The sequence below is a fragment of the Diabrotica virgifera genome, chromosome 8 (assembly GCF_917563875.1).
Source record: "Diabrotica virgifera virgifera chromosome 8, PGI_DIABVI_V3a".
In the NCBI taxonomy this organism is placed as follows: Eukaryota; Metazoa; Arthropoda; class Insecta; order Coleoptera; family Chrysomelidae; genus Diabrotica; species Diabrotica virgifera.
This window is the reverse complement of record NC_065450.1, coordinates 77,954,405-78,242,762: the sequence shown is the minus strand read 5'-3', so window position 1 is coordinate 78,242,762 and position 288,358 is coordinate 77,954,405. Positions and strand designations below refer to the sequence as shown.

The 288,358-nt window shown below is 32.9% G+C and overlaps 5 protein-coding genes and 1 long non-coding RNA gene across 7 annotated transcripts; 4 read left to right on the top strand and 2 right to left on the bottom strand.

Moving 5' to 3' along the window:
- Positions 1 to 131,462: 131,462 nt before the first annotated feature.
- On the top strand, positions 131,463 to 143,236 carry LOC126890545 (phospholipase A1). Its single transcript, XM_050659553.1, has 7 exons — positions 131,463 to 131,654; positions 132,828 to 132,936; positions 133,576 to 133,724; positions 135,390 to 135,635; positions 137,061 to 137,252; positions 139,463 to 139,631; positions 142,530 to 143,236. The coding sequence occupies exons 1-7, from the start codon at positions 131,594 to 131,596 to the stop codon at positions 142,588 to 142,590; spliced, it is 987 nt and encodes a 328-aa protein (XP_050515510.1). The 5' UTR covers positions 131,463 to 131,593; the 3' UTR covers positions 142,591 to 143,236.
- An 11,431-nt stretch (positions 143,237 to 154,667) lies between these two features.
- On the bottom strand, positions 154,668 to 193,149 carry LOC126890544 (nicalin). The gene is made up of 8 exons (XM_050659552.1): positions 192,820 to 193,149; positions 189,281 to 189,468; positions 188,759 to 189,082; positions 177,089 to 177,298; positions 170,296 to 170,491; positions 163,984 to 164,195; positions 161,888 to 162,108; positions 154,668 to 157,423 (listed from the first exon to the last, which is right to left on the bottom strand). The coding sequence occupies exons 1-8, from the start codon at positions 192,983 to 192,985 to the stop codon at positions 157,276 to 157,278; spliced, it is 1,665 nt and encodes a 554-aa protein (XP_050515509.1). The 5' UTR covers positions 192,986 to 193,149; the 3' UTR covers positions 154,668 to 157,275.
- A 2,494-nt stretch (positions 193,150 to 195,643) lies between these two features.
- On the top strand, positions 195,644 to 270,454 carry LOC126890531 (integrator complex subunit 14). Its single transcript, XM_050659536.1, has 7 exons — positions 195,644 to 195,954; positions 244,758 to 244,928; positions 247,933 to 248,104; positions 249,371 to 249,564; positions 253,221 to 253,500; positions 260,865 to 261,166; positions 270,191 to 270,454. Exons 1-7 carry the CDS (start codon positions 195,793 to 195,795, stop codon positions 270,410 to 270,412), a joined length of 1,503 nt encoding a protein of 500 aa, XP_050515493.1. The 5' UTR covers positions 195,644 to 195,792; the 3' UTR covers positions 270,413 to 270,454.
- Positions 216,508 to 227,215, top strand: LOC126890530 (dnaJ homolog subfamily C member 2-like). Its single transcript, XM_050659535.1, has 2 exons — positions 216,508 to 217,413; positions 225,903 to 227,215. Exons 1-2 carry the CDS (start codon positions 216,701 to 216,703, stop codon positions 227,053 to 227,055), a joined length of 1,866 nt encoding a protein of 621 aa, XP_050515492.1. The 5' UTR covers positions 216,508 to 216,700; the 3' UTR covers positions 227,056 to 227,215.
- Positions 230,339 to 232,758, top strand: LOC126890532 (uncharacterized). Of its 2 annotated transcripts, none has more exons than XR_007700348.1 (3): positions 230,339 to 230,593; positions 230,654 to 230,962; positions 231,769 to 232,758. It is a non-coding gene; the product is annotated as an uncharacterized LOC126890532 (long non-coding RNA). The 2 variants fall into 2 exon arrangements; XR_007700349.1 differs by having other exon boundaries at positions 231,360 to 232,758.
- Positions 270,455 to 272,855: 2,401 nt separating the features above from the next.
- LOC126889525 (uncharacterized) lies at positions 272,856 to 287,594 on the bottom strand. Its single transcript, XM_050657866.1, has 2 exons — positions 287,315 to 287,594; positions 272,856 to 276,927 (listed from the first exon to the last, which is right to left on the bottom strand). The coding sequence occupies exons 1-2, from the start codon at positions 287,544 to 287,546 to the stop codon at positions 276,014 to 276,016; spliced, it is 1,146 nt and encodes a 381-aa protein (XP_050513823.1). The 5' UTR covers positions 287,547 to 287,594; the 3' UTR covers positions 272,856 to 276,013.
- Between the last annotated feature and the right edge of the window lie 764 nt (positions 287,595 to 288,358).

Below are 288,358 nucleotides of genomic sequence, written 5' to 3'. Positions count from 1 at the left end.
TATTTTATCGCATTATTTTTTGTGTCTTTAATTTTGAAACATTTTTGACACTAGATTATTAAATTATGAGGTATTCTAGTACTAAAAGTTACTCTTGCTTTAGGTCGGTAAAATACACCGTTTTTTTGAAATTTTTTAAAATTTTGATCAAATTCAAAAAAGGAAAAAATTTCAAATCAATTTTTTTAGAAAACGGTGTATCCTACCGACTTAAAGTAAGAGTATCTTTTAGTACTAGAATACCATACAATTTAATAATCCTGTGTCAAAAATGCTTAAAAGTTAAAGACAAAAAAGTTATGCGATAAAATAACCGTTGCCCTACCCAAAGAGGATGCATATGACCGGTACTAGAAACTCACAATTTATGAAACAGATTTATCTCTGGAAGATAAATAGCCGTACCAGTTTTAGTTTTTCTAAATAGATGTGTTCTAGAGGTATTTCCAAAAAAACTCATTAAAAGGTACCATCTTCAAAGAGCTCCAGCTCCCTTAGGAAGCCGTTTCGGAGTAAGTGATTTAGGTTAAACCATAATATTTTGAGCCAAGAAATCTACAGTTAAAATATTTCCAATTATTAATGAAACACTCTGTATTGTTTTGTTTTATTTAATTATCTTTTATTTTGTAATAATATTGATGATTTTTGTAATTTCAGTAAACTGTATTTGTTGTTGTTTTTTCCTACTCTTTGTACCTACGGCTACGCTTTGTCCATAAAATTGTAAAATTTTCAGTGACAATAAACTATATTTCTATTCTATTCTATACACGCGTTTTTGCTGCTTTTGTTGAACATTTTTTTAGCACTATCCCATATATATCAGTCGTGGAAAAGGGCCCCGCGACAAACTTTGATAGGGGGCCCCTGTGGGGCTAGCTACGCCACTGGTAAGGATGTTTGAACAGTTGGAGATGCAATCTCATTAGCTGAAATTACGAGAAGACGATCTACGCTTTTGAAAAATGCATTAAATCGTAAAAACAGACTATATAGTTTTTGTACAGAATATTCATCAATTTTCATCCGTTTTTTTTTTCTACTTTCTACGTATCTACCATCATGCCAATCATATTGTAGCTTAAAAACCATTCGTCTAGATTTTGGCTGGTTTTAGTTAATCCCACAATTCCTCCTGCATCTTTTGAGTTTGTATTTATGTGTTTAAAGCTTGATCTACAAAAAGTTGGTTAAAGTTTTTGTTTAAACTTTTCACAACAAAATTTCTTCTCATAAATTCTTCATGAAATTCTAGAGTCTTATCAGCAAGTTTGTACATGTCCAACAAATATAATGTTCTCAAAGGGAATAATAGTTCACATGGTCAAATGCGAAGAAGTAAGGCAGAATTTTCCGAAAACTAGAACAAAAATGTATTCCACAGTTTCCGCTTCTTTCAGCAAACTGAAATAGAAATGGACTTTACGGAAAGAAACATGCCTTAATCTGATTTTTTACTCAAGTTCACTGCCAGACCTGCTATCGTTAAATCCATTTCTAGATGCATAAAAAAATATTTACTTTAATATTAGGTAGGTATTTAATATTTTTAATATAGCAATAAGTTAATTAATCACTTTTAAAACTTTTAATAATGGAAATCTCAGCTCAGTGGATTTCGCGCTAGTAAAAAATAATGCACAATGATTCACTTTCGCAATAGAATATAAACAACGTTTATATTCATGTTGTTGTACTTTATCGTACTATATACGTAGTATAGTATAATAGATAAAGTTATAGGATCGTGCAAAAAAAATTTTTTCAGATTTCACTTTTTTTCGACGTTTTGAGTCCCGCTGAGTCTAAAAAGCAAATAAAAAAAACATGTCGGAAGTATGTACGTACGTACGTATGTCGCCACCGCCCAGCAAAAACTACCGGACCGATTTTGATGAAATTCGGTATGAGTAAGTTTAAGAGAATTTTGTCGAGAAACTAAGCTTTTAAAAAAAACCTCTCAAAGGGGGGCCGAAATAGGGGGGTTATTTAGGGCCCATTTTTGCAAATTTTTACCGAAATGAATGAAATTCAACTCAAAGTAGCTCATCTATAGGTAAATAAAAATACGGAATTTGACATTTCCAAATTCAAAATGGCGGCCAACATGGCCGACCGCCCACCCGACACATTTCGCTACCTATCTAAAAACTTGTTTAAGATAAGTTTAATTTGAAAACGTCGTTATATAGCTTAAAGATGGGGCTATAAGAAGAATGTTATCGCTTTTCAGAGAAAGTTACGGGTTGCCTATATTTAAGGGGTTAAAATTTGACATAAATTTGAACTAGATTTTCTCAAAAATGGCTCCAAGGAATTTTTTTATTTTTTGATATGTTTTTGATATCCTATCGCTAAATTGAATGACATTAGTTAGATATCTTAACTCCCTATAGGAGGCGAGTTATGTATTTTTTATAAAAAAATGTTTGAGTGCCCGTAACTTCCTTCATAATAGAAACTTAAATTTTAAATTTTGCAGACATATATGGTACTTTATTATCTATTATCACAATAAATTTTACCAAAAATATGGCTTCCGGTTGAACCGGAAATGAATAAAAAATCTTAATCTTTTTAGATGCGCCCTATATATTTTTACATATTTTGAAAGAATGCAAAATTACCTTTCCAATGACATAAAATTCGTTGCTGTACCTCAAAAAATCGAAAAGTTACGGTAAATAGAAATTTTGCTATAATCTTAAGTGTGTCCTCTCTCACGCGATCATAGCAGAGCATTATTGTAGGGCACTCAATGAGGGTATTTGGCTCCGAATTCTATCCTACTACATTGATGTACTTGATATTTTCACAGTAAGTAGGGAATAGCTCAAGAAACAAAATCTACCCTATATACTATGGCGCTTTTATCTTGGGGCGGTTCCCACTTCTTCAAGGGGGTGGAAAATTTGTTGGTCAAAATAAGCACGGAAGTGGCTAAAGAACCTATGTCTAAGCAAAAACTGGTCTATACTTTTTTTTGAGAACTCAATACTTTTTGAGTTATGCGTAGTTGAAAATTGGCCATTTTCATTGAAAAATGACACCTTTTCGGACTGATTTTTTGTGAATACCTTAAAAACTATGCATCGAACTAAAAACACTATATAAAACATTATTTAGATTATAAATAATAAAGAGATTCGTTTATTCGTAAATGTTGTATTTATAATACAAAAATAGATATGGTAGGTGAAAATAGTTTGTTTTTGGTGCATGCTCAAATTGGTGTATTCAACTTAAAATAACAGAGGAACGGTAGGTTTTAGGTGTATAATGCTACCAACACCTTTTGTAGTGTTTGAAAAGGCCTTTAAAAAGAGCACCGTTAAATGTCGGTTACATACAAATTAAGCGAGATATGGTGTAAAAAAATATAAGACTAATGTACTTTAAGGAAAAATGAAAAGTATATACATTTAACTCCCCATCCAACATAATTTAAATGTATTGTTTTTCTTTTGCAATACCTTTTAATATAGTGTTACTTCTACTTTCAAAAAGTTGAACGAGTTTAAAATGAATGGTTTTTGTAGAAAATGTGATCAAATTATAGAATGAATTTTTAAATTTTCTTAAAAATCTTCCTTTTTCTACATGTAATTCGAAAATAAAAATATTTCACCCCTGAGAATTGGTGGGAACCGCCCCCATGATAAAAGCGCCATAGTATATAGGATTGACTTTGAATTAGGAGATTGGACTACTCCCAAAATTTCCTTAAAATCCATGCAGTAGGATAGAATTCGGAGATAATATCTTGACTGGCATCATCGAAATAGAATGAAATGTAAATAATATAAGCTATTAATTTCTCAGAAAAATGAACTAATTTTAAATTCTAAAATATCGAAATAACGAGTAACTTTGTTATTTTTATAGAATGCCAGTATCTAGTACCATAACGATAATAGATCGGTACGATAAAGTTCTCGGGCGACCCTTCCGTCCAGCGTTTTTTTTTATATATAATAAGTCGTGAAAATCTCCCCCTATTTAACATGCCAAATGAAATTAATCGTTACTGCTTTACCATTTACTTTATATATATATTGCTAATATGATCTGTAAGTTTGACCGGTTTGAAGTGCTTATTTTTGGAAAAATTTGGTTTTATATTATAAAACTTTTTTTTTCATTTTGGAAAAATTACACTCTTTTCAAAATAACTTCAAAAGTATTAGTGTTACGAAAAATCTCAAACAGTAAAAAAATATAGTTTTTACTCGCATAAACACTCCGTTTTTTTAAAATTTTATGTAAGATAAAAATTGGGTAAGATATGGCTGTTCAAAATTTGCATACACTGGTGATTAGTAACTCGTTCAAGCCCTTTTAACTCAAACTCTTTTAAAAAATAAGGGATTAAAAAATATATTTACGTACTCTTATTGCCCTTAGAAAAACCTACAAATTGGTTTTTTTTAGCACTTTATAGCTTAAAAAGTAACCTAGTTATGAGTAAAAAACCAACAACATACAGGATGGGGCATTAGTGCGAGGAAGTCCAATTACTCGTTTGTAGTAAGAGATACGAAAAAAGTTATTTAGATAAAGTCGGGGCACAGATAGGACCATACCCTAAATATATTTTCAAATATACAAGGCCACTCGTATTGACAGGGTGACACAAACCTATGTTTTTTTAAATGGAATACTCTGTATATTTTTGCATTTTTGGATTCTCCTTGATGTCTTTTCTCTTAAAATAAAGGATTTTGTACTATTATATGAGAAAGTTTAAAAGATATTTATCTATGGTTTTTGTAATTTCGTTGTAAGTCCATAACATATTAGGATACATTTATATTTTAAAATAACTTACATATAAAATCAGAGTTTGTAGTGAATTTTGAGAGTAAACTAAATGTAAGGCCAAATACTTACCATGCCGGGTTAGTATAATAAGGTTTATTTTCCTGGTTTTTCCCTCGTGACTTATTATGAGATCACTAACACGAGAATTTTGATCAAATACTACAATTTTTACTACAAAAGTTAAAATTGATTTACAGAGGAAAGGACTATCTTCCAATAAAGTTGTCGAAGCAACGCAACTCATAAATATTGGCAGTATCATTTTAGTCATCGAATTTATAATGTATAATTCAAGCAATTGAACTCCGTAATTATGTTAATGTTTACATTACTGAATGGAGAGTTGAATAACCTTTCAAATGCGCTACTACACGAGTCCTATTCCCTATGTAAAGATAAGGGGTGGGGGAAGTGGAAGGGAGGGGGTTGACAAATGACAGATGTATGTACCGTAAAAATGTGTCCCCATTAAATCAAAAATCAACCTGTTTCGTCATTTCGTTAAAATCTAATAAATACTGCCAAATATCGAGGTGGACTGTTTTCTTTGGCCCACACTGTATACACAATGTAACTATTCGAATTTCTTTTTAAGGGGTCATTTTTATAACGGTAGAAATTATGTGGCAAAAAATTTAATCAGTAAAGGAATCTAAGTTTAATGTGACCGTATAATTAGATAATTCCAAATTGCTTGAATTTACAATTATATGATTTTTTTATCATAGGGGTAGTTTTCACCCCTAAAAAATTAAAATCAACTAACGGCAGTATTCACATTTTGAAATAAAAGGTAAATATACCCTAAATCCAAATTTGAATGCAAATCAGTAACGACATGGTATTCAATTACATTGTTTGTTTGAATTGTAACTATTCTAGGGGGTGAAATTTAAGGGTTAAACTGTGACAAAATCTTAAACTATGTTATTTCATGTTAATTGACATTCCTTCATTTTATTAAAATATGATTTGAATCAATTACCCGCTTTAATTTACAATTATAAGATTTTTTTATAATAGGGGTTGTTTCCTCCCCTAAAAAATAAAAAGCAACCGACGACACAAATTCAACTTTGAAGTGGAGGGTCAGTAGAGCCTAAATCCTAATTTTCATGCAATTCGGTGCTGCCCCTTAAAATTACACGGTATCGCCGTATTTCCCGTTCATTTACTGGGCTACTAATCGATTTGCAAATCAGGCCAGCGTTAAGGGCTACATGCCTGTTATCTTCTTGTGACTTGTCCGCGGTACTAAAATTGCTTGCTTGGGCCCCAGGTCTCTGAACCGAGCTAAGCTCGGTTCAGAGACCTGGTGCTCAAGGGCCCTACTTGCCGGGTTTTTGTGTTTTTGTTTTGTTAGAAATTTTTTATTCCACTATTTGTTGTTTTGGACGTTTGTGCTTCCATCGGTGGAAGGCGTCTAATCGCATTATCTCTCGCAGTATGAGACTTGGATGATTTTACAGTTTTGGGAATTTTACCCTGGCTCTTTCTGTCATTATGTCGGTCACTCTGATTTGTTGAAGTTTTCTGAATAGGTGTCTTTCCGCCACGTATCTTGGGATGTTCACTGCTTCCCTTCGGCTGCTGTTGTGTGCGGCTTGGATCTTCTTTTTTGTTGTTTTGCATACGTGTCCCCACGCGAGAGATGCATATGTCAAAATTGGTATTATTATGTTATTTATTAATCTTATCTTCGTTTTAATTCTTAATTTACTTTTTCTACCTGCTACCTGCGAGTCCATTTATTGTTGCTTTGGCCATATTGGCTTTTCTAACTGTGGCTCAGTGCCGGATTAACCATTAGGCAAAGTAGGCAGTTGCCTAGGGGCCTCGACCCCAAAGGGGGCCTTGCAGCCCTCGCAGGGCCCAAAACGAAAACTATAAAATTGTTAAAATATAAAAATTTGACAAATTTTTACCTTTACCCAACTGATAATATAAACTAAACAATATGTTTCTACGAGTTGTATCTGTTTGGAGTAATACCTACTAAAATATTTTTATACCTAAACCGTCCTAAACTGATGAAAAACATTTCAGGTAACCTATGTAGTAAATACAAGATTTTAGCAATATAAGTACCTACAATGGGGTAAGGTTATATCAACCATAATAAATTTATTTAAATTTGGACATTTGTCACGTACATTCTATGAAGTTTTATAATTCTATTGTATATACTAAAACTTAATATTATTGGCGTTGGGTGGTTTTATTTAAACATCGATGGTTCTTTCAATCTAATATCTATTTATATCGAAGTCATCTTTTCTTAGTTTGGTTTTGTTCTTTGAAAGAGAATAATTGTTATCGTGTAGTTAGGTGCAAAGTTGATTTAATAAATTTGCACATCAGATTGATTAATATTTTATTCTATACTACATTCACAATCAAGATGCAGTAGAAGTAAACAAACCGAGACACGTTAACTGTTACAAGGAGCACTCCTGAATCGTGATTTATAATGTATATACATTGTAAATCACAAATGATGATTTACAAATTTTATAGATTATAAATCATGCTTCAGGAGTGCTCCTTGTAACAGTTAACGTGTCTCGGTTTGTTTACTTCTACTGGATCTTGATTGTAATTTTAGTATAATAACTCTTCATTTTAAAGCAGTGCCATGGCACTTTTAATCGCCAGACACCTTAATTTTTGACTTAGGGTATTTATCTGTTGTGCTTGGTATAATATTGGAATTTAAGCATTTGTTTGGATCTCTACAATATTTAAACCAGGTAAGTTATTTTCAATAAAATGTATATAGTCCAGGGTAATACCTAAGGTTTTTTCCATGACACTTCAAGAGCAAGGACACAACTATTTCCTGCTTAGGATCTTAGGATATTGTTGTTATTATTTATTGTCACCGTTGCATGTCGTTGTATTTTTAAAGACATATCACATGTTATGATTTTTTTGTGACGGATATTCATGAGTTGGGGTTGATTTCATGTAATCGAATGAATTATCTTTTAGTAAAGTCGTCCCAGGAACGCAACTCATAAATATTGGTAAAGTCTTCTACTTTAAAATGTATAATATACGTCTGAATTGCCGATATAAATGAGTCAGATTAAATGAATTATTAGAAGAATTTTTTAATAAGCAACAACATTTTTGTTTAATTCATTAATATTTTTGTATTTTGACAACGGCATCCGATTTGGACGTCGAAACGTTAATAAAATCATTTTTTTAGTAAAATTGTGGCTTATTTCCCATCAAAACTAGTTAATTAAGTTTATATAGGCACGGATGTTTTCCACTTCTTGCACTAATTTTATATTAAACGACTCTTCCGTCAATTTCGCGTGTTAAACTTTAATACAATACAGTAGAGCCTAAAAATGCCTAAACGTAAGCGTATTATCCTTTCTATGAAAAATAAACACCAGATTAACAAATGGTTAGAGGAAGTGAATCTGCAGGCAATTTATCCAATGAATACAAAGTTGGTAGGCTGGTAAGACGGATACAAGTAACTTTATGTTCCGGCTTAATTCTTCTGACGGATCCACAAATCGTAATATGATACAACTTGCCTTAAACACGGATTTAGATGACGCTGTATATAAGCGGTTTACTCAAAAAAGATCCCGGGGAAAACCTATTTCTCCTCCCTAAATCCCAGGGAGTTTTAGCTTTGTTACATATAGTTTATGCTGCCAAACTGACACCGAAAATCAAATTTCATATTTTTTAATCAATTCTTAAATAGGTACTTTGTTAGGCACATGATTAAAAACACGTTACCCAGCCGCTCGTAAACGGGTAGAATTGCTTCGGCAAAAGAAAATTGAAGATTTTTAATGCTTAAAAAATCTTAATTTTGTTGCAAATTTTTTGTTTAATTTCTATCCTATTTGTCACTAAAGATATACACGGATATATGTAAAGAAGGCTTTCATTCGCCTATGGATAAATAGTACTGCTATATCAATACAGTTCGATTATCCGAAAAAATCGATTTTCCGAACACCCCTGTCCCCCAATTAGTTCGGATTATCGACGCTCTACTGTATCACAAAAGGCTAGTCCCCAAGCGACCTGCATGTCCAGTCCGCTGTCGACTGATCACTCCCGCATTATAGACCGGCTGCTAACTAGTAGCGCTGTGTGCGGAAACTCATTAAAATACATGGGCAGTGATTACTAAGTAACTGACTGGTAACTAAAGTTACCAACTGGTTTCTTTTTAGTAGCTGTGTGTGCGGATGACCTTATGCGGACGATATTATAGTGGTAATTACATTGTTGTCAGATCATCCGTTTTTCTGGAAATTTCTTATTTCAAATGGAACACCATGTATATTTTTTGCGTTTTGAAGTCCTTGAGAAATGCCGATTATTTTTCGTGTTATATTCCCTATACCTAAATGCCATAATTTCTAAGTTATTTCTACATTTATTTAAAAAAAAAAATAAACAAATTATAAATTTTTTCGGCCAGTGTAGACAATATTTTAGGTTCTTTTGATCATTGGAAAGTACTTTTGTAATTTTTCTGTAAAGTTAATCGTTTTCGAGTTGTAAACAATTTAAACCTGAAAAAAAAAAACGAAAAATGTTTCATACCTCCTTCTTCCATTAAAGAATCGTATTTTACATGTTAAGTACCACCTTCATCCACTAGAATATCTCTTATTTATCTTTTTAGAGTTACAGTGTATTTGTCATATGATAGCAAAGTTACATACCACCTTCATTCACTAGGAACCTCAAAATTTTAGAAAATGCGACATACCCCCTTCTGCGACTAGATCTTCAATTATGATACAGTCGGAAAAATGAAAGAATATCCATGAACGATCACATCAATCGCTTATTTTGTATTTGCTATATTTTTCTATAATACATATAATCAATGAGAGACTAAAAACATTCCTTCAAAAGGAGAAATTCCACAAGAGCAAACTGAATTTACCAAAGGTAGAGGTACTCGAGAACACCTGTACATATGCTTTATAGATTATCGTAAGGAGTTCGACAGGGTCAAGTGGAGACACTTATGGCGAATATTAAAAAAAGTAGGCGTACTCCAACACCTTATTTCGCTTATAACTGAACTATACGAACACACTACTGCATCAGTTAAAGTGCTTGACACACTTTCAAACGAATTTCATCCAGAACGGGGTGTCAGACAGGGATGTATACTAACTCCACAATTATTCAATATATATGGAGAGCATATTATGAGAAAAGCACTTGAAGGATGGGAAAAAGGTATCTCAATAAATGGTCATAAAATAAACAACCTACGTTTTGCAGATGGCACAACCCTTCTTGCAAATAGTCAAGCAGAGCTGATTGACCTTATACGACTGGTTGAAAACGAAAGTCAAATATTTGGTCTGCAATTAAACATATCAAAGACAAAGATCATGATAGTGCTACAATCATTCACACATAACAACAATTGATCGGTTTGAGGTTGTGAGCTCATACTTATATCTGGGATCATTAATCACAAACACGGGGTCACTACAGGAAGAAATAGAACGATGTGCTAGATGTGATCTAGCAAAAGTCGCCACAGCAAAAATGACCACAATATGGAAGGACTGTCAAATTTCAAGAGCCGTTAAAGATGAGGTTGATCAACTGCTTAATATTCCCACTACGGATGTGAATCTTGGACCCTGAGAAATTCGGAAAGAAGAAAGGTAGACGCCACTGAAATGTTCTGTTGGAAACGAATGCTACGAGTTCCTTGGACCGACCATAGAACAAATAATTCAATTTTAAGAAAGCTAAAAGTTAGCCAACGACTCTCCAGTAAAGTCCATACAATTAAAATACTTTGGACATGTTATGAGAGCAAACACAGAAAACATGGAAAGACTCATTATACAAGGAAAGGTGGAAGGCCGAAGATCCCCAACAAGATGGATCGATCAAATTACGGGAATATGCAAAAGACCTATGCATGAGTTAAAAGAAATGACCAGAGACAAAGACTTTGAAGACGGACAATACACGACATCACGTCGACCACTACACTCCCTCCGGGGGTCAGGATTGAAGAGAGAGATCTTTTTCTATAACAAACGTTTGTTATTTATAGAAAAAGATAGCAAATACAAAATAAGTGATTGATATGATCGTTCATGGGTACTGTTATCGCCAGTTAACTTGGCGAGACGCACAGCCCAAAATTGCAGAGTGGCTTAGGGGATGATCATCAGTCTCTGTGACGTTGTGCGTATTCGCTGTCGCCAAGTTAACTGGCGATTGCAGTATTCTTTCATTTTTCCGACTGTATTTGTATTTTTGATTGTATTAATTTCCATAAATTCTAATAAAGATAGCTTAAGGCCTTTATTTTGAATGATAAGAGTTTGAAAGTGTTCATTGAAAGAATGATTATGACCTAGAAGGTGAAGTGCGTACATAGAATCTGTTTTTCTATTATTGAAAACCCTTTTGTGTTTTGCTAAAATATACGTTTGTTCAGTTTGACCGATGTAAGTTTTTGAACAGTCGCCGCATGTCAGTTTATATACAACTCCCTGTATGTGCTTTTTCGTTTGGCTCTTATTGTTCTTAATGATAGAATTAAGATTGTTGAAAATGAAAATTAGTCTTAGAGTTCAAACAGTCGAATGCATTAGCATAATAGTATTATTCATATAGTGTTATCTTATGCATTGTGTGATAAAATTTATACTGTAACGATTAATTTCACTTTTCACTTTAAAATGTGTATAATAAAAGAAGAATTGCGACTTACACGGAAAAGGATTTTTAATGTAATATGTCTAATTACATTCGTATTCGCCTTTCATCTTTAATCGCCGATTGAAGACACGCATTTCCCATATATTGCATGAACATGAAACTTATTAACAAAACAAACAGAAAACTAACTTGGCAAAACAACAAGTCTGAATTCGTTTGAATTTAAAATTTACAGCCGGAAATAAAAATGATTTTATTGTACTTTCAAATGCTCGAATTCAACATCATACATGTAGTCTCCATAGTAAGTTATTTTATTTAACTGACATAGTATTTACGTAAGTCTAAATCAGTGTTTTTCAATCTTTTTGATTTCGCTACCCCTTTACAGGTTGAAATATTCTGGCGACCTCCGGTGCATAGAAAACCAAAGAAATAAATTAATTAAAAACTACATACGTTAGGTAATAACTTCTCTCCTATTTTGATACATTTAACTTTTATTCACGTGGGCCAACAATTCAAGAACATCCAACATTTTGCTTTACAGTTTGACGAATCTACAAATTAATGTTTCCAAGTTTGTAGTATTTATGGGCTTTGAAACAGATGACAGTATCATGGAAGAAATTTTATTTTGCAAAGCACTTCCTGCAAACACTACTGGCCAGTGTTTGTACGATATGTTTTTAGAAAACAGTTAAGACTACAATATTGATTGGAAAAAATGTATCGCTATTCTTAGCGATGGCGCTAATATGACTGGCAAAAATAGCGGACTCATTGCAAAATAAAAACGACAATACCAAACATATCCTGGACACACTGTTTTCTTCATCGACAGGCTCTAGCTTCTAAGGTAGTATCTTTTGATTTAAATGACATGCTCAAGGATCTAATAAAAATTGTAAATTCTATCAAAGGTAAACATTTGCAAACCCGGCTATTCAGAACATTAACAATTCACAACTGAGAGCTAAAATGTTCTTACAGTATGTAAAATCTAAATATGCTTATCGTTTTTCAGACCCTATTGGCTCTTGAAATTAGCATTTTGGCAGATCTTTTTAGCCATCTTAAAAATTTGAACAAGAACCTTCAAGAAAGAAAAGAGAATATTTTAACAGCTAAAGATAAAGTAAAAGCATCTCACGCAAAACTTCGTTTGTGCTCAACCTCTCTGCAAAAGAAAATAAGTCTTTTCCATGTGTTCAGAAGATTGATGAAGATAATGTAACAGACCAAAATGTTGCAGTATCAGCTCACATTCCTGCATCATTCGGAGCTTGCACAATTTACAAGAGCAATATTTGACATACTCTCTAGACTTGCACTCTGAAGCTGACAATGGGTGTAAATGGATTTTGAACTCTTTTTGTGGACAAATCCATAGGTCTGGCTGATGTCACCAAAAAAATGAAAGAATGTCTTCTATATTTAGCTGCTGATGACATGCTAAACATAGAATTTTATTCGCAAAGCGTCGACGTACTTTGGATAAAAAGAAAACACCAATATCCAGAGCTGGTAAGGGAAGCCCTTAAATTATTAGTTCGATTCGCTACCTCATACTTGTGTGAACTGACATTTTCTTCAATGGTAAACATTAAAATTAAAAAGAGAAATATACTGCAATTATAAAATGATTTGATTATTAGCCTTTCAAAAATAGCACCACAATTTGATAAACTTTCAAAAAACAAACAAGCACATCCTTCATCCTTCCCACTAAAATTCTGTTTTAAGAGCCTCAATTTTTTCTTTCAGTCGGCGACCCCCCGAGAAAGGCTTCTCGACCCCCCGGGGGGTTGCGACCCACAGATTGAAAAACACTGGTCTAGATTCTAGATTATATACACGTCTTCAAGATTAACACACCACCTTAAGAATGGGTCATTTTTGATATCTCATCATCATCATCAATGACGTTACAAATCTTCGTGAGTCTTTGCCGCGTTTACTATTGCCTTCCATGTTTGTCGGTCCTCTGCCACTAATTCCCATTGTCTCACTCTCATTTTCTCCAGTTCTTTTTTGACTGCATCTTTCCACCTTTTTCTAAGCCGTCCTACAGACCTTCTTCCATCTGGCCTTTCCCAGAACACATTGTTTATAAGGCGATTGTCGTTACTGCGTATCACATGCCCTGCCCATCTGAGTCTATTAACCTTTATATATCCCCACATTGCAACTGACGTGATGGTAGTAGGTGCGTAGCGGTATCTGCTAAATAAAAGTCAAAGTTTTCATCCTAATAAAAATATTTTTAAATTCGTTGGAACTTACCACGCTGAACAGACGGAGTCGTGAATTGCAAGTTTTAGAATTCCCTCTTGTCTTCTTCGCTTCAGTATCCATCTGGCTTGCAATTTTTAGCAGCCATGGAGCTGTTACCAGGAAAATTCTCGAAGAAGGTTTCAATTAAATATTTTTGATGAAAACTTTGACTTTTATTTGGAAATTGGAGACATTAAAAATGACTAATTTTTAAGGTGGTGCGTATTTACATTATGTACTCTGACCCATTCCTTCTTATTTCGAGCCTGCATCTTTGCTCTTATTCATGTTGTTTATACCAGGTTTGTCGTGGTAAGTTGAGTCGTTGAGTCGTTGAGTTTGTCGTGGTTGAGGAGTTGCCAAATGGCAACTCCTCAACCTCGTCTAAGGTATTTCTTTTCTACTGTCTGTATTTTACTCTTTTGTCGTTCTGTTAGAACCCATAACTCGCAACCTAAGATTAATATAGGCCTATACATTGACTTGAACAAATTAATTTTTGTTTTCTTGTTATTTCTTTTTGATTTATGAATTTATTGCTCATTGCATAATATAGGTTCATCGTTTTTTTAATTCTGTTATTAATTTCTGTTTCCTGTCTTGCGTTGTCCTTTAATTCTACTCCTAAGTATTGGAATGTTCGTACTTGCTCTATATTTACTTCTATTTTTATGTTTATCTTTTCTTGTCCTTCATCTTTTTCCATGACCATAACTTTTTTAGTATTTTTATTAATTGTGATTCCATATTTTTTAGTATTTCATTCCATATTCATCTATTTCTTTGTAGTTGTTTTTTATTTTCGGCCAATATGACGACGTCGTCAGCGAATGTTCCGTCTGAAATATCTACTCTTCTTAAATTTCTATAACTCACATGCATTTTTTCATTTTTACGTTACATTATTGTATTATCTCATCCATGTAAATTATAAATAGTGTTGGACTTAATCCTCCTCCTTGTCTCAGACCCTCTCCATATGACGTAGAAATATGGATCATGACTGAAAAGACAATAATTTATTAAGCGCGAAAAGCCTTGTAGGCCTAGGGCTAAAATATTTACATTACATAAATAATAAATAACTTAATATAATTTACATAACTTATAAATTTTATTTAATTACACTTCAGTCTTTTTATACACTCCTTCACCACCTCCCTCCATCTCCTTCTGTCCAATGCTAGTTCTTTCCATCTCTCAATGTTACTTTTCCTCAAGTCTTCGTACACACTGTCCTTCCATCTTTTCCTTGGCCTGCCTTTCCTCCTCTTTTGTATTGTTCTTCGTGAGAGTACCATTTTTGGCATTCGTTTACTTCCCATTCTCTCGATGTGCCCAAATATCGTGTTCTTTGTGCTTTGATCGTTGTGTCGTCGTGATCGTTGGCTCTTGATATAGTTCTTCCAATTCTTTATTGGTTCTTCTTCTCCACTGTCCTTCTATTTTCACACCTCCATATATTGCTCTTTGCATTTTTCTCTCCCATCTTTCTAAAAGGTCTGTTTCTGACTTTTTGAGCACCCATGTTTCGCATGCGTATGTTACTGTAGGTCTGATAACAGTCTTATAAATTCTTATTTTTGTTTTTCTTGATACGTATTTGGATTTCAATAGTGTGCGTAATGCTCGAACGAGTATGTTTTTTCTCCATCTATTTGTACTATGATGTTATTCTCTTTTTCTTTTTGGATCTCTCCCATTATCATATACTTTGTCTTTTCTTCATTTTGTAGTTCTTTTTTGCTTGTTGCTAATAGCGTCAGATCATCTGCAAATTGTTTATATTTTGGCCATTGGTGGCCGTTTTTAAATATCATTTCTTGCATGTTTATTCTGCTTTTCCGGATTATTCCTTCCAATGCTAGATTGAATGCAGTTGTTGATTGTTTGTCTCCTTGTTGTAATCCTTCCTTGGTTTCAAACTTTTTGGATGTATACCCTTTCCAAGCTATTTCGTTTGTTGTGTTTTCCATCGTCATCTTTACGGATGACCTGCTTAAAGTAGATGAACAAAGCATATACTACTGTTTTATGTTCGTAACAGGCATAATAATCTGTATTTCTTTTAAGGCAAATATTTGGTCAGTCGTTGATCTGTTGTTTCTAAAACCTGTCTGGTATTCTCTCAGTATTTTTTCCTAATATTGGCTTAGCCTTTTCCTTGTACTTTGTGCCAAGATTTTGTAAACTATTTCTAGTAAGTAGTGCGATGCCTCTGTAGTTTTCGCATAACATTCTATCGCCTCTTTTATGTATAGAGTATATCCTTGCTTGAAAAGACAATAAACCTTATTAATACTTTTGAAAGAAATATGTTAAGGAGGATATTGGGTCCTATTTGCGACAATGGTATATGGAGAATAAGGTTCAACCACGAATTATACCAATATTACAAAGAAACTTATAAAATCAGCTAAAAAAGACTACTACCATAACCGTTTGGGAAGCTCAAAAAGTGTTGCAAAAGAAACTTGGTCCATAATAAACGATCTTCGAAATAAAACCCACACTGCTAAAACAATTTCCCTTCCAGACCCTGAAAATCTAAATGAATACTTTGTTAATGTGAGTAAAAATATTACATCAACTATTTTGCCACAACAAGATCCCATTGCTTATCTCCATAATTCAAGAAAGGTCTCGAATTCATTCTTTATAAAACCAGTCGATAAATCTGAACTGATCCAAACAATCAATAGTATCAAAAGCAAATCCTTCTGTAGTACTGATGGTCTATCGGTAAAATTTTTTTCTAACCTACCAGAAAATGTGTTAGAAGTCCTCATCTCACTAATTAATGATTCCTTTGAGAAAGGTCTGAGTGCCTGAAGACAGCCATCATTATTCCTCTTCATAAGGGTGGTGAAATATCTAATACCTGCAATTATAGACCTATTGCACTACTGCCGGTACTCTCCAAAATTATTGAGAGACTCATACAAGCCCGACTTATGTCCTTTCTAGTTGAAAACAACATTTTATCACAAAATCAGTTCGGCTTTTTAAATAATAAATGCACCACTGATCTAATAAATGCTCCATCTTTTCTGTACTACATGAGGTTTATCAAGCACTGAACAATAATCTTCACACTGCCACCGTTTTTTGTGACTACGCCAAAGCTTTTGATTGTGTAAATCATAACATTTTGATAAGAAAACTAAATTTCTACGGAATTCGAGGTATTTCTTTAGATTGGTTCCAGTCTTACTTGGATGATAGGAAACAACTGGTTAGAGCAAATGATACAGACTCTAGTCTCAAAAACATTGTATGTGGGGTACCTCAAGGTTCAGTATTGGGTCCTCTACTTTTCCTTATCTTTATTAATGACATCACTAGTTTAAAAATCGATGGAAAAGTCTTTCTTTTTGCTGATAATACCAGTATCACTTGGAGCAACTCAAATATTGCAACTCTTCATGCTACTATAACTTCTGATCTACTTACAATAAAAACCTGGTCTGACTCTAATTTACTCTCGTTTAACGGAGACAAAACAGTAGCATTGTCTTATAAAGGAGTCCTTCAACCTTTACCTCTTAATAACAGCCAGATCAGTACCGTTGATTCTGTAAAATTTCTTGGTATTTTTTTAGACAGCAACCTTAAATGGTCCCACCATATCGATTTGTTAAGGAAGAAACTATCCTCAGCTTGCTATGCTATAAGATCTGTTTCGAATGAACTCAATTTAGCATCTTCCAAAATAACATATTTTTCTTTGTTCGAGTCACATCTTCGTTATGGTCTTCCTTTTTGGGGTACAGCTGCCCAATTCGATGTTATTTTCAAATTACAAAAAAGAGCAATTAGATATCTGTTTGGCCTCAGAAGAACAACACATTGCAGAAGTTACTTCAAAGATCACAGAATTTTAACCCTTCCATCTTTGTATATTTTAGAAACTGTTTGCTTAATTCGTAAACATCTACATGTCTTTCCACCAAGACCTAATCATGACTACTTCACGAGAAATTCTACGTTTGACGTCTATATGCCGACCCCGTCCTCTGAGTTAGTAAAGAAATCTATATTATATTCCGCAAAAAAACTTTACAACCATCTCCCTCTACAACTTAAATCTGCAGCATCTTTCCCCAAATTCCGTAAATTGACAAAAGCCTACCTATCTGAAAGACCATATTATTCAGTAGAAGATTTTCTTAATCAATAACTAAGAAATTACAGTACCCTTTGCACAAGTAGTATTTTTATTATCATTTTTTTTTGTCTATATTTGGGTGTCATATGCAGCAGCTTAACTTTTAAACTTATTAATTACTAGGTAGACTATGCATTTGCAATTTACTTAAATTTTGCAATTGATTACTTCTGTTTAACTTCATTTTTTTGTTTTCTTGACTTTTTATAAGCTTTGTCGATAAAATTGTACAATTTTTCATGACAATAAAGCATATTTCTATTCTATTCTATTCTAACCATCTATAGCAAATTATGCAAAAATACAAAGATTGTGCTCGGCAGGTCACCTTATTAGAATGGACAGTGATTCAACACTAGTAGAACGCTTAGCGGAACTATGGTGGGACGTGCGTCGGCCAGTAGGAACACCAAGGAAGTAGTGATGTTGAAAAAGCAACTATTCGTTGCAAAGTACTCGGTAGTTACGAATACCGAAAATAACGATTACTATTCAGAGAGGCAAATCGTTACTTTGATTACTTTGATTACTTCGTTACGTCATACCAATCGTATCAGAGCGAGTACCTATTTTGATTTTGAGTTGATATCGGTTGATATCGGAGTCGGACCGGTATTCCACGAGTGTTCGGTATCAGTACAGTTAACTAAAATTGTATCTATGAAGGACAAAGGCTATGAAGAGTTTTACAGGATTACAGGGTGCTGAGAAGTAGCTGAAACAGAGGGAGGTATATCATTTAACAAAGCATGAAAGCATGCACCCAGAAACAGATGTCTATACGATTTGTGGAGGTAGATAATTCACAGATTTTTATAGATGTTCGTTCCTTTAAAAATAAAAATGCAACACATTAGATTTTAATAATAAATACACACTATTCTTATCAGGCTTAGAAAAAAATAGCTTAGATTGACCGGAAAAATGTAGAAATGATCATATTTCTAGACTATAATTATCAGTAGTAATTGCACCAGAGCTCTGAAATTATTGAATTTTTCCCGAGTGACACTTTGACAGTTTTAATTTCACGAGCCGAAGGCGAGTGAAATTTTGTCAAAGTGTCACGAGAGCAAAAATTTTATATTAATTTCAGAGGTCGAGTGCAATTTGTTGCGATTATTTCATGAATAAAACTGTTCAAAACCAAAATTTTATTGTAATTTATTTATGTAAGTACCATTAAACACACAGTTTTTATAAATATTTGACGATTGAAAGTTAGTCCTGTCGCCAGGGGGGGTACAACGGCCTCCTTAATTCAGATAGACTTACCCAAGTTTTTTTTATATATTTTGACCCGCAGAATACGAATTTTTTGGGTAACAGTTGATCCGGATGTCGATAAGATTGTTATAGACAAAGAACTTGAGGAATTACATAACAGCGATTTCTCGCAAAACAAAACATGTTTTTGTATTTTTTGGGTCATTTTAAGCAAAAAATATTCCTACAAGTTTTTTCGTAGAATGTATAGTTTTCGAGATAACCGCGGTTGAACTTTCAAAAAATCGAAAAATTGTAATTTTTGAACCCGAATAACTTTTGATTAAAAAATAAAGTAGCAATTCTGCTTACCGCATTTGAAAGTTTAAGTCAAATTATATCGGTTTTGATTATTTGCATTGCTAAAAATTTATTATTTTATTGTTAAACAAAGCTATAAACACCTAGTGCTTGAGTGATGTTTTTAATGATTTCTCATTTAAAATCGAACGAGTAGGTAGAAGAGGTAAAAGTGCAAGCGAGGCAATTTCTACGTAGCATGCGTTAAAACGAATGTATTAGGCACGGGAAACACTATGTGTTTATAGATTAGTTTAACAATAAAAAAATTAATTTTTAGCAATGCAAATAATCAAAACCGATATAATTTTACTTAAACTTTCAAATGCGGTAAGCAGAATTGCTACTTTATTTTTTAATCAAAAGTTATTCGGGTTCAAAAATTGCAATTTTTCGATTTTTTGAAAGTTCAACCGCGGTTATCTCGAAAACTATGCATTCTACGAAAAAACTTGTAGGAATATTTTTTGCTTAAAATGACCCAAAAAAATACAAAAAGATATTTTGTTTTGCGAGAAATCGCTGTTATGTAATTCCTCAAGTTCTTTGTCTATAACAATCTTATCGACATCCGGATCAACTGTTACCCAAAAAATTCGTATTCTACGGGTCAAAATATATAAAAAAAACTTGGGTAAGTCCATCTGAATTAAGGAGGCCGTTGTACCCCCCCTGGCGACAGGACTAAGTCATCACTTTTATAATTTTTAAAACATTAATTGTCATTAATGTCACTGAATGTATTTTTTCGTAGCAACGAAGGGCATCTGACGTAATATACTTAACGACGGGAGAATATCAAAAATTATCGATTTAATTCAGATTTCTGTAGCTTTCTATTCGTCAGAATCTCCTATGAATGAAATAATCAACTTTAATTTTACATGTAGGTATAGCATTGTTTTTATTAGACTAGGACATTTAACATTAATAATACAGGAATAAGTCTATTTTTAAATATTACTATATTTAAAAAGAGATTTATTAATTACGTATTCGTCTTCAGCAATCCCAAAAACCCTCGAGTAATTGTTTGCATCAATTAAGTGCCAAAACCCTCGAAACTATAGATGAGGTACCTTAGCAGTAGCCCTGGGCACCAGATGCTTCAGAGGTTGGTTCTGATTGCGTAGTCGTGTTCAGTGATCCCAAAAACCTATGAATAACAAAGTCTGACCCTTAATATACTGATTTTGACATGTTTATGTACTTTTGGATGCATTTTATAATACAATTATGAATTTCCACCGATTTTTCTATTGAAAATTTTTTCTTGTTTCACTATTTCCCTAAAAATCATTTATTTTTTCCTAAATGCCTTGGTCTATGTTTCTTTTATTGTTATGATCCAAAAATCTAAAATAATATCTGCCCGGGCCAAAAAAATTAATAGAATTTATAAAAAAAAATCATTTTTAATTATTAATTAGTCTGGACAAAATTATGTTTTTTTTTTAATAATTTGTTTTTAATAATTTTTAACATAATAGATAACATATCATTTAATTTCTATCCATTAAATAGATCGGTGAAGGTCGTTGTTATATCGGATCTTATACTTATACGAAATACAGTGGAACCCCGATAAGTCGGCCCCCGATAACCCGGAAGTCCGGCTAACCGGGACCGATTTTCATCAGACAAAAATTTAACAAATAAGCAATTTAACAATTTTATCAAATAAAAATGTATGTAGGCAAAATAATATTTAAGAGATAATGTGTATTTGTGTAATTTGAACTACATATACAATAGTAAAAATGATTCATGCACACGGCGGCAGAGCGACCGTCTCGGCTTATCGGAAAGAACAGGCACCTGCCTGTATACCTTTTCCTTTATTTATGTCAAACTGTCTTAGCATTGTTTAAAATAGACGTGACTATTTAAAAATTCTTTTTTAAAACAATGGTCTTAGTCTGTTCTTAAATAACAACATTGTTCCTTGTGACCGTATTGTGTGTAGTACAGTCGTATTAATCACTTCCGTTCTGTAATCGTGCTTCAGATTGTGTTTGCGTGATTTTTGTCTACGTAATGGTAACAAAACGTAAAAATGTTTAGTGACAATGGAAAAGAAACTAGAAACATTAGGTAGGATTGATAAAGACGAATCTTTAAAATCAATTTATTGCAGCATCATATGGTGTCGGTACATCTCTACAGTATGCCTGAGTTTTTACCAAGAAATGAAGAAAACTCTACACTCTATACAACTATACGTAATTTAGATGTGTACTGTGCATATGTGTTTCATGTTTTTGTAATTATAATGGAGGTTATCTGTAAGTATACCGTATTTTATTAATTTTTACCATATTCTCCGGCTAACCCGGATTTTCGATAACCCGGATTTTCGATAACCCGGGTCGGCCGCGGTCCCGATTAATCCGAGTTATTGAGGTTCCACTGTACTGTGAAATGATATTCTCGATAGGATTACCGGTACTCAAATACAAAAGTAACAATAGAATACTATAAATGATTACTTTATACAAAAGTAACGATTTGTAACGAATACTCGAAAGTAACTATAATCAACATCACTACAAGAAAGGTGAATAGAGGATAGACGAAGATTTCAACCACGAATAACTCAAAAAGTATTTAGTTTAAAAAAAAATATAGAACAGTTTTTGCTTAGAATTAGGTTCAAGAACTGATGTTAAAGATATATTGAGGGTGGATAATTGGAGGAGATTAGCTAGAGGCAGAGATACTTGGAGGCGGATGCTAGGGCCAGACTTGGACTGTAGCGCCATAGTAGAGAGTACCGTGTGAAAAGCCTTTTCAAGGTCTATGTACGCTACGTTATCTTTTTCCTTTTGCTGACATTTTTCTATTATTTGTTTGATGGTAATTTTTGTAATATTTCAAGAAACTGATTAGTAAAACAAACAAAAAATTAACTTGCTAAAATAACAATCGTCTGAATTCGTTTGAATTTAAAATTTATAGCCGGAAATAAAAAGTATCTATTTTATTGGACTTTCAAATGCTCGAATTAAACATATGTAGTCTATAATAATAAGTTATTATTTAACTGTGATATTTACGTAAGTCTAGATTATATACACTGTCTAAATAATCGGTTTATGGACCATAAAAAATCAGGGCGGGCAAGCATGACCGCCATTTTTAATCCGTAAAATTGATTTATTCGAATTTTAAATTTGCCTTACAGGATTATATTCTATTATTTTATTACAATAAGTTTAGTAACTATACCAATCACTTCATAAAATCAAGATAATAAAGATAAATACTTGTATTTTTGTTGGATTATACTTACTTTATCGATTGTTCGAAACATAGGCTATTGATTATGTATTTTAGAAAGGAACTACAACGTTAACGGGGTTTTATTGTTTCATATAGTCAATGGAACTCTCAGTATGAAAAAACCGCGGAGTGCTACCATTTAAAGGGGTGCGTTTTTGAGAAAAGGGTGAATTAGTCCCTAGGCACAGGGCGAATTAGGGTGAGTTCTATGCACATTTAGTGCAAACATGCCAGTGTTACAGACAACCACTCAATTGTTTTTCCTTATCCATATCGTAAAGACTAAACGTCCTACTTATAAACTGTTTGCAGGGTGTGCATTGTGTGCAATTAGATATTAGATCAATCGGCCAAACAAAATTTTTTGCTGAAAAAGCACTAGATAAGATAATGCCTGGCTACGCACGCAAATGTTACAAAACCTTCAAATTTCAAAAAAAGAGATATTATTATATAAAAAGATATATTGGCCGATATGTGATTTTGCCATTGTTTTTTTATTGTTAATGAAGAACTTATGAGAGGATGGGCGATCGGGCGGCATTAAAAACTAAAAAACAATGTTTTTTAAAATGAAATAAACAAATTACTTATCGACAACTGATAAATAAAGTCTAAACTTCAGTTTAGGCCCTTCGAGATTTCGAAAATAATATTTTTTACTTGTGTTTTTGAGCCTTAAAAATCGTCATTTTTCGATTTTTTTCAGTTTTAAATTGTTTATAACTCGGAAACGAATAATTTTAGACAAAAACTACAAAAGACCTTTTTTGTTCCATATGATTCAAAGAACCTAAAATAAGTATGCCAGGGCTGAAACAATTGATTTTTATAATTTGTTTAAATTTTTTTTTAAATAAATATAGAAATAACTAAATAAATTACGGCATTTCGGTATAGGAAATATTAGGTACATGAAAATTAATTAGTAGTTATTATGGTTCAAAATGCAAAACTATACAGGGTGTTCTATTCGAAATACGAAAGTTCATTATATTTTAAAAAAACGTAAGATCTGACAACAATGTGTAATTACCAGTATAATATCGGCCGCATTTGAAGACCTTTACCCACCAAATTCTAACAAAATCGTTCAAGTCGTTTCCGAGATATTTGAGGCGTTCCATACATAAAACTCACTCTGTATAAATGTTATTTAATTAAACTGCGTGTATTACTTTGTATTAATTATTGTTAAAAAAAAATCAATCTTAAAATTTTCAACTAATAGCAAACAAAAATTATCAACTAATAATAGTGTCAAAGCTATTGCGTACTGTGCAGTAATTTAATTTGTTTTTTATTTATTTATTTTTTATTTGAATAAATGGCAAATTGTAGAACTCTTTTATTCCATTTCATTTCATATACCTAATGTGAGAGTTTATCAATCCCTTTCTAGACAGGTAATGTTCTTTAAAATACAGTCAATTTTATGTCATTTATTTGTTTTATTGTGTTTTCCATGTTTTTCCATGTTTTAGCACATGCCAGGTTATTAAATGCAAACGTTTATTAAGAAACAGACTAACTCCCGTGGGACATGGTAGATAGCCCAGTTAGTTAGAGTATAGGCAGGGATAGTTTAGATCGTGAGTTCAAACCCACCTAATGTGAATTGTTTATTAATAAATAGCAATATGCTAGTGGGTAACTGCGAGACTTGCAAGACTCTTGCTGCAAGACCAAGACCAAGACCAAGACTGGGAGTGCAATACCAAGACCAAGACCAAGACCAGGTGTACTGGTGCAAGACCAAGACTGTCCAAGTCTCGTCTTGGTCTTGCATTTGGGCAACACTAGTGTACAGTAGAACCCCGCAAATCCGAACCCCGCTAATCCAAAAGTTCGGCAAATCCGAACCAACGGAAAGTGAAAAAAATTTAAAAATTCAAGACAAAAACTTAAAAACATGTTAATTATACAGAGTTAACCCAGAAAATTGAACAATGTAGGATTAATAAGACTTTGACATTTAAAATTTCTTAAAAATAAATACGTACTTTAATATGTAGTGCTTAAACATAAACAGGTTAAACCGAAACTTACTTTGGTTCTCTTAGTCAACTTAAGTCCAAAATTATTGTCCACACTCTTGCGAGAACGTTTTGCGACTCAAAATCAACGACAATAAAAGCTTTGAATTACTAGTTGCTAACTTTCGGATAATTCGAACTTTTCGGAATCCGAACAGGCTGTCCCCCAATTAGTTTGGATTTTCGGGGTTCCACTGTATTTTTTGTTATTATTTTCTCAATTAATTTTTGGAGTGTATACATGTGGTCTATGCAAGACCAGATAGATATTTTCTTTCAATAGTTTTTCCAATATCCCTGCCCATATATGAAAGCACACTAATGCCCCAGTAATTTTCGCATTTCTTCTTATCTTACTTATCTTCTTATCGTACATTTCATGTACGATTCTGTGTAATTTTTCTCTTCCGTACTTGATTAGTTCATTAACCAATCCTCCTGGTCATCCTGGTTGTTTTTTTCTTTGGAATTATAATGTCATTCTTTATTTGGCTTAATGCTAGTTTAATTCGTTCTTCATTTTAATTTCGATGTCTGTTGTTCATGTTGTCTCCCCCCAGGTCTTCTTTAGTCTTCCTCTGCTACTCCTTCCAGAAATCTGCACTTCAGCTATTCTTCGTATTGGATGATTAACGTCTCGAAGTTAAACATGATCAAACCATCTTAACCTATGCTCTCCCATTTTGGCATCAATTGGTGCCACACCTAGACCTCCCCTAATATACTTATTTCTAATTTTATCCTTCTTTGTCACTCCACTCATCCATCTAAGCATTCTCATTTCCGCCACATGCATTCGTTGTTCCTCTTTCTTCTTCACTGCCCAACATGCAGTTCCGTACATCATAGCCGGTCTTATGGCTGTTTTATAGAATTTTTTCTTCAGCTTCATTGGAATTTTTCTGTCACACAACACACCACTCGCTTCTTTTCACTTCATCCATCCAGCACTAATTCTACTGCATGCATCTCCATCTATTTCTCCATTACTCTGTAATACCGATCCTAGATACTTAAAACTATTGCTTTTCACAATCATTTCACCATCCAAAAATACCATTTTATTTGTAGTAACTCCATCTTTAAATGAATATTCCAAATACTCTGTTTTGTCCTACTAAGTTTTAAACCTTTTTCCTCTAGAGCTTGTCTCCACTGTTCCAGTTTTTGTTCTAAGTCTCTTTCACTATTTCCTATTAACACTACATCATCAGCATACATTAGGCACCATGGTATGCTACCCTGTAGTTTCGCTGTTATCTGGTCCAAAATTAATGAGAATAAATAAGGACTAGGCACCGAGTCTTGGTGCAATCCTACGTTCACCTGAAATTTATCAGTCTCTCCCACACCTGTCCTAACACTAGTCGTTGCTCCCTCATACATATCTCTCACAATCTTTACATATTCGCCAGAAACTCCTTTCTTATTGAGTGTCCACCACAGAATCTCTCGAAGAACTCTATCATATGCTTTCTCAAGATCAATGAATACCATATGAGCGTTGGTCTCTTTATTCCTGTATTTTTCCATCAGTTGCCTTACAAAGAAAATTGCATTTGTTGTTGATCTGCCCTGCATAAAGCCAAATTGATTATCGTATATTTCGGTTTCTTCACGTATCCGTCTATCAGTCTATCAATTACTCTTTCCCATATTTTCATGGTGTGGCAAAGTTGTTTTATAGCCTTGTAGTTTGTACGTTGTTGTATGTCTCCCTTGTTTTTGTAGACAGGTACTAATATACTGCTTCTCCATTCGTCTGGCATTTGTCCAACTTCCATAATTCTATTAAATAGACCTGCTAACCAACTTATTCCTGTCTCTCCCAATGCTCTCCATACTTCCCCAGGAATGTCATCTGGTCCCACTGCTTTTCCTTTCTTTATTTTTTGAAGCGCTTGAGCCACTTCCTCGTTTGTTATTCTGGTAACCATTGCTGTTACTGTCTCTGTTAACTCCACAGACTGTCTGTCAAATTCTTCATTTAATAAACTGTCAAAATACTTTCTCCATCTCTTTTTGACATCTTTTTCGTGAATTTGATTAAAATCTCTTGCTTTCTTTGCTCGCTGTTTGGCTATTTTATATATCTTCGTTTCGCCTTCCCTGGTATCAAGTTGATCGAATAGGTTTGAATACGCTTCTGCTTTGGCTTTTGCTACTGCTACTTTCGCTTCCTTTTTCGCCACCATATAGTTTTTTGATCTGTGTCGGATCTGGCTTCTTGCCATTTTTTATATAATTTTCCCTTCTCTTTTATTTTTCCTTGTACTTCGTTTGACCACCACCAAGTCTCCTTATCCTCAAACATTTTTCCTGGCCTTTTCCCAAGTATTTCAATAGCAGTCTCTCTAATACTACTCGCCATTTTTCTCCAAATTGTATTAGGGCTTCCTTTCATGTTCCAACATATTTTGTCTACTATTCTTTCCATGAATATACCTTTTTTATCATCTTTTAGCATCCACCACTTGATTTATTGTGGTCCTCTCCGATATTTTGGTTTAGCTTCACTTTTTACTTCAATGTCCAGAACAAGCAGCTTATGTTGTTGGCTTACTGTCTCACTAACTATTACCTTGCAGTCCTTGCATTCACGTATGTCTTCTTTCCTTATCATGAAATAGTCTATTTGGGATTGATGTTGTCCACTTTTGTACGTAATAAGATGAGTTTCTCTCTTTTTAAAGAATGTGTTAACAGGGTTTATTTAATTAGACTATGATTTCCAAAATTATGTTTGTGGTCCAATATTGACCATTTCTGCAAATTGAAAGAACTATAGGGTTGGTGGCTAATTGTATCGGTGAGTGTAATAAATTAAATATTTTTGCCTCTTAAACTTGAGAAGTATTATAACGAAACTATGTATATTATCTTCTGTATAATGATGAAACGTGCATTCATACCGAGCCTAGATAATCTTAATACGGCTCGGCTCTGCTTTAGAAAACGTACACTTTTAATAATTTTCTCTAATTGTTCGTAAAGATATTTCACTTTTATTCTCAACATTATTATTTATCCAATTTGTGATACTCGTGAGAAAAAAAATTGATAATTTCATTCTTGTTAAATTTATCTAATTTGTCCTACAATATAGAAGTATATGCCAGTATTAATTATTCTAATTACAATTAAAACAGAAAGTTGCATGAGATAATTTATAATTATTAATATTTTTTAATAATGAAGGTTACAGGCGCATTTTTGTTTAAAAAAAGATATCTTACTTCTTAGGAATAATGTTTAGGATGTAAAAGAGCAGCTATTAATTTAAATTTTCTATAACAAACAATAATTTTTTAACGTATACGAGTAGTCTCAATTAATATTTCGAGGCTTTATTGGAAACACTAGGCACAATTTCAGTGTAATCGCTGGGCTCCCTTCTATTTTGATTTCATCTATTTTGTAGTTTATAAAATGGAGAAAATTCCCAAAAATCCTAAAAAACCACTTTTTTGGATTTTGAAGGTGGCAACTTACAGAAAAATCTGAAATAAATTAAAAATATAGCTTTTGATAAAATACACAAATACAAAGAATTAGACCTGCACTCATGCATTTTGATGTTATCTACACTCAATCTACGCGTCTATAAAAAATAGACATGTTTTTTTAGAAGCGTCCACTAGGCGTGTAAATTTTTAAACATTTTTAAACTAATTTCATCCCACCTAAAAATATAAAAACGAAAAATTTAACGTTTTGGTAGGGGGGGTGGAGGGCGAAAAATTTTTAATCATATAAAAAATGAAAAAAAAAAAAACTAAATTTTGGGAGTGACGGTATTTAGTCTATCTTCGGGGGTACACTTTATACATTTATCACTATTACCTAAGTTCAAAAGGTTTGGTGCGTTTGCGCAAGCACACTATTACCCCAGGCTGTGGGTGAAAAAACGTGATATAATTCAGGAATTTTTGAAACCTATCAGGTGTTGTAAAGGACGATGCTAGGAATAACTTATACTAAAATGTGACCAAAAATATTGTGAGCTTTTTTTTTAATTGCGATTTTCATTTGTTAAATTTGCAATTTTTAATGAGTTTTAATTTTGCAGCTTAGGATATTGATTTTAGAGAAAAACTTTTTGATAGAAAGTTGTAGTAAATTAAAAAACCTACAATTTGAGCTATGGTAAGTTTAATTTCGTTTATTGGTTATTGCAAAACAGCATGCGAAAAGTCCAAAATGGCCGTTTTTTACAATTGCGTTATTTATTGTACAAATAATTTTATTTTATTTTTTAAAGCTTTAGAATGAAGATCTTTCAATTCCAAACATAAAAAAAATTGCAAGGCCGGATTAACGAATTTGTTGCTTAGATATTATAAATTGTTTATCACAAGAGGTCAAATGTCGAAGGCTATAACTTTTTGAAAAAAAAAATCGTAGAGAGTTGTTGTAACATCCAATCTCCTTCTAAAGAGCTATATTTTCATATTATGATGTAAATAAATGCGTAAAACATTCTTAAACCTCTAATTTTTGGGTTTGAAAATAAGGGGGCAAATTTCGTTATAAACATTTAGAGCTGAAGCGGCCCAGTACATCCTATCAGTTCTTAACTTACAGATTATTGTTGCTAAAGACAAAACGAAGATTTATAAAAAAATAAAAAAAATTTACAACCAACTGAAGCCGAGATAATTGTTTATTTTTTCTTAAATCGTAGTGCCTTTATTCATAAAAATTAAGAAATTATTTTACAGTCATTGACTAAAGAAAGACTTATATTATCTTAAAATAAAAATTATTATAAACTATAATTACATTTAATTATTAAAAATTATTTTTAAGTCGGTGCTTTTGCGAGCGGCCGAATTTTGCAAATCGCCCGGCTCGCTTCAAATCCGCGCGCTCGGAAAATTTTTACGTAACTTGTATTAAATTTTGACCGAAAACAATTTTATAATATTACCATTACAATATACAGTGTATTTACCACTATCTTTGTTTTTCTTGATAAACTTTTATATGTGAAATCTCATTTCTGAAGAAATAATATTACAAAAATGATACATATAACTATATTTTTAATTTTTGTATTGTTATATAAATATAATAATAATAATGTTACTTCTTATTATACAATATAAAACTTTTTCTTCTTGTAGTGACTATCCGTTTTGGATGTTGGCGACCATCATGGCAATTTGGCAAACCCCATTTGGAAACTGAGAACCAGGAAGGCAAAGGATTACCTTGCTAGAAAATTTACGTACGTCGTTCAACACAACAACTACAGATCTTTTAGAGCAGCAGTACCGATTTAGTGTGCAAGTACAGATTGCCATGATGGTCGCCAACATCCAAAACGGATAGTCACTACAAGAAGAAAAAGTTTTATATTGTATAATAAGAAGTAACATTATTATTATATTTATATAACAATGAAAAAATTAAAAATATAGTTATATATTTCATAATTATATATGTATCATTTTTGTTACATTATTTCTTCAGAAATGAGATTTCACATATCAAAAGTTTACCAAGAAAAACAAATACGGTGGTAAAAATAGAATGTATATTATAATGGTAATATTATTTGAAGCGAGCCGGGCGATTTGCAAAATTCGGACGCTCGCAAAAGTACCGATTTTAAAAATAATTTTTAATAATTAAATGTAACTACATTTTATAATTATTTTTAATTTAAGATAATATAAGTCTTTCTTTAGTCAATGACTGTAAAATAATTTCTTAATTGTTGTAAATAAAGGCACTACGATTGAATAAAAAAGAAACAATTATCTCGGCTTCAGTTTGTTGTAGAAAATTTTTATTTTTTTATAAATCTTCGTTTCGTCTTCAGCAACAATAATCTGTAAATTAGAAACTCATAGGATGTACAGGGCCGCTTCAGCTCTAAATGTTTATAACGAAAATTGCCCCCTTATTTTCAAGCCCAACATTTAGCTCGGCTTCAGTTGGTCGTAGAATTTTTTTTATTTTTTTATAAATCTTCGTTTCCTTTTTAGCAACAATAATCTGTAAGTTAAAAACTCATAGGATGTACAGGGCCGCTTCAGCTCTAAATGTTTATAACGAAATTTGCCCCCTTATTTTCAAACCCAAAAATTAGAAGTTTAAAAATGTTTTACGCATTTATTTACATCAGAATATGAAAATATAACTCTTTAGAAGGAGATTGGATGTTTCACCAACTCTCTACGATTTTTTTCAAAAAGTTATAGCCTTCGACATTTGACCTCTTGGAATAAACAATTTATAATATCTAAGCAACAAATTCGTTAATCCGGCCTTACAATTTTTTTATGTTTGGAATTGAAAGATCTTCATTTTAAAGCTTTAAAAAATAAAAAAAATATTTTTACAATAAATAACGCAATTGTAAAAAACAGCCATTTTGGACCTTTCGCAGGCTGTGTTGCAATAACCAATAAACGAAATTAAACTTACCATAGCTCAAATTGTAGGTTTTTTAATTTACTACAACTTTCTATAAAAAAGTTTTTCTCTAGAATCAATATCCTAAGCTGCATAATTAAAAATCTTTAAAAATTGCAAATTTAACAAATGAAAATCGCAATAACAAAAAAAGCTCACAATATTTTTGGTCACATTTTAGTAGAAGTTATTCCTGGCATCGTCCTTTACAACACCTGATAGGTTTCAAAAATTCCTGAATTATATCCTGAAATCGACCTATTTTTCACCCACAGCCTGGAGTAATAATATAGTTAGAAGATAATATTGTAATGAAAGAATTTCAGATAGATGGTCCCAACGTCTAGAAATTTCCATTCTTTCCAGAGAACGGTAGGCGTGCCGACAGAGCATGGACGAGTGGTAGAGATGAGCGTGGATTGTTCCAGAATAACGGCTAGAGTATATAAGACACGAATTTTGTAAATACAGTTAGTTTAAACTAGAGATTTGTAAAGAAAACTTGTATAAATAAATTAATAAAGTCGTATATAAATACGAACGCTCGTTTTTGTTACAATATCTTCTAACACTTTCCTGTTTATATGGTTAGGGAGTTGGTTTTCGCGATCTTTGGTAATCTTCTTTATTTCATCTTTAAATGTTACTCTATATATGATTCCCGATGTAAGTATCTGTTACTTTGTTGTGGATATACCGAAGAGACCTGCTCCCTTACAGTTCTCAACTGTCAAGTAATGTTTGGAGATCTTCTTGAGTAGAAGCTAGGTATACTGTGTCGTCTTAACCGTTTACAATTATTCCTTCTTTTTTCTCAGGCAGTGTATTTCTGAATATTGTTTCAGAGTAAGCGATCAAGGGCGAAAAGTCTTTGACTCCAAAGCGCCTACTAAAACTTGTATTGTTTGATTCCAATACAAATTTGCAATTATGCAAACGTCTCTGTCATTCAAGTCAATGTATCTTAGAATTTCGATCAATATAGAGTGCTTAACAAGATCAAATCCCTTTTGGAAGTCAATAAAATCACAGTACTTGTCAACAGATATATCACGACATCTTTGAGCAATAACGTTCATCCCAAACAATGCCTCTCTCGAACCAAACCCGTTACGAAAACCAAACTGTGTGTCACTTAGGTATTCCTCGGATTTACTATAGATACGACCATGTAATACCTTTAGAGAAATGTTTAATAAATGGCTTTGCAAACTGATGGTTCTATAATCAGCACAGGTTTTTGCTGTTGTCTTCTTAGGTTGAGCTATGAACACTGACAGTGTTCATAGTTAAGTAGAAGCTAGGTATGCTGTGTCGTCTTAACCGTTTACAATTATTCCTTCTTTTTTCTCAGGCAGTGTATTTCTGAAGATTCTTTCAGATTAAACGATCAAGGGCGACAAGAAACATCTCTGCTCTAATCCTCTTTTAATATTAAAAGTCTGTGACTCCAAACCGTCTACTAAAACTTGTGTTGTTTGATTCCAATACAAATTTGCAATTATGCGATCGTCCCTGTCATCCACGTCAATGTCTCTTAGAACTTCGATCAATATAGAGTCTTAACAAGATCAAATCCCTTTTGGAAGTCAATAAAATCACAGTACTTGTCTACAAATATATCACGACATCTTTGAGCAATAACGTTCATCCCAAACAATGCCTCTCTCGAACCAAACCCGTTACGAAAACCAAACTGTGTGTCACTTAGGTATTCCTCGGATTTACTATAGATACGACCATGTTTAGAGACGAACCGAACCTTTAGAGAAATGTTTAATAAATGGCTTTGCAAACTGATGGTTCTATAGTCAGCACAGGTTTTTGCTGTTGTCTTCTTAGGTTGAGCTATGAACACTGACAGTGTTCATAGAGCACTGAATTGGACCAATCATTAGGTAGATGTCCGATGGTATAAATGGTATTGGAAAACCAAGTTATAGCCTCTTTTTTTTTTCTTCCCTCGCTCTCTCCAAAATCGGACATGTTGTAATGGATGTTTTGTATTAAGTAGCCACACTGGGGAGGCAGATTGTTGTCAAGTGTATGAGAAATAACATATCCTTAAGCCCCGTGTAAGAATAGGGTTATGTTCGCCTTTGCTAGGCCCCAAAAATCTCGATAATTTTCTATCAGGGTGCAGCATGTTCTTTATAGTTACACTACAAGCAAATGACAAATATTATGTATTTAAAATGTATTTAATACTTAATATTTTTATATTTTGTATTTAATATTATGTATTTAATATTTTTATAAATTGATCAAGTTTTCTCAATAACCTTTTTCAGTTTTATCCTTTTTATATTATAATATATTATCGCAACATTATTTGGAAGCGCTTTTTTACTGCCCACTTCAGAACATGTATTTATCATTCTTACATGACGCATACCAAAAAACCAGTGCATAATTATTTAAAAAAATTACATGTATTTATTCAGTACTGTTGAGGTAAGTACCGTTACAGATCAGTGACTAATACAATTTCTACATACGACAGAAATTAAGTAATGGCAAATTAACTTTATCAAATTTAAATTGTCTTATATAATATTTAACAATCGGGCGAGAAACTGCCCACGGTATAGTTCTATTAAATGACAGCACAAAATATATGTATATTACACCGATACCAATACCAATACCAACACAAAAAGTAGATTGCCATGCAAAGCATATACTCTGGGCAAATTAGTTAAAAACAAGGAAAAGTTATTTACCAGCTATTTTATTGGTGGAACCGTAAGTCGTAGAGAAATTCTGAAAACACCACGACTGTGGATATTTCAGGAGTCCATCTTGTTCTTCCATCAAGTTGAAAAATTGAAAATAAAAGTATATACCATTTTTATTCAGTTGCATTGCGAAGCCAAAACTGTCTCGATGCTTTCACCTCTTATTAGAAGCATCATCAGAGAGGCATAGGTTTGTTTATCTCTGACCCAAGTGAAAATCTTCAGCCAGCTTGTCTTTTTTAACCCAGATATGCCTAAAACTTATCTTAAAATATTTTTTAATATTTTTCTTCAAATTTACGTGTTATGTAAGGTAGCAAAAACATGTTTGTCGTTAAACAAAATGTTTATGTAAAATAAGTAAAAAAGATTCTGTATAAAATATGATACACCAGGTAGGTACACCTACCTGGTGTATCACCTACTATTAGGTTTGGGTATAGTATAAAACAGGAAATCGCCTGCAGTGGGCAGAACATGTAGCCCGAGCCCCTGAATCGAACATGACAAAAAGGATTCTAACAGCTCAACCCGTGGGAATGAGAAGACGGGGTAGACCAAAGTTGAGGTGGATGGACGGGGTAACACAAGATGCCGAGAAGATCGGAGTCGGCAACTGGAAAGTGCAGGCAAGGGACAGAACAGAATGGCGTAGAACGCTTGAGAAGGTCGAGGCCCTCTAAGGGCTGTAGCACCAGGATGATGATGATGATGATAGTATAAAACAAAATATATTAGGTTTCGGTATCAAACATACGTTGCATTTTGAACACCTTATTTATGAAATATTATGGCACAAATCATACTATACAGTTCTTTTTTCCTGTGGAATCATCAAATGGTCCAATCGATCATAGCAAATTTAGACGTTTTCATTGGCAGATGGACGACCTTATCTAAATTAGCGTCTTCTAAATTATAACTGATCCAATATTGTAAGTAAGAGCATCTGTCATAGCTTTAAGTCGATTTCTAGTATCCCTTTCACGTTGCCAAAACATTCTCCTCCAAGGAATGTTGACATAACCACTCAACAGTAGAGTTTCCAGAGAAGCTTTGACCTCATACTCCCAAACTTCTTGTTGGCGATCCTTCTGTGAAGCATATTGATTAGTTGCTGACGGTATAAACTTTAGTATAAGTTACTTATCAACGAAAAGTGAAAAACATTCAGCGGAACGCTTAGAATCATATTTTGGAAGTTCCTTTTTCACCAATACATTGACCTTCTCTCTACATGTTTTCTTTTACCTAGTACCAAAAAAAAGTTTATTAATAGCAAGCTGAAAAGTTGTTAATAGCTTAACGGTGTCTAATCGGACAAACTTTGATGTATGGAAACACTGGAACAGGGGAAGTTTTAGTTGTACAACAGGTTAAAAATTTGGAACGTCAGACTACGAAAACGTTCCATGTATTTTCTCGGACAGAACTTCCAATTGATTTGTTACCATTTCATTAAACTCTCATGCAAAAATCAGACTGGTGTTTATCATCAATTGGGCATTTTAATGAGTGGAACACGAGGAACATGTCAAATGACAGGAATCATGTTGGTTAGTAATAGCAGTCTGATTTTTGCATGAGAGTTTAATGAAAGGGTAACAAATCAATTGGATGTTCTGTCCGACAAAATACGTGGGATGTTTTCGTAATCTGACCTTCCAAATTTTTAAACTGTTTCACAATTAAAACTTCCCCTGTTCCAGTGTTCCCATACAATCAAAGTTTGTCCCACTAGACACCGTTAAGCTATTAACAAATTTTCAGCTTGCTATTAATCAACTTTTTTTGGTACGCAGGATCCAAGTCTATAAGCTATTTTCCCAGGAAAATTTTTATCACATGAAATCGGAAAAAAAATATTTCTGTGCCAAATTAAATTACGGTAAATTTTTATGTAAGTTTTTTGATTTGAATTTAAAATCCTCGGAATTACGGAGAAATAATTAAAAAAGAAGAACGCTAATTTGTTTATAAACAAAATAGCACACTTTCTGCGGACTTTGCATACTTATATTACTAATATATGCAATCTTAAGATTCGATTTCAGCAATAAAATTGCTGGTAAAATAACTTTTCCCAAAAATGGCCTTTTTTCGATAGTCTGCCCGGACTAATACCCAATTGGTTGTGGTCGTGCAGAATTTTAACAGTAATTCTACACTATCCCTAAAAAATAATACTGCCTATATAATATAATTGACAATTAAGATAATTGAATATGAGTTATGTAGATCTTAAGTATACGCGTATAGCTACACCTAACGTTTCAATATAATTAAAAATGTTGAAGGTTAACGCTTATACACACAATCAAACTTATATGGAATCACCATGTATTTCAAGCAATACTTATTTCTTTTGAGAAAACTTATTATTGTAAAATAGATGAACTGAAAAGTTATAAAAATATCATACTTGCTACTTCTTCTTCCTTTTCTTCTTCTTGTTGTTGTTTTTTATTCTTTCTCTTCTTCAGCCCATTTCTATCCAGCTTTGGACATAGGCCAGTGGCGGCTCGTGGCTTTAGGGACAGGGTCGGCAAGGTTTTGTCTCCTCAGATAGGTATGCCATCTAATTAAAAGGCTTCAATTTCATAGAAGATTTTTTGTTTTTGTTTTCTTTTATTTTTTTTATTTTTTTTTTGTTTTTTTTTTGTAAACCTGTTTATAAATTAACTCTAGTCTATGTTGTTTCGAAGTAGCAAAATGGGTTATAACGTCATTGTAAAACTTATTATTGTTTTGGAGAGGTTTTAAAAGTTTTTTTCTATTGACATTTGAGACAAGTTTGACATTCTCTCTTGTCTCATGGTGTTTGGACAATACGTTTTGACTTTTTTGAGACAAGAGAAATCCCGTTCATTTGAGGCAGAATTTGCCCACATTTGAGCACAATAATTTATTAAATTTGGGAACAGTTTGTTGTACCTAATGAATTGCAGTATATAAAATTAAACATATTTTGTAACTTATCCCACCTTCCGAAAATATTTAGATCAGCATGTAAAACTGTTAATCCATTTTCCTATTTTATATGATTAAATAATGATGGATAATTTTTAATGAACTTGTCTAATAGATATTTTGAAAATTCCTTGTAAATAATAATTGAGTTATCCTTCCGCTCAAAAAGGTCCGGAACATTGTTTAAATAATCAAAATGTCAAAAAATTAAGAAAAACTCCGATCTTTTTCTTCGTTTTTTTGATTTTTACTTTCAAAATATTCACTTCTGAGAAAAGTTACAATTACATAAAAGTTGGGTAACTAAATTTCCTACAATATAGGATTGGTTAAAAATTTTAAAAAGTGTCATCCTTGTTGCAATACAGTAATAATTGCGAAAAAACATAAAAAATAAGTATTCGCATTTTACGTTTTTTAACCTCTTATGCTAACACTTACGACCTTCATATTTTAAGCAGAAAACCTTTATGATATAATAAAACAATACTGTAAATTTAATTAAGATCGATTTAATACATTTTGCAAAATAAATTTTGCAATCCAGCTTTTGCAAGAAAAATTAATTTTTTCAAAATGTTGCAGTACTGACAATAAAGCAGATAGCAAGTTGAATTTTTTTTACATAGAAGAAAGGCACAGTATTCTTCTATACGTAAAAATAAATTCAACTTGATTTTATTGCTTATTTGCTTTATTTTCGGTTCTGCAACATTTTGAAAAAATTAATTTTTTTGCGAAAGCTGGATTGCAAAATTTATCTTGCAAAACCTATTGAACCGATCTTAATGAAATTCACAGTATTTTTTTATTATATGATATAGTTTTTTTGAAAAACGTAAAATGTGAATACTTGTTTTTTATGATTTTTTCGCATTTATTGCTATTTTGCAACAAGGGTGACAATTTTTAAAATTTTTAGCTAATCCTTTATTGTAGAAAATTTAATTACGCAACTTTTATGTCAGTGCAACTTTTCTTGAAAATGAATACTTTTAAAGTTATAATCAAAAAATGAAGAAAAAAATCGAATTTTTCCTTTATTTTTTGACATTTTGATTATTTAAACAATGTTCCGGACCTTTTTGAGTGGGAGGATAACTCAAATATTATTATATATGAGTTATTTTCAAGCAATTTCTGCAAACAAATATGAGTCACCTCTCAACGTCCAAATTAAATCTCAACGTCCAAGTACGTGTCTCGTTGCCGTTTGCAGATCACCGTTGTGCTCGGCAGATTGTTTTTCTGCCGTACTTGTCATTCAAATAAATACGAGGAATGCCTATCGTCTAATATGCCGTATCGTCTTATTACAAGCAAATGTTAAATCGGGGTACGGCTAGTCGAAGCGGACCATGAATTCACACAAACGCAGTCGGGTGTATGGCTGGCTAGGATTCTTAATTTGAAAAGTCTCTTACGCACAGCGCACAGGGATCACTTAACGTATCAGATCGTTCGAATTCTTTTAAAAACAATGAATAAAATTTAGTCTGTATTATCTCACAGATATTTTTTTATTTCACAGAGACGAATATCATCATCTCTGATTAACTTATATATTTAAAAAAATCTATAATGTGTCAATAAATGTGTGGGTCGGCACTGCCGACCCTGCCGACCCTGACGAGCCGCCACTGACATAGGCCTTCCCCAAATCTTTCCATATCTACCTGTCCTTGGCTGCGCTTTTCCAGTGACTTAGAACACATACAGTGGAACCCCGATAAGTCGGCCCCCGATAACCCGGAACTCCGGCTAACCCGGACCGATTTTTATCAGACAAACATTTCAACAATAAAAATGTATTGCTGTTACAAAATCTCGTGAACCTAATTCATTCATTTGGTGACGTCAATATACGAACGAAACGATTGATGAATCCGACATTACTGAAAATATCAGGGTGCAGATGGGACCCTGTCGCGCAATTCGCAGCAAATAAAATAGTCGTATGTTTTTGGCTTCATTTTATTTCGGTTATACATACGCTTTTTCAAGGTTCACGAGGTTTTGTACCAACTCTATGTAATATAATATTTGAGAGATAATGGAACCGGATTGAACTACATATAACATAGTAAAAATGACTCATGGTACACCACATTCATTGTCGAAAACAACATGCACCTGTATTATCCTTTATTTTTTTGAAACTGTCTGTGTTAGCATTGTTTAGAAAAGACTATTAAAATTCTTTTTTTAACAATGGTCTTAGTCATCACTTTTATTAAATAACATAACATCAGAGACGGTATTATGTGTAGTAAAGTCGTATTATTGTTCGCTTCCGTTTTGTAATCGTTCGTAAATTTATTCAGATTTTGTGTTTGCGTGTCTTTTGTCTATAAGGGCAACAAAACGTAAAAATATTGTAGTGACAATGGAAAAGAAACTAGAAGCATTAAGTAGAATTGATAAAGGTGAATCTTGCAGCATTATATTATGGTGTCGGTACATCTACAGTATCGGATTGGAAGAAAAATAGAACTAAAATCGAAGAATTTTTTTTTCAAAATGATAACAAAAGACAGTTTAATCGGTGCAAAGCTAATAAAGCTAAGAATGAGACTTTTGACGACGCTTTGTATGTGTGGTTTTGTGTGGAATGCGAACGTGGTTTACCAGTGTCTGTGTGACAATTATAACGGAGTTTATCTGTAAGCATACCATATTTTATTAATTTTTACCATTTTCTCCGGCTAACCCGGATTTTCGATAACCCGGATCGGCCGCGGTCCCAATTAATCCGAGTTAACGGGGTTCCACTGTACTGAGAAATAATATGTACCGGCTAGCTCAATTAATAGCGAAAGAAAAAAAAAAGAATGTGTGTACTTTGTACGCACGCAAGAAGTTATACTTCTATTATATGATTTCAACGAAATTAATCTACTTTAAACAGTTTCTCTACTACTTTCCAAAAATTTTTATTAAAACAATACCAAAAATTATAAAAATAAAAGAATAAAACACACACAAACATATTGAAAAATGCCACAAATGATTTTTGAACAATAATTGTTGCCAAAAATTTTAATTAAATACGTATTTTCTGCAAAAAATTATATAATAATATACTTACTGTCATAAAATCTATAAAAAAGAATGTGTGTGTACTTTGTACGCACGTAAGAAGTTATACTTCTATTATAATATAATTTCAACGAAATATAATATACCTACTTAACAGTTACAATACAAAAAATTAACAATAATTACCAAAAATGAACCAAAACTTCTTCTTCAGGTGCCATCTCCGCTACTGAGGTTGGCAATCATTATAGCTATTTTAATTTTTGAGGCAGTAGCTCTAAATAGTTGTTTTGAGCTGCATCCAAACCATTCTCTGTGGTTCTTCAGCCATGAAATTCGTCTTCTACCGATGCTTCTTCTGCCATCTATCTTTCCCTGCATTATGAGTCGCAGGATGCCATACTTCTCGCCCCGCATTTCATGTCCGCGATACTGTAGTTTTCTTTCTTTAATTGTAAGTTCAACTTCCTTCTCTTTACCTATTCTTCTCAGTACTTCATTGTTCATAACTCTATCTACCCAGGAAACCAAAACTTAACAATGCCAAATATTAAAAAAAAAAAAGAAAAAAGTATGAATCGTCCGGGATTTGAACCCGCAATCTCGCGATTTTTTTATCTCTGGTCCAATGCTCTACCAACAAGGCCATCAAGTCGCATGCTAGTTACCTTTCAGATATACATAATTATACATCACAGTGACAAGAGAAATATAAAAATAGATGTTTTATTATTTTACGCCCAAGGAAGACAAATCCAAAGACACAAAATTATAATAAAAAACCTTTTAAACCACCTTTTTCAAATTGCGCAAGTTGTATTATTAATATTAATGTTAATAAATAAAATATAAATATTTTGACGTTTCACAATTTGACAATTCACTTTTAACTGCAGTGCCTTAAAAATTTTAAAGCACTAGTGCCTTAAAGTAGCATTTTTAACGCTCCTATGGAGTCCTAAAAATTGCATTTTTAACACGTTTGTAGAAAAATATATTTAAAAACACTAATATATTCTTTCCACACCTTTTCTGGACTGATACATACATAAATTAAAACATTTTGAAGTATAACTTGAAAAATATAATATGAAAACTATTTAAAAAGGCAGCATAACTATTAACTAACCTTTGTTTGTTGTTTCTCTTCCCACAAATTTTAAAACGCAACAACCATACATAACCAAACCGTCAACCGTCCAAACCACAGCTGCGCTACAGCTGCCATATTGGATAATTTTTGACATGTCATTTGAACATCCAATCAGAACAAAGTTATAATGCGCATGCGACCGGATCTTAGGTTTTACCATATAAAAATTCACCCTTATATCGCGCGTAAAGAAGTATAACTTCAAAAATAACAACTTCCTTGGGGCTTGAACCCACTTCACGTCTATCGCGCCGTACGAAAGTCGAAGCGATTTCCCAGTGCACCACATTCGCGTATACGTCATGTGGGAATATACACAAACTAAACGTTTACACCATAAACTTTTTGGCATTTTGTTTATATGAATTTAATCAAATTATTAGTTTGATTTTTGTCGAATTAAAATACAACAAAATATAGAGTAATAAAACGATATATTAGATGAAGATTTGTAGAAAGTTTGTTCGTAATCAGATTATGTAAATTAAAGCATTGCCTACTAATAGGTAACTACATTATTTTTTTACATTTTCCAAATAGATAGGTATGAAGATAATTTTTTATTGGAATACAACTGAAACATTTAGAATTACGTACCTGCGGCTTTTCAAAACTATTTAAAAAGTCACTATAATTATAAATTTGATTTTATTTCTGTCCTCACAACAATAAAACTAATATATACAATATTTTTGTTTACCGATAACCTCCATATTGAACAATTATTGACAGATCATTTCAACACCCAGCAGTTTCAACACGTGCAGAGGAAAAAAATTATTGGTCTTGTTAAGAAAGTAATGTCTCAAATGGGCATAGCTGCAGTGGTAGGCGTAAACATAAATTCTGTCAAAAACTTAAGGAACAAGTGTAGGTTTCAGTTGAAACGAGAAGAAAAATACTTCATTCCCACGAACTATACAGCATAAGACAGTTATTGGTTCCCGACTTGTTCCGCAGCATAAGATTGATCGCCTAAATTGTCGCAAAATGTCCTATTTTCATAGTCAAAGACATAACAACAAAAGCTGCCAAACTTAAATGGCCATACTGCTAGACAAAAAGACCAATGTTGAAATGCAACAATACAACACTACGAAGGTAAACGACCGAGAGGAAAACCACAGATGAGATGGGTTGATGATATTAAAAGAGTAGCCGAAACAAATTGAAAATATGTTGCTTAGGATAGAGACATAATAATAGTCAATAGTCTAAGACTCTATGTAAGACGTCTTATATACTACTACGTACTACTATCGGTTTACAGCGTTCTCCTACGCCTTCCGACTCCTAACCGCCATTCTTTTCTGTTTAACCATAGACCTAGAGGGATTTCCTTTTCCTCTAGTTCTTTTCAATTCCCTCCCTCCAGCTTCTTCCCGGTCTTCCTCTTTTCCTTCTGCCTTGTGGTGTCCATGCCAAAATCTGTTTAGCGACCCTGTTATCTGGCCTTCTCTGTATATGGCCATACGATATTAGTTGTTTTGTTTTTATGTCATCAATTATTGTAAGTGTGACTTACATCATTTCTCTTATTCTCTCATTTGGTATCCGATCTCGTCTTGATTTGCCTGCTACTCTTCTCCAGAAGTCCATTTCTTTGAAGTACTAGTAACATTTTCTCTATTCTTTGTTTCAGTGGCCAAACTTCACTGCCATATTATGTGATTACACTTTTAAGTATGGTATTGTATATGAGCTGTTTGTTCGCTTTAGATATTGTTTGGTCCCACATAATGCCGTTCATCGCGGATATGGCTTTTCTACACTGTTCTGTCTTTTATAGCAGCATCGAGTGTTCCATCTTGAGTTATCTTTATGCCCAGGTACGTGAATTATATTAATCACAGGGTTTAATTTCTACCCCATCGTCTAATGTAATAGAATGCTTTGTACCTCCAATACACATTCTTCAGTTTTCTTAGGACGTCTTATATAGTGTGTTTATATAGATTTTATTAGATTAAAAGAAACTTTGTTAAAATAATTATTATAAATATTATAATATGAACTATTATAATATCTAGTAAATTCCATTTATATCGTAATATAATGTTTGTAGTTCATAAAATGTTTTATTTAGTTCCTAGAACTTTATAAGATTAAACATGTATTTGTCAAATGCTTACTTAACTCTTTCCTGTCTAATACTATTGCATTGACGTTACGTAGTTCAGGGATATACAGAGTCTGAAAACCTCATTGACTTCATTTGGTTACGTGCATTACGTGATTCAGAACAAAACTATACAAGATGTTGCGAAATAAGTCTCAATTTGGGTGTGTTATGTATTGGCTGCCTATTTGCCTGAGATCGTTTATTATTAGATTAAAATGAACCGAATTCCATATCGGCGACCATGAAATAAGTGTATAAAGGTAAACGCAATATAAGTGTGTGTTTGCCGACGCCCATGGAGGTCACCTTACAGTACTGTCTAAATTAACGATATAAATAGTCCATGTTTTAAGGTCGTTCCCGTATGAAAAATTTGTCTTGAATGAACACATCAAGAAATAATTCAGTTAAAAGTTAAATTGTATTTATAACTAGGAAAGTTTTGGGGTAACTCTGATTTCTTTCATTCTACATATATTTTGGAGTGCTGAATTCGAATATGAGGTTTGCAGACAAAATTTCGTGACGTAACATTGAAAAAATCTGATTGTCTGTTTACAGAAATTAAAATACTTAAAATTCTCTACGAATACCACTATTTCGCAATGAAAATGGGCAATTTTCAGCGGTCTCTGCAAAACCCACTTTTTAGGCGGGAGAAATGTTACAAACTTATTCGTCTATTAAAAAAAGAAGGACTTGTTGTCAGGGAAACGAGTCGACATTAAATTTTGGGAAAAGGCAAAAACTCTTTTATTGAATTATTAACATGTGGTTTTTTGGAGACTCAAGAAAGAGACAGAGGTATGTAGAATCTCACAAGTTATTTTGCATTTAGTCATTCATCTCCCCTTGATATATGATCACAAGTCAGTATCTCACCACCTCTTTTATTTTCCAGGATAACGACCCTTTTCGCTGATGATGGACCAATCAGACCCTCAGCCAGGACCCGATGCCATCGAAGAACCTCAGTACAATGCGGAAGGTATGATTAATCTCACAATCTATTTTGCAATCCTCATCTCTCCTTTAGAACTGACACCACCTCTTTTATTTTCCAGAACAAGGAGAATATCTATCGGGACCCATCGCCACAGGAAAACCACAGCCACGACCTTCTAAAAGACAACGGCTCATATAATTTTATATTATACAACATTTTGTATTATAATGTGTAATATTAATAATCACGATATTTTAAGTTTCATTTTGTTAGAGTTCTATCTTTTGTGATACTGAATTGGTACTTTTCTTTCTTCTTAATTATTTGTGCAGAAAACTAGGAGAAATTTATCAAATAACAGCAATCAAATAAAAAATAAAGTTTTGGAACGTAAAAAGTGGGTTTTGCAGAGACCGTTAAAAATTGCCAATTTTCAACTCGCACTTTAGACCGAACGGTTCGTCTGAAAAAAAAACTAAATACATAGTGATGTTTGTAGAGTTTGTAGAATTTTAAGTACTCGAATTTCTGTTAACAGACCATTTTTACTAAAAGTTAATAGTTTTTGAGATTGAAGTAAAAAAGCGGGAAAAACAGAAATTTTTCGCTTTTTTCGCGATTTTTCTATGTTGCGTCACCAAATTTTGTTCGAAAACCTCATATTCGGATTCAGCACCACATGTAGAATAAAAGAAATCAGTACTACCCCAAAACTTTCCTACTAGGGGGCTGTTAGAATACAAACTGACTGAATTATTTCGCATTTTTCAGATTTATCGGTTATAACCCAAAAACTGTTTTGTTTAAAAAATTGTTTAAACAATGTGTGCCCAATAATTTTTCCGGTACCCTTCTGATTTGTTTAAACTGGACATTTTTTAACAGGAATCCTGCAAATTTTAGCAAACATCCTGCTAGGTCAAACAATTGAAGCAAAACTTGCAAAAAATATGAGATTTATTTACACCAGAGTGTTGTGAGAACTTTATAAAAACTATGCCTCGAAGAATTTTGAATCTAATTAAAAATAAAAAAGATGTCACTTAGTTGTAAACTTCCACATTTGTTTTGTTAAAATTAGACATGTTTTGGGTTTTTTTTTAAATTGTTATTATTCTGTTTAATTAATCGTTCTTATTAATTTAAAACATATTTTGTATACTGTTGGAAATCCAAAAATTATCGATGAATTAAAACTTTCAAAGTTTAGGTATGCTGGACTTTTGTTTTTGTTCTATAAAATTGGATTTTCTCTTAAATCTACATTGGGCCAACTGATATGGGAAGGGGCTCGTACATATACCCATTTTTTCATACTGGAGCGGTCTCATAACATGGACTAAACTATGTGTTTGCCGACGCCCATGGAGGTCACATTACATTACTGTCTAAATTAACGATATAATTTTTATTTGAATTAAAATGGAGATATGAAAAAAAATAGCATGTTGAAAACAAGAAGGTCATAAACTGTTGTAATAAAAGAAAATCATATTTAAGGAAGTAAAAGGAGCTGACCCCAAATAATTTAAACGGTAGTTTGGGAGAAGTGATAAATATATGTTTCTTAAAATTTCCAGATCATTTATTTAGCTTTATGATTTTTTATGAAGACAACTATATACACAAAAGTGGTACATGGCTTTTTAGTGATTAGGTACCTGCAAGTATTGATTGATTGATACAACCGTCGAACTTTTATATAGAGTTATTCTTTTATTTTTTCTTCTTAACAAGAAATAATAGAGGATGTGGAATCTATCAGTCTATCTCTCAAGAAATACTTCAACGTCGGAATTAACAGATCGACAGATCTACTACAAGAAGTATAAGAAGAAGATATTTAAGGAAGTAAAAGGAGCTGACCCCAAATAAAATATGACCCCCAAAATAATTTAAACGGTAGTTTGAGAAAAGTGATATATGTTTCTACAAATTTTCAGATCATTTATTGAGCTTTACGATTTTTTATGAAGACAACTATACACAGCAAACTGGTATTATATGGTATTACATGGCTATTTAGTGGTTACCTCCATGTATTGATTGATTGATACAACCGTCGAACTTTTATATAGAGTGATTCTTTTATGTTTTCTTCTTAACGTGTTTTATCAAGGATTTTGCACTTGATATGCTGTATATCGACATTGTAATTGTTAGTTCAACATTGTTATTTTGGGGAAAATAGCCTTAAAACATCACAATACTTAAAAGCAAGAGCGTTTGACCAGTGCATACTCCCTATTCTCACATACGCATGCCAAACATGGACCTTGACAAAAACAAACATGGATAAAATAATGAAGACAAAGAGCCATGGAGAGAGCAATGTTAGGAGTCAAATTAACACGCAAACGCAAAACAACTGGGTAAGAAATAAAACAAAAGACAAAGACGCAGGACAACATATAGCCAGGCTAAAATGGAGCTTCGCAGGTCATAACGCCAGACAAACGGACAATAGATGGAACACCACGGCACAACAATGGAGACCATGGACAGAAAAGAGAGCAAGAGGACGACCCCTGATGAGATGGGGAGATGACATTAGAAAGATAGGAGGAACACAATAACGTTCTCCGGAAGCTTGTACGAAGCAAATGGGGGGTAAACAACCCGTGTTGAGCTGCCCCCCCCCCACTTGCAAAAATTAAAAAACAAATAGCTCTGATTTATGAGCTATTTATGAGCTCTCATAATCCGCAAATTAAAATTTTTGAGCTCGTTCCACTGAGCAGGAATTTAATATTTTAGTGGGGGGGGGGGGGCTGAGTCAGCCCCGCCACTACTTAAAAATAGGAATATTGAATCGATTATTGCGGCAGAATTACGAGCTATTTATGAGCTCTAGAAATGATATAGTTTCGATTTTTGAGCTCATTCCTTTTACCCCCAAACAACCTTTTAATTGATTTAACTTAAGAGAAAAATGCTGAGAAAACTTAAAATATATCGTATTGAGGATATAATTCCTATAGCTTATATATTCTAAGAATAAACTATTAAATCACGTGCATTTCGATTATTGAGCTACAACCTCTTCGCAAGAAAACTACCCCATCTTCTTGGCTTAAGAGAGAGTTTTATTTAAAATGCATTAAATTAATTATTTGGCGACTACATATCATTTAATGATTTATGAGCTCCCAAATTACGCGCATTTAGATCAGTAAATTGCAATTTATTTTGTAAAGTGTAGTCACTGAAGGTAAAAATTAACGATTACCTTCAATTTCGGTGAACCTTCATCGATTTTCACAAAAATTGGTCAGTGGTTAGAGGATACCTCAAGAAACAAAGGCGACATGGTGCCACCTTGCGCCTTTACCCTGAGGGTGGATACCGCCCCTTCTCGGGGGTGAAAATTATTTTATAAAAAATAACTGCACAAATCAATAAAAGGACAAATTATAAGCAACATTTGTTATATAAAGTTATTAAAATAAGTCAATGCTTTTTAAGTTATTAAAGATCAAAGATTTTAATTATTCGTGAAAAAAATGCATGTTTTGAAGCAGTTTTTCGTAAATCACTAAAAAACTGTAAGTTTTTTCAAAGTTAATAGTAGTTTAATTCGTATAGCTTATATTCTAAGAATAAACTCTTAAATCACGCGCATTTCGATTATTGAGCTACAACCCCTTCGCAAGAAAACCATCCCATATTCCCGGCTTAAGAGAGAGTTGTACTTAAAATAATTTAAATTAATTATTTGGCGACTACATATCGCTTAATAATTTATGAGCTCGCAAAATATACGCATCTCAATTATTGAATTGCAATTTTCTTTCTATAGTGCAGTCACTGAAGGTAAAAATCAATTATGAACTTCGATTTCGTTAAATCTCCATTCATTTTCACGAAAATTGGTGAGCGGATAGAGGATACCTCAAGAAACAAAATTAACAGTAACAACTTGCGGTTTTAGCCTGGGGTATGGTATATGTCACCCCTTCTCGGGGGTTAAAATTACTTTATTAAAAATAACCCCACAAATAGAGAGAGGGACAAATTCTAAGCCAAATTTATTACATAATGTTATTAAAATAAATCAATACTTTTTGAGTTATTAAATATCAAATATATTAATTTTGTGAAAGAAAATGCATGCATTAAAGCGATTTTTCATAAATAACTCAAAAACTGTAAGTTTTTCACTAAAATTAAAGCTAATAAAAAATATAATAAATTGCTTACTTAAAAATAATGTTAATTTAAAATAAGTTATAGGTAATTAAATGTATATTTTTTCTGCGACTATTCAAATCTAAGGATTCAAGCTTAAATAACGGGAAAGAGATGCATTTTATGTAACAATTACTAAATACTTCTCAAAGTACTTAGAAATACGATACCCCGTCAAAATAGCCCCGTCGAAAAAGCTCCGACAAAATAGCCCCGACATAATATCCCGCACACAAAATAGCTCCGACAAAATAGCCTGCAGACTAAATAGCCGCGGAATAAGAGCCCGCCGACAAAATAGCCCCGACAAAAAAGCTCCCTTCAGAATTCATCATGAAATAATCCCTTAAAAATACATTTTTTCGGAAATGGTCATTATCCTCTATTCAGATGTTTATCTTAACCACATTAAATAAAAATGGTCTTTTCAGAGAACTCGAGTCCTGTCTTCCCTGCCTCTTGGAAGTCTGAACCTTTAATTTAAGCGAAAATCAATGTTTATTTGTGATATAAACATTTTTTTCTGTTTTCGGGCAACAGTAAAATGCATTTTAAATTAAATAAATTACATATATTCTTCTTTTTTGTCAAATAATTTAAATTAAAAAAAGTTCTTGGACACCTTGTATAAATAATTATGTAATTGTTTATACAGTCAAACCCGCTTATTAGAATACCTCTTAAAGGAATATCCTGGTTTTAGGAATAGAAATTTGAGGTCCCGAAACGTTTCTACTGGCGACAAATGATCGGTTATTAGAATATCCCGGTTATAGGAATAATTTTGATTGGTACGAAGGCTATTCCAATAAGCGGGTTCGACTGTATTACTAAATAGAGAATTAAATAACCTTTCAAATGAGCTAGAACACGACCCCTATTCTCATTTAAAAAAATCATCGATTACGTCATTACGCCCAGATGGATGACGTCACTAGTATGACATATAACAGAATATCGTAATTTAAAAATAAAAATGATATATTTCAGGATTTTTCCTTAAAGTCGCGGGTTTACGAAATAACGAATTTATTCCTTCCATTTGCACCATACTCTACGTCTGAATTGCCGATATCAATGAGTCAGATTAAATTAAATTATTAGAAGAATTTTTTTACTGAGTAACAACATTTTTGTTTAATTTATTAATATTTTGTATTATGACAACGACGTCCGAAGTGGAAGTCGAAATGTTAATAAAATAATTTTTTTTAAAAACATTGTGGGTTATTTCCCAGTAATTTAAAATAAATGGTACTCCGTTAAAAGGTAAAACTTTTTATTGGAGGTGTTTTCTAAGAGGCTGTTTTAGCCGGGGCTATTTTAGCCGGGGCTGTTTTGACCGGGGCTATTTTGTCGGGGCTATTCTGTTTGCGGGCTATTTTGTCGAGGCTATTTTGTGTCCGGGCTATTTTGACGGGGCTTTTTTGACGGGGCTGTTTTGACCGGGCTATTTTGACGGGTCACGTAGAAATACCTATCAAATGAGCTCCAGAAAAAGTTGATAGCATCAAAATTTATACTCCAAAAATTTTTCCAAAGAAATGATTTCTTTTAATAACTCTGTTAATTTTTATGATATCAGGCACATCCAACTATTTGAAAGGTAATTTCAAGAGCTATAAAACTGTATTACATTTAATCTTTCAAATACTTTATTTTTTTAGGATAATAGTAAAGGGCTCCTGTTACATTGTTCTAGTAGTAATATTTAGGCTTACACGTTTCTATCTTCGTTATTTTGATTCATACAGAAATCAAAAGACAAGTAAAATCTTTGCTAATAAAAAAAATCTCAAATTTCGTTATCTATCATTTTTTACGTGTATCAAGTATTGTTGGAGTTATTATCAAAAGCAAATAATTTACAAAAATTTGAAAAATTTTGATCTTTTTTAAATCATATTTAAAATAATAACTCCAACAATACTCGATACACATAAAAAATGATAGATAACGAAATTTGAGATTTTTTTTATTAGCAAAGATTTTACTTGTCTTTTGATTTCTGTATGAATCAAAATAACGAAGATAGAAACGTTTAAGCCTAAATATTACTACGAAAACAATGTAAGAGGAGCCCTTTACTATTACTCTAAAAAAATAAATTATTTGAAAGATTAAATGTAATACAGTTTTATAGCTCTTGAAATTACCTTTCAAATAGTTGGATGTGCCTGATATCATAAGAATTAACAGAGTTATTAAAAAAAAATTTTTTTTTGGAAAAATTTTTGGAGTATAAATTTTGATGCTATCAACTTTTTCTGGAGCTCATTTGATAGGGATTTCTAAGTACTTTGACAAGTATTTAGTAAGTGTTACATAAAATGCATCTCTTTCCCGTTATTTAAGCTTGAATCCTTAGATTTGAATAGTCGCAGAAAAAATATACATTTAATTACCTATAACTGACTTTAACTTAACATTATTTTTAAGTAAGCAATTTATTATATTTTTTATTAGCTTCAATTTTAGCGATGAAAACTTTTTTGTAAAAACTTACAGTTTTTGAGTTATTTATGAAAAATCGCTGTAAAGCATGCATTTTCTTTCACAAAAATTAAAATATTTGATCTTTAATAACTCAAAAAGTATTGATTTATTTTAATAACATTATATAACAAATTTTGCTTAGAATTTGTCCCTCTCTCGATTTGTGGGGTTATTTTTAATAAAGTAATTTTAACCCCCGGGAAGGGGTGACATATACCCCAGGCTAAAACCGCAAGTTGTTCTTGTTAATTTTGTTTCTTGAGGTATCCTCTAATTGCTCACCGATTTTCGTGAAAATGAATGGAGATTTACCGAAATCGAAGGTCATAGTTGATTTTTACCTTCAGTGACTGCACTATAGAAAGAAAATAGCAATTCAATAATTGAGATGCGTATATTTTGCTAGCTCATAAATTATTAAACGATATGTAGTCGCCAAATAATTAATTTAAATTATTTTAAGTACAACTCTCTCTTAAGCCGGGAATATGGGATGGTTTTCTTGCGAAGGGGTTGTAGCTCAATAATCGAAATGCACGTGATTTAATAGTTTATTCTTAGAATATATAAGCTATAGGAATTATATCCTCAATACGATATATAAGTTTTCTCAGTATTTTTCTCTTAAGTTAAATCAATTAAAAGGTTGTTTGGGGGTGAAGGGAATGAGCTCAAAAATCGAAACTATATCATTTCAAGAGCTTATATTATATTTATTATATTATAGTTTTAAATTCCCCCCCCCCCCCCACTGAAATATTAAATTCCTGCTCAGTGGAACGAGCTCAAAATTTTTAATTTTCGGATTATGAGAGCTCATAAATAGCTCATAAATCAGGGCTATTTGTTTTTTTAATTTTTGCAAGTGGGGGGGGGGCAGCTCAACACGGGTGTGCAAACCCATAGGTCCTTAAGTCAGTACCTGAGGCCTTGTGTTTCTCAACAGGGGAATGTGCCTGTCCCCTGTGGGGTAGATCTTCTTCTTCTTCTTTTAGTGCCGTCTCCCAATCGGAGGTTGGATATCATCATCACTATCTTTACTCTATCTTTACTTGATACGATTTTGATGGTTGCCAAGGTCGTTCTAACAATTGGTACTTTGTAAAATTATCAACATTTTGATTTACAAAACATTATTATGTCATTCTTGAAGCTTCTGTTACTAGTTTTGTTCAATTCTACTTCAGAAGACATATTTATCCCCTGTCTTGTACATAATATGTGTTTTAAACTAAAAACTTCTATTTTTATTCATTCTCGGAGGGGGCCATAGCCACCATGGCCCCCTCCCTGGATCCGCCCTTGTAGTTGGGCGTCTCTAATTTTATTTTTGATGAGATCATAAATTTAGTTTTGGATATATTTACTTGAAGTCCAAATATTTCACTTACTTCATTTACTTTGTTTATTAGTTGCTGTAAACTGTTCAAACTGTCTGCAAAAATAGCGGTGTCGTCTGCATAACGGATGTTGTTTAGGCGTTCTCCATTTAGAAGTATTCCATGTTCGCAATTTTCCAAGGCTTCACTAAATATTTCCTTTGAATATAGGTTAAATAATATAGGTGAAGTTATACAACCTTGTCTAACGCCTCGTAGAATCTGGATCGCTTCCGTTGGTTCACCTCCAAGATTCGTTCTTATTGTGGCTGATTGGTTCCAGTATAAATTTTGTATTATACGACGGTCTTTATCATCCATTTGGGCTTTTGTTAGAGCATCCATCATTTTTCGGTGTTTAACTGTATCATATGCTTTTTGGTAGTCCACAAAGCAGGTGTAAATATTTCAAGTCATATCTCTGCATCTTTGAAATAAAACCTGTGTACTAAACAGTACATCTCTTGTACCTACACCTTTCATGAATTTACCTACGCCTTTCATTAGACTTAGTAGCCTATATTCTCCGCACTTTTTGCTCCCTGTTTCTTTGGTAAGGTAATAAATTCTGAAACTAGCCAATCTTTTGTGATATTGCCTGTGTCATAGATATTATATAAATAAAAATCGACGTATTTCGGGATTTTCCCTTAAAATCGCCGGTTTACGAAATAACGAATTTATTACTTTCATTTGCACCATACTGTCGGTGGAAAAAAGGGTCGCGCACGCTTGATTAGCAATTAACAAACAAAGGTATTTTGAATATTATATTGCAAAAAACTCTTAGGGATTTCATCAATCGATGTTTAAAGAATATCCAACTACCTTGGCAACATTCAAATTTTCAGTTTTTCACATAGTTTTTGAGGGTTGAAAATGGCCGATTTCGCAATTTTTAAATTTTTAATCGCTTATATGTCAAAAACTATCATTTTTAGAGAAAATTCACTAAAGACCTTTCCTGTTTGGAATGATCTAAAAAACCTAAAAAAACTTTTTTTCATGCAAAAAAATAATTTTAGGAAAAAAAACAAAAAAAAAACGTTTAAAAAATTTTTGACCACCTTTTGGTCCTGGCAAAACATGCAAATTTGTTAAAAGGAGTCTTTTTTGAGTAAGATTGTGCAAAAAATCCGAATTAGAATGTTTTTCCTAGCGGATGCGCAGTGGCTTTCTGGACTATTAGCAATAATAAAAGGATATTTGTAAAAAGTGGTACAGTGGAACCCCCATAAGTCGGCCTTCGATAACCCGGAAGTTCGGTTAATCCGGACCGATTTTCATCAGACAAAACAAACATATTTTCAGTTTGACTGAGTTTTTTACCAATAAGTGAACAATACTGTATACAACTGTACGTGGTTTAGTGTATTGTGCATAAGTATTTCACGTTTTTGCAATTATAATGGAGTTTATCTGTAAGTATATTGTATTTTAATAATTTTTACCATATTCTCCGGCTAACCCGGATTTTCGATAACCCGGATCGGCCACGGTCCCGATTAATCCGACTTAGCGAGGTTCCACTGTACTTAGATCTACCAGCATTGCAGGTCTTCAAATAAGTAATTGGACTTCCTCGCACTAATACCACTCCCTGTATATTATTTATGTCGTGAAATTAAGCATTGGAAGAACATTTTAACTATTTTACCATTTTTAACATATTACTATTTTTACTTTCTCTATCACAGAACTAATTTCTTCTGATTAAGCTGTGTTAGAAAACATTTGTTGCATTCGTTACGTTTTATCAAAATCATTGGTACGTGATGACATTTTGATATATTAATCGTTTTATACTTTTACAAGGTAAATTCACTTTTTAATTTCAGTGAAAATTACTTAAGAGCGTAGGCGCAAATATTTTACAGCTATCCCTACTTTTTCTTTTTTTTCACGGCAAATTACGTGTAAAGTGGATTCTCTAATCTGAGACACAACTGCCTATGTAGTGACGTTGGTAATTTTTTTGGGAAGTTAATAATAATTATTTATTTATATCATTATAATGTATTAATCACAAATGAGAAAATTATTTATTTCTACAAAATAAAAATATTTTGTAGAAATAAATTCCACAGAAATAAATTTGAGTTCAGTATACACTCCTACTATTTCCAATAATTTTTTTTTTTAATAAAAGATTGAGTTGATTTGACCAGTTAACAGTGTGATGTAGGAATTTTTGTGTTGTATGTTTCCTATTCCGAATGTGTCAAAATGAATCTTGGCTGAGCGAATTCAGTATAGTAAAATTCTCATTAGTATGGAGATGTAAACATTAGTTGACAATGACATTGTCATCATTAACTTAGAGATGGCTTTTGAATGTTCTTGGATAACCGTCACTTGTATAATCGCTTAAATTCTTAATTCAGTTAATTAATATGATTATTTTTTCTCTAACTATCTATTCAGTGATTACAATAATGTATATACTATACAATAAAAACTGATACTTAATCGAGAAAAGAGGAAAAGTGATAAAGTGTATTGTATAAAGTGATAAAGTAAAAGTATGTATAAAGTGATAAAGTAAATTTTTGTAATGGTATATTGTTACTACGGATCGCTTAGATACATTTTGAACATCTTTTACAACAAAACACTTGGTACACAGAATATATCCTGGTGTATTCTCTGCTTGGATCTTCCATAAATAATAAACAGTAAATAATTTTTTATTAATTTCACGTCTTAAATCAATTATTAATCAAATACACTATCAATATTATTTAATAAACAACTCAAAATATTCCTAAAGCCGTGTCAAACATTTTAAATTGTCACTGTCTTGTCAGCACATTACATTCGACTGAGTCCGTTGTATGACAAAGATAGCAAATGTTCAATTTGGAAAATATCACCACGAACATGGTGTACGTTTTTTTTCTAATCCTGGAAAAACTAATAAATATTTTTTTAAATTTAAACGCAGGAAGAAAGATTACATAATTACGAAGGGTAGAAAGTCCCTTAGAATAAACAAGTTTCTTTTGAACGAAATATTGGAAATTAAAAATCACACTCAATTTTCTCTTCTTTTTCACCCCTGTAACATATTGAAATAAATATTATAGAAGTTTTCAGGGGCTTTCGGCCCTCGGTAATTAGATCATTTTTCATTATCCGTTTAAAATTTTCAAAAATACTTATTAGTCTTCTCAGGATTCGAAAAAAATGAATGCATTCAAATAGCATTGTAGCCGAAAGTTTGCGCCTTTCCCCTTAAGAACGATTTACACTGATACAAGTGAATAAATTTGTCCAAATCGGGTTAATAATCAATTAGTGGAGTCACTGATGGTGGATATGAGCTATTACCTCCGATTTCGTTGAACCTACATCGATTTGCATGAAAATTGGTGAGTGGTTAGAGAATATCTCAAGGAACAAAGGTGACATTGTTCCAACTTGAGCTTTAACCCTGGGGGTGGATACCACCCCTTCTCGGGGGTGAAAATTATTTTATTAAAAATAACCCCATAATTCGATAGAGGGACAAATTCTAAGCAAAATTTGTTATATAAAGTTATTAAAATAAATCAAAACTTTTTGAGTTATTAAAGATCAAAGATTTTAATTTTTCTTGAGAAAAATGCATGATTTTAACCGACTTTTCATCAATAACTCAAAAACTGTAAGTTTTTACAAAAAAGTTATTAATATCGAAATTGAAGCTAATAAAAAATGAAATAAACCCCTTACTAGAAAAACCTTTTAATGTTAACTAAAAGTGAGTTATAGGTAATTGAATGTATATTTTTTTCGGCGAGTAAAAAACTCTTAAGTATTCAAGCTGAAATAACGGGAAATTGATGCATAACATAAACTTATTTTTTGCACGATTGATCATTTTTGACTGTTTACCGTGACAGATTTTACGTCAGTAGGTGACATTTACTAGCAACTCGACGGTAAGTAATCCAACTCGACGGTAAGTACTCCAACTCGACGGTAAGTAATTCACTTACCGTCGGGTTAAAAAATCTCTTAATTTTAATTTATAATAATCAAAATTGTACTTAAAATTATTGACAACTAAATAAAAACTCAATTCTCCATTGTTGTTATGCACCCTAGTTACTACCTAACAGCCAAAGTATCTATCTTGATAAAATGAATGAAACCGCTCCTCCTCCAAACAATTGTCTTCGATCGGTATAAAACCCTTACCGTTCTCCATACTTAATATACTAAAACATTTGTCAAAGTACTTAAAAATATCTATCAAATGAGCCCCCGAACATGTTAACAGCGTTAAAATTTATGCTCCAAAATTTTTTCAAAATTTATCTTTTAAAAATTTTTCCAAAAAATGTTATTGTTTTTTTTTTAATAACTCCGTTCGTGTTTACGATATCAGGTTCATCTAAAATCTGTTTGAAAGCTAATTTCAAGTGCTTTTTAAACACGTTAAACCTAATCTTTTAGACTCCTTACTTTTTTAAAAATAAAAGGTTAAATGGCCCCGGTTGCATGGTTTCCACAGCAAAATTTAAGATTTAAACGTTTCTATCTCGGTTATTTTTTACCCTATAGAAATAGTAAAACAGGTAAAATATTTGGTACAGAAGAAACTAAAATTTGGTTATATATAATTGTTTACGTATATTGAGTATTTTTGGAGTTATTATCAAATGAATATGAGAATTACAATAATTTTAAAAATTATGATTTTTTTAAATTATATCTTTTTTTCAAAAATATGCATTCTAAACCGGTCAAAATTATCTAAAACATTACTTATGCTAATATAAAGAAGTTATTGTAAGGATTACCATAAATTTTAATTTTTGTGGAAATGGCGTATGTTTTATTTTTCACTTTTTCCTAAAAAATTCGAAACGGTTCTTTTATTTTCATCACAACTTGCTTAATTTTGACGCTATTACCTTGTTCTAAAGCTCATTTGATAGGTATTTCGAAGTACTTTGAGAAATGTTTAGCAGGAATATTTTTTACACTGCATAGTTTTCCCGTTATTTAAGCTTGAATACTTAGATTTGAGTACTCGTCGAAAAAAATACACATTTAATTGCCAATAACTCACTTTAAACTAACATTAGTGTAGTTCTTTATGTGAGAAATGTATTAAATTTTTTATTATCTTTACTTCCAGTAATAATAACTTTTTTGTAAAAGCTTATAGTTTTTGATTTATACGTGAAAAACTGATTTAAAACATGCATTTTTTTACAAAAAAAATAAAATCTTTGGTCTTTAATAACTCAAAAAGTGCTGATTTATTTTAATAACTTTATATAACAAATTTTGCTTATAATTTGTCCATCAATCGACTTATGGTATTATTTTTAATAAAATAATTTTCACCCCCGAGGAGGGGTGGCATCCACCCCAAGAGTAAAAGCGCAAGTTGGCATCATGTCACCTTTGTTCCTTCAGGTATCCTTTAATTACTCACCAATTTTCATGAAAATTGATGGAGGTTCAACGAAATCGGAGGTGAAAACCTTCAGTGACTCCACTAAATTGAAAGAGACTTACTAATGTAATGAGTATTTTTATTCATTACGACAAGGAATGTACGACTAGTTGTTGATATAAAGTTGTCTACGTAAATTTTGGAGAATTCTAATTCTAGGTTAATCCCAATTACTTTACTGAATAAGTTATTTGCTGCAATATACTGTATCTAAAACTCGTATCTATTGAATGATTGACGTCTCTACATCGTTTTTGTGAACTATGTTTGTCTATTTTAATTTCAGCTTCTTCTTAAAGTGCTCTCTTCTCAATGGAGATTAGCTACTACCAAACTCTTCTCTCTATCTTCAGCTGTTCTTACTAGTTGTTCAAAATTTAGCCCAGTCCATTGTCGGATGTTTCTTAGCCTTGCAGTATTTTCCTTCGCAGTCCTCATTTTCACTTGATCTTTCCTGCATAAGCTTATTTGCAGTAGACAAATTGCAAAATCTAATTCAGGAAATAAACAGAGTTAACATCGATATCCTAGACGACAAATGACCTGGCTGCGCAACATCAAAGAATGGACAGGGTTAGACTTTCAAAGTTTAATAAGAAAAACCCAAAATAGAGACGACTTTGCAGAAGTCATCCCCAACCTTCGCTAAGAAGACGGCACGCAAAGAAGAAGAAGATTCTCGATATAAGCGGATTCCCATGGAGGAAGGCATAGGAAAGTTAGTCATGGTGGAATAACCTCTTTACTACTCAAGCGGTGATAGCACAGATCCTAGCCACATACATGGGATTGGAGTTCTGTAGGCGAAAATTTGCGCGTCTCCCTGAGGAACTTTGTTCCGGTCTCCAAAAGAGACTCGTTCAGTTGCTTGGACAAGTTAATACAAATATTCTAGAAGCCTACGCCCTACAGCGGACAAGTCAGAAGAAGAAATAGAGCGATTTTCAAAAGATCTATACAAAGCCTTAAAGGTGACTAAGAATCACGAAAATTAAAATCTTCTTCTTCTTAATTTCCCATTTTTGTATCCCAATCCCAGATAAATCAGCTTCAACATCATCCTTCCATCTTTTCAGAAAACACTGTCGTTAACACTCTGTCTTCCTCTGATCTTACCACATGACCTGCCCATCTATCCGGTTAGCTTTTATATATCTGACGATGTTTTCAGTACCATACAGAGTCGCCAATTGAGCATTGCGGTACCTTCTCCACTTTCCTGTCAATTCCTCTCTTTGAGGGCCAAATATTATTCTGATAACCTTCCGTCCAAATACCAGCAGATTATTATTTAAGATAGCAGCTTAATAAAACCAGTAGCTTAATTTAGATTACCTTTTTAGCAGTTTAGATCTTAATAATGATAATTGGGGGTATAACGTTATATTCCCCTCAGCTATCCTTGCTAAGACCTCTTTTTCTACATGGTGTAACGTTACAAACGTCACGTCTTTGATATTTTATTTTTAAATAATTATTTTACTTTATTTTCTTTAATATTTCATTAATAGCTTCTCTATTCGTTTTAACTTGTTTTTCCGTTAAAAACCTATTTGGCGCCCGTTCTATAGGCAAATCTCTTTTCATCTAACATCTAAATCATCATACTGAACGTACTTCATATATACTTACTCTGTAAGTATCTGTCTTAATACGGAAGATGCCTACCTTTCTACAGCTCACGCTGTCATTTCAATTCTCAAAATGGTGGTGGTAAACTCATAAAAGCCAAGTAAGCTTGGAAATAAATTATTTTATTCCAAACAGACGATCTCTCGGGGTAAGAAAATTCATTATTTTTTTTTGTAATCACAGTTCAACATATAACAGTTTTTATAATATAATATGTTTTTTCTCTAACCTCCAAATGTTCAACCATGTGCTTGGTTTCTATATTTCATTTCATCTATTGATATGCTTTTAGTAATGAAATGGTTTAAGAGGAAACAGTAGCGATCAACAGGTAGCGAAAACGCGTTCCAAGATTGCGGCTGTAATTTTGAATATTTTTTCGAGATATTTGGCACACGTATTCGTAATATAATAAAGAATGGAGGTACAGAGCCCAATTTGAAAAATATATTAATATGTGGAAATAACTCTGTAATAAAATACAATATTAAAAAAACGGGCCTGTACCGCCATTAAGAAGAACAAACAAATACACTTTCTTCAAATAAACTTTTTTATCAGATGCCTAGATTTTGTGTCATTTTGGAACTACTAAATTTTTTTATTTCAGTAGTAGTTCCAAAATGACACAAAATCTAGGCATCTGATAAAAAAGTTTATTTGAAGAAAGTGTATTTGTTTGTTCTTCTTAATGGCGGTACAGGCCCGTTTTTTTAATATTGTATTTTATTACAGAGTTATTTCCACATATTAATATATTTTTCAAATTGGGCTCTGTACCTCCATTCTTTATTATATTACGAATACGTGTGCCAAATATCTCGAAAAAATATTCAAAATTACAGCCGCAATCTTGGAACGCGTTTTTGCTACCTGTTGATCGCTACTGTTTCCTCTTAACTATTAATAATTAATACCATTTAATTTATTCTTGTCATCTGCTACTCTTCTGATTATGTCTTAAAGAATGGCAGACTTGGCACACTTTGGTTTCTACTCCTTGATGTTTGATATGTTTTACTCTTATAGTTTTTGGATAAAATCTACTTTTCTCCTTTCGGGAGCATGAAGCCCATCGCCGGCGATGCACTACAACTAGGCTGACAACTGCAAGCAAATCATCTAGACTGCAACGACCAACACCTGTAGGCCTGGAGGCCCTGAACACCTAAAACACCAGAGCCAGTTGCAGAACCAACAGCAGTACCATTCGACATCAAGAAGTTACCATCGAACCAGTACCACAAGCCATGCATAAGTATACCTAATCCAAGAATTGTTAGTTTTTGGCAAGAATTTAAATATATTTGTTAATGCATTTAATAAGTCATATTTTTATTATATCTTTATCGCACAATTAACATGATTGGTTAAAATATTGTTGTGTTTGCTTCCATTCTGAATTTTTAATAGTTCATATTTAAGATTAGGACAAGACGAACACACACCTTGAGAGACTGAGCTAAACTAGGGCGGACGATAACTATCTTGGATGATTGAAGTATTATCTTCGGATATTATTTCAATTAGTTGGGGTAGCTTATCGTCTCTTTGTTTCAATGGTTGTCATCTGTGTTTACCGCCCAAAGATATTTAAACTCTCTTACTACTTAAAAGCTGTAGTCATTCAGAGTTATGTTCTGCCTAACTCTTGGTCTTGGATTTTTGGTCACTAGCATGTATTTCGTCATCTCTTCATTTATTCGAAGACCTGGACTATCTATTTCCTCTTCTAGTTGTGAAAATACCTATCTTACGTCCCTTGTAGAATGAGGGACTGCATCTAGATCATCAGCAACGGCCAACAATAGTTTTGATCCTCTTTTCGCAAATCCCCCTGTCAGTTCAAATGATATTTTACTTATTGCATGTTCTAAGGCCAAACGGTGATTGGGGTCTCCTTGTCTAAGTTCTGATGTTATGCTAAATGACATCGGTGTTCTCTTTCTTACTTTGGGAATAGGATAATTACATAATTAGTATTAAAATATGTAGTCCTGTCGCCAGGGGGGGTACAACGGCCTCCTGTATTCAGATGGACTTACCCAAGTTTTTTTTATATATTTTGATCCGTAGAACATGAATTTTTTGGGTAACAGTTGATCCGGATGTCGATAAGGTTGTTATAAACAAAGAACTTGAGGAATTACTTACCAGCCATTTTTCGCAAAACAAAACATTTTTTTGTATTTTTTGGGCCATTCTAACCAAAAAATGTTCCTACAAATTTTTTCGTAGGATGCATAGTTTTCGAGATAAACGAGGTTGAACTTTCAAAAAATCGAAAAATTGCAATTTTTGAACCCGAATAACTTTTGATTAAAAAATAAAATAGCAATTCTGTTTACCGCATTTAAAAGTTCAAGTCAAATTATATCGGTTTTAGTTATTTGCATTGCTAAAAATTTATTATTTTATTGCTAAACCAAGCTACAAACACCTGGTGTTTGAGTGATGTTGTCAATGATTTCTCATTTAAAATCGAACGAGTAGGTAGAGTAGGTAAAAGTCCAGGCGAGGCGATTTCTACGTAGCATGCGTTAAAACGCATGTATTAGGCACGGGAAACACTATGTGTTTATAGCTTTTTTTAACAATAAACAAATAAATTTTTAGCAATGGATATATTCAAAACCGATAGAATTTGTCTTGAACTTTCAAATCCGGTAAGCAGAATTGCTATTTTATTTTTTAATCAGAAGTTATTCGGGTTCAAAAATTGCAATTTTTCGATTTTTTGAAAGTTTAACCGCGTTTATCTTGAAAACTATGCATCCTACGAAAAAACTTGTAGGAACATTTTTTGATAAGAATGGCCCAAAAAATACAAAAAAATGTTTTGTTTTGAGGGAAATCGCTGTTATGTAATTCCTCAACTTCTTTGTTTATAACAATCTTATCGACATCCGGATCAACTGTTACCCAAAAAATTCGTGTTCTACGGGCCAAAATACATAAAAAAATCTTGGGTAAGTCCATCTGAATACAGGAGGCCGTTGTACCCCCCCTGGCGACAGGACTAATGATGAAAAGATAAATTAAAAATTTGTGTAGAAAATCTGACGTTTTTTAGATTTTCCATGATTCAATTTGCTTTTCAATGTAAAAGCAATTGCGGGGAGGCTACAGTTAATAAAAAATGACGTATTAACGTTATTTTTAATTTTTGGTATTATTTTTATTCCAAGTATTAAAATTAGTTTAGTATTTTAATAAAAATACAATTAAATTGTTTAAAATATATTTATTTCGTTGAAATCATATCTAATAATAGAAGTATAACTTCTTATGTGCGTACAAAATACACACACTCTTTTTTACTTATGTGTTTGAGCCCTGAAAATCGTCCCTTTAATTATCTTTGGAGAAAAATTACAATAGACCATTTTTTTGTTCAGAATGATCCAAAAAAATCGGTCCTAGCGGAAAAAATTGATTTTAACAATTTGTTTTCAAATTTGGGACCACGTTTCGCATGGGTAGCTTGTTGAACATTATTCTGGGGTATCTCATGAAAGTGAATCATGAAATGAGCTTTTTGCTTGGTCTAATTATCATTGTAAATATTTAAAATCCTGGTTATACAAAACCGGAAACAAATTAGAAAAAAAAAATGTATCACCACAAAAAGATGACAATCGCAATTCTCGCTTATAACAACCTTGAACAAAACCGCAATTATGAAAATTAAAGTACCAGACGTTAAAATTAAGTTAATCTACTTTGTTGTTAAAGAAAATATCACATAAACAAAGCAAATATTTAAAATTATAAACTTATAAAATGTAAATTTTTCTGCAAAAAACCTAAAGCGACCCGATTCACTAAACATTCAACTAATAAATATTTATTACATTATTATTTACTGCTACAGACGATCTTTACTGCAAGGTTGTTGACATCCACTTGCGTTTATAGACAATCTTTATGAATTTTATAAAATGTCTCGTATAAAATTATTGCTTATAGTCCAGGCTTATAATCCATATAGTCCATGTGGTGCGACCGCTCCCGTCTGAAAAAAATTTCTGATTCGGTTTCTTTGTGGATTCCTATTAAAAAATGTCCACTTTAAACAAATCTGATGAAGGGTGCCGGGCGGAATTTTTGGGCAGAAATTGTTTAAACAATTTTTTTAAACAAATACAAAAGATCATGTTTTTTGCTCTGGAACATAAATATATTTTTAGGATTTTTTGGGTCAATCTAAACAAGAAAGGTATCTTGTAATTTTTCTCAGAAATTGATAGTTTTGGAGTAATAGGCGATTCAAAATCTGAAAAATGCGAAAAAACTCATATTTAAATTAGTATTTTTGAGGTTGCCAGATACTTAGACTGAACATTCAGCTTCAAGATTCTGAAGAGTGATCGCGTCTAACTTTAATTTATACCGTTGTTTTTTAATTGTTAAATATGCGTGTTTATCCGATTTTTTTGCCGTTGCGGCGCGCTCAATTTCAAAAATCTCCTATTTTCTTCCGAAAAATGCATTTCCTAGATTCTTTGGGACATTCTAAATAAAATAAGTTTCATGACATTTTTCTCAAAAGTTAATAATTTCTAAGTTATAAGCGATTTAAAATCCGAAAAATGACAAAAAAACGCATTTTCGGATTTTAAATCGCTTATAACTTTAAAACTATTAACTTTTGAGAAAAATGTCAAGAAAGTTATTTTATTTAGAATGTCCCAGCGAATCTAGAAAAAATATTTTTCGGAGGAAAATAGGAGATTTTTGAAACGGGGAGCGCCGCACCGGCAAAAAAATTGGATTAACACGCATATTTAACAATTAAAAAACAACGGTATACATTAAAGTTAGACGCAATTACTCTTCAGAATCTGGAAGCTGAATATTTAGTCTTCAATTTAAGTATCTGGCAACCTCAAAAATACTTATTTGAATATGAGTTTTTAAACCTCGAAAATGCGTATTTTCGCATTTTTCAGATTTTAAATCGCCTATAACTATCAATTTTTGAGAAAATTTACAAGATACCTTTCTTGTTCAGAATGACCGACAAAACTTAAAAATATATGTTCCGAAGCAAAAAAACGTGATCTTTTGTATTTGTTAAAAAATTGTTTAAACAATTTCTGCCCAAAAATTCCGCCCGGCACCCTTCAGATTTGTTTAAAGGGGACATTTTTGAATAGGAATCCACAAAGAAACCGAATCAGAAATTTTTCCAGACGGGAGCGGTCTCACCACATGGACTAATAGTTGTATGGTCGTCAGCAAAACGGAGTTCACGCTGCGTGATATTTTGCGTGCGCTAGACGCATACCTTAACGCATGCCACTTCGCATACCGTATCACCGAACTGCATGCGCTAAGGCATGCCTGCATACTCTTAGACCCGGTTTTTCATAGCGCACGTAGTTCCACCGCAGTTACCCTATACACTGGTGCGCTTTCGTCTTCCTCTTTCAATTCAATATGCCTTTTAAACTTGCGCTTCAACTTCCAACATTGCATGCCATGATGAACAAAATATGATGCATATAAAGTGCCGTCCACATTGGTTGCGTTATTTTGACAGCTGATAAAAGTATTTTTATGAGAGGGACTATTTACTATTTCAAACTTTTTATTTTGTTTTTGACAGCGGTAACAGTTAAGTCATGTCTCTAAATCCATTAAAAATCAATGACTTCCAACAAAACCTAGAAGATGCTCTTTCTTTAGATTTTAGATCAAGTAGATAGTGACCCTGAGAGCACTTGAATCTATCTCAAAGACAAGGTAATCGAGGCTGCAAAAGATTGTGAGGCAGCGGTTTCCACTGGCCGTAAGCCATGGATATCCGATAATACGTGGACTGTGATTCAACGCAGAAAATAAAAGAACATAAAACTAGATACGGAACAAACGATGAATACAGAGCGTTATCGAGAGAAATCAGAAAACAATGCCGCAAAGATACAGCTGATTCATCATCATCATTCTCTTTGCCTTATCCCTATGCGGGGTCGGCTTCCCTAATTGTATTTCTCCACACAATTCTATCTTGGGTCATATCAATGTTAATCCCCTTTACCTACATGTCCTGCCTTATCGCCTCCTCCCAGGTCTTATTTGGTCTTCCTCTCCTACTCCTTCCAGGAATCTGCACTTCAGCTATTCTTCGTATTGGGTGATTAACGTCTCGACGTTGAACATGACCAAACCATCTTAACCTATGCTCTCTCATTTTGGCATCAATTGGTGCCACACATAGACTTCCCCTAATATACTCATTTCTAATTTTATCCTTCTTTGTCACTCCACTCATCCATCTAAGCATTCTCATTTCCGTCACATGCATTCGTTGTTCCTCTTTCTTCTTCACTGCCCAACATTCAGTTCCGTACATCATAGCCGGTCTTATGGCTGTTTTATAGAATTTTCCCTTCAGCTTCATTGGAATTTTTCTGTCACACAACACACCACTCGCTTCTTTCCACTTCATCCATCCAGCCCTAATTCTACTGCATGCATCTCCATCTATTTCTCCATTACTCTGTAATACCGATCCTAGGTACTTAAAACTATTGCTTTTCACAATCATTTCACCATCCAAAGATACCATTTTATTTGTAGTAGCTCCATCTTTAAATGAACATTCCAAATACTCTGTTTTTGTCCTACTAAGTTTTAAACCTTTTTCCTCCAGAGCTTGTCTCCACTGTTCCAGTTTTTGTTCTAAGTCTCTTTCACTATTTCCTACTAACACGACATCATCAGCCTACATTAAGCACCATGAAATGTTACCCTGTAGTTTCGCTGTTATCTGGTCCAAAACTAATGAGAATAAATACGAATTAAGCACAGAGCCTTGGAGCAATCCTACTTTCACATGAAATTTATCAGTCTCTCCCACACCTGTCCTAACACTAGTCGTTACTCCCTCATACATATCCCTCACAATCTTTACATATTCACCATGGACTCCTTTCTTAGTGAGTTCCCACCACAGAATCTCTCGAGGAACTCTATCATATGCTTTCTCAAGATCAATGAATACCATATGAGCGTTTGTTTCTTTACTCCTGTATTTTTCCATCAACTGCCTTATAATGAAAATTGCATCTGTTGTTGATCTACCCTGCATAAAGCCAAATTGATTCTCGGATATTTCGGTCTCTTCACGTATCCGTCTATCAATTACTCTTTCCCATATTTTCATGGTGTGGCAAAGCAGTTTTATAGCCCTGTAGTTTGTACATTGTTGTATATCTCCCTTGTTTTTGTAAACAGGTACCAGTATACTGCTTCTCCATTCGTCTGGCATTTGTCCGACTTCCATAATTCTATTAAATAGACCTGTTAGCCACCTCGTTCCTGTCTCTCCCAATGCTCTCCATACTTCCCCAGGAATATCATCTGGTCCTACCGCTTTTCTTTTGTTTATTTTTTGAAGCGCTTGAGCCACTTCCTCGTTGGTTATTTTGGTGACCATTGCTGCTACTGTCTCCGTTGACTCTATAAGCTGTCTGTCAAATTCTTCATTTAATAAGCTGTCAAAGTACTTTCTCCATCTCTTTTTGACATCCCTTTTGGCATCACCCGATTTGGGCATCGAAATGTTAATAATTTTTTTTTAATATAATTGTGGCTTATTTTCCATCTAAATAGTTAATTATAAAAAATAATACATATTAGATTAATGAGCAGATCCATGCCTTTTAGGGTTAGATTGGTTCTCTGTGATGTTTATCATCAGGTTTCTGCTTATTTTTTCCTTTTATTGCCTCCTTTTGGAAAACAGTACGTTTACAGATGCTAGCGTGTGTTTAGACTAGGGTGTTAAAATCAATTAGGGTTTGGAAAAACGGTACATTTACAAATACTAACAGATTTGGACCCTAGAGTGTTGAAAGCAGCTAGCATTTTTAGTGGTTATACATGCATAGATGCTAACCGCTATTGACATTGATTTTATGTACCTACCGCTGTGGAAAAATATTTATGTGATTTAGGTATTAATAAATAATTAAACGTTGTTGGGATATAGACAATAATATATTAACACAAAAGAACAACATGAAAAAATAATGTTGTTCTGAAGCTATTTCCTTGTGACATTTTTATAATTAACTATTTAGATGGGAAATAAGCCACAATTAAATTGAAAAAAATAATTTTATTAACGTTTCGACGCCCAAATCGGGTGTCGTTGTGAAAATACAAAATACTACTAAATTAAACAAAAATATTGTTGCTTAGTAAAAAATACTTTAAACTGAATAATATATGTCTGAATTGCTATTATAAATGAGTCAGGATTAAATAAATTATTAGCAGAATTTTTTACTAAGCAACAACATTTTTGTTTAATTTAGTAGTATTTTGTATTTTGACAACGACACCAGATTTAGGCGTCGAAACGTTAATAAAATTATTGTTTTCAATTTAATTGTGGCTTATTTCCCATCTAAATACTTATTTATAAAAATGCCACAAGGAAATAGCTTCAGAACAACATTATTTTTTAAGTTGTTCTTTTGTGTTAATATATTATTGTTTTTCTACAAACGTGTTAAAAATACAACTTTTAGCACTTCCTAGAAGCGTTAAAAATGTTACTTTTTGCACGATTGATTATTTTTGACTGTTTACCGTGACAGATTTTACGTCAGTAGGTGACATTTACTAGCAACTCGACGGTAAGTAATCCAACTCGACGGTAAGTACTCCAACTCGACGGTAAGTAATTCACTTACCGTCGAGTTAAAAAATCTCTTAATTTTAATTTATTTTTTGAAAGAATAAAGAAAACTAACGAATTATTTATTAATATTGAAACTTATGGTACAATTTGTTAAATTATTTGTGAACTAGAAATTCTTCATCCGGTGCTTCCATCAGAAATTTTTCAAATTGCTCCCGTGTAAAAATGCTCGCTTTCTTAGGCCTATAGCCAACATTTTTTCTCTTCAAATACGCGATCAAAGTTGAAAACTTGGAAATATCAATGCCATCATAAAGAAAAACGGTGGATTTAATTGAATATTCTGCCCAGATGCTTCCAGGAGCTTTCAACTGCATATGTCTTTGAACGAAATATGCCAATAGAGTCTTTTCTTCGATTCTTAAATTCTTGCCTTCGCACCATTTTTTAAATCTTTGGTAGGTATTTTGATAACGGATTTTGGATTTTTCGGGAATAATTGCGGAACACCCTTCTTCCCAAGCCCGTTCAATTTCTTCAAATTCACTTTCGCTCATATTTTAATTTATAATAATCAAAATTGTACTTAAAATTATTGACAACTAAATAAAAACTCAATTCTCCATTGTTGTTATGCACCCTAGTTACTACCTAACAACCAAAGTATCTATCTTGATAAAATGAATGAAACTAGTCAATATGACGAAAATGTTTAATTTTATAATTTATAATGGTATCAATCGTGCAAAAAACGTTATAAGCATGTCGAACGTTAAGGGTAACCGATCTCAGATAATAATTGGAGTCGTTGCTCCGCTCCTCCTCCAAACAATTGTCTTCGATCGGTATAAAACCATAGATATAACAGAATAGATTAGGCCAGTTCGAAAAATAGCGTAGCGCGGAACAGTTCGGGTCGGTGGTCTATCTATCTCTCTCTACCGGCGCTTAGCTTTCTCTCTCTAGCATATGATGGCCGCCGCCTGTGTGTCACTGTCGTTCCGTTATTCCCACCTCTTGGTAGATACGCTCACACTCGCACGACAGACAAAGATAGCTAGACCACCGTACTTGATATCGTCGTTACACCCCGATGCACTGAGTGGCATATGACTAGCCTGATCTATTTTCTTTACATATCTCTGTATAAAACCCTTACCGTTCTCCATACTTAATATACTATTAAAGCACTAGTGTTTTAAAATTTTTAAGGCACTGCAGTTAAAAAAGAAATGTCAAATTTTGAAAACAAACGTCAAAATATGTTTTATATTTCATTTATTAACATTAATATTAACAGTACAACTTGCGCAATTTGAAAAAGGTTTTTTAAAATTTAATTTAAACTGTATTATTGCATTTTTAACACGTTTGTAGAAAAAACAATTAAAATTTGTTAGAATATACAACAATAAAAGTAGATGTTATTCTATAGTTGTTATGATTTACGTATTGACAGTATAGGCAGTTTTGATGTAATGTCAAGGAATATATAAAAATGGAATATCAGTCAAGTTCAAGTAAAAGTTTTTGTAGGTATTTTCCTGTAATTCAGAATGAATAAATTATAATTATTGATATATAAGACGTTTGTAGAAAAAATATTGCATTATATACGTGTTAAAATTACATTTTTAAGGCACTCATGTGAATTGCAGAATTTGCTTCGCTCATTCTGCGTGCAACCTTCACATGCGTGCCTTAAAATTGTATTTTTAACACTTATATCATAAATAACTATTATATCCCAACAACGTTTAATTATTTATTAATACCTAAATCACTTAAATATTTTTCCACAGTAGTAGGTATATAAAATCAATGTCAATAGCCGTTAGCATCTATGAATGTATAACCACTAAAAGAGAGCTGCTTTCAACACGCTGGTGTCCAAATCTGTTAGTATTTGTAAATGTACTGTTTTTCCAAACCCTAACTGAATTCAACACCCTATTGTCAACACACGCTAGCATCTGTAAATGTACTTTTTTTTCCAAACCCTAACTGATTTCAACACCCTGGTGTCTACACACGCTAGCATCTGTAAATATGCTGCCGGCCGGGTTGTCGGTGTTATTCAAGTTTGACCGGGACGCTAATGCAGGCCGGCCGGGACACCGAGACAGGGATGTCAAACCGGGACGCATATTTACAGATGCTAGCGTGTGTAGATACAAGGGTGTTGAAATCAGTTAGGGTTTGGAAAAACACTACATTTACAAATACTAACAGATAAGGCACCAGAGTGTTGAAACCAGCTAGCTTTTGTAGTGGGTATCGGTTTATATTCACAGATGCTAACGGGTATTGACTTTGACACTGTTTTTAAATGCTACTGGCATGGCGGATGTCGCGTTGCTGGTTTTCGAAAAAATATTTGGAGAATATATACATAAAATATACAGTTTACATAAATGAGTATAAAGAATTAGTAGATAATAAACAAAATTAATTACATTAATCAATAAGCGAGATAAAATATTTAGACTTTTATCATTATTACTTAATTTTAATATAATATAATGTAACTATATCTTATAATATATTTAATACAGTCACATGAAGAAAATGCTAAATATTAACGATAAGCTAAAGAAAATCGAAAATCCATCAGATTTTTTTGATTTTTGTATGTTAGTCAATAAACAGCCCCTATTCAAAGACAGAAAAATTAAGGTTCAACCAACTGCTGTCAGCAGAAGAAACCATCGTGAAGGATTGTCTTGCGGATCTCGTAGGATCCAATCTGGACGTCCGTCCAAAACCGAGGCAAGAAAAGGAAAAAAAAAGAAGTAGAAACCTGATGAGAAACATCACACAGAACCAACCTAACGCTAAAGGGCATGGATCTGCTCATTCACCTAATATTATTTTTTATGTTGTTGTTTTGTGTTAATATATTTATATTGCTCATATCCCAACAACGCAACGCTTAATTATTTACACTCACCGGCAGAGAAAACGGGCACCCCAAAAAATGGGTCATTTTTAATGTCTTGTATTTCCTAAACCTGATGTCCGATTTAAGTAATTTTTTTTAATATGTTATAGCCTTATTCTTTATCAATATCGCTGTAATAATATTGTTGCTAGACAGGTACATTGTCATTGTATACAGGGTGTACGAATCAAACTGTGTTTTTTTCTCAAACTTTGGAACACCCTGTGGAATGTTCTAGCTTTTATAAAATACTGAAATTATAACCAAACTATAGCCTCAGGTTTTCTTAACATTCTGTTTTTTGCTTCATTCGCTTATGTTGGATAATAAAAAAGTTAAGCACTTTAACAACTACCCCTGTTTTTCGTTAATACAGGGTGTTTTTAAATAAGTACGGCAAACTTTAAGGGGTAATTCTGCATGATAAAATAATGACAGTTTGCTTTATAAACGTATGCCCGCAAATGCTTCGTTTCCGAGATAGGGGGTGTTGAAATTGTTCTTACAAACTGACGATTTATTTATTTCTCTAAAACGGTTTGTGATATGCAAATGAAATTTGGTAGGTAGATTTTAAGAGGTAGTTATTGCGCATTTTTTGGCATACAATTAAGAATTTTATATTCACCATTGGCGTGCACACGGGTATAAATATTTTAGATATATCCCGTATGCACGCCAATGGTGAATATAAAATTTTCAATTGTATGCCAAAAAATGCGCAATAACTAGCTCTTACAAACTACCAAATTTCATTTGCATATCACAAACCGTTTTAGAGCAATAAATAAATCATCAGTTTGTAAGAACAATTTCAACACCCCCTATTTCAGAAACGAAGTATTTGCGGGCATAAGTTTATAAAGCAAACTGTCATTATTTTCTCATGCAGAATTACCCCTTAAAGCTTGCCGTACTTATTGAAAAACACCCTGTATTGACGAAAAACCGGGGTAGTTGTTAAAGTGCCTAACTTTTTTATTATCCAACATAAGCGAATGAATAAAAAAACAGAATGTTAAGAAAATCTGTGGCTATAGTTGGGTTTTAATTTTAGTATTTTATAAAAGCTAGAACATTCCACAGGGTGTTCCAAAGTTTGAGAAAAAAACACAGTTTGATTCGTACACCCTGTATACAATGACAATGTACCTGTCTAGCAACAATATTATTACAGCGATATTGACAAAGAATAAGGCTAACATATTAAAAAAATTACTTAAATCGGACATCAGGTTTAGGAATTACAAGACATTAAAAATGACCCATTTTTTGGGGTGCCCGTTTTCTCTGCCGGTGAGTGTATTAATACCTAAATCACTTAAATATTTTTCCACAGAAGTAGGTATATAAAATCAATTTCAATAGCCGTTAGCATATATGCATGTATAGCCACTAAAAAAGCTAGCTGGTTTCAACACTCTGGTGTCCAAATCTATTAGTATTTGTAAATGTACTGTTTTCCAAACCCTAACTGATTTCAACACCGTAGTGTCTACACACGCTAGCATCTGTAAATGCATGATACAATAAATTTAGGAAATTTAGGAAATCGGTTTCATTATATCATGCTGTAAATGTACGTCTCGGTCAAACCGGGACGTATGGTAAGCCTAACTATAACTCTTTCTCTTTTCTCGATTATCAGTTTTTGAAGTTATACTTCTTTAGGCGCGATTGAAAGTAAAATTTCATAATACTGCGCGCATGCGCACACACAGTATGGCGTTTAGTTGCTATAATCTTTCTAGTTATGTATAAATATATCAGTGCAAGAAAAGGTGTGAAAAGAATATATTAGTGTTTTTAGTAAATATATTTATTATAATTTTTGTGTCTTTGGATTTGTCTTCCTCAGGAGTAAGATGACTATTATTAAAACATTTTATTGTATATTTATTATACATCACCTTGTCTGTTTGTTACCGTGAATTGTCATTATAGGTCTGGATCCCGCGTATGAAAAAAAGTTGATTAATAGCAAGCTGAAAACTTGTTAATAGCTTAAGGGTGTCTAGTCGGATAAACTTTGATATATGGGACCACTGGAACAGGGGCAGTTTTAATTGTGGAACAGGTTAAAAATTTGGAACGGTCAGACCACGAAAACGGCACATTTATTTTCTCCGACAGAACAGACTTAAACTCTCCGAACAGAGATTAAACTCTCATGCAAAAAGTCAGACTGCTATTTATCACCTGTCATAATTCCTGTCATTTGACATATTCTACATGTTCCACTCATTAAAACGCCCATTTGGTGATAAATAGCAGTCTGTTTTTTGCATGAGAGTTTAATCTCTGTTCGAAGAGTTTAAGTCTGTTCTGTCGGACAGCATACATGTGCCGTTTTCGTGGTCTGACCGTTCCAAATTTTTAACCTGTTCCACAATTAAAACTTCCCCTGTTCCAGTATTCCCATATATCAAAGTTTGTCCGACTAGACACCCTTAAGCTATTAACAAATTTTCAGCTTGCTATTAATCAACTTTTTTTTCATACGCGGGATCCAGACCTATTAGGTACAGCTGGTTCCTAAAAAACTGATACGACTCTTAGTAAGATTTGATCATTTTGAGCAGTGTATGATTGGTCTGACATTATATTATATTTATTATGACAGACAGATAATAAAATAAACAAACAAACAGCCATTTTTGAGGTTGAAGAGTTGAAGTTGAAGTTGAAGACAAATTTTAAGATTTGGCAGTGACAGTGACAGTATGTAAATAATAAGTATTTATCCTTCAAAATATAATAAATAAAATATAATTAAACTCATATTCATTATATTACACCTCATCAAAAGCTTTTTACAAGAACATAGTCAGCGATTTTGACATGACTTAGAGCCAGACTACATCAAGATCCCCTATAAATCGTGCTGGTAATTGCCTTGCAGCGAGACAAAAAAGAAAAATAAGAAGAAGAAGAAAATACACTGCTCAATTTTCTACAAAATACGCTTTAAGAGTCGTATCAGTTTTTTTTTGGAACCAGCTGTACGTCCGAACCGATACAGACACAGTCCTCGTAGCGTATTTGGTATAGCATTCGGCTAGTGATCGAGAGGTCTTGAGTTCGAATCCGGAACAATTCTATACTTTTTTTTATTTTTTTGAAAGCGGTAAGCACAAAATTAGTTTGGTGTTTAAAAAAAATTAAAACAAACTGTTTTAAGTATATTTATTTTTAAGAAATCATATAATAGAAGCATAACTTCTTACGTGCGTACAAAGTACACACACACATTCTTTTTTTTGTATAGTATATAAATTATTGTAATCACTGAATACGTGGATAGTGAAAAAATAATCCTATTAATTAAATTAATGAATAATTTACGCAATTTTACAAGTAACGCTTATCCAAAATATTCAAAAACTGAACGAAAAAGCCAACTCTATGTTCCTGATTACGACGTCGCTGTCAACCAATATTTACATCTAGTGCATAGCTTATGCGAATAAATTGTAGTTTAAAATTTTTGGTAGACGATAGTTTTTTACAATAAAAGTAATATTTACCAATTTACTTATTTCCATTATTCATTTTTTCATAAATAAGTTGGTGTTAAATTAAAAGAAAATAGATAAATAGCCAAATTAATATCCAGATCAGTGACATTTTAATAGAAGCAGGTGAGTACCTACTATATTTATGTATCTGTAGAATATAGTATTATTAATTGACAACATTTTTTAATTATCGTTCAAAAATCCAACTAAACCCAATTATATTTACAGAGACTAATATAAATACATTTACATCTCTATAGCTGAACAATAATGAGCTCGTTATGAATATATTACTTTATTTTGCAAATAAATTCACGAAAATATTAAATTAGGTACCCTCATTTCGCAGTCATCACCTAATCTCACGAATATAATATTCATTTTTCATAAAACAAAAGATGCGCTAAAAAACTCTATAGTTGTTTATTTAATTTACAAATTGTATGTAAATTATATTCATTGTTCGTCAACAGGTACTTAAACTGCAATAAATATTTATTATTTATTGTTGATCACTTCGTTCTTTGACTTTCATAAGAAGCTAAGATAATAAAAAAATATTTTTGTAACTCTCCAGCTGACAGTGAGACCTGTCAGGCCTGATCCATATGAAAGTATAACATTAATTTGGTAATTTTTTATTAATAAAATCGAAACCCTTCTAGTCCAGGGCGCATCTGTTTTGAGATGGACGTTGAGAGATGACTCATATTTTTTGCAGAAATTTCTTGGATTTAACTCCTATAATAATAATTGGGTTATCCTCCCACTTAAAAATATCCGGAACACTGTTTAAATAATCAAAATGTCAAAAAATTAAGGAATAATTCGATTATTTTCTTCGCTTTTTGATTATAACTTTCAAAGTATTCACTTTCGAGAAAAGTTGTACTGATATAAAAGTTGCGTAATTAAATTTCCAACAATATAGGATTGGTTACAAATTTTAAAAATTGTCACCCTTGTTGCAAAATAGCAATAATTGCGAAAAAAACATAAGAAAACAAGTATTTGCATTTTACGTTTTTCAACCATTTATGCTACACTTAGGACCTTCATATTTTACCTAGAAAAACTATATAATATAGTAAAACAATACTGTCATTAATATCGGTGCAATAGATTTTGCAAAATAAATTTTGCAATCCAGATTTCGCAAAAAAAATTCATTTTTCAAAATGTTGCAGGACTGAAAATAAAGCAGATAGCAACTTGAAATTTTTTTACGTATAGAAGAATACCGTACCTTTCATTTGTAATTTTTAAAATTAAAATCTATTAACTACCACGGCGTCAGGAATTTTTTTAAATAAACATTAATTTTTGGTGCTACGCGCAGGACAGCGCTGTTCGATTTACACAAGTTGATTTCCACCAAAATTTCTTCCAATCTTTATCTAATTTATTATTTTCTTACACTATATTTTGTTGTATTTTAATATTTTAATTCCACAAAAATCAAACTAATTTGATTATTGTTTGTGAAATACTGTTTAAACAGTTAAACAGTTGCATATGTTTAAAAATGATAAACTTTTATTCTCTAACTTAAAATAACCCGTGTTGAGCTGCCCCCCCCACTTTCAAAAATTAAAAAACAAATAGCCCTGATTTATGAGCTATTTATGAGCTTTCATATTCCGCAAACTAAAAATTTTGAGCTCGTTCCAGTGAGCAGGAATTTAATACTTTAGTGGAACTTAAAAATAGGAATATTGAATCGGTTTTTGCGGCAGAATTACGAGCTATTTATGAGCTCTTGAAATTATATAGTTTCGATTTTTGAGCTCATCCCCTTCACCCCCAAACAACCCTTTAATTGATTTAACCTAAGAGAAAAATGCTGAGAAAACTTAAAATATATCGTATTGCGGAAATAATTCCTATAGCTTATATACTCTAAGAATAAACTATTAAATCACGTGCATTTCGATTATTGAGTTACAACCCCCTCGCAAGAAAACCACCCTATCTTCCCGGCTAAAGAGAAATTTGTACTTAAAATGCATTAAATTAATTATTTGATCAGTAAATTGCAAATTATTTTGTATAGTGCAGTCACTGAAGGTAAGAATCAACGATTACCTTCAATTTCGGTGAACCTTCATCGATTTTCACGAAAATTGGTCAGTGGTTGGAGGATACGTCAAGAAGCAAAGGTGACATGGTACCACCTTGCACCTTTACCCTGAGGGTGGATACCGCCCCTTCCCGGGGGTGAAAATTATTTTATAAAAAATAACTGCACAAATCAATAAAAGAACAAATTAAGAGCAAAATTTATTATATAAAGTTATTAAAATAAGTCAATACTTTTTAAGTTATTAAAGATCAAAGATTTTAATTATTCGTGAAAAAAAATGCATGTTTTGAAGCGGTTTTTCGTAAATCACTGAAAAACTGTAAGTTTTTACAAAAAAGTTAATAGTAGTTTAATTGGTAAAGCTTATATTCTAAGAATAAACTCTTAAATCACGCGCCTTTCGATTATAGAGCTACAACCCCTTCGCAAGAAAACCATCCCATATTCCCGGCTTAAGAGAGAGTTGTACTTACAATAATTTAAATTAATTATTTGGCGACTACATATCGTTTAATAATTTATGAGCTCGCAAAATATACGCATCTCAATTATTGAATTGCCATTTTCTTTCTATAGTGCAGTCACTGAAGGTAAAAATCAACTATGACCTTCGATTTAGGTAAATCTCCATTCATTTTCACGAATTGACAATAACAACTTGCGGTTTTAGCCTGTGGTATATGTCACCCCTTCTTGGGGGTGAAAATTACTTTATTAAAAATAACCCCACAAATCGAGAGAGGGACAAATTGTAAGCAAAATTTGTTATATAATGTTATTAAAATAAATCAATACTTTTTGAAAAAAACTCATACAGAAGTAAAAAATTTCGAGATATATTCTGGTATAAAATCGTTTATTTAAAAACTATCTAAAATGTCATGGATTGCAAAACGTTTTCGTTCTAATACAGAACATCTTCAGTGCATTCTGTCGAGTAGTTTGAAACTAGCACACTGTATATAGTGGTAACCCCATAATATATGGTTTACAAAATATAATTTGGTAAAATTTTATGACTACAAGTCGATGTTGATAGATATAATGGAACACATGCTAAAAGGGCACTATGTTTCCCTGCTCGAAGATGCTAGGTACTTTCCAATTTAATGGGCACAGACCAACACAAAAATTAAAATATTTGATCTTTAATAACTCAAATAGTATTGATTTATTTTAATAACATTATATAACAAATTTTCCTTAGAATTTGTCCCTCTCTTGATTTGTGTGGTTATTTTTAATAAAGTAATTTTCACCCCCCGAGAAGGGGTGACATATACCCCCGGCTAAGTTATTATTGTTAATTTTCTTTCTTGAAGTATCCTCTATCCGCTCACCAATTTTCGTGAAAATGAATGGAGATTTACCGAAATCGAAGGTCATAGTTGATTTTTACCTTCAGTGACTGCACTATAGAAAGAAAATGGCAATTTAATAATTGAGATGCGTATATTTTGCGAGCTCATAAATTATTAAACGATATCTAGTCGCCAAATAATTAATTTAAATTATTTTAAGTACAACTCTCTCTTAAGCCGGGAATATGGGATGGTTTTCTTGCGAAGGGCTTGTAGCTCAATAATCGAAAGGCGCGTGATTTAAGAGTTTATTCTTATAATATAAGCTATACGAATTAAACTACTATTAACTTTTTTGTAAAAACTTACAGTTTTTCAGTGATTTACGAAAAACCGCTTCAAAACATGCATTTTTTTCACGAATAATTAAAATTTTTGGTCTTTAATAACTTAAAAAGTATTGACTTATTTTAATAACTTTATATAATAAATTTTGCTTATAATTTATTCTTTTATAAATTTGTGCAGTTATTTTTTATAAAATAATTTTCACCCCTGATAAGGGGCGGTATCCACCCTCAGGGTAAAGGCGCAAGGTGGTACCATGTCACCTTTGTTTCTTGAGGTATCCTCTAACCACTGACCAATTTTCGTGAAAATCGATGAAGGTTCACCGAAACTGAAGGTAATCGTTGATTTTTACCTTCAGTGACTGCACTATACAAAATAATTTGCAATTTACTGATCTAAATGCGCCTAATTTGGTAGCTTATAAATTATTAAATGGTATGTAGTCGCCAAATAATTGATTTAATGCATTTTAAGTACAACTTTTTCTTAAGCCGGGAAGATAGGGTGGTTTTCTTGCGAGGGGGTTGTAGCTCAATAATCGAAATGCACGTGATTTAATAGTTTATTCTTAGAGTATATAAGCTATAGGAATTATATCCGCAATACGATATATTTTAAGTTTTCTCAGCATTTTTCTCTTAAGTTAAATCAAATAAAGGGTTGTTTGGGGGTGAAGGGGATGAGCTCAAAAATCGAAACTATATAATTTCAAGAGCTCATAAATAGCTCGTAATTCTGTCGCAAAAACCGATTCAATATTCCTATTTTTAAGTAGTAGGGGGGGGGCTGACTCAGCCCCCCCCCCCCACTAAGGTATCAAATTCCTGCTCAGTGAAACGAGCTCAAAATTTTTAGTTTGCGGAATATGAAAGCTCATAAATAGCTCATAAATCAGGGCTATTTGTTTTTTAATTTTTGGAAGTGGAAGGGGCCAGCTCAACACGGGTCTTAAAATATATGAACAAAGAAATTTTTTGCCAAAAAAGTGTTATTTCAAAGGACAGAGCATATGATTTTATTTTGCAATAAACAAATTTATTTATTTATATCGAAATTTACTAAAAATTAAAATTTGTCAATCATTATCAAAGGTCATTGGAATACCCAATCAGAGCAAACTATCCGCTGTCCTGCGCGTAGCACCAAAAAAAAATGTGTATTTAAAAAAATTCCTGACACCGTAGTGGTTAACCGATTTTAATTTTTGCAAATTGCAAATGAAAGGTACGGTATTCTTCTATATGTAAAAAAAATAAACTTGCTATCTGCTTTATATTCAGTCCTGCAAGATTTTGAAAAATTTATTTTTTGCGAAAGCTGGAATGCAAAATTTATTTTGTAAAATCTATACAACCGATCTTAATGAAATTCACAGTATTGTTTTCTTATATCACAAAGTTTTTCTTGGTAAAATATGAAGGTCCTAAGTGTAGCATAAATGGTTGAAAAACGTAAAATGCGAATACTTGTTTTTTCTTTGTTTTTTCGCAATTATTGCTATTTTGCAACAAGGGTGACAATTTTTAAAATTTTAACGACTTCTTTATTGTAGGAAATTTTATTGCGCAACTTTTATGTTAGTACAACTTTTCTCAGAAACGAATACTTTCAAAGTTATAATCAAAAACGAAGAAAAAAATCGAATTTTTCCTTCATTTTTTGACATTTTGATTATTTAAATAATGTTCCGGACCTTTTTGAGTGGGAGGATAACTCAAATATTATTATATAAGTTATTTTAAAGCAAAAAATATGAGTCACCTCTCAACGTCCAAATCTACTAATATTTTTACAGATGCGCCCTGGTCTATTCCTTTTCTCTCTCATTTATGGTCTTTGGGAGCTGTGCCCATTTAGCCAACATTTCTTAAGATTAACGCCAAACTAAAGCTACCATACACCAAGACTATTTTAAGAACCTAATTAAGCAATCAAAAATAGGGAAGGGGAAAAACTTTTCGCACCCAGGGGTCATTCTGGGTGACTAACTATAGACTAAGGAGACCACAGGATAAGGGGTATTATTATCAGGGAAAATACAGAGGTAACTTAAAGCTAGACCTAAGCTAAAATTGAAATTTACAAGACCTAATAAAACCTAGAAAAGCCAAGACCTAGAAAAATCCTAAAAATTGACGGTTTGTTCAGAGCTAGTATATTCATAAGATTATACAGGGGATAAACGTTTTCTTGTATATAACTTTTCTACTAATAAAAAAATACCTAGTGCAATTAAAACTAAATTAGACAAATTCAACAAGAAAATCCAATCTTAGATGGAGTTCCCCAAGGCAGTCTCCGAAGGTTACTTGTTACATATTATACACTGCAAGATTTCCAACCACTAATAACACATGTGTATCGTTCATTTCTTACAGAACAGAAGCATCCAAGAAAAACCGCGTTTACCAAAAGATTCCTACGAATATGAAGAATAAAGAAAGAAAATCTGCCCACGTAACTTTTACATGAAAAAAAAACACTGACAACATTCACCGATTTCAATTATACTCTGGGTTAATTAGCAAAATACAAGGAAAAGTTATTTACCAGCAATTTTATTGCTGGAATCGAATCTTATTATTGTATGTATTAATAATACAGGTATGCAAAGTCCGCAGATAGTGTGCTACTTTTTTTATAAACAAAATGGCGCCCGAAAATCGTGTTTTTTTCAATTTTTGCTCTATAACTCCAAAGATTTTAACGTTACACCAAAAACACCCAAATAAAAATTCACCGCAATTAAATTCTATATAGAGACGTGTTTTTCCCGATTCACTTTGATAAAAACTTTCCCCGGAAAAAGCGGGTTTTTCCAACAAAATCTTTAATTTTCAACTAAAATTTTAGATAAATAATTGTAAATCAATAATTAAATAACTTAGTAATATAAAATCCCTTTTCGTATAGATTATAATTCCAGAAGCCGATGAAAATTGAATGAACAGTTTAGCAACAATTGAATTGTTAATTAAAAATTTACGGTCGCTATAATAACGACAATAATTATGATGCATAAGAATAACTATGATTTTTTCATAAAAAGACACTATACCTATCTAATGTACTTTACAGAATTGAAATTGGACTATTTAGGCGGCCTCAGGAATATTTTAAAATTATAAACAATTGTTTGGCTTATAAACAAATAGAATATCTCGGGAAATATCAAACTAAATTAAATTGTGAAAACGGTATTCGAAAAACAGCGGCAGGACGCTTCTTTTAAAAGAAAAAACGTTTAATTACGACGAGTGGTTCCTGAGATACAACCGGTGAAAGTTGACCGGAGTTTACGGCGAATATATAAACAATAGGATCATAATTTTCAAACCATCACCTTTTTATTTTTGTCCTCTTTCTCCACAAAAATTTTCATATCTTTAAAGTACTCATAACATATATTATTATAATAAAAACTATGGATAATACGTGTGAAAATTGCCAAAAATAGCAAAATTCCAATCAAAAATTAGGTTGGAGAAAATGTAACCCTCAAAGTTCAAAATCGGTATACGTTAAAAAAATTCACTTTCTCGGCTTCCCATGGAGCAATTTCCTTCATTCTTTTTTTGTTCCCTAATAACTCGAGTAGAGCCATCGAACTAACTCATTATTAAATGTCAAACTTGCTTTTGTTTTGTTATAATAGATTAATTTATTTATAAGAACAGAAAACTACATATTTTTTCCAGTTGTAGATTTTTTTTAGATAAACTTACTACAAGTGTACCTTTTAAAGTTAAAAACATAAATATCCTCATTTGAAAGCTGTATAATTATTTAAACAATTTTTATTTAAACAAATTAAAATTTTGTATTATAATAAATAAATTAATTTATTATAACAAAACAAAAGCAAGTCTGACATTTAGTAATGCATTAGTTCGATGGCTCTCCTCGAGTTACTTGGGAACAAAAAAAGAATGAAGGAAATTGCTCCATGGGAAGCTGAGAAAATGCATTTTTTTAACGTGTACCGATTTTGAACTTTGAAGGTTACATTTTCTCCAACCTAATTTTTGATTAGAATTTTGCTATTTTTGGCAATTTTCACACGTATTATCGATAGTTTTTATTATAATAATATATGTTATGAGTATTTTAAGGATATGAAAATTTGTGTCGAGAAAGAGTACAAAATAAAAAGGTGATAGTTTGAAAATTATGATCCTATTGTTTATATCTTTGCCGTAAATTCCGGTCAAATTTCACCGGTTGTATCTCAGGAACCACTCCTCGTAATTAAACGTTTTTTCTTTTAAAAGAAGCGTCCTGCCACTGCTTTTCGAATACCGTTTTCATAATTTAATTTAGTTTAATATTTCCCGAGATATTCTATTTGTTTATAAGCCAAAAAATTGTTTATAATTTTAAAATATTCCTGAGGCCGCTTAAATAGTCCAATTTCAATTCTGTAAAGTACATTAGATAGGTATAGTGTCTTTTTATGAAAAAATCATAGTTATTCTTATGCATCATAATTATTGTCGTTATTATAGCTACCGTAAATTTTTAATTAACAATTCAATTGTTGCTAAACTGTTCATTGAATTTCCATCGGCTTCTGGAATTATAATCTATACAAAAAGTGCTTTTACATTACCAAGTTATTTAATTATTGATTAACAATTACTTACCTTAAAGTTTAGTTGAAAATTAAAGATATTGTTGGAAATACCTGCTTTTTCCGGGGAAAGTTTTCGTCGAAGTAAATCGGAAAAAACACGTCTCTATGCAGAATTTAATTGCGATGAATTTTTATTTGAGTGTTTTTGGTGTAAAGTTAAAATCTTTGGAGTTATAGAGCAAAAATTGAAGAAAACACGATTTTCGGGCGCCATTTTGTTTATAAAAAAAGTAGCACACTATCGGCGGACTTTGCATACCTATATTATTAATATATACAATCATAAGATTCGATTTCAGCAATAAAATTGCTGGTAAATAACTTTTCCCAAAAATAGCCTATTCTCCGATAATTATCAGCCCAGACTATTAATAGTTTAATGAGTAATTCTTCGTACATAGCAAAACTGTAGCTATAACCCATTCAATATTTAAATATTCTCAAGCTATAAGTCTCCATCTTTCTTTCTTTTCTTTTTGTTTTGGAGTTTCGGACCACATTTCGAAGGCCTTTACTTCCTTCATCAATATTGCGGTTATTGTCCACACCTCCATTCCATATTAGTATGATAGAATTGATCCTAAAGATGGCATAACCCAGACATCCAAAGTGAAAGTTATCCTCCTACACCAAATTGTTCCATATGGTCCACATAATGTTCAGAAAAAATTCACACCATTTTGAGGGTCGGGTTTGGAGGGGGGAGAGGGGGGAAAATCTGTAAATTCGTAGTTTTTTACGTTTTTCGTCAATATTTCTAAAACTATGCGGTTTAGCATGAACAATCCTCTATATAAAAATGTTCTACATTAAATTTGAAATAAAAAAGGTCATATGCATAATCCTTCTAAAATGAACGGTTCCAAAGTTACGGAGGTAGTATAGTATAATTGGTCCAAAAAAGGCCTAACCCAGACATCCAAAATAAAAGTTTTCCCCCTACACCAAATTGTTCTATATGGTCCACATATGGTTTAGTAAAAAGTTACACCATTTTGAGCGTCTGGTTTGGAGGGGAGATGGGGGAGAGGTCGGTAAATTAGTAGTTTTTTTACGTTGTTCGTCAATATTTCTAAAACTATACTTTAGCGTAAACAATGTTATATACAAAAATGTTCTATGTACATAAAATTTAAAACAAAAAAGGGCCTATACATAATTGTTATAAAATCAACGGTTCCACAGTTACGGAGGGTGAAAACTGGAGGTTTTCGATACTTTCTATATTTTTTGGGCAACTGATGATAATTTTGGGTTGTGAGGTTGACGTTTCTTCAAGGGCTTATCACAACATACCATCGGCCACTGAAATAGCAAATTTTATTTATCAAACACAATCCTGTTAAAGAAAATCAGTAGGGAATTGCCCAAAAAATATAAAAAGTATCGAAAACCTCCACTTTTCACCCTCCGTAACTCTGGAACTGTTGATTTTATAACAATTATGTGTCAGACCTTTATTGTTTTAAATTTTATGTAGAACATAGTTTTAGAACTAAAGCATAGTTTTAGAAATATTGACGAAAAACGTAAAAAACTACTAATGTACCGATTTCTCCCCCATCTCCCCCCCCCCAAACCGGATGCTCAAAATGGTGTAACTTTTTACTGAACAATATGTGGACCATATAGAACAATTTGGTGTTGGAGGAAAACTTTTACTTTGAATTTTTAGATTAGGCCTTTTTTTAGAACAATTTACTATACTACCCCAGTAACTTTGAAACCGTTCATTTTAGAAGGATTATGCATAGGGCCTTTTTTATTTCAAATTTAATGTAGAACATTTTTGTATAGAAGGTTGTTTATGCTAAATATAGTTTTAAAAATATTTACGAAAAACGTAAAAAACTACTAATTTGCCGATTTCTCCCCCCTCTCCCCCCCAAACCCGACGCTCAAAATGGTGTGACTTTTTTCTGAACATTATGTGGACCATATAGAATAATTTGGTGTTGGAGGATAACTTTCACTTTTAATGTCTGGGTTTGGGTCTAGTTATATCATACTATATAACAAAACCGGAAATACATATCTAACATTTGAGAAGTCAGATTTTGAGAGGTACGGAGAGGCTGTTAGAGGTAAAAATTTACTTCATGCTATTGAAGGACGTTCTTGCTTTTTCTATTCTTATACATATCTCCTTCATATGATCCCAACTTGAATTAACTGTTGTTCCTTAGTAAGTGTGCGAATCCAAGTGTTCAATAATTAAATATGTAATGAATAATATTGAATGTTCAATAATTCTTTGATTGTCTAATATCGATTGTCTTGCTCGATGATAGGTCTTGCTTACCAGCATCCATTTGGATTTTGTAACGTTCAATTTGAACCCGTATTGTACACTGTACACTTGTTCTTTGTATCCTACCCATAAGGCAACTCAACTCCTTCATGCTACTCGTGAGAATCACAGTATCGTCAGCATAACTTATATTATAAATTATTTCTCTATGCAGTAACCATATAAGCAGAATGGAGAGGACCCTTGTGATCAAATAGAGATATATCACCAATTGGTATCAAAAGTATCGGATGATTGAGCAAAAGATGGAGTGACAACCTTCCATGGAAGTATAGTCCAGGGTAATAAGGATTTTCTCGGGACACTCAAAGATCAAAGATCCAGGTAGCTGACTACTTTTTTAGTTACTGTAGACCTATAGGAAGAAAACCTACCTGTTTACTGCCTAGAGTTCGCGTCCGTTTTTTAATTATTAACAATTTAGTGCAAAAATCGCGATTTTTTCGATTTTTTGCACTCTATTCAAAAACTAAATAGTTGACATAAAATTACAAAATTCAGTTTTTTAGAACATTGAAAAACCTTCAAAATGCCGATTTTTTAAATTTAAAAAGGTAATTTGTTGCTGCGCTAACTGAAAAATAAGTGAAAATCGTTATTTCTTAATAACTTTTACTAAAACTACCTTAGAACTTTAGTGTTTCACCCAAAGTTGGATATTGGAGTACTTAATAAATCTTCAAAATTTAAGACCGATCCATTAATTAGTTTAAAAGATATTCTATTTGTTTATCCCAGAGACCTCTATTTTGCAATAAGATAAGACAGAAAATAATGAAGATAGAGCAATTCTGAGTATACCAAATGAAAGTAGAAGAGTGATAGTATCAAAATGTACTAAAATAAGATAAAAAAATAATTAACATAGTCAAAAATCCTAATGCCAAATTTTTAAAATTTTGTAGTTTATAAACATTTAGAATAACTTTAAAAATGTTGTCCGTAGAAACAATCTTTTTATATATTCGAAAAGATAGTATTTTAACACGAATTTGCAAATAAAAAAATTTAGCCTGGGCTCATTTGGAACAAAGTTAGCTATATGTTTTTCTTAATTCACAGCTAATTTGTTTATAATAATTAAGAAATCTCATTAATGCCATTTTAAAAAATGGGATTTGTATTTTTTCTTAAAAAACTTGCACAAACATTATGCATTCACAGCACCCTTAACGATTTTTCAAAAATGTAATACAAACGATTACTAGGGGGACCTACAAATCCAGCGAGTTAAAATACCGAAAAAGCAATTTCAAACGAATATATTTTGCTGTATCTCCGGATCAACTCAATGGATTTTGATCTTTCTTTTTTTTTTAATTGGTATGTAATTTTTACGTACATTACAAATATGCAATTTGTTTATAAACTTATTAATTAATAAACAGTCTAATTTGTTTAAACAATTCTTGAAAAAATATTTTTTTTTACAAAAATCTATTCTTTTGAATCATAGTATCATTAATGATCACAGAAAAAGTTAAAGTACACTTTAATAAATAAATGATTTTTATTAGATAATTATTTATTGAAGATAATTTATTTATTAAAGTATACTTTAAGTTCTTCTATGATTAATAGGGATAGTATGATTAAAAACATGGATTTTTGGGAAAAAATTATTTTTTCAAAAATTGTTTAAACAAATTAGACTGTTTATTAAATAATAAATGTCTAGACAAATTGCATATTTGTAATGTACAGAAAAATTACATACAAATTAAAAAAAGAACGATCAAAATATATATTCAGTAGATTTCGAGATATACAGTATGTCCCTGTAAGTTGTATCCATATGGAAAACTTTTTTATTATTAATTTTACGAAAAAAGTCATTCTTCATAAAAAGCTCTGCATGGTCCAAAACCTAAGATTCAACTATCAGATATAAAATTTTATGAATATTATACGAGATATGTCAAAAAGTTTGAATTTCACTCAAGAGTAAAGTAGCTTTATTTTTCACAATATTGAAAATTGCTATTATGAAAAGTTGTTTGGAATTAAAAACTACATTCTAATATTCAATTACATCCTTCTAATTGAAAAATGTTTTTTTGAAAAATTATGGATAACTAACATTATTTTCAGTAATTTCAATTCTGATAACTCTTTTATTATTAATTTTACGAAAAAAAGTGATTCTTAATAAAAAGTTCTGCATGGTCTGAAACCTAAAATACAACCATCTTATGTCAAATTTTATCAATTTTATACAAGGTATGTCAAAAAATATGAATTTGGCTCAAGAGTAAAATACCTTTATTTTTCACTATATCGAAAATTGTTATTATGAAAAGTTATTAAGAATTAAAAACTGTGTTTCAGTATCAGACGCGGCTCTAGCCCATGTATCGCCCGTGTGCAGTTGATGCCCTGGCGCCCTTTGGTAGACGCGCAGTCAAAATGAAATAGTCGAATAGGTACCTACCTAATACTAGTACATGGGGTATTAGAGAGTGTTATGTACGCTTATAATGTACACAAAAATCCAGATGCAAATAGTGCAATATTAAATGATGTCGGGAGCCAATAGGTATTCACGGCGTCAGAACAACCTACCCGAATCTAATCTACGATGAACTACGTATTTTCAGTATTACTAAAAAACCAACAACAAATTGTTAATACGTATAATTTTTGAGAAGCTCTGACTCCGCTGAAAGTCGCAATAATTGTGGTAGTAATAAAAGAAAATCTTCCTTTTAAATAATTTTGATCAAAAGAAAAGCCGCTTTACTTTATATTTACATGTTAACTTAAATACAGTTGAGTCCGCGAGTCTTTACCCGTGCGTCATTAATACCTGGCGAGATAAAACACATACTTTTTATCTAGCATCATTCTCTTCCATGCATGAAACTCATGACAAACCAGCTGCTGTTTGTTATTAAGTAACAACACATGTTATTTTTATGAACCATCTAGACTCAGTGCATTGAAAAGAGATAGGTACAAAAAAAGACGATTAGGTATGTTTTCATATTTTAAGCACAATTTGTTTGACGTTTCTGATTTGTTTAATTTTGTGGCTGTCAGTCAGTTGAACTTTTTGCGGTTTTTGTCGAATTTTTGCGTTTTGAAGTTTCTTGATATTACACAAACAGTTGTTTTCACAACTAATTTTATATTGGGTTTTGAAATTTTAAGGTAAATAATTATATTTAGGCAATTAATATTTAAAACATACAAAACTAACGCCATTCACACAGTAAAGAAATGACTGTGTTTAGATTTCCGTCAAAGTGAACAAAATAACAAAAATAAAATATGTTATTAGATTTTTTTATAAATTGTTTATTTATTTATTAATCAATAATAATAAAAGAATTTATTAAGCTACTTCAAATGTAGCTGTAATTCTGCGCAAAAATTTTGAAGCAAAATTTACATTTGACATTCTATATATTTGATAACGTCAAATTTTATAATAAAACCCGTAATCGGAACAGTAGCCACTTTCTGTCAGTTGTTGTTGCGTGAAATAGATTTCCGACTTATTTCGTATGCTTTAAGTGATGACGCACGGGTAAAGACTCGCGGACTCAACATAATAAGTACTTAATTCATTTCGTCAACGCTTATTTCGCAAAATTACCCCGCGACACGTGTACAAACGCCTTTGAAAATGCCCGGCAAGTCCCAAGCCATTTGACCTTTATAGGTTACCTTTTTAGAAATCATTGTCGATATGTCTTCAAATGAATCAAAAGATTGCCGCCAGTCCATTGGAGCGTTGGACGGACAGACGGGCGGGCGGCAATCTATAAATCGCGCTTAATTGCCAATGTTTATTTTTCATTAATCGTCTTAAAGCATATCTTATCTTGAAACAAAGTAAAGGACCCGCTCTTTGGCGCTCGGCGCCCCCAACATGCCGGCGCCCGTGTGCACCGCACACCCTGCACAATAGGTAAAGCCGCCTCTGTTCAGTATGTAATTACATCCTTCTTATTGAAATATTTTGAACTATAAAGGTACTTTACTTTTGATCTAAATTTATCTTTTTTGACACACCTCGTATAAAATTGACATAAGATGGTTGTATTTTAGGTTTTAGAGTATTTTAGACCATGCAGAACTTTTTATTATGAATCACTTTTTTCGTAAAATTAATAATAAAAGAGTTATTAGAATTAAAATTACTGAAAATAATGTTAGTTATCCATAACTTTTCAAAAAAAATTTTTTTCAATTAGAAGGATGTAATTGCATATTAGAATATAGTTTTTAATTCCAAACAACTATTCATAATAGCAATTTTCAATATTGTGAAAAATAAAGCTACTTTACTCTTGAGTGAAATTCAAACTTTTTGACATACCCCGTATAATATTCATAAAATTTGATATCTGATGGTTGAATCTTAGGTTTTGGACCATGCAGAGCTTTTTATAAAGAATAACTTTTTTTCGTAAAATTAATAATAAAAAAGTTTTCCATATGGATACAACTTACAGGGACATACTGTAGAAAATGATAGTAGTTTTAAGTTGCCTTTTTTAGTTTTTGAACTCATGCTTTTGTCGGCTCCCAGCTCCCCCTTCACTTACCACGACTAGTCACCAATTGAACTACATTTTTAAAAATTCGTGTAAAATACCAGCTTTTCTAATATATAAAATGACTTTTTCTACGGACAATATTTTGAAAGTTATTCTAAATGTTTTTAAACTACAAAATTTCACAAATTTGGCATTAGGATTTTTGACTATATTAGATAATTTTTTGATCGTTTTTTAGTACATTTTGATAGTATCAGTTTTCTTCTTTCATTTGGCATACGCAGAATTGCCCTATCTTCATTATTTTCTCGTATGTTATTGCAAAATAAAGGTCTCTGGGATAAACAATTAGAATAACTCTTAAACAAATTAATGGATCGGTCTCAAACTTTGAGGGTTTGTTAAGTACCCCAATACCCAGCTTTGGTGAAACACTAAAGTTCTAAGGTAGTTTTAGTAAAAGTTATTAACACATAACGATTTTCACTTATTTTGCAGTTTGCGTAGCACAAATTAACTTTTTAACTATCAAAAATCGGCATTTTAAAGGTTTTTTAATGTTCTAAAAAATTAAATTTTGTAATTTTATGTCAACTATTTAGTTTTTGAATAGAGTGCAAAAAATCGAAAAAATCGCGATTTTTGCACTAAATTGTTAATAATTAAAAAACGGACGAGAGCTCTAGGCAGGAAACAGGTAGGTTTTCTTCCTATAGGTCTACAATAACTAAAAAGGTAGTCAGCTACCTGGATATTTGAGTGTCCCGAACATGGTCTATTTCTAGCTTATTACCCTGGTCTAGTATCAAATATACCAATCAACAAGAACTTTACTTTTGGAGAATTACTTGTAGAGAAGAAGAACTAAAACAGTAGTCCTCGTATACTTCTTCTCTAGGTGTCGTCTCCGCTTCGACGGTTGGCAATCATCAGAGCGATTTTTACTTTTGAAACAGCGACTCTAAATAATTCGTTATTACTACATCCAAACCATTCTCTAAGGTGCTTCAGCAATGAGTTAGGTCTCCTTCCTATGGACCTTTTTCCCTGGATTTTTCCTTCCATAATGACCCAGTCCAACATTGTTTGATTTGCTTGTCTAGATAATTGCTAAGAAGAAATGCGTTCAATGTGCGTCCCCGTTTAGGATTTTGACTGATTTTGTCCTCTTCAGGGTTTGTCGTGAATGTATTGTGTGGCAGTAAAAGCAAACAGTCCGAAAAACACACTGGGGCAAGCGCCATGTCCTGGTGTTCTTGGATCCTGGGTTATGCCGGACGGTGGTGTCCAGAAGGCTAAGAAGTCAACAGAGAAGAAAGTTTGATGGATTGTTGTTGGTTCCATAGACATTTACGTGTACTGTCCGTGCTTTGCTCTCGACCAGTGTCCCTAGAAACCATTGTACAACGACAGGCGAACCTGCGTCCCTCGTGGGCGGTCAGGAGGTGGCTTTTGAGCGTAGCGTGGACAGTGAGCGTTCGAGTGGAGAAGTTGCGGCTATTTTCTTGGGACGAACAGGTATAATTGTGCAATGAAGTTGGAAAACCGCAAAAAACCAACTTCTCCCTGTTCGGGGTAGGGAAGAGGATATGTTATAGGTGGGTACGGAAGGCTAACGGAGTAGCCTCAAGGATGTTTTCGTACTCTGCCGGGAGTTCGTCAATGCATGTTTGCATTAGAGCAGACGGTAAATGAATCTTTTTGTGTTTGGGCGTTCGGCAGAGTACGTGGCCGGAAGATGAACAGGAACATTTGAGAGATTCTTGTGTGTCGGAGGGGGGGCCGTTGATTACTTTGATTGTGAAGTTCCTGTTCAGAGAGTTTATTCTCTCGGTGATTTTGGGGATGTTTGAGATGTTATGGATTTCGTTTGAGGGGTATCGCCAGTGCTCATAGTTGCATCTACGCAAGATTCTACGTTCTGCCCCCAACAACCTCTCTTGTTTTGATCTAGCACAAAGAGAGTAGATGCATGATTTGTACTCCATGACGGGTCGAATAAAGGTCTTGTAAGTGTGAATGAGAGTCTTCTTGTGTGTCTTGCCAATTTTTCCCGAGAGAGGGTTGAGAAGTCTGGCCCTGTTCCTTACCCTATCTAAAGTTGCCTTTAGATCTGCATCCCAGTTGGGAGTCCTGGTGAACAGTACTCCCAAATAGTTCGCAGTCGGGCTAACAACAAGCCTTTCTCCCAACAGTCTCAGTGGATATTGGTCGTCTTCATTAATTATGATTCTATATGACACAGAAGGGGCGCGAAACACAATTGTTGTTGTTTTGTTCGCGTTCAGCGTGAGTCTCCACTTACAACACCATTCGCCGACCCCGTCCAACAGAGCCTGGGCTCTTCTGAAGAGGAGTCTTGGGTTGTATCGAGAGGTTGTTGTGAACAGAGTCGTGTCGTCTGCATAGAGAAACAGCCGAGTACCTGGGATATTTTGGTTAGTGATGTCGCTGTTGTAGATGATGTACAACAGCGGTGCTAGGACTGAACCCTGGGGAACTCCAGCTTGTGGAGTGAAGGGGGTAGACTTTTGATCGCCTATTTTCACTCTGACAGTTCGGTTGTGGAGGTATGAGTGTACAATTTTGGTAAATTGTAATGGTAGGCCGATGTCCAGAAGTTTCCGAACAAGCCCGTCATGCCAGACCTGATCGAAAGCCTTCTGCACATCCAGGAATGTGGCTATGGCGAATGAACCATCGTTGATGGTTTGAGTAACTTTAGTAGTGAAATCTATTAATGCATGTTTAGTAGATCTACCTGACTGGAATCCGTATTGGAATTTTGGTATGATATTGTGGTTTTCGAGAAAATCATTGAGCTTCTCTTTTAGGATTAGCTCAAGAACATTACCCAGAGTGTTGATTAGAGAGATTGGTCTATAGGATTCCACGTCGGTTGGGGGTATGCCTTTTTTCAAAAGCATGATGGTATTGGCCACTTTCCAAGGAGTAGGAAAGTGGCTGTTTTTGAGACATGCATTGAATATTTTAGTTAGAAGAGGGATGATACTCTCTGGAAGTTTTTTGAGGCACCTTCGGTTGATGCCATCAGGTCCGGGAGCGCTGTTTTTGCCTATGTGGCAAAATCTCTCCGTTTCCCTGTTTGTGAGGGGGTCCATGATAGGATCATAGACTGGAATGTGGTGGTTGAGAGTAACATTTACTATGTATTCTGTGTTGAATTTAAATAAGCGATCAAAGTTCGGGTTGTCTGGAGTTTGAAAATTGTTTTGAAGCGAATTTCTGAATGCTTCAGCTTTCCCTTCTGGGGAATTAACTATGTGATTGTTGACCAACAGATGGGATGGTTGAGATAGTTTTTGTTTTGTTAGGACCTCCGTCTCTGTAGTCCAGTTTTGAGGTAGTATCTTCCCACCGGCGAGCCGTTAGGTCAGATATCTCCCTCTTTATCCTGGCACAGATTCGGTTGTACTCTGTTTTGATTAGTGGATTTCTGTTGGCCTTGTATTGACGTAGAAGACGTCTTTTTTGTTGGATTTTGGCAATGATCTATTGCCATAATGACCTGGAGTATTAGGTATTTATCTCCTCTCATCACATGTCCCATATATCTCAGTTTTCTTCTCTTAACTGTTCGAAGTACTTCTCTTTCCTTATTCATACGTCTTATTACCTCTAAGTTGGTTATTCTATCTACCCATGAGATCTTTAGCACTCTTCGGTAGATCCACATCTCGAATGCCTCCAGTCTCCTCACGTCAATTTTCTTTAGTGTCCTCGCTTCCATCCCGTAGTATAATACGGATAGCACATAGCAGCTCAACAGTCGTATTTTTAACTCAAGGTTTAAGTCCCGATAGCAGAGGAGCCTCTTCATTCTTATAAATGTACCTACTTCTGGTCTGTTCGATTCTGATTCGTATTTCTTGAGAGCTGTCATTGTCTTCATTAATGGCTGTACCTAGGTATTTGAATTTTCTTACTCTTTCAATATACTCCGGTCAACTTACACATCCGAGGTTACAAAAATTATCGTCAAGCTGAAAATTGGCAGAATTGTTCAAAATATCATCATAAATAAAATCTAAAAAGTTCTCATAAATCCGACCCGAGCTAAAAAATTTACGCGGGGTATCAAATATAGTTTTTTGCACGATTGATCATTTTTGACTGTTTACCGTGACAGATTTTACGTCAGTAGGTGACATTTACTAGCAACTCGACGGTAAGTAATCCAAATCGACGGTAAGTACTCCAACTCGACGGTAAGTAATTCACTTACCGTCGAGAATCTCTTAATTTTAATTTATTTTTTGAAAGAATAAAGAAAACTAACGAATTATTTATTAATATTGAAACTTATGGTACAATTTGTTAAATTATTTAATGAAATCCCACTTGTTTGGGCTGTGGTTTCACTTCTAACAGAAACTCCTGCAGAATCGCATACATTAGTAGTATTACTAGTATTGCACAATATTTTTTCGGCAAAATCTACTTTATTTTGAAGAGAATCTTCTACATAGCTTTCTGCCACTGTCGATGAACGCCAACCTCCATGACGCTTTAATCCGAGGACATCAACACCTTTATTAGCCAAAAGCGTTGCTGATGTCCTCCTGAACGAATGGCCAGTATAGTTCTCGGGATTAGGCAAATTTAAGAATTTGGCAATTTGAGAAGGCCAGCCCCCGATTGTCCCTTTCCCTATTACTTGAGCACAACATTTTCCTTTGGAGTATCTTAAGAACAAATGATTTGATTTTACTTGTAATGGACGAAGTTTTATATACTTTTGCAGAATTTCTAAATATGGAATTTTATCGTCTGGTTTATTAACGACTGTAAAAGTACGCTGGATGTTCGTTTTTGTATTGGGTACTTTTACAATCATTAAACCATCGGTTTGTTGGATGTCATTCATAGTAATATTATATAATTCTTCTCTTCTACAGGCACCAGATATTCCCAATATCATTGCGACCTACAAATTATGAAAAAATCTTCATTAGAGTATTTCTTTTACCTAAACTAGCTTATATTACCTTGTGAACTAGAAATTCTTCATCCGGTGCTTCCGTCAGAAATTTTTCAAATTGCTCCCGTGTAAAAATGCTCGCTTTCTTAGGCCTATAGCCAACATTTTTTCTCTTCAAATACGCGATCAAAGTTGAAAATTTGGAAATATCAATGACATCATAAAGAAAAACGGTGGATTTAATCATTGAATATTCTGCCCAGAGGCTTCCAGGAGCTTTCAACTGCATATGTCTTTGAACGAAATATGCCAATAGAGTCTTTTCTTCGATTCTTAAATTCTTGCCTTCGCACCATTTTTTAAAACTTTGGTAGGTATTTTGATAACGGATTTTGAATTTTTCGGGAATAATTGCGGAACACCCTTCTTACCAAGCCCGTTCAATTTCTTCAAATTCACTTTCGCTCATATTTTAATTTATAATAATCAAAATTGTACTTAAAATTATTGACAACTAAATAAAAACTCAATTCTCCATTGTTGTTATGCACCCTAGTTACTACCTAACAACCAAAGTATCTATCTTGATAAAATGAATGAAACTAGTCAATATGACGAAAATGTTTAATTTTATAATTTATAATGGTATCAATCCTGCAAAAAACGTTATAAGCATGTCGAACGTTAAGGGTAACCGATCTTAGACAATAATTGGAGTCGTCGCTCCGCTCCTCCTCCAAACAATTGTCTTCGATCGGTATAAAACCCTTACCGTTCTCCATACTTAATATACTATTTTAGCGATTTTCAACGAAACGGTAAGTTTTATCATAAAATTAGTTCTAACAAAAAATGTAGATTAGATAATTATCTATAAAAAATGTCTCATTACTTTTTTTCCTAGGAGCCACAGTTTTTGAGATACAACGATTCAAAAAGTTGTATTCGTCATAATATGCGCACACGTTTCCACATCACCTTTGAGGTAGTGTACTTAGCGCGTTTTTAACGTGGTTTCCCCAGTAGGCCTATATTCCTCGGATCTGTGATGATTCTGTTTAATTTGAAGCTATTGAATAATTGAAATTGGCACGGGTTAAAAATGATAAAAGTTATAAATGCGGTATAAATTAAAAAAAAGGGAAATTTATCCAGCTGGTTCATAATTTTCTAATACTTCTGCTTCCTCTTCTCCTTGTTCTTCTTCTCCCTCACCTTCTAGTTCTTCTTCTTCTTGTTCTTCTTCTTCTTGTTCATCCTGGGTGCAAATAAATTGCCTTAAGAATGACACATCACATGGCTCTTCTTCTTCTTCTTCCTCTTTACATATAAGCAATTCTGCTTGTTCATTGGCGGATTGATACCTCTATGGTCACTCCATCTTTTGCGCGGTCGGCCGATACTTCTTCTACCGATTGGTGATTTATCTAGTGCTATTTTGACCGCACGTGTCTCCCCCATTCTGGTTATGTGGTTGTTCCATTTTTTTTTTTCTATTTAGTGTCCATTCGTTTATACACTGTACGTTACATTGTCTTCTAATATCTTCGCTCCTCTTTCGATCTCTCAGTGTATTTCCTGTAATTCTTCTCAGTACTTGCATGGCTCCTCGATAGAATCAAATGAATCCTCAATTGTTGGCGACTCAACATTGTAGCACGACCGGTTTTGACAATTAGTGCATGCTACCGAACAAAACCACGTTTAGCGCTACATCCCTTTTTAAGGGGCGTTTAAACACAGCGATAAGTCACAGCAACTAGTTGTGATGACAAGTTGCTGTGATTTGTTGAGATTGAAACGCTGTTTAGACGCTGCGATAAGTTGACCACAACAAGTTGAAGAGGGGACCATTGTGTACATTAGACCCTTTTAGACCCTTCAATGAATTATAACTAGTTTTCATCCTAAACAAATAGATCCTGTTACTTTCAAAATATAAAGGTTGGGTATGTTATACAGGGTATTTACAAAGTTATAACCAATTTTATATGAAAATCGTAACAAGTTCAACTCACTGTATAAATAAAAATAAGCACAACATTGATGCCATATTTTTTTATTTATTGTCAAAATTTTTAAAAATGATTGATATTGCTAATTTACTTTATATCTAATAAAGGGTGAGTTAAAACTCAAGTACATTATTTTTTCAGTAAAATTTAAATGGGATACCCTGTATTTTATATCACTATTAAAAAGTACCATTACCATACTTTCATTTGTATACAACATTCCCTATGCGTACGTTCAGAGTGGAGCGAAGAAAGAGTGCGAGCAAAGAGCACGAGCAAAGAGCAAAGAAGTGCACAGAATGGAGCGAAGAAAGAGTACGAGCAAAGAGCAAAGAAGTGCTAAACCAGAGTGGAAGCTGGTAGTTACGCGAGACGAGAGTTTAGTTCTTTCCCACGCGGCAGGCATAGATAGTTAATTTCTTTTTTTTTTTAGATAACTCCTCATTGAAAACGTGGTACTTCCTAACTCGCAGAAAATGTTAGAGAATTCATCGTAAAGGGAGGTATACATATGCGCTCTGCTCGGTGTGCGAGCCGCTCGCGCGCAGCATATTCGTCAGATTAGTACGTGTTTTCAAGTGGCGCACAAACGGCACGCACACGGCGCACCACAATCTAACTTCTGTCGGTTTTTCAACAAAAGCTTTGATGGTTCGCAATACGTATTTGGACGGGTTTCCGAGTGGTTTGTTGGTTTTGGCGCGCCTGAGTTGAAAATATAAAAAAAACATTCATAAATTAAAAATTAAACTTTGTTTCTGGTGAAGCAACACAGTTGGAAAAAGCAGATATAATATTATAATTGTCACCGGAAAGCGAAAAAGGTAACGCACAACTTGAAAGAACCTATAGATTTCTAGCTTCGTTTCTGGTGAAGCAACGCAGTTGGAACAAACAGATATATTATAATTGTGTCACCGGAAAGCGAAAAAGGTACCTCACAACTTGGAAGAGCCTATAGTTTTCTAACTTCGCTTCTGGTGAAGAAACGGAGTGGGAACAAGCAGATATATTATAATTGTGTCACCGGGAAGCAAAAAACCTAACGCACAACTTGGATGAATCTATAGTTTTCTAACTTCGTTTCTGGTGAAGCAATGGAGTTGGAACCAGCAGATGTATTATAATTGTGTCACCAGAAAGCGAAAAAGGTAACGCACAACTTGGAAGAACCTATAGTTTTCTAACTTTGCTTCTGGTGAAGCAACAGGGTTGGAACAACCAGATATATTATAATTGTGTCACCGGGAAGTGAAAAAGGTAACTCACAACTTGGAAGAGCCTATAGTTTTCTAACTTCGCTTCTGGTGAAGGAACGGAGTTGGAACAAGCAGATGTATTATAGTTGTGTCACCAGAAAGCGAAAAAGGTAACGCACAACTTGGAAGAATCTATAGTTTTCTAACTTCGCTTCTGGTGAAGCAAGAGGGTTGGAACAACCAGATATATTATAATTGTGTCACCGGAAAGTGAAAAGGTAACTCACAACTTGGAAGACCCTATAGTTTTCTAACTTCGCTTCTGGTGAAGCATCAGGGTTGGAACAAGCAGATATATTATAATTGTGTCACCGGTAAGCGAAAAAGGTAACTCACAACTTGGAAGAACCTATAGTTTTCAGGGACTACCTTTTTCGCTTTCCGCTGACACAGTTACAATATTATCTGCTTGTTCCAACTGCGTTGCTTCACCAGAAACGAAGTTAGAAAACTATAGGTTCTTCCAAGTTGTGCGTTACCATATTCGCTTTCCGGTGACACAATTATAATATATCTGCTTGTTCCAACTGCGTTGCTTCACCAGAAACGAAGTTAGAAATATATAAGTTCTTTCAAGTTGTGCGTTACCTTTTTCGCTTTCCGGTGACAATTATAATATTCTGCTTGTTCCAACTTCGTTGCTTCACCAGAAACAAAGTTAAATTTTTAATTTATGAATGTTTTTTTTATATTGATAACGATTTCCGAAGTGAAAGTTGAAACGTCAAGTAAACTTGATTTCAAACTCGAATTGTGGCTTATGTCCAAATAAAATAGTAAATCTTATTTTGTATTTCTTACGCCGGTAAGAAGACAATAATGAAATGACCTTTTTTACGTTGGTCCGCATGTATATTTTTTATTTTAGTTTCGAGATGGATAACGTCACTAGTATGTAAATGCCAAAAAATCATAATTTAAATATAAAAATCGACCTGTTTCCGGATTTTTTAGTCGTCGGTTTACGAAATAATGAATCTATTCCATTTGGTTTTGCCACACTGTAGAATGTAGAACTATGGAATCCTGAGAAAACTAATAGTATTTTTGAGAAATTTAAACGCATAATGAAAGATTTGCCTGAATTCAGGTTGCCTGGATGACACAATATGGAGAAATAAAAATATTGGAAAAGATATGAAAGGCAGAATTTACAAAACAGTCATCAGAACAATAATGACATACGCGGCAGAAACACGACCCGACACAGAGAGGACAAAAAGATTGCTCGAAACAGCGGAGATGAAAACCCTTCGAAAAATCGATGGTGAGACTCTATGGGACAGAGCTAAAAGTGCAGATATACGATAGAAGACAGGGTAAGAAACAGAACAATAGAATGGAATGACCACATAAGCCGAATGACAACAAATAGGGTAGTCAGGACAGCGAGAGACGGTTTCCCAATAGGCAGACGATCAGTGGTAAGACCACGAAAACGATGGAACGACAACTTACTAGAGGCACATTGAAAAAACAGACAGCCATGTCTATACAAAAAGAAGAAGAATAATAATTTATGAAAATTTTGATAATAGATAAAAAAATGGCATCAATAATCCATTGCTTTTGTGCTTATTTTTATTTATACAATGAGTTAACTTGTTACAATTTTCATATAAAATTGGTTATAACTTTGTAAAATACCCTGTATAACATAACAATCCTTTATACATTTGTAATGGCGAAGTTAAGAAGATTTTGAATATAAAATAAAATACAGATTGTTCCAATAAAAAAAAATTAAGTTTGGTCTGACACTATGTTATCGAACACCCTATGTAACATTCTAATTAATTTTATAAATGTGAATCTCAAAGTTGGCTACAATTTTTGTTATTAACTTTTATTGCTATTTATTACTATAACGGATCTACGTAGCTTTACCCCACTAATCAATCACCCTGTACATTATTTAATTGGATATGTAAATAAATTCTAATTCTGTAAGATTTTCCTAAATTGATGCAACCCAAGTCCAATGATAAATCGCTGTACCGTTTAGACACGACGATAAATTAAAACAACTCGATCCTTGTGATAAGTTGATGCAATCCGATACCAACCTCAACCCAACTCCAACTTTGATAAGTCGTGCGATGCACCGTTTACACACAATGATAAGTTGCAACAACTCGATTGACCTTGATAAGTTGTTTGATTTATCGCTGTGTTTAAACGATCCTTTACAGTTGCAAAAAATTGTGTTCAAGAGTTTTTCCGGCGCAAATGGGAGTAAGTTTAAATTGGTTCTAATGAACTGGCAACTAATTTCCATCCCCAGTCTTTTGGATCTAGCTGATAACCAAGCCACACTTGAACTTGGTAATGTTCGTAACGAAAAAGATGTTGATGAGCAGCCGCTGAGGTTGGAGGAAGACCAGATAATTGCACTTGTTTTTTTTTTTTTTTTCGAGTAGTTTTAAGGAAACATGCATATCGAAACATACATAGAGAGAAGAAAGTTAATTCCGTTGGAAATAACTTCTTGTGGAGTTGAATTAGTTTTTTTTTAAACTACAGCACATTCAAGTAATATAGATTTAACACGTACCTATTTTCACTCCGGAGTAGTACTCAAGACTAATTAATACCTCGAGGGTGTCATCTACCTGAAGGATTTCGCTACCCAGGAAGATAAAGGTGTAATTTGCATAACAGTAAACAAACTAAATCTGCATAAAGTGTATTGTATATTGAAATGTTTATTAGTACTTAGCAAAAAACATTTGCCTAGAAAGTTGGCTTTCATTATTATGTTCAAACCCTTCTGAGAAAAGGATAGGTAGGGTGATTAGATTACCCGAAGTACCGATAGAACGTGTTATTCCGATAAAACCATCTTTAAAAATTGAATAAGACGCATCAGTAAGAAGAATTATTATAAGTTAATACTTTGTCATATCAATTTACTATTTTTGTTGGGAATAAGCCGTAAAATTAAAATAATAATTCTTATTATTTCCCGTTACATTCACTTTGTAGACTTTTTTGTTGGCACTGTAATATAACACAGCCAATACATTGCATCCCTCGGTAGACCGCAAGCTGTATAGTAGAAACATTATCGTATCTATTTATAATATCTTATATTATTATGTGTAATATAAGTTAAGTTGACGATAGAATATTATGTTTACTTGTATAACAGCTTCAGTGATGTATATACGTGGTGTACTAATACATATTATGACGATTAGAACTCTTTCAACTCTTTGAATCGTGGTATCTCCAAAACGGTAGCTCTTACGAAAAGAAGTATTAAGCAATTTTTTATAGATAATTATCTAGTCTACATTTTTTATTGGAACTAATTTTATGATAAATCTTACCGTTTTGTTGAAAATCGTTAAAAACCATATTTGGTGACCTTTGACCCTGCGTAAATTTTTTAGCTCGTGTCGGATTTATGAGGACTTTTTAGATTTCATTGATAGTATTTTGAACAATCCTGCCAATTTTCAGCTTGATCGTAATTATTGTAACCTCACTCCTATTTTTGAGTCTAACTTCTTCTTCTTCTTGTAGTGCCTATCCGTTTCGGATGTTGGCGACCATCATGGCAATCTGCACTTTGCACACTGCTGCTCTGAAAATATTTGTAGTGGTTGTGTTGAACCACGTTCGTAGATTTTTCAGCCAGGAAATCCTTCGCCTTCCTGGTCCTCGCTTTCCCTCTACTTTTCCCTGCAAGACCAGTTGCAGCAGTCCATATCTCTCACTGTTCCTCATGATGTGACCGAGGTATTCGATTTTGGCTGTTTTTATTTTGATTAACAGCTCTTTTTCTTTTTTCATTCTCAGCAAAACACCCTCATTAGTAATGTGGTCGGTATAAGATATCTTCAGGATTCGACGATAAAGCCACATCTCAAAAGCCTCAATTTTCTTGCAGGTGGCGTCTGTGAGAGTCCACGACTCAACTCCGTACAACAGTATAGGAAATATATAACATCGTAGTAATCTGACTTTTATGGGTATCGACAAATCATGACATTTGAACAACTTTGCCATTTTTTGAAATGCAGATCTTGAGTCTAACTAGACCGGTCTAATAGGTTGATTCTGTACATATATCTCACGAATGTACTGAGTTGTCTTTGTTATCCTATTATACAAAAAGATTTAATACACATTTATATTTAATTTTATATAAAGAAAAATATTAAAATGTTTTTTGATGTGTAAACTTAATAAATTATTTTTGACTTGTTAATTATATTGTTAATTATGTTGTATACATTATCACTTAAATATTTATTAAAACTTTAAATTAACTTAATAACACATACTCGAAAGTATAACACCAAACAAAATTTTAATTTTAAGATGCAAATATGAAGAGTCAATCTTCGCTTAAAATTATATTAACCCTAAAATAGTAATTGCATATTGAATTTATAATTTATCACTTAAATAATTAATTCCACTTTATTTGATCAAATATGTTTACAGAAAATATGTAAAACCTTCAACTTTAAGATAGTTTATACCCAGTCAAAATTAAAAAAAAATAAAAAAACTTATACAGAAGTAAAAACTTCAAGTTGTATACTGGTATAAAAATTGTTCATTAAAACTTCATAAAATGTCGTGCAAAACGTTTTCGTTCTAATTCAGAACATCTTCAGTGCCTAGAATGAAGTATTTCCACGTTAGAGAAAGGCAAAACGTTAAAATCGTGACTGTTAATAAGAAAAACATGTCGAAAATACTTACATTCTGCTAAGTAATTGAAACTAGCACACCATTTAAAGTGGTAACTTCATGATATATGGTTTACATTTTAAATTTTGTAAAAATATAATGACTACCAGTCGATGTTACAAAATTAAATTAAGAACATGCTTAAAGGGCACCATGCTTCCCTGCTCGAAAAAACTAGGTACTTGCCAGTTCAATGGGCACAGACCAACTAATAAAATAGGAAATGGACTTTCAATATGACAAAGAGTGACATGACAAAACAAGGTAAAGTCAATTTTTGGTTAAGAACTTCAAAAAGTGTAATTTTAATTTTGGATTTAATTAAAATGTAATGGTTGTTAAAAACTGTTTGAAAATGTAATTAAAATTGTTTAAAAATTAAAAAAAAATTAGAATCTATTGTAAAGTATCTCTAAAAACATTTAAAATTAGATTCTCTGCTTTATTTGGCCTCCAATCCTTCCACCTCAGGTCATTAATTGTTTACTATGTAGTATATATCTCATTTCATTAAACAAAATTAAACTTCCACCTTATCATTTTACAATCTATGACGTCACATTTTCAATCATGAAACATATCCACCTTATATCCAACAATCCAAAAGTTCTTTCTGGAATAGAAAGTTGCTAATTTAGACTTTACAATAGATTCTAATTAAAAAAAATTAAACAATTTTAATTACATTTTCAAACAGTTTTTAACAACCATTACATTTTAATTAAATCACACACTTTTTGAAGTTCTTAACCAAAAATTGACTTTACCTTGTCTTGTCATGTCACTCTTTGTCATATTGAAAGTCCATTTCCTATTTTATTAGTTGGTATGTGCCCATTGAACCGGCAAGTACCTAGTTTTTTCGAGCAGGGAAGCTTGGTGCCTTTTAAACAAGTTCTTAATTTAATCTTGTATCATCGACTGGTAGTCATCAAATTTTTACAAAATTTAAAATGTAAACCATGTATCATGAAGTTACCACTTTAAATAGTGTGCTAGTTTCAATTACTTAGCAGAATGTAAGTATTCTCCACATGTTTTTCTTATTAACAGTCACAATTTTAACCTTTTGCCTTAATCTAACGTGGAAATACTTCATTCTAGGCACTGAAGATGTTCTGAATTAGAACGAAAACGTTTTGCACATTTTATGAAGTTTTAATAAACAATTTTTATACCAGTATACAACTTGAAGTTTTTACTTCTGTATAAGTTTTTTTTAAACTATGGTATACAGCCAACTATTGGGATTTTCCCATTGATTTTATAAAAAAAAATGTATTGAATTAGGTTCCAAATAGGGACTTTTTCCAAAACAAAATTTTGATGAAAATGATTGTGATTTTCATGATTTTTCATGGAATTATCACTTGTATTTACAGAAGAGCTCTACAAATTCCGATTTGTATACCGAGTGACACTTAGACAAATCGGTAATTTTAAAAACTCAAGTGTAATTCGGTAAGATTATTTCATGAATAAAACTGTATTTTTAGATCATTTTAACTAATATTTTAATAATATCTTCGTCTCAATATTTGCTAATCTGTGCTCTTCACTTTGACAAGTTGAAAATGAATCGTGATAAATGTCACTGAATGTTTATTTACCAAGACTTGAATTTTGTATGTAAGTATTAAAAATAATCTGTCGAATATGACACGTTAATAAGAATAAATAAGAAAATAATGCTCCAATTTGTTTCTCAAACTTAGTTCCATTCGGCAATACTGCCCTCCTAAGCCAAAAGGGCGTATCTCAAATTTTTGTTATTTTCTGTTCTTTTCACTTTAGTGTTGCTATGTACTAACCGGAACATAATACTAAGCGAAAAAGCCGTATCTCAACTTGAAACAGGCTAAAAACGCTAAGAAAAAAAGGCACATCTCAATAAATTGTTCAGATCGTAAGCCAAAAAGTCATATCTCAAGTTACTTAGCAAAAAAGGCCTTTCTGTGAGTTAAGGCACTTTGTTTTAGAAACAAATAACCTGAAATGACAAATTTCCTTAATGAATAGGGCCTATCTCTGAGATATGCCTAATTCGCTAAGGATTGTAACACGTGCCAGATGGCGAAGTGAGCGCGAGAGTACCTAACTCAGCTAATTCATTTTCATTTGAGTCTCATGAAAGAAACAACTCATTTCATTACTCATTTAGTTGAAAAATGAAAATGGAGAATCCGTAATAGTATGTAAAGTTTTTTTATAAGTACTTCGGGCTATGACTATTGTAATGACAAAGTATTCCGGAACATTTTCAAAGGCAACAGAAACCCTGTAGTTCCTTTAAAAGACTCAAGATGTACGAAAGAACCTCACAACAAGATTAATAGCGACCTAATCAAACAGCACATCAAATCTTTTGGACCCTCGATCGCTCATTATCGCAGGGAGCTTGCTCCTAATCGTTTATATCTTACCAGCGAATTGAGCTTCACTTGTATGTTTAAAGACTTCAAAGAAAAAAATCCTTCTTTTGTGTGTTCATATGAAAAGTATAGAAAAGTAGCTAAACACATGAATATTATATCAATAGTTAAACTTGGCCACGAGGAGTGCGAGTTATGTCAGGAATTTAATGAACATGACAAAACCCATGACAAAGAAAACCTGGATGGGTCAGTCATGTGAGAGTTGCACTAAATGGAAAGCTCACAAGGAAAAGTCAAATAAATCAAAAAAATTATACACTGAAAACAAAGAAAAGGAGGAAAATGTAAAGTGTATAGTTTATTGCGCAGGTATGGAAAAAGTAATTATGCTTCCCAGGCTAGAGATGTTTAAATCTGTCATATTTACACATATTATAGTATCTGTGTACAATGAAACATTTGTACCAGTGCGAAAAAAGCAAAAACATTGCAAACCTTTTGCTACTGTGTGGCACGATGGCCTGTTTGGTCGGACCAAAGACGAGTTAATCAATACTTTTAAACAATTTCTTTTGTTTAAAAGAGATGTGGAAACATAACAATATGGTTAGATAACTGTTTGTCTCAAAACGAAAACTGGTCTCTATTTTCTGCTTTGCTGTACCTATAAATTCAGATGAAACAAACACTTTACAAGTAACTGTAAGTTAATTTAAACCAGGCCATACATTTATGGCAGCAGATTCCTTCCATCACAGAGTGGAGCTGTCCATTACACGCATGGGGAACAGATTAATACGACTTTACAGATTTTGTGACTGCAGTCAAAAATGCATCAATTGGAACTGATGTTCATGTCATGGACTTAAAAAACTTTCTTGTTTGGGATGATTTCTCATCTCAATACAAACTCAACAAAATTGTACCAGGACCGTACCTGCATGACATGGCAGAAGTAGTTTTTTCAAGAGGTAAACAGTCAATTAAATACAAAAATGACTTTAATGAAAAGGAGTACAAGGAAATCAATTTTCTAAACTCAAAAATCACAAAAAAACACATTTTTCCTAAACCGAAGTCTCAAGTAACTTATAAGAGAACATCTACTGAAAATAAGAACAACATAATTAAAAACCTAGGAGGAATCATAGTAAACCACGGATGAAGTTTTGGGAAAATCTTCCAGTGTCTGATTAGAACTGTTAATTTGTGGAAAAGTTTTTTTTTTTGCTTTAACTGAGTGTGTAAAACATTAAAAAAGGGCTGTTTGATAACTTTTTCAAGTTTATAAAAAAAGTTTTGCTATTTAATTAAATCTTTATTGAATTCAGCCTATTGTTGGTTTCTGTACTTTATTAAGGTGATACAGTAGCGATCAACAGGTAGCAAAAACGCGTTCCAAGATTGCGGCTGTAATTTTGAATATTTTTTCGAGATATTTGGCACACATATTCGTAATATAATAAAGAATGGCGGTACAGAGCCCAATTTGAAACATATATTAATATGTGGAAATTACTCTGTAATTAAATACAATATTAAAAAAACGAGCCTGTACTGCCATTAAAAAGAACAAAAAAATACACTTTCTTCAAATAAACTTTTTTATCCGATGCCTAGATTTTGTGTCATTTTGGAACTACTAAAATTTTTTATTTCATTAGTAGTTCCAAAATGACACAAAATCTAGGCATCCGATAAAAAATTTATTTGAAGAAAGTGTATTTTTTGTTCTTCTTATTGGCGGTACAGGCTCGTTTTTTTAATATTTTATTTAATTAGAGAGTAATTTCTACATATTAATATATTTTTCAAATTGGGCTCTGTACCGCCATTCTTTATTATATTACGAATACGTGTTCCAAATATCTCGAAAGAATATTCAAAATTACAGCCGCAATCTTGGAACGCGTTTTCGCTACCTGTTGTCGCTACTGTTTCCTCTTAAGTTAATTATTTTGGTAAATGTGTTTAAGTTTCAAGTGTTCAGAAAACTCACTTAAAACTAATTAATAGTGTTAGCACTAAAAAAGGTATCACACTGACTGATTTGTTTTCGATAGAAATGCCCTTTTCGATTAGTGAAATGTATGACTTATACTAAGCAAAAGAGGCTTATCTCATTGTTTTGTTATATATAATAGCAAATTTTAAAAAATTCGGTAATCTAAAATATAATTGTATTATAAAACACTTTAAGGCAGTGAAAATTGAAAAATATTGAAAACGTGTGAGTGCTGATGAAAATATAACAAAAGTGTGAATTGTGAAAATTTAGGTTTTTTGAGATACGCCCTTTTGGCTAAGGAGGGCAGAATAGTCACTCGAGCCCTGGACCCCGATTTTTGATCCTTCGCTTCGTTATCGAACGTATTCGCTTCGTATCTGTTTAGTGTACAGATAGCGAATGATCGATAACGAAGCGAAGCGTCAAAATTCGAGGTCCTGTGGGCTCTCGCGTCTGTAGGGATGGGAAAAACCTACCGGTTTAAACCTAAAACCGGTTTTTTTACTTCGCAATAACCGATTTTACCAGTTGTTTTTTGTCCCGGTTATAACCGGTTTTTTCTTTTTAAAGTAAAAACCGGTTATTAGGTTTTTACGGTGATTAGGATTAGGTTAGGTATTATTTTGGATCCCAATCATAATTATTATTCTCAAGTAATTATTCCAAACAAAACCATAATTCAAATTTTATTTTATTTTATAAAATACAGAAGCAAACTGAAAGTGCAATCTCACATCAGCCAGAAACAATTATTAAGTTTTATTATAATATTTCCTTGAAAAGGTATTTGTAATCATAATATTTACATAAGAAGTGATCTGGTTGAATTAGACGCAAACATCATCTATTTTTCACACTTTTAACTCTTAACATTGAAAGTGGGTGAATTACTTTTTCTGATTACCAAAAATAATGCTCTGACTATGAATATCGAATTACTGATTACGAATACGAATCTCCAAGAATTTCGCTACGTTTTCAAAACGATACACTTATACTTACAGGAAGTATTAAATGAGTTAAAATGTACCTATTCTACAAATATACAAACGTGTTAAAAGTAATACAACATGTTCTTTCGATAGGATTACTAATTTTGATTATATTGATATCGAGTCGAATGGAGTATCGCCAACTAAGGTGTATTGTAAATGTAACTTTGTAACCTATTGGATTAAAAAAACCGAAAACCGGTTTTTCCAAAAACGGGTTTTTTGGCCGGTTATAACCGCCAGGTTAAACCGTAAGCAAAAAAACCGATATAACCGAAAACCGGTGTTTTGTCAAAAACCGCCATTCCTAGTATATTGCCATGGCAACAAGTTTTCGGAAAATTGTCGCATTATTGTCAATTTATTCTCATTCTCTTGTGATGTTATTGTTGAGAATAGGTATAATTAACCAATTTAAATAGCTATAATTGCTTAATAATAAAACGTGGTAATTATCCATTATCTATGGTTGGTTTAAACAAAACATGAATATTTTTCTAATTGATAATTTTATCGAAATTTTAAAGAATCACGTTCTGTAGTTAAACATAATAAAGTGCTAATTTACTTAATCGACACATGTCACCCTAATGGTACTTTTTGAAAATGAAACATGTTTAATGTCTTCATTCAGCAGAGTTCTATGAATGATTTATTTAAATGTTTTAATTTTTTAGTGTCACTTGAAAAGCTGCACACCAGCAGTGATAAGATATGCATTTTTATTAATGTTTCCAAAGTATATAACATATTATTGTTTAATTTGTCTAATTTGATTAAACTTTATTAAATATATGTAAACATTTTATCATTACTTCATCATCATCAATGGTGCTAGAGCCCTATAAAGAGCCTTCCCAAAGAGCCTTCCCAAGTCTATTTCGCCAGTCAGTTCTATACATTGCCAACTGTTGCCAGTTTGCTGCGCCTATTTTTCTACCATCCTCATCTAAACCATCCTTCCATCTGAGTTTTGGCCTACCCCTATTTCTACTTTCCACAGGTTGTGACATAATGATTCTTCTAGGAGGGTTATTCTGCAGTGATCTTGCTTAGATGTCCTGCTCATCTTAGGCTACCTATTTTTATAAGAGATACATCTTTACCGCCAAATACAGGGTGAGTTTTTAGTGCGGGATCGGTCGATTACTCCATTATGGTATAAAATATCGAGAAAAGTTATTTAAAAAAAATGTAAGCAATGATATTCTCCACGCTTGGAAAATATGTCCATTTCTACAGGGTGATCGGTAACTGCGTGGTATATCAAACATATATTTTTTTAAATGGGATACCCTATATATTTTTTCATATTTATATTCCCCTCATAATTCTTGTTCATATAATATAGGTTTTACATTACTATACAGAGTATTTAACAAGTTATGACCATTTTTATTTCGAAATCACTATGAGATTAACACCCTGTATATAAAGAAGTAATTCGTAGACAATAATTTGTTTTATGTAATAAGATAAACAATATACTGTAGTTTTTAAATTAAGTCCAATTCACGTCATTGACGAATATTTGCATACAGGGTGAACTACAAAACCAAATTACGATTTTCTCTATTTTTTTAAATGGATCACCCTATATTTTATTTTTCAAAATTATTGTATTTAATATACTCTTTCATTTTTATATAGCATTCCCTATATCTAAACTGACTACTTTCCGAGATATTTTTAGTTTTCTTCAAATTTCGGGACTACATTCAATTTTTCTAGTAGAAATAAGTTAGTATTAAGTGATAATTAGACAAAATTATTTTTATTAGATAAATAACCAACACAAAATATAAACCATAGCAATATGCAGTGAATATACCAATAAATGTGATATTAAGAAATTATCATATTTCCCTAATATACAAGAATCGTAAAATTCCTACAAAAAAAACTTTGTATTGTATATAATAATATAACAAGTTTATTTTTATTTAATAAATAACTTACATGAAACATAAATCAAAACAATACACAACTGATGTAACAGTTTTTAGATTGGTATATCAACAGCATTCTTTTTAGTAGAACATTCATTTTTATAAGCACTTTTAAACTACAAAACAAAATTACGATTTCCTCAATTTTTTTTAATAGATCACCCTATATTTTATTTTTTTTAAAATATTGTATTTATGATGCTCTTTCATTTTTATATAGCTTTTCTATACCCAAACTTATTAGTTTCTGAGATATTTTTAGTTTTCTTCATTTGCCGGGAATACATTCAATTCTTATAAATATAAATAACTTAACAAATGAGTATTATGTAATAATATAATAAATATTTTCATTCAATAAATAACTAACAAAAAAATAATAAACCATAACAAAATTTAATGAATGTCCAAAGTAAATTTTGAATATGACCACTTTCAACGTCTATGCAATTTTGTAACCGATATTCAAATGACCGAGCCACATTTCTAACATTGTTGTAAGTCAATATTATTAAAAGCTTCTTTTATTCTATTTTTCATATCATCAAGCGTTGTTGGATACTTCTGGTATACAAGGTTTTTTTATATAGCCCCACTTAAAAAAATCAATTTTGGAAGAACTGGATCACCGCCGTATAAAAACCTCAACCGTCAAAAAATGTGGACCAATCACATAATCTCTAACAATATCACCTTAAACATTTATAGATCACCTAGTTTGAATGTTAACAAAGTAGGGATTTCTTGATGCATATTAATGAAATTTAATATGAAAATTATATTATTAATAACACCGGGTCACAATCTGCAATTAGGAATGTGTTACTAAAAACTTCTTGGCTTAGAATGCTGTTGATATAATAATCTAAAAACTATTAAATTAGTTGTATATTGTTTTGATTTATGTTTTGTGTGAGTTGTTTATTAAATAAATATAATCTTGTAATTTTATTATACACAAGATACCTATATTTTTTTTGTAGGAATTGTATGATTCTTGTATATTAGGGAAATATGATAATTCTTTAATATCACATTTATTGATACAGTCATTGCATATTGCTATGGTTTATATTTTGTGTTAGTTATTTATTGAATACAATTAATTTTGTTTAATTATCATTCAATACCAACTTATTTATACTAAAAAAATTGAATGTATTCCCGAAAGTTTAAGAAAACTAAAAATATCTCCGAAAGTAATAAGTTTAGATATAGGGAATGCTATATAAAAATGAAAGAGTATAATAAATACAATATTTATGAAAAGTAAAATATAGGGTGATCCATTTAAAAAAATAGAGAAAATCGTAATTTGGTTTTGTAGTTCACCCTGTATACAAACATTCGTCAATTATTTCAATTGGACTTAATTTAAAAACTACAGTATATTGTTTATCTTACTACATAAAACAAATTATTGTCTATGAATTACTTCTTTAAATACAGGGTGTTAATCTCATAGGGATTTCGAAATAAAAATGGCCATAACTTGTTAAATACTCTGCATAGTAATAAAAAACCCTATATTATATGAACAAGAATTATGAGGGGAATATAAATATGAAAAAATATATAGGGTGTTCCATTTAAAAAATTATATGTTTGATATACCACGCTGTTATTGATCACCCTGTAGAAATGGACATATTTTCCAAGCGTGGAGAATATCATTGCCTACATTTTTCTTAAATAACTTTTTTTGATATTCTATACCGTAATGGAATTATCGACCGATCCCGCACAAAAACTCACCCTGTATATGTTTATATCTGTGGTATACCTCGTAGTTGTACCTCCTCCTCCTCCAAACACCATTTTCACAGATACCACCGAATATTCCTCTCAGGATCCTTCGTTTAAATATATAAGCAGAAGATTTTCATCTGCCTCGGTGGTCCATGTCTCCGATCCATATGTCAACACTAATAGTTGTATAAGGGTTCTGTATATGGTTATTTTTGTTTTTGGTTTAAGTTTCTGCTTCTCATATGTCTAGTCAGTCCAAAATAGCATTTGTTTGCTAGGATTATCCTTCGCTTGATTTCTTCCGTTATGACGTTCTCCTTGGTGATCAGGGAGAGCCTAAGTATGTGAATTTGTCCACCACTTCACAGGTAGAGTTATCAACTGTGAATCGGTAACCGATGTTTCTGGCTCTATTATTGGGTGTTGATGTCATCCTCTTAGTTTTCTCCTCATCTACTTGCAGGACCATATTTTTTAGGCATCTGAGAAGGTGGTATACATTTATTCTAGCTTGCGTGTTATGCAGGCAACTAGTCCACATCATCTGCATATGTCAAAATTTGGGATGATTTATTAGAAATATTTCCTCTGTTGTCTATTTAAATATTTCCCCTCTGAGGCAGTGCCTCACCAGTATATCAATCGACTATTTACGTTATTTCGTTATTTCATAATCAGTTTTTTAAATATAATTTAACTTTTTGAAATTTCCTAAATAACTCTTTATCTTTGTATCCGTCTTCCACGTGCCAGTATTATATGCCTTATGCATCTCATTCCAACTTTCTCAAATCATTACAGATGAGGCTTGCTTCAAACCTCCTTGTCTAGCATACTACCATTTCTGTGCCACCAATTCTGGGAAAGAAATTCATCCATCCTTGAGGCATGCTTCAAACATGTGTTTTTTTAGTTATGAAGTTAGGTACTTGACCTTGCTTCCCTTATTTGCTATGGACGCTTGTATTGTAGTTTTGTAAAGTAGTTTTAGATATAGTTTTATATTAGTTTAGAAGTTTAGATTATGTTTAGAAGATTTTATCAATGTCATACTGGCTGTGTGGCATGTATTAATGACAATTAAATAAATAAATAAAAAATTTAGAAATCATGCTTTCTTTTATAATGATTTATTTTCTTATAAGCACGCTTTTTATAAAAAAACAAAATAAAATACCAAAAAAAAACGAAGTTTAACCCTTAGTTTACTTAACATAAAAATAAATCTTATAATATAACAGTAATTTGCTTACTTGCTGGTTTGTATTACATTTACAATATAAGATTAGTTCTAAAATGAAATTATCACGTGTTTATGCGTACAATATTGTTTTGCGTACAATAATTTCATTTTGGCAACTGATTAATATTAAGAGAATCAGTTGTCCGTTTGTTGTCATGTAGGTAGTATGTAATGTAAAGTTTGCTTAATATGGCTGTACAACGCTGATGAGACCAAGGAAGGACGAAACATCTGCTTCATATCGGTTTGATATGTGGTATTATAGAATTTATTTTTAGCTAAAAAACAGCTCCTATGAGTGTGAACCTGTTGGATGCTTAGAGCTTTCGTTGCTATTCTTTTGCGAATAAAATTGTTATTTAATATTTTAATATCGTTTGCAAGCATTAAAATAAATACGGCGCCGTTCTGTAGACGCCCTAGCGAGGGTTCGGCAAATAATCCCCGGACAAATAATCCCGGACAAAAAATCCCCACAAAAATCCCCGGACAAAAAATCCCCACAAAAAATCCTGGACAAATAATCTTCCCAAATTTTTTTGGACAATGGCAATGTTTTGAACATAGTTATTCAAATCAGAATGAGCAAAAGATTTAAGCAAATAATATTGGAACATGATTCTCACAGCCTTACCTCATTCCCCATATCTTATACGATTTTTGAAAACACTCACACTCTTTTGTTACGTAAAATTTGAAATTTTTGATATGGAATTGAAATTCAAAATAACTCTATACACTGAGGCTGAAAGCATTTGAGTCTTATCGCATTCACGGGAAAACTTTTAGAGAACTAATCGGCAGCAAATATTTCTTAAGGATTTTCTGTCCGGAATTTTTTGTGGGGATATTTTGTCTAAATAATTTGTAGAGATTATTTGCCCGGGATTTTTTGTGAGGATTTTTTGTCCGGAGATTATTTTTCCAGCGATTTTTTGTGGGGATTTTTTGTCCGGGGATTATTTGTCTGGGGATTTTTTGTCCAGGGATAATTTGTGGGGATTTTTTGTCCGGGATTATTAAACAAACAAATTTTGTCCTACCTTCGTCCTAGCGTTATGACGTCACAAAATCGACCTTCCGGCCATTAAAGAGACACTAACCATCATAATAAAATTCCTCGGGTATAGTGTGTCTCACCACCTTCTACTATCACTAGCCGCCCCTGCTATTTGGGCATCTCTAACCGCATTTTCCAGAGCTATGTTGAAAAGGAGACACGCCAGCGCATCTCCCTGTCGCAGCCCAACATGCGTTTCAAACTCCTGTGTGTGTTCGCCCTATATTTCGACTTCGCAAACAACTTTATGCATTGTAGCCTTAAAAAATATTATCAGTTTATCGGGGATGTGGAGTTCATCCATGGCTTCGTACAATTTATTTCTTGGACACTACCATAGGCCGGTTTAAAATCTACGAAAAGATGGTATTTGTCGATATTGAATTCATTGGTTTTTCCAGTATTTGCCTTAGCACAAAGATCTGGTCTGTTGTTGATCGACCAGGCCTAAAACCACTTTGATATTAACCAAGAAGCTCCTCTGAATATGCACTTAGGCAACCATATAAGATACTCGAAAATATTTTGTATGCTGTATTCAGGAGGAATATTCCCCTATAGTTTCTACATTCCAATTGATCACCCTTTCTGTGTAGCGGGCAAACGATTCCAATACACCACTCTTCCGGGATTTGTTCCTCATTCCAGGCTCTCAGTAACTATTATTTTATATATTGATTAGTCAGAGTACCACCTCCATATTTAATCAGTTCCGCGAGTATAGCATCAATTCCTTCCTGGAGGTTTATTATTTTTTAGGTGTTTTATTGCATACCGTACTTTTTGAATTGGTGGAGGCTCTAATTGTGTATTGTTGCGTGTTCCTGGGAGTGGTTGATTTGGATCTTCTACTTTCTACTTTGAATACATATATCATTATTGGTCTTATACTGGCGCTTTATAAATTTTTGACTTCTCAGTAGTAATATATCGGTTTCACCATATAGCTATTAAGGCATGCTCCCCGGTCTCCATAGCTGGACAGTATAATTCCAAGATATTTTCTTGGAATTTCTTTCTTCGTTACTTGTTCAGTACTGATGCCATCGATTTCTATTTTCCATCCAATTGTTTCTTTGCTGATTACTATTGTTTCAGTTTTCTGAGATGAGATGGTCATGTTAATTTCTTTAGCTCTTATGCTAAATCTGTTGACTAGTATTTACAGACAATTTTCATCTTGGGCTATCAATATTGTGCCATCTGCGTAATTCTTCTTCTGGTGCCTATCCGTTACGAATGCTGGCAATCATTCTGGAATCTTCTTCTTCTTCTTCCTTCTTGTATGTAGGTTTTAAAAGCCTGTTTCTTCTTCAATATTAGCCTCCTAAATTGTTTAAGTTATCGCACCATCTTTTTCTTGGTCTGCCAATACTTCTTCGTCCATTTGGTGACTTATCTCGTGCTATTCCTACTATCCTATCCTCTGCCATTCTACTAATGTGTTCGTTCCACTCCTGTTTCCGTTTTGTCACCCATCCATTTATGTCTTCTATATTGCATGATCTTCTTATGTTTTGGCTTCTCTCCCTATCCAACAGACTTTTCCCTGATATTCGTCGGAGTATTTTCATCTCTGTTGTTTCTAGTAGTCGTCTCGTTTTAGATGTGTCAGGTCTTGTCTCGGCCGTGTATGTCAATCTAGGTCTAATTGCTGCTTTATAGATTCTTGCCTTTGTGTCTTGTCTTAGGTGTTTGTTCTTCCAGATGGTGTCATTAAGGGATCACGCCGCTTTACTTGCTTTTAAGTTTTGTTGTCGTACTTCCTCTTCATCTCCGTAACTGGTTATATATATATATATATATATATATATATATATATATATATATATATATATATATATATATATATATATATATTCCCAGCTATCTAAACCTTGCTTCTGCTTTACTATTTTCCCATCAATTTCGATTTTACATCGTAGTGGGTATGTAGATGTTGTCATACATTTGGTTTTTTCTTCTGATATTATCATATTGTATTTCTTGGCTGTTGTATTGAAGATGTGTGTTAATCTTTGGAGATCGTCTTCTGTCTCGGCGATTAATGCGGCGTCGTCTTCATAACATAATATTTGGATTTCTTTGTTCCCCATTCTGTAACCATGACCTTTACGTACTGCTTTTATTATTTCGTCCATTATTATATTAAGAGCAATGGGCTTAACGAGTCACCTTGTCTGACTCCGCTTTGTACTTTGTACTGGTATAAACTGCGTTAGTTTTCCATTTATCGCTTCCTGTATTCGATTATGAAAATAGATGTTTTCGATGGTTTGTATAATATTGATTGGTATGTTTCTTCTATACAGTAAATGTAAGACGTCTTCGACTTGGATGCGATCGAAAGCCTTTGTCAGGTCTATAAAACATAGATTCTGTCAATGATAATCTTATTAGCTGCTGCCTTGAAAATCCCCGTAGTGGATGTTGCAAACTAGGTCCTCAAGTTCCTGAGCCAAGATATTCTTCTTCTTCCGACGCCTCTTTTACCATTCACCTGTCCCTGAAAAATGCATTTTAACAGTTTATATTTTGTTTCATTTCCTGTGATGTGGCCGAAATATTCTAATTTTCTTCTTTTCACCGTGCACATTATTTCCTTCTCTTTGTTAAGTTTTTGGAGTATTCTGGCATTTGATATTTTGTCCATCAGTGATATCTTACGAATTCTTCTATATGTCTACAAGTAACTATCTGCGTAATAGAGTAAATTATGTTTTCGAACATTGTTTAAAATAATTATTGTTATTAAACTAAAACAATTAGTTGTCCACTTAGACTAAAAGGTAAATGTTTCTAGAAGTTTTCTACTTATTCAAAAATAAAAAAAAATGATAAAAAATACATAATTCTTTAAATTTTTACTGGAAGCTTTAAATAACCTGAATAATTGCAAATACTCACATTTGAAATTATTGCTAAATACGAAGTATTCATTGTATTTATGTAACACATTATTCCTGAAATACTATACTATCGGTAAATTGGCACTGAAATATTTTTTCTTATCAAGGCTTTCAAATGTTTTCTTAGAAACATCATTAAGTGCCTTATGTATATGTATAGCTAGTTTTTTTCCGCTTTTACTCAATTATGATTATCATAGATCAAAGTGAAAGACAGTTTATGTTTTTTTTTTCGATTCAGAGGTGGTTCATCAGACCCAGACAGCTGTTTCTGTCTCTAGACGTCTTCAGTGGGACTACAGGAACACCTCTGAATCGAAAAGGAACCAAACTGTGTATATAAGCAGAATTATAAAATCTTTTTTAACCCCCCTCTGTGGCTCAGTGGTAAAAGCGCCTACCTTTGGATCGAAAGCTCCGAATGGTCATGAGTTCGAATCTCACCAGGGTCAGAAATTTTTCGTTTATTATAAATTAATGAATGAAATAAGTTTCTGTCCTTGTGGGATCGGTACTCACCGGAGGGACCGCAGACGTTCGGATACAATTAGCGTCTCTTTGCAAAGTAACAAGACACTTACTCAACACACAGATTACACATTACTCCCCTGAGTTAGTGGTAAGTTATAGTCTAAAAAATCATTATGAAATTGACTGGCCAGTTGGTTGTGAAACCCCGAGCCAATAAAACACAAAACACACACACACATAAAATCTTTTTTCATCTTTTCTTTAAGAGATGACGCCACAGTTTGGTTTCTTTGACTAAAGACGTCTAGAGACAGAAATAGCTGTCTAGGGATGATGAACCACTTCTGAATCGAAAGGAACTGTCTTTCACTTTTATCTTTATCAGTCTGTAGAGGATAAAACTTATGCTAAATTAAAAAAATTAAATTGTTCAATTTTCTATCTTAGAGGTATTTATATAATTGAAAAGTATTTTTAGGATAAGACTCCAGATGTTAGGCGACAATACAAACGTAATAAACCTATTAATATAACAGCATAATTAAATTAAAAGTTTAACCTTATCCAATTATTGTAATTAATTATGTTCAAACGAAGGCTAAAATTTTCTTTTATGACTGATGATAAAAAATTAACGGTTTTCAGAGAAAGTGGTGTAAAAGTGTAAAATGACGTACAGACGTGTGAAGCCTTTGCTAATTAGAGTATTCATAAGGTAATTATGCGACTTAACAAAGGTGATTGTGATAATTTTACTCACATTTTAGATCGCTAACACAGATGAGTTGTTGAAGAACTGTTTAGCCCAATAAATGACCGTTTTGAAGTGTAATTTTCAGGGTCACCACCGAATTGCATGAAAATGAAAATCTTGTTTTAGGTTCTACTTAAGGCAAACGTCCACAGACCCGCATCGTACGCATCGCACGCATCGTACGCAACGGATTTTAGTTTGCCTTGTACAAAAACTTATGTAACTGCGTCCACTGATCCGCATCGTACGGATCGCACCATCGGGAATGCCGAAGGGTTGCTTGGAGAGGCAACTTTTGCGATGCGTGCCGATGAATCATTCGGAATGCCGATCAGTGGACGCACCCCACGGAATTTCGCTTGGGCCAGTGGGAGCTAATATACGGATATGTATTTGCATTTTGACGATCGTCCGTAATGAAACAAGTAAACTCAGTTTTAACTGTTATTTTATATATAGGTATATTCAAAAAAAATATTACAGGCCATGATAAGTTGATTATGGGGATTAAAATATCATAAATTACTCACTTTTCATGTTTATTAGTCTTTTTCAAGATATCTTGAGTATCTAACTATGAAAATTATTCTCGTTAAAACAAACAACATATTTTTATATCACAGCAATGAACTTTTTAAAAAATATTAGACTTGCTAATGATGTTTCTGAGAGAAGTGTAAAATTGATGCGAGACATTTTATTGTCCCTCACAAAAGATGAAAAAGCAACCAAAGTGTGTTACAAGTAGTTGAAAACCAAAAAAAGTATTTAAGAGTACACAGTAGCGATCAACAGGTAGCAACAAACGCGGTCCAAGTTTGCGAAATTTCTGCGAACTTTCAAAAGTGAGGCAACAGTGCGTCGGTAATTTGACACTGACAGTGACGATTATACTATCAAAAACAATAATTTTTATACACATAGGCTCGAAATGTTGCCAAGTCAGTGACATTCGATTACTTGTTATAAAAAAATATTGATTTTTAGTAGTTCCAATGTGACCCAAAATCTAGGCACGGGATAAAAAAGTTTATTTAAAGAAAGTGTATTTTTTTGTCTTTCTTAATGGCGGTACAGGCTCCTTTTTTCAATATTCTATTTAGTTATAGAGTAATTTCCACATACTAACATATTTCTGAAATTGGGCTCTGTACCGCCATTCTTTATTATATTACGAATATGTGTGCCAAATATCTCGACAAAATATTCAAAATTAGAGCCGCAATCTTGGAACGCGTTTGTTGCTACCTGTTGATCGCTACTGTTTGCTCTTAACCGATTTCAGAAAGGCAACTTTAATTAATCTTTAAAGAAACTTTTACTAATATAGTTCCTATTTTCCATTTACATCAAATTGTAACAGCTTTGTGTATTCCTTTATATTCAAATGTATAATTACTTAGAAAAATGGGTGCCATTATGCGGTCTACCATCGTGTTTCTGCTATAGCTTGCGGTCTACCGAGAGAATTGGTGTGTAAGCTGTAATATTACTATGCCGATAAAAAAATGTTTACAAATAATTTTTGAATCTATTTTATAAAAACATGTAGAGTTTGTGTAAGGTTTTTTAGGTCCAACGTTAATAATTTTCGAAATATTTAAAATGACATATTGAGAGTTTTATCAGTATAGTGTCATTTTTAAATAATTTAATATCTTTGACATAGGTATATGGTATATCAATATAAAATACAATGTGATCACTATTTGCAAATATATCACCCTGTATATTGTATATTAGTATTGCATTTTGTAGTAAATATTACAGGCTTTCTTTTACTATCAGGTTGTACGTACCTAGCATGTTTCGTTTTGTAGATATTTAAACGTAATTTAAAATTTAAAAATACATTTTACGTTTTTGTGGATGTTTATTACTAAACAAATACATTTAAATAGCATACTAATAAATGTAGTTAATATGCATAAATTAATTATTAAATTAAATTAACAACCAATTAATCAACAACCAATAAATAAATAAACAACCAATTTTAAAGTCTGTCTTAGAAATTTTTCTACCCTAGCAGGTAGTGGCATCGGCAATCCGATCGCTGCCGATACAGTGGACGCAGTATGAAAAATTAATCCGATGCGTACGATGCGGACCTGTGGACGCCTAAGGCTACGGCTCCACGGGCTGGAAATTGACGCTAGCAGTAGCCGCAAAACGAACTTAAGGTTCCGCAGAACGGAATAGGAATAGCCGAACTGTACCGACTACAGGACTTGTGCGTAGTCGGTTCAGTTCGGCTATTCCTATTCCGTTCCGTGGAACCTTAAGTTCGTTTTGCGGCTACTGCTAGCGTCAATTTCCAGCCCGTGGAGCCGTAGCCTTACCCTCCATTTCAAAGTTGAACTTGTGCCGTTCGGTGTGTCCTATAGACTTAAAGCAGGACAGTGGCGTACAGATCATGGTTCTGCGGGTTCCGCGGAACCAGGGTCCGGGCCCCGCAGGGGCCCGCTTTAATTCGCTTTTTGCTTCTTTTGTTTCTAATTTGGTGGGGACATTTTGAACTACATAAATACATACATAGGAAATTAACTGCTTAATAGATTTTAATTTTTGTGTAGGTACTTATATAAATAAAAACGAAGAATACCTATTCCTCAAAAAATTTGAAAACAAAATTTATTGAAATACAGGGAACGCTATAGTAAAGTTACACGTTTTACCTGCTTTCCAAAGCCCATGTTTCAACATTTGTAAAGACTAACCGACAGGGCCTGCCTACACGTGATAACTCAAACCCTTGTATATTAGCAAAATTCATGAATAAGATGTAGGTAAACTACAAAGCTGTAAATATGCATTGCAAGTTTTATATGGTCATAAAAATAATCCCAATACAATAGGCTCGATACTCGTGATTATAGAACGGTCATCATTCAGCCTGTGCTTTTATATAGGTAGGTAATTCTTAAAAATTGAAATTAAATTCTAAATACAGGGTGTAACAAAAATACAGGTCATAAATTTAATCACATATTTTGGGACCAAAAATAGTTCGATTGAACCTAACTTACTTTAGTACAAATGTGCACATAAAAAAAGTTACAGCCCTTTGAAGTTACAAAATGAAAATCGATTTTTTCCAATATATCGAATTTTATTGGAGATCTTTAATTGAAAATATACATGTGGCATTTTTATGGCAGTAGTATCTTAAGAAAAAATTATAGTGAAATTTGGACACCTCATAAAAATTTTATGGGGGTTTTGTTCCTTTAAACCCCCCAAACTTTTGTGTACGTTCCAATTTAATTACTATTGTAGTAACATCAGTTAAACACAATATTTTAAAAACTTTTTTGCCTCTTAGTACTTTTTTGAAAAGTCAGTTTTTATCGAGATATTTTGAATATTTGTCAAATCTACCACATATTTGTATATGGCTAAGTAGGATTATGGAGACTTGGTAATAAAATTAAAATTTATTTATGATTTACATTTTTTGGTATATTTTGAACCATATTAAAAAAGAAGTAATATCTCGATAAAAAGTGCCTTCTCGAAAAAATACAAAGAGGCAAAAAAGTTTTAAAAACACTGTGTTTAACTAATGGTACCGCAGTAAAAGTTTAATTGGAACATACACAAATATTTGGGGGGTTTAAAGGAACAAAACCCCCATAAAATTTTTACGTAAACATATCAAAAAAGAAGCCGCAACTCGATAAAAACTGCCTTATCGAAAAAATACTAAGAGGCAAAAAAGTTTTAGAAATATTGATTTTAACTAGTGGTACCACAATAATAATTAAATTGAAACGTACACAAAAGTTTGGGGGGTTTAAGGGAACAAAACCCCCATAAAATTTGTATGGGGTGCACCAATTTCACTATAATTCTTTTTTAAGATGTTCCTGTCATAATAATACCACATGTCCATTTTCAATAAAAAATCTCTAACAGTTTTCGATATATTCGAAAAAATCAATTTTCATTTTGTAACTTCAAAGGGTTGTAACTTTTTTTATGTGCACATTTGTACTAAGGTAAGTTAGGTTCAATCGATCTATTTTTGGTCCCAGAATATGTGATTAAATTTATGACCTGTATTTTTGTTACACCCTGTATAAACAATAGTGGCAAGGGTAACAATACACTATATAGACACTAATTTCTTTTTAAGAAAATCTCGTCGTTTGATAAAAGATATCAACCCCATCGTTATCCAAGGTTTTTTTTGATATTTTTTTATGCGTTTTATCTCTCTAGAGGTTTGTATGTAATTATTTAAGTTATTTATAAATGTATCATATTATGCAATTTGAGAATCTATTTTGTTGATATAAATTTTATTCCAATGTTCATTTTTTAAAAGCTGAGTTAGTTTTCCGATATTAAGGTTTTTAATTACGACTGGAATTTTGGATGTAGAAAATTTTTGAGTTTCATAATTTATCAAAATTGCTGGCGTAAAGTGATCAATCATGTGAGTATGAAAAACGATAGGATAAATATTAATTTATTGTTTTAATAGTCTATTATTTGTTTAAAATGTTTCTAACATCAAAAGTAAGTAAATTTCGATCAAAATAATGTTGGTATCTTTTTTTTTTGTTGGTAAAAAAGTCGTGAAAATCACTTTCTAATTAGCATCGCAAATAATATTACCTCTTCACAAATTACTTGACTTATTGTTTATAAGATATGTAAGATTCGTCGGTTCAAAGTGCCTATTTTTGAAAAGGCTGTAGTAAAATGGGCTTAAACGAGTCACTAATCACGAGTGTATGCAAAATTTGAACAGACATATCTTATAACCAACAAAAAGTCCAAAATATTTACAATAGCAAAACCTCCATTTTTTTAATCCTACTACTTGAGATATTTGTTATCACCAATAAATTAATAAGTTGTTTTGAAAAAAAATTTCACAATTATAAATTTTTTTTAATTTAAAACCAAATTGTTTTTTAAAATGAGCACTTTAAAGCGGTAAAACTTACAGATCATAATATAAGCAATACATAAGTCAAGTAACTTGTGAAGCGGTAACGATGGATTTCATTTGGGATGCTAATTAGAGAGTGATTTTTACGATTTGTTTACCAAAAAAAAGTGTCCAACTTTATTTTGAGCGTTACATAGGTAATATTCATGCTAGAAACTAAAAAATGACAAAAATATAGCTTTTTTAAAAAACTTTAAAAAGTTGTAATGACTTTCGAAAATTGATTCATTTTTGGTTATTTCACGTTGAAATATTCTATTTGGAATTTGACGAATAAGAACCTACATTTCATGACCTACTGGGTTTAATGACTTCGTATATACACCATATTTTTCACTTTTTTTATAAGCTATATTTTTACTAAGAATATTTTTTTCGATAACATACTTACTTTTTGAGGTATTTGCGAAAAACCGTCTTAAAAGGTGTTTTTTTTTAATGAATATATTCACTCACAAATAACTCGAAAACTATTGACTTAGTAAAAAAACTCTATAAAACTTAAAAGTTGGTTAGAATTAGTCAGTTTATCCATTTCCGGACTTATCTTGAACGTATGTTTTTCACCCGAGAAGGAGTAAAACACACCTAGGGCAGAAGCGCACATCGGCACAATAGGTATCACTTTTTTTTGTTTGACATGTTAGCTATGTGTATGCCAAATTCTCAATCCGAGCGGTTCTTTAAAATTTACAGCAAAAACCGTGAGTAAATGGACTATAAATTAGCTTGAAATTTTATGATATATTTCATGATATATATGATGATTTATATTTAATGTTTTGGGCGGGGGCCCGCATCTCAACTGGAACCAGGGCCCGCATCCCAACTGGAACAGGGCCCGCTGATCTATCAGTACACCACTGAAGCAGGAGTACCATTTAGTACTAGAATTCCTTCGCAATTTAATAATTTATTTTCAAAAATGCTTAAAACTTAAAGATAAAAAAGGTATAGGATAAAATAACCGTTGCCCTACCCAAAACGGACCTATACCGTACTAAATACATATTCGCAATTGATGGAATCGATTTATCTCTGCAAGCTAAATGACCGTACCAGTATTCGTTTTTTTTTAATGGAAGCGTTCTGGGGACATTGAAAAAAAAACTAATTACAAGGCGCCATCTTCAAAGAGCTCTAGCTCCTTTATGAAACATTTTCGGAGGAGGTGAATTTGGTTAAATTGTCTTAAAATTATCTGAGAAATCTCCAGTCTTCGTTTGTCACGGGAGTTTCTGGACACCCTATATACTCCGAAGAGTAACCAAAAGACTCAAATCTGCAAATATCAGATTGGAACGATACGATTAACTACCCCAAACAATCGAAATAACATTTAATAATAATATTTCGATCATCCATGATAGCTATCGTTCAACCTAGCCTAGCTCAGTCCCCCAAGGTGTGTGTTCGTCTTGTCCTAGTCAAAAATATGAACAATGAAAATTTGGAATAAGAAGCAAACAAAACAATACTTTAATTAATCATGTTTATTATTCAATAAAGATATAATTAAAATATGACTTATTAAATTCAATAAAAATATATTCAAATTCTTGCCAAAAACTAACAATTTCTGGATTATACTTATGGCGTTTGGTATCTGGTTCGATGGTAACTTCTTGATGTCGAATGGTACTGCTGTTTCTGCAACTGGCGCTGGGGTCCTACATAGATGCTGTACTCCATCAGGCCTATGGATGTTGGTCGTTGCAGTCTAGATGATTTGGTTGCAGTCTAGATGATATGGTCCTTGTTGTTGTCAGCCGAAGTGGCCTCGCTGGAAATGGGACTTCATGCTTAAGGCTCCCCAAGGGAGAAAGGTGATCTTATTCCAAAAACCCAAGAGATATGAAAGTCTGATAAAATAAAATGTTTTCAAAAATGTATAAACATTTTCAATTTCTTTGCAACACGAAAATGCAGCAGCTGCATAATAGTCTGGTTAAATCGGAGAGTGCAGGAAGAGTCTATACCGGTTTCAGAGGTTTTTCCTCCCTCATCAGTAAACCCATATCCTCTTCTCTCCGACTCTACCAGGCATCATACTTTGGGCCTTTCCGAATAGCAAAGAAAGAAATGTCAAGGATGCACTAGAGCCATCTACCGAAAGACAAAATAAGTTATCAATCGAAGTAGCACAGAAAACGACAATAAATATCGTTCCCATACCACCAGATTGACAACAAGTGGAATACTTTCTTTGGTTACAACCTCCTGAGATTTTCAAAATTTATAAATCATACAGGATGCCGAGGAAATTAAGATGAGAGAATTTTTAAATAATTCACAACTCATCTGCTCAGCATGGTAAAAGTTCCAACAAGAAAGATTCCTTTTTTTTAATGTTTTCTTTTTGAAGCTCCTTTGGCTTTTATAAATTAATTTTACCTCCACTCTAAATCCTTTGTGTTGCTGGGAGATGTCACTGTCGTCGAAATTAGGATAGATGTCACTGTTTACAGCAATTTGAAATGACAATGAAGTACATAAAGATAGGTAAGCATGCTCGGCATTGTGACTGAATGATTAGATGAAAAGAGAGTTGGCTATAGAACGGGCGCCAAAGAGTTTTTAACGGCGAAAACAGGTAAAACAAATAGAAGATTATAAATGAAGAGTACAGGGAAAAAACAAGGAATTTCACATTTTATACATATTGAGATAAACACCAATAAAGGTTTATTTAATTCTTATGATATCTAAAAACTACTTAGGAGATTCTTAGCATAATTCTAGCAATTATTAGTCTATAATCTTAATATAATATTAATCTATATTAACTTATTAATTTAATAATGCACCAAAAAACTGCTAACATTCCTTATTTTTGTCCAGTGGCGTGCGGACCATTCTGGTCCTTCGCCTGGATACAAATTCTTAAAAAATTTATATAGACTGATCTTTCTGGTTATTGTTCTGAATGGATAGTCTAGTCGACAGTACTCATTTTTTGCTACCACATGGCGAGAAAAGCCAAAATTCATGAAAAAGTGACATTCCTTGTTATTCCCCTTTACTCTTCAAATAATGAAATATTGAAGAAAATAAAGTAAAATAATTATTTAAAAATAAAATAGCAAAGATGTGGCGTTTGTAACGTTACAAGATGATAAAATGTTATATCGACTCTATTCTTCTTTATGATGTCGAAACACACATAGACGCTGTTAAGAAAAGCAGAAGATTGAGACGAATTTACAATGGCTATCTTCTTCACCAAAGTGCCATCTCATAGCTATTCTGAGTTTGGAGACGGATGCTCTGAAAAGTTCATTTGATGTACATCCGTACTATTCTCTGAGGTTGCGCAGCCATGATATCATGTGTCTCCATATGCTTATTTTTTCTTGAATCTTTCCCTGCATAATGAGTTGGAGCAAGTTGTATCTCTCTCCACGTGTAATGTGTCGGAGATATTATAATTTTCTGGTTTTGATTGTATTTAAGATTTCCATTTCGTTATTTATCTTTCTCAGAACCTCTTTGTATGTGAGGTGTTTTGTCCATGATATTTTCAGAATTCTTCTATACACCCACAACTCGAATGATTCTAGTTTTTCATTGATGTCGCATTCAAGGTCCAAGTTTCCATTCCGTAAAACAAAGTCGAGAAAATGTAGCACCAACTTTAGGTCTATTGTGCAGAGCACTTTTCTCATTTTGTTAAAATTCGCTCTAGCCTTTTCTATTCTAATTTTAATCTCCTTGAAGTAATCATTTGTGGTGTTGATCATTGTTCCGAAAGATTGGAGTCAATGGCTATTGGGACCGTGCAAGTTCGGAAGAGCTACATCGAAGGAAAAGTAAAATGAGGTTATGTTATTAAAAGGTAAACAATTGTATGTAGTAAATAAAATAAGTTATTAAAAAGCAGTACTGCAAGCAAAATACAATTCATTAAATTTATTTTATATAATAATTGCATATCATATCAATATTGTGGAGCAACATAATTTTTCTTCTTCAATGACAGTAGGTATGCAATATACGTCAATTTGACAATTTCAATTGACAATATGAATTATTTAAGAAAGTTGCAAGATTTCTCCGCTATTCACGCACGATCGTTTCTCGCATCCCCTACAAGTACTTGCACACCGCGAATAGCCAACTTTCATTAGTAGGGTCGGAAGTAAAAGAAGAAGAAGACTTGAATGATATTGAAAGTTAGCTTTTTGCAGCATTTATAATTGGATAACTGTTCTGGGAGTGTTGTCTATTTGTTTTGACTCCTGTAAAGTGCCAATACAGTGATTGAATGAAATAGCTAAATTGGAAAATGTAGATTGGGAGAAATTGTGGCGTTATAATTAGAAATAAAACAAAATGACAATGGCGGAATAGATCAGTAGTCTGATAGTAAAAAATGCTTTCGATATTTTAATTAAGATTGTTGCCTTTAATAAATCACTGAACGGCTATTAACTCCCTATTAAACTCATTAATAACGCATTTACAACCAACCTACAAAATACCAACCTAACGAACAAATATGACTATTTAATTAGTAATAGTCCTATTCAAAATCAAATTGCGCTCCTTCTAAAGTCAGGGTTAATTATTTATTTAAAGTTCCCACATAATTAATCACTAAAAAAACCTTTTTATATTGAGTAATAAAGGTGTTTAATACGGTTAATTATACCGCATAAAGTATTTTTTGTTATATAAAATACTGACAAAGCTAAACGGAGAATTTGTCAAAATAGAAAGTAAATAAAAAAATATTAACATAAATTGAAATACCTGTAAATAGATATTTATGCACCAAGGGCATTTAGTAGATGTTAATGCATGAGAGCAAAACTATCTTACAAACACAAGAGCCTCTTAGGCCTGGATCCCGCGTACCAAAAAAAAAGTTGATTAATAGCAAGCTGAAAATTTGTTAATAGTTTAACGGTGTCTAGTCGGACAAACTTTGATGTACAGGAACACTGGTGCAGGGGATGTTTTAATTATGGAACAGGTTACAGATTTCGAACATCAGCCTACGAAAACGTTCCACGTATTTTGTCGGACAGAACATCCAATTGATTTGTTACGCTTTCATTAAACTCTCATGCAAAAATCAGACTGCTATTACTAACCAACATGATTCCTGTCATTTGACATGTTCTTCGTGTTCCACTCATTAAAATGACCAGTTGGTGATAAATACGTCTGATTTTTGCATGAGAGTTTAATGAAATGGTAACAAATCAATTGGAAGTTCTGTCCGAAAAAATACATTGAACGTATTCATAGTCTTGACGTTCTAACCTGTTCCACAATTAAAACTTCCCCTGTTCCAGTGTTCCTATACATCTACTAGACTAGATGTCGACTGGTGTCGACTAGACACCGTTAAGCAATTAACAAATTTTCAGCACGCTATTAATCAACTTTTTTTGGTACACGGGATCCAGGTATATCTGGTACGAATAAAATTTATTAAGGATAATAAAAATAACAACTTAAATGTTAGTCCTGTCGCCAGGGGGGGGGGTACAACGGCCTCCTTAATTCAGATGGACTTACTCAAGTTTTTTATGTATTTTGACAAGTAGAACACGAATTTTTTGGGTACCAGTTGATCTGTATGTCGATAAGATTGTTATAAACAAAGAACTTGAGGAATTACATAACAGGGATTTTTCGCAAAACAAAACATTTTTTTTTATTCTTTGGGTGATTCTCAGCAAAAAATGATCTTACAAGTTTTTTCGTAGGATGCATAGTTTTCGAGATAAACGCGGTTGAACTTTCAAAAAATCGAAAAAGTGCAATTTTGTAACCCGAATAACTTAAAAATAAAATAGCAATTCTGATTAGTGCATTTGAAGATGCAAGTTAAATTCTATCGGCTTTGATTATTGGCATTGCTAAAAATTAAGTTTTTATTTGTTAAACAAAGCCATAAACACATAGTGTTTCCCGTGCCCAATGCATGCGTTTTAATGTACGTAATCTACGTAGAAATTGCTGTATGCGCGCCTACTCGTTCGATTTCAAATGAGAAATGCATTGAAAACATCATTCCATCACTACGTGTTTATAGCTTTGTTTAACAATAAAAAAAAAAGAATGTGTGTACTTTGTACGCACGTAAGAGGTTATACTTCTATTATATGATTTCAACGAAATCAATAAACTTTAAACAGTTTCTCTACTACTTTCCAAAAATTTTTATTAAAACTACCAAAAATTAAAAAAATAAAAGAATAAAACACACACAAACACATTGAAAAATACCACAAATGATTTCTGAACAATAATTGTTGCCAAAAATTTTAATTAAATACGTATTTTCTGAAAAAATTATATAATAATATACTTACAATCATAAAATCTATAAAAAAATAAAAAAAATGATATAACTTGCATTGGGCTTGAACCTACTTCCCGTGTATCCCGCCGTACGAGAGTCGAAGCGATTTCAAACTGATACGTCATGTGGGAATATACACAAACTGAACAACTTTTTGACATTTTGTTTATATGAATTTTTATTAGTTTGATTTTTGTCGAATTAAAATACAACAATATATAGAGTAAGAAAACGATACATTAGATGAAAATTTGTAGAAAGTTTGTTCGTAATCAGATTATGTAAATTGAAGCATTGCCTACTAGGGGTATAGCATAGCAAGTACTAGGTAAGTACATTATTTTTTTTTACATTTTCCAAATAGGTATGAAGATAATTTTTTATTGGAATACAACTGAAACATTTAGAATTACGTACCTGTGGCTTTTCAAAACTATTTAAAAAGTCACTATAATTATAAATTTGATTTTATTTCTGTCTTCACAACAATAAAAACTAATATATTATACAACATTTTTGTTTACCGATAACCTCCATATTGAACAATTATTGACAGATCATTTCAACACCCAATCAGAGCCCGTATAAAGACTAATACCAAACTGTCGGTGTGCGCATGCGCGCAGATCAATATAAATTCACCCTCAATCTCAATTGCGCCTAAAGAAGTATAACTTCAAAAATTCATTTTTAGCAATGAAAGTAATCAAAACCTATAGAATTTGACTTGAATTTTCAAATGCGGTAAGCAGAATTGCTATTTTATTTTTCAATCAAAAGTTATTCGGGTTCAAAAATTGCAATTTTTCAATTTTTTTAAAGTTCAACCGCGTTTATCTCGAAAACTATGCATCCTACGAAAAAACTTGTAAAAACATTTTTTGCTTAGAATGACCCAAAAAATACAAAAAAATGTTTAGTTTTGCGAAAAATCGCTGTTATGTGATTCTTCAAGTTCTTTGTTTATAGCAATCTTATCGACATCCGGATCGACTGTTACCCAAAAAATTCGTGTTCTACGGGTCAAAATACATAAAAAACTTGGGTAAGTCCATCTGAATTAAGGAGGCCGTTGTACCCCCACTTGCGACAGGACTATGTGAAAACTTTTCGTGGAACTATTTTCTGTTAACATTCTTAATCTCTGACATTTACAATTAATAAGACAAAAGACGACGAATAAAGAAGACGAAATGGATCTACAATATGCAGTCACATTCCGCTTAATTCGTCTAGGAAAAGGTCCGAAAATTAGTTCCTAAATTAGCACACTAAATTTTGTCTTTTTTTCCTGTAACTTATTGAAATAAATATTATATGTTTTCAGGGACTTTCGGCCCCCGGTAATAATGTATTCTTTCAATCTGCGTTTAAATTTTTCAAAAATACTAATTAGTTTTCTCAGGATTCGAAAAAATTTAATGCATTTAAATAGCATTGGACCAAGATTTTGTGCCTACCCCCTAATGAGTGTATTTAATAAATTAAAATGTATCATTTAAGGGGAACGGAGCAAAACGCAAAATTTTGACTCATGTCAACATTTTTAATGTGTTTTAAGTGTATTCATTTTTTTCGAATCCTAAGAAAACTAATAAGTATTTTTGAAAAATTTAAACGCAGAGTGAAAGACTACTTTATTACCGAGGGCCGAAAGTCCATTAGAATAAATAAAAAGTTTCTTTTGAATGAAATATTTGAAATTAAAAATCACACTAAATTTTACCTTTTTTCACTCCTGTAACTTATTGAAATAAATATTATAGAAGCTTTCGGGGACTTTCGGCCCTTGGTAATAACGTAATCTTTCATTCCGCGTTTAAATTTTTCAAAAATATTTATTAGTTTTCTCAGGATTTGACAAAATTGAATGCATTTAAATATCATTAGACCAAGATTTTGCTCCTACTCTCTTAATGAATGTATTTAATAAATTAAAACATATTATTTAAGCACCATAGCATCTGTATTCGTACTTCACTGTCTCTTTCTATAGATTTCCTACATTTTAGTAGATTTCTAGACCAAACGACCAAGTTCAAGTTCATGAAATAAGTACCGTAAGCTATCAACGTTTCGTTTCTTTGATTTGAAAAGAATAATAAAGGTTTTGATGTTGTACATGACTATGCTATAGGTGTACATGACAATATTATACAAATCTAATAAGTGAAGCTTGTGTAATTCAACAAAATATGAAGTATAGTGTTAGTGTATTGATATTTATAAATATATATGGTTCTTATTTTTTAAATGGTAAGTTTTTTTTACCTAATTTATGCACTCACCGGCACAAAATTCCGCCACTCAAAATTTTTGATTAAGTTTGACAATCTATAACTTTATTATTTGTACTCCCATTTTCAAGATTCTTGCATCAGTTTATAGGTACATGTTTTCATGTCGTTTGTTATTATTTCAGTAACAAAAACATTTTGCTTCGATGGCAGTATACGGGGATGAATTAAAGCACTGTTTTTCTCCTAACTTTAAAAAATTCTGTGGAAAAATTGGGGGGCTAATTTTGTTTCACACTCCGACACTCCTTTTGTATTATCTTGAAGGTATCCCTAAGATTTTGTTTTTTGAATTATCCGAATATCTCTTTTCTTGTAAGAGTTGTACAATTTTTTGTAAATAAAAACACTGATTGACTCATAAACATAAATATCTTAAAAATATAGGTTGGATTGATAAAATTAGAACGGCCCGCATGCAGCCCAGATCTCAATCCTATTGAGAATTTATGGGATGAATTAAAAATAGCTATTCGACGTCATCCTAGGCCTCCAGAAAATTTGGTACAGTTAGGGGCCTGGTAGAGGAATATCGGACTATTCCCCAGGTAAGGATAAAACATCTTTATTCGATGCCAAACAGATTGCGAGCAGTTTTTGCTGTGAGAGGTGGACATACCCGCTATTGAATTGTTTTTTTTATTGTTAATTTGGTTTTGTGTTGTTAATTTTAGTACGTTTGATATTTCTAATTAAATAAACCGTCAAAGCAGTGTTTTTATTTACAGATTTTACAAGAAAAGAGATATTCAGATAATTCGAAAAACAAAATCTTTGGGATACCTCCAGGATAATACAAAAGGAGTATGAAACAAAATCAACCCTACAATTTTTTGACAGAATTTTTTAAAATTTGGAGAAAATACAACGCTTCCATTCACCCCCCTCTAAGAAGAAACATTTTTGTTACCGGAATAATAACAAACAATGTCAATACATGTATGTACCTACAAGCAGATGCAAGAATCTTGAAAATCGGAGTACAAATAATAAAGTTATAAATTGTCAAACTTAATCAAATATTTTGGGTGGCGAAATTGTGTGCTAGTGAGTGTAGATTTCTATACTTGAATCCGTGTACCCAGGAAACGAAGTACATACTACATACTCACAAAAAGCATTGAAATTTTAGATGTTTATGGTGGAATTTGGAATGCATGGGACGTAAGTTATTGGAGGTGTTTGCTCAAAAAACACTACGAATGTCCAGATAATAACATTAAATATTACTTGTATACTCCGTAAGTAGATTACTTATTTAGATTACCATCATTTAAACTCATTACATCACTTACTTGCTTATCCGTGGCTTTAGACAGTACTATTCTGTTTGTTCAGCTCTATTTTTTGTAAAATTCATATTTTTGACACGCCTCGTATAAAATTGATAATATTTGATATCTTATAATAATAATTGCATCTTAGTTATTAGACTATGCAGAACTTTTTAAAAAGAATAACTTTTTTGTAAAATTAATAACAACGGATTTATCATAAATAAAAATGATGGCGTAATTTGACAAAAAATTTGAATTTTTCTTTTTTCAATTAGCAGAATGTAGCATATTATGACATAATTTTTAGTTCCAAACAACTTTTCTTAATAACAATTTTCGATATTGTGAAATATAAAGGTAAGTACTTTACTCTTACGTGAAATTCATATTTTTTGACATACCTCGTATACTGTTAATAAAATTTGATATCTAATGATTGCATCCTAGCTTTTAGACTATGCAGCGTAGTTTATGAAGAATAACTTTTTTTCGTACAATTGATAATAAAAAGGTTTTCCATTGTTCCAAGTTACGCAGACACACTGTATATTATTCAAACGTTGTCAAAATTATTCAACCTTATTAACTGTTGATTATTTTTAGAGAAAATGGCGAAAAGAGGATTACTATAGATGTTCGAAATCCTCACTCCCTCAATTATTCGGGATACGATTATAAGAAAAATAATGTGATTATTATTCACGGATTTAATGGTACGGAAAGCAGATCCCCAATAACGATATTGAGAAATGGTAAGTTCAAAGGACCCCGCAACACTCCTTATGGAAAACTGGCCCGGTCAAATTTAACGAAAGTTTGGTCAATGATAATTCTCAGTGTAAAAAAGTCCATGTAACATAGGTCTGAAAAACTACTGTTATGAAGCTACAGCCTTTTAAAGTTATTGGATTCAGTTGCTCGGTTTACGTTAAGTGCACTAATTCACGGTCAAATTAACGAAAATATTTATTACTGAAAGCAACGAGACTCACTTTCTTTATGAATATTTGCGTGTTGCATATGAATTCGTGGTCCAAAATAGATGCATCGCATTTTAGTCTTCAGAAAACCTCCGGAAAGTCCTCAGAAAACTGAAGAAGTGCGATAGAAAATGTGCTACTAGAGCGACATAAGAATTATTAAGTTTTCATGGGTGCTTTATACTTATCCAATATCAGCATAGCTGTAGTTTCGCCTTATCTTTAGAAAACTACTAAACAGTGGCGGATCTGCGGGGAAAATAGGGGAATTCCCTCCGTAGCACGCTCCAGAATTAAAGAAAAAGAATTGAAACCTAAAAAATACATTAGCTGACAAGAAACTCAAACTGCAGACAGACAAATTCAATCTAATAAACTCGATAATTAGAAAAATTAAGGGAACTTCTTACATGTAAGTTATTATATATATGGTTTTATGTAGTTTGGTTTATCTATGTTATATCATTTGGTTGTCGTTTTATTGGAAGGCCCCACCTCGAGACAAATGTTCCGCCACTGTTACTGAATCGCTTTCAGAAAACTGAGAAACAACCACAACAAGTGCTGCTAGAGCAGCACAAGACATATCACGTTATCACGCATGCAGAATAGAGTACGTCTAAAAACATTAGATATGCCGACGCAGCAGTAGTTTTTGCAAATAGCTTAGATGGTTTGCAAAGAATAATGCCCCGCATATAGAGCATGAACCTGATCTTAATACAAAAAAAAAACAAAGTATATTTCATTATAATATATTTCTTGTTTCAATATGTTTTTCTTTAATTTTGGAGCCTGCCACGGGGGGAATTTCCCTATTCCTCCTCTAGATCCGCCACTGTTCAGTAGTTTTCGAAAGATATGGCGGAACTGCAGCTATGCTGATATTGAATAAGTGTTAAGCACTCATGAAAACATGATAATTATTATGTCGCTCTAGCAGCACATTTTCTATCACACTTCTTCAGTTTACTGAGGACTTTTCGGGGGTTTTCTGAGGACTAAATTACGACGCATCTATTTTTGACCACGAATTCATATTCAACAAGCAAATATTCATGAAAAAAACGAGTCTCTTTGCTTTCAGTAATAGACCAAATATGTATGAAGAAAATGAGTCTTCTTTCAATAATAAATATTTTCGTTCACTTGACCGTGAATTAATGCACTTAACGTAAACCGAGCACCTGAATCCAATAACTTCAGATGGCTGTAGCTTCAGAACAGCAGTTTTTTTCAGACCTATGTCCCATTAACTTTTTTTAATCTACACACTGAGAATTATCATTGACCGAACTTTGGTTAAATTTGAGCGGGGCCACTTTTCCATAAGGAGTGTTGCGGGGTCCTTTGAATACTCCGTCTATTATTTTTTTATGCCTCCCCTGATATTGATCTCGTGAGTATAGGTTCATCACCCTTCCTAACATGTTTCAGCTTACCTTTCAAGAAAAGATTACAATATTTTTACAATCGATTGGTCCACAATAACGCATTTCCCTTGCTATATATCAGCTCTATCAAACACCCGATTAGTAGGTCAGTGCGGAGCTAAACTTTACGCTTTTATTATGGCCAATGGAGGTGCAGCTACAGCTACTACATGCGTTGGTCATTCTCTAGGCGCGCATATTTGCGGAATGATGAGTAATCATCTAGATAGGAGACAGCATAAGGTAGTAGGTAAGTAAAAATTTAGTATTTGGAACTGAATATTACATTTTTACTCATGAACGGACTCATCCATTATCTTGATATCAAGTGCGTGTGTTATAAATGTAATAAATGTCGGAAATAAATTGTACAAAATAATTGTAGATATAAATTATATGTCTTGGTGAATCTCTCTCTCTCTCTTGTCGTTTCCCCATTACTGAGGATCGTGATTTCTTCCAATATTCCTAACAATGTTTCTCCATTGGTCTCTATCTTCAGCTGCTCTAAGAGCTTCGCAGAATGAGTTTCCAGCTGAATTCTTTATTTGGTCGGACCATCTAGTTGGTGATATTCTCTTGATCTTCTCCTCTCAACGTTTCCAGAAACAATTTTAATCTCTCCAAATTGTTATCACTTCTGCGAACCACGTGACCAAAGAATTCCAGTATTCGTTGCAGACATATTGTGGACAGCCTTTTTTAATCTTGAGTTGATTTAGAATGGAAACGTTTGTCCTATGAGCTGTCAAGGTATGCGCAACATTCTTCTCCAGCACCACATCTCAAAGGCAACAATTTTTTGCGCTCGCATGCGCAAAGAGTCCAAGTCTCTGCTCCGTATAGAAATATTGAGAGTACAAGGGCATTCACTAGTCTCGTCTCGATATTTTGAGAGATAGATCTGTTTCTCCAAACTTTAGTTAGGCGACTCATCGCATTTTTTGCCATATCAATACATCTTTGAACTTCTGCTTCACAGTTACCATCGTTAGTTATACTAGACCCGAGATAGACAAAGGTGTTTACTATCTGGTATTCCTGTAATATGATAGTTAGTTGAATAGTGTTAAATCTGTCGACAACCATTATTTTTGTCTTAGCTTTATTGATTTTTCAGACCAACTTTATTGCTTTCGTACTCAACTCTTCGCAGAAGATCAAACATTTCTTGCTCATTTGCTGCTATAAGTGTAGTGTCATCAGCAAATCTTAAATTGGAGATTTTCCTACCAGCTACTGTTACTCCACCTGCCCATCTTTCTAAAACCATCCTTATGACATGTTCACCATAAATGTTAAATAAGTCAGGTGACAACACGCATCCTTGTCTAACACCTCTTTCGGTCTTGAATTGGTTTGAGAACTGCTGATCTAGTCGTACTGTCGCTATATTGGACTGGTACAGATTTTTAATAAGTATCACCAGGTGCATTGGTGCGCCCATTTCTATTAAAATTAACCACAGATTTATCCAGCTCACACAATCAAATGCCTTTTGGTAGTCAACGAAGCATATAATCGTAGGTACTTGAAATTCTCTAGACTTTTCAATGAGTTTTTTTCTTGGTGAATGTAATAGATTACATAAAGACTAATAAATTATGAGTTTAAATTATAATAAAATTAATAAATAAATTTAGTAAGAACAGTTCAATATTGTAGCAAATTGTAGGTTTAGATCCAGCAAGGCCCTTGATTGATCGTTACGCTAGGAGAGAATTCCGTTTGTCCAAAGAAGACGCAGACCATGTTCAAGTTATTCACACCAATGCTGGATTTTTAGGAGAAACTAACCAATCAGGTCATATTGATTTTTGTGTTAATGGAGGAAGGTTTCAACCTAGTTGCTATGGTCATAGATTAAGTAAGTAGATATAATAATAAATTGATACGCTTTAAAAAGTACCCGTCCAGTCGTTCTTGAAATAGTGCACTTTTCTGCAAATCTGCCTGTCCGTCTATGTGGGCGATGACTCTTGAAGGAAAAGTCCTACATCCTAATGTATTGATACATGGGTTCCTATTGGACCAAAAAATGAAATATTGGACCCAAGAAGATGAAATATTTTCAATATAAAATGGCCAAAACATAACTCCGCAATGTTTTCCTTCTTCAATTTTAAATGCAGGTCAATATAATAGTACATTCTTTCACAGTTTTTACTGTAAATTTTAAAGAACCGCTTGGATTGACATGAAATTTGGCATACGTATAGCTAACATGTCAAAGAAAAAAAGTGATATTGTGCCGATGTGTGCTTTTGCCCTAGGGGTGACTTTCACCCCCTCTTGAGGGTGAAAAAATATATGTCCAAAATAAGTCCGGAAATGGATATACTAATTTTAAGTAACTTTTGTCTATAGAGCTTTTTCGCCAAGTCAATACTTTTCGAGTTATTTGCGTGTGAATATGTTCATTTTTTAACAAAATAACCATTTTTTTAGACGGTTTTTCGCAAATAACTCAAAAAGTAAGTATTATGTCGAGAAAATATTCTTAGCAAAAATATAGCCTGTAAAAAAGTAAAAAAAAAATGGTGTACGCTTGAGGTCTCTGCACCTCGTAGAACCAAAGTTATAGCCAATAAAAAATAGGTTCATATTCGCCAAATTTCAAATGGAATATTTCAACGTGAAATATCCAAAAAGTGAAGTACTTTTTGGGGAAAACCCATTATGACTTTTTTAAAGTGTTTAAAATAGGCTTTATTTATGTTTTTATAACAAGTTTCTAGCAACAAATGTAAGCAAGTTACGCTCAAAATAAAGTTGGTCCCTTTTGTTTTGGCAAAAAAAAATCAGGAAGATCACGCACTAATTAGCAATTTAAATGAAATTAATCGTTACCGCTTCACAAATTATTTTACTTATGTTGTGTTTATATGATCTGTAAGTTTCATCGGTTAAGTGTTTATTTTTGAAAAAATTTGGTTTTAAAGTTACCAAGAATCTCAAAAAACAAAAAAGTCAGAATTGCTTTTCTGAATATCTTGTATTTTTTTGTTTTTATGTAAGACAAAAATTGATTAAGATTTGATGTTTCTAAATTTGCTACACTCGTGATCAGTGACTCGTTCAAGCCCTTTTAACTACAGCCCTTCTAAAAATAAGAACTCTGATCCGATGAAACTTACAGATTATATAAACAATACATACACGAGTAAAGAAACTTGTGAAGTGGTAACGATTAAGTTCATTTGAGATAGGTACTAATTAGGAGGTGATTTTCCCGATTTTTTTACCAAAAAAAGGGATTAACTTTATTTTGAGCATAACTTGTTTACTTTTGATGCTAGAAATTTTTTTATAAAACAAAAATGAAGCTTCTTTAAACAGTTTAAATAAGTTTTTAAACTTAAACGTTTTTCTCAAAAAGTGCTTTATTTTTTGGTTATTTCACGTTAAAGTATTCCATTTGGAATTTGACGAATATGAACCTATTTTTCATTAGCTATAACTCTGCTTCTACTAGGTATGACCTAATATATACACCATTTTTTTCAATCTTTTACGGGCTATATTTTTGCTAAGAATGTTTTTTTCGGCAAAATACTTAAAAAGTTATTTGCGAAAAACCGTCTAAAAGCGTGATTATATTCACTCGCAAATAACTCGAAAAGTATTGACTTAATGAAAAAATTCTATAGAACAAAAGTTACTTAAAATTAGGTAATTTATCCATTTTCGGACTTACTTTGTACGTATATTTTTTCACCCCCGAGAAAGGGTGAAACTCACCCCCAGGGCGAAAACACACCTCAGCACAATATCACTTTTTTTCTTCGACTTGTTAGCTATGTGTTTGCCAAATTTTATGTCAATCTAAGCGGTTCTTTAAAATTTAGAGGTTTTGCAATATTTTACCGTTAAAGAACGTACTATAAAGGCACGTATCCATTACGTTGGTGCTCGGTGTAACTGCTCCACATAGTGAATACGTTGGTGCTTCCGGAGCGGCGTTCACCCTCGGCGATCCAATCGGTGGTCCTATATCGGAGGAGCGCATGCCGTATCCACATGGAGCACGGAGCACCAGCGTAACCGATACGTACCTTTACATATGTATCTTTTTAGGGAGGGCTAGATGCAGCCATTTTCAAAGCGCTTGCTATTTTGCTCAAACTGTAAGGTATGGAAATTCAATCATGGGTCGACCGTGTAAGCCAGGTTGCCCTAAAACAACTTCAAATTGGGGACTTATGCCAGGAAGACCCATTCCAATGGGTGAAGATACACCATTTGGGTAAGCATACGATTTTATTGCTAATATAAAATAAAAATACTCTGACACTTCTATCAGAGTCTAACTAAATTATGGAATAATTATGGAATTCATAGGCTAAATTATGGAATAAATTCATTTTCTCTAAAATGGACGACTTTGGAGAAAAATCCAGAAACAGGTCAATTTTTATTTTTAAATTACAAATGTTTGGCATATACTTCATACTAGTGACGTCATCCATCTGAGCGTGATGACGTAATCAATGATTTTTTTTAAATAGGAATAGGGATCGTGTGGCACCTCATTTGAAAGGGTGTTCAATTCTCTATCCAGTAATATAAACAATAATATCATTATTTATACAGGGTGACCAAAAAAATAATTTTTGAATTAAATTAATTGACACAAAAAGAAGAATGTATGTAATTTATATAACTCAAAATACATTGTACTGCTGCCAGTAAATAGAAAAAATGTTTATTTCACAAATAAACGTTCCTTTTCGCTTAAATTAAATCACAAACAGCCTCCCACCTAGCGCTTGGCAGTTTAAACATTTAATTTAAGCGAAAAGCAATGTTTATTTGCCAAATAAACATTTTTTTCTATTTTCTGACGGCAATAGAAAGTATTTTGAGTTAAATAAATTGCATACATTCTTCTTTTTTCGTCAATTAATTTAATTAAAAAAAAATTTTTGGCCACCCTGTATATATAATGATATTAATATTTATATTACTGAATACAGAATTAAACAACCTTTCAAATGAGGTGCCAAATGATCCCTATTCCCATTTAAAAAAATAATCGATTACGTCATCACGCTCAGATGGATGACGGCAGTAGTATGAAATATATGCCAAAAAATTGTAATTTAAAAATAAAAATCGACCTGTTTCGGGATTTTTCTCCTAAGTCGTCCATTTTAGAGAAAATTAATTAATTAATTAAGAATAATTAATAGCCCCTCTCTGTATTCGGCTGTTGAATAAGTTTTGCGGTTCGATAAGAAAAACACAATCTTAGGGTTTTAACACATTATTTATTATTACACTTTATTATTCAGTATTAGACAAGACGAAAACGGCGAGTTCGTTGGAAAATATATTCCCATGAGTTTTTTTTGCATAATCACATTCGCGAGACACCCCAGAATAAGATTCAAGAAGTCGCCCACGCGAAAAGTGGTCCAAATATTTTTTTAACAATGTTTTTAATCAAATTGCAAAAATAAATTGTTTTGGTGCGGACAATTTTTTTTTTGTTTTTTTGGACCATTCTGGACAAAAAAAGGTCTCTTGTAATTTTTCTCTAAAGTTGATAGTTTTCGAGTTATAAGCAATTTAAAAATTGAAAAACGCGAATATGGCCATTTTTAAGACTTAATAAATCTAAATAGTTAATCATAAAAATGCCACAAGGAAATAGCTGTAGAACAACATTAATAACTTGGTTTAAAATTATTATTATGAAAGTCAGAAAGTGACTAAATCAAAGTTAAATCCTGAACAAATTTGTGTCATTAATTTATTCTAAGCTGTTATTACTTATTAACAATGAGCGGTAAGATCGTATTGACGCAGCTGTAAATGTGAGAGCGAATAAGATGCACCATTGACTGCCGGAATGGCATCTCTCACCATTGACGGCAGCCTAATACGTGCATGACGCTCATTATTATTAATTATAAATAACAGCTTAGTAATAAAATAATGACAAAAATTTCTTCAGGATCTTGTAGTGGTGCCTTTAGTCTTTGATTTACTCACTTTCAGACTTTCATAATAATAACTTTTAACAGAGTTATTAAACCTTGAAAATCGCCATTTTTCTTTTTTTTCAATTTTAAATTGCTTATAACTCGAAAACGATCAACTCTAGATAAAAATTATAAGAGACCTTTTTTGTCCAGAATGGTAAAAAAAAAACCTAAAAAAAAATTGTCCAGCCGAAAATACTAATTTTTACAATTTGATTAAAAAAAATTGTTAAAAAAAATTGGACCATTTTTGACGTGGGTGACTTCTTGAACCTTATTCTGGGATGTCTTACGAATGTGATTATGAAAAAAAATCTCATGGTAATATTTTTTCCAACGAACCCGCCGTTTTCGCCGTGTCTATATAGTCTCCCTGAACATCTGTACACTTGTTCCAAAGAGAATCTGAAAGGGCTTCAAAATGCGCTTCCACAGATGTTATAACTTCATTATTCGATGAAAAACGCTTTCTACCCATGATTTTCTTTAGGTATTGAAACATATGCAGATCGCTAGGGGCCAAATCTGTTAAATACGGTGGATACTCCAAAAAATTCGAACTTTAGTTCATAGATTTTAGACATTTTTAATATACTCATAAGATACGGTGCATTGTCCTGACGAAAAAGGATTTTTCTTCTGCAAACCGTAGGTAGCTTTTTCTTGATTTTTTCCTTCACCTCGTCTAAGGGGTTACAATAATAATCCAGAATTTATTGTTTTGCTAGTTTGCAAGTAGCATTCCAAAAAATTGATGCCTCCCCAGGTTCATAGAGCTATTTAGCCTCATGTTTCAGGATCATGGTGATAGACATTTATTGGGGGGAAGGATTATGGGAACAAAACCCCCATAAAATTTTTATGGGATGCAAAAATTTCGTTGATATTTTTTTTAATGTTTCTGACAGAATGCCACATGTCCATTTTCAATATAAAATCTCTAAAAACAACAGTTTTCGATATATTGGAAAGAATCGATTTTCGTTTTGTAACTTCAAAAAAGGGCTGTAACTTTTTTTATCTACACATTTGTAATAAGGTAATTTGAGTTCAATCGAACTATTCTTGGTCCCAGAATATGTGATTTAATTTATGACCTGCCTTTTTGTTACACCCTGTATTAATTCATAGGTATAACAAACGCATTTGACTTTTAGCATTAATGGAAGTTACTGCGTTCAAACAAATACCTTTAAAGACTGTCCTTTCTTCCAATAGAAGTTTAAACAGCAGGAATAAGTTTGATTAAAGATGCAGCAGTGAAGAAACATGAAAAGGATCTGTGATGTGATATGTAATAAATAGGAAGGAAAAGTAGTAAATATTGTATTTTTATATAAAAAATATACTGAAAATATACAAAATCATAAAAAAAAGATGTTGTATAGTTTGATTTTGTAATTTCATGTGCTATTCATATACAATAAGCGCCACGCTACTAGACACATGCGTAGGTACCTAATTCGTAGGCGCTCATACCGGGGGCCGTGGCCCTCCTAGCTTTTCGGGTGTTTTAAATTATATATTGTTATCCATAGTGTACAAAATGTAATGTGCAAAATCTTCACGTCTGTCCCCCCTGAAAATTTTTATATGGGCGCCTATGACCTAATAGGGAACTTGCAATAAATTTTAAATTCGAAAAAAATGGTATAAATCACAACAGAACATAATTTAAAACATGTATCAAAGATAAAAAAGTTTTGTTTGTTTTTCGTTTGGCCCCTAAAGACGATTAAAAATTCAAATTATACCAGCCAGTCCAAAACGCATCGTAACGTCATCCGGTTATATGTTTACAATCTCCACCAACAAAGTAAACAAAATGTACAGTCGGAAAAATGAAAGAATACCCATGAACGATCACATCAATCATTTATTTTGTATTTGCTGTCTTTTTCTATAGCAAACATTTGTTACTTATAGAAAAAGACAGCAAATACAAAATAAGTGATTGATGTGACCGTTCATGGGTATTCTTTCATTTTTCCGACTGTATATAATTTTAAATTGGACATTATAAAAGTCAATAGAAAATACAGTTATGTGACGTCACAAGTGTTTTTGATCGTTTGAACTATTCATAGAAAACTTGTACTTTTACAAAATGGTTTTATTTTCCATAGTAAACCTTCTTTCTTTCCCTTAAAAACTGTATCAAACTCCAATCTCAACCAACTGGTGTATATTATTACAATGACATACGATAAATGTCATTAGAATATAAATATTTTTGCCTTATTCCGCTACGATGAGCTGGCCAAATACCCAAGTAGGTGGAGGCCAATAAACTAAAGAAGGAGAAGAAGAATATACCTAAATAAATCCATAATCATAACTATATAATAAAACTATGTGACGTCACGGGTCGTTTGAACTATTTTATACCGCAGAAGACTTTAAATTTGTATTTCTAAGTTATTACGAGTTTTTGAAGCGTGAAATTTTGGAAATCTCATTTTTAAACAAAACTGAACATTATTATGTAATAAAAAAAAATGTGAAACGTTCCCTATTGCTATGCTTATGGGCTAATCCGGTCCGTTCTCAGATGCGACTTTCATCTCTGTCGTGTTACTGTCACGAAACTATTCAAAATAATAGGGAACTTGCACATTGTTTTACATAATAATAATGTTGAGTTTTGTTTAAAAATGAGATTTCCAAAATTTCACGCTTCAAAAACTCGTAATAACTTAGAAATACAAATTTAAAGTCTTCTGCGGTATAATATAGTTCAAACGACCCGTGACGTCACATAGTTTTATTAGGTTTGTTCTAGCAAACAGTCAAACTAGTCAGAAACCGTCAGAAAACAGTTGGTCCGTGAGAGAACATAATACCATTATATATAGGGAGATAGTTGCTCAGCCCAATAGGTAAATATGTTTGATTCAAATTGAGACAGTCACCAGATGTCCCCACAATTTCTGTCAGGGTTGCAACGTCAAAATGCATAGACACCAAGTTGGATACGATCCTATTCATAACACCCCAACTCGCATACATATTAAGAAAAATAAATATATATTAGAAGAGTATATTTAGAAATTGAATCAATTATGTCATGCTATTATATATGTAATAGCATGACATCATTAAGTCTATTTCTAAATATATTCTTCCATATATATTTATTTTTCTTAATATGTATGCGAGTTGGGGTGATATGAATAGGATCGTATTTAACTTGGTGTCTATGCATTTTGACGTTGCGACCCTGGCAGAAATTGAGGGGACATCTGGTGACTGTCTCAATTTGAATCAAACATATTTTCCTATTGTTCTGACCAACTATCCCTATATAAACAATGATAATACAGTCACCAGTGCTATCCCCTCTACTCACGCTGGTCCACTATTCGCTGATGGTTTCAAACCGTTTGAAACTGATGCTAGAACAAACCTATTATTATAGTTATGATTATGGTTATATTTAGGTATATTCTTCTTCTTCTTCTTTAGTTTATTGGCCTCCACCTACTTGGGTATTTGGCCAGCTCATCGTCGAGGAATAAGGGAAAAATATTTATATTCTATTGACATTTATCGTATGTTATTGTAATAATATATACCAGTTTGTTGAGAATGGAGTTTGATACAGTTTTTGAAGGAAAGGAAAGAAGGTTTACTATGGAAAATAAAACCATATTGTAAAAGTACAAGTTTTCTATGAATAGTTCAAACGATCTAAAACACTTGTGACGTCACATAACTGTATTTTCTACTGACGTTTATAATGTCTAATTTAAAATTACATACAATTTTGTTTACTTTGTTGGTGCAGAATCTAAACATATAACCGGATGACGACACGTTTTGGGCTGGCTGATATAATTTGAATTTCTAATCGTCTTTAGGCTATAAAACGAAAGACAAAAAAAACTTTTTGAAGTTATACTTCTTTACCGGCGATAGAGGGTGAATTTTTGCGCGTTATAACTTTGTTCTGATTGGATGTTCAAATGACATGTCAAAAATTATCCGATATGGCAGCTGGAGGACAGCTGTGGTTTGGAGGTAAAGGTAAACAAATGTATAATATATTAGTTTTATTGTTGTGAGGACAGAAACAAAAAAATTTATAATATTGTAGTGACTTTTAAATAGTTTTTAAAAGCAACAGGTACATAATAATTGTTAATGTATCATGGGTATAAACCTACCTATTTGATCTGCCAAAATACATAGTATGTAATACTTTTATTTATATAATTTGATTACCATCAAAATTTCTATCAATATTCACCTAATATATGGTTTTCTTACTCTATGTTTTGTTGTATTTTTTCAATTCTAAATCATTTCAATTCAAAAATAATTTGATCAATTTTCAAAATATCAAAATATTACAAGTCTAATCCGTTTAGTTAGTCGATCTTCGTAAATAATGACACATGGTGTCCGTGGCTAAGCGTTGAAGGCGAATGAATTCCAATACCAACCGCGCTTATCAGCGCTGGTTCGAGTCCCAATAGAAACTTTCTTTTTTGTTTTTTTTTCTAATACATTTTATGATTGTAAGTATATTTATTATATAATTGTATTTTCAGAAAATACGTATTTAGTTAAAAAAAATTTCGACAATTAATGTTCAGACATCATTTGTGGCTTGTTTAATGTGTTTGTGTGTGTTTTATTCTTTTATTATTTTAATTTTTGGCACTGTTCTAATAAAAATGTTTGAGAAGTAGTAAGTATAAATTAGTTTAATATTTAAACAAAATATAAATAAAAAGTATATTAATTTCGTTTAAATCAGATAATAGAAGTATAACTTCTTACGTGCGTACAAAGTACACACACATTCTTTTTTTATTTTTGATACATGTTTTAAATTATGTTCTGTTGCGATTTATAACATTTTTTTCGAATTTAAAATTTTATGCAAGTTCTCTATCGTTTTTCCATACAAAAATACATTAATTAATAGTATTTACTCTGCTTTAAAATAACTTTACTCAAACACAAAGAATATTACAATACTTTAAAATTTTTACACCTTTAACAAAATGACAACTATAGGTAAACGTCAAATAGACCTGATCTATTATTTGTCAACTTGCTATGTTAATATTCAGTTTCTATACATTTTCTAACGTTCTAAACGTCACTAGACATAAAAATAAACATTGCAACAAGTGAAGGGTCCAGGACTGTAATAGCTCAATGTTCCCGTGTGTCTAGTAGCGTAGCGGTTACTGTATAGTATTTGAGCTGCGTCTTTTAACAAATAAATTATTTAGATATTGTTTAAAGTACGTTTCTTCTTCTTCCTCTTCATAAGCAGTTCTGAGTTTCTATTTTGAAATATTCCTAAAAACAATTAAATTTTATCTGGAAAGAAGAAATACAGGAACTCGGAGATCTTTTTATTTTTTCAAGAGATATGGTTTTATTACATTTGTATCTACGTCCCTTCGGTGTGTCTTTTTACTACTGTTCGTTGTTTTTTGTATCCATTCGTGACAAGCCATTCGCTTGATGTCATCTGGTGCGGGAGCACGCCAAATAGGGCTTTTCATCGATTGTCATTTGTCTCGAGCTTCTGTCATATATTGTATATTCTGTGTATAATATTAATATGCACGGAGTATACGACATATGACAGAAGCTCGAAACAAATGACTGTGAATGAAAAGCCCTATAGCAACAGTAGTGACAGCTACCTGATAGCAGAGGTGACATTTGCCTGTCACCTATTGTAACATAATGACCTAATTGTTACCTATTGACCCAATTACCACGTGTGGGAGTCATAAATATGTTGCCCTAGGGCCGTAGCCATAGGAATTTTATCCATCCTTTGGATTTTGCTATGTTGGCATCTATATAAGACTTTTGGTCTGTTTTTGAAAGGCTTTGACCTTTGTATTTTTTGGTTGGCTCACCATGTTCTTGTAACACTGATGATGCTCTTGTTACAGAGCGAAAACGTTTTGTTTGTATGTTTGTAGCCCTATAGGGGCTTTTTTAAACTATTATACCTTTTACCAAGCCAAAAATTTTTTAATAAATTTTACTTGTAATTAATGGTATACAGCCAGCTACAGGAAATTCTTCCTTGTGGATTTGTAATAAATATGTTACAAGGGAATACGCATTAGGTGGACATTTTTTACTCACCCTTGGGCGTATAAGGGTTAAGGATTGTGGTTAATGTAAGGTGGGAAGCAAAAAATAAAACTGGTAAAGTAACGTATTTATTTTAAATTATTGCAGGTAAAACAGTTTTGAGTTTTTTTTAGTCTGGTTTTGAACAAAAACGTCGCATAATACACAATCACAGACGTAAAAATTATTCGATGTAAAACATGTATAGAATATAATATATTATAACAAATATATTGAACAAAAAAAAATAATAAAAGTAAAAAAGAACTAATAATGACTACGCAGCACTCAATCAGCCCTATTCTGTAAATTTTAACCAAGCGAACAGAAATGACCAAGTCGAATCGTAATTACCCGAAATCGGAATGGTGGAGACTATCGCGTCGGTTTCGTGTTTGGATTGGGATTCCGTAACTCACATCGTAATTAGTGTAAATCGAAAACGCAGATTGCTATTTGACGCGCTCAGTAGGGTAGTGATGTTGATTATAGTTACTTTCGAGTATTTGTTACAAATCGTTACTTTTGTATAAAGTAATCATTTAAAGTATTCCTTACTTTGATTACTATGATTACTTTTGTATTTGAGTACCGGTAATCATATTGAGAAACGTATTTCTCAGTAGGTAAATATTTTGTAATCACACCCTTAAAATGTATACCGATAACGATATTCATTAACACTCATAAAATGCCGGTCCCGTCCGTTACTCGCTGGGATACGATTGGTAGAAAGTAATTAAGTGTACTGGTTGTAGATACAATAATCGTTACTTGCTGTGATACGATTGGTGCGAACTAACGAAGTAATCAGAGTAATCAAAGTCATCAAATTAGATACAATCGTCGTTACTCGCTCTGATACGATTGGTACGAAGTAATCAGAGTAATCAAAGTAGATACAATAGTCGTTACTCGCTCTGATACGATTGGTATGAAGTAACGAAATAATTAGAGTAATCAAAATAATCAAAGTAACGATTTGCCTCTCTGTATAGTAATCGTTACTTTCGTTATTCGTAAGTAACGAGTACTTTCTAACAAATAGATACTTTTTCAACATCTCTAAGTGGGTGGCAACACCGCACTGTAAAGTAAAAAAAGTGTTTTGTGCGAATAATTCATCAAAAAAAAAGAAATTTGGTTTGTTTTGGATGGTTTTTGGTTAAGTTTGACAAATTCAACACAACAAGAATAAAAAATGGCAAGTGGAACACCGATTGGGAACACGAACACCAAAGAAAAAAACATTTGTTGAGCATTTAAATTACATAGTAATTTATCTCTGAACATAAAATATTATTACATGGTAAAAGTTTTTCCCTAAGAAACATTTTGGTTTTTTGTTTGAAATACATTAAATACATCAAAATCTACACATTCTACCAGTAAATAAATTAGAGTAACATTCTTAAAATATTTAATGATTTCTATTTAGAGACTACAGTAGCGATCAACAGGTAGCAACAAACGCGTTCCAAGATTGCGGCTGTAATTTTGAATATTTTGTCGAGATACTTGGCACACATATTCGTAATATAATAAAGAATGGCGGTACAGAGCCCAAATTGAGAAATATATTAGTATGTGGAAATTACTCTGTAATTAAATACAATACTAACAAGCTGAAAATGCGAGCGATTCGACCACAAACCTTAGACCAAAGCGGTCGCATTTCGTCCAGCAAATTTTAAAATATTTTATACTGTAACCGTTAATGTGATTTTAATTATTTTAATGTGTTTTTAATATCATATATTCGAATGACCCGGTACTTGTTTTAAAAATAATAAACTCAGTTTTTATTATTGATAAATTGAAAGTGATTCCAATGACAAAACGGAAAAAACTCTCAGCGAAATGGATTACAATATTACTTCGCCGTTTCAACCGATGCAGCCACAGCCACAGCAGAATTTATACGGAGTTCCAACACCAGCGATGATTCAGCCAGGCCAATTTACAACTCAGCCAGTGGCGTACGCTCCGCAAGTTCAGATCAACAACGACCAACTAGTACAAGGTAACGTTTCATTTCCTCAGGTTTTACCCACACCATATTACCAAACAACACAACAACCCCTATACTTTAGCAATATCCCAGCCTTGCCAAACAAAAATAGCCAAGAAATTAGCCAAGACGAAGAATGGAAAACTGTAGAAAACACTAGGAAAAGAGTCAGACTTAGCCCTGAACACAGAGTAACTAAACAGACCAAAATTAATGACTACTGGCTAAATTCACCTGTTCATACATCAAATCGATTTGAGGAGTTGTCTAACGACGCAGATAACGAAGCAAAAAATGAAGAAGTTCAAACTGAAAGAACTGAGATTCAAACTGAAAAAACCTCAAAACCACCTCCCATATTTGTAAATGGAGTGAAAAATGTGACCCCACTCACCACACTATTAAATAATATAGCCAAAAATGGATACGAAATCAAAGTTTTAAATCACGATCAAGTTAAAATACAACCTAAAGAAAAAGAAAATTATAGTACAATAACTAAAGCTTTAACTGAGAAAAAAACAGAATTCCATACATTTAGGCCTCGTGACGAACGCAGCTTCAGAGTAGTATTAAAAAACATGCATTACTCAGCCAATCTGACAGAATTAAAAGAAGAAATCGAAAAGCTGGGGCACTCGGTAGTAAATATGTGGAACATTAAAAATTACAAAACTAAGCAACCTTTATCAATGTTCTTCATTGACTTAAAATCAGCAGAAAATAATAAAACAATTTACGACGTTGAACACTTGCTAAACTACAAAATTAAATTTGAACCACCATACACAAGGAGGGAAATTCCACAGTGCAGTAGATGTCAAAGATATGCGCATACAAAAAAATACTGTCAACATAGGCCCAGATGTGTAAAATGCACCGGAGATCATGCTACTGAACACTGTACAAGAAAAGAAAGATCTGACGATGTTCAGTGCATTCTTTGCGAAGGAAACCACCCGGCAAATTATAAAGGATGTACTATATATAAGGAACTGCAGAAAAAAACATATCCAACCCTACGGCAAAAACAACCTACAACCCCACTAACGAGTAATATTGGAAGAACCATCAATCCAGGCATTAGCTACTCACAAGCAGTAACAAACCAACTACCTCAAGCAAGCACATCTCAGAATACTTTGCAAGCACCAAATTTAACGCATCCTACTCCTGCTAACGACCTGTCTGAACTAAAATCGATGTTTAAAGGATTTGCGGAACAACTGTCCACACTGCTAAACCTCCTAACGATAGTCGTCAATAATTTAACAAAATGAATAAGTTACTAAAAATTGCACTTTGGAACGCCAACGGGCTTGCCAAACATTGTCTTGAGGTAAAAACTTTCATCATTAGTCACGAAATTGATATAATGTTAATATCAGAAACTCACTTCACAAGTAGAAGCTACTTTAAAATACCTAACTACACAACTTACAATACTAGACACCCAGATGGTACAGCCCATGGTGGAACTGCTATTATAATCAAAAACAATATCAAACACTATGAGACTAATGACTTTAAAAAAGACTACTTGCAGGCTACTAACATAGTTATTGAAGATTGGCATGGCTCACTAACAATCTCTGCAGTCTATTGCCCACCAATACACAAGATAAAAAAAGAACAATTTGAAGAATTTTTTAAAACATTGGGTAACAGATTCCTGGCTGGAGGAGATTACAACTCTAAACATACACATTGGGGATCAAGATTAATCACCCCAAAAGGACGACAGCTTCTAGCGGCTATGAATAGTAACAACTACTCGTATATTTCCAGTGGTGAACCTACTTATTGGCCAACCGACGTGAACAAAATACCCGATCTACTTGACTTCTGCATAACAAAGGGAATTCCAAAAAGATCGCAAAGAATTGAATCTTGCTTTGACCTTTCCTCGGATCACTCGCCTGTATTAATCACGATAAGTACTGAACTTGTTGAGGTACAGCTACCACCGAAACTGGACAACAAATATACGGATTGGGAAAGGTTTCGGCGGGTGATTGAGGACAACCTAAACCTAAACATACCTTTAAAAACAAACTATGAAATAGATGAAGCCATACAAAATTTTAACGTAATTATACAGGAAGCAATCTGGCAAACAACACCCCTAAAAAACACGACGCTCATGAAACAAGAGCTACCAAACATAATCAGACAAAAAATCAAAGAAAAACGATATTTAAGAAAAACATGGCAAAGAACGCACGCGCCTCAGGACAAAACCAGACTCAACCAGGCTACACTTCAACTTAAAACTCTCCTAAATAACTACAAAAACGATGGGATTAAAGAATATCTTAGCAACCTATCAGCAACAGAAATTACAGACTATTCTCTATGGAAGGCTACGAAAAAATTTAAACGACCTCAATCAAGCAACCCTCCTATTCGCGCAGAAAACGGCGAATGGGCCAAAAGCAATAAAGAAAAATCAGAAGTGTTTGCAAAATATCTCACAGACGTCTTTCAACCTTTCCCTGCTGAGAATAATCAAAACTTTGAAGCATCCATCCAACAATTTTTAGAATTTCCATACCAGTTAGAACTTCCACCGGAAAAGTTTAAGGTATATGAAGTGATCAAAATAATACAAAATCTCAAATCGAAAAAGTCCCCAGGCTTCGATCTTATATCCAGTAAAATTATTAAACAACTACCCAGGAAAGGAATTGTGTACCTCACTCAATTATTCAATGCAGTATTAAGAACCGCATATTTCCCTCTCCTCTGGAAAGTCGCAAAAATTATACTAATTCCCAAACCAGGAAAGCCGCTGGAAAATGTCAAATCATATCGACCCATAAGCTTACTGCCGATAGTGTCAAAGATCCTAGAAAAACTGATACTCTCAAGAATTCAACCACTCCTATCAGATCGAGAACTAATCCCTGCACACCAGTTTGGATTCAGATCCCAACACGCAACCATAGAACAGGTTCATCGGATATGCAGAACTGTTAATCAAGCATTGGAAGACAAAATGTACTGCACTGCCGCTTTTCTAGACATCTCGCAAGCATTCGATAAAGTCTGGCACACAGGCCTTCTATACAAATTAAAAAATATGCTTCCTCTCACTCACTTCCTAATTTTAAAATCCTACCTCCATAACCGTTACTTTTTTGTACAACATAGAGATGAGTGCACGTCTCTATTTCCAGTTGGATCTGGAGTTCCACAGGGCAGTGTTCTGGGGCCAGTGTTATACCTATTGTACACAGCAGACTTACCAACAAACTTTCAAACCACTACAGCTACATATGCAGACGACACAGCAGTGATGTCAGTACATCAGGACCCACGGATAGCTTCTCAACTTCTGCAAACCAGCCTCAACAAAATGCAAACTTGGTTAAAACGGTGGCGTTTTCAAACAAATGAAACAAAGTCGGTTCATATTACCTTCACAAACCGTAAAGGTCACTGCCCGCCTGTATATATCAACAACCACCAACTAAAACAGCAAGCAACAGTCAAATACCTTGGAATGCATCTAGACCAAAGATTAAACTGGAGAACACACATTTTTATGAAGCGTAAACAACTTGGTCTCAAATTACACAATCTTTACTGGCTGATTGGTCACAAATCATCACTTTCGATGAAAAATAAAGTACTTGTCTACAAAGCAATTTTGAAGCCAATATGGACTTACGGGATCCAACTTTGGGGTACTGCATCAAACTCCAATATCGAAATCTTGGAGAGGTTCCAGTCGAAGGTTCTTCGAATAATCACAAATGCCCCATGGTATGTTGCAAATATTATTATTAGACGCGATCTAGAAATTTCAACAGTAAAAGAAGAAATTACCAACTTTGCACAGAAATACGAAGACAGACTGGCACAACATCCAAATGTACTAGCCAGAAACCTGATGAGCCAACCAGTCAGACGGAGACTTAGACGAAATACACCTAGTGATTTACCATCGCGATTTTAGTTATATGTGCCGTAATTCCCAGAGACAAACAATTTTATATCTATGTAAAATATTTGTAAAGAAAATGATTATTGAATCATTTTCTCCAAGTCACCTACACTAGTGGTCACAACATTTACTTATTGTAACTTGTTTTACAGATTGTAAATAAATTAGGACGTTAAATAAAAAAAAAAAAAAAAAAAAATGCGAGCATTATCATAACGAAAACTTTGTTTATTTACGTATTTTAATTCATAATATGGAAAATTGCTATTATGAAAAGTTGTTTAGAATTAAAAATTATTAATGTGCAATTATATCATTCTAATTTAAATGTTGTGAACTATAAAGGTACTTTACTCTTGATCGAAATTCATATTTTTTATATACCTCGTATAAAATTAATAAAATTGGATATATGATGATACATCATAAATCTTAGACCATGAAGAGCTTTTTATGAAGAATAACTTTTCTTCGTCAAATTAAAAATAAAAGAGTTATAAATGAAAAGGTTGTTGGTGTCCATAATTTGAGAAAAATCTTCAAATATGTTTTTCCATCAGAAGGATGTAATTGCACATATTATGAGACCATAATTTTTTATTCCAAACAACATTTCATATAGTCGGTTCGCTAAACTCCGACACAACTGGCTAGTGATTTTAGTCAGTAATTTTACCAGTTTGGCAAAAAAAGCTAATGACTAAATAGTGAATAATTACTAAATAATTAGTAATCGTGCCAATTTTGGCAAAATTGGCAAAAAACAAAAAAATTACCTACTAAAATCACTAGCCAGTTGTGTCTGAGTTTAGCGAACCGACTATAATAACAATTTTCATTTCATAACAAATGGAACAGTCCATTTATCATTAGTTACTCCCATTAAAGGGGAAGCCGTATACTCGTATAAACCTCTTTAAAATTGTTGATAAATTATTGCTTTCAAAATATACTCAAATTGTATTTTTGAACATCGTATTTATTTTATATAATAATTAAATTCACTATCAAAAATATCATTGATATTTTATTAATATTTAATTTAAAATTTAGTTTGACATTCATGAAGTGTCAAACTCAAATGTAAATAACCTATGCTTTGCTTAACAAAAATTCAGTTTAAAAAACTAGCCTACTTACTAGCAACGATTTCAGCTGACGGTTAGTGTGTCGGAAGAAAATAAAAGGATTGTGACGTCACATTTTAGACTTTGAGGTCGATTATCTCGGAAACGATTAGAGATATCGAAATGCCGTTTTCAGATTTTGATTCAGAAGACAAAACTACATAAGAATCCATCGATAAATCTGCTCCAAGTATTGCAGAAGCGGCAACGCAATAACACACAGATTTTGCGAATTTATAAACGAAAAGTTTTCGTTCAAAAAACGAGCCTCTACCGCCATTAAGAAGAACAAAAAAATAAACTTTCTTCAAATAAACTTTTTTATCCCATGCCTAGATTTTGTGTAATCTTGGAACTACTAAAATTCTCGTTATTGTTGTTTCATAGGAAAGTAGTGTTTATTGATAGTTAATTTATTATATTTTTGTTGTTGTTGTATAAGTTGTTGGTCTCTTTGAAAGAATAGATTGTTGTTAATTGTGAGTTTTAGTTATATGTAGGTAGGTAAGTATATTTTACGTAAAAATATTTCGAATTTTAATGTGAGTATATAAAGTTTTAGGAGGATTTTTTATTCTAAAAATATTATCAATAGTTTAACAAAATAGAAAAATTTTCGCATTTTTTCGTTTCGCTTCACAACGAAATTATTATTTATTATTATTATTTCGTGCAAATACCTATGTTAACATAAAATTTTCACCCATTTTCATTTTGGTTTATTTTTATAAATATTTATTTACTAATAACAAAATTGTTTTCTATTACTTCCATTAAGCGCGCCTATGAGATAAATTGTCAAAATATTAATCTTAGATAATGTCAAAGATTACCACTGTTGCCAAACTTTCGCAGACCTTACGAAAAAAGGTATGATACTATCTCCCGAAGTTGCTACCTGTTGATCGCTACTGTTTGCTCTTAACCTTGATGCTGTATAATTATTGGTATATAAAATTAAATATACAATCATCTAAATAAATAACAACGCAGACTAAAATCGCTAATTTAACAAAAAAAACGTTAAAATAACAATAATAATGCCAATGCGCAAGCGTCAAGACCAATAACGATGTCGAAATGTGATCTCGCCAGGGCTTGTCTAGTCGAAATCCATTTCTAGGCCAGGGTAATAAAACAAAAATATACCCTGTTCGTGACACTTCAGCAGCCAGGGTACTAAAGCGTTTTTTAGACAAGTAATACCTATAGGAACAAATTGTAACTATTTCCTGCGTAGGATCTGGTGGCCATTTTTATTTATAAACAATTAACTGTCAAAAATTGGCATTTCTCCCTTTTTTTTTCAAATCAATGGAAAACAGTGAAACTTATGATTTTTTTAGTTCAAATATCTTTGAGATTATGGAAAAAGCTTTAAAATGACATATTACAAAGGTTGATATACTCATTTATTGTTAATATAATTGCGAAAAAAGGTCGGAATTGAAAAAAAATTATTTTTGCAATAACTGTTGTAAAAATTAGTAGGTTTGAAATTTTTGTTAATTGATGGTTCTTTGGTGCTTAATATGTGATAAAAATTTCAAAGCGATCCATTCAATTGTTTAAATTTTATTCGAATTGTTTATCTCAGAGAGCATTTTTTTTTGCAATAACATACGTCAGAAAAAAATGACATTAGAACCATTCCTCAGGTGTCAAATGGAAGAGCTTGAGCTATATTTTCAACTTGGTTTAAAAAAAGCGAATAAAAAATGCATTTATTAATAATAAATAATTATGCAAAAGAATCGTAAATCTTTCCTTATAAACTTTTTGAATAACTTTTTCCAAAAAAATTAACTTTTTTACCCTGTTTTAAGTGCAAAACTACCAAGTAATGTTATTTATATCATAATTGATAAAAAATTGTAATAAATATAAATAATTTCTTATATAACAAAATAAAAAGTTTATAAGGAAAAATTTACGATACTTTTGCATAATTATTTATTACTAATAAATGCATTTTTTATTCGCTTTTTTTAAACCAAGTTGAAAATATAGCTCATGCTCTTTCATTTGACACCTGTGGAATGGTTCTAACGTCATTTTTTTCTGACTTATGTTATTGCAAAAAAAAAATTCTCTCTGGGATAAACAATTTGAATAAAATTTAAACAATTGAATGAATCGCTTTGAAATTTTTATCACATATTAAGCACCAAAGAACCCTTATATGACAAAAATTTCAAAGCTTTACACTAATTTTTACAATAGATATTCTGAAATTATTTTTTTTTGCAATTCCAACCTTTTTTCGCAATTATATTAACAATAAATGAATGTATCAAACTTTGTAATACGTCATTTTAAAGCTTTTTCCATAATCTCAAAGATATTTGTACTAAAAAAACCATAGGTTTCACTGTTTACCATTGATTTGAAAAAAAGGGAAAAATGCCATTTTTTTGACACTTAATTGTATATAAATAAAAATGGCCGCCAGATCCTACGCAGGAAATAGTTACAATTTGCTCTTATAGGTATTACCTGTCGAAAAAATGCGTCAGTACCCTGGCTGCTCGAGTGTCATGGGAAAAACCTTATTACCCTGGACTAGTCTACCGAACGTTTTAATAGTAGAGGTCGAGATGAGTTACAGAATACCAATTCCTACAAATTCCGATTCGACTTGCTGACTTGATTTGACTCATTTCTATTCGATTTATAGTTACAGAATGGGCCTGAATATTAGATTAATTGTTTTTGATCTTTTTGTTGTTGGCCGTGAACGAACAGGCTATTTTGTACAATGCAGGAAAGCGTTCTATCAAAAAATATATTATTACCAGGTACAATACGATAGCAATAGTCAATACGAGGTCGAATATAGCTGGTTTAACGCTGAAACAAAAGTATTCAGTTAAAATATTGTTATGGTAAACAAATTTTGCTTTAATTATCACTTGTAATTGACAATTTGACAGTTTTAAATTATGTCAAAGTATCACGAGGGTAATACAAATTGGTAATTTAAAAGCTCGAGTGTAATTCGATAAGATTATTTCTTAAATAAAACTATATTTTTAAATCATTTTAACTATTTTATTGATATCTTCATGTGAATATTTGGTAAACCTATTCATGGTGTTCTATTTGACAAGTTGTAAAACATTAATTATTGTCATTAATGTCACTGAATGTTAATTTTTGTGTAATAATGAAGCGCATCTGACGTAATACTTGACGACGGGAAATTATCGAAAAAAAAATATGGCTGTAATTTTTATTTTTGTAGGTTTCTATTGGTCAGACTCTCTATGAATGAAATAATCAACATGAATATCACAAGAGAGTGAGAATAAATTGAAAATAATGCGACAATTTTAAATAACTTGAGTATTATTTTCTTATTTATTCTTACTTCTTCTTCCTCTTTTTCTTCTTTATATGTATACATGACTATGTCTGTTTTTCATCCTTATATTTTTTATTCTTACTAGTGTGTGATATTCGAAAGATTATTTTTTCATTAATAGAGATAACCAATACAAACCTACAAAAATAAAAATTTCAGCGATTATTTCATTCATAGGAGATTCTGACCAATAGCAAGCTACAGAAATCTAAATTATACTGATAATTTTTGATAATTTCCCGTCGTCAAGTATATTACGTCAGATGCCCTTCGTTGCTATGAAAAAATACATTCAGTGACATTAATGACAATTAATGTTTTAAAAATTATAAAAGTGATGACTTTCAACCGTAAAATATTTATAACAACTGTGTGTTTAATTGTACTAATTTGTACTTACATAAATAAATTACAATAAAATGTTGGTTTTGAACAGTTTTATTCATGAAATAATCGCAACAAATTGCACTCGATCTCTAAAATTAATATAGAATTTTTGCCCTTATGACACTTTGACATAATTTGTCAAATTAAAACTGTCAAAGTGTCACTCGGGAAAAATTCAATTTTAGAGCTCTTGTGCAATTACTACTGATTATTTTTTAAAGATTTTAATTTCCAATTATGTACACTGGGGTGCAAAATTAACCGGACACCTTAAAAATGGGTCATATTTAATGTCTCGAATTTCCTAAACCTGTAGTCAGATTTAAGTGATATTTTAATACATATGTTATAGCCTTATTTTTTAACAATATCGCTGTAATAGTATTATTGCTAAAGAGTTAAATTTTCATTATATACCGGGTGTACCAATGAAACTGTGTTTTTTTCTCAAAGTTCGCATCGCCCTGTGGAATATTCTAGCATTTATAAAATACTGAAATTAAAATCAAACTATAGCCTCATGTTTTCCCAACATTTTGATTTTTGATTCATTCGCTTACATTAGACCATACAAAAGTTAGGTACTTTAACAACTAGCCATGATTTTCATCAATACAATACAGGGTGTTTTTAAATAAATATGGCAAATTTTAAGGGGTAATTCTGCATGATAAAATAATGACAGTTTGCCTGATAAACGGTATATCCGCAAATGCTTCGTTTACGAGATAGGGGGTGTTAAAATTTTTCTTACAAACTGAGGATTTATTTATTTCTTTAAAACCGGTTGAGATATGCAAATGAAATTTGGTGAGTTTTAAGACTTAGTTTCTTGACATACAATTAAGAATTTAAATTCACCATTGGCGCGCATACGACGGCTCATATGACGGCTCATAGTACCCGTATGCGCGCCAATGGTGACTATTAAATTCTTACTTGTATCTCAAAAATTGTACAATAACTACGTCTTAAAACCCACCAAATTTCTTTTGCATATCTCAACCGGTTTTAAAGCAATAAATAAATCGTCAATTTGTAAGAAAAATTTCAACACCCTCTATCTCAGAAACGAAGCATTTGCGGACAAAAGTTTATAAAACAAACTGTCATTATTCTTTCATATAGAACTGCCTCTTGAAGTTTGCCATACTTATTTAAAAACACTCTGTATTGGTGAAAAACATGGCTAATTGTTAAAGTACCTAACTTTTTTATGGTCCAACATAAGCGAATGAATCAAACAGCAGAATATTGAGAAAACATGAGGCTATAGTTGGGTTTTAATTTCAGTATTTTATACATGCTAGAATATTTCACAGGGTGATGCGAAGTTTGAGAAAAAAACAGTTTCATTGGTACACCCGGTATACAATGAAAATTTACCTGTTTCGCAACAATATTATTACAGCGATTTGTGAGAGACATATAATCAGGGGCGTGTGGTCCATGGAAGCAAGGAAAGCATTGCTTCCCTTGGTTTCCGTAGATAATACCGTACCAACTGAGTAATTGAGATTATTTTAAAAAAATTGAACAAACACATAAGCAGGATTTTAAGTTGCATACGAGAATATTTAATCATGTAAGACAAGCAGTAAATAATAAGAAAAGACAAACGTATTTGTCAAACGTCATACAGTAAATAACAAAGCAATGAAATACTCGTAAGCAGCGCCGCATGCTGCTGCATATCATCTAGCTTTCGTTCCGTTCGCGGACCCATAGGCCATGATCGTATTTCTACGTTGATATTCGGAGTAATGTCGGCAGATAATTTGATTTCAAATTTGCTTCTCCTGAGCGGCCTCAACCTATGTAAAAATTACCGGGGTTACACACAGAGGGGTGAGTTCAAATTTCGGGCATATCGTTCGCTTATAAGCAATTTTGTGAATTGCATACCAGGAGCTGTGTTCGTGAATTTTAATGGGATTTACCAGCATTTGACAATGACGGGTTCGTGGACTGATTTTGTGGAATTATGAAGGTTGATTTTATTGAATTATTTATATAAATAAATATATATATATAGAATTATTTATTTTATAAATACTAAATGTTTATATAAATATAATTATAAATATAATATATTTATTATACATATTATGTATTAGGGTTTTGGAGAATGGTGAAAATGTGAAAAATGGGATACAGAAACTATAAATAGCTCGAGAGGATTTTTGGATAGTTTGAAAAATTATCATAATATTAATTTTTTAACCTTGCTTTTCTCAGATCATTTATTTAATGTATTGCGAATATAAATAATTGCATACAAAATTAGCGAATTTAAAGATGTTATTAATAAAAAGAGAGAGATAACTTTGAAAAATGCTGGAATAATATGATGGCAAGAAGTTTTGAGCCTAAAAGGAAACGCATACGCACTGATAATTTTGGAGATGTCCAATCGTGCTACCGCCGACTATACTATCAGATTTTAGATCAAATATGCCAACGAATGGAAAATAGGTTTAAGAATTTTCATGACCGAGACTTTCGTTCAGGTAGAAGAATTGAATTACATTATAAATAGGTGTTTTTACAATTTTTTTTATAAATTGCTTCCAAAGTGTCAAATTTTACCGCACGCCCCTGCATATAACATATTATAGAGACTATAACATAGAAACTATAACATATTTAAAAAAATCACTTAAATCGGACAACAGGTTTAGGAAATTCCAGGCATCAAAGATGACCCATTTTTAAGGTGTCCGGTTAATTTTGCACCCCAGTGTGATTTTTCGTCACGTGTTTAATTCTGCCCAATCAGATCATTATTATACTGGGAATAATCTACTTATACATTATTATACTGAAAATAATTTTTAAGTATTTTGTTTCTGTTCTCACTCACGAGGGCAATAAAAGTCGGCAATTTTAAGCGCTCGAGTGTACTTCGGTAAGATTATTTCATGAATAAAACTGTATTTTTAAATAATTTTAACAAATATTTTATTGATATCGTCGTCTGAATATTTGCTAAATCAGCTATTGCTGTTCACTTTGACAAGTTGTAAAACATTAATGCCAGCAAAATCGCTGTTTTAAAGGCATCGATGGCCTTATCTGGCAATTGGAATCGATGTCTACGCATTGAATTCTTGATCTTTGGGAACGTAAAGAAGTCTTTGGGGCTTAGGTCGGGGCTACACGGAGGATGGTTTAACAATTCGGTGTTTTGAAACTCCAAAAACTCTAATTTCTTTTGTACAGTGTGAGCACTTGCATTGTCCTGATGTAGGATGATTCGTTGTGTGTTGCTTTGTCTGAGTTTCGCGATAACTTCCGGTAAACAAACGGTTATATACCAATCAGAAGTAACCGTTCTTCGATCTTCTAAAGCAATTGTTGCCAGATGACCAGATTTTGTCACAAAAGTTGCAACCATTCTCGTTGGTAGTTTTTTTCATATTTTTTTATTATATCCTTGTAACAATTTCCCAACATTTTATTAAAAAAAACATTATTTACAAAATGTCGTAAAATTTACGACACGCGCCTACTCATGTTATATTATAAAGCGTGCCCGCTCGAAGGTTGAATAACATAGTTACCTGTAAACGTTAACGGTTCCCCCGGTGTTATGGTAAAATTGGAAATCTGGATCCCTTTTGTCAGGTACGGCTACTGTCACTTTAACTTCCCTTAAAAATTCATTAAACGTTTGTTTAAATGAGGCTACCAAGGGATTGTCTTTTGTACTTATTAACTGAGGCGATCGAGCTTCACTAGATATAGTATTGGCCCAACTTTCAACATTTTTTCTACTTATTTTCTGAAAAGAACATTTAGGTATTACATATAAGCAAACAAAGGAATATACTGAGTGAAAACTAATGTTATAAATGACATCTATCATAATAATCAATGTATTAAAAAGCATATATAACCTTCTTCTTCTTCTTCTTCTTTTTGTATAGATATGACCCTGTCTGTTTTTTCAATCTGCCTCTAGTAAATTGTCGTTCGTTTTCGTGGTCTTCCCACTGATCGTCTTCCTATTGAGGAACCGTCTCTCGCTGTCCTGACTACCCTATTTGTTGTCATTCGGCTTCATTGTTGTCACATCATTCAATTCTTCTGTTTCTTACCCAATTATTAATGTTGTCCGCCTTGCATCTCCGTCGTATATCTGTGTTTCTAGCTATGTCTAAATCTACCCAATTAGCAGCATACGCAGATGATATAAACATAATGAGCAGAACAATGAATGCAGCGGAAGAAACCTACGTTGAGTTGAAACAGAGTGCAGAAGCAGTAGGGCAAGCAATAAATACAAATAAAACAAAACTACTCATACAAACCAGATCAAATAGACCGGCGCAACAACACTTTATTGACGATATAGAACATGTGAATAGATTCACGTACCTAGGAATGGATCTGGTTGCACTCAATGAAGAAGAACCGGAAATAAATAGAAGGCTTGTGCTGGCAAATAAAGCCTATTTCGCGATGGGCCACATTTCAAATCGCGAGACGTACACCGGAAAACTAAACTCCGGGTCTATAAAACAATAATGAGGCCCATAGTAAGTTATGGCCGTTAAACATGGGTGGTGACACAGAAATCTGCCAATGCATCAGATGTGTTTGAAAGAAAAATATTACGTAGGATACTGGGCCCAATAAGTGAAAATAACAACTGGCGAATTAGGTATAATAGAGAAATATACGAGCAATATAGCGAACCAACTCTAGCACAATACACTAAACTGCAGAGATTACGGTGGGCAGGGCACGTGGTCCGCACGCATGAGAATAGAATCCCCAGAAAATTGCTAAGTGCAAGAATGCAGGGAAAAAGACCTGTTGGAAGACCTAAAAAGAGATGGGAAGACGAAGTCGATGAGGATGCCAGGAACTTCCTGGAAACGCGTTCATGGAAAAGAACAGCGGTAAATCGAAATGATTAGGGAAGCTTGTTGAAGGAGGCCAAGGCTCGATTTGGGTTGTAATGCCATTGGATAGATGGAAAAACACTAATAATATATTCTTTTCAGGCACACCTTATTTGCGCTACATAACTTAAAATATGTAGCGACTAATACCATACTGTCGGTGTGCGCATGCGCCCAGAAAAATAAAAATTCATCCTTGTGCCTAAAGAAGTATAATTTCAACTATTTAGAATGGGAAATAAGCCACAATATTATTAAAAAATTATTTTTATTAACGTTTCGTTAAAAGATTTAAAATTTCTTTTTAAAGACAGATCACATGCTATGATTTTTTTGTGACGGATATTCTTGAGTTGGGGTTGATTTCATGTAATCGAATGAACTATCTTTCAGTAAAGTCGTCCCAGGAACGCAACTGATAAATATTGGCAATATCATTTTAAAGTCTTCTACTTTAAAATGTATCATATGTATCTGAATTGCCGATATAAATGAGTCAAATTAAATAAATTATTAGAAGAATTTTTTTACTAAGCAACAACATTTTTGTTTATATTAATAGTATTTTGTATTTTGACAACGGCACCCGATTTGGGCGTCGAAACGTTAATAAAAATCATTTTTTAATAATATTGTGGCTTATTTCCCATTCTAAATAGTTAAAATTGTAAAAATGCCACAAGAAAATAGCTTCAGAACAACATTAAGTATAATTTCAATAAAAAAACTATTATTATGAATGTTCTTACCAAAGAACTTCCGAAAACGGATTCATAAGATTCACCATAAATATGTCTAGCTAATGCTTCTGCAACGATATTGGTATTTTTCACCAACCTCTCCATATTTAAATTGCCCCACGTATCCATTATTGTCGATTTTCTAAAGTCTCTGTGGGTTTTTAATGTAGATACCGTAAAAGCTGGGAGCCTTCTTATACTAAATCGTTCATGTTCCCATCCTAAAACAATACAACCAATAATTTAAAATACGATACAAAATAATATGGTTCCAAAAACCGTTACCACAGTGGTGTAGTGCAAAGTAATGTAAGGCAAGTAATATGGCCCTAACGAAAAAAGATGAAGAAAGACAGTTGAGATTTAATTTTGATCCATAACATCGATGTTTCGAACTTTACGCTATCCCTCTTCAGGTGGTAGTCTCAACTTTGATTTTTATAAATGGGAATTCTAAATACTGATTACAAAAATGTATAATACTTTAATCCTTTTTAAGGGCGTAGGCGCAAAATTTCCGTCGAATTCTTTTTAAATGCATTATTTTTTTTTCGAATCCTGAGAAAACTAATACGTAAGTATTTTTGAAAAATTTAAACGCAGAATGAATGAGAACATTATTACCGAGGGCCGAAAGTTCCTTAAAATAAACAAAGTTTCTTTTGAATGCAATATTTGGAATGAAAATCACACTAAATTTTCTTTTTTTTTTCACCCTTGTAACTTATTAAAATAAACATTATAGAACTTTTCAAAGGCTTTCGGCCCTCGGTAATAATGTAATTTTTCATTCTGCGTTTAAATTCTTCAAAAATACTTAGTTTTTTAAGGTTAAAAAAAGAATGCATTTAAAAAGCATTGGAATGAAATTTTGCGCTAGTAAAATAACTTAGGCGCTTAAGAGCCTACGCTCTTAACAAAGCGTAGTAATGTACCATTTAGCTGCAGTTAAATTTACAATAACTGATTTATTTCAAAAACGTGAAAATAGGAAAATATAAGTGATCTATTCCAATATTTTCTAATACAAATAATAGTTCTGACAATATACAGTAACCGCCACCCTACTATAGTTTATTTTTTAACCAGCAGGAGTACACTAAAAAGACAGATTCACACCCAAGAAAGTCACTAGAATAATAACCAAATATATCTTCTTTTTTGGTTGATCTAGTCGGCCTTCAACGGTAGTCCATAAATATTATATTAAATTAATACGTTGCTAAAAAGTTTAAAAAATAACTGCTTTTTATATAAAAGCAGAATAACAATCTAAAAATTAAAGGAATAACACAGAAAACACAAACATCGCCGATACAACTTAATTAACCTATGAAACGTCACTAGTGTCAAAATTTGATAAATGTCATTAGTGTCAAAATTTTAAAACAGTGGAGTAAACTTGCCTGCGGTTGGACCAATTAAAAACAACCATTACAACGTGGTAAATTTGAATCACTCCTCTTGGTTAAAAAACAAACCATAGACACATAGGAACATTGAGCTGTTACAGTCCTGGACCGTTCACTTGCACTGTTTACTTTTATGTCTAGGGACGTTAAGAACGTTAAAAAATGACTAGAAACTTAATATTAGGTTTGTTCTAGCATCAGTTTCAAACGGTTTGAAACCATCAGCGAATAGTCGACCAGCGCGAGTAGAGGGGATAGCACTGGTGACTGTATTATGTTCTCTCACTGACCAACTGTTTGCTGACGGTTTCTGACTAGTATGACTGTTTGCTAGAACAAACCTAATAACATAGAAAGTTGACAATTAATAGATCAGCTGTATTTGACGCTAAAACGATTTTTTAAATGACACACCTGAAATGAAGTCTCTGTTCATTATCGATGGTAAAGCATTTGTGAATTATTTAGTAGAAATCTTTAAAACTAAATGTATTAAATACGCAACTCTTGTCGATACAAAGCGAATATATTTGGTATCATTACCCATATTGAGTTATGTCAGAAACGTACTAATTAACAACAAAACCTTTGAACAGTTTCATTGGCTCCAAAAATGTGAAGTAACTGATACCTCTTTACTTGTTATTGTCAATCATCAATATTCTATTGGCTGATTTAAAATAAAGATTTTTTGATATAAAACCAATTGATTTTTCAAAATGGACCATGCAGTCAATGTTCGTGGATTTGTCTGAAATATTAAATATGCAGTATTAAGAAGGATTTGCAGAATTGCAAAATGATGAGTCAGTTTTTCATTGTATAAAAACTTACCGATTTACTGGTAAAGGAAAATTGGTTGGACATAACAAAACGTGGAGACTTAAGACTGAAGCACCCGTGTTGAGCTGGCCCCCCCACTTGCAAAAATTAAAAAACAAATAGCCCTGATTTATGAGCTATTTATGAGCTCTCATATTCCGCAAACTAAAAATTTTGAGCTCGTTCCACTGAGCAGGAATTTAATACCCTAGTGGGGGGGGCTGAGTCAGCCCCCCCACTACTTAAAAATAGGAATATTGAATCGGTTTTTGCGGCAGAATTACGAGCTATTTATGAGCTCTTGAAATTATATAGTTTCGATTTTTGAGCTCATCCCCTTCACCCCCAAACAACCCTTTAATTGATTTAACTTAAGAGAAAGATGCTGAGAAAACTTAAAATATATCGTATTGCGAATATAATTCCTATAGCTTATATACTCTAAGAATAAACTATTAAATCAAGAGCATTTCGATTATTGAGCTACAACCCCTTCGCCAGAAAACCACCCTATCTTCCCGGCTTAAGAGAAAGTTGTACTTAAAATGCGTTAAACTAATTATTTGGCGACTACATATCATTTAATAATTTATAACCTTCCAAATTACGCGCATTTAGATCAGTAAATTGCAATTTATTTTGTATAGTGCAGTCACTGAAGGTAAAAAATCAACGATTACCTTCAATTTCGGTGAACCTTCATCGATTTTCACGAAAATTGGTCAGTGGTTAGGGTTAGAGGATACGTCAAGAAACAAAGGTGACATGGTACCACCTTGCGCCTTTACCCTGAGGGTGGATACCGCCGCTTCTCGGGGGTGAAAATTATTTTATAAAAAATAACTGCACAAATCAATAAAAGAACAAATTAAAAGCAAAATTCATTATATAAAGTTAATAAAATAAGTAAATACTTTTTAAGTTATTAAAGATCAAAGATTTTAATTATTTGTGAAAAAAATGCATGTTTTGAAGAGGTTTTTTGTAAATTACTGAAAAACTGTAAGTTTTTACAAAAAAGTTAATAGTAGTTTAATTCGTATAGCTTATATTCTAAGAATAAACTCTAAAATCACGCGCCTTTCGATTATTGAACTACAACCCCTTCGCAAGAAAACCATCCCATATTCCCGGCTTAAGAGAGGGTTGTACTTAAAATAATTTAAATTAATTATTTGTCGACTATATATTGTTTAATAATTTATGAGCTCGCAAAATATACGCATCTCAATTATTGAATTGCCATTTTCTTTCTATAGTGCAGTCACTGAAGGTAAAAATCAACTATGACCTTCGATTTCGGTAAATCTCCATTCATTTTCACGAAAATTGGTGAGCGGATTTTGATACTATCAACTTTTTCTGGATCTTATTTTTCATAGGTATTTCTAAGTACTTTGACAAGTATTTAGTACCTAAGTGTTATAAAATGCATCTCCTTCCCGTTATTTAAACTTGAACCCTTAGATTTGAACAGTCGCGGAAAAAAATATACATTTAATTACCAATAACTTACTTTAAATTAACATTAAAGGGTTTTTCAAGTAAGCAATTTATTATATTTTTTATTAGCTTCAATTTTAGCGATCAAAACTTTTTTGTAAAAACTTACAGTTTTTGAGTCATTTATGAAAAATCGCTCTAAAGCATGCATTTTCTTTCCAAAAATTAAAATATTTGATCTTTAATAACTCAAAAAGTATTGATTTATTTTAATCACATTATATAACAAATTTTGCTTACAATTTGTCCCTCTCTCGATTTGTGGGGTTATTTTTAATAAAGTAATTTTCACTCCCGAGAAGGGGTGACATATACCCCAGGCTAAAACCCCAAGTTCTTATTGTCAATTCGTGAAAATAAATGGCGATTTACCGAAATCGAAGGTAATAGTTGATTTTTACCTTCAGTGACTGCACTATAGAAAGAAAATCGCAATTCAATAATTGAGATGCGTATATTTTGCAAGCTCATAAATTATTAAACGATATGTAGTCGCCAAATAATTAATTTAAATTATTTTAAGAACAACTCTCTCTCTCTCTTAAGCCGGGAATATGGGGTCGTTTTCTTGCGAAGGGGTTGTAGCTCTATAATCGAAAGACGCGTGATTTAAGAGTTTATTCTTAGAATATAAGCTATACGAATTAAACTACTATTAACTTTTTTGTAAAAACTTAAAGTTTTTCAGTGATTTACAAAAAAACTCTTCAAAACATGCATTTTTTTCACAAATAATTAAAATCTTTGATCTTTAATAACGTAAAAAGTATTGACTTATTTTATTAACTTTATATAATAAATTTTGCTTTTATTTTGTTCTTTTATTGATTTGTGCATTTATTTTTTACAAAATAATTTTCACCCCCGAGAAGGGGCGGTATCCACCCTCAGGGTAAAGGCGCAAGGTGGTACCATGTCACCTTTGTTTCTTGACGTATCCTCTAACTACTGACCAATTTTCGTGAAAATCGATGAAGGTTCACCGAAATTGAAGGTAATCGTTGATTTTTACCTTCAGTGACTGCACTATACAAAATAAATTGCAATTTACTGATCTAAATGCGCGTAATTTGGAAGGTTATAAATTATTAAATGATATGTAGTCGCCAAATAATTAGTTTAATGCATTTTAAGTACAACTTTCTCTTAAGCCGGGAAGATAGGGTGGTTTTCTTGCGAAGGGGTTGTAGCTCAATAATCGAAATGCTCTTGATTTAATAGTTTATTCTTAGAGTATATAAGCTATATGAATTATATCCGCAATACGATATATTTTAAGTTTTCTCAGCATCTTTCTCTTAAGTTAAATCAATTAAAGGGTTGTTTGGGGGTGAAAGGGATGAGCTCAAAAATCGAAAGTATATAATTTCAAGAGCTCATAAATAGCTCGTAATTCTGCCGCAAAAACCGATTCAATATTCCTATTTTTAAGTAGTGGGGGGGGCTGACTCAGCCCCCCCCACTAGGGTATTAAATTCCTGCTCAGTGGAACGAGCTCAAAATTTTTAGTTTGCGGAATATGAGAGCTCATAAATAGCTCATAAATCAGGGCTATTTGTTTTTTAATTTTTGCAAGTGGGGGGGGGGGGCCAGCTCAACACGGGTGACTGAAGCTAACCACGTTAGTGAACAATTAAATTTTTTATATTAAAAATTATTGTTACATAGGGGGGCATGCGAATTTTAGAAAAGCAAAGGTGGGGCATGGCACAAAAAAGGTTGGGAAACACTGGGCTAAATCAAAGTTTAATCCTCCTACAAGATCCCGAAGAAATTTTTGTCATTATTTTATTACTAAGCTGTTATTCTTAAGTAATAATATTGAGCGCCATGCACGTGGTAGGCGGCCGTAAATGTGAGTGCAAGTAAGATGCACAATTGGACTGCCGGAGTTGCATCTCTCTCGCACTCAGCATTTACTGTCGGCTACCACGTGTATGGCGCTTAATATTATTACTTAAAAATATCAGCTTAGTAATAAAATAATGACAAAAATTTCTTCGGGATCTTGTAGGGGGCACTAAACTTTGATTTAGTCACTTTCTGACTTTCATAATAATAACTTTTAACCGAGTTATTAAGCCTTGAAAATCGCCATTATTCGTTTTTTTCAATTTTAAATTGCTTATAACTCGAAAACGATCAACTTTAGAGAAAAATTATAAGAGATCTTTTTTATTCAGAATGGCCAAAAAACCTACAAAAAAATTGTCCCGGCCAAAAATATTGATTTTTGCAATTTGATTAAAAAAAACTTGTTAAAAAAAATTTGGCCCACTTTTCACTGGGCGACTTCTTGAACCTTATTCTGGGATGTCTCACAAATGTAATTATGCAAAAAAATCTCATGGGAATATTTTTCCCAACGAACCCGCCGTTTTCGCCTTGTCTAATAGTTTTTTGACAGTAACATGGCAGAGATGAAAGTCACATCTGAGAACGGACCGGATTAACCCATAAGCATAGCAATTAGGTACCTACCTACCCGTATATCTAGTAGCGTGACCCGTGATGCTTACTGTATATGACACATTATTAATGCAATTACTTAATTAATCACTGTATTTTCTAATTTTATTCTTACCTAAAATATCATCTGCCAGATTGATTTTTTTATGTACTCCTTCCACGGAAACGGATGGTTGTATAGTGCTGGCTGCAGATTTTAATTCTTTATAAAATTGTGATGTTGGTGACCCCTCCTTGGGAGGCTTTGAAACGTGCAAGTAAATCGAGTCATTGGCTGCCAACGTATCAAGGCACATGACGTATGAAACTTCCTGAAATTAAAAAACAAATATATATGAAGCGATAATAAATGAGACTATCAGAGCAACAGTGGCCTAAGCCCAAAAACGAAGTTTTGAGATAAATGCAATCTTTGTGCGTTCGTATTTCCAGTATATATGTTAAGGCAACAACAAATTATGTAGCGCCATCTAGCCAAATATAGAGGTAGGTTGTGTAGTCCCCTGTTAATCCGAAGATCTAATATTGTTGCTTTTATTGATATATAAACCTAAAAATACTCAATTTGTGGCTTAGGCCACTGTTATTCTGAGGGTCTCAAATATGCACTTGCTTGTTTTCAAGAGCTCGGCAATTATACCGTTGTGTCCTGGAGCTTATTATTTTTTAGCTCTTTTAAAGTTCTTTCTATTTAGAATCCCTGCATATTTGGTAGTACCTCTGATTCCACTTTTTTTTAATTTTGTTTTGACTACATGCTGGCTTTGCCAGCTATAAAAGATTTTGTAGAAGTCTTCAACTATCTTTGTAATTTTGTATTTGTCCTGCTCTTCTTTATTATTGGTGTTTTTAGTTTTGATAATTTTGTGAACACTCAGTATTGATCTTAGACATTTTAAGCATCTGTTGTTTTCAATGACTTGCTCTATTAATTTCTCGATTAATATTTTTATTGCGTTTTAGATATTTTTTAATTGTTTTATTAAGTTATACGTATACTTGAGTATGGCGTTTATTTTCCGCTAGTAGTTGCCCTCGTTCTTTCATTAGTTGTTTATTTTCATTACTCATTTTGTCACTTATTTTGTCTTCTTTTTGACTCAAAAAAGTGGCAATAAAATAGGTCGGACACAGATCTTCAAAACTGTATGGCCGCCAAAAAGGAAGCGAAAGTAGCAGTAGCAAAGGCTAAAGCAGAAACGTATACAAATATATACAGTGAACTTAGCACCAGGGGAGGCGAAACAAAGGTATATACAATAGCCAAACAGAGAGCAAAGAAATCAAATGATTTTAATGAAATTAGATGTAGCTGAGATGAAAATAATAAAATACTAATTCACAAAAAGGATGTCAAAAAGTGATGGAAAAAGTACTTCGACAGTCTATTAACCCTCGTAAGGCGGTGCGGGGTGCAGGTGCACCCAGAGCTCGTTTTTCTCACCTATCTTTTTTAATGATTTTTTTTTTATTTTTGTCAATTTTTTTTTATTTTTGTCAATTTTTTTTTATTTTTGTCAATTTTTTTATTCGTATTAAATTCAATTCTAAACGTATTCCACCCATTAGAGCATTTAAAACCCTTTGTGTTTACGTGCTTTTTTGAAAAAATGACTTTTTGGTGCAAATGATGAAAACATCCTATCCTGAATTGGACGTTTCTGATGTTCCACCTGGAGCTAACAGAGCTACAGGACAAGGAAGGTGTTACTTATGTCACAGAAAAAGACAGAAAGTCCCGGCATAATTGTATTGTGGTAAAAACTTTGTGTTACTCATTCTGTGAAAAATTTCATGTGTTTGTCTTGCGACGATAATAAATAAGTCCTAATTATCTTTCAAATTAATTTCCCCGACGTTCACATATAAAAAATGGATATACAGATGGGGTGCACATGCACCCGCACCGTTGTTTACGTAAAAATCTAAGCACCGCCTTACGAGGGTTAAATGAACAATTTGACAGAAATCTTGTTGGGATAATGGAGACAGTAACAACAATGGTCAACAAAATAACAAATGAGGACGTGGTTCAAGCACTTCAAAAAATAAAGAAAGTAAAAACAGTTGGAGCAGATGATATTCCTGGGGAAGTGTGGAGAGTATTAGGGGAGAGGAGCAAGTTGGCTAACAGGTTTATTCAATAGAATTATGGAAGTTGAACAAATTCTACACAAATGGAGAAGCAAAATATTAGTATGGTCCTTTTCATGGACATTTTTCAGTGCGTCACAAATGATAGAAAAAAAGGTAAGTCCGTGATAATACACATTTATAACATTTATTTTAACATGACATTTTAGTTAAATCTGACAGTTGTCACATTTTATTTGCAATTTGAAATAAAAACAAATTAATTGTGTTTATTGCATTTATAGAATGGTATTTTCTTTGATTCTGTTCTTTGATTTGTATAGTCTTATAAATTGTACAGATTATATTCGTAGATATATTATATAATTCGTAAATAATTTTTGAAGTTATACTTCTTTACGATCGAGAGTGAAATTTTATAATCCTCGACGCATGCGCACACAGACAGTATGTTGTTAGTTGCTAAATCATTCAAGTTATGTGTATATCAGCGCAACTAAGGTTTAAAAAGAATATATTAGTGTTTTTAGTAAATATATTTATTTATAATTTTTGTGTCTTTGGATTTGTCTTCCTTGGTAATAAGATAGTAAGTATTAAGAGCACACAGTAGCGATCAACAGGTAGCAACAAACGCAGTCCAAGATTGCGAAAGTTCTGCGAACTTTCAAAAGTGAGGCAACGGTGCGTCGGTAATTCGACACTGACAGTGACGTTTATACTATCAAAAACAATAATTTTTATACACAGAGGCGCGAAATGTTGCCAAGTAGGTAACGTTCGATTTCTTGTTATAAAAAATCGATTTTTAGTAGTTCCAATGTGACACAAAATCTAGGCATCGGATAAAAAAGTTTATTTGAAGAAAGTGAATTTTTTTGTCTTTCTTAGTGGCGGTACAGGCTCCTTTTTTCAATATTTTATTTAGTTATAGAGTAATTTCCACATACTAACATATTTCTGAAATTGGGCTCTGTACCGCCATTCTTTATTATATTGCGAATATGTGTGCCAAATATCTCGACAAAATATGCAAAATTAGAGCCGCAATCTTGGAACGCGTCTGTTGCTACCTGTTGATAGCTACCGTTTGCTCTTAAACATTTTTACATAAATTATATACTTCACTTGATTTATTTGTCACCGTCGTTTGTAATTACGTCCGAGCAGCCATCAAGGGTTGTCGGTAGAGCATTCGACTACGTAACGCGGAGGTCCCGGGTTCGAATCCGGACACGGACGGACGATTGTTATTCCTTTTTTTTTAGTACCTATATTTATTTCGATGAAATCATATAATAGAAGTATAACTTCTTACGTGCGTACAAAGTACACACACATTCTTTTTTTCGATTATAGCGCCATCTATCGACAACTAGAATAAATGTTATAAATGTCTGTAATAACGGACGTGCCTTTTTTTCTGTCACATACAATTTAATGCGTTAGAAAGAAATCGAAAAACTGTGACGCACTGAAAGATGAATATGAGAAAAAAAATACCTACCTATTTACAAAAACAAGGGAAATTTCCAACAATGTACAAACTACAGGGCTATAAACCTGCTTAGCCACACCATGAAAATATGGGAAAGAGTAATTGATAGACGGATACGTGAAGAAACCGAAATATCCGATAATCAATTTGGCTTTATGCAGGGCAGATCAACCACAGATGCAATTTTCATTATAAGGCAGTTGATGGAAACGCAGAAACAAACGCTCATATGGTATTCATTGATCTTGAGAAAGCATATGATAGAGTTCCTTGAGATATTTTGTGGTGGGCACTAAATAAGAGCTCCCGCTGAATATGTAAAGATTATGATAGATATGTGTGAGGGAGTAACAACTATTGTTAGGACAGGTGTGTAGGAGACACTGATAAGTTTCATGTGAAAGTGGAATTGCACCAAGACTCGGTGCTTAGTCCTTATTTATTGTCATTAGTTTTAGATCAGATAAAAGCGAAACTACAGGGTAACATTCTCTGATGCTTAATGTCAGCTGATGATGTGGTGTTGGTGAGAAATGGTGAGTGCGTCTTAGAACAAAAACTGCAACAGTGGAAACAAGCTCTTGAGGAAGAAGGTTTAAAACTTAGTAGGACAAAGACGGAGTATTTGGAATATTCATTTAAAGATTAGAGTTACTACAAATAAAATTATACCTTTGGATGGTGAAATGATTGTAAAAATTGAGAGTTTTAAATGCCTAGGATCGGTATTACAGATTAACGGGGAAATTGATACCAACATGAGGGAGAATTAGTTAAGATGATTTGGTCATGTTCAACGTCGAGACGTTAATCATCCAATACGAAGAATTACTGAACTGCGAGTTAGGGTGGTTCGAAAAAAACTTTTTTTTTATTTCAGATCGCTATAGTGCGCAAAAGTTGCCATTGGTATAGACTTGAAAAAAGGACTAATTATTATTTTTTTATTAATTTGTCTTCCGGTCGCGCAATGTCGCGCAATTCCATCGAAGTTAGCAAAAATTGTGAAAAACCTTAATTTTTCATATATTTTTTTAACAGGCCAGATGGTTTCAATTGTTTCATATCTTCCGGTCGCGCAACATAATACAAAATGAGTAAAATTAATAGTTTTTGCAAAATTTCAAAGTTTGACTGTTTGGTACAATTTAATCATACGACTTTTAGAGATGGTATAGTTTAATTTAATTACAATAATATATTTAAAATCCAAGCATATAAGATAAATTTTGATATTCAAGTGGAATTCGGTCGCTCAGCTTCGTCAAAAACAGCAGACTACCGAGAGACGAGGCAAAAGTGACGAATGCCAGCGAAGCGCGCGCTGCCACAAATAAAGATACATGTGGGAATACCTCTACAATGGAGTATTTGTCTTCTCCATTACAACGAACTGCCATTCCACCACCTTTTCCAACACTTAGATGAAAATACAACAGGCCCAATAGTAATTCCGGACCGATTGGAAAGGCCCTACCTGATTGTGAAAGACTACCACTTATTGATTTTAATCTTATTGATTGTGAGATTCCAAAAGTTGACAAGCGTATTCTTAGCAAGCACCAATAATTGTACTTGCTTGAGATATCAGAAGTCATCAAGTCAGGACATTGTTCAGAAGACTTTGTAGTGGGTACGCGATCCTATCCCAACGTCACATTCAAGATGGCTTACTACTGCAAACCGAGTTTTGCGTTTCTACATCAGTGTGTCCAACCCTTCTGAAAATCTGAGAGAGATTGTCACATTCATTCTCAAATGTTATAATATGCCTATGTGGTTTGCCACAAAAATAAACCACAAATTCACAGGTGGGCCTAGACATGATTACAAAATCATCGAATATTCAAGGTACTTACCAGAAAAGCTTCTTCAAGTTGATCCCGTTTTACAACGGGATGCTTACTTTGCCCATCCCGAAAATTTACTTTTGGCTATGGTAACTGATGACAGAAACGATATCCGAGAGCTAGGCTTTAGGCGTATCATGAAGGAAAATCAAGCAATATCTGAAGGTGACTCTATCAGAATCTTTAAATCACCAAACTTAAACTATGAAGCTAAATAGTATTACGAAATTATCAAATGGAACACCAGTACACTGACTTCCCTCTACTGCTAAGAACATTGACTAATGAAGAGATAAAACAGTATGCGAGCAATGACTTCAAGCCTGTTATGAGTATAGATACTTTGCCATGCCAAACACAGGCAGTTGAAAGATGCGTTAAGCTAGTGACCGTAGCTTCAAGTAAAGTGTGTGGACACAGTTCCAGAGACGGCTATATTAGAACCACATTATTGCACCGCTCAGCGATGCCAACGATTAAAATCAACAACAACTGGTAGTTTTTCACAATCAGGTAGGGCCTTTCCAATCGGTCCGGATATCCTATAGTGCCTGTTGTATTTCCATATAAGTGTTGAAAAAGGTTGCGGAATGGCAGTTCGTTGTAATGGAGAAGACAAGTACTCCATTGTAGAGGTCTTCCCACATGTATCTCTATTTGTTGCTGCGCGAGTTTCGCTGGCATTCGTCACTTTCGCCTCGCCTCTCGGTAGTCTGCTGTTTTTGACGAAGCTGCGCGACCTAATTCCACTTGAATATCAAAATGTATCTTAGATGCTTGGATTTTAAAAATATTATTGTAATTGAATTAAACTATAGCATCTCTAAAAGTCGTATGATTAAATTGTACTAAACAGTCAAACTTTGAAATTTTGTAAAAACTACTAATTTTACTCATTTTGTATTACGTTGCGCGACCGGAAGATATGAAATAAATGTATAATAAGTGCATTTATATTGATTTTACATACTTTTAGTAGTTAATTCATGGTATAGGAACGCAATTAAAACCATCTGGCCTGTTCAAAAAAAATTTTGAAAAATTAAGATTTTTCACAATTTTTGCTAACTTCGATGGCATTGCGCGACCGGAAGACAAATTAATAAAAAAATAATAATTAGTACTTTTTTCAAGTCTATACCAATGGCAACTTTTGCGCATTATAGCGATCTGAAATAAGAAAAAAAGTTTTCTTCGAACCACCTTACTGCGAGTTCCTGGAAGAAGCAGAAGAGTACAGAAGACCTTGGGGAGACGCTTATACAGGACATGTCGGTAAATGGGATTATTATTGATATGACCCAGGATAGAATTGTATGGAGAAATTCAATAAGGGAAGCTGACTCCGAATAGGGATAATGACAAAGATAATGATGATGACTATTCCTTTTGTCTTCTTTAGTTCTTGTTTTCTTTGCGACCTGTAGTACGGCTTCACAAAAAATTTACTGAAAAAAATATTTTACCTGTATTATAGATCCGTCCACAGAATCCAACTGTTCCTCTAACCATTTTTTACTTCCTTGGTAATTCATCTTTCCACCCCCGGATAAAACAAAAACTATGTTATATCGTCCACGGGTTTTTTGTTCTGCATAAAGAGTAGAAAATATTCTGACTAATTCCAAAAGGATTGCAACTCCCGATCCGTTTGAATCAGCTCCAAATGACAAGTCCTAAAAACAAAAAAAAACCTTGAAACAAAATATATGCTCAAAATTATTGAGAGACTCATAAAAGCCGACTTATGTCCTTTCTCGTTGAAAACAACATTTCCTCACAAAATCAGTTCGGCTTTTTAAACAATAAATGTACCACTGATGACATATTTTCTGTACTACATGAGGTTTATCAAGCACTGAGCATCAATCTTCACACTGCCACTGTTTTTTGTGACTATGCCAAAGCTTTAGATTGTGTAGATCACGACATCTTGATTAAAAAACTAAATTTCTATGGAATTCGAGGTATTTCTTTGAATTAGTTCGAATCTTACTTGGATAATAGGAAACAAATGGTTAGAGCAAATAATACAGACTCTAGTCTCAAAAACATTGTATGTGGAATACCTTAAGGTTCAGTATTGGGTCCTCTACTTTTCCTTATCTTTATTAATGACATCACTAGTTTAAAAATCGATGAAAACATTTTTCCTTTTGCTGATGATACCAGCATCACTTGGAACAACTCAAATATTGCAGCTCTTCAGCTACTATAACTTATGCCCTACTCCCTACTTACAATAAAAACCTGGTCTGACTCTAATTTACTCTCTTAATGTAGATAAAACAGTAGCAGTATCCTATAAAGGAGCTCTTCAACCCTTACCTCTTAATAACAGCCAGATCAGTACTGTTGATTCTGTAAAATTTCTTGAACTAAAAAAAATGTTCGAAAAAAGTTGTGCACCAAGGTCTGCCGCAGGGTTCACTCCAACATTATTTAACTTATATTCTCCCACTATTCGTCAGTTGTTTGACGAAAACGTTAAATGTTTACAATATACAGATAACATCTCTATATACTCCACCCAAAACAGTGGGAAAGTGGAGTTAAAGCTAGAGTATATAAATAGGGGAGAATCAATGGAATGAAAAAATTTATAGTTTTTTTGCATCAACAACTTTTTCGCCACCCTGCTTCTAGGCCATTCTCTCTCTCACACACAAATAGAATATAATAAACAATAGTTTTGCATTTTAAAGAAACGATAAGGAACATTAGTATATTATTAGTCTTAGTATATTAGTATAACCCATATTTATAATATGGTTAAAAATGAATGTTATCTCTTTTTAAAATAATTATGTACACTGTTATGTAATATGTACTCATGAAAACCACAAAGTAGTTGTCTTATCTTAACTCAATTAATAATAATTAATTAATGAGTTTAATTTATAATGACTGAACAATTATATCCCATTAATAGATCATTTAGAATAGTAATAAATTATCTAAAAACAAAGCTATTCCTAAATTTATAAACAAATGTATTGAATTTTAAATAAACCGGGTTAAAAATGTTAATTAATTATTAATAAACATTTTTGCTATGGGTAAAAATATATCTTATCATTTTAAGATAACTATTTACACTGTTTTACAATGCTTATTTTTGTTAGAAGAAACACAAAAAAGTTCCTTTCATGAATATATGAATATCAATTAACTAAAAATGCAATAATTATATATATAAAATTGAAACACAATTTTTTTATTGGCTGAATTGCTTGAGCCATTCAGCCACGATAGATAATAAATCGCTGGTACATATGATTAATGTGATTCCTAATACATTTCCAGCGAAAATAATACTCTTTGATAAGTATTGGCGATTACAATTTTTTTATATGCGTGTCCGCGAAGATTATAGCTCCCAAAATATTTATAATGAAAATATTTAGTTCATAATAGATGCCGACGAAAACAATTATTTTCCCTTTCTGTTTCTGTGTTTGCCGACGAAAACAATTATTTCTGAGAACTTTTTACTAATTATAATTATTTTCGAGGAGCACAAACAAAAATGATGTTTTTTGCCGATACTCCTAAAAAAATAAATTTTTTAGCTTTAAAAACACTTTATTAGGGATTATAATTTTCACAATCATATAATCGAAAATAATATTTTTCGCGGCGTTCATTGAAAGTTCTATTCTTAACGGCATTTTTCGGAGTTATACTTTTCGTAGGCGGCCGCGAAATAATGTTTGCTACAATATTACATATAAGAACATTATGTACCGGGTGTCCCAATAAGAATGGCTCTCGGCCATATCTCAGGAACCGTTTATAGTACAGCTTTGAGAAAAAAAAATTTATAACAAAAGTTGTCGCGGGAAAAGCCTGGAAATTATTTTCATAATTGTAGGTCCACCGCTAGAGGTCGTAATTGAATACCAAAAATTAAAAAATATAAATTTTACAAAATTTGCATAATGAAAGTGCACTGGAAATCCGATAATCGTATTCTTCATAAAATTCTGCGTATATTTGATTTCACAAGTTTAAGTCTACCTTTACAAATAAGGGGTATGGGTAAGTGGGAACCTTGTTATGAAAAAAATGGCTGTAAGTCCGGTTCTGCTAAATCGAATTTTGCAAACTTGGTCTTGTTGAAACCAAATATTTTTCGTCAATGTAAGAGTTATAATTTCGAACCAGCCTAATAAGTAATATTCCAGCTAGGAGGCGTTATTTAATTTTTTTCAGAAATCTAGTTTTCTTTGGAAAATATTAAATAGAAGTATGCATTATTAATCCTGTATTATAAAATTAGATTAAATTAGCAATAGAATAGCGAAAACCGCATGTCGATACCTTTATTCTATCTCGAGATATCTTACGAAACGTGTAAATTTTAAACATAAGGCTAAGCCCACACGCGATAATTTACGACGCCGTAAGAGCCGTAAATCTGGCAAGGCATTGTTGTAGATGAAATAGGAGTTAGGCAACCAATGCCTCGTCAGGTTTACTGCTCTTACGGCGCCGTAAATTATCGCCCGTGTGGCCTTTCGCTTTACCGTTACTGTCACCGGTAAATTAAGTTAAGGAAAAGTAGTGTGCTATGGAAAATACAAAGAAACATTTTCCAGATGTTAACGTATATAAATATAATTAATTAAAACAGCAATAAGACAAACAACGCAAAATATAACAAAGAAATAAACACAGCTACTTAGTGACGACCTAAATGTTCAAATTGTTGCCCATCATTTTACTACATTACTCAAGAAAACATTTCGAGAGCAGAAATTGAGACTGCTGTTCAATCTACTCTAGAAAGAGTAAATGCTTGCATCGAAAATGATGGGCAACAATTTGAACAATTAGGTCATCACTAAATAGTTGTTTTTATTTCTTTGTTATATTTTATAGTGGTGTTTGTCTTATTGTTGGCTTTAATTAATAGGGCTTTTCAACGCTTCTCATTTGTTTCGAGCCTGTGTCATAATATCGTATAATTCGTCTATAATATTAATGTACTACATATAACAGAGGTTCGAAAGAAATGAGAAGCGCTGGAAACCCTATTATATACGTTGATATCTGGAAAATGTTCCTTTGTTTTTTCCATAGCACACTACTTTTCCTTAACTTCATTTACCGGTGACAGTAACAGTTACGTTTTTAAATTTACACGTTTCGTAAGATATCTCGAGATAGAAAAAAGATATCAACATGCGGTTTTCGCTATTCTTTTGCTAATCTGGCCTAATTTTGTAATATAGGATTAAAAATGCATACTAGTATTTAATATTTTCCAAAGAGAACTAGATTTCTGAAAAAAATTAAATAACGAATCCTAGCTGGCATACTACTTAGTACGCTGGTTCAAAATTGTAACTTTTACATTGACGAAAAAGAGCTGTTTTCAACAAGACCAAGTTTGCAAAATTCGATTTAGCACAAGCGGGCTTATAGCCATTTTTTCATAAAAAAGTTCCCATTCACCCCTACCTCTTATTTGCAAAGGTGGACTTAAACATGTGAAATCAAATATGCGCAGAATTTTATGAAGAATACGATGATCCGATTTCCAGTGCACTTTCATTAGGCAAATTTTGTAAAATTTATATTTTTTAATTTTTGATATTCAATTACGCTCTCTAGCGGCGAACCTACAATTATGAAAATAATTTCCATACTTTTCTCGCGACAACTTCGGTTATAATTTTTTTTTCTCAAAGCTGTTCCTGAGATATGGCCGAGAGCCATTCTTATTGGGACTTGGGACACCTGGTACATATGCGCACATATACAGTCGGAAAAATGAAAGAATACCCATGAACGATCACATCAATCACTTATTTTGTATTTGCTGTCGTTTTCTAAACGCTCTGAGCTTCGCTGGTGTCGCTCCTAGCGGTTACTAATTCAACTTTCACCGGTAATTTTTAAATTTATTATTTAATTGTTATCGCTTAATATTTACAACGCTAAAAAGTAATTAAATTGTAATAGATTTTTTTAAGATTTTGCTAATCATTTTGACGTTCTATTGATGAAATATTGATTTCTTACTTCGGATACTTTCACAATAATTATCATGTAGATGGCGCCAAGATTAATATATAATTACATATTACAGAACATTAAAAAACGCAAATTCAGTATTTAAAACGTAAGTATATTTAAGGTAAAAATATATACCACAGTTTTGATCAACTAATATTTTTTATACACTCCTGGCCAAAAAAACCTGGACACCTTAAAAATAGGTCATTTTTGATGTCACGTATCTCCTAAACCTGTGGTCCGATTTTAGTGATTTTTTTAATATGTTATAGCCTTATTCTTTAACAATATCGCTGTGATAATATTGTTGCTAGACAGGTAAATTGTCATTGTATACCGGGTGTATCAATCAAACTGTGTTTTTTTCTCAAAGTTCGCCACACCCTGTAGAATATTGTAGCATTTATAAAATACTAAAATTAAAACCCAGCTATTCCCAGTTTTCTTAACATTCTGTTTTTTGATTCATTCTCTTATGTTGGATAATAAAAAAAGTTAGGTACTTTAACAACTAGCCATGTTTTTCATCAATACAGGGAGATTTTAAATAAGTATAACAAACTTTAAGGGGTAATTTGAATGAAAAAATAATGACAGTTTGCTTTATAAACGTATGTTCGCAAATGCTTCGTTTCTGAGATACAGGGTGTTGAAATTTTTCTTACAAACTGACGACGATTTGATCTGATTTCTGGACGAACTGTAAGAAGAGTTCTGTATGAAAGTGGTTTACGCTCTCATAAGCCAGTAGCGTGCCCTAAATTAACAGCAGCTTATCGGGCTAACAGGATAAGATTTGCGAATGACCACAGAGACTGGACTGTTCAGCAATGGAGTGATGTAATGTTTTCTGACGAGTCCGGTTTTTGCTTACGATCTCCAGACGGACGCGAACGTGTACGGAGGAGACCCGGAGAACGATTTGCACCTTGCTGTATTTCACCCAGAACGCCGTTTGGTGGAGGAGGTGTTATGGTATGGGCAGGTATTTCTTTCCACGGACGCACCGAATTAATTTTTATCGAACATGGAACTCTGACAGCAGATAGATATATACGACAGTGTCTAGAGGAGAATGTTGTCCCCTACGCCCCTTTCGTTGGGGATAATTTCTTATTTATGCAGGATAATGCGCGTCCACATACTGCGCGAATCGTCATGGACTACCTAAATACTGTCGAAATTCCAGTTTTGGATTGGCCCGCTTGTAGTCCTGACATGAATCCAATAGAACATTTATGGGACGTTTTAGGAAAAAAAATTAGAAAGAGGCAACCATTGCCAGTATCAATTCAAGAGCTGAAAATAGCAATGAATGAAGAATGGGAGCATATACCGCAAGCACAAATTCAGCAACTTATTGCAAGTATGCCTAGGCGGATTGAAAGCCTCTGCAGATGTAGAGGAGGCAATACCCGGTACTAAACCAAAAGAATAGTCAACTGTGGGAAATTAAAATGATATTTTTTCTTTTCTTTAATTTTTCCAACAATGTTAATTTTTTTGCGTTGTTTATTACTTTCTTGTGGGTTACTTATTTTCCCTATTATTACTTTTTGATGTTTTAAATAAATTATTTTTATTATCTATATTTATTTCCCCCCATTTAAACCCCTTAACAGATAGAGAATTTTAAAAAACGTACAAAATGCAAGTGTCCGGAATTTTTTGACGAGGAGGGTACTGTGTAAACTAGTGTTACCCAAATGCAAGACCAAGACGAGACTTAGATAGTCTTGGTCTTGGTCTTGCGCCAGTACACCTGGTCTTGGTCTTGGTATTGCGCTCCCGGTCTTGGTCTTGGTCTTGCAGCAAGAGTCTTGCAAGTCTCGCAGTTGCCCATTAGCATATTGCATATCTTAGAACAACGTAACAGAGTAGGTACATTTTAAGATTGAATATCATAGCCATAGGAAAAACCAACCAAATTAATAAATATCTGACACCGGGGGGGTTGAACCAACGGTGTAAATGATCCGTGCCCATATTCTAACTAACTAAAGTTTATTAGAAACATGCATTTTTTAGTGTATTTACTATTCACTATCTGTGATTTGAAAAGCATTCAATTCGGTGACAGATCTGCACAGTATGTTAATGCCAGTTCTAATTTTTATCCACTACGTTGGGTTGGAAAGACCAGTATGGGTTTCAGATTTTATGGCACGTCAGCTGCTTCACAAGCAAAGTGAAACTTACTCTTCAATATCTCACTTGTTAGCCTTATATATAAGGCTATATAGCCGTATTCGTTAACAATATCGCCGGAAAAATGTTGTTGCTAGAGTGGTAAAGTGTCATTGTATACCGGATACCGGGTATACCAATCAAACTGTGTTCTTTCTCAAAGTTCGCATCATTTTGTGGAATATTCTAGCATATAAAATACTGAAATTAAAACCCAACTATAGTCTAATGTTTTCGTAACATTCTGTTTTTGATTCATTCGCTTATGTTGTATAACAAAAAATTTAGGTATTTTATCAACTAGCCATGTTTTTCATTAATACAGGGTGTTTTTAAATAAGTATGGCAAACTTTAAGGGGTAATTCTAAACAAACGAGTCATGTTACGTATGCATGCCAATGGTGAATATTAAATTCTTAATTGTATGTCAAAAATGCGCAATAACTACCTCATAAAACTCACCAAATTTCATTTGCATATCTCAACCGGTTTTAGAGCAATAAATAAATCCTAAGTTTGTAAGAAAAATTTTAATACCCCTATTTCGGAAACGAAGCATTTGCGGACATACCCTCCTATTAGAGGTGAAACTCACAAAGTGCACTTTTTTGAGATTTTGACATTTTCATCCATTTGAACTCAATACGGTACTGTCCAGCTCTGTAGAAATCAACTGGGGCTCTATTCTAATTGCTGAGATAATTTTATGGTATACTTCACTGAGTGCATGATTGTGAATTTCGGTTTCAAGGTAAAACTCATTAAAACTTATTATTGCCCTTAGTGAATTTTTCCTTACAATCTGGAGTGCTGAATCAGTAATACATATTATTTAGTGATCTTTCAAACAATACATTATTAAACATAACTGTTTATTATTTTTGTGTTCATTATCTATTCGGCGATTGATTAAAGAAATGAGCTTATATTATTTCTTTGTAGCAAATATTTTACATAATCTATTTTGCGATCAAGCAGGCGACTTGTGTGTTATATTGTATTGTTGAAACTGTATATTATTCGTGTGCATTACCTGTTCGGCGATTGATTAAAAAAATATGGGTTTAAATTTCTTTGTAACAGATAGCCTATGCTTACATAATGAATATCATTATCTATTTTATGGTTAAGCAGGCGACTTTTGTGGCTGTCGCCGAAAATAATGGCATTTATTTTCAAACAACGAAACATATTGTTCATTTTTTAAAGAATAGACGGTTATTTTTGATAGATCGTTAGTAGTTGTAAGTCAGCAAAATTTTGTATAGGTACCTTTGTATGTATAAAATGTATGTGGATATTTTAACAGTAACATTACTTCTGTTTCTATCACATGTGATTTTCTATAGAGGCAACTGTTTTGTATAAACTTATTTATGTACTTAATAATTATTTATAAACATTGTATTCATTACCTATTTCATTTTGAATCCCAACGTCATGATACTTTATGGAGATAAATTCATTAACTTCTCAATAAGTGTAATCCAATAATTGTGTTCATGGAAAAACTCATCAAGTACAAAGTGTAGCTATTGAATTTTACCTCTAATAGGACATACCTATGTTTATAAATATCAAACTGCCATTATTTTTGGTGCTGAATTAGCCTGTAAGGTTACCATACTTATTTAAAACACCCTGCATTGATGAAAAACATGGCTAGTTAAAAAAGTACCTAAGTTTTTTATTATCCAGCATAAACGAATGAATTAAAAAACAGAATGTTAAGAAAATATGTATTTAAAAACACAGTTTTATTGGTACACTCGTACCAAAAACCTGGACAATTAAGTTCAGAGCAAAGAAATCGTCTGCTGTTAAAGATGTGCAAAATATTTTATTCTCCTATATACTCCCTAAAACGACCTTCAGTTCTAACCGCAAGACGCAAGAGTCTCGCAAGCTTAGTCTTGTTCTTGCTTAAGTCTTGCATGCTAAGTCTTGGTCTTGGTCTTGCTAAAATTAGGCGGTCTTGGTCTTGGTCTTGGTCTTGCGGAAACGCAAGAACAAGACCAAGACTGCAAGACCAAGACCGATTTTGGGCAACACTAGTGTAAACGTTAAGATGTTTTAATTTTTTTTCATAAAAACAGCGCCTCACATGAAAAAAAGGCAAGAAAGGTTTTTTGTTGCAAATTTAAGGAGGAATAGAAAAATGATTTTTAATTTAAAATATCTCAGTGGTTTACTAATTGTTTCTATAAAAAGTTCAGACCATTACACGTACGGGTCATATTACCCGTATGCGCGCCTTTGGTGAATAACAAAATTCTTAGTTGTATGTCAAAAAATACGAAATAGCTACCTCTTAAAACCCACCAAATTTAATTTTCATATCTTAACCGGTTTTAGAGCAATACATAAACCGTCAGTTTGTAAGAAAAATTTCAACACCCTGTATCTCAGAAACAAAGCATTTGCGAACATACGTTTATAAAGCAAACTGTCATTTTTTCATGCAAATTACCCCTTAAAGTTTGTTATACTTATTTAAAATCTCCCTGTATTGATGAACAACATGGCTAGTTGTTAAAGTACCTAACTTTTTTATTATCCAACATAAGAGAATGAATCGAACAACAAAATGTTAAGAAAATATGATGCTATAGTTGGGTTTTAATTTTAGTATTTTATAATTGCTAGAATATTCTACAGGGTGTGGCGAACTTTGAGAAAAAAACACAGTTTGATTGATACACCCGGTATACAATGACAATTTACCGGTCTAGCAACAATATTATTACAGCGACATTGTTAAAGAATAAGGCTATAATATATTAAAAAAATCACTAGAATCGGACAACAGGTTTAGAAGATAAGTGACATCAAAAATGACCTATTTTCAAGGTGTCCAGGTTTTTTTGGCCAGGAGTGTAATTAATGTTTTTAATTTTAATTTTAAATTAATCACTTTGACATTTATGTCAAATTTCCGGTAAACGTTTACAGACTTGTCACTACTGGCGCTCACGAATTTATAAATATCCCCTCTACGTACGAGCTCACAGCGTATAACAAACCTTTGTTATTTATAGAAAAAGACAGCAAATACAAAATAAGTGATTGATGTGATGGTTCATGGGTATTCTTTCATTTTTCCGACTGTACATATTTTTATGCATGTAGGTACATACATATATGGTATTATTAATAAATAAAAAGCAACAAATACAAAAAAGGAAGTGTAAACATTAAATTGACCAGCAGGTATACTCTTCATTGAAACACAAAATAGTAGTAGTTTTTAAAATATAGAGATGTATGAGTACAAGCTCATTAGCTAGTATTAGACTAGTCAATATGATAAAGATTGATAGAAAAACATACAGTAGATCCACATATTTACGGTTGATGTTTTAAGGGTCCATGTCTCAACTGCATAGAGAAGAGTCACAAAGCAGTTTTTTGATTTTTTCGAAAGATTTTTTGGTCTGTTCTATTCTCGATCTTATTTCTATATCAGGATTTAGACTGCTATCGATCCAACATCCCACATACTTAAATCTATTGACCTATTCTAAAATGTGCACATTTATTGTGCAAGTTTGAGGTATGTTTTGGTTTTTTCGGATTGACATCACTTTGGTTTTTAATGTTTATTTTCATACCAAATTGCTCACAGGTCGAGTTGGTCTTGTCTATGAGTCGTAGACCCATATCGGAATCCGCAATTAACACTGTATCATCGGCATATCTGATGTTGGTAATATTTACGCCATTCACCTTGACTCCATCCTTGGAATCGTCCAGTGCCTCTTTAAATAGAAACTCGGAGTAAATATTATACAGCAGGGGTGACAGAACACCTCCTTGTCTAACTCTCCTCCTATTTTCTACTTCTCCGGATGTGGAACATTCGGACCTAACTCTGGCGTTTTAGTTCCAGTACAAGTTTTTTAGTAATTTGATTTATTTTCCAACTCAACCAACTTCTTGCAAACATTCTAATAGTAGGTCGTATTTGACTCTATCAAATGCTTTTTTGAAGTCTATAAAGCATATATGCTTTATATATATATTTATAGGCTTTATAGACTTCATAGTCCTATTCTTTGGACTACGAAGTCTATAAATATATATAAAGCATATATTTATATGCTTTATGTGGCCTACTGGAAAAGGATATGAGATGGCGGAAAAACAAATAAAAATCCTCTGTTATGCTGATGACGCAATCTTAATCTCCGATAACGAGGATAACCTACAGCGAATGGCACAAACTTTCAATACAGTGGCGAAGAACTACAACATGAAAATATCAACAGCCAAGACAAAATCCCTGGTAGTGTCAAGGGAACCCATAAGATGAAAATTAGTAATTAACAACGAACTAATTGAACAAGTCTCGAGATTCCAATATCTGGGAATCGAAATATGTAGTTATGGAGATGTTAAAGAGAGCGTCCGAAAGCAAGCAAATAAAGCCAATTATGTGTCAGGATGTCTGAGGGATGTCATCTGGAGAAAAAAAGATATGAGGCTGGAAGGGAAAGTATGCATATACAAATCATGTGTAAGACCGATCATGACGTATGCGATAGAAACAAGATGTGACACAGCAGAAACCAAGAGGATACTGAGAACATCAGAAATGAGAACGCTGAGGTCAATAACTGGGAAAACACTGAGAGACAGAATACTGAACGACAGAATAAGAGACCTCTGTAACATACAAGATATAGTACGGTGGGATTCAAAGCCAACAGGGATTCGAAGCCAACAGGCAAGGGACCAACAGGAAGGCCCTTTAAAAGGTGGCGAGATAGCTGGCAGTCAACATCACAGCTACGAATACAAGCTCAAAATCGGTAAGGAACAGGTCAAGAGGCCTATTATAAGAAAAAGAAGAAGAAGAAGAAGAAGAAAAAGAATGGACTTCGATTGCCGATTTTATAATAATCTTTAAAAATGTAATACTTACAGGTGCTACCCCAAAACTATCGTAGTAGGCAACTACAGCTATGGTAGGAATTTTTCCATCGGCGCTATAACCAGACAACTGTCCATGTATGGTAGCAATCCTAGCATCAGTTCTGACAGTGGGAGTACTAGCAGAAATAATTATCTGGTATCCATTACCTGCTATAGAGTTTATCATAGCTTCAGTTGCTGACTTGCTCAGATTGTCTTCAATGTTGCTTTCAACGTCTTCTATTATGGATTTTAATTCTGGAGAATATTTTACGAAATATACTGGAATCGTGACCTCTTGTGCCAAAATTATGTTTTCTAATAGAAGAAGGTGCTAAAAGAGATTAGAAAATATAAGGATTGATGGAGAAGTGACATTAAAATAATTGCAGAATATAAATCTCGACTTTTATACATCTCCTTCTATTAAGGAATACATGGTATATCAATGGCCTATTGCCACATGAAATGTAAAAAGTTTTGTGAAAATTTATTCACTTTTCAGATTTAAATGAATATTTAAATGTAATACCTGATACTCTTCTGCTGATAAAGTTGATAAATGTTCTGGTAACATTGCCAATAGGGCTCCAGCTTTCGATTTGATATTTTTAAAACTATCAACAGTCAATGACTTAAAGTTAGTTACTACACAATGTCTAGCATTATTCCAATTAGTCAGCGATTTGGCTTCTAAATTTATACCCGCACTTCTACAACCTGAAATATTATATTTAAATAATTGATGGATTCAACCATTACTTGATGGAAATTTATTTTAATTAACAATAAGACACCACGTTTGTTTTCAATACTTCCACAAAATTTATTATAATAATGTATAATACTTAACAGGTTGACTGCCAAAAGAAGCATGCTGTGATGCATGGGCAATTTGATCCTCCAGCCACAAGAATCAACAACTGATTTTTGCTTATATGTAAATATATAGAATAAAAATATTTGCAGCTGGAAGGAACTTTTTTTTTCACTATTGTGGCAGTCTAAGACTTAATTCACTCCATAGTAAGTAATATAACTTAATAAATTTACAATAGATACAAAACAGAATCAGTCCATAAATTTTCTAGATTAAAAAATTACCAGACTGAAAAACAATGAGTTCTCCGTATTTCATAAACCTACCCATACTGACACAACTATACACAATTCATCATCCCATCCTACACAACATAAATTAGCAGCCTACCATAGCATGTTACGTAAACTGACCGAAATTCCCATGTCAAAAAATTACTTCGAGATAAAATTGACCATGATTAAGCAAATAGCAGTAAACAATGGGTACAACGAACAAACAATTAACAAAATTTTAAACCAAAAACTGTATAAGGAAGCCCTGAAATTATAGTCTTCCAGCACCACAGAAAACACCCAGTACCTTCTGCTCTATCATATATACAGGCAAAATATCAACAAAAATAGCCAAACACATAAAAAAGAAAGGAATAGCACTAGCTTTCAGAACTAATAACAACTTGAGCAAATACATTTTTTTATTTATTTATTTATTAACGAGATACCACCCAATTTAATATATACACAAAATATTATAATTATCTAGTGATACAATAAATATAGAGATATAGTAAATATGTATGACAAAAATTGGCGATGCAGCTATATAGAAAAAACAAATATTAAAATAATACAAAGTAAATAACAAATATAAATCACATAAGATTACAAAATTTTTTTAAACACTGTCTACAAACATTTTCCGAAGCGCACAGCAACAAATCAAGGTCTATTCTATTTCCATTTAGAATGATTCTACTCAGCGGAGAATGCCTACCAAAGTTGCCGCGATGAAATTTAATTGCAAAATTTTGGGATGTTCTAGTAACTCTAGAGGGAACATTAAAGTCAATTAGAGACAGTAGATCATTGGAATTAATTTTTGAATTCAGTAGTTTATGAAGAAACAAAACATCAGCATACATCCGTCTGGAAGATAGCCTAGGAACATTTAATTTATTTATAATTTCTGAGTAGGAATGGTCACTTAAAGGTTTGTGTAATTTAAAACTTAAGTACCTAATGAATTTATTTTGGACTTTTTCAAGCTTGGCTATATGGACTTCATAAGTGGGTGACCAAACAACTGAGCAATACTCAAGAACAGATCTAACTAGGGAAAAATAAATCAGTCTGATGGAATTAATGTTATGCAAACATCTAGAAGTTCTAATAATGAAGCCTAACATTTTAAATGCCTGGTTATTCACATAATCAAAATGAGCGCAAAAATTTAGTATCTCTTACAGTTGATACAGCCTTCAGTGGTTCTTCAGCTAATTTGTAATTATAAAAGAGGTTGTTAATTCTTCTACAGAAACTAATAAAGTGACTTTTCCAACATTAATGCTCATTTGGTTCCAATGGCACCATGCCATAATTTTGTTAATATCATTTTGAAGTTTTTCACAATCTGAGACAGATTCGATAATTCTATAGATTTTTAAATCATCAGCAAATAGCAGAAATTTAGAGTTAATTTGAGATTTAATGTCATTAACAAATATATTAAAAAGGAAAGGCCCTAAGTGGCTTCCTTGTGGAACACCAAATGTTACGGAAATTTCACTAGATTGAAAGTGTTTAATTTTAACAAGTTGTGTTCTGCTAGTTAGGTAACTACATAACCAGTTATACAGATTTCCCGTAAATCCAATAGCTTTAAGCTTGTTACACAACAATTTATGATTCACAGTGTCAAATGCTTTGGAGAAATCTGTATAAATAGCATCCACCTGTAGTCTCCTTTCCAAAGCATCAGATATGTATTGTGTGAAAAGTAAAATATTTGTAGAAGTTGATCTACCTGAAAGAAAACCATGTTGCTCTTCAATTAGTACATTGCATAAAGGTGTTTTAATAGAGTCGCATATTATACTCTCTAGAATTTTAGGAATAGAAGAAAGAATGCTTATTGGTCTGTAGTTAGCTATATTACTCGTGTCACCTGATTTATGAATAGGAACAATAAAACTAGATTTCCACAAACTTGGACAAATACCTGAATCAAGTGAATGAGAAAACAGAAAATATAAGGGACGGGTTAAAGTACATCTACATTTTTTTATAGTATGGGTGGAATTCCATCTGGAACAATCTGGAACATTAAGAACAATAAGAGCCAAAAGAAAAAGAAATTACAAAGTGGTGTGTACAAAAACTTACATCAGTCAAACTGGCAGAACCTTTGACAAACACCTAGCAGAACACAAAAAGGCTTTCAATAACAGAAAAACACAATATACATAATGATAGCTTAGTGTGAAAACCTCGTATCTCATTTCACAGAAAATTTTACAGGAGAGACTTTAAACTGAATTTCTGCATACTCTAACTTAAAACAAAAAAACTATCTCTACATATCTTTGATTCTGAGTATGTTTAGATCATTACACATGCATTTTTCATATATATTTTGGGTTAAAGTAGGCAGAAATTCAGTTTACAGTCACTCATGTAAAATTTTCTGTAAAATGAGATACAAGGTTTTCACACTAAGCCATAGATAAGCACTTCACCTTCTAGATCATAGATCTAGATCTTTTAACCCGTTCGCTGCCTATCACGCACCAAGTGGTGATATGGTTACTTCAGTCAGGTGTCGTTCACGTGCCAACGAGTGAGATGGTTACTTCAGTCAGGTGCTGTTCAACAAAATGGCTCCTAGCCGAGTTCCATCTTCTTCGATAGGCACGGAATGTGTTAATGAACAGTATCAAATTCTTCATATTCAAAATAAAGGACTTAAGATATCTTTATTAGAATCTATGATAGATATTATAGATACCTATAATTTTGAATGACGAACTTAAGACAAACAGCTCCCCACTCTTCAACTTATTCAATTAGAGACTTTAAAGTGAAGACATAGAGTAAAATACATCACTTCAGAAATGCACTATGCCCAAATAGCTGTAGTGACAATAATTTATAATTTATTTTGTGGGGGTATTGAAACCAAAGTTTTCAGTGTTTTATTGTTAGATGTTAAATTTAAATTTTTTCAATTAAAAGTATATAGGAGAAACATACCATGAGGTATTCCATGTAAATCATAATGTGGCATTCTATATACTGGAAATTCAGATGAGGCCAGCACAGGATTAGCTGGAGAAACTATGATGAATATTGGCAGAAAGATTAAAATGTAGTATGGCAAATAGCCTTTGAATACCTCTTCCACTTCCTGTAGCCACATTATTCCTGTATATTTTACACAAACCAATTAACTGTAACAGAAAGAAACCTTATACGGCACTAATTTAATTAATAACTGAATAAAAACTTGCAAAATATCACTTTTCTAACTAGCCTTGTGACAAAATTGACATGGCTAGCATGGATCCTAACAAGCGGATACCTATACATTCTCAGCCATCGTCCCGGCACAGGAGCGCGTGCGCGAAAACTATGTATATTTGTAATTTTAAAAATTCTCGACAATGATTATCAAATTTCAAATTATTGGTTACAATAAGAAATAATATTATTTTTCTATTTTACTAGTCTATTATAATTAATGGGTTGTCAGAGTTGTAGCCAATATGATTCAGACTAAAATAGGTACCTAGTACCTAAATAATACGTATTATTTACCTACTTTTCTGACGATAAAATTATACCTTGCAGAAGAGTAGATGAGGATCTGATATAAGGTCGATTTGCACCGATCTGTTTAATGGATAAAAACTATTGCATATGTAGCATGTTAACAATTACAAAAACAAGCAGGGTTGCCCGATCTAATCTTGTTCTAACTATAATTAATTCATAATTAAAAGTGACATTTTTTATGAATTAAAAAAAATTCGACCCGGGCAGATACTATTTTAGGTTTTTTGGATCATTCTAAACAAAAAAGGTTTTATGTAATTTTTCTCTAAAGTTGATCGTTTTCGAGTTATAAACAATTTAAAACTGAAAAAGAACGAAAGATGACAATTTTCAAGGCTCAAAAACACAAATAAAAAATATGTATCATTTTTGTAATCATCATCATCGAGTACCTAAATTCAAGTTCAAACCTTTTTCTATCAGGTCTCGATAAGAATTTTAGCCATGTTTTATCCTAAAAACATATTTTTTTAATTGTTCATATGAGAAAGGTTTCTTATGGGGAGGCGGGCATTAACAACTAAAAAACAATGTAATGAAAGTCCAAAAGACTTATCAAGAACTGATATAATAAGGCTTGAATTTGAATTTATGTTCTTTCTTGATGAATACAAAAATGATATTTTTTACTTGTGATTTTGAGCCTTGAAAATTGTCATCTTTCCTTCTTTTTTCAGTTTTAAATTGTTTATAACTCGAAAACGATCAACTTTAGAGAAAAATTACAAAAGACCTTTGTTGCTTAGAATGATCCAAAAAATCTTAAATAATATCTGCCCGGGTCGAATTTTTTTTAAATTCATAAAAAAATGTGGTTTTTTAATTAATTAATTATAGTTAAGAACAAGATTAGATAGGGCAACCTTGTTTTTTGTAATTGCTAACATGCTAATTACTTAAATCGACCTTACATCGGATCCTCTACTTCAAGGAATAATTATTATTAGAGACTGTATTTTTCATTTTATCGTCAAAAAAGTAAATAATACCTAGTCTGAATCATATTAGCTACAACTCTGGCAACCCGTTAATTATAATGGACTAGTAAAATAGAAAAACAATATTATTTCTTATTTTAACCAATAATTTGAAATTTGATAATCATTGTCGAGAATAATTAATAAAATTACAAATATACATAGTTTTCGCGCACGCGCCCTGTGCCGGGACGATGGCTGAGAATGTATAGGTATCCGCTTGTTGGATCCTATGTAAATTGGAGCAGAATGAATTGTCATTCTTTGTAAAAAGGGATTACTGGCAACGTCGCAACGAATGTACCCGAAGTTGTGCGAAGATCAATATTTATTTGGTTGATCTGACAAGGGAAGGACAGTTAGAGAATTCAGTACTGACAACGTGACAACATAAGATAACTGAGAAACGGTGATATTTAATTTTATTTTTATATATTTGATGAAGATGAACTTATTGTATAATTAATTAATAATAGCTTTGGTACATTCACTGACGACGCGTTTAGCTAATTCTCCAGGAAGTAATAAACGTATGGCTTAAACGGGAAACTTCAACAGCGATTTTTTATAAAATATCATTTACAAAAACAAAAGTGTTCATACTAGTCACAGTCAGCTTTACTGAAAATACCAAAATGGGTGCGTTCGGACGACCATAGCGGCTGGCGGTCAGCAGAAATCGGCCGAGTGGTTGTATCCAGCCGTGATAGGGAAAGCTTAAGGCTACGGCTCCACGGGCGGGAAATTGACGCTAGCAGTAGCAGTAAAATGAATTTAAGGTTCCACGAAACGGAATAGGGATAGCCGAACTGTACCGACTACAGGACTTGTGCGTAGTCGGTTCAGTTCGGCTATTCCCATTCCGTTCCGCGGAACCTTAAGTTCATTTTACTGCTACTGCTAGCGTCAATTTCCCGCCCGTGGAGCCGTAGCCTAAGTAAATCTCTCAGCGGCTGGCTTCCAGCCGTGACGTCTGACAGCTACTGCTGGCTCAGCTGTCCAGCCGCTGTGGTCGTACTTGTTTCTACGTTCATAAAATAATAGCAACTTTCCTTCCTATTTTGCTTCTTTTTCTTATCGGTATTTAAAATACTCTTCAGAGCTTTTGCTCCTTTTTTAGCGGTTTTGCCATTAGTTTTAGGAGGCATTGCAAATAAATGTAAAAATTTTATTTTTTTTAAATTACACAAAAAACCGGTAAAACACGAAACTCAAAACAAAGAGCGCAAAGTTATATCTACTGTGGTTTTGTTTTGACTCGTGACGTAGACTGTCAATGTCATTGACATTTTCGTTTGTAAATAACAAATAACAGTAAAGTAAAGAATAAAAATTGAAGAATTTTATATGATTCCTTTAATTTTCGTCTTCAAATAGCATATAAGTTATATTCTGAGTTTATAAAATTAACACCATGCCTACGATAATATTGCTGGACGTGTCTCTTTCTATGACGAGGCCTGTTCAAGTTGGTGAGGGCTTTGAAACAGTCTCAAGAAAGCAACTGGCGGAATTAGGGATTAATGCATTTTTGGATTATCTTAGCATACATTCCAAATTAGAGTTTATATCTTTGGTAAGTCCTTATACTTATTTTGATCATGTCTTTTTTTTTTTTTCAAACAAGGGTACCTGAGCAATGGTCTGAAACTGTTTTTTGTGGCTTGTTTAATTTAGTAAAGACACGTATCCATTATGTTGGTGCTCCGCGCTTCGCACAACTACTTCAACTCCAATCGATACGGCATGCTCTACTCATCTAAACCACATTCAAATAGCAAATTCCCAACTATAAACAAATGCATGTGTTACTACTATTGGTTACTATTCGCCGTCTCATTCGTCAAGAGGCTGTTAAATGTAATTTATTGCCCTAAACGAGGCGGATTCTCATTTTACAGATCCAAACTGGTCAGTCTGCAAATTCAAATTGTAGGTAGCATGTTGGTTTTTAAGATACACTTCAGGACGACCCTGTTTAGCTTCCATGCGCGTTTGTTTACAGTTGGGAATATGTAAAATGAATGGACTTTATGTATAAACCACCACTGATTGGAGCACAGAGGCAGATCGTGAACTGTTGCACCGGGGGGAGCTCCAATGTATCCACTATGTGAAGCAGTTGCAGGAGCACCAACATAATGAATATGTGCCCATATATTATGGTTATGGGATTTAGCCACAAGTATTGTTGTCATTAAAATTAAATCAGAAACAGAGACTTTAAGAAATCCCATATAGATATCATCATCATCATGGTGCTACAGCCCTTAGAGGGCCTCGACCTTCTCAAGCATTCTACGCCATTCTGTTCTGTCCCTTGCCTGCACTTTCCAGTTGCCGACTCCGATCTTCTCGGCATCTTGTGTTACCCCGTCCATCCACCTCAACTTTGGTCTACCCCGTCTTCTCATTCCCACGGGTTGAGCTGTTAGAATCCTTTTTATCATGTTCGTTTCAGGGGCTCGGGCTACATGTCCTGCCCACTGCAGGCGATTTCGCTATTATAGTGATAATATCTTTTCCACCAAGCATTTGCTTGTAGATATTCTGCAGTTCAAAGTTATATCTACGCCTCCATATTCCGTTCTCACAAACCGCTCCGAATATCTTGCGGAGTACCTTTCTTTCAAAAATTGATAGAGCAGATTCATCTGTTTAGTTAGCGTCCATGCCTCTGAACCATATGTGAGAACGGGGACCATCAATGTTCTATACAGCCTTATACGAGTTTTTTGAGACAGATGTTTGTTAGATAAGTACTTTGATAGACCATGATAACTCCTGTTTGCAATTATTATTCGCCTTTTTATTTCCACAGATGTGTCATTATTGGGGTTAACCGATGTCCCTAGATATATGAACTCTTTGACTGCTTCGAAGTTTTGGTCATTGATGATTAGATCTGCATGAACATTTCCAGCTCTTGTGTTTGTGTTGGTCGCCATGAATTTTGTTTTATTTTGATTTATATGTAACCCCATTAGTTCTGCTGCTGCTACTAGATCGGTTAGGATTTCCGCAGTTCTCGCCCTGGTTCTTGTTATAATGTCCACGTCATCTGCATATGCAAGAATTTGGACTGATCTATTAAATATTGTTCCTCTGCTATCTAAATTAGCGTCTCACAACTTTTTCTAAGGCTACATTAAAAAGCTGACACGCCAGTGCATCTCCCTGCCTTAACCCCTTATGTATTTCGAATGGGGTTGACGAGTCGTTTTGAATTTTTACTGCTGATAGCATCTTCGCCATTGTCACTTTTATCATAGATATGAGTTTTTTTGGAATTCCCAACTCATTCATTGTAAAGACTTGGTCTTAAGACACTGTCATATGCCGCCTTAAAATCGACAAAAATATGGTACATATCTATATACTCTTGCGCTTTTTCGAGGATCTGTCGTAGTGTAAAGATCTGGTTAATGGTTGAACATCCACGCCTGAATCCTGCCTGATATTCTCCTAGAAACGTTTCGGTATAGGGCTTCAATCTCTCGTGTAGGAAGCTTTCCTAAAAACTTAAAAATTAGCTCTATTACACCGGTCCCAAAAACCCAAGTGAAATCAGAAGTATCTGCATATCGACCAATCAATACACTGCCTTGTATAGAGAAGGTACTTGAAAAAGCCGTTTACAACCAAATAATTGAATACTTTAATAAAAATAATCTTTTTCTCGGCAATCAGTCTGGGTTTCGAAAGGGTCACTCATGTGAAACAGCAATACAACTTACCATCTCGAAGTGGAAACTACTTATTGATAACAATAAATTTGTAGTAGCTGTATTCTTAGACTTTAGAAGAGCTTTTGAAACTATAGACATAGATTTGTTAATTAAAAAATTGAGGTACTACGGTTTTAAACAAAGTGTTATAAAATGGTTTAACGAATATCTCACAAAAAGAACTCATTATGTGCAGTTAGGCCAAAGTAAATCAACAGAACTACCTAATTGTTTTGGTGTACCACAAGGCAGTGTACTTGGAGCATTATTATTTATTATTTTCATCAATGATGTAAATTATGTTGAGGGTCTGGAATTTATTAGTCTTTTTGCAGATGACACATTAATTGTATGCAGTGGTGATGATATTGTGGAGGTTGTTAGAAGGATGCAGTGTTTGTTAAAAAGAATTGAGGTATTTTTGGATGCTAACAAGTTAAAACTTAATGCGAGTAAAACAAAGTCAATGATAGTCTCTAGCCGATATAAATTAAATAATATAAGTATGGAAAATTTGAAACTAAAAGTTAATAATGAATGCATCAAATGGGTCAATGAAATTAAATATCTTGGATTTATACTGGATAGCACACTCTCTCTGAAACCTCATTTTCAATATATTTGCAAGAAAATATCTAAAAAATTATTTTTCTTTAATAGAATTAGCAAAGATCTATCATTATTTTCAAGGATCACTGTATTTAGAAGTATAATTCAGCCCCATTTTGACTACTGTTCAAGTGCTTTATATTTAGGTGATAAAGGATCAATTCAATCATTGCAAATTTTGTATAACAGAGGTATGAGAACAATTCTTCGATGCAATCGCTACACGCCAATTGAGATGATGTACTCTACTTTAGGTTGGTTTTCAGTTCAACAAAGGCTTTACTACCTTACTATGGTTTTCATTTTTAAATTAAAAAAAGGAATGCTGCCTGCATATCTTAATGAATATGTTACATTGAGGGGTCAAGTTCATTCATATACCATGAGAAATATTGAAGATTTTGATATTCAAAAAACTAATAAACATAGCACAATGACATCCCTGTTTTACAAATGTATGAATGAATTTAACCATCTTCCCCCCAGTGTTAAGAATGCACTGACAGTTCAAATTTTTAAAAAATTACTAAAGACATATATTTTACCTAGATAAAAAAATAATTTTTAATAAATCTGTATGTGTTGTATAATATTGCATGTATTGTATATTGTATTTAATTAAGCAAATTCATATTTAAATATTGTTAGTAGGATTTCTATTTCAATAAAGAATTTCAATTTCAATTTTGTAAAATGTTTGACAATATCTTGTATGCTGTATTTAGGAGAGTTATTCCGCGGTAATTATTGCATTCCAGTTGGTTTCCCTTTTTGTGTAACGGGCATATTAACGACGTTCTACACCTTCGGCAAAGAATTAAGGATTTGCATGAAATTTTAGTATGTTATAGTTTACTTCAAAAAACTAAGATTTGATTTTTTAAAAATTGTTTTACCGTGCCGTTTAATTACTATTAAGGGTCAAAGTTAAGTTTTAACATGGGCTCTTATGGGAATTCTTAAAAAGTTAATAACTTTTGACCCAAATTTACGATTTTTAATTATTTGTGCTTAAATGAAAGGTTTTTTTGTAAGGAATAACATATTAAAAAATGAGGATTGTTTACCGTACCATTTATTTTTAATTTATTTATTATAATTAATTCCGTAATTTATTCCGTAATTTCAGTAATTTATTATAATTTATTTTTATAAAGTATTCAATACTGAAACATATGATTTGAGTATTCTGCTATAAATGCATTGTTACCAACTTTCGCTTGCATATAAGTTTTCCCCTCTTTCCTCTGAGAGGCATACCCCGGAACGAAGGTGTAGAATGTCGTTAAGCCTAAACTCCATTCTTCAGGCATTTGCTCCTCAGACCAAATTTTACAAACAATTTCTCGCATCACCTTGGTGATCTGCTCTCCACCGTGCTTAAATAACTCTGCTGGGATGCCATCGCTGCCTGGAGATTTGTGGTTCCTTAGTTTTTCACTTCATTTCATTTCCCATATGGATATACCAGTTCCAAAGAGTAACAAGTCTGAATTTTATTGATTTGGAGTTACGTATTGGAAAGTGCTTCAATAACCAATATTTATTTATTTTATTTATCAACGGGCAAGCCCAATTACAATTAATGTTAAACTATAAATTCATAATACTGACTATATCTACGGTTACAATACAAAAAGTTAATCTGTATTATTATACAATGCAATACAAAAGTTATCTATATCTATTATCTCTATCTCTATTACTCGTGCCAAGAGTACACAAAACCTGATGCAAGAATGAGCCAAAGGTTGCAAAGAAATCTATGTTGTCATATTGATTGGCTAGTCTAGCCAGTGGCGGCTCGTGGCTTTAGGGACAGGGTCAGCAAGGTTTTGTCTCCTCAGATAGGTATGCCATCTAATTAAAAGGCTTCAATTTCATAGAAGATTTTTGGTTTTTGTTTTTTTTTATTATTTTTTATTTTTTTTTTTTGTTTTTTTTGTAAACCTGTTTATAAATTAACTCTAGTCTATGTTGTTTCGAAGTAGCAAAATGGGTTATAACGTCATTGTAAAATTTATTATTGTTTTGGAGCACGGTTCTTAGACATAAGAACTACTAACATAAGTCTAATAACCATGGTTTTGGAGAGGTTTTAAAAGTTTTTTTCTATTGACATTTGAGACAAGTTTGACATTCTCTCTTGTTTCATGGTGTGTCGACAATACGTTTTGACTTTTTTGAGACAAGAGAAATCCCGTTCATTTGAGGCAGAATTTGCCCACATTTGAGCATAATAATTTATTAAATTCGGGAACAGTTTGTTGTACCTAATGAATTGCAGTATATAAAATTAAACATATTTTGTAACTTATCCCACCTTCCGAAAATATTGTAGCGTGATTAGTGTAATTACTTCTAATTACAATAAAACTAGCGGTTCGTAATTTATATACGACTTTATTTATATAAGTTACAGACGAATTTATCTTATACACTTTAGCTTAAGACTAACTCTATTCACAAAAATTATGCCTTATATATCCTAGTCGTTATTCTCGATCATTCCGGGCTAAGCCAGCTCTCCGACTATCGTGTGACCTTCCAACAACCGCGCATCGGTTCCACGTATAGCGTGCTTCGCTCTAGACTTTTCTCGGCTTACGCCTTGCGGCTGGTGACTCATTGTTTTGCTACATTGCTCCCCTCTTAAGATCTGAGCGTCCCGATCAGCAACTCTAGATGAAGGCCCAGGATGGCGGAATCTACACGACTCTCCAGCTTTGCATACACCCTTCAAGAAGAAATAACAGTCTACTGTCTTTGAAGGATCCGACATCTTCGGGTTCATGCAACACACAGTAATTCGTACGCCAGTTTCTCTGAAGACCACTTCAAGCATGCTTCTCACAATCTTCCAATCCAGATTTTGTACTGCATGGCCTATTTCTGGTAAAGCCAAATCTTTGATGTCATAATTACACACGATTTTCTTCAAATTACATAGAGCACGCCATATGTTCTCATAGCTTGGCGTGTCCGTATAAGACTTCCTGGTCACCATATACAGCAAAGATCGAGGACCATCTTCCAATCGCAGTACTCTTCCAATTTTAGGCTGCTGATTTCGTAACTCGTCCAGGCGGCCGAACTTTCTATTGAATACGGACGAGATTCCTTTAGTCATCTCGAGGTCTTGGGCAACACAGTGGGCTAGAGAGACGTTTTCTGGAACACCAAACAGATCTTGCTGAACTTCTGTGGTCACGCCGAATCTAGCACTCTTTCTTTCTGCGTAATTTGACATAAATTCCTTAAAACTTGGCTGTGCGGCATCTTTCATTTCCTGTTGGAGGACTCGGGCTTCTTCTGTTTCATTGGAGCCAGCATATGGTGCAAGACGATTTATGTGAATAACTTTTGGTTTACCGTTTGGCAACTTCTTAATTCTGTATATTACGTCATTTATTTTCTTCTTAACTTCATACGGACCTTCCCATTGTCTTTGCAGTTTAGGACACAGGCCTCGACGACGTTGTGGATTATAAAGCCAGACAAGATCACCTACTTCGAAGCTTTCATTCTTGCAGCGAGAATCATATTGATCTTTCATTCTGTCACTGGCTATCTGGATGTGTTGTCGGGCAAGTTCATGAATGTTGTTCATTCGTAACTTCAGGCGGTCTACGTATTCTTCGCCTGCAACATATTCCTCGGAAGGTCTGCAGCCAAACTCTAGGTCGCAGGGCAAACGAACTTCACGACCCAACATCAGGCAGGTTGGTGTTTGACCTGTAGTTTCATTCACGGCCGAGCGGTAGGCCATCAGGAATAAATGAATGTGTTGGTCCCAATCTCGCTGATGTTCAGATACAACTTTGGACAAGTGTTTACCCATCGTTCGGTTCATCCTCTCGACCATTCCATCTGATTGAGGATGCAGGGGTGTTGTTCTGGTCTTATTGGCACCAATCAATTTACAAACGTTTTGGAAAAGAGCTGACTCAAAGTTTCGCCCTTGGTCGGAGTGGATCTCCAAGGGAACACCAAATCGGCTGAAGAATTCTTTAACAAGTACCTCTGCAACGGTAGCAGCTTCTTGATTTGGTAATGCATAGGTCTCGGTCCATTTCGTAAAATAATCCATGGCTACCAGGATGTATTTATTTCCAGCATCAGTTTCTGGAAATGGACCTGCAATGTCGATTGCTACTCTTTCCATAGGACTGCCAACATTGTACTGTCTCATGGGTGCTCTCTTTTTACCAACTGGACCATTACCGGATGCACACAGTTCACATTTCTGGCACCATCTTCTTACATCATCTTTACAGTTCACCCAATAGAACCGTTCTCGAACCTTTTGCAGAGTCTTCGTAATACCAAAGTGTCCACCTGATGTACCGTCATGCAACTGACGCAATACTTCTGACACTTTACTTTTAGGTACAATCAACTGAAGCTTAGATTCTGTACCATCATCGTTCTCAAAGGTTCTGTACAGAAGATCATCTTTTAGTATCAGGCAATTCCATTGGCTCCAGTAGGCCTTGACTTCCGGACTACATGCACTAATGTTTTGCCAACTAGGTCTCTCACCTCGACGCATCCAATCCAATACTCTTTTTATACATGGATCGTCTTCTTGGGCTTCTTGTAACTGTTGTGGCTGCCATTGCTCATTAACGACGGTAGTTCGTCTCACAGGGCAAAGCTGTTCATCTACTTTAAGCCGGTGATTACAACTTTCACTGCATGGCCGTATCGAGGAAGCATCTGTATTTGAACCAACTCTTCCAGCCCTCTTCATGCGTCTCTTCGGCATCGTGTCACGAATCACCCTCCGTACCATTTCCACCAAACGTTCATCTTTTCTCTTATCGCCTTTTTCCACGGTTATTACTCGATTGTTTCGTGAAGCTTGGCTAGCTGCTTCGTGTTCCAAGGCAATAGCAAGTGCTTCATCTAAAACTTTCGGCCTTGCTAGTCGTAAAGCTTTCTGTAGTTCATTATCTTTCAGCCCATTGACGAAGGTATCTACTGCAATTTCTTCTAAAACGCTGTCTGGCACCTCTGGATAAGCCAACCGCACCACACGAGCCACATCTGCTTCAAATTCTTGCAGATTCTCACTTGCTCGTTGACTTCTACTTCGCAGTTGTGCTTTGTATACTTGTTGTAGATGGGCATCTCCATAGCGTTTTTCTAGACGAGTGAACAAGGTCTGGTAACAATTTTCTTGACCCTTAGGAATTGATCTTAATATATCTGCAGCATCACCTCGCAAAGCAGCAGTCAAGGAAACAGCCTTTTCCTGTTCGGTCCAATGATTGGCGGTCGCAATAGCTTCAAATTGTCTAAGATATATGGACCAAGAGGACTTTCCATCGAATGGTGGTAATTTGAATCTCATATTATGCGACGTTTCGTCTCTCGGTAGTTCATCTTTCACTACCGGATCTAACGCTGCTGCATTAACTGATGGTTGTACTTTTGTATCGGTTATCATGCTCTCTAGTTGTTTGATCTTTTCTTCTACGGTCTCTACACTTTTCTGCATCTTATCGAATGTTCTAGAAACTTCTTCAAATTTCTCATTGTTCTGTTTACAAACTTCTTCTAGTTTTTCGTTGTTTTGCCTACAGACCTCTTTAATTATTTGAGAAGTCTCATCGAATCTTTTAGCAACATTTTCGAATTTCTCGTCGCTTTTTCTACTAACTTCTTCAAGTTTCTCGTCGCTTCTTCTAGAAGTTTCATCGATCGTTTCAGAAACAGTTTTTAATTTCGATAAGATTACTTGTTCTGCTGACTGGAAGTGGAACGTCTTTGGGTCTTCTCCGTTCTTCGTGAGGACATCCTCGAGTCGTGCTTGTAGGACTATCTTGAGCCCACTGCTGTCCAGATCCCGTTCCTCGAGCTGTTCACGGAGCTGTTTTACTGTAAGTTCTTGTAGCAACATCTTTGGTCGGCACACACGTACTTTCCAAAATGTCTTTTAACAGTCTTTCCGAATACCGAACAATCAACGCACTTTAACTATTCCCGACGAATAAAGTCCAAAAGTATTTTAAAGTCTTTCCGAATACCGAACAATTAACGCACTCCGGTTATTCCCGACGAATAAAGTTCAAAAGTCTTTTAAAGTCTCTCTGTAATTCACTTATTTATATCGCACTAAGTTAACCGAACACCGACACCAACTGTAGCGTGATTAGTGTAATTACTTCTAATTACAATAAAACTAGCGGTTCGTAATTTATATACGACTTTATTTATATAAGTTACAGACGAATTTATCTTATACACTTTAGCTTAAGACTAACTCTATTCACAAAAATTATGCCTTATATATCCTAGTCGTTATTCTCGATCATTCCGGGCTAAGCCAGCTCTCCGACTATCGTGTGACCTTCCAACAACCGCGCATCGGTTCCACGTATAGCGTGCTTCGCTCTAGACTTTTCTCGGCTTACGCCTTGCGGCTGGTGACTCATTGTTTTGCTACAATATTTAGATCAGCATATAAAACTGTTAATTCATTTTCTTATTTTATTTGAATAAAGAATGATGGATAATTTTTAATGAACTTGTCTAATAGATATTTTGAAAATTCCTTGTAAATAATAATTGAGTTATCCTTCCGCTCAAAAAGGTCCGGAACATTGTTTAAATAATCAAAATGTCAAAAAATTAAGAAAAACTTTGATTTTTTTCTTCGTTTTTTGATTTTAACTTTCAAAGTATTTACTTCTGAGAAAAGTTACACTGACATAAAAGACACAACTAAATTTCCTACAATATAGGATTGGTTAAAAATTTTAAAAAGTGTCATCCTTGTTACAATACAGCAATAATTGCGAAAAAACATAAAAAATAAGTATTCGCATTTTACGTTTTTCAACCATTTATGCTAACACTTACGACCTTCATATTTTAACCAGAAAACCTTTATGATATAATAAAACAATACTGTAAATTTCATTAAGATCGATTCAAAACATTTTGCAAAATAAATTTTGCAATCTGGCTTTTGCAAAAAAAATTAATTTTTTCAAAATGTTTCAGTACTGACAATAAAGCAGATAGCAAGTTGAATTTTTTTACATATAGAAGATAGGTACATTATTCTTCTATACGTAAAAATAAATTCAACTTGCTGTCTGCTTTATTTTCAGTTCTGCAACATTTTGAAAAAATTAATTTTTTTGCGAAAGCTGGATTGCAAAATCTATTGAACCGATCTTAATGAAATTCACAGTATTTTTTATTATATGATATAGTTTTTCTGGGTAAAATTATGAAGGTCATAAGGTGTAGCATAAACGGTTGAAAAACGTAAAATGCGAATACTTGTATTTTATGATTTTTTCGCATTTATTGCTATTTTGCAACAAGGGTGACAATTTTTAAAATTTTTAGCTAATCCTTTATTGTAGAAAATTTAATTACGCAACTTTTATGTCAGTGCAACTTTTCTCGAAAATGAATACTTTTAAAGTTATAATCAAAAAATGAACAAAAAAATCGAATTTTTCCTTTATTTTTTGACATTTTGATTATTTAAACAATGTTCCGGACCTTTTTGAGTGGGAGGATAACTCAAATATTATTATATGAGTTATTTTCAAGCAACTTCTGCAAACAAATATGAGTCACCTCTCAACGTCCAAATTAAATCTCAACGTCCAAGTACGTGTTTTGTTGCCGTTTGCAGATCACCGCTGTGCTCGGCAGATTGTTTTTCTGCCGTACCTGTCATTCAAATAAATACGGGGAATGTATAATTGGTTGCCTATCGGCTAATATTCCATAGCGTCTTATTACAAGCAAATGCTCAACTGGGTACGGCTAGCCGAAGCGGGCCATGAATTCACACAATCGCAGTCGGGTGTATGGCTGGCTAGGATCCTTAATTTGAAAAATCTCTTACGCACAGCGCACAGGGATCACTTAACGTATCAGATCCTTCGAATTCTTTTAAAAACAATGAATAAAATTTAGTCTGTATTATCTCAGATATTTTTTTTGTTTCACAGAAACGAATATCATCAACTCTGATTAACTTATATATTTAAAAAAATCTATAATGTGTCCATAAATGTGTGGGTCGGCACTGCCGACCCTGCCGATCCTGACCAGCCGCCACTGAGTCTAGCAGTTCTTGAAATGAAGTTGTTAAATCCATAGTTAGTGCGATGTATAGGGTAATGGAAACTAGATATAGATCTGGTAGGTCTAGATAGAACATGTATATTAATTTTATTGAGCAAAGAAGAAGCAGCAGCTCTACCATGCAGAATATTGTAAAAGGTAATAAAATCTCTCTTCTTATGAGCCATAGAAATGGGTGGCATATTTAATGTAGCAAGTAAATCTGCATCATTGTAGTTGTCCAAGATGTTTAATCTGAAAGTAATCTGTTTAAGGAATTTATGCTCAACACGACACAAGGTCTCAACATGCATACCATAAAAAGGTGACCATACACAGGACGCATACTCAAGATGGGGACGGACAAGAGAGCAATAAAGCGTTTTTAAGGCAGTAATCCCAGTAAAATCCTGTGTGCTTCTTCTGGTTAAGCCAAGCATCTGAAATGCCTTGTTGACTACATTATTTAAGTGATCAGAAAGTTGTAGAGTTGCATCCAAAGTAACACCAAGATCCTTGATGAAAGTTACAGTATCTAGGCAATGCTGTCCAATCTTGTATTCAAAATTGATTGGGGATCTAGATCGAGAAAACATAATGGCTTTGCATTTAGATGGATTCAGACTTATCCCATTTCTTGTACACCAGTCCAACAAATTGATTAACTCATATTGAAGTTTATCACAGTCATTGGGAGATTTAATCAGACAGCTCAATTTTAAGTCATCTGCAAACAGCAAAAAAAGGGAAGAAGAAAAACATTCGTGAATATCGTTTATAAAAATGTTAAACAGAAGAGGCCCAAGATGTGATCCTTGAGGAACCCCTGAAGGAACAAGAATTGATTTTGATAGAAAATTACCAAGATAGATAGATAGATAAATTTACTGATCTTTTTGTATCATTTACATGACATAAGACAAGTCACAAACATGGTATACTTATAGTACAATAAGTAGGTTATTAAAAAATACTACACTAAAGTAAACTAAAGTTATCTTATTAAAAACATTAATGGTAACAAACATTTAGTAGAGAACAAGATTACGAGACTGATAAAATATTGTTAAAAGTATAAAAATATCGGAATCAGTTGCTAGCTATTGTTCCAGCCAATGAATTCGTCTAGAGAATAAAAACAATGTTCAGTTAAAAACAACTTTAACCTGGTTTTGAACTTGTTGAAATGCAATATTTCTTTTATTGAATTTGGTAGCAAATTAAAAAATTTTCCTCCGTCATACATTGGAGACTTTTTTAGTTGAAATCGGTTGAATTTGTTTAGGTGGATTATCACTTTTATTTCTCATGTGGTAATTATGGACATCACTATTTAATTGAAACTTATTCTTATTAAGAAAAGTGTAGGTTAACCAATTTTTACCATCTGCTACTAAACCAAGAAATCATTGGTTCATCAACACCAATCATTCTGAGCTTATGGACCAACATACCATGAGACACCCTGTCGAACGCCTTGGAGAAATCAGTGTAAATTGTATCAACTTGATACCCCCTCTACATAAGTTAATAGGTTAAGCTCAGTAGATCTATGGGGTCTAAACCCAAATTGTTGATCGATAAGTTTAGGCTCGAGTAAAGGAGTTAAAAAGTCACAAACCAGACTCTCAAACACTTTGGGTATCACACCAAGGATGCTAATAGGACGATAATTACTAACGAGAGATTGTGATAATATTTACGAGTTCATAAAGTTAACAGCTCTATAATAACATTCTGTTAAGATGACACATATTTTATATTTTGTCATAAAATGGTAATCATTTTGGTTCCACAGTGTAACAATTCGATTTGTTACCCTGTTTTCTCGTAACTATACCCTGTTTTTAAACAAGGAGGAGTAACGTCAAAAGACAGATTCACACCCAATAATGTCACTAGAATAACCACCAAATTAATACATCTTCCTCTTGGTTGATCATGTTGGCCTTTGATGGTAGTCCATAAATATTATATTACACTAATACGTCACTAAAGAGTTTTAAAAACAACTGTTCTTTACACAAAAGCAGACTACAAATCTAAAATTAAAGGAATATATGCAAACATACCTGTGACAAAGAGCACAGATACATCAGCAGTGAAGTATCGGCACAGATACATCAAGCATTTTGCATGGACAGTTAAAAGCCATTTTCTTAAAATTAAGGAAATAAGATTACGTAATCATGGTTTTATTTATCATAACAATCATGATCTCTCACCTTTCAGATTCAAATTATTGTACTGCTCTCTAGTATGTTCAGGTCTTGAATACTGCTTTGTTGTTTGATCTCCATTTCATCAAGTCTACATTGATGGATTGGGGAGCGTTCAGCGGAAGTTTCTAAGATCTTTAGCTCTTAAAGCACATATTAATATAAGAAATACTGAAAATTTCTTCATAGATTATTCTGGAATAATTTAACATTGCTACACTGAAGATCCGAAGGTTGAGAGCTGATATTATTTCTGTTTAAATTTCGAGACTTAGTGTCACACAAACGTAACTACATTTTTAATAATTTCGGTATTTTTGTGTACAGACATATCAAACTTCAATCGATTCACATGAACGTATGTTCACCTGCTTAAGTTCTGATTTGCAAATGCATATCTACATATAACGTTCAACCCCCGATATGTCTGTACACAAAAATAAAGAAAATAAAACAAAATGTAGTTACGTTTGTGTGCTCCTAAGCCCCAAACTCTAAACAACACTATTAATTATTATCCCTCGTTATTAGATAATGTGTACTTAAACATAATACATAGAACTCGACACACTGCACTCTTTTATATCCCTTTTAATAGGACTTTTGCAATGACCTGCTACTGGATCCATTTTGTTCAAACATTAATATCTTCAAAAGACAACTTGAGGAGTCTAATAATTTAAATAATATGTGATATCTTTTTATCATTTGTGATTTGATATACTGTTTTAATGTACAAATTTTATTGTTTAATTGTCTCGTATTCGTTGTTGTTTTGATGTTTATTGTACATAATCTTTAATTTACTGTGGAAATAAATAAAAATACATCAGTAAAATGGAAGAGCACCGTAGAATGGAAAGGGGCACCAATAATCATGAAAGGAACAGACATGAAAAATAGAAAAGTCAAAGAAGCAATATATGCAACACACAACACAACCATGAACAAAAATTAAATTTTAATTTAATTAAATGAATTATTAATTTAAGGAATATTACGACCCCCCACAACATCCTACGGCGGTGGGGTGGGGGTGACTTTAAAATATTAAGTAGGAACCCCCATTTTTTATTGTAGATTTCAATACCTCATAAAAAAACAAGTAAGATTTATTCAAAACATTTTTAAGGCAAGCCGCACACCAAAGAAACATAAAACGAAAAACATGAAACATGAAACGTGAAACATGTTTCATGAAACGCTGTGTCTAGGTACACGCTAACGTGTACGCAAATAAAAAAGTTAGGTACACGCGAAATAAACGCTGTGTCTAGGTACACGCTAACGTGTACGCAAATAAAAAAGTTAGGTACACGCGAAACGTCATCAATTCAGTGACCTCACTATTTAGCGTGTACTGTTTCTGGTTTTTTGCATACACGCTAACTTAAGCCGCATGTATGCTGTGGTAAGTATATACCGCGAGTGTCAGAGAGTCAGTTGGAATTTGTCTAATCGCGTTGTGTTCACATTTTAATATTGATTAGTAAAGAGTTTCTTATTTTTTTTTTGTTTAGTGTTTTTCTTTTAAATTAACTATGGAATGTGGACAATTATTTAGTTCTTTTAATGAGTTTAACATTATTTTAAAACAGTATGAAAAAGGTAAGAGACAAAAATTCATGATTAGCGGTAGCAGAAGTATTAAAGATAAAAGATACAGGGCGATTGATTAGTGTGATAAAGCTCAGTAGACCCGCTATAGTAATAGATAGTAATAAAAGTTAATAACAAAAATTGTAGCAAACTTTCAGCTTCATATTACAAAATTAGTTAAAATATCACAGAGCGTTCGATAACATAGTGGCAGACCAAACTTATGTTTTTTTAAATGGAACACCCTATATTTTATTTTATGTTCGAAATCTTCTTAACTTCCCCATTACAAAAATATAAAGGTTTATTATGTTATATAGGGTGTTTACAAAGTTATAACATATTTTCTATGAAAATGAAAATCGTAACAAGTTCAATTCCCTGTATAAATAGAAATAAACACAACAGCATTGGTTTATAGTTTATAAACTGGTATAATTAACTTACGTAGTAAACAAATCTTTAACAATATTTTGTACATTTCATGTCAACTAAAATTTATTTCGCTAACGTGAATATAATACTTTTATATACACATTGATTTATTACATTATTATTAAGTTTGAAACATCTGAATAGTTCCGCTTCCCTTCCCCTCTCCTTAATAACAAATATTTTTCTATCAAACAAACAATAAACATATCTAAATATGTAGCGTGTACCAAAATATAAAGTCACTGCGTACGCTAAATAATGACGTCACTGGCTGGATGAAATTTAATTAGCGTGTACCTAACTTTTTTATTTGCGTACACGTTAGCGTGTACCTAGACACAGTGCGAAATAAACTTCATCAAGTCAGTGACGTCATTATTTAGCGTGCGCGCAGCGATTTTATATTTTGGTACACGCTATTTTGATATGTTTGTGTTTGTTGTTTGTTTGATAGAAAATATTTTTATTAAATGAAGGGAAAGGGAAGCAAAACTATTCAGATATTTCAAACTTAATTGTAATAAAACAATATGTATATAAAAGTATATATTCAGGTTAGCAAAATAAATACCTATTCCTTAACATGATATATACAAAATACTACTAAAATAATTTTTATACGTAAGTTAATTATACCAGTTTATATTGGTGTTCATTTTTGCTGTGGTGTTTATTTTTATTTATACAGAGAGTTGAACTTGTTACGATTTTCATGTAAAATATTGGTTATAACTTTGTAAATACCCTGTATAACATAATAAACTTTTATATTTTTGTGATATGGAAGTTAAGAATATTTCGAACATAAAATAAAATATAGGGTGTTCCATTTAAAAAACATAAGTTTGGTCTGCCACTATATTATCGAACGCCCTGTAACATTCTAACTAATTTTAGTAATTTTGTAATATGAAGCTCAAGGTTTGCTAAAATTTTTGTTACTAACTTTTATTGCTATCTATTACTATAGCGGATCTACTGAGCTTTATCACACTAATCAATCACCCCGTATATTTTATCTTATTACTTCTGCTACTCTTAATCATGCATTTTTGTCTCTTATCTTTTTCATACTGTTTTAGAATGTTGTTAAACTCATTAAAAGAACTAAATCGCAATAGTTAATTTAAAACAAAACACTAAACAAGTAAAAAGAAGGAAACTCTTTACAAATTAATATTACAGTGTAAACATAACGCGATTAGACAAATTCTAACCACACTCTGACACTCGCGATACTTACAGATACTTAATACCACAGCATACACGCGGCTCAAATTAGCGTGTACCAAAAAACTCAGTCATAGTACACGCTAAATAATGACGTAAACTGGCTTGATGACGTTTAAGCGTGTACCTAATTTTTTATTTGCGTACACGTTAGCGTGTACCTAGACACAGCGTTCATGAAAATAAACGTTGTGTCTAGGTACACGCTAATGTGTACGCAAATAAAAAAGTTAGGTACACGCTTAAACGTCATCAAGTCAGTGACGTCATTATTTAGCGTGTACTATGACTGGGTTTTTTGGTACACGCTAATTTGAGCCGCGTGTATGCTGTGGTATTAAGTATCGCGAGTGTCAGAGTGTGCGGTTAGAATTTGTCCAATCGGGTTATGTGTACACTTTAATATTGATTTGTAAAGAGTTTCCTTATTTTTTACTTGTTTAGTGATTTTTTTTAAATTAACTGTATGGAGTGTGGACAATTATTTAGTTCTTTTAATGAGTTTAACAACATTCTAAAACAGTATGAAAAAGATAAGAGACAAAAATTCGTGCTTAAGCGGTAGCAGAAGTCATCATCATCATCATTCTCTTTGCCTTATCCCTATGCGGGGTCGGCTTCCCTAATTGCATTTCTCCACACAATTCTATCTTGGGCCATATCAATGTTAATCCCCTTTACCAGCATGTCCTGCCTTATCGTCTCCCCCCAGGTCTTCTTTGGTCTTCCTCTCCTACTCCTTCCAGGAATCTGCACTTCAGCTATTCTTCGTATTGGGTGGTTAACGTCTCGACGTTGAACATGACCAAACCATCTTAACCTATGCTCTCTCATTTTGGCGTCAATTGGTGCCACACCTAGACTTCCCCTAATATACTCATTTCTAATTTTATCCTTCTTTGTCACTCCACTCATCCATCTAAGCATTCTCATTTCCGCCACATGCATTCGCTGTTCCTCTTTCTTTTTCACTGCCCAACATTCAGTTCCGTACATCATAGCTGGTCTTATGGCTGTTTTATAGAATTTTCCCTTCAGCTTCATTGGAATTTTTCTGTCACACAACACACCACTCGCTTCTTTCCACTTCATCCATCCAGCCCTAATTCTACTGCATGCATCTCCATCTATTTCTCCATTACTCTGTAATACCGATCCTAGGTACTTAAAACTATTGCTTTTTACAATCATTTCACCATCCAAAGATACCATTTTATTTGTAGTAGCTCCATCTTTAAATGAACATTCCAAATACTCTGTTTTTGTCCTACTAAGTTTTATACCTTTTTCCTCCAGAGCTTGTCTCCACTGTTCCAGTTTTTGTTCTAAGTCTCTTTCACTATTTCCTACTAACACGACATCATCAGCATACATTAAGCACCATGGAATGTTACCCTGTATTTTCGCTGTTATTTGGTCCAAAACTAATGAGAATAAATACGGACTAAGCACAGAACCTTGATGCAATCCTACTTTCACATGAAATTTATCAGTCTCTCCCACACCTGTTCTAACACTAGTCGTTACTCCCTCATACATATCCCTCACAATCTTTACATATTCACCAGGGACTCCTTTCTTATTGAGTGCCCACCAAAGAATCTCTCGAGGAACTCTATCATATGCTTTCTCAAGATCAATGAATATCATATGAGCGTTTGTTTCTTTACTCCTGTATTTTTCCATCAACTGTCTTATAATGAAAATTGCATCTGTTGTTGATCTACCCTGCATAAAGCCAAATTGATTCTCGGATATTTCGGTCTCTTCACGTATCCGTCTATCAATTACTCTTTCCCATATTTTCATGGTGTGGCTAAGCAGTTTTATAGCCCTGTAGTTTGTACATTGTTGTATATCTCCCTTGTTTTTGTAAACAGGTACCAGTATACTGCTTCTCCATTCGTCTGGCATTTGTCCAACTTCCATAATTCTATTAAATAGACCTGCTAGCCACCTTGTTCCTGTCTCTCCCAATGCTCTCCATACTTCCCCAGGAATATCATCTGGTCCTACCGCTTTTCCTTTCTTTATTTTTTGAAGCGCTTGAGCCACTTCCTCGTTGGTTATTTTGGTGACCATTGCTGCTACTGTCTCCGTTGACTCTACAGGCTGTCTGTCAAATTCTTCATTTAATAAGCTGTCAAAGTACTTTCTCCATCTCTTTTTGACATCCCTTTCGTGAACTAGTATTTTATTATTTTCATCTCGGATACATCTAATCTGATTAAAATCTTTTGCTTTCTTTGCTCTCCGTTTGGCTATTTTATATATCTTCGTTTCGCCTTCCCTGGTATCAAGTTGATCGTATAGGTTTGAATACGCTTCTGCTTTAGCTTTTGCTACTGCTACTTTCGCTTCCTTTTTGGCGACCATATAGTTTTGAAGTAATAAGATAAAATATACGGGGCGATTGATTAGTGTGATAAAGCTCAGAAGATCCGCTATAGTAATAGATAGCAATAAAAGTTAGTATCAAAAATTTTAGCAAACTTTGAGCTTCATATTACAAAATTACTAAAATTAATTAGAATGTTACAGGGCGTTCGATAATATACTGGCGGACCAAACTTATGTTTTTTAAATGGAACACCCTATATTTTATTTTATGTTCGAAATCTTTTTAACTTCCATATCACAAAAATATAAAGGTTTATTATGTTATACAGGATATTTACAAAGTTATAACCAATTTTCTATGAAAATCGAAACAAGTTCAACTCCCTGTATAAATAAAAATAAACACCAAATAAACTGATATAATTAACTTACATATAAAAATTATTTTAGCAGTATGTTGTATATATCATGTTAACTAATATTTATTTTGTTTAACCTGAATATATACTTTTATATGCATATTGTTTTATTACAATTAAGTTTGAAACATCTGAATAGTTTTGCTTCTCTTCCCCTTCCCTTAATAAAAATATTTTCTACCAAACAAACAACAAACACTAAAAATATCAAAATAGCGTGTACCAAAATATAAAGTCACCGCGCACGCTTAATAATGACGTCACTGGCTTGATGAAGTTTAATTCGCGTGTACCTATCTTTTTTATTTGCGTACACGTTAGCGTGTACCTAGACACAGCGGAAAATAAAACACTGCTAAACAAATCTCAAAGTCCGCCTACCAATGAAACGAGTGTGATTCATGCTCATGATACATTTTTATTTTCGGAGAGTTTCATAAATGGCCGGACGTATATTTGTTTAGCAGTGTTTCATTTCCATGAAACGTAATTTACATAGAATTGTTGATAGATGGCGCTGTAATTGGAAAAATACGATTTATTAGCGCCATCTATCAACACATCTAAAAATGTCTTAATAAAAAAATGTTACTTTTTTATGAGGTATTGAAATCTGCAATAAAAAATGGGAGTTCCTATTTAAGATTTTAAAGTTACCTCCCCACCTCTGTAGGATGTTGTGGGGGTAGTATTTAGTATTATTCCATAGTTTTTTGAAAAATATTAAACACATGTTTTTTGGTTTTTTATTTGGAAGTGTATTTCTCGTGATATTAGACCGTTTCTATAACTTATCTAGGGTATCAGGATAAATAGTTTTTCCCGATAGTCGCTTATTTTGCGTAATCAATCCGAATTTACACCAAAAAATGTGAGTTCTTATTTGTGATTTTAAAGTTACCCTCCACTCCCACATATTTTTCAGTTTTTTGATCGGATGTATATTTCGCGAGATATTCGACGGTCCCGCTACTTTTGGGACACCCTATATAAAAATCGACGGGTCTCTGCGTTTTTTAAGATTTTTTAAAACAAGCACAGAAGTATTTTTTATTCCATGTCCATAAGTGCCTTCCACACTTTAGATACTTTTATTATTTAAAATTTCATAAAATAATAATATATGAAATTTTTCAGGTTTCATTTGGCTACAGAAAAAAAGTTAAGTTGGTAGTTTATAAAAAAAAATTTTTAGTTCAAAATCTCATTCTAATGACAGGTACAGTGTTGCCTATGTTCGAATAATTTTTAGAAACTATTAAAATCAAAATTTATACATAATTACTTTGTGAAATTTAGACCATAATAGCTATTGATATACATATATCTAAAAATAAATAAACCCTGGCTTTAGGAGTTTTAAAAGGAAATAGGAGAAAAAAAATTTATGGGTATTAAATGTCAATGTCAAATTTAATGGTTCATGCCATGTTCATGTGTACCAACATGATTCCATCGATTCCATCCTCTTTTATATGGGTTTTTAGACGTTCGCCATGCGGGAAATTATGTTTAATGTTATAAATTATTAAAGTACGTTATAACCGTCAAATAAACCAACTACATTAAATTCGGACGTCCATATTTAGTGTAATTAAAGTTCAACGATTTTTGTGGGTGCCGTAAGAGGTTATGCGATAGTAAACATGGGAGAAGCCAGAATTGCAAAAAGTGGTATTTGCACAGCAGTCGCACTTAGATATTACTTTATTTACGAAAATGTAGGCGCTGGAGAACCTGAACTACGCTTTGTGCAACATCCCTTAATCGAATTAGAAGTTGATATACCAAAAGAGGACAAAGAGGAAGAACTAACTCCAGAAACCGTGGACTATGAAGACGATGTTGAATACTTGAGAAGTTTAGACCCTAAAGAATGGAAGTCCCAAGACCATTACAAAGTCCTAGGTATCCCAAACATAAGATACAAAGCAACAGATGACATTATCAAAACGGCATACAGGAAGAAAGTCTTAAAGCATCATCCTGACAAACGTAAAGCTCTAGGGGAAGAAATCAAAACAGATGATGACTATTTTACCTGTATAACAATGGCTTATGAAACTCTAGGAAATATAAGTAGGAGAAGAGCGTATGATTCTGTCGATCCACAATTCGACAATGATCTACCTTGTACTAGTGATATAAAAAAAGACTTTTATAAAACGTTTACTTATTACTTTGACTTAAACTCCCGATGGTCTGAAAAAACACGGGTGCCCAAATTAGGAACTGAAAATTCGACAAGGGAAGAGGTGGAACACTTTTATTCATTTTGGTATGATTTTAAATCATGGAGGGAATATTCGTATGAAGACGAAGAGGATAAAGATAAATGTCAAGATCGTGATGAGAGAAGGTAAGTTTATTCATAGTAATATTACTGCCTATTTATCTATTGCCCTTCATTTGTCTAAAGTTGAACATAGGCTATTTATTTTTCCTCTCTTCTCGGTTCAGTGCTAATCCTATCCATCTGGTCCGTGCGTTTTTTTTTAGGTCATCTGACCATCTCATGTGGTCTACCCTTTCTTTCCTCTTTTATGGTCCCAAGGTCTCCAGTGGGCATATCGCTTCATTCCATCCTAGAACTTAGATACTTAGAACTTGATCCTCTGTCTACTGGATGAGTTAATTTCGATCTCATCTTCATTTTTAAATTGGTTGACAGAATTATAAATTCACCTGAACTGCTTCAATTGGACGTCTCTTAAGCTGACAGAGCAAGGTCAGCAGAATCGAAAAATTTTTTGTGCAAAATTTAAGGCTAATTAAAGGCTAATTAAATGCCCTAATTAAAAATTTAGGGCTCAATTAGTTTGCCGTAAAATGAATGTTCTGCTAGCTTAAGTTTAAGTCAGCAGAACAATGCGAAAAACAGTGCTAAAACTATTTAATTCGCAATTCTATTGAGCCCTGAATTAAAGGCTATTTAAAGGCTCTAAGAAAAACCAAAAATGAAATTGATTGAATAAACGATTTTCCGAAAAATTAACCATATCTATAATCAGAAATTCGAACCAGCAGAGCAATACAGAAAAAGTTATAAAAACTATTTAAATCGAAATTTATTCAACGTCATATTTAAAGGCTATTTAAAGGCTCTAAGAAAAACCTATAATGAAATTGATTGAAAAAACGGTTTTTCTTGGAGCCTTGGAATAACCTTTAAATATGACGTTGAATAAATTTCGATTTAAATAGTTTTTATAACTTTTTCTGTATTGCTCTGCTCATTCGAGCTTCTGATTATAGAAATGGTAAATTTTTCGGAAAATCGTTTTTCCAATCAATTTCATTTTCGGTTTTCCTTAGAGCCTTTAAAGAGCCTTTAAATATGACGTTGGATTAATTTCGTTTAAAATAGTTTTTATTACTTTTTCGGCATTGCTCTGCTCGTTCGAGCTTCGGATTATAGAAATGGTTAAGTTTTCGGACAATCGTTTTTCCAATCAATTTCATTTTCGGTTTTTCTTAGAGCCTTTAAATAGTCTTTAAATATGACGTTGGATTAAATTCGATTAAAATAGTTTTTATTACTTTTTCTGCATTGCTTTGCTGGTTCAAACTTCTGATTATAGATATGGTAAATTTTTCGGAAAATCGTTCTTCCAATCAATTTCATTTTTGGTTTTTCTTAGAGCCTTTAAAGAGCTTTTAAATATCACGTTGGATAAATTTCGTTTAAAATAGTTTTTATAACTTTTTCTGTATTGCTCTGCTCGTTCGAGCTTCTGATAATAGAAATGTTAAATTTTTCGGATAATCGTTTTTCCAATCAATTTCATTTTCGGTTTTCCTTAGAGCCTTTAAAGAGCCTTTAAATATCACGTTGGATAAATTTCGTTTAAAATAGTTTTTATAACTTTTTCTGTATTGCTCTGCTCGTTCGAGCTTCTGATAATAGAAATGTTAAATTTTTCGGATAATCGTTTTTCCAATCAATTTCATTTTCGGTTTTCCTTAGAGCCTTTAAAGAGTCTTCAAATATGACGTTGGATAAATTTCGTTTAAAATAGTTTTTATTACTTTTTTTGCATTGCTCTGCTGGTTCGAGCTTCTGATTAGAGAAATGGTTAAGTTTTCGGAAAATCGTTTTTCCAATCAATTTCATTATAAGTTTTTCTTAGAGCCTTTAAATAGCCTTTAAATATGACGTTGAATAAATTTCGATTTAAATAGTTTTTATAACTTTTTCTGTATTGCTCTGCTCGTTCGAGCTTGTGATTATAGAAATGGTAAATTTTTCGGAAAATCGTTTTTCCAATCAATTTCATTTTCGGTTATTCTTAGAGCCTTTAAATAGCCTTTAAATATGACGTTGGATTGAATTCGATTCAAATAGTTTTTATTACTTTTTCTGCATTGCTCTGCTGGTTCGAACTTCTGATCATAGATATGGTAAATTTTTCGGAAAATCGTTTTTCCAATCAATTTCATTTTTGGTTTTTCTTAGAGCCTTTAAAGAGCCTTTAAATATGACGTTGGATAAATTTCGATTGAAATAGTTTTTATTTCTTTTTCTGCATTGCTCTGCTCGTTCGAGCTTCTGATTATAGAAATGGTTAAGTTTTCGGAAAATCGTTTTTCCAATCAATTTCATTTTCGGTTTATCTTAGAGCCTTTAAAGAGCCTTTAAATATGACGTTGGATAAATTTCGTTTAAAATAGTTTTTATTTCCTTTTCTGCATTGCTCTGCTCGTTCGAGCTTCTGATTATAGACATGGTAAATTTTTCGGAAAATCGTTTTTCCAATCAATTTTATTTTCGGTTTTTCTTAGAGCCTTTAAAAAGCCTTTAAATATGACGTTATATAAATTTCGATTTAAATAGTTTTTATAACTTTTTCTGTATTGCTCTGCTCGTTCGAGCTTCTGATTATAGAAATGGGAAATTTTTCGGAAAATCGTTTTTCCAATCAATTTCATTTTCGGTTTTTCTTAGAGCCTTTAAATAGCCTTTAAATATGACGTTGGATTAAATTCGATTAAAATAGTTTTTATTACTTTTTCTGCATTGCTCTGCTGGTTCGAACTTCTGATTATAGATATGGTTAATTTTTCGGAAAATCGTTTATTCAATCAATTTCATTTTTGGTTTTTCTTAGAGCCTTTAAATAGCCTTTAATTCAGGGCTCAATAGAATTGCGAATTAAATAGTTTTAGCACTGTTTTTCGCATTGTTCTGCTGACTTAAACTTAAGCTAGCAGAACATTCATTTTACGGCAAACTAATTGAGCCCTAAATTTTTAATTAGGGCATTTAATTAGCCTTTAATTAGCCTTAAATTTTGCACAAAAAATTTTTCGATTCTGCTGACCTTGCTCTGCCAGCTTAAGAGACGTTTCAATTGGTTTGTTTCCACATTCCTTCCTGTGTCCTTCGTGAGAATACACTATTTCATATTCCTTTTCGTCGAACTAATTATTCTGTGAATATAGGTCTGGTCAGACTTCTTGCTCATGCTAATCGGTTGCCTCATGAGACAGATTTTTTTAACTTGTCCTTAAGTGCCTTTAAACAATCTCTGAAGCGTTAAATTTAATCGTATTTCTATATACATATTTATTTTATGATTTTGCAATTGTTTGTAATTTTTATAAATGTTGCTTAATTGTACATTTTTTGTCAATGAGCTTGCCCCGTTTATTAACAATAAATAAATAAATAAATTTTTTCGAATGTCACCCATGTGAGTCTTATTCTCCTTTTTATTTCTGCTGTTTGATTTTTTTTACTCAGTTTCACTATTTGCCCTAGGTATATGTACTCAGGCGCGGATTTAGAAATTCATAATAGGGGGGTCAGACGAAATATTTTATTGTCCAGATTTAGCCATATGACTCACACTTACTCTAAGGATAAAATTCAGTCATCTCAGATACCTACGGTATCAAAAGAATTGAGCTCTGGTTGACAGAAAAAAATAATAAATAATAAAAAAATACTTATAGACTAAATACAAAAGGGGGTCCATGGACCCGTTGACCCCCCTCTGTATCCGCGCCTGTATGTACTCCTTGACTTTCTGTATTGTACTTGTTCCTATTTGCATGGTTTCATTGTCCTCTTCTATGTTAGTCATATATTGTTTTTGTGTAGTTCATTTTTTAGACCTATCTCGTTTGCTTCCTTGTCCAATTGTGTCATCATTTCGTTAATATCTTTCATTTTGTTAATATCACCACTATGTCATCTGCATATCTCAGGTTATTCAGCACTTGTCCATTGATGTTGATTCCTTTGTTGTGCCATTAAATTTTTTTGAATATATCTTCTAGTGCTTGTGTAAATAATTTTTTTGGATATGGTGTCCCCTTGTCTAATTCCTCTTTATTTTTATTGGTTTGGTGTGGATGTTTTATTGTGATTGTTGCTTTTTCGTAGATCTTTTTAAACATTTCTGTGTATCTGTAGTCGATAATATTACTGTAGTGCAGGAGTGGCCAAACTTTCTTAACAGTGTGCCACTATCTGTTTATGAAAAGTTAGTCGTGCCACCAAAAATTTTCTAACAAAAAATTTAATAGGTATGTGGAATTTGTATGAAATAACAAAAAATATATGTAGCTATAATAGTATATTATTCCACGAGCATGTAATGATGGCTATTACTCACGATGATGAAGTTTGCGACACGAGCGAAAGCAAGTGTCGTAATTCATCAGAGTGAGTAATAGCCATTACATGCGAGTAGAATACTATACTTTTTTTAGGACCTATTTTATTTTAAATAGTAAAAAAATATAATTATCAACTACTCGAGATTGTTTATTAATTTATTACTAGTAGTACAGTACATGTTTATGGTTGATGTGGTTAATGTGGCTTGTGAATCTGAATTTTCTTAATTAAATCTTGAATGTTGGGGTCAATTTTTGTTACAGCTAATCAAATTAGATTTTTCAAATGATTATTGGTTAATTTTGAACGATATTGTGATTTTTCATAACATTCATAATTGAAAACATTTCTTCACAAACATACATCGAACCAAAACGACAACAATACCGCAAAGCAAAATTGTGAAGATATGGAAAATCATCTGTGGAAACGTATTTCCAAAATTCAATATAATTTGAATTACTTGTACTTGAAACAGGCTCGTTATGTTTATTTTTCAACAAAATATTACTTTGCAAATCTATTATTTCCATTTGGAATTCCAGCGGATAATTTTCAACGTCTTTAAGTGAAATGGAAAAAGGGTTTGTGAAAAGTTGAATATTTTTATTTTCCTCCTGGAAATCCTGAAATCTCGTAATAAATGAGCTTTGAAGACTTGACATTAAATTTTTAAACTTATCGTAATTTGGAACATTATTTAATTTGATGGCTAATTCCTTCATGAATTTAAAATGAGTGAGTTTTTTTTTCATTAAAATCTGAATAAAAAAGTGATATTTTGTTTTTGAACGAGCTTACGTGGCTAACTAAGGTTGGAAAAATACAATCTTTTCCTTGTAATCTTAAATTTAATATGTTCAAATGTCCCATTATATCCGCAAGGAAAGCTAAATCCCATAGCCAGTCTTCATTTTTCAACAGAGAGCACTCGTTTGGCAATTCCTCATTCCCCTCCAAAAATTGCAAAACACACTCTTTCAAATTCCAAAAACAGACTTGAAGCGTCTCGCACAAAAGTTGAGAATCAACTGAGTAGAGAATAACGTGAACGTGAAGTTAATTTTTTTTAAATTTTTTTTTATTTTTCCAAAAAATCCTTGCATGCCACTTCTAAGACACCGCCGTGCCACACCGTGGCACGCGTGCCGTGGTTTGGCCACCCCTGCTGTAGTGAGTAGAAATGTCTTTAATCTCTGTACAAGTTGAACGGATCTAAAAAATTGAGAGTTATTTCTACTGTTTATAAACATCTTCTTCTTCTAATGGCGCTACAACCCTTTGTGGGTCTTGGCCTGCTTAAGCATTTAAGTTAAATGTTCTTCCATTCTGCCCTGTCGGATACTCTCCTTAGCCACTGCCTGGTGTTCATGGTTTTAAGATCCTCCTCCACGTCATATATCCATATTTTACAGGCCCTTCTTCTTGTTCTATTTCCTTGGGGCTTCCATCTCTGGATTACTTTTACAGCTCGATTATCTGACATTCTTTCTGCCAAGCCAGTTTAGTCTTTGTGACTTTAGAAATCTTATAATATCTGCGCTCCATACTAGTTCATCCAGCTCCTAGTTCATTTTAATTCTCCTCAAACCATTGCTGCAATGGGTTGGTCCAAATATCTTTCTTAGTATTTAGTACTCAAATATTCTCAGTAGATTTTCAACAGTGGTTGAGATGTTCCACGTTTTACATCCATATGTGACCACTGGTCTGATTACTGTTTTGTAGATTCTAAGCTTAGACTCACGATTCAGTAACTTATTTTTCATTAAGTCTTTTTATGCAGAAAAGCACTTATTACCACTAAGAAACCTTGCTTGTATTTCTTGACCTTGCTTGTATTTCTTGACTGGCGTTGTTGTTGTCATTTATTATTGAGCCTAGATAGGGAAAAGTGAAGGCATATTCGTAGGTATGGTTGTCTATCTTCAGATTCTCATGTTGATTCAACTTTAAAAGTTCCCTCTTTGGCATTACTCATTACTAATACCATCTACAAATCAAAGCCTATTGTTGAAAACGATTTATGACTTTTTTTTATTAGTATACTTGTCTAAAAAAGTCTTTGTTTTTACATAGCTATTGTAATTTTCTTCTTGTTTCTGTAATTGTAAGTTTAGGGTATCCCTGTATAGCTACTGCATCTTATTTTTTATTTTGGCATATTCTAAGTAGGTATATTTTGTACATTACAGATATACAGGGTGTAACAAAAATACAGGTCATAAATTAAATCACATATTCTGGGGCCAAAAATAGTTCGAATGACTAACTTACCTTAGTACAAATATGCACATAAAAAAAGTTATAGCCCTTTGAAGATACAAAATGAAAATCGATTTTTTCGAATATATCGAAAACTATTAGAGATTTTTTTATTGAAAATGGATATGTGGCATTCTTATGGCAGGAGCATCTTAAAGAAAAATTATAGTGAAATTTGTGCACCCCATAAAAATTTTATGGGGATTTTGTTCCCTTAAACCCCCCCAAACTTTTGTGTACGTCTCAATTAAATTATTATTGTGGTACCATTAGCTAAATTTAATATTCTTAAAACTTTTTTGCCTCTTAGTATTTTTTCTATAGGGCAGTTTTTATCGATTTGAGGCCTATTTTTTAATAGTTTACATAAAAATTTTATGGGGGCTTTGTTCTTTTAAACCCACCAAATGTTTGTGTACGTTCCAATTAAAATATTGCTGCAGTACCATTAGTTAAACACAGTGTTTTTAGAACTTTTTTGCCTCTTTGTATTTTTTCGAGAAGGCACCTTTTATCGAGATATGGCTTCTTTTTTAATACGGTTCAAAATATAATTAAAAATGTAAATCATACATAAACTTTTTTGCCTCTTTGTATTTTTTCGAGAAGGCACCTTTTATCGAGATATGGCTTCTTTTTTAATACGGTTCAAAATATAATTAAAAATGTAAATCATACATAAATTTTCATATTATTACCAAGTCTCCACAATCTTACTTAACCATATACAAATATGTGGTGGATTTGACAAAAATATTCAAAATATCTCGATAAAAACTGACTTTTCGAAAAAGTACTAAGAGCCAAAAAAGTTTTAAAAATATTGTGTTTAAGTAATGGTACTACAATAATAATTTAATTGGAACGTACACAAAAGTTTGGGGGGTCTAAAGGAACTAAACCCCCATAAAATTTTTATAGGGTGTCCAAATTTCACTATAATTTTTTCTTAAGATCCTACTGTCATAAGAATGCCATGTGTCCATTTTCAATAAAAAATCTTTAATAGTTTTCGATATATTGGAAAAAATCGATTTTCATTTTGTAACTTCAAAGGGTTATAACTTTTTTTATATGCACATTTGTACTAAGGTAAGTTAGGTTCAATCAAACTGTTTTTGGTCCCAGAATAGGTGGTTAAATTTATGACCTGTATTTTCGTTACACCCTGTATTTAAACAGTATAAAACTTCTAAGTACATTCGTCTTAAGTTCTTCCATGTATGGTATGGATGTGTGGAAGGTACAAGTGGTAACAATTTTATGTGTCCCACAATCATAATTTTACACCCTCCGTAATCATGTGCAATCTAGTATTGTGTTTCATTCTTGCTCTGTGGTAACACCTTCACTAATTTTTGCCTTTCTGTACTGCAAAAGTTTCAGAAATCACAAGAGTATTCAATAAAGTTGTTTTTTACCTCTGTTCTTCCTTACAAATTTCTAACGAATACTAGAGTAATATGAATACTAAGTTCTACTAATTTTAAATCATTATAAAATATTTATTAAGAAGTTCTGAAGCTATTTCCTTGTGACATAATTATGTAATTCACTGTTTTATTTGGGAAATAAATTTTAGTTTGAAATTAATTTATTGACATTTCGTCGTAAAGTTGTCTACTTTAAAATGTATGTGTCTGAGTTGTCAATATGAATGAGTCAGATTAAATTAAATTATCAGAAGAATTTTTTACCAAGCAACATAATCAAAATTTTTTTAATGTATTAATATTTTGTATTTCGATAACGACTTCCAAAGTGGAAGTCGAAATGTCAATAATTTAATTTCAAACTAAAATTGTGGCTTTATATCCCAAATAAAACAGTAAATTTATTAAAAAGGTTATATATAATAGTTACTAACCTTATTTTAGTTTCACAGTTAAAGTAATTTAATTTAATGTAATGCTAACGATTAATTTAAAATATTAAAATTGATTTTTATTTATTTTTAGGTATGTGGATAAGTTAAACAAAGCTGAGAGGTTAAGAAAGAAAAAAGAAGAAATGTCCAGAATACGCCAGTTAGTAGACTTATCCTATAGTAACGATCCTAGAATTGCGAAATTTAAACAAGAAGACAAGGAGAAGAAACTAGCAGCAAAAAGAGCCAAGCAAAATGCAGCACAGGCGAAAAAAGAAGAGGAAGAGAGGATTCTAAAGGAAGCTCAGTTGGCGAAAGAACAAGCCGAAGCAGCTGAGAGAGCTAAAATCGAAGCAAAGAGACAAGAGAGAGAAGTACAAAAAAAGGCGCTGAAGAAAGAAAGAAAAATTCTGAGAGATATTTGTAAATCGAATAATTATTATGCAGACAATGACGATCAGAACTTGTCTTATATGACAGCAATAGAAGGGATGTGTGAAAGGTTATCTTTAACTGAATTAGAAGATTTAAATAAGAATTTAAAAAATAATGGAAAGTCCGCTTTTGTAAAAGCCATTAAAGAGAATGAAGCTTATTTACAAAAAGAAAGGATGGACTTACTAAATTCAGCTAAAAGTAAAGTTAACACTGAAAATAATACTACTGCTGTTGTTATGGTAGCACCTGATTGGAACGAAGAGAACGTCCAGTTACTAGTTAAAGCTGTTAATCTTTTCCCTGCAGGTACGAACCAAAGGTGGGATGTTGTGTCGAACTTTATCAACCAACATGGTACTTTCTCACAAAACAGCAACAAGTTCAACGCTAAAATGGTACTTTCTAAAGCAAAAGATCTTCAAAACACGGATTTCTCTAAAAACAATCTTAAGGAAGTTGCGAATAAGCAAGCGTTTGACAATTTCAAGAAGGACAAGAAAAGTGTTCTTAACATTACTGAATCTGATATATCTAAAAAATTAGACGAAGTCAATTTAAACGATAGTGCGAAAAAACCGACGACTAACGGAGAAGCGAAACCGAAGGCTGATCTGCCTTGGACGACCGGTGAGCAACAACTCTTAGAACAAGCTTTGAAAACCTATCCTGCTTCTACGCCAGAAAGATGGGATAAGATCTCAGAATGTATACCTAACAGATCGAAAAAGGACTGTATGAAGAGATATAAAGATTTAGTGGAAACAATTAAAGCGAAAAAGGCTGCACAGGCTGCTGTGACTAAATAATACTTTTGAATCTTAGGTCATTTAAATTATATTTATTTAGCAATAACTAAATGATTATTAGTTGTGAACTTTCCTTTGTTATAATGAAATTAAAGATCCCATCCAGAACCGATGTTGTATTATTTCTTTATTTCTAACAATAAATTACTTTTTATTACGATTATTTTTTTATTTTTATCATCGTTATTCATACTCAATTATATTTTCAAACCTATTGTTTTTTCTACATTTACAAGTTTGACAGGACAAACCTTCGGAAAAATAAAAAACAACGACCATAACATCACAAAGAGCTAAGTATGTAAACATCTTCTTCTTCTTCCTTTTTATAAGCAATTCTGCTTGTTCATTTGCGGATTGATACCTCTATGGAAGGTTGTCACTCCATCTTTTGCACGGTCGGCCGATACTTCTTCTGCCGATTGGTGATTTATCTCGTGCTATTTTAACCACACGTGTCTCCTCCATTCTGGTTATGTGGTTGTTCCATTCTTTTTTTCTATTTAGTGTCCATTCGTTTATACACTGTATGTTACATTGTCTTCTAATATCTTCGCTCCTCTTTCGATCTCTCAGTGTAATTCTTCTCAGTACTCTCATCTCTGCCGTTTCCAGTAGTCTTTGTGTTGTGGCTGTGTCTGGTCTTGTTTCTGATGCATATGTCATTATTGGTCTTACACTGGCTTTATAAATTCGTGACTTCATCTCGGTGTTAATATGTTTCGTCATATAGTGTTATTAAGGCATCCTGCCAATCTATTTACTTTTTGTACTTGATTTCTCACTTCTTTGTCTAGATCTCCGTAACTTGACAATGTAATTCCAAAGTATTTTACTTCCATTACTTGTTCAATACTGATACCATCAATTTCTATTTTGCATCTGATTGGTTCTTTACTGATTACTATTGTTTTTTTTTTCTGAGATGAAATTGTCATATTGAATTCTTTTGCTCTTATGTTAAATCTGTGAACTAATCTTTGCAGACTATCTTCATCTTGGGCTATCAATATTGCGTCGTCTGCGTAGCAAAGTATTTTTACTTCTTTGTTTCCCATTCTATATCCTCTTCCTTTGTTGACGTTTTTGATGATTTCATCCATGATTAAATTGAAAGGCATAGGACGCGATGAGTTTCCCTGTCTTATTCCGCTGCCTATATCTATCTATTCTGACTTCCATTTTGTTTTGGTAGATGTTCTCAATAGTTTTTATGATATCTAGAGGGACTTCTCTATTATACAGAAGATGGATTACATCTTCGAGTCTTACTCTGTCAAATACTTTCTTTAAGTCAATCAGACATAGAAATGCTGGTCTATCATACTCTAGTGATTTCTCAGTAATTTGCTTTATGACGAATATTGCATTTGTACACAATCTTCCAGTACGAAAACCCTGTTGTTCATCTGCTAAACTTATCCTCTGATTCATTACGTCTTGTAAGATTTTAGTTGTAAGTTTTAAGGGTAGTATTTAACAAGTTGATAAAGTTTGTTTATTAGTAAATGGTTGACTTCAATGGTCAATACTTGTACTGGTACTTCAATAGTATAAAAGGCCCGGTTTCAGGTAAAATTTAAATATGTTTGAATGTTCGTTTTTCTATAATCTTAGCAATTAAAATAGATTTAATTTATTTTAAAAACATTAATTTCGGGTATATAAGGCAAAGCAATATATTTTACATCCGTTTTTTTTTTTTTGTTTTTGTCGTCATAATTACATATTGTGCATCCTTTGCTTTATTATAGGAGTACCGTCTAGTCAGTGTTAATTGTCAAAAGACCAACTCTGTCTACCTGGTTTGCTTATCGCTCCGGACCGGTCTTAACAATGGGCCAAGTCAGATAAATTTAATATTTACGACCGCACTAATTGAAGTCAACCATTTACTGCTAAACAAACTTTACCTCTGTAGTTTTCTGGCTGCTTTTTATCTCCTTTTTTGAATAGTAGGATTAGTTCGCTCGTTCTCCATTCTTCCGCTATTTTATTGTGTTTTATGATTCTGTTAATTGTTCTGTCATTGCTGCTCCACAATATTTCAGTAATTTGTTTGGTATTCCATCCTTAGCTTCAGCTTTTCGAGTGTTTTTCGTACTTCCTGTGCACTTATATTAACATCCTCATTTGTGGTAATTTCTGGTGTTTCCGGTTCTAGCATCATTTGTTCTTCCTCTGCATAGAGTTTTTTAGATAGTCAATCGATGTATCCTTTTGTATATGTTTTGGTTCTATTAGCAGGGCCCAAAATATCCATGATATTTATATACCTAAATATCAGATATATATGATATATATCCAAAATGTGATATTTATGATATTTTGGAAAACATTTCAATAGAGAAACTAAAATGACCAAAATAAGACCAATAAGTAGAATGTAACAATATAAAAGATATATTTTTACTTTAAATAAAAAATACAAAAATATAACAGTATAAAATATATAGTTTTACTTAAATAAAAAATATAAACGTACGTATAGTAGTATGTTACATAAACAGAAAACAAAATGATACGAATATCCAAGTAAAAGCTAAATTAACTAAAAATATTGAAAACATTAACTTAAACATAGGTATAGGTATTTCTATTTTTCCAAAATAATTTAAAATTCTGAACATTTAAAAAACACAATTAAAATTTAGAAAATTAATTGAGATGATGGTTCAACAAGTGTCAATCAAAACCAGTAAAACCAAGACTTAATTCTGCCTCTTCATTTTCCCTTCTTTCAGTTTCTTGTTCAGGCCAAATCCACTGCAAATTGTCACGTTTTTGGTATGAAGAACTGTTCAAATATTTTTAGACATGAATACAAGTTTAGCAGCATTTTCGGTTCCTAAATTATTTCGTAATTTGGAATGCACAAGTCCAAAGCTTGAAAAGCACCTTTCAATGCTTGGCCACAGTTTTTTTGCTTATACGAAACAGTTAGTTCACTCTAGTTTTTATGCGGTTCCTGCGCTTGCAGAAACTCCTAGCAGACTGCGTAGTAGACTAGGAGGAAAATGTTGCTGTTGCAAGATTTAAAATATTCCGATAAAGAATATTCCAAAATTATAATAAAATAATTATGATTATCGATTTTTTTCAAAAAACTGAAAATTAAATTCATAAATGGTAAAATCCTTTATGTACACACTTGTATAAAATTTGAAAATTAATATCTTCTAATTATTGATTGAATGTATTCAGAAAATTAATCACAAGTAACTATCTAAATTGGTGACATTTGGCAACAGTGAGTAGATCTGGTATATGTATATTCCAAACATAACCTTATATTATAAACAGTTGTTTATTTAGAGTTATTTATTATTGTTTTCTCATATTTTGCAATTGTTAAGTTGGTTTACTTCGAATTTAATATGCATTACTGTGGTATTTCTCCAGTTTTCTAAGAAGTTTGGTGATTTTGAATTGGGATTATGATGAATTTAACCCAAAGGCAATGTGTGTTTATTTATGTGGCAAAATTCCAGGCACCATAAAAATTTGAGTTTCTTCCTGTTGCCCATGGATGAAATCGGTAAGAACGTAAATTCTATTTAATATCATTGACATCATTTTTGACGTGCTGTCGTTTTAGGTTTGCAGAATGAAAAGAAATTGTTCAATGTGATATACTTTCTATGAACAGTCCTCAATATTGTTACATTAACTTTTAAATATGCACTTTACATCTTGAGGAGCAGGCCTTTGCAGAAATACTGAAAAGCGGGTTGCAAAACAACGCAAAATAAAACAAACGAAATATGTCTTGAGATTAAACATTCAAGTTGAAGGTGTGTTCTTTCTTAAACTGAAATGATAATTTTGTAATTCTGTAGGCACATCTATTGAGAAGTTACAACCAGTGGCAAAGTGCCTTAAGGGAATCTATGACATATAATTGAAGGTATGAGTACATATATGTTTCAAATTAATTGTTGGATGATTCTGAAAAAGTGTACATTTTTTTCATGAATTTGGTACATAACTGTCTTTATCTAAACTCTAAAAACCATTGACATCTGTTTTGAAAAACCATGTTCCTAGAAACCATTGATAACAAATATAGACGGTTACCTCTGCATTTATTGTATCATCTTACTACCCTATCCATAGTGAGTCTAATTTTTAAATCTATAATTGCTTACGTGCTGGTTTCATAAGGATGCTTCAAAAATCTATATGGGTCTTACTAGGCAGCACAGCCATGCCTTTAATAGCTTTTCCAATTATATTTTCAATATGCTTATTCTAGTTAAGATTGCGGGATAAAAAGACTACTAAATATTTGAGTTCATTTTTAGCTATCAGCATTGGCTCTACAGCCCATGGTGGGTCTTGGCCTGTTCCAGAATCAGCTTCCACTCTTTCCTATCCCAATCTTTCCAATTTCTCACTCGAGCATGGATTTTTGGTATATATGGGATTATATTGTGATAACGACCAGATCTATGAAAGAATAGTATGTTGTTAAAGAAGATTGTGGTGACACTATTCATGAATATCTGATAATATTGGTTAATGTGAATGGAGTCCAAAATGGGTTTAGGCTGTTATATAAAAAAACTAGGTCATTAGCATATGGAAGTAGGGCGACATTATCTGGTATTAAATTATGTGAATGAGGAGAATTAAACCTAAAAACTCTATTTATTCTGCTAATCAATATGATTTTAATATATTTTAATATAAAACATATGTTATTCTTTCTAGGGACATCTCCTCTGAAGGAATTACAATTATTTGCCAGTATGTCAAATGAATTTATTGATGAAAATAAAACTAGGTACATGATTTATTATTTACTTCCAAGGGATTCTAAGATACTATGTGTAAAAAGTCCAATATGCAGTGATGAGCATGCTAATAACTGGCAAAATATGGGATATAACGCCAAAGATGGGAAACATGGGATGCATTCTGAAATAAAAAGAGATGAAACTGAGAGAAATTATCCATATAAACATATAAATCAACATTACATTACATAGTTTCCCACCTTTAGACGTATCAGATGAGTATGAGAACTGTCACTGTGACAGGAGAATTTTATAAAATACTCCTGTCACAGAGATCTAAAGGTGGGAAACTATGTAATGTTATCATCGGCTAAGAGTGTTAACCTGTTAACCCCATTTTTCACTGTGAGTGATATTGGGGTAGTTTCTACATCTGTGTACCTTCATACCATGTCCCACAAGCCCGCTGGTTCCACTGTAGTTTAGAGATAGCTATTTCTAAACTACATTGGTGTCGGCGGGTTTGTGGGGTGGTGTATGAAAATACACAGACCCAGAAACTAGCCCAATATCACTCAAAGTGAAAAATGGAGTTAGCAGGTTAAAACTCTTATCCAACGTTATGTTAATTTATTCGTTTATAACGATAATTTCCACTTCTACCAGTTTCATCTCTTTTTATCTCACAAGTTAATATGTTTTCCATCTTTTGCGTTATTTTGCCGGTTATTAGTGTGAGTGCTCATTACTGTCTATTTACGATTCTGTGATTTCTTAATATGATGCTGAGTAGGTGTAGATGAGTATCTACAACCCTTTCAAAACAGAAATTTATGAGTTCATTTTATGTACCTATTAAACTTTATTTTAAGGATGAATTTGAAATGCTTGTAGGGAATATATCTGTAAAAATAAAATTGGTATTGTAAAATTGAAATTCTCAAAATATAATTTATAATTCGAATGTATTATTATTTTTTTCCTCTATAGAAAAGTCCTCTTATTAGTTTCCTCATTAGCTCTTTTAACAAGACATCAGTACTTCGTTTTTTAGATTTCTCACAAGGATTCAGATCCGGAAGATCCTGCGTAGATGCCAGTACTTACTTAATTACTTATTCCTCTTCACTCCATGCGGAGCATAGGGCGTCAACTGTCTGCCTCCATTCTGTCTTATCCTTTGCACTGATCTTTATTTCTGTCCAGGTTTTCCCAATAGGGCTTTTCATTCACAGTCATTTGTTTCGAGCTTCTGTCATATGTCGTATAATCCGTGTATATTAGTATTATACACAGATTATACAACATATGACAGCAGCTCGAAGCAAATGACAATCAATGAAAAGCCCTATAGCATTAATTTCTTTTTCAACAATTCTTTTCCACATTTCTACGGGTCTACCTGGTCTTCTCTTTCCATGTGGTATATATTCTAGGGCTTGCCTCGCTATGTCTGTGTCAGGTTTCCTTAGTGTGTAGTGTGTGCCCCATCCAACTCTATTTCCTTTTGCATATTATCTTAGATATACATAGGTTTCTGGTTAGTTCTTGTCCATAGCTCTTGGTTTGATATACGGTTTGGCCAGTAAATGTTAAGAAACTTCCTTAGGCATTTATTTATGAATACCTGCATCTGTCCAATACATTTTCTTGACACTTTCCAAGTTTCTGCTCCATATAGTAATACAGTCTTCACGTTGCTGTTGAATAGTCTTTCGGTTTTAATTGTCATCTGATGTGAAGACCACATTTTCCTTAGCATGTTAAATGCGTTTGTAGCGTAGACGCCAGTATTGTACTATTTATTTTTGTACTAAGACAAATCACAGAAAAGGCCATCGAGTACAATAAACCAGCATATCTATGTTTTACCTGACAAAGGCTTTCGATCGCGTCCAAGTCGAAGACGTCTTACACTTAGTGTATAGAAGAGACATGCCAATCAATACGAACCACCGAAAACATATATTTCCATAATCGAATACAGGCAAAGATAAATGGAAAACTAACACAGTTGAATGGGGACTAATACAGAATGGGGAACAAAAAACTCCAAATATTAGATTATGCAAACGACGCCGCATTAATCGCCGAGACAGAAGACAACTCCAAAGATTAATACACATCTTCAATACAACAGCCAAGAAATACAATATGATAATATCAGCAGAAAAAACACATGTATGACATCTAAATACCCACTACGAGGTAAAATCGAAATTGATGGGAAAATATTAAAGCAAGAAGCAAGGTTTAGATATACCCAGTTACGGAGATGTTGAGGAAGTACGACAACAAAGCTTAAAAGCAAGTAAAGCGGTGGGATCTCTTAATGACACAATCTGGAAGAACGAACACCTAACCTAAGACAAGACACAAAAGCAAGAATCTATAAAGCAGCAATTAGAACTATATTGACATACACGGCAGAGACAAGACCTGACACATCTAAAACGAGACGACTACTAGAAACAACCCAGATGAAAATACTTAGACGAATATCAGGGAAAAGTCTGTTGGATAGAGAGAGATGCGAAAACATAAGAAGATCATGCAATGTAGAAGACATAAATGGATGGGTGACAAAACGGAAACTGGAGTGGAACGAACACATTAGTAGAATGGCAGAGGATAGGATAGTACGAATAGCACGAGATAAGTCACCAAATGGATGAAGAAGTATTTGCAGACTAAGAAAAAGATGGTGCGATAATTTAAACAATTTAGGAGGCTAATATTGAAGAAGAAACAGTCTTTAAAGCCTACCTACAAGAAGGAAGAAGAAGAAGATTATAAGCTTTCATTCGACACTTCATTGTCATTCAATCTGTATTAATAATGGAAGAGTTATATTTACGGCGCGTCGAATAATATATCGCTTGTACTATCCTGGAGAATTTAAAACCGTATTTCCGATTGCATTTTTAAAACTGGAAGTCCTTTGCCAAATATCTCACCTTTAGTACCATCCTTGGATTATAAGCTTTCATCTGACACCTCATTTGTCATTCTATCTGGTATAATGACTGAGGAGTTGTGTTTACGGACAGACGGACGTATATAATCAACGCTTTCACATTTTTTCAAAATTGAGTGAAAACAATATTTCTTTAGAAATCCATAAATATATTCGCTAATAAGGAAGAAACTAATTTGCAGTGGTTATAGCCAACCTTCATTAGTGGAGTAGGCATTAGAAGAAGACCAATGAAGATAAAGTAGAGCCCATTGTTAGACCAAAATTTTGTTTATATAGAAAAAATTAGTTAGTTGAAAATAGTGGGTACATAATCTCAATGAATCCATTAAAGCTGATACATTTAGTCTTCAGAACAACAATAATAATTATTTATGAAACTATCGATAAATTGTCAAGAGCTTCGTAAACGTTAATTGTAGAAAAGTATTCCTTATTTGGAAAAATCTATTTCAAATTTAATTTGTCCTATTTATTTTCGAGCAGTGTATCAAAAATAATGTTGAGCAGTATAACACACGCTGTTATGCGCTTGCGTCCGGCTGCAAGGTCTCGATGCGCAGTGGGAAAAATGGAACATTTTTTCATAACGTACTTCACGGCAAGTGACTATACTGATTGTTGTATAAACCTATATACTGTGGCTTGGCGTTGAGGCTACTGCTGTAAGTAATTGGTTAATTCGTTCGAGAAATATGTTTTTTTCAGGCCAATCAGATTCAGCGATTGGAACAGACTTTCACCATAATAATGGAGATGTTTTTTTGAAATTTATACCATACATGAAAGACGGAAAAGGTTTAGACTTCGAAGTTAGGGCCATTACAAACGGAACAAAATCTGTGTTGATTGAATTTAAATATTCATAAGCGCTATTCTTTTTGTTCGGCAGTAAGTCTTTCTCCCAAAAAGAGATGGTCCAGTAAGTTTGCCAAAAAATGAGGCGAACCTAGAGCCATATTCCTCTTTTTTAATACAAGTTCTTAATTTGAATTGGTTTATCTTGATTGATTTGAATTCCTGTTAAAAGGCAAGTCAACGCAGTTGCGACGTTGCCGCTTTTGTACCTTCTTATGTAAAAATTAGTACGAAATAAAATACTGGTATCTATCACGATATATATAATATAAATATCATGATATATATCACGATATATATCAGTGGGTATATATCCTCGCGCCCTGTCTATTAGTTCCTTTACCTCCATTCTTTGACCTCTTATAAAGCGCCATATTTCCTTTTGGAGACCATAAAAATCATGTTCCGTTTCTTTCGAAAAACGTTCCCAGTGATCATTTTTTATTCTTACCACTGAGTGTGTTTCATTTCTTTATAGTCTTATAATTATCGTATGCCTCTTGTGTTTTAGTTGACATGTATTTTAGGTAAGCTTTTTTCTTTTCTTTACATTTTTCCTTCACTTCTGTACAAAACCATGGAGTTCTTCGTCTTGGAAGCGGTTTATTTTTATTAATGTTTCTTTCACCAAGAACTTCCTTGGCTGAGGCTAAGATATTAGACTTAATTTTTGCCCAGCTTTCTTCGACTCCGTCACTTTCTGTGATATACATGTTGCTGCTTTTTTCCGTTAGTCTTTTTTGGAATAGGTATCTTGTGGAGTCGTCCTGTAAGCTTTCGACTTTAATCTTGGTGGTGTATTCTGCTGTTTTGTTATCACATATATGTGTTCTCATTCTGATTTTGCACAATACCAATTTATGATCGCTTCCTATTTCTGCTGATGTTAGTGCTCTTACATCCAAGATTAGAGACGAGTGTAACTCTCTATTCGACAGAATATAGTCTATCATAGATCTTTGTCCTCTAGTGTTTTCAATAGTCTATTTGTATTGTTCTTTGTGAGGGAAAAATGTATTGTTCATTCGTATTTCATTTATGCTGCAGAGGTCCGTCAGAAGGTCTCCGTTTTCATTTCTGATATTTTCATGTAAACATAATATGTATAAATTCTGCTTCTTTTTAGCTCTACAGCGTTTGAAGAACTTACGCCTCTCTGAAAAAATCATTCCAATGTTTCCAATTAAGATTAATCTTCTATGTCCTTTTCCCAGTAGGTATCTGTAGATGTGAGTCCATATATCATTTTTACTGCCAATCTCAATCTGTTGATTTTCATCCATAAATTGTCATTTATGACTTCATATATTATTCTTAGAAATTTTCTTTTAAATGTTTAATGATTAACAGAAATAACTCAAGAAAAAAAGTAAAAAAAGAATTGAAATAAAAACTTCACATGTGCTCTACACAATGACATGAGCTAAACGTGTGCTGAACAAATAAACGCCCTTAATAAACGCGGGATCCAGACTCTATAACTTGTTTTCATATTTATGCCTCTGTAGTTTTAAGCAGCTGAGGTTGTCTCTCTTCTTGTGGATTGGACATTATATTTGTTTTTTTAGTCTCCTGGAATTTTTTCTGTGTTCCACACATCTGTTATTAGTTTATGAAATCAGTAGTGCTGTTAGAAGAGAATATTCTCGAGAACGAGAATATTCTCGGCCAGAAAATTCTCTCGAGAATATTCTCGGCAAAAATTTTCTATATTTTTAAAAACCGAAACAAAAATAAAAACTAGATACGGGTCAAATTATTATAATTGAAAAAATATGTAGGTATGATTGTTTTTGCCAATCCCATGAACCACTAGCAAGGGTGTTTACAGTGTCAATATTTATTGTTTTGGTGCAATATTAACGTGCAAGTATTTAAAATGGTGTCATTTAAGCAGAGAAGAACAAGTTGAGGAAACTGAGTTTGTAGATAATTTAGCAACTTTAAAATATGGTGATGAGTCGGCTGAAATATGGAAAACCATACGTTGTAAAATCAATTGAAAAACTAGACTTAATCATATGGTGAAAAGGTACATGTTTCGGAACAAAATTAACTAAAATAGTAGTTGATATATTAAGCATGCCTTCATCCAGTGCAGCGACTGAAAGAAGTTTCAGTATTTATGGTTTTTTTCACAAGAAACTGGCTCACTGCTGAACGGGCTCGTAAGGTAACTTTTATTGCTCACAATTTAAATTTTTTAGACGTAGACCAATCCATGACTGAGCTGGCCACTCGTAAAAAACAAAATCCCACAACTGATCAGTACATTGAAATGCAGATTGTAGATGACTAGGATGAGCTAATGATAGAAATACATTCTGAATCTGAGGTCTCATCTTTTATCATACCACATCGATTACTTGCTGTTAAGAAGAAAATTTCATTTTTTTATCAAAGAAATTTTGTATTTTCTGCTGTTCTGGTATTTTTATATACAAAGAACACTGTTGTTTCGTCTGATAATTTTGTATATAAGATCATGATTTTTAAAACCATATTTTTCATCTTCAACAATATTCTTAAGTGCGTCATGGGGTTCATTCTCAGAAAATTCTCCATATCGAGAATATTCTCCGATTTTTCATTCTCGAGAATTTTCCAACACTAGAAATGAGTGTATGTTCTCTAAGTTTGAGAATTTGAGCTGGTATGTTATCAATACCTGAAGCTTTATTCATGGCCGCCCATATAAAAATTTTTAGGGGGGGGGCGGACGTGAAGATGTTGCACATTACATTTTGTATACATTGAATGACAATAATAATATAGTTTAAAGCACCCGAAAAGGGTGGCCACAGCCCCCCTTCCCATGGGTATGGGCGCCTCTATGGCTTTATTATTCTTCAGTGATTTAATGTATCTATTATTTCGTGTATTGTGGGTGAGTACATATGTTAATTCATTATTCTGGTACTGATTTTCTGTTCTCCACATCCGCTATAGAATGGCCTGAGTTTGTTTTTTTGCTCTGTTGGGAGACCATCGAAATAGTTTTTCCAGCCATCTCATTCCGATATACAGTCGGAAAAATGAAAGAATACCCATGAACGAATATATAAAACACGCTGTATTTTCCTGTCACCGTGTTACAAAGAAAATTGCCCAGCGCAAGTACATGTAATAATAATTATTACATGTACTACTTGCGCTGGCCAATTTTTTGTGTGACACGGTGACAGGAAAATACAGCCTGTTTTATATGTTCGTTCATGGGTATTCTTTCATTTTTCCTACTGTATTAGATATATTGTGTGTTTATTCTTCTTAATATGGAGAAAAACTAGATGATTTTAAATTTTTAAGGGATAGAAAACATTTAATTCCATAACTTAAAATAGGTATAAAAAATCAGCTAATATAACATTGATGTTATTTACTATCCCAATTAAATCAAAATTAATAATCATTTAACCCCTAATAAGGGGACCGGATGATGCGTGGGACTAGCAATCTCACCATCATACCTCATGCTACTTGAAACACAGCAAGGTGCCCTTTGCTCCACTTGGAGATGTATGGTTATGATGATGAAGGGGACCGGATAGTTCAAGCGGTAGAGTGTCTGTTCTCTACACAGAAGACCAGGGATCTAATCCTATCACCAGAATAAAATGTGTACCTTAGATAAAACTAGGGGTAATGATAGACGGTTGAAGCGTAGCACTGGTTCTCTTACCTTCCTTGTTTACTGTAGGCCCAGAGATAGTGTCTCCCTGTCTAACTCCTTTCTCCGTTCCTATTTTGCTTGTTGCTAGACCTTCTGATACATTTATTTTCATAGTTGCATTGTCTTATATGTATTTGAGGAGTTTTTGAAGTTATACTTCTTTAGGCGCGATTTCATTGAGGGTGAAATTTTATTAATCTGCGCGCATGCGCACACAGGCAGTGTGGATTTCGTTACTAAATGTTTTAATTTATGTATTTATCAGTCCAGAAAAGGTGTGGAAAGAATATATTAGTGTTTTTAAATATATTTTTCTACAAACGTGTTAAAAATTCAAGTTATAGCACTCCATAGGAGCGTTAAAAATGCTACTTTAAAGCACCGGTGCTTTAAAAATTTTAAGGCACTGCAGTTAAAAGTGAATTGTCAAATTGTGAAACGTCAAAATATTTATATTTCATTTATTAACATTAATAGATATTACGATATTACTAATACCTATTTACGAATGTTTCTTCTAAAATTTAGGAATATATTAATTTTATAATACATTTAAGTATGTAGTAATTTTCTTTACAATTTTTACTTACCTATTTGTTTTTGTTTATACCTAATATCGCCCTTGTCTAGCAAGTGTCTGCGTGGGCTAGCGGTATGTGTATCTAGTTACGGACCTGTTAGTACTTGGTTCGATTCCCATAAGGAAAGTTTTTTTGTTTATTATTAATGGTTATTGACATCTTAGACTATTAGTATATGGACTTAAAAATGATTAAAAATAATTAAAATAATTAATCGGGATGTTGCCCAACTATTTACCGAGTTGCAAATTTATAATAATTGCCTATTTCAAAATGTACTTTTGAAATTAATTTTTCTTATGCACAAATGCAATTTCAGATTTCTTATTCATTACAATAGTTCACAAAATTTCCTGACATTTTCACGAATCCAACGCACCAAACTGCATTAAAATCCGTCTTACTGCGCCAAAAATCGACAGTAAGGCCTTTTTTTGTGCTTCAATGCCTCGACTAATTCGGCCAGAGATCGAGAGGTCGTGAGTTCGAATCCAGTGTAATCCTATACTTTTTTTATTTTTTTGAAAGCGGTAAGCACAAAATTAGTTTAGTGTTTAGAAAAAAATTAAAACAAACTGTTTAAAGTATACATATTTATTTTTAAGAAATCATATAATAGAAGTATATCTTCTTAGGTGCGTACAAAGTACACACATTCTTTTTTTTTTTATCTAGAGTGTCCTTGAATTTATTTAAGTGTCCTTATTGTCTGTGGGTGTTCTATGGTACTATAACTTTTGCGGAATCCCGCTTGTTCAACAGGCTGGTAACTATAGAATTTATTTGATAGTCTGTTAGTAATTATTTTGGTAAGCAGTTTGTGTAATAATAATACTCAGGTATTTATTAAACATTATATTTAATATAAGTATAAGATTTACAATCTCCACGTTAGATGTTTATATTCTAACCTATATCTAACTTCATTGTGTCAAGTCACGCCTCTTCTTCTGTATCAGGGCCTATTACTACATCTCCCCCATTTTCCCTTTTTTTACAAAACAGTGAACTTTAATCAAACAAAACTATGCTAATAAAAAATACAATCAGAGTAAACTATACTAATATAAAATATAATCAGAATACTTAACAGGCTGTATGATAGTATGTGATGGTCTCAAGCTCATGTCAGTATCACACTCTACTGAACTGCTAGAACTCTGAGCTTTACTACAACTAGGTGTGTCATCATTGTCATCACTTAAATTCTGAGTTTGCCTAATATCATGATCAATTTTTGACTTAAGCAAGTGATAGCTGTTTCTTCTTAAGATGTTTTTACCATTATCAATTAAATAAGACCTTGAAACCTCATGTTTATTGCAGCGGCGGCTCGTGGGTCAATCTTCAGGGGGGTCATTTTGGTTTGAAAACTTCAAACTGTTGATTTTTTAAAGTATTTAAAAGATCTTTTAGCATTTATATTTTAGATAAAAAATACAGACTTAGATAAAACTCAATACTATTTACCCTAGTTTTCCGAAAATTAAATTTGTCTTTTTTTAGAGTAAATCTTTTAAAAAATATAGGAAAAATGGTATGAACAGGTTATTGACTGATATATAGATAGGAATATTTATAGTATAATAAATTGTAAATTTATTAAAACGAAACTTACTTTAAATATTTTTATATTTTAAGTCAATTCTTCTATCCTTTAGTTCTGCAAAATAGTCTATGACCTTCTCATTGAAATTTGGAATGCTCTTGACAAGCGTTTTCTCGATGCTCAGCATAGACAAGGCACTAAGTCTAGGTTGTCCCATCGTATTACGCAGGAATGTTTTTACTCTTTTTAAAGTAGAAAAACATCTCTCACTTTCCACGGTTGTCATAGGGAGTGTGCACAAAATATTTAATAACTTCACTGCTTCAGAAAATGTTTCAGACAAATTCATGTTAATAAAAAGCTGAAGTATGGCTACTGCACCAGCACTATTGCGAAAATCCTCACGACAATATAAGACTTCAAGTTCCGATTTTAGTTTGGAAATATTCACTGTGGGATAATTAGCCGTCACCATTTTTAAAATATTTTGCGGAAAGTTGGTAGTGTATGCTTCAAATTTCTCTATGTAGAATAACTGTGAAATCATGAGATGATCATTGAAACTAAACCTGTGATTTATTTCAGATATAATAATATCACAAATTTCAAGTGCAGTTCGTCGCTTTGGATCCTCTGCAGTAGTTTTTCTTTTTTTTGCTGTTGATGTGCTTGGTACTTCTGATTCCAAAATAGTATTTCTAATTATTTGGATATTGTTGTTAAAAGACAGGATACAATTTTTGACAGATATAACATCAATGTCTCGCATTTGCAATTGTTTAAACAATATATCAACATGGGGCATTATTTTATGGAAAAAATTTAACCAAAATAAAAAATGCTCATCTTCCAAATGTCTTTTTAAACCAGTTGCTTGATTTATATTGTTACCATCTTGCTCCTCATCAATAATTTCCTCTAAGCAAGATTTTAAATCATCTTTATAAGTGTATACAATTTCAACACATTTTGTATTGAAAGCCCATCGAGTAGGCGCAGCTTTAGGTAGCCTTACTTTAACCACTCTATCCAGAACCATCGTACGTTTTGGAGATCGGCCGAAAAAGGACGAAAATCCGTGTAAATTTGCAAAAAATATTTTTATCGGTTTGTGTTGACTCGCCGCTTTTTGGAGGATAAGATTAAATTGATGGGCATAGCAGTGAATGAAGTGTGCATTTGGGTATATTTCTTTAATTTTTGTTTGTACTCCTCCCAGTTTACCGCTCATGACTGATGCACCATCGTAACTTTGGGCAATCAATTTTTCAGGTGCTTCATTAATTTTTAATAATTGAAGTTCTTCCAATATTACATTAGTTAAATGTTGTGCTGTAGTACCTAGGGGGTTAACAAATTTCCAAAATCTTTCATGTACAATACCAGTTAATACATATCGCAATATGATAATCATCTGCGTTTTATTGGAGCTGTCTGTGGTCTCATCTACTTGAATGGCCACAAAATTTGTCTGGCCAATCTCCTTCATGATATGAGTATGCACAATGGCTAACATTGATTCTAAAATATCGTTCTGAATTGTTTTCGATGTTCCTTTAAATACTGTACTTTTTTCAATGTGTTCTTTAAACATTAAATCCAGTTCAGAAACAAAATCGATAAGGCCCAGAAAGTTCCACGATTATTGGAGCTGTCACTTTCGTCATGACCGCGCAATGCAATTTCGAAAACTCCACAAAATTTTACACAGTCGATTAGTTTGTTTAAAATATACCTATTTTTAGATACCAATTCATTAAAGTCATGCACAGATTTACGATATACACTATCAAGTTGCTGTCTTATGTTAACACGTCCTAAACTTGCGTAACTCATTGATGAATTTATATGAGTAGTTGAAGAGGCATGTTTTGTAATTTTCACTTTTAAATGCTTAATGTCAGTTACTCCATTTTTCGCCCATACAGCGTCATTCGAAAACAGTAAACACGGATAGCAAAAAAATGCATTTCTCACACTGCAGCCACAAATCCAATCACACAAATTGTACATTGATTCTTTAAAATATCTTTGAATGTCCTTACCCCTATCCTTTGTTGTTTGTTTTAAATTCATGTTTGGTTTTGGTCGACCACTTTCTTTTTTCTCAAGCCGCCGTTCATAATTTAGTGTTCCAGCAGATTTTAAGGCAATTATTTCGTCAACAACACTCATCTTGTTTTTGTTACAATCACAAAAAAATCCAACAAAACAAAATAAATTACGCAAATACGCCGCGATCGATATAGACCTGCCGTGAAGTGCGGTCAGCAGACGGTAACTAACTAAACGTGAGGCCGTCGACTCTACTAGAGGTATACGACGGAAAGGTCACTCCCACTCTCGCCCACGAAATTGCTATCTGCCGTCTCTTTTCTATTTTACATGCATTTGTCCATAAGCCATAAGAACTGTATATAGACAATTTAAAATACGGCCCAGCCACGGGCTTGTGTATAGCGCGAGGCGCGACGTTATTATATCTATTATATTTGTTTTGCCAATGCAGACTGCTGAGAGAGAATTTTATATTTCAGAGTGAAGTTTTAGATAAAAGATATTTTTAATAAAATTGGTATTTTTATGAGATTATTTTAGGGGGGTCATTGACCAATTGACCCTAAGGAGGAGCCGCGCTTGGTTTATTGACAATAACAGCCGGACTCCATTGATTATTGTCCTTGTATACCACATTTTCACCTAGCTTATATTCGGGCCTATTTCTTGTCTGCCTATCATTATATTCCTTATAAGTATTATTTCTTTCTTCTAATTTTGACCTAACTTCTTTGATATTTTATCATTTTGCTTTTCAACAAATGGTAATTTAGTTTTAAGTTTTCTGCCAAATAAAAGTTCAGCTGGTGACCTCTTGAGATCAGTAACAGGAGTATTACGATAGTTCATTAGAGCAACCCACATGTCATCTGATTTTTTAATAATATTTTTAGATATCTGTACAAACCTCTCAGCTAAACCATTCGATCGAGGGTAATGGGGGCTACTAGTTTGAAATTTAAACTCAAATTTATCTGCAAACTTTTTGCATTCGTACGATCCAAAAGGCATATTAACAGTCATGGCCTATTACTACAGTTTGTACTGCTACGTTTGAAATTAAAGTTTACATTGGGTTCTGATTCAGTATCACAGAAACAAATATGTACAAAATACACAAATAAAGTGTATAAAATAAAAATCATAGTTAACTCGAAAGGTTAATTGGATATGGTTGAAAGTTAGACCTTTCATATATGTTAACAACTGAGAGTTGAGGTACTGTTTTTTTTTCTAACGATATTATACTAATTTTGATCTGTTTCAGATGGCTTTTTCGTCATTGTACGAGGAGAGGTGTCCTTTTACCAGAGATTACAATGCTATTAAAGCAGAATTAAAGAATATAGAAGACTATGATAAAACTTGCATTGAAACAGCGCTTCATGGTGTTAATCACATGGTTCTTGGAGAGTGGGGGAATAACACGGCTTGTCAGGTAAAATTATTTTTATGTAACTTCCGTTTCCATAAATCTTGGAAAATGATTGAATTGTTTGGTTGTATTGCCGGGTTTACACCGTGTGTTTAGTTACTGAAATTCCTCTTCATCTATCCAGAACTACAGGAAGAAGAAATTCATTGAAATTTAAGATTATGATAAAAAATAAAACATCTTTGGACACAAAACAAATTTTTCATGTATCATTCAAGTTATTACTGGGGAATGGGTTATAGTCTTTCCTGCAGATTCCTGAAAGTGATAGAGAAAGGGATATGAAAGTGGGTGTATTTTTTGTTGTAATTTCTGCAAAAAATGCAAGAAATCTATCGTTCAGATCTAAAAAAAATTAAAGCACTCATGGGAGTGCCGACAGAAGTGAAAACTTCTTATAGTATCTAAATTACGAGCTCAATGCTTTTTCCCCATCCAAAAAGAAGTGTTATACGTATATTATATACGCGTTGCGTACGTTCTATGCTATTTATGTATACATATACATAATATATACAGGGTGTAACGAAAATACAGGTCATAAATTAAATCACATATTCTGAGACCAAAAATAGTTCGAATGAACCTAACTTGCCTTAGTACAAATATGCACATAAAAAAAGTTACAGCCCTTTGAAGTTACAAAATGAAAATAGATTTTTTCAAATATATCGAAAACTATTAGAGATTTTTTATTGAAAATGAACATGTGGCATTCTTATGGCAGGAACATCTTAAATAAGAATTATAGTAAAATTTGTGCACCCCATAAAAATTTTATGGGGGTTTTGTTCCCTTAAACCCCTCCAAACTTTTGTGTACGTTCCAATTAAATTATTATTGTGGTACCATTAGTTAAATTCAATATTTCTAAAACTTTTTGCCTCTTAGTATTTTTTCGATAAGGCAGTTTTTATTGAGTTGCGGCTTCTTTTTTAATATGTTTGCATAAAAATTGTATGGGGGTTTTATTCCTTTAGACCCCCCAAATGTTTGTGTATGTTCCAATTAAACTATTACTGCGGTATCATTAGTTAAACACAGTGTTTTTAAAACTTTTTTGCCTCTTTGTATTTTTTCGATAAGGCGCCTTTTATCGAGATGTGGTTTCTTTTTTAATATGGTTCAAAATATACCTAAAAATGTAAATCATAAACAAATTTTCATATTATTACCAAGTCTCCATAATCGTACTTAGCCATATACAAATATGTGGTTGATTTGACAAATATTCAAAATATCTCTCTAAAAACTGACTTTTCAAAAAAATACTAAGAGGCAATTTTTTTTTTAAAATATCGTGTTTAACTAACGGTACTACAATAATAATTAAATTGGAACTTACACAAAAGTTTGGGGGGTTTAAAGGAACAAAACTCCCATAAAATTTTTATTGGGTGTCCAAATTTCACTATAATTTTTTCTTAAAATACTACTACCATAAGAATGCCACATGTTTATTTTCAATAAAAGATCTCCAATAGTTTTCGATATATTGGAAAAAATCGATTTTCATTTTGTAACTTCAAAGGGCTGTACCTTTTTTTATGTGCACATTTGTACTAAGGTAAGTTAGGTTCAATCGAACTATTTTTGGTCCTAGAATATGTGATTAAATTTATGACCTGTATTTTTGTTACACCCTGTATACGTACGAAATTTAGTTCGGCAAAGTGATAACGGTAGCAAACACAATACTTTTTCCCTATCTAAAAAGGGAAAAACGTCCCTAAAAAAGTTTTCACTTCACAAATTTATTTCGTCGAAGCAATGACGGTCGCTAATTCAATACTTTTTCTCCATCTAAAAAGAGCACGACGTCTCTAAAGAAGTTTTCACATCAAAAATTTATTTCGTTCAAGTCAATCACGGTCGCTAATTTAATACTTTTTCCCCATCGAAAAAGTGCAAAACGTCCCTAAAGCAATTTTAACTTCAAAAATTAGTTCGTCGAAGCAATGACGGTAGCTAATTCAATACTTTTCCCCATCTAAAAAGGTCACAACGTCCCTAAAGAAGTTTTCACTTCAAAAATTTATTTTCGTCGAAGCAATGACGGTCGCGATGACGGTCGCTAATTCAATACTTTTTCCCCATCTAAAATGTGCACAACCTCCCTAAAGAAGGTTTCACTTCAAAAATGTATTTCGTCGAAGTAATGACGGTCGCGATGACGGTCACTAATTCAATACTTCTTCCCCATCTAAAAAGTGCACAACGTCCCTAAAGAAGTGTTCACTTCAAAAATTTATTTCGTCGAAGCAATGACGGTCGCTAATTCAATACTTTTTCCCCATCTAAAAAGTGCACAACGTCCCTAAATAAGTTTTCACTTCAATAATATTACTATTATTATACGTAGATTATAATAATATACGTACAAAATTTATTTCGTCGAAGCGATGACGGTCGCGATGACATGACGGTCGCGAAATCAATCCTTTTTCCCCATCCCAAAATATATTGTACATTTATTTTAGATCTAAATACTTCTACACAATTTATATATACATACACATAATAATTATACGTACAAAATTTATTTCGCCGAAGAGATGACGGTCGCGAAATAAATCCTTTTTCCCCATCCTAAAATAGGTTTTACATTTATTTTAAATTTAAATACTTCTATACAATTTATATAAACCTACACATAATGTACCTATATATTATGTACAAAATTTATTTCGCCTAAGCGATGACGGTCGCGATGATGGCCGCGAAATCAATGCTTTTTCCCCATCCTAAAATAGGTTTTACATTTATTTTAAATTTAAATACCTCTACACAATTTATATATACATGCACATAATATATAACATAAGCGACGCATGACAGTCGCAATGACAGTCGCGAATTCAATGCTTTTTCCCCTATCCAAAAATCGCACAACGTCCCTAAAGAAGTTTTCACTTCAAAAATTGGATATATAAATGGCAAAAAAATAAAATAAGACTGTAGTTTTGAGACTATTCTAGTTTTCAGTATATTAATTAATTTTTTTTAGGTATTATTAGTAACGGATGGAAATACTGGAATTGGAACGAATTCCTTGAAAGAAGCAATTGCCACAATGAATCAAAGGAATAATAAAATACCATTTCCTGTTCCTTTTTCATTCCCAGGAAAATTACATGTGGTGTGTCTCACTTCTCCCTGTGATTTAAGTTTTATTAAATGTAAGTTGTATTATCTTCTACAAATCTGTTGTTATATGTTGTTTTTAATTAATCTTTCTTAAAAAACAGCTTATGTTTCAATTCGGTTCTGCGTATCGGATGGTCGGTAGCGACATCTATTAAAGAGAAATGAAAAGTCCCAGATGTAAATAATAAATCTGAAAGTTCTTGTGGAACCACTTTCTGGTAACAGCCTTAATCTCTGCCTTTTACTATTTATAAAGCAAGGAGACGACGAATAAAGAAGACGACAGGGACTCTACAATATGCAGTCATAAACAGCTTATGTTTCAATTCGGTTCAGAGGTGATGCACCGTCCCCATACGTACGTTTCTGCCTCTCCAGACGTCTTCAGTGGGGCTACATTGCTAGAAACAGAAGAGATACCTTTAAAAAGTCCCTTTCCAGATACCAGAAAACCCTTTGAAAAGTCGATGGTAAGACACTATGGAACAGAGCTAGAAGTGCAGATATACGACGGAGGTGCAAGGTGAACAACATTAATAACTGGGAAAAACAGAAGAGAACGACCACATTAGCCGAATGACAACAAATAGTAGTAAGGACTACGAGAGACGGTTCCCCAATAGGAAGACGATCAGTGTATGGTGGTTGGGGTTGCTAACCCCCTATGGTGGGGGTTGATGATGTAGAACACCATTGGTTAGATATGTATTTATTCACCAACTCTAAATGTAACAGTAACTAGTTGGTGGGCAACGTCTATCTTCTCACTAACTTGATGTCTCAATATTGAATGAATAAAGATTGATTAACGAATGAATCTGTAATACCTTCTCCGTATGTATAAATAAACTTGTGATTGTTTTTATTATGATTGCTGACACGATTCGACCGTGAAATATTCATATAAAAAAATAGCTGACAAAAGCGTTCTTGAAACAAGTGCATTATATTGAGAAATCTGTGTCACCTAGTTATTTTACAACAAATAGCAATGTTTGTTTTTAGACCTTTAAAAATTAAATGGATATGAATTGCTTTTGGGATTCTAATATAATTCCTGTACAAGTGGGAAGACCACGAAAACGATGGAATGACAACTTACTGGAGGCACATTGAAAAAACCGACAGAGTCATGCCCACACAAAAAGAAGAAGAAGAAGTATTAAACCAAAAAATGTTGGCGTGGAAGCTTAAACATCAGAAACAGAGTTTTTTTAATAATTATAGTCTATTCCAACGATATATTTGATAAAAGTTGACATTTTTCGAATTTTTTTTCAACGTTTTTGTATTTTTAGCTAAACCACTTTTTCAGAGGTTGATTGATTTAAGTGGTTACGACGGATCAATTTTGGTGCCAGACAATATTCATAGTGAATCGAGCGTAATTAGTTTATTTCAGAAACTTGCTGAAGACATGTACACAACATTTAAGGGCACCCTAAAGTGTGGCAATTTAGAATCAAAAATAATATTGTCGCCAGCTCCTGTGGTAAGTAGATTGTTATTACAATTTACAATTATTTTCGATTCAGCTTTTGATTTCCTGGGAGTAATTATTTGTGGAGTTGGTCGTTGTTCCAAGATATATGCATATTGGTCGACTCGTTCGACATTCGATCCGTTTATGAAGAGATTCTCGTCATTTCTTTGAGTTTTAGATATTCCCATAAATGTTGCCTTCTTGACGTTCATTATTAGACCGTATAGTGTTCTTGTCAAAACTCCGCTATTCTGGTCACCAGCCTCTGAAGATCCCCAATATTTTCGACTAAAATGACAGTGTCGTCCGCATATCTAATGTTGTTAATGGGAACTCCATTTGCCTTTATTCCAGCTGTTTCACCCTCAAGAGCTTTTTTTCGAGATCTTTTCCGAGTAGGCGGAAAAAGGATTGGCGACAACACGTATCCCTGTCTCACCCCACGTCTAATTTCAATTTCCTCTGACAGCTGCTCGTTAACATGTACTTTTGCTCACTACTTATAGTATAAATTCGATATAATCCTGAGGTCATTGTAGTCTATTTTTTTTTTTGAAGTTATACTTCTTTACGCGCGATGAGGGTGAATTTTTATATGTTAAAACCAGGCGCATACGCATCACCCAGGCGCATACGCGCATTATAACTTTGTTCTGATTGGATGTTCAAATGACATGTCAAAAATTATCCATTATGGCAGCTGTAGGACAGCTGTGGTTTGGAGGAAAAGGTAAAGGTAAACAAATGTATAATATATTAGTTTTATTGTTGTGAGGACAGAAACAAAACAGTTTATAATATTGTAGTGACTTTTAAATAGTTTTTAAAAGCAACAGGTACGTAATAATTGTTAATGTATCATGGGTATAAACCTACCTGTTTGATCTGCCAAAATACATAGTATGTAATAATGTAATACTTTTATTTATATAATTTGATTACCATCAATATTCACCTAATATATTGTTTTCTTACTATATGTTTTGTTGTTTTTTTTTTTCAATTCTAAAGTCCACTTTACATCAACAATAATTGAATAAGAAATTGACAACAAGTTATTCAAGGTCAAATTTGGCTTATACAAAACACAATTCTACATCCAATTTTGCCGCGAATAAAAAGAAAATAAAGAAATTTGACAAAATAAAACATATCCAATTGTTCTATTTCATCAAATTCCTTCATTTTCTTTTACAAACCATACATTTTGTACTCGTCAAATTTGGCCTTGAATAACTTTGTCAATTTCTTGTTCAATTTATTGTTGATGTAAAGTGCACTTAAATCATTTCAATTCAAAATTAAAATAATTTGATCAATTTTCAAAATATCACAAGTTTAATGACGTTCTACACCTTCGGCAAAGAATTAAGGATTTGCATGAAATTTTAGTATGTTATAGTTTACTTCAAAAAACTAAGACTTGATTTTTAAAAAAATGTTTTACCGTGCCGTTTAATTACTATTAAGGGTCAAAGTTAAGTTTTAACATGGGCTCTTATGGGAATTCTTAAAAAGTTATTAACTCTTGACCCAAATTTACGATTTTTAATTATTTGTGCTTAAAGGTATTTTTGTAAGGAATAACATATTAAAAAATGAGGATTGTTTACCGTACCATTATTAAATAAAAGTGAAATTACTGTTTCGAAATTTAACAAAGTTGGTAGTAGTGAGATTAGCTGCACTCATAATTATATCCGAAACGTACGTGTCAATCACATGACCTCGGTGGTCTAGTTGTTGAGCGTTCGGTCAGAGTTCGAAACGTCCCGGGTTCCAATCCTCTACGATTCATTTTTTTTTAGTTGTTTTAATAAAAATTTTTTGAAAGTGGTAGATAAGAAAGTTAGTTTAATATTTAAATAGAATACAATTACTTCGTTAAAATTATATAATAGAAGTATAACTTCTTACGTGCGTACAAAGTACACACACATTCTTTTTTTGATTTCAGGACATGTATTAATTGTTCATGTCGTACTTTGTCGAATGCTTTATTATAGTCAATAAAACACGCATATATGTCTTGTTGACGTCCAGGCACCTTTGTATTAGTATATTAAGTGAATAAACAGCTTCACGAGTTCCTAGGCCTTTGAGAAACCAGTATCATTAATGTATATGCCCAATTTATGATATATTTGGTTATGGATGACTTTCAGTAGCAACTTTAGCACATGGGACATCAAGCTAATGGTGCGGTAGTCTCGAAATCCCCTGGCGTTTTTCTTTTTAGGGAGACAAACAAACATCGACGTTAACCATTCTTTGGGTAATATGCCTGAGCTCTAAATTTTGTTCCAAGAGTATCACTAAAACATCAATATGCATCTACATTTTTAGTAGTTCGATAGGAAGCATGTCAGGTCCAGGGCTTTTCGTTCTTCATTGTTTTTAATGCGTGGATTATTTCTTATTTTGTAATATCTGGACCTATTTCTCCTGAAGTAAGTTCTATGTGTTCCAGGTCCCCTCTTTCATTATCGAACAGTTCGTCGACATATTCTGCCCAACGTTGTACTTTCTCATTGGGCTGTGTTATAGCAACCCCGTGTCTATCCAATGGGGTATCTGGGGTATCATATCAATGATAACTACTTATATGTATCTTTATATAAGGTATACTTTACTATATACAAGGTGTCCCAAAAGTAGCGGAACGGTGAAGTATTTCGCGAAATGAACATCGTATCGAAAAACTGAAAAATACGTATTCAATATTTTTCAAAACTCTATCGAATAACACTAAACACGACTCCCCACTCACCCCCTGGAGGTGGGGTGGGTGGTAACTTTAAAATCTTAAATGGAAACCCCCATTTTTTATTGCAGATTTGGATTCCTTATGTAAAAGTAAGCAACTTTTATTCGAGACATTTTTTCGAATTATGGACAGATGGCGCTATAATCAGTAAAAAAGATTTATTGTCATACCATAGGTAAATTACAGAAATGGTCTAATATCTCGAGAAATACACTTCCAAATAAAAAACCAAAAAAGCCGTTTTTAATATTTTTCAAAAACTTATCGAACGATCTCAAACACGACCATAATAATTGTGCCAGTTCTCAAATTTATGTCATTGCATCGCAAATTCCATTTGAAGAAATTCCCGATACATTTTTGGATAATTTTATGGTTTTAAGTTATTTTTCGGGTGTAACTACAATGATATTATGCTAAAAATGATGGTGTATCGCAGATTTAAAATGCGTTTATCTCGAAAACGGTTGAGTTTAGGGAGATGAAAGAAGTATACCTTTTTTAAGTAAAACTATATAGGAGAATAAAAATTTTAATGTCAAAATTATACAGAGTGAGGGATAAAAAAAAATTGAACGTAATAAATGAGTGCTGAAAGGCGTATGTGGCGCCCTCTGGGCAATACATCATTTTTGGTAGGGAATTTAGTTTTCTCGACCCAAAAAACCCCACATACCAAATTTCATGTTGTTATCTCATACCTGACAGGAAATATTCAATAATAAATAAAAAAAAGTTTAACTTTACCACCCTGTATCTTTCTTAATATCAACATTTTATTAAAGTAAGTTGGGTTAAATCGTAATATTTTAGAGTGTAGAATCTACTGTTTCCTTTTGTACAATCACTTAAGGACCACCCTGTATAAGCCGTTAATTTAAAAAAATTACTTTTTCAGGCTTATACAAAGTTTACGGATTTTGAATGCAACACATATAACATGTCAGAACTAATAGAAGTGTGCGGTTTCGTATCAGTTACGGATGTAGGGTCGCCGATGGCCATTAGCCGTCATCTAATTCTTCCAGCCAGTTCTCCAACCAAACAAGAAAATGTTGCCAAAAATGACACGGAAGTCACCGAAGATGACAGCACTGACGAAGCGAAAATACCATCATTTTGTGTACTACTTCATGGAGCTTTAAGAGTAGAGAATATGGCAGCATTGGTGAATATAGGTAAATAAATAGTAAAAAACGTTTCCTAATCAGAATAAACACATTTTATCATAATGTTGTTCTGAAGCTATTTCCTTGTGGCATTTTTATAATTACGTATTTTTTATGGGAAATAAGCCACAATTTTACTAAAAAATGAATTTAAAGTAAAGTCGTCCCAGGAACGCAACTCATAAATATTGGCGATATCATTTTAAAGTCTTCTACTTTAAAATGTATAATATACGTCTGAATTGCCAATATAAATGAGTCAGATTAAATAAATTATTAGAAGAATTTTTTTTACTTAGCAACAACATGTTTGTTTTATTTTAATAGTATTTTGTATTTTGACAACGAAACCCGATTTGGGCTTCGAAACGTTAATAAATCACATTTTATCTTGACTGATGATGTGTACCCTATAAAGTTTCGTCTTTCTGGAAGGTAAAGTTTTTATTCCTAATAACAAACATTAATAATATTGAAAAATATTACTAAAATATTTTTAAATTTAAAAATTATTGGTCCATTTCCCTGGTAACACCTCCATGTCTTTTAAAATTTGCAAGCCAGATGGATGCTGCAGTGAAGACAAGAGGGAATTCTAAAAAGTTGCAATTCACAATCCCCGTCTGCAGCTTGGTAAACTTCCAACGGAAAAGGGACCTAGTTACTCCATAGGAGTAATACTAATATAAAATAAAAATGTATACCATTTTTATTCAGTTGCAATGCGAAGGCAAAACAATCTTATTTTTCACTTAGAACAGGGAGCGCAGTGCAGCACCTACTCCATACACGTCAGTTGCAATGCGAGGATAAACTTTCATGGTTTGGTCACTTCGAGCAGAGAGCAGCAGGCCTACGCCTCTCCGATGATGACTCCAATAAGAGTCGAAAATCGTCGATTCGGAGTGCTGGACTGCGCTCCCTATTCTAAGTGAAAAATAAGATTGTTTTGCCTTCGCATTGCAACTGAATAAAAATGGTATACATTTTTATTTTTCGTCTTTCTATTTAATCCATTGAAATGTTACATTTAGTGTGCATTTCTTAGAGGAGTCAATTTTATTTTTTTAATGTGTAGGTGGGTTCAGTAGAAGCTTAAGTTCAAGTTTTTGGGGTCGCCACCCTTGTCCCCCGGCCGCCATATTGGAAAAAGGGCTGCAAAGGGCTTTCGCGATGTATCTCCTAAACTAGCAACCCTACAGAAAATTTAGTGATACATAAAATGTAGCAAATTAAATTTTATACAATTTTACATCTATTACTTTTTATCGTCAAGTGGCCAACAAAAAAGTTATAAACAAAAATAAGAGAAAATTTTGTAAGAAGTTTCCTTTTGGAGGTTATAACTTTTTTTCCGTTCATTTCACAATAAAATAACATAATAGCTATTTTGTAGAGGATTTTTCAATGAACAGTTTTCATTATAAAGTTGATTAATATTATTTATTATTTAGGTTTTACAGCGCTCCAAACTTGACCAGATTCTCTAATTCTCATAGGAATACAATAAAAACAATACTTTAATTAAAATTACGTTATGCCGACCACGAAAATCAAATTTAAGGTGAATGACGAATTTTCATCATTTTTTATGGTTTCGAGGTCGCTGAATCCGAATATGAAGTTTATTTTTATCTAGAGTTGGTGGAACATGTTCAAGAGTCAAATTTTATAGAAAAATGCCAAAAATTAATTTTTATGATTTTTCAAATTTACCTCGCTGTATCATTGGTCGCTGTAAATATTTCCTTTTGAAACTTTTACTCTGTCATCTTTGAGGTATTTAGATAACAATGAAATTTGTCCAAAATGTTTAACCCGGGAGTAGTCGCGCTCACTTCTGTAACGTCGATAGTCGCGTGTGAGATTCTATCTCAAAATACGAATTTAAAACAAATTTTTATTTTGTACTATTTTTATCTACTTTTTATATTGAAAATATATATTTCTAACAATTTTATTAAAAAAAACGGCCACCTGTCCTAACGGCCAGTTTAAAAATTTCCTTCTTTCATTTTTAGTGGCCGTTACTAACAAATTTTACTGTACAGTAAAACCTGTGGTAACGGCCACCTGCCAACATCGGCGACCTGTCCTAACGGCCAGTTTAAAAATTTCCCAAACCAATTATATGTAGACTACAAAAACTGGCAATAGCGGCCACCTTTCTATATCGGCCAATAGTTCTTTCATTTTTAGTGGCCGTTAGTGACAGGTTTTACTGTAGTACGAAAAAGGATTAAATGTGAGATTCTATCTAACGGCACGACTACTCGCGGGTTAAAGCTAATTGACTCTCCCCAAAGCCATAAATTCCACAAAAAGAAGAAGAAGAAAAAAATCCTACGCATTACTACACCCTTCCTCGAGGCACTTACGAAATTTTTTCAAAATTGCAAAATTTTTCATCAAGTTATCGCTAAAAAGGATAAAAATTGAGATTCTATCTCACCGCGCGACTACTCGCGGGTTAAATACATTATAAAAGGAGTTGTTAATTTTTAAACATTTTGTCAACATATTTCGTTAGTTTCATGTTTAGACAAAGTTGAGTGACAAACTTTTTAGTTTATAATTTTAACCAACACAGCAATAAAATATGATTCATGAAGAAGTTTTTTTGGAAAATTTTAAGTCAAAATATACAATAGGAAAAAAGTTATGTTACTTCATAGACAAGCGGCACACCCCAAAAAACGCTTATATCTCGAGATCCTCGTCACGGTGTGGTGGATGGCTAATTTTGATCATACTTTATGATTTTGATGTCAAAAATAGTTTTTTTGTTCTTCTTAAGAATTTTGCATTTTGCGGTTGCGTCATTCTTCTTCTGGACCGGCGAATTTGTCCTCAAACAACTTCTTGGGCCTTTTCTATATATGCTTACGGTTATAAGTTTTATAGTGGGGAGAAAGGCCAAAAACACATTAATAATAGCATAGGAATGTTAAAATCATAATAAATTGTATGAATAAGAAATATATATAGATAGAAAAGTAAGCCTAACCTTTTTTTTATTGTATCCCTGTGAGCATTCGAGCATCTGGTCAAATTTGGAGCCCTATAAAACTTATATAAATAAATAGAATTAAATAACCTCATAGTGGAAATTGTTCGCTGAAAAACCCTCTACAAAATTGATATACTGCTATTTTATTTTAAAATGAACTGAAAAAAAGTTATAACCTCCAAAAGGAAACTTATTAAAAAAATTTTACTAATTTTTGTTTATATCTTTTTTGTTGGTCACTTGACGATAAAACGTAATAGAAATAAAATTGTAGAAAATTTAATTTGCTACATTTTATGTTCAATTAGATTTTCCGTAGGGTTGGTAATTTACGAGATATAGCGCGAAACCCCTTTGCACCCCATTTCCAAGATGGCGGCCGGGGGAAAAGGGTGGCGACCCCAAACACTTGAACTTAAGCTTCTACTGATACCACCTACACATTAAAGAAATAAAATTGACTCCTCTAACAAATGCAAGGTATGGCCTAAAAAATGTAACATTTTAATGGCCTAATTATCTATGAATGAAATTATTCAGTTCAAGCAACATCATCATCATCAATGGTGCTACAGCCCTATAAAAGAGCCTTGACCTTCTCAAGTCTATTACGCCAGTCAGTTCTATTCATTGCCAACTGTTACCTGTTTACTGCGCCTATTTTTCTGCCATCCTCATCTACACCATCCTTTCATCTGAGTTTTGGCCTACCCTTACTTCTACTTCCTACAGGTTGTGTCATAAGGATTCTTTTAGGAGGGTTGTTCTGCTGTGATCTTGCTAGATGTCCTGCCCATCTTAGTCTTCATATTTTTATAAGAGATACTACGTCTTTATCACTAAATATGTTTATATCTGTGGTATATCTCGTAGTTGTACCTCCTCATCCCAACACCATTTTCACAGATGCCACCGAATATTCCTCTCAGGATCCTTCCTTCAAATATAAGCAGAAGGTTTTCATCTGCCTTGGAAATGTTGTTGTTTATTTGGGTTTATATGACTGCGGACACTAAATCCATTCGCCAATTTTACTATTTTTTATTTTATTAGTCATTTTTTCGTATCTTATCCTAAAACTAATACTAATATTAATCTCTAATAAACAATTCTACTAATATATACCTAATTATTTTTGTTTTTTTTTAATAATTTTTTATATTATATTTTTTTTATTTTTTTTTTTCTAAATGATTTCTCAGAGTTCCACAGCAAAAACTGCAACATTCTTCTTTAGCCCTCTACTTAATTCGAAAGCTTTTTACTATGGACTGTCCAAGTTCGTCATTCATTTTTTTTATTATTTTTTTTATATATTTTTTTATATATATATATTTTTATATTTTTTTTTCTTTTTTTTTATTTATATTTTTTTTCTTTTAATATATAACAATTTACAAGAAATACTTAAACTATATTTTACAATTACAACTTAAGTTTAATATCTAAAATATGTTTATACAATAGTCGATATACCAACTCATTATTTTCTAATGTTAATAAATAATTTAAATTAATGGGATGGTGGACATCAGTCAAAGAATACAGTGAATTTAAAAACATATTAACTTTATTAGAAATAAGAGAACAGGTCAAAATTTTGTGTTGTAGGTTACCAAACTGACCACAAATACATTGAGGGCTATCAGCTATATTAAGTTTAAATATATATGATGGTGTAAGACAGTGGTTAAATCCCATTCTGCATATGGTTCTTGTCATATCCTTTGTCGACTCCATTTTAGAAAACCAAGGTTTATATGTGATATAATTTCTGATTGATGTTCTCATCAATATACCTTTCTTTCCATTGTTTCTTAAGCTCCTTGAATAAATCTGATTCAATATTTCCAGACGTACAAAGATAATGTGTTAATACTCCTTTTGTCGCCGCTTTTTTAGCCAATTCATCTACCATTTCATTTCCAGTTATTCCACAGTGGCTTTTAACCCATGCTAACTTAACAAACTTTCCTTGTTACTGAAGTTCTTTAATTTTATTTATTATATATAATTCAATGTAGTTCACTTTTGATTTAGGATTTATAGCACTAATTTTACTTAGAGAACTTTTACTGTCACTATAAATTATACACTTTGAATGATTTATATTAGATTATTAGATAAATATTTTAGTGCTTCCATTATCGCTATTAACTCAGCTGTGTATATACTCATAATAGAATTTAGTTTGAACATTTTGCTAATTTTATTACTGCTATCCCAATAGGCACACCCCACACCTTCAATATTTTTTTATGCATCTGTATATACCAAACAACAGTCTTTGAACATTTGTGAACTGTCGGAGATAAACACTAATTTTCTTAAAGATAGAGGCAAATTGCTATAGTCCCTTAAAAAGAAGTCCCTGAACTTGTTCCATACTGCCGTGCTAAGCCCAAAGGCGGTAACTGATTTTTTATCGAAAATGAGATTGTTGTATTTCTACGTAGAACAGGGTATTTAGAATATATTTTACCAAGTCCTTGGAGTTGTAGAACTATTATAATGGGTATCTAGAATATATTTACAAAGTCTTTGGAGTTGTAGAAGCATTATAATATAATGAAACCTACCTAGAAATACAAAAATGTCATTTTCGATAAAAAATCAGTTACCGCCTTTGGGCTTAGCACGGCAGCATAGTATTAAAGTCAATATTATAATTTGGGTTTATGTCATATTTATAAAGTTGTTTATCATATATTGTCATTTTTGAATATAAATCTACTATATTAAGGGCCGGTTGTTCGAACGCTAATCAACAATTATCATTATCAAATATTGAATTACTGTCAATGTCAACTTTGTTTGGGTTGCTGAAAACATAATTGATTACAATTATGAAATTACTTAATCAATTATGTTAATAATTGTTATGTTTATTGATTAACTAATCTCATAATTATAATCAATTATGTTTTCAGCAACCCAATAAAAATTGACATTGACAGTTTTGTTGACAGTAATTAAATATTTGATAGTGATCATTGTTGATTAGCGTTCGAACAACCGGCCCTTAGAGTTTTCTTTTTTATCCAATATTTTTCTGTCAAGTCTGCTAAAAACAGTTGATATATTTTGGTAATTAAATTTGCCTTTTTTTCATACAATCTAACTAAAAGGCTGATGCCAAGTTTTTTTCGTCTTATATCCATCGGCATTTCACAGCATTCAACTTGTAGATTATTTATCGGTGTACTTCTTAGGGCTTCTATACACAATCTAAGGGATTTATTAATGATTTTGTCTATTTTATTTAAATGACACTGTGATGCGTCACTGTATAATATTGATCCGTAGTCGAATATTGCTCTTATATTATTTTTAAATAACAACAAAGAAATATTTGGATCTGCTCCCCAACGTAAGTGTGATACGAATCAAAGAAGGTTTATTCCTCTTTCTGTTTTTTTTAACTATATGGTCTATATGTTCTTTCCAGAGAAGCTGTCTATCCAGAGTAATACCCAAATATTTAACATAACTTTGTACTGGATAGGAGATATTGTTTATTAAGATGTGATTAGGTATTTCTTTTCGTTTTCTTGTAAAAATACATAATTTGGTTTTGGAATCAGATAAATTTCGCCTTGGAAATGGTCCATGTATCCGATCCATATGTCAACACTGGTTGTGTATATGGTTATTTTTGTTTTTTTGGCTTAAGTTTCTGCTTCTCATATGTCTACCCAGTCCAAAATAGCATTTGTTTGCTAGGATTATCCTTCGCTTGCTTTCGTCCGTCATGACGTCCTCCTTGGTTATCAGGGAGCCTAAGTATGTGAATTTGTCCACCACTTCAAAGGTAGAGTTATCAACCGTGAATTCGTGACCGATGTTTCTGGCTGTATTATTGGGTGTTGATACCATCATCTAAGTTTTCTCCTCATTTACTTGCAGGCCCTTATTTGTTGAGGCATTTGAAAAAGTGGTATACATTTCTTCTAGATGGCGTGTTGTGCTGGTAACTAAGTCCACATCATCTGCATATGCCAAAATTTGAAACGATTTATTAAAAATATTTCCTCTGTTGTCTATTCGGGCACTGACCGCCTTTTTCAGAGCTATGTTGAAAAGGAGACACGCCAGCGCATCTCCCTGTCGCATCCCAACATGCGTTTCAAACGCCTGGGATTGTTCACCCTGTATTTCGACTTTGCAAACAACTGTACTCATTGTAGCCTTAACCAATCTTATCAGTTTATCGGGGATGTAGAATTCATCCATGGCTGCATACAATTTATATTTTAGGACACTATCATAGGCCGATTTCTACACTTATATCAAAATTAAATTAAAGTAAAAAACTGATTTTAAAATGTTAACTTCATCATAAAACACTTATTTTTCTTTGCAGGAGAAAACTGGTTCGGATTCGTATATTCCTGGGCAGATTCGAAGAAAAAGTCAAATTTGATGCTAACTATTTTAATGCCAGGCACTGACATCATACCTTGGTTAGGAGATTTAAATTGTTTGGGATCCGCAGAATCTTATTCGTCTGAGCAAATAGGCAGTTTTCCTATTAAACCTATGGAGAAGAGGAGTTACTCTCAGAACGGAGTCGTTTGGATTCGCCAAGCAGGTCTGCAATCGGATATTCAGAAAATATTACGACATGCAAGAAAGTTGCCCGAGAAAACTCAGCAATTCTATAAGGTAAATAAGTACATCATCATCAACAATTAGCATATAATTGTCCACCGCTGAGCGTAGGCCTCGAGTAATATCTTCCAGCTATCTATCTTGAGATTCTAGCATCCAATTTGTGGTGATGCGCTTTATATTATCCGTCCATCTAGTCGGTGGTCATCCTCTGCTTCGACATGCCTCTTGACTTGGTCACCATCCCAGAATTTTTCTGTTCCTTCTATCATGGTTATTTTTCAACTGCATCCGTGATTCCTGTTCTTCTTACTTCTATGTTTGGTACTTTATCTCGGATGGTAATACCTAAAATTGATCTTTCCATAGCGTGTTGTGTAACTCTTATTTTATTTATTGTTCCTTTGGTCAGAGTTAGTGATTCCGCATCATATTGTAGCAGGCACTAAGTATGCCCCAATGCTACTTAACTTTTTGATATACCTCGGTAGCTACTAAGTCTTCAGAGACCTAGGGGTGTGGATTCTTTATAGATGTTAAACAAAATTGAAACTCAATTGCTCGGGGGGCGCCATAATTAAAAAGAAAATATCATATTATATGTTTACTTTATAAAAAAATATTAAACTAAGAATGCCGGTTATTTGAAATATCTGTACTTACCGTTGGCTACTTTCATGCGTGATTACTTTATAAGGGCGCTAGAGATTGGTAAAGAAAATCTAGTAATTAAACATAATTCTTACTTTATTGAAACAAATAAAAATTCAGCAAGGTTGTTATAACAAAAATAAAGTTTCATCAATTCGCGAGAAAACGTAAGAGTTCAACAATAAAAAAATAGCGCAAGTACCTTGATGTGTTCTTTATCCATAGTCCATCCATGCGGCAGTTACGGTGTTAAACATTGTCCTGATGTTACGACACATTTTTTTTTGTCGCGCACATAACGACACTCAATTTTACAGACAAAGTACTGGTATTAATTATATTAGAGATGAAATTCCATTGTTCGTTTATCGTATGCAACACTGGTATACTATATTATTATTATTGTTATTATTTAAACTTAATTGAAAGAAACGTAGAACTTTTCGACAAAAAAAAAACTAAAGGATGTGTTTAATCCATCACTAAAAATACAAAATACGGTCGAGAATTTACGACCACAGCAGCCACTTAAACCTACTTCGGCTCTGGAACAACAACTCGAAGAAACTACTAAACACAAACAACTAATTTCCTCCATTGAACTATTTTCAACAATTTTCTCCGTCAGCAAGGCAAAGAGCCGTGAAAGGCACAAACTTCTTATTTAGCTCTCTAGAACTGATCTTTCATAACTGATCTCTGTCCTGGACTACTTAGAACTACTCTCCCATCTCCCCATTCTTCTATTCTCACTCCTCCATGTCCGGTTTTACCAATCAAAAAAATTCGACAATTTCCACTCTTGTCTCAAAACGAATAGAAAAGGTTTAAGCAAACTTCGACCACGCCTTTAAAGGTAATAACTCATACTTCGTCAAATAGGATTCACTTTACGAAATTCTGATGACTTGTGTTCCAGCTCAATACATTCTCACGTTTTTCGCTGATTCAGCTTTTCGCACAGCTGGCCCAGTAGATACTCATAACTATATTATATAAACAACTCAGAGCTTCTTATCTCACAATGTAAACAAATCAACTCCAAAGCATCATATTCCCGTCGCCAGAAATCAATTATAGAAGAATTTATTATCTCCGAAAGCCATCAAAACCTGTTTGAACCATTGCCGCATCCTCTGCAAAACACAAACAATTTGGGGCTCTTAAGATATCAACGCTAGACCACAGAGAATCGTACAATCAACGAAACATGCATCCAAAACCGTGAGAAGTGAATCACGTCATATTCTGCGTAAAAACAGATCATAAATGCGACTTTCGTGTGAATCAAGAAAGAATTACGTAATACGAAAGATGTCAGGAACTACGATTCTTCGATAACAAATATGGATCTTAACGGTTTGAGCATATAGGGAGGAAACAAAAAATTCAACGAATTTCGGACCGTTATAATATGTAAGAACCGTCAACACTGTCAAACATCGAGTCAAATAGTTGACATCGGTCAAAGACCTTCCTTTTCAAACAATCTGGAATATTAGACTTAAAAATGTTCAATTTACCAAAGGCCATCCAAAGGTGTGTCCTTCTTTGTATTTCAGTTGTCTGATTATCTCGCCCTAACCGAATCTCATGCCATAAATTTTGTATTTGAGGTGTTAATTTTAAGACCAATTGTTTTTGACGCTTCAGAGCGTTTCCATTTTTGTAGCTTTATCAAATATTAAAGCGATGTCATCGTAAAATCTTAGATGGTTCAGATCCTCTCCATTTGTATTATAGGCTATTGATTATATTCAAAATAAGATAGCTAAAAGGAACTACAACGTTAACGGGGTTTTATTATTTCATATGGTTAATGAATCTCTATATATGAAAAAACCGCGGAGTGCTACCATTTAAAGGGGTGCGTTTTTGAGAAATGGGTGAATTAGTCCCTGGGCACAGGTTACATTAGGGTGAGTTCTATGCACTTTTGGTACAAACATATCTACATAAAAATTGTTCCTGGTTAAATTTACTATCCAAATATCACTTTTTAAAGTCAATGATACTTTTTTTTACAAAAATATATTAAAAAAAAGCACAAAGAAACCCAAAAGAAAGAAATTTTGTTTTTTGTCCCATAACTTTTCTCCACGAGGATATAGGTATAGACATTTCTTTACAGAAAAAAAATCTACATATTCTCTAAAATATTGTTTAGTAGAGGTAATTAGGATTTATAGTTTTCGAAATATGATTTTTCAAAGTTTTCCACTCACAGCAATTTTGGGCAATTTTCCTTGGTATTTCGGAAATATTGTTGTGTAACTTTTTTCTACGTAACTTTAGGTATATGCAATGATACACGTAATAGGAATAGAAAATCAATTACCTTTAAAATGGTCTACTGCATAACGTTGTACGACTTTTTTTAAAGAGATTATGGTTTTTTAAGATTTTATACTTTTAACGATTTTTTATAATATAATATAAAAATAAAATAATATTATTATAAATAATATAATATAATATAATATTATATTATATATTATATCTTATATAATACCTAATATAAAAAAATATTATTTTTTACATTTTTTACGATTATTTTTGAAATTTCTCATTATAACTTTTTTTCTTCTGCATTTAGGTATATATTATATTATATAATTAAAAAAGCTTATCTTGTTTACTTTAAAATGGTGTATTACAAAAAATTCTAGGATTATTTTTAAATAAGATATTATCTTTCAAAATGTAATAAGTACTTGCAACGATTTTTGATTTTAGGATTATTTTTTAAATTTCTAATTATAACTTTTTTTTCTTGTACATTGTTCTGTTCTTTAAAATGGTGTATCATCTATATTTAAATATTGGAAACCGAGTGATTCTTTGATATTTTTTACCTGTATTATTTAAAATTATTTCTTTTACAAAAATTACATAAACATTAGTCTTAGAATACATCACTTAGTTAAAATTATTTAAACGTTGACATTTAAAATTTTTTCAAAATCAAAGTCCATCTGTTCGTTAGCATTAGCTTCGATATCTTCCTCTGACACCTCAGTTATCTTAGAGTTCCCACAATTAGTACCCATGCACATGCACCCTTTGCAGAATATTGAACAACTAATTCCTATCTTCCTACAACCGCAGTTTTTTGTACATCCTTCGGTACATTTACATGCTATTTTTTCAAGCAAAACTTGTGGTGCAGGAGCTTTGACAGTAAATATTGGAATTAATCCATATTTTGAAGTTTGCCCGGCCGAGTCAAGTGGATCCAAAGTATTACCTATAAAAAATAAGATTCAATCATAACACACAATCACATAAAAAAGTTATAATGAAAAATTTAAAAAATAATCCTAAAATCAAAAATCGTTGCAAGTACTTATTACATTTTGAAAAAGCATATCTTATTCAAAAAATAATCCTAGAATTATTTATTATAAACCATTTTAAAGTAAACAGAATAAGTTTTCCTTTTTATTATATAAAATATACCTAAATGTAGAACAAAAATTATAATGGGAAATTTAAGAAATATTCGTAGAAATTATAAAAACTCGTTAAAAGTATAAAATCTTGAAAAAGATAACCTCTTTTAAAAGAAGTTGTACAACATTATACAGTAGAACATTTTAAAGGTAATTGATTTCTATTTTTCTTACATGTACCATTGCATATGCCTAAAGTTACGTAGAAAAAAGCTACAGAACAATATTTGCGAAATAACAAGGAAAATTGCCCAAAATTGCTGTGAGTGGCGAACTTTGAAAAATCATATTTCTAAAATTGTAAATCGTAATGACCTCTACTAAACATCATTTTAAAGAGAAAATATGTAAGTTTTTTTTCTGTGAAGCAATGTCTATACCTATATCCCCGTGGACAAAAGTTATGGGACAAAAAACAAAATTTCTTTCTTTTGGGTTTCTTTGTGCTTTTTCTTTTGAATATATTTTTGTAAAAAAAAGTATCTTTGACTTTAAAAAGTTATATTTAGATAGGAAATTTAACCAGGAACAATTTTTATGTATTCGTGTTTGTACCAAAAGTGCATAGAACTCACCCTAATGTAACTTGTGCCCAGGGACTAATTCACCCATTTCTCAAAAACGCACCCTTCTAAATGGTAGCACTCCGCGGTTTTTCATATATAGAGATTCATTAACCATATGAAATAATAAAACCCCGTTAACGTTGTAGTTCCTTTCTATAGTACATAATCAATAGCCTATTAGTTCCCATATTATCTTCTCATTCCATTCGCTTAAACATATAATCGAGTACAGCTGTAAATAATTTCAGGGAGATAGTATCACCCTGTCTAATACCGAAGCTAGGACAAATAATCCCCGGACTAATAATCCCCACAAATTTTTTTAGACAGAATATCCCCACAAAAAATCCCGGACAAAATATCTCCAAGAAATATTTGCTGCCAAATAATTTTCTAAAAGTTTTCCCGTGAATGCAATTGACGAAAATGTTTTTTAGCCTCAGTGCATGAGACTTATAGATAGCAATCGCCATGAAACCGCATTTCGGTACGAAAAATTAAGATTAACACGTTGACGGACAGAACGAAGTTCCTTTGATGTAATGTAACACAACGTCTATAGACGTTGCATTTTCCCCTATTCTACTTTGCAAAATACATATTATAGTGTCACAACACTTGCTTATACATTTGACGCACTGTCCGTCAACGTGTTAAGCATGAATTGTAATTTAAATTACTAAATTTCAAATTCCAATTCCATGTCGAAAACTTCAAATTTTACATGACAAAAGAGTGTGAGTTTTTTAAAAACCGTGGAAGACATGGGGAATGAGATAAGGCTGTGGGAAGCATGTTGAATTATTCGCTCAAATCTTTTGCTCACTCTGCTTTGAATAACTATGTTCAAAACATTGCGTATTCGTGATGATAACTGCTCGTCTTGAAAACGATAATCTTGATAGTCATGCAAAAAAATCTATTCCTTTTTGTAAATTTAACGTCAAGAATATTTAGTCATCATCATCATCATCATCAATGTCGTTATAACTCTTCGAGAGTCTTTGTCGCGTTTACTATTGCTTTCCACGTTTGTCGGTCCTGCCACTATTTACCATTGTCTCACTCCCATTTTCTCCAGATCTTGTCTGACTGCATCTTTCTCCCTTTTTCTAGGCCGTCCTACAGACCTTCTCCCATCTGGCCTCTACCCGGGCAGCCATGAAAGATTTTTGAAAAAACTGACATTTTTTGTCATGTAAAATTTGAAGTTTTCGGCATGGAATTGGAATTCGAAATTTGGTAAAATTTCGGGAGAACTATTCGGCAGCACATATTTCTTGGGGATTTTTCGTGGGGATATTTTGTCCAAAAAAATTTGTGAGGATTATTTGTCCGAGATTTGTTGTGGGGATTTTTTGTCCAAGGATTTTTTGTCCGGGATTATTTGTCCGGACCCCCTAATACCACGATCTATTCGGAAATTTTTGGTATCTTCAGGAAGTCACACACTAACTGTAGCAGTTTCGTAGATACTCTTAATCAAGGCAGTATAACCAGACTGTGTGTCACTTAGGTATTCCTCGCATTTAATATAGATACGGCCATGTATACCTTTAGAAAAATGTTCAACAAATGGCTTAACAAACTGATGTGAGCGGCCGTGGAGTAACGGCATAATCGCTGGCCTCATACGCCAGTATACGTGGGTTCGAGCCCTGCCAAAGACAAACCATTTTCATTTCCAATAATGACACGAGCCGTCTCACCGTACCTCGGAGAGTACGTTAAACCGTCGGTCCCCCTGGGCTAGTGTACATCGACACTAGTTACTTGAAACAGGGTTAAAGATGTAATTGGCGCTGGAACTATCCGAAAGGATCCCCCCGGCCAAAATGCCATACGATATTATTATTATTATTAACAAACTGATAGTTCTATAATCAGCACGGGTTTTTTTGCTGTCATTTTCTTATGAAAATTTGCTATGAACAATGAATTGGACCAACCATGAGGTATTGAATGAATTATATAACGGTCTTTTTCTATTCTCATACTATAATAATAATACAGTAGACTCGCGATTATCCGAGGTAACTGGGACCGTGACTATATATTGATAGAAAAGCACGTAAATAATCATAACTAAATAAATAACTAAATAATCATAATATATTTATTAATGATATTACCAACTGTTTTCACGATTGTAACGCCTTGCTATTTGCTGATGACTTGAAGTGCTTTAAAGTTATAAAAAATCATTATGATGCTGCCATATTGCAATCAGAACTGAATAACCTCTCTGCATGGTGTTCACTTAACGGTATGAACCTTAATTCAATCAAATGTCATGTAATTAACTTTAACCGTACTCACCACCCAATATTATCAAACTATTACATTGATGGCCAATTGCTCAACACTGTTAATAAAATCAAGGACTTGGGGATTACACTGGAAAACTCTCTTTGTTTCAATACTCACATCATCAATGTCATTCAAACATCTATGAAAATGCTGGGTTTTGTAAAAAGAACAACTCGTGATTTTACAAACATATCCAGTATTAGAGTTCTTTACTTCTCTTTGGTCAGGTCTCACCTCGAGTATTGTTCTTCAGTGTGGTCCCCACACTACTTGGTCTACATTAGGAAACTTGAACAAGTCCAAAATAGTTTCTTCCGTTACATTGCTTTTAAGCTTCATACCTATCAAGATTACGCTGTATGGCAGCATCAACTGCAGGTCCCTTCTCTTGCAAGCAGGAGAAAACAAAGGGACCTTTTGCTATTATTCAAGATCTTAAATGGTATATGCAGTTGTTCTCAACTACTTAATAAGATCGCACTTTTTGTACCACCTCGCACCACTAGACAAGTGCGAACATTTTATGTACCATTCCACAGGTTTAATTATTCACTTTTTTCGTTCGTACCCAGAGTCTTGAATTTAGCAAACTCCCTTTACAATTTACAACTGTTCGACAACTCCATCAGTCGTTTTAAAAGAAATTTACATGGGATCAATATTTGAGTGAAGCGTCTGTAATTTGTTAACTTGGTTTTATGATATTATTTCATTGTACATGTTTACTTCTAATATTATATTTATATTTCTGTATGTCTGTTTTTTATATTATATTATGTTATTGTTTTTTTTCTGTACACTATGTATTTTTGTAGAATTGGGCTTGCCCGTAAAATAAATAAATAAAAATAAATAACTGTGGATATTTTAATGACAAAATTAATACAGTACTGTCTATTAAAGATAATAAAAACATTTACCTAATCAATATTACTGTTTAAAAAAGTCTTTGATTTTGCATAAGCTTTATTTCTCTTTTTGATATTGAGGCGGTTGTTGCGCCAAGGTTGAAAATTGTAACTCACAAGTTATGACTTTTGCCTCGGTTAACCGAGGGGTTCGGATGACCGAGTCTCGGATAATCGCGAGTCTAGTGTATATATCAATTATGATGTCACTACCTGTATCATAATGAACTTCATTATGATACTGATTTTCATTAAGATACAGATTTTTAACCAATAGAATCGCGATATGGCATTCGCGATAAAGGTGGTACACGCGCAGTGACCAATGGCGAGTCAAATACACACGCTTTGACAGTTCTCAATGTGTAAACAAACCGTCAAACTGACAAACTACTGAATTTATTTGTGTTACAAAATTAATAAATTTGAATAAGTATATTTTTTGTTGCGAATGATCATAGAAAAAATAGTGTATACAACTTGCATTTAATTATCATTATGAAGCTCGTACTCTATACGAAACTCGCCGCACACGGCTCGTTTCGTAACCCTCATACTCGCTTCATAATGACCATCATTAAATGTTCGTTGCATAATATACTATTAAAAATTTGTTTTGTATTTTAGTTAATTTCACTGACAACTATTTTGTACTTTTAGTTATTTGCTATAAAATCAGAATATAAGTAATCTTGTTTTAATGAAAAAATCCTTTATGAAAAGTATATTTATTTAAAAAAATCCGTCAAAAGCCCACATCTATCACAGAACTTTTTCGATCTAAGTAGATTATCATCAATGCTGTTACATCTAAATTTATTCTTAGATTGAAAATGTTTTGTGATAGTCTTTTAGGGTTTTTAAATAAATATACCTTTTATAAAGGATTGTTTCATTAAAATGTTTTGTGGTTAATGGTATGGGCCATTCCACGAACATACGCCTGTTTTGGATTACTTCGACAACGAATATTTTACTGTGCAACATAAGAAGTACGAAATTAAATGGCGCTAATAATTATTCCAATAAACAACAATGTAATTTGCAATTTACTTTCGTTCTTCTTATTTTGCATAGTAAAATATTCGTTGTCGAAGTAATCCAAAACAAGCGTATGTTCGTGGAATAGGGTATATACAGCCAGCTACAGTAAATTTTTCCTTGTAGATTTTTTAATCTTGTCTGTTACAGGAACTTAACAGGCTTAGAAAAGCAGCAATATCCTTAGGTTTCTTGGATCTTTTAAACGGATTGGCTTATATTTTTGAACAAGAATGTTTACAGTTACCTCCAAGTGCACATCCAGATTGTGCTGTCCAGTTACAACATGCAGCTGAGGATTTGAGAAAAATACAAAATAGAGATATCAAATATAATGTAATGCCTTTACAAACTAATTATAATAGTACATAATATTAAATTAAAATTTTTAATATAAATTAATTTTTATTTTTTGGTGATTGTTTAATTTTTTTACTTTTAATTATCATATTCTAGAAACTAATCGTTTTCTTCTTCTTCTTATTGTAGTGGCTATCCGTTTCGGATGTCGGCGACCATCATGGCAATCTGTACTTTGCACACTGCTGCTCTGAAAATATTTGTGGTTGTTGTGTTGAACCACATACGTAGAATTTTCAATCAGGAAATCCTTCGCCTTTCTGGTCCACGTTTTTCTTCTACTTTTCCCTGCAAGAATAGTTGCAGCAGTCCGCATCACTCGCTGTTCCTCATGATATGATCGAGATATTTGATTTTGGCTGTTTTTATTGTGGTCAACAGCTTTTTTTATTTTTGTAATCCCAAGAAAACACCCTGATTAGTAACGTGAAGATATCTTCAGGATTCGACGATAAAGCCACATTTCGAAAGTCTCAATTTTCTTGCAGGTGGCGTTTGTGAAAGTCCACGACTCAACTCCGTACAACAGTATAGGAAAGATATAACATCGTAGTAACCTGATTTTTATGGGTATTGATATATTATGACATTTGCTTAGCCTTAGATTAGTAACACAGGTTGACAATGTAATAAATGAAGGCCAAGAAAACACAGAGATAGACCAAATAAGTAGAGAAGAAGTAATAGAAGGAATATCAAACAAAAATAGACAAGGCAGGAGGAGATGATGAAATTGAACCGGAAATGGTAAAATACATGGGAGAAGAGGGAATAAACTGGCTATGGACAATATACAAAGAGGCGTGGGAAAAACAAGCAATCCCTAGAGACTGGCAGAACAACATAATTGTACCAATATACAAAAAAGGAGAACATATAAACTGCGAAAACTACAGAGCTATATGTCTGTCATCGGTATGATTTAAAATGTATACGAAAATAATAGAGAAAAGACTAAGGCAAGAAGTAGAAATGAAATTGGGAGATGAACAAGCGGCCTTTAGACCAGGAAGACAAACAAATGACAACATATATACCATCAGAAACCTAATCGAAAGATGCTTAGACACGGGGGGAAACTGGTATTAGCATTCATAGACCTAAGAGCAGCATTTGACACTTGAATGCTTGAGGAAAATAAATGTACCAAACAGATTGATAAAAATTATAGAAAGTACTTACAAAGAGGTAAAAGGAAGAGTACAAATAGCAGGGGAACGATCAGAAGAATTTAATTGGAATAGAGGTATTAAACAAAGAGATAGTCTCAGCCCTTTAGCAGATTCCTAATGGATATATGGGTAGAGGAAATAGAAGAGCTAAACATGGAAATAAACGAGGAAAAAAGTAAGATAATGATAATCAACGGCAAAGAAGATAATGAAATAAAGATAAAATGCAAAAACTCAGAACTGGAAATAGTGACAACCTACGAATACCTGGGAAGTATCATTACTAACGACGGAAAATAGACTGGGAAATGACAAATAGAGCAAAGAAATCAAACAAGTTATACTATGCCTTAGCCCCAATACTGGGGAAAAGAGAACTTGCAAGAGAGACAAAAATAAACATATATAACACAATAGTGATACCGACTGTGCTCTACGCAGGTGAAAACTGGACAATTCTGGAAAAACATAAGAGCAGAATAAATGCAATGGAGATGAGACATTTAAGAAGGATAGTTGGAAAGACAAAATGGGATATATTAAGCAACGAGACTATTAGGAGAATGGCCAACCAAGAACTAATAACGAATAAACTAAAAAAGAGACAAATGAATTGGTATGGGCATGTGATGAGGATGCAACCCAACAGAATTACGAGAAGAATCCACGAAGCAAGTAACATTGCAAAAAGAAAAAGAGGCAGACCAAGAAAAAAATGGATACAGCAAATAGTAGAGGCGGGAAAAGTTAAAGGAAATCACTCGAGGAATTAAAAATAATGGCGGAAAACAGAAAAGAATGGAAGCGACGGGTGAATGTATATTAAAATAGCGATCCCAAATCCGACACCCTGATAGGGGAGAAAGAAAGAAAGAATAGCTTAGCCATTTTTTGAAATGCAGATCTTGCTTTCTCTATCCTACATTTGATTTCTATGGAATGGTCCCAATTTTCATTGACGTTCGTACCAAGGTAAGTGTATGTTTTTACTCTTTCTATTTGTTGACCGTTCACACTGATTGGACCAAATTGCTGTTCCTTCTTATACTAAATTTACAATCAAGATACAGTAGAAATAAACCAACCAATACACGTTAAATGCTACTAGGAGCATTCCCGAATCATAATTTAGAATGTATATACATTGTAAATTATGATTCGGTTGGGCTCCTAGTGACATTTAACGTGTCTTGGTTTGTTTATTTCTACTGCATCTTGATCGTAAATTTAGTATAGAGATTTTCCACACTTAAAAATAGTTTTGTAGATTAAAAACAATTAAAAATATTTTAAATTGTTTATTTGGTTGATAAGCGAGTCACAGAATATATAATACAAAACGATATGCACATATTCCCAAATATAAACAAAAAATTTGTTACCTTTTCTGTTTGGTGATGTTTTAGGTATGACTATATAGGTTCCGTTTTACATTCGTTGTTTGAAATAGCATTCAATCATTAAATTTTTTGATCTACTTTATTTAAGTACCTATACCTACCTACTGAGCTTTTGTTTGAGGTTGGGAATAGTACACAGTACTACAGTACATATCATTACATGAAAAAATAATTTAAAAAATATATAAAAAAGCAACTTTTGGTTTGTAACTCTTCATTTTAATGAATTTTATTAAATTTAGAATATCACATTTTGGTTATGCTTTTTCGATACTTTAACCTAAATTTAGACTCTTAATTCAATTGAACTTCTTTCAATTTTACTTACAATAATAGTACCTACCTACCTACTTACTAAAACATATGGTCATTCTTACGAATCTTAAAATATTAAATACATAACGTCATCCCCAGAAATGGATTGTTAAAACATATGTACAAATTCTCCAGTTTCCTGGCCACAATTTCCTATTGACATACAACCTGCTACACAGAGTTGGACGACCGACTTAATGAGTTCAATAAAAAATTTCTGTGAAATCCTTAATCTCTGTTATTTCACATAATTCTGAAACTTTTATCGTTTGAAATTATATTAACGTAATTTATTTGTGCATATAGTACAAAGGCTAGATGCCTTGGTCATATTATACGAATGCTAGAGAACCGAAACGTTAACACAATACCGAAGGAGGGAGAAAAGAAGAAGACGTCCAAAGAAGAACGTCAGAAATAGGAGTGAGAAATTGTAAAGAAAAAGCAAGGGGCCGGAAAAATGTAGGAAAATAACCAAATTTTTGGAGCCTACAAGGCCTATAGCACTGTTGTATATATAATATACATATTTTTTCTATGTTTATATAGATATATGGACCGATATATCGAACGTTGAATACATATAAAAATATCGATACAATTTTAAAGTATGTAATCGATATTATTATGTACACTTCTCCAAGATATTAACGCACCACCTTAAAAATGCGTCATTTTTGATGTCTCGAATTTCCTAAACCTGTTGTCCGATTCAAGTGATTTTTTTAATATGATATAGCCTTATAGGTCTGGATCCCGCGTATGAAAAAAAAGTTGATTAATAGCAAGCTGAAAATTTGTTAATAGTTTAAGGATGTCTAGTCGGATAAACTTTGATATATGGGAACACTGGAACAGGGGCAGTTTTAATTGTGGAATAGGTTAAAAATTTGGAACGGTCACACCAAGAAAACGGCACATTTATTTTGTCCGACAGAACAGACTTAAACTCTCCGAACAGAGATTAAACTCTCATGCAAAAAATCAGACTGCTATTTATCACCTGTCATAATTCCTGTCATTTGACATATTCTACATGTTCCACTTATTAAAACGCCCATTTGGTGATAAATAGCAGTCTGATTTTTGCATGAGAGTTTAATCTCTGTTCAGTTTAAGTCTGTTCTGTCGGACAAAATACATGTGCCGTTTTCGTGGTCTGACCGTTCCAAATTTTTAACCTGTTCCACAATTAAAACTTCCCCTTTTCCAGTGCTCCCATATATCAAAGTTGTCCGACTAGACACCCTTAAGCTATTAACAAATTTTTAGCTTGCTATTAATCAACTTTTTTTTCATACGCGGGATCCAGACCTATTATTCTTTAACAATACGGCTATAATAATATTGTTGCTAGACAGGTAAATTATTGTCATTGTATACAGGGTGTACCAATCAAACTGTGATTTTTTCTCAAAGTTCGCGTGACCCTGAGGAATATTCTAGCATTTATAAAATACTGAAATTAAAATCCAACTATGGCCTAATGTTTTCTTAACATTCTGTTTTTTTTATTCATTCGCTTATGATGGATAATAAAAAAGTTTGTTACTTTAACAACTATCCTTGTTTTTCATCAATACATGGTGTTTTTAAATGAGTATGTAAGGGGTAATTCCGCATAAAAAAATTTCCGAGATAGGGTGTGTTGAATTTTTTCTTACAAAATGACGATTTATGTATTGCTCTAAACCGGTTGAGATATACAAATGAAATTTGGTGAGTTTTAAGAGGTAGTTATTATGCATTTTTTGACATACAATTAAGAATTTTATGTTCACCATTGGCGCACATAAGGTGGATATTAAATTACTAATTGTATAAGTATCAAAAAATTCGCAATAACTACCTCTTAAAACCCACCAAATTTCATTTGCATATCGCAACCGGTTTTAGAGCAATAAATAAATCGTCAGTTTGTTAGAAAAAATTCAACACACCCTATCTCTGAAAAGAAGCATTTGCGGACATACTTATTCAAAAACACCCTGTATTGACGAAAAACAAGGCTAGTTGTTAAAGTATCAACTTTTTTATTATCCAACATAAGCGAATGAATCAAAAAACAAAATGTTTTAATTTCAGTATTTTATAAATGCCAGAATATTTCACAGGGTGACGCAAACTTTGAGAAAAAATCACAGTTTGATTGGTACACCTGGTATACGTATACAACGACAATTTACCTGTCTAGCAACAATATTACTACAGCTATATAGGGCTTTTCATCGATGGTCATTTGTTTCGAGCTTCTGTCATATTTTGTATAATCTGTGTATATTAATATATGACAGAAGCTCGAAACAAATGACTGTGAATGAAAAGCCCTATTGTTAAAGAATATTATACACAGATTATACAACATATGACAGAAGCTGGAAACAAATGACAATCGATGAAAAACCCTATAAGGCTATAACATGTTAAAGAAACCGCTTAAATCGGACAACAGGTTTGGATATTCGAGACATTAAAAATGACAAATTTTTAAGCTGGTGCGTTAATTTCTTGGAGAAGTGTATCTAATGCATCTATAATACATCGTTGTCATCCCTATTAAGAAATGAGCAAGTGAAAGTAATTTTTTACTCTCCCTTATTAACAAATAAAGTTAATACAATTTGATCAAGGATATGACAGTTGGGGTGCAATAGATCTTATACTGAAGTTTTTGGCACATAAATTATAGTCTTTTAAATTGCTTTAACTAAACAGTCTAGTATGTTTCATACAATTTTATGGCAACTCAGTACTCTGTTATTCAGTACCTCCTTAAATTTTGGCAGTAGATACAACAACAGTGCACATCTCAGAGTATTGCAACTGTAATGAAGCATTGTGAGACTCATGTTATTGGAAATGTTTAGATGATTATTATACAACGACGATACATTGAATCGTTCAGTTATATCGCTGTAAAAACCTTGTGAGTTGATCTGCCAAAAATGAATCAGACTCCTTTGAAAAGATGTAGCCAAATATAGAATAGTAAGACATATACAAAATATTAGTAGTACTCTCAGTTCGCCAAAATCTTTGGTCAGTATCTGTTTAACGTCCTTAAGAGAAGTTTTGGATAATTTTAAAATTAAAAAAATTAGCGAAAATAATAGTAAAGGTATAGGTAGTAATACTCTAAAAACTAACAGTAATATTTGGAACATCTGAATATAATAACTGCCCAATAGAGCACAAACGACATAATTATCTTTAACTTTAACAGAAGATGATAATGTATAACTTGGTATGCTTAACGAGATACAAAAGAACCAGATTAAAATGCTGGGTATTACCACCGAAATGTCTACCTTCCTCCTTCTGTAATCTATACTAATAACTCTTGTACTTTCTCTCTTCGTTACTAAACATTCATTCGATTCATCATCGCATGACACCAACGGATTCTTCGTTCGTTTCGATTCGTATTTGAAAAGGTTCCATAAGGATATCACATGAAAGTTAATGCATATGATGATCCACAGTTGCAGAGAATTAACTAAGATTTCAGTACCGTTGTACATAGGGCACAGGTTGTGGGAAAAGATCCAGGTCTGGTTATTGATGGTTAGAATTTCAATCATGGCCAAAACTGGACTGACTGCGTCTACAGCGGTTAGTTGAAGCAGTAGTGAAAATGTTCCTAAAAAAGAAATTTAATGTTAAAAATTGTATAATTCTGCTAGAAAAGACAGTTTGTTTTCTTTTAGATTCAGAGTAGACCACATAGTCCCTTTGAAGAACCCTAAGAAAGGGAAACGTAAGTAAGGGGATGATGGTAGTCTCTGAAACGAAATGAAATATAAACTGTTTTTCAATTTCTCTTATGGTATGGGAGCAAAATAAGCTAAATTTGCAGTCACTCAGGCGTTATGGGGACTATTGGGTTGTGATTATTAGGTGCTAAAACCAAAAAAAGTTAAGAAAAATTTTCCATTTTAGTGGGGAGTTTCCATTTTTTAATTTAATTTTCCATTTCCAACAATCGCTTTTTTCTATTATAGCGCCATCTATCCATAATTCGAAAAAATGTCTCGAATAAAAGTTGCTTATTTTTACGTAAAGAATCCAAATCTGCAATAAAAATTTGGGGGACCCATTTAAGATTTTAAAGTAACCCCCACCCCACCTCCGTGGGGGTCGTGTTTGGTACCATTCGATAGATTTTTCACAAACATTTTGAAAGTGTATTTTGCAGTTTTTCGATCTGATATTAATTTTGCGAAATATCGTGGGGTTTGTATTTAAAATTTTAAATTTACCACCCTACCCATTTCTAGTCTAGGCGCCAAATAGAGGTCACCGTGTCATTTTCAATTCTGATGGACAAACTCAACGGTTTCTTATGGATTTTGGCTGCTGATTACGAATTTCGAGGGGGGATTTCGATCCGAGTGGTCAAAAAATTGTTATAAACAATTTAATTGTTTATAAATTGTTTATAATGCTCTGCCTCATAAACTAAAAGAGATAAAAAAAATGTTTCAAATAAAATTTGTTCCCTAATAAAAAACGAGGAAACAACCGTTTACTAAATTTAAATCCGACAATTAGAACTCAAGATATTGTAAAATTAGTACACAATGCAAATTGCAAATTGCAAAATAAGTATTTTTCGAAGCTTTACCGATCGTAACTCGGCTTCTACGCATGCAAATGAGCCTTATAAGGTGACCTTTTAAAGCTTAATTAAGAGGCTTCCAAACAACGTTTGTTAAATTATTTGATCTTTATTTGTTTTAAAATTATACCCGTTTGAAGTTATAATTTTCTTAAAAAAATTGTACATTAATTTGTTTATAAAGGTTTCAAGCAAACTTAAGCTATAAACATTTATACTTTAATTAACAATAATGATAAAACAACTCAAAAGGAACAATTTGAGCTTACGAAAATGTTTGTAAGTTTATTTTTGGCTAAGATGTCGATATTTTAATGGCGCGCTATGAGGCGCAAGATTGGCTCACAGTCAAGTAAGTATGTATTCTTCGACGCTTTATCGATCGTAATTCGGCTTCTACGCATGAAAATGAGCCAATATGTGATATCCATATAAAAATGGATCGAGTTCTTTTGCAGCATCATCATTGCATATAAAACGAGCATTTATTATGTGGCGGCATACACACAATTAACGGGCCTTGATGATGCTGCAAAAGAACTAGATCCACTTTATATGGATATCGTATAGATAATTAGACTCTGAAGCCTCAAAAAGTTTTAGTTTTACTACCTACAAGAACAGACTTGTACCACCATGTAACTGTTAAAATTTCGCTAAGAACTTATGCAGATGTAAAAAAGCTGATATTCCCCGTATATCTCTATGCAGATTTGCAGATGCATGAAAAAAATGTTTGTAAAAATAGTATTAATAATTAATAGCAACTTACTTTTTACTTATACTTCTGAAATATTATTAGTTTTTAATGTTTTTTTCTCATTTAGTGCAAAAAATAGAAGACAATGTAAATAGAATGATAGGTGATACGAGGTACAGTATGATGATTTAATTATAAGAATTATATGATAAAATTTTATTAGGATCTTCAAAAATGAAAAATGAAGATAACGTATGTATACATAGAAATTATAATTTGCATCGAGAAGTAAGCGCGTGAACCTTTACGCGGTGAGCCGATCTTGCGCCTCATAGCGCGCGCCATTAAAATATCGACATCTTGGCCAAAAATAAACTTATGAACATTTTCATAACCTCAAATTGTTCCTTTTGAGTTTTTCTATCATTATTGTTCATTAAAGTATAAATGTTTATAGCTCAAATTTGCTTGAAACCCTTATAAACAAATGAATGTACAATATTTTTAAGAAAATTGTAATTTCAAACGGGTATAACTTTAAAACAAATGAAGATCAAGTAATTTAACAAACTTTGCTTGGAAGCCTGTTAATTAAGGTTTAAAACAACACCTTCTAAGACTTATTTGCATGCGTAGAAGCCGAGTTACGATCGATAAAGCTTCGAAAAATACTTATTTTGCAATTTTCAATTTGCATTGTTCACTAATTTTACAATATCTTGAGTTCTAATTGTTAGATTTAAGTTTAGTAAACGGTTTTTTCTTCGTTTTTTTATTAAGGAACAAATTTTATTTGAAACATTTTTTTTATCTCTTTTAGTTTATGAGCAAGAGCCTTATAAACAATTTATAAACAATTAAATTGTTTATAACAATTTTTGACCACTCGGATCGAAATCCCCCCTCGAAATTCGTAATCAGCAGCCAAAAATCCATAAGAAACCGTCGAGTTTGTCCATCAGAATTGAATATGACACGGTGACCCCTCTGGCGCCTAGACTATTCCGTAAGGTGTCATGTTTAGTACCATTCTATAGATTTTTGAAAAATATTGAAAACGCATTTTTTAGTTTTTCGATCTGACGTTCATTTCACGAAATATTCGCTTTTTTTGTGAAACTTTTTGACTCACCCATTTCCTTACTCAAATCGTCAGATTTTTTAAATACACATTCTTTTGCATGTAGGTACATACCTCTACTTAAACCTTATCCTTATCTGACAATTTCGAGTATTTTTAAGGACAGATTTTTTTTCGGGCCACCCTTAACGAACTTCCCTGTGTTAAGAGCCAATATATGGTAGAGGTACATCTGCAGGGTACTAGGTTTCTCCCCATATCATAATCTGACGCGCTCGAGTAACTGCAAAAATCCCCGCTTGGGCTCCCCTACCATTAGTTTACTCATATTGAGAGTACGCAGAATCAACTTTCCTTGGAATTTTCACCTAGATCAATTGAAGGCAGGTGACTGCATATCTTAGAGTCCCTTTCCTCTGCTTTATTCATCGTCTGTTTGCTTTGTAAATTGTAGAAAACACAGATTCAGATTGTAACCAGAAGTAGGTTCCACGGTAAAAAGTCTTTAGATTTTCGGTCTAGGACATTGCATTGTGAAGTTTATAGTATACATTCTTTCACGATTTTTGCTGTACATTTTAAAGAACCGCTTGGATTGACATGAAATTTGGCATACGCATAGTTAACATGTCAAAGAAAAAAAAGTGATATTGTGCCGATGTGTGTTTTTGCCCTGGGGGTGACTTTCACCCCCTCTTGGGGGTGATGTCCAAAATAAGACCGGAAACGGATAAACTGACTAATTTTAAGTAACTTTAATTTGATAGAGCTTTTTCGCCAAGTCAACACTTTTCGAGTTATTTGCGAGTGAATATGTTCATTTTTCAACAAAATAACCACGTTTTTAGACGGTTTTTCGCAAATAAGTCAAAAAGTAAGTATGATGTCGAAAAAAATATTCTTAGCAAAAATATAGCCTGTAAAAAAGTTAAAAAAAAAATGGTGTACGCTTGAGGTCTCTGGACCTCGTAGAAGCCAATGCCAAGAGCTATAGCCAATGAAAAATAGGTTCATATTCGCGAAATTTCTAATGAAATATTTCAACGTGAAATATCCAAAAAATTAAGCACTTTTGGGGAAAACCCATTATAACTTTTTTAAATGTTTAAAAAAGGCTTTATTTCTGTTTTTATAACAAGTTTCTAGGATCAAATGTAAGCAAGTTACGCTCAAAATAAAGTTGGTCCCTTTTGTTTTGGCAAAAAAAAAAATCGGGAAGATCACCCCCTAATTAGCGACTTAAATGAAATTAATCGTTACCGCTTCACAAATTATTTTACTTATGTTCTGTTTATATGATCTGTAAGTTTCATCGACCCAAAGTGAAAAATTTTGGTTTTTTGAAAAGTATTTGAAAAGAAAGTATTTTTGAAAAAATTTGGTTTTAAATAAAATTTTTAATTTTGAAAAAAATAACTTAAAAATTGTTAGAGATACCAATAATATAAAAAAACAAAAAAGTCAACTTTGCTTTTCTAAATATCTTGTATTTTTTGTGTTTCTGTAAGACAAAAATTGATTAAATTTACTTTTTCTAAATTTACATACATACACTTGTGATCAGTAACTCGTTCAAGAACCAAAGAAACTTACAGATCGTATTAAACAATACATACACGAGTAAAGAAACTTGTGAAGTGGTAACGATTCAGTTCATTTGAGATAGGTACTAATTAGGAGGTGATTTTCCCGATTTTTATACCAAACAAAAGGGACTAACTTTATTTTGAGCACAACTTGTTTACTTTTGACGCTAGAAATTTTTTTTATAAAACAAAAATAAAGCTTTTTTAAACAGTTTAAATAAGTTGTAATACGTTTTCCCCAAAAAGTGCTTTACTTTTTGGATAATTCTATTTGGAATTTGACGAATATAAACCTACTTTTCATTAGCTATAACTCTGCTTCTACTAGGTATAGAGACCTAATATATACACCATTTTTTTTTCAATTTTTTATAGGCTATATTTTTGCTAAGAATGTTTTTTTTCGACAAAATCAAAACATTTACTTTTTGATTTATTTGCGAAAAACCGTCTAAAAGCGTGGTTATTTTGTTGAAAAATGAACTAATTCACTCACAAATATCTCGAAAAGTATTTACTTAATGAAAAAACTCTATAGAACAAAAGTTACTTAAAATTAGCCAATTGATGCATTTCCGGACATACTTTGTACGTATATTTTTTCACCCCCGAGAAGGGGTGAAACTCACCCCAGGGCAAAAGCACACGTCGGCACAATATCACTTTTTCTTTGATTTTTTAGCTATTTATTGTATGCCAAACTTCATGTCAATCGCCTTAAAAATTGGTCATTTTTAATGGCTCGAATTTCCTAAACGTGTTGTCCGATTTAAGTGATTTCTTTAATTTGTTATAGCCTTATTCTTTAACAATATCGCTGTAATATTATTGTTCCTAGACAGGTAAATTGTCAATGTATACCGGGTGTACCAATCCAACTGTGATTTTTTTTTTTCAAGTTCGCGTCACCCAATATGGAATTCCACCAATGTGGAATATTATAGCATTTATAGAATACTGAAATTAAAACGCAACTATAGCCTCATATTTTTCTTATGTTTTTTTATTCATTCGCTTATGTTGGATAATAAAAAAGTTGGTACTTTAACAACTAGCCTTGTTGTATGACAAACTTTAAGAGATAATTCTGCATGAAAAAATAATGACACTTGGCTTTATAAAAGTATGTCCGCAAATCACCGTTTCCGAGATAAGGGGTGTGAAATTTTTCTTACAAACTGAGGATTTATTTATTGCTCTAAAACCAGTTGAAATATGCAAATGATGTGACTTTGTGACCCCGAGCCGTGATATAATATTGAAAAACTGCATACAAAAAATGCATTCTTAAAGTGGATCTCAAACAGATAATAAAAAAATTCAGAACTCGTCAATTATCGGCGGAAAAGAGTTCAATTTTGTTACTCAGGGGGTTTTGGGGTCGCTGAAAACGATATTGACGTCATAAGTGATCTCCGGAGTACATGGTGCCCAGGGTACCTACTGTTTAACTCGTCATTAAAATTCATTAAAAAATTAGTCAAAAATCATAACTCGGGGGGGTTTTTAGGGTCACTAACGATGAATATGACATCGGAAGTGATCTACGGAGTACCTGGTGCCCAGGGTACCTACTGTTTACCTCGTCTTGTGGAGTTGTTGGCAAAAATTTATTAAAACATTAGTCAAAAATCATTACTCTGGGGGTTTTTGGACAAATATAACATCAGAAGTGATCTCAGGAATACCTGGTGCCCAGGGTACCTACTGTTTACCTCGTCTTTGGTAGTTTTCGGCAAATTCATTAAAAAATTAGTCAAAAATCATAGAGGGTTTTTGGGGTCGCTGACGACAAATATGACATCGGAAGTGATCTCCGTAGTACCTGGTGCCCAGGGTATCTACTGTTTATCTCGTGACTTATGATTTTTGATTATTTTTTTAATGAATTTGCCGAAAACTCCGGATGACGAGGAAAACAGTAGGTACCCTGGGCATCAGGTACTCCGGAGATCACTTCCGATGTCATATTCGTCGTCAGAGACTCCAAAACCCCGAGTAATGAATTTTGACCACTTTTTAAATGAATTTGCCGAAAACTCCAGAAAACGAGGTACCCTGATCACCAGATATTCCGGAGATCACTTCCGATGTCATATTCGTCGTTAGGGACCCCAAAATCACCCAAATAATGATTTTTGACTAATTTTTTAATAATTTTTTTGCCGAAAACTTTACAAGACGAGGTAAACAGTAGGTACCCTGGACACCAGGTACTCCGTAGATCACTTCCGATGTCATATTCGTTTTCAGAGACCCCAAAAACCTCAGAATAACAAAATTGAACTTATTTCCGCCGATAATTGAGGAGTTCTGAATTTTTTTTATTATTGTCTGTTTGAGATGCACTTTAAGAATGCATTTTTTGTATGGGCTATTCCACGAATGTACGCCTGTCTTGGATTATCGCGACAACGAATATTTTAGTGTGCAACATAAGAAGTGCGAAAATAAATGGCTCTAATAATTGTTCCAATAAACAACAATGTATTTTGCAATTAACTTTCGTTCTTCATAATTTGCACAGTAAAATATTCGTTGTCGCGATAATCCAAGACAGGCGTATGTTCGTGGAACAGGGTATATGAAGTTTTTCAATTTTATATCATGGCTAGGGGTCACAAAGTTTCCTGGCACATTCACGAATCGAATGCAAAAAGAATTATTAAGATCGTCTTTTCATTTTTTTCGGAGGTAAGGCCGATTTTAGTGCTTTATTGCTTCGCCTATATTTTTAATTGGAAGAATAAATTTATAGTAAAAAAAGAACTCCATTTTTTGCACTTTTTTCCCAATTAAGTATTGTTATTTTTTAAACATTAAATTTTTAATTTAATTAAAAACGAAACTTTTACTTTGTTTGTACATACAGTGGGGTGGAATAAGTGTTGTCCCCCCCCCCCTGTTAACTTGTTTATTTTAAGAATATAAGCAAAACGCTCGGACAGGTCGATTTTTAAACTAACCATAGTATATTATAGCATTAACGTTTCGAACTTTACGCGATCCCTCTTCAGGTGACAGGCATAACTTTGATTTTTTTAAATGGTAAAGTACATCATGTGACACCTCATTTAAAAGCTCTTAAAATACTGATTTCAAAAATGTATAATACTTTAATCCTGTTTGAGAGCGTAGGCACAAAATTTCGGTTGAATTCTTTCTAAATGCAATCATTTTTTTTTTCGAATCCTGAAAACACTATCTAATAAATATTTTTGAAAAGTTTAAACGTAGAATGAAATATTACAGTATTCTCGATGGTCCAAAGTCCCTGAGAACTACTATAATGTTTATTTAAATAAGTCATACAGTGGTGAAAAAAGAGAAAGTTTAGTGTGATTTTTAATTTCAAATATATCATTCAAAAGAAACTTTTTGTTTATTCTAAGGGACTGTCAGCCCACGGTAATAATCTAATCTTTCATTCTGCGTTAAAATTTTTCAAAAATACTTATTAGTTTTCTCAGAATTCGAAAAAAATAAATGCGTTTAAAAAGAGTTCGACGGAAATTTTGCGCCAACGATCTCAAAAAGGATTAAAGTATTATACATTTTTGAAATCAGTATTTCAAAAGCTGTTAAATGAGGTCACATGATGTATTTTACCATTTAAAAAAATCAAAGTTATGGCTGTCACCTGAAGAGGGATCGCGTAAAGTTCGAAACGTTGATGCTATAATATACTATGGTTAGTTTAAAAATTGACCTGTCCGAGCGTTTTGCTTATATTCTTAAAATAAACAAGTTAACAGGGGGGGGGGGGTAACACTTATTCCACCGCACTGTATACATATACATTTTTTATAGGAGCAATATCTTTCGAGTTATAACCGAAAATACTCGTATGAGCACAAAAAGCAAAAATTTTCGATTTTTTTTCAGATTCGGTTAAATAGAAATTAAACACGAGGTTTGCAACGGGTGCATATCGTGATTTTTGATACGAGATATCGACGCTGCCAAGCCAAAACGGCATAAACGCCAAAATGACCAGTTTTGAGGTAGATGCACGAAAAAATAGGATTTTAATTTCCGCACCAGACAGTCACCGCGGCATAACCGAAAACAAAGTGAAATAGGTTTAATATTGGTTTAAAGTTTTTATAAACGCCAGTCTAGTCACGCACGTGAAGGTCGACGTGAACACTGATTGACACAACCGCCAGTGCCCCTAAGATTATCATTGTGTACAGTTCGGTCCAGTAATAATAGTAAAGGTATGTATTTTTACAATTTTTATGGATAAGTAACATGATATTACTTACCTCTGCAATATTTTCAATTTGTATTGATTTTTGAAGCGTAAACACCCTGAATTTCTTTAAAAACTATGAGGCGCTTATGCCAAAACCAAATATTTACATCGTGGTTGACACAAGTGCCATTCCTCAATGGTATTCTTATGCAGGTTTCTTTTTTAAAAATTGCGCAAATAAATAGTTTATTTTAAAATTTTTTATTGTAACTTTGTACTAGTGTGATGAACAATTCTTTTTGTACTACTGCATATAGTTCAAATCAATTTTATGTAGCTAAAAATGGCGATCGATTTTTGGCGTTTATGCCATATTTTTGTTGCAGATGCATAGCAGAAGTAAAAAAATAATGGCCGCACTAAATGAAAATAAACCATATACCGAAGCAGCACAAAATGATATACAGACTGGCAATAATTCCCCTATATTCCTATATTCCCCTTAGAGGTTTATGACATTTATAATGCCAACATTGCAGAAGCCAGCTTTTAGCAATGACATTATCATCTTTGAGGAACCATCAGACGTTGCAGCAGAAGAAGAAATATTTAATCACGATCTCACATCATGTTTCAACTTAGCAGCAGACCAGAGTATCATGCAGAATATTTATCTCTTAAAATGAAAAACATAGTTCCAGATCAACTGGATGAAACAGATATAGAAGATAAAACGGATTGAACTTTTTTTTAAAAATTGTTTAAAAGTTAAAGTTGTTAAATATTTTTCTGTTATTTTTCTTTTTTTTTTATTAACTTTTATTTTGAACTATAGAGAAGAAGTAAATCTTATGTTCTTTTTGTGAATAATTACTTTCTTATTTGTTTTAGAAATTAAAAAATAACTATTTTTATGTACCTCTGATTTTTGTGTTTTTTTAGTTTTTAAGTTGTTGTTCTTTGAAAGTGTTTTTTGAGTTTTATTTTTATACCAATTTTTGTATAGCTCTTCTATTTAAGTATTATTTATTGTTAAGTATTTCATCCTAGCACCAAAAACATGTTTGAACAATTTAGGGTTTTGTTGTTAACTTAGAATGTATTTTTGATTAATAAAAAATAAAACCTATCAAAAATCTTCGTAATTTCATAATTTTTCTTGTTGGCATAAACGACAATTTTTAATTTTCGTTTTTTTTTTTCATTAATGGCATATATCCCTTTTAAGCGCCATTTTGGCCAACCTTACAACAATGCGATCGGCGTAAACGCCAGAGGTAAGTTTGGCATATTCACCAATGTTATATCTTGATTGGACATAACCGCCATTTTCTAGTTTTTAATTTATTTCACATAGTATTTTCAGCCACATTAATGTTTACAAATAAAATTTGAAAAAAAATCACCAATTTTTTTGAGTCACTTTGTAGATAAGCAGAGTTAGTAAAAATAAAAATAATCAGTTTTTTGTGTTTCCTGAAAAATCAGGTTAATGTCGTTTATGCCGTTTTGGCTTGACAGCGTCGATATATCCTGAAGTGATTTCAGCAGAAAACAGATTCCTCTTCAAGGCTCCTCTATCAAAAAGTGTAATCCACATTTTCTCGTCGTGGAGAAAATACAGTTTGTTACTCGACTAAAATGAAACTTGAAAATGAAATTTACCCTTGGTTTCTCACCACTCAAATCAATTTTCCTTCTACACATTGTATAGGTACTATTATTACACAATAATTCAACATCCCGAAAATATCTTGGATTTAACGAACAAAGTGCACATACCTTAATAAAATCATAAAATATCATAAAGTTTAATGCTCAAAATTATTATACATTATACATACCATTCCTTTTGCATCTCGAGAGCGCCAAAACGTAAATAACATCAGCAATGCTGCCGATTAAAATGAAGCCAAAGTATAGTCCAAGTACCCAATGCGGTAAAAGATAAGGATCATTTTCGAATCTTTCTATAACACCATCACTGACATTATTTAAACTACTATCATTATTTAAACTTAAAAAAGTCCCTTCGTAAATTGTAGCATTGTTGTCCTGCACGGCCGACTCACCCATCTCTTCAAGACAAACTGGTTTAAAAAACTAAAAGCTTCGACTTCAACTTCAAATTGCATCTCACAAGAAGCGAATAAAACAAAACAGAAAGCAGTGTTAATGTACTTATGGAACTGTTGAAGAAATCATTAGTCGGAGCGCTTAGATGGCAAGTAACATTCTTAAAATTTTAAGAACTATTTAGACGGAGAGCTAGAGCCGAAAAATCATCGTCATAAGTAATAATCTGGAGTTTTCCTGTGAAATGTGTGTCCATTGTATATTGACATTTATGACCCCTTTCAGGCTGACACCTCAGTGGATACAGGAAGTAGCAATAAGGGATGAAAGGGGAAAGTTAGTGCAATCATTAAAAGTTTTCTCCTCTTATTTTGCTAAACCTCTATCGATTTGCATGAAAATTGGTGACTGGTTAGAGCATACCTCAAAAAACAAAACTGATTTGGTGCCACTTGCACTTTTACCCTGGTAGTGACAACGGCGGATCCTTGCAAGGAGGGGGCATTGAAATAAAATTTTTTTCGTCACTCGCGTACGCAGGATTCTTTTTCGGTATGGGCTGATACTTTATTTTTCTTCATGTACCATGTCCTTTCAGAACGTTGGTTACTATCATAGCTAGCTTAATTTTATTCACTGCCACCCTAAATCAACCACGAAGTGCTTTTTCGTCCTGGACTGCGTTTGCCTTCTAGTTTCACTTGCATAAGATTTTGTAGCAACCTATATTTGAAACTTCCCATTACATGTCCAAAATACTCCACTTTTCTCTTCTTGATGCCTTCTATAATCTCAGTAGTCTTGCTGAGACG

Bases quoted from the DNA above. Each gene is read 5' to 3' on its own strand.
- LOC126889525 (XM_050657866.1), bottom strand. From the start codon at position 287,546: ATGGGTGAGTCGGCCGTGCAGGACAACAATGCTACAATTTACGAAGGG. The intron at 276,928-287,314 runs GTATGTATAATG...TTTCTTTTTTAG, and splicing joins CTCGAGATGCAAAAGGAATG to GAACATTTTCACTACTGCTT.
- LOC126890544 (XM_050659552.1), bottom strand. From the start codon at position 192,985: ATGTGGCTACAGGAAGTGGAAGAGGTATTCAAAGGCTATTTGCCATAC. The intron at 189,469-192,819 runs GTATGTTTCTCC...ATAATATTTCAG, and splicing joins TTTACATGGAATACCTCATG to GTTGTAGAAGTGCGGGTATA. The intron at 170,492-177,088 runs GTAAAATATTTT...TTTTAATTTCAG, and splicing joins TGGACGGATCTATAATACAG to GAAGTTTCATACGTCATGTG.
- LOC126890531 (XM_050659536.1), top strand. From the start codon at position 195,793: ATGCCTACGATAATATTGCTGGACGTGTCTCTTTCTATGACGAGGCCT. The intron at 195,955-244,757 runs GTAAGTCCTTAT...GATCTGTTTCAG, and splicing joins AATTAGAGTTTATATCTTTG to ATGGCTTTTTCGTCATTGTA. The intron at 261,167-270,190 runs GTAAATAAGTAC...TGTCTGTTACAG, and splicing joins AAACTCAGCAATTCTATAAG to GAACTTAACAGGCTTAGAAA.
- LOC126890545 (XM_050659553.1), top strand. From the start codon at position 131,594: ATGAAGTATAGTGTTAGTGTATTGATATTTATAAATATATATGGTTCT. The intron at 132,937-133,575 runs GTAAGTAGATTA...GATTATTTTTAG, and splicing joins AAATATTACTTGTATACTCC to AGAAAATGGCGAAAAGAGGA. The intron at 135,636-137,060 runs GTAAGTAAAAAT...AGCAAATTGTAG, and splicing joins GAGACAGCATAAGGTAGTAG to GTTTAGATCCAGCAAGGCCC.
- LOC126890530 (XM_050659535.1), top strand. From the start codon at position 216,701: ATGGGAGAAGCCAGAATTGCAAAAAGTGGTATTTGCACAGCAGTCGCA. The intron at 217,414-225,902 runs GTAAGTTTATTC...ATTTATTTTTAG, and splicing joins CAAGATCGTGATGAGAGAAG to GTATGTGGATAAGTTAAACA.